We start from the raw sequence: 233,139 nt of genomic DNA, 5'->3' as shown, positions 1-233,139 counted from the left end.
TAGAACAGAATAAGATTTTGAATAGAATAAGAATTTAAGAATAGAATAAATAGAGCAGGGGTCTTCAAACTTGACAGCTTTAAGACTTGTGGACTTCAACTCCCAGAATTCCTCCTCCTCCAGTCATGTTAGCTCAGGAATCCTGGGAGTTGAAGTCCACGAGTCTTAAAGTTGGCAAGTTTGAAGACCCTTGGTCTATTCTATCTTTCTCTCTATCTATTCTACCTCTCTTTCTCTATCTATTTTATCTATCCTATCTTTCTCTCTCTTCCTCCCTCTATCTATTCTATCCCTTTCTCTCTATCTATTCTACCTCTCTTTCTCTATCTAGTCTATCTATTCTTTCTTTCTCTCTCCTTCCATCTATTCTATCTCTCTGTCTATTCTACCTCTCTTTATCTATTCTATCTATTCTATCCCTATCCCTACCCCTCCCTCTATCTATCTATTCTATCTATTTATCTATCTATTCTATCTATTTCTCTATCTATCTATTCTATCTATTCTATCCATCTATTCTCTCTATCTTTCTCTCTCTCTCACTCCCTTTATCTATCTATTCTATCTATTTCCCTTTCTCTCTCGCTATTCTACCTCTCTTTCTCTATCTATCTATTCCAAGGGTTTTCAAGCTTGACAAACTTAAGACTTGTGGATGACCACTCCCAGAATTCCTCCTCCTCCAGTCATATTAGCTCAGGAATTCTGGGAGTGGAAGCCCACAAGTCTTAAACTTGCCAAGCTTGAAGACCCTTGCTCTAATGGCTCAACAGCAGTTATTGTGAGAAGGACCTTGGGAGTCCTACTGGAAAATCACTTAAATATGAGCCAGCCGTGTGCGGCTACAGCAAAAAAAGGCCAACACAATCCTAGGCTGCATCAACAGAGGGATAGAATCAAGATCACCCGAAGTGATAATACCACTTTATAAGGCCTTGGTGAGGCCACACTTGGAATAATGGATCCTGTTTTGGTCACCACGATGTTTTTAAAAAATGTTGAGACTGTAGAAAGAGTGCAGAGAAGAGCAAGAAAGAGGATTAGGGGACTGGAGGCTAAAACTTATGAAGAACAGTTACTGGATTTGGATATGTCTAGTTTAATGGAAAGAAGGACTAGGGGAGACAGGATAGCAGTGATCCAATATCTCACAGGAGTTGCCACAAAGAAGAGGGAGTCAAGCTATACGTGAAAGCACCAGAAGGCAGGACAAGAAGCGATGAAGGGAAAACTAATCAAAGAGAGAAGCAACTTAGAACTAAGGAGAAATTATTGGAGAAAAAAAATATGAACACGGATAAGAGAAATCACAAATATTCAATTAGAACTCAAGGCTAAAAATTTTTTTTTGTTGGGAATAATAAAAGGTGAAGTTGCAAAAGAAATAAAATATTTAATTCTACATATAACCACCGCAGCAAGGATAGCATTAACTCAATGTTGGAAGGGTGGTTAGATGCCAACGGATAACTTGATAATCCGGACGATCTACGACTGCGCCGAAATGGATAAACTCACCCAAAAGTTAAAAGGAAGCCTCAAAATATTTTACAGTTTGGGAAAACTGGTATAATTGGATAAAGGATAGAAACCAGCAAGTAAACAGATAGGGAAGGGAAAAATATAAAGAGGTTATGATAGGAGTATTTACCAGATATAGGAAATAAGTATTGGAAAATTGTTTGATAAGAACACACCGTCTTAGCAATTATAAATGTTTATGTTTATTGGTTATATATAGCTTTGGGGTTTCATATTTTATGAAATGTTTTGTACTATGTATGTATTTTTTAATGTTTAATAGAGTTTATTTTTTAAACTTAAAAAAAAAAGAAGAAAGGTGGGAAGGAGAGGGAAGAATAATTGGATTTCGTGGGGTGGGGAAGAGCGCTGGAGGTTTGAGTTGGTGAAATGTGAACGTTGGGGTGTTTTCTTGACCACGCTCGCTTGCTTACTGTGCAAATGTAGCCTCTTATCTCTCTAGGCCGAGATCAACCATCCTGGCATGCCAGGTGTGTGAAACACCACCTGAAGATGCACCCACGTGACATCATACACATCTCAGATCGGATGGCTAGTTGGAACTCTTTATGGGTGGGAACATGGGAATAACTTTCTATATGCGATTTCTGCGCCTACGGCCTCAGATCTGGTATTCCTTCTGATGCTACCACTTCGATTTCCAGTAAAAGTCCTTTTCTCTGAAAACTGTGGAGCGTAAGGTTTTCTTTCTGGGGATTTTGAATGGAGCATCACAACACCAGAAATTGTGGGTGCTCCATCAAGAAGAGATTGGGCAGCCGTTTGTCTGAAATGGGATAAGGGGTTTCCTTGCCTGAGCAGGGGGTCGGACTAGATGACCTCCCGGGTCCCTTCCAACTCGGCTATTCTGCTTTCCTCCCTCCCCCACCCTTCTGAAATTTTAAAGCTCGACAAGCATTTGTCTGGAATGGTCTTGGATCTCCTCCATGAGCAGGGGGTTTATTTATTTATTTTATTTCATTTTGATTTGTCCATCGCTTACAAGATAATAGGTATAAGTATATATATATAGTTATGAATACGTGAAATGGGTACATATAAGAAAAATAAAAGAAACAATCGGACAGGGACGGTAGGCATGTTGGTGCGCTTATGCACGCCCCCTACAGATTTCTTAGGAAAGGGGTGAGGTCAATAGTAGACAGTCTAAGGTTAAAGTTTTGGGGGTTTGGGAAGAAACCACAGAGTCAGGTAGAGGATTCCAGAGACTGACCACTCTGTGGCTGAAGTCGTATTTCCTGCAATCAAGTTTGGTGCGATTAACCTTGAGTTGGTATCTATTGTGTGCTCTTGTGTCGTTATGGTTGAAGCTGAAGTTTTCATTGACAGGCAGGACATTGCAATGTATGATTTTATATACTATACTTAGATCGGACCAAAGGCGGCGTAGTTCTAGGTTTTCTAGGTCTAGAATTTCAAGTCTGGTGGCGTAAGGTATTCTGCAACGAGTAGAGGAGTGGAGAACTCTTCTTGTGAAATATTTCTGGACCTTCTCAACTGTGTTAATATCAGATACGTAATGTGGGTTGCAGGCTGATGAGCTGTATTCGAAAATTGGTCTAGCAAATGTTTTGTATGCTCTAGTTATTAGTGTAATATTACCAGAGAAAAAGCTATGTAAAATTAGGTTAACAACTCTTAACGCCTTTTTGGCTATGTAGCTACCGTGGGCTCTAGCACTTAGATCATTGGAGATGAGTCCTCCAAGCTCCTTGGCAGAGTTTGGATCATCAACAAGGTCTTGATTATTCGGCCTGTATTTTATTTTCTGATTTTTTTTTGCCAATATGTAGGACAGAGCATTTATTTGTTGAGTTTTGAAGTTGCCATTTGTTTGACCATTCTGATACATAGTCGAGGTCTTTTCGAAGGGTAGCAGGATTGTCTGTGGTGTTGAATAGCTTTACATCGTCAGTGAAGAGAACGCAGTTCCTCTTAATATGATCACAGAGGTCACTTATGTAGAGTATGAAGAGAGTTGGTCCTAGAACACTGCCTTGGGGGACACCACTGTTGACAGGTACAGAATTTGATAGGACGCTCCCAATTTTGACCATTTGTTGTCTGTTTGACAGGAATGCTTCTATCTAGTTATGCAGGTGTCCAGAGATACCATAAGATTTTAGTTTTAGGAATAGTTTGTCGTGTACCACTGAATCAAAGGCTTTCCAGAAGTCTAATGTAGATTGGACTAGATGACCTCCCAGGTCCCTTCCAACTCCGTCATTCTATAGACTCTGATAAAGTGAATGATGCCCCAATTCTGTCAATTTTTGGCAAATCTCTTAAAACAATGCCTTTCTTCCCCAGCCTTGTTTATTCCTGGATGATATAAACCGGATAAATGAGATTACATGATTGTTTGTTCTCTTCCCTTCATTCTTGGGTTTGACTGGTATATTATGTCCGTTTACTTTAATCTGTTTGTTCTGTTTTTTTTAAATATACTTTATTAATCTTTTATAATTTTAAAAAGTCAAACAACAACAAAATAGATTTTCTCTATCAACACTTTGTGACATTCTATACTAATATTTTGTGCATTATTTACAAATATACAAACTTGTGCAAATATAAATCATTAACTTATCGAGTCCTTATCTCTATTTATTTACAATCCATTTATCTATCCACCAATCTGTCTCTGCTCAAACCAATGATACCATTTTCCCCACACCATGTAGTAATCAGATTCCGCTTTCTTTTGCAGACTTAAGGTTAATTTGTCCATCTCAGCACAACTCATTATTTTTTGAATGGTCAGTTCCTCTGGTGGTATACATGTGTGTTTCCAACATTGGGCATAGGCGAACCTAGCTGAAGTTAAAATGTGCAATATTAAATATTTTATATTTCTTTCATATTTCAATTGTATTCATTTTTTATTGCTTTTGGACTACTACGGAGTTCCTAACTGTTGTTGGGTTGGGTTGCCACCAAGAGCCACGTATCTGTGAGACAGGCGGCTATTCGGGTCATCCTCGACTTACAACAGTTCATTTAGTGACCGTTCTAAGTTGCAACGGCAAGTGAAAAAAAAGTGACGTGGTGGTTTTTCACACTTATGACCTGTGACGACCCAAAAGGGTGTGGCACAAAGGCAACACAGTCAGATAACCAGTAAGAGTCCCTTTATTAGCTCCAACTTTGCCCCCAGTGTCCTGGTTACCTTCTGGGCCGGAGAAAAACTCTCCCAGGTAAGCAGCCTTTGGCTGCAGAGAATCAAGTCCAAAACATGGTCAACATAAACTGTAACTCTAAGTCCAATCAAGGCAAAATGAGGTAATTAGTCCTATAGGGCAAGAAGGAACGGCAGTAATTTAACACAGTTGGGAGGACACCGGGAACACAGATAACCGAAGTCAACACAAGATAAACTCACGTTTGTTCCCAGCCGCCGCCGCTCTCAGCTTGCGTCTCTTTTAAACTCTCATTCCCAGCTGCGGCTAATGAAGGGAATCAGGGCCCTTTCCTCCCCCGTAAGGCACGCAACCAACGTTGCTCCCTTCTCCGTTCCTCCCTGCATGCCCTAAGATGAAGAGGAGATGGGCCTGGATCTTCCTCTGGACCCCCTCTTCCTTGTTCCACCTCTCCCCTGCTCTGCCCAGCCGGACTTTGCCCTTCCCCGGTTTCCTCTCCAGCCAATAGAGCCACACTCCCACTCTTTGTGTCAGCCATTCGTCTTCCTCCTCCGACAGGGGTATGACATAACCATTGCAGCATTCCCATGGTCACTGGATCAAAATTTAGACGCTTAGAATTCAGACCGCTTGGCAACCAACTCATATTGATGATGCTCGACGTGTTCCCGGGGTCACGCCATCCCCTTTTGCGACCGTCTGATAAGCAAAACCAGAGAGAAAAGCCTGATTCACTGAATGACCGGGTGACCAACTTACCGACTGCAGTGATTCGCTTTACAACGGAGGCAAGAAAGGGTTGTAAAATGGGGGCAAAGCTCACTTGATCAATGTCACGCTTTACCACCAAAATTTTGGGCTCAATTGTGGGGTCGTAACGTCGGGGACTTCCTGGACACAATTTGCAAAAAAGTCATCTCCTAAATTTTGAGGATTTGAAGAGCCGTTTTATTTAGCTTAATGCTTTTTTTTTGCTCAGTTTGGGGTACACCATGCTAAACTCAGCAGGAAGAACCCCTACCCAGGGGTGGGATTCAAATGTCTTCACGGTTCTGTGTGCATGGTCTAATTTGTGGGCGTGGCTTGGTGGTCATGTGACTGGGTGGGCAGGGCTTGATGACTTTGTGTGGCTTGGTGGTCACATGACTGGGTGGGCGTGGCTTGCTGACTGAGTGTGGCTTGGTGGTCATGTGTCTGGCTGGGCATGGCTTCTATGTAAATAATGTAAAGTTTGATTTTTTTTTATAAAAAAAAGAGCAACTTTTACCCAAAATCAGGCAAAACAGACAGGCGGATGGAGTTGCTTGCAGAATCAGATTCACTCAGAGATCCATCTATCTGCAATCTGCTACCCGAGTCTGTCCCATAAAATTTGCTTGCAAGCAAACTCATAAAATTAACTCACAACACACACACCCTGTATGTAAATGTTGGATTTTTTTATTTTAAAAAAGAACAACTTTTACCCCAAATCAGGCAGGCAGATTGAGTTGCTCGCAGAATCGCAGACTCACTCGGAGATCTATCTTTCTGCCATCGGCTACCTGAGTCTGCGCTGAATAATAGAAGCTTCCGTCCTAAGGGAGGTTCAGCTCTGCTTTTAGATTAGCTAGAAAGCGAGAAATCCAACCATTTCCTGCTTTCCAGTTAATCTAAATTTCCCTGCATAGCAAAACAGTTGGAGGGTTGGAGGAGGGAAAGGAAAAATAGCAACTTAGCAGGCAAATTTGATGGCGCGCATGCCAGGTAAGGAGTGAGCGGGCAGGGAGGGGAGTGGCCAACCAGTGGCACGATTTGCCGGTTCTCCAAACTGGGCAGAATCATAACAACTGGTTCTATAGAACTGGTCCGACCAGGTAGAATCCCACCCCTGCCCCCCCACCCCAAAATAAAGTGAGCACAACAAACTTTGGCATTGTGTGCTACGGAAGAATTTAGTGTTTCCGAAACGTGGCCCCTTTAAGACCTGTGGAATTGCTGGCTGGCTGGGGAATTCTGGGAGTTGAAGTCCACAGGTGTTAAGGTGTGTACAGATGTAGAGTTTCCACCAGGTTGCAACAACCTAGACATTTCTAGTTGGGAAATAAATACATTTCTTTTCCCAAAACTGGTTCCTTGATTTCCAGCCTAGGTCATACACCTGGGATCTCTTAGTGGTCTCCGATCCAAGTACTAAACAGATCCAATGCCACCGAGCCTTTTGAGGTCAGCCAGGATGTCAGTATTGGGCGATCAAAGCAAGAGGTCCTGGCACCTTTCCAGGCTGGCTACTGACCTTGGCAAGGGTCAGCATTGGACTCCAAGCTCCATGTGGCTCGTCCAGATTGCACAATTCTAAGGACTTAAACAGAACATGCCAAACAGATCATCCAGCACAGATCTGTAAGTTCCTGCAGAATAAACCTCTTCTGAAACATGTGTCTGTCCGGGGAGGGAGGGAGGGAGGGAAGGAGGGAGGGAGGAGGAAGGAAGGAAGGAAGGAAAGAAGAAGTTAGGAAGTTGAAATGGGGAAGGAGATGGAAATGAGAGGGAGGGAGGAGGGAGGGAGGGAGGAAGGAGGAAGGAAGGAAGGAAGGAAGGAAGGAAGGAAGGAAGGAAGGAAGGAAGGAAGGAAGGAAGAAGTTAGGAAGTTGGAAGGGAAGGAGATGGAAGTGAGAGGGAGGGAGGGAGGGAGGGAGGAGGGAGGAAGGAAGGAAGGAAGGAAGGAAGGAAGGAAGGAAGGAAGGAAGGAAGGAAGGAAGAAGTTAGGAAGTTGAAATGGGGAAGGAGATGGAAATGAGAGGAAGGAAGGAAGGAAGTTGAAATGGGGAAGGAGATGGAAATGAGAGGGAGGGAGGGAGGGAGGAAGGAAGGTAGGAAGGAAGGAAGGAAGGAAGGAAGGAAGGAAGGAAGGAAGGAAGAAGTTAGGAAGTTGGAAGGGAAGGAGATGGAAGTGAGAGGGAGGGAGGGAGGGAGGGAGGGAGGGAGGAAGGAAGGAAGGAAGGAAGGAAGGAAGGAAGGAGTTAGGAAGTTGAAATGGGGAAGGAGATGGAAATGAGAGGAAGGAAGGAAGGAAGTTGGAATGGAGAAGGAGATGGAAATCAGAAGGAGGGAGGGAGGGAGGAGGGAGGAAGGAAGGAAGGAAGGAAGGAAGGAAGGAAGGAAGGAAGGAAGGAAGGAAGGAAGAAAGAAAGAAGTTAGGAAGTTGAAATGGGGAAGGAGATGGAAATGAGAGGGAGGGAGGGAGGGAGGAAGGAAGGAAGGAAGTTGGAATGGAGAAGGAGATGGAAATCAGAGGGAGGGAGGGAGGAGGGAGGGAGGAAGAAGGAAGGAAGGAAGGAAGGAAGGAAGGAAGGAAGGAAGGAAGGAAGGAAGGAAGAAGTTAGGAAGTTGGAATGGGGAAGGAAGGGGATAGGAATCGGAGGGAGGGAGGGAAGAAGGAAGGAAGTGGAAGGAAGAAGGGAAGGGAGGAAGGAAGGAAATGAAAGAAGAAAGAGAGGGATGGAAGAGAGAGGAAGAAAGCAAAAGAGAAAGAAAGAAAGAAAGAAAGAAAGAAAGAAAGAAAGAAAGAAAGAAAGAAAGAAAGAAATCCTCATGGGCCCTGGAACCAGTCGGGCTACAAATATTTAGAGCCAAGATCGACAACCACGTTGTTGCCATCTGAGCCCCCTCTCCCCGCCCCCGCAACTTCTCTTTCCATATTTGTTGTGGTGCTTGTGGCTGTACTTTTTAAACACCGCCGTGACAAAACATCTCAACCCAGCTCTGTCCTGCCATTCTGCATTTCAGGCACGTCCATCATGATTGTGACTTTCTCCCAAGCCCTCCAAAGAGGGCCGACAAACCCTCCTACATAAAACACACACACACACACACACACACACACACACACACACACAGACTGCCTGAGCTTCCCCCATGGCAAATATGACCTGTGCAAACCCAGGATTTTCCCTGTTGACACACAACTGCCCCCGGCCAAACCAAAGCGGGCGTGGCAAATCCTCATACAACACGGACTAATAACACACAAACAGACAGACAGACACACACACACACACACGTAGCAAGAGCAGAGGCGAGCAGGAAGCCAACAACAGAACACAGGTTGGGGTTTTATTTATTTCCCGGATGATCTGGGGCCCTGACTCTGGCATTGTGGGGAAAAGGGATCCCTAGAGATCATCCGGGAAGCCTGCACCGCTGGGTAACTCTGATTTCCTCACCCAGCAGGGAGAGGAACCCCAGGGAAACAACAATTGTGTTATTTGTCTTATGGGAAGTCAATCCCAGCATCTCTGCCAGTCACGGGAGGCAGAACTCAAAGATTAGATTAGATGTACAGAGTTGGAAGGGACCTTGTAGGTCATCTAGTCCAACCCCGTGTCCCCCCCGAACTCAACTTTGCTCAACAAGGAATCATGTTGATGCTAGTCCTCTTATCAAAAGCCTACATTTTTACTGATTCACGCATATGTAATCCTTGACTTCTGCCCATAATTGAAGCTGGAATTTCCATTGGTTGTTTAAGTGAGGCCTGCCTCATTTGACGACCTTTTCAGTCCCCATCCCCCATTAGTAAGCGAATAGCTGCGGTTGCACAGTCGTTAAGCAAATACGGCCATCTGGGAAGGTCACAAAGGGCCTTCGACCCCGCGATGCTGCAAGTATCAGAAATACACGGTCCCAACCGCCTGAATTTTGATCACGTAACCATGAGGATGCTTCCCCGGTCGTTAAGTGAGAGGATTGGTAGTACGTCCCTTTGCAGTGCTGTTGTAACTTTGCACTAAACAGGTGAGGATTACCTGTACTGTGTAACTCCAGGGGTGGGTTGGCACGGATGAGAACACCACAACGGTACTCCAAAGATCTAATGATTCGGCTCGTCCTGGGCTTACCCAGGATACCATATCGTGGTTTGCTGAAACGCGGCTTGCAACATAAGCCAGGATTCTAGAACCGTAAGGAACTTACGCCCGGGCGTGAAGCCAACGATGGGCAATGCCACCACAGCTGAATGGAAGGAATTGGTTCCCCATTCTGGGTTTAGCCCGTCTGCGGCTTCCCACCTTCCATTCCTTGCAGGTATACTGCTGCTAAACATGGAGGCTCGGTCCTTAGACCACACAGTCAGCCCAATGCTGGCAGATCTTGGCCTTCGCTTGGACAACCGTTCTCCCCAACTCTCTAGCAAGATAAAAGTTTTAGGAAAGGTGCCTGGCATAGAAATCGAAGAAATAATAATAATAATAATAATAATAATAATAATAATAATAATAATAATAATAATAATAACCATCTTTTTCTTCTTCTTTTTCTTCTTCTTCTTCTTCTTCTTCTTCTTTCTTCTTCTCCTTTTGTTCTTCTCTTCTTCTTCTTTCCTTCCCTCCCTCCACCACTTCTTTCTTTCTTATCTTCCTCTTCTCCATTTTCTTCTTCCTCTATCTCAATCTTTTCCTTCCTTCCTTCTTCCTCCTCCTCCTTTTCTTATTCCCCTTCTCTTCCTCCCTTTTTTTCTTCTCTTCTTTCCTTCATTTTTGTTCCTTCCTCCCTTCTTCTTCTTCTTCTTCTTCTTCTTCTTCTTCTTCTTCTTCTTCTTCCTTCTTCTTCCCACTTCTTCTTCTTCTTCTTATCTTCCTCCTCCTCTCCTTTTCCTCCCCCCTTCCTTCCTTTTCCTTCTATCTCCATTTTTGTTCCTTCTCTTCTTCCTTTTCTTTCCTTCCTCCCTCCACCACTTTTTCTTTCTTATCTTCTCCTTCTCCATTTTCCTCCTCTTCCTCTATCTCAATTTTTCCTTCCTTCCTTCCTTCCTCCTCTTGCTTCAATCTTTTCCTTCCTTCCTCCCTTCTCCTTCTTTTTCTTCCTTCTCTTCCTTCTTCTTCAATCTTCTTCTTCCTCTTCTTTCTTTTCTTCTTCTTCTTCTTCTTCTTCTTCTTCTTCTTCTTCTTCTTCTTCTCTTCTTCTTCTTCTCCTCTCCTCCTCCTCCTCCTCTTCCTCTCTCCTCCTCCTCCTCCTCTTCCTCCTCTTCTCCTCCTCCTCCTCCTTGTCTTCCCCCTCTTCCTCTTCTTCTTTCTTCTATATATAAAAATGCGAAATACCACTCACGCATCATCACAAAATCCGTAAAGCCTACAAACTTGGAAATTCAGCCCGTAGGTTCGTCTTGGCTTCTAGGGGCTCACTAAGAAAGGATTTTGTGAAAGGACCCTCAGAGCATTTAGAGTATTTCCTATATTATTATTATTATTATTATTATTATTATTATTATTATTATTATTATTATTATTATTATTATTATCGTGCTCTGATGCTAAGGAGTTCTGTTCCCTCCTGAAAAAAAGAAATCTCTTCCAAATGCAAAACACAAGCAGAGGAGAGGAGTTTCATTTTCACAGCACCAAGCAGTTTCAGTTTCCAAACAGCCCTCAACTCTCTCACACATTGACGGGAAGCTAGCCAGATGAATACCCACGGATGGTGGTAGGCAGAGGCAGAAATTTTTCCCTTCTTATTTTCCTCCCCAAAAACTAAGCCCAAGCACATAGTTTCGTAGCGAAGCACGGGTATCGAGCTAGTATATCATAAACAAATAAATAATATTAAGCGTTATACCTGAGACAGGAAGTCCTTGACTTCCGACCACAGAGAGCATTTGCACCAAGACGAATTCCTTGTGTGTCCAATCACACTTGGCCTATAAAAGGAATGCGAATTCAATGGAGCGCCAAATTTCTACTGCTAAGCGAGACACTTGGTTTTGCCTCATTTTGCGACCTTTCTTGCCACCGTCGTTAGGGCAAGCACTGCAGTTGTTAAGGGAGTCACACGGTCACTAAGTGAATCCAGCTTTGTACCTGTCGCAAGGTCGCAACAGGGGATCACACAACCCCGGGACGGCTGCCACCCTCGTAAACATAAGTCAGTTGCCAAGCGTCCGAATTGTGATCACGCGAGTAGTTGGAAGGGTGAACAAACGGTTGTAAGTCACTTTTTGTCAGTGCCGTCGTAATTTCGAACAGTCACTAAATGAACTGTTGTAAGTCGAGGACTACTGTACCTGTAAAAAGGTTTTGTTGGGTCCATGAACAAAGCTAAATTCAGAAATTTTGTCTGCTAGAAACAACAAAGAACCTCACAGGTGGTCTCCAAAGGCTATCCATCAATCAGAGTAGAGCTGGAAGGGACCTCGGAGGTCATCTAGCTGGCCCCCTGCTCAAGCAGGAGAACCTGTACTGTTTCAGACAAATGGCTGTCCAGTCTCTTCTTAAAAACCTCCAGTGGGAAGGAAGGGAGGGAAGAAGGGAGGGGAGGAAGAAGGACAGAAAGAAGGAAGGAAGGAAGGAAGGAAGGGAGGGAGGGAGGAAGGAAAGAAGGAAGGAGGAAAAAAGAAAGAAGGAAAGGAGGAAGGAAAGAAGGAAAGAAGGAAGGGAGGAAGGGAGGAAGGAAAGGAGGAAGGAAGGAAGGAAAGGAGGAAGGAAAGGAGGAAGGAAAGAAGGAAAGAAGGAAGGAAGGAAGGAAGGAGGGAAAGGAGGAAGGAAGGAAGGAAAGGAGGAAGGAGGGAAAGGAGGAAGGAAGGAAGGAAAGGAGGAAGGAAGGAAGGAGGGAAGGAAGGAAGGAAAGGAGGAAGGAAAGAAGGAAAGAAGGAAGGAAGGAAGGAAGGAAGGAAGGAAGGAAAGGAGGAAGGAGGAAAGGAGGAAGGAAGGAAGGAAGGAAAGAAGGAAGGAGGTTGGACTAGACGACCTCTAAGGTCCCTTTCCAATATCTGTAGCTAATCTGACATGGGGAGCAGGCAGGTGGGGGGGGACGGCAGGCAGAGATACTAGAGCTGGCAAAGGGTGAGGCTGCTGATTCCCCCCTCCCCATCCTCCCCGCCCCAACGAAGATGCTGAAGGAATAAAGGCTCTTTGCAAGAGCTTAGCGGAGGGAGGGTGGCGACATCCCCACCCCACCCGCTTTAAAGGGGGAATCCCCACGGGGGGTGGATGGTCACCCTGCCTCGCCCTCTGGATGCCTCCGCATGCCCCTCACTGTGGCCCTGCACCATGGTCCTTGGAGTGAGGAGGAGGAGGAAGGCTAGTCCTGCAATGCTCTCTCTCTCTCTCTCTCCTCCCTCTCTCTTTCCCTCTCTCTCTCCTTCTCTCTCTCCCTCCCTCTCTCTTTCCCTCTCTCTCCCTCCCTCTCTCTTTCCCTCTCTCTCCCTCCCTCTCTTCCCTCTCTCTCTCCTTCTCTCTCCTTCTCTCTCTCTCCTCCCTCTCTCTTTCCCTCTCTCTGCCCCCTTTCTCTCTTTCCCTCTCTCTCTACTCTCTCTGTCCTCTCTCTCCCTCCCCTCTCTTTTTCCCTCTCTCTCTCCTCTCTCTCTCTCTCTCTCTCTCTCTCCCCCTCTCTCCTCCCTCTCTCTCCCTTTCCTCTCTATCCCTCTCCTCTCTCTCTCTTCCACTCCTCTCTATCCCTCTCCTCTCTCTCTCTTCCTCTCTCTCTCTCTCCCCCTCTCCCTCTCTCTCTCCTCTTTCTCCCCCTCCCTCTCCTCTCTCTCCCCCTCTCTCCCTCCCTCCCTCTCTTTCCCTCTCTCTCTCTCTCTCTCTCTCTCTGTCCCTCTCTCTCCCTACCTCTCTCCCTCCCTCTCTCTCTCTCCTTCTCTCTTTCTCCTCTCTCTCTCCCTCCCTGTCTCTCCTCGCCCCCTCTCCCTCTCCCTCCCCCCTCTGCAGAGACCCCGGCCGGCGACCTTCTCCCGCCCCCCCGCCCCCGCCGCCAAGACCCACCTGCTGTCCGCCGCTGAGCATCCTCTCCAGCTCGGCGGGGCGATCGTGCCAGACCAGCGCGTGCAGCGGGTAGCGGCTCTCGGCTCCCTTGCGGCTGGCGGCTCGCGGAGAGGAGGAGGAGGAGGAGGAGGAGGGCCAGCATCCTCCTGGCACCGGGGCGAGGGGCTGGCGGGGCTGCAGCTGCATGGGCGCTGCGGGCACCGGGACGGGCCGGGGCTCGGGGTGGGGTGGGAGGAAGGAAGGAAGCCGAGACCCCCGCCGGGCCCTGGAGCTGCTGACACGCCGGCAGAGAAATAGAAGGAGGAGGAGGAGGAAGAGGCGGAGGAAGAGAAGAAAAAAAGGAGGAGGAGGAGGAGGAGGAGGGAGGGTGGGGGAGTCGCCCCCGCCGCGGCACACAAAGGGGGTCGCGTGGATTGAGGGCAGGAAGGGGAAGTCGCCCCGGCCGGCTCCCTCCCCGCGCCGCAGCCGCCCGCTTCAGCGGGGAACCATGGGACTTGGAGTCGTCGCTCGCCGCCGCGGGCACCACCCTTCCCGCCCGTTCCCGCGAGAGGAAGCCCACCCCCCACCAACGGGCACCGCCCGCCCAGCGTGGGATGCAAAGGGGGGACGGGGGGACACACACACTGTGGCAGGAGGTGCCGCCCGCGGGCGCCAGGTTGCAAAAGCGCCGGCTTGTCCCCACCTGTGCGGCTTCGACTGCGCTTGCGGGCCGTTCTGGGCGTCTCTGTTCATCTTTTTTTGGGGGGGTAGCAGGTCTGCTGCGGGGTCCCTCTCTGTCCTCCGGCGGCTTGGTGTATTTTTTGGGGGTGGGGGCAAGACGGCCGGAAGTGGAGCTGCAGCGATGGCGGAGAGGGGGGGGCGGCAGGCGTCTCTCTGCCCCCAGGTGGGAGCTGGTACCTCCAAAACCCCCTCGTCCGGGAAAGGGGTACCTCTCTGCTTGCACCACCCCTCGTGGCCCTTTGCACAGAAGCCCCCTGCAAAGATGCCAGTTGCGGTTTGCAAGGTGCCAGCTGGGTGCAGCCCCCACCCAGTGCCAGGCCGGATGCCCACCACGTTTGTGACTGCATAAGGGAGGTGAGATGGGGTTTGGGGGCATTACCTGCTTGGGCGGGGGCGGGGGGGATGGGCTAGATGATCTACAAGGTCCCTTCGGACCCTGTTAATAATCAGTTAAACCCCAAACCTGAGAAATTGGTGGAGGTAGCCAACCAAGGCTGGCTGGCATTTCTAGGCCCTGCTGACCAGGAATGACCCCTGGCATCACGGCGCCACGAGAATCGGCATCCCACTGGCCTTTTCCTGGGGAATTTTCACCCCAGCATGGGCCACATTAGTGTTTATTTTATTTTATTATTTTATTTTATTTTATATTATATTATTTTATTATTTTATTTTATTTATTAGTTATTTTATCTTATTATTTCATTTTATTTTATTAGTTAGTTTATCTTATTTTATCTTATTTTATTGTTTTATTTTATTAGTTATTTTATCTTATTATTTTATTTTATTAGTTATTTTATTTTATTAGTTATTTTGTTACTTCTGACCCATTTCATCTTGGAGACAATTGTAGCATCTCTGGGATTAAGGAAAAATAGGCACTGAAAAAAAAATTAAATTTAAGGGCACATCATTATTTTAAAGACAGCAGTACAATCTTGCGCTTTAAAGTCCTTTTGTTTAGTGACTGAAAAACTGGACTTATGACTTATTTCCACACTTACGACTGTTGCAGGAATGCCCACGGTCATGTGATCAAAATTTGGACTGACTCGTACTTACAACGGTGGCAGCATCCTGGGGTCACGTAATTCCCCATTTGTGACCCTTCCTAGCTGGTGAAAGCCAAAATCAGATTTGCTTAACGACTGCATGATTCCCTTAAGAACTGCAGCGGCCACAAACGGTCACAGAACAGGGCACAGCTCACTTAGCAACTGTCTTGCTTAGCAACAGAAATCTGGGGCTCCATCATTGTCGTAAGTCGAGGCCCGCCCATATATGCTTTTTCGTCCGATCCATTCCATCCTCCAGACAACGGGATCTCCTCTATTAAGATAAAGATGCATTCATACGGTTGTTAAGTGAATAATGGTTGTTAAGCAGATCAGGCTTCCCCAGAAAGATCACGATGACAATTATGTGATGTCATAAATACATGCCTTTACATTTATTCCTTCCTTCCTTCTCTTTTTCTTTCTTTTTCTTTCTTGTCTTCCTTTCTTTCACTTTCACTATTTCTTTTATTTCTTCTTTCTTCAACTCTTTTTCTTTTTCTTAATCTTCCTTTTTTACTTTTTCTTTCCCTCTTTCTCTCACTCCTTTCTTTTTCTTTCTCTTTTCTTTCACTCTCTTCTTCTTCTCTTCCTCCTCCTCCTCCTCCTCCTGCTTCTCCTCCTCCTCCTCCTCCTTTTTCTTCTCCTCTTCCTCCTCTTCCTCATCTCCTCCCTTCTCCTCCTCCTCTCTCTTCCTCCTCCTCCTCTTCTTCTTCCTTCTTCCCCTCCCCCTCTTTCTCCTCCTCCTCCTCCTCCTCCTCCTCCTCTTCTTTCTTCCCCTCACCCTCTTCTCCTTCTCCTCCTCCTTCTCCTCGTTCTTGAATTTTGGGCTCCAAAACAGCCAGAGAGCAAGAATCCTCTGCAGAAAAGCTTAAAACCGTGTTTTTCTTTTTAACCTCCCCAATGGCTGTCGAATTCCGCTCTATCCTGTCTCAGGTGTGTTACACTGCATGTCGCTCCAGACCTTCAAACTTGGCCTCTCAATTTAATTCTTTTATTACCTTTATCTCCAGTTCCGACATTGGCTAGAAATGTATTTAGGCGGCAGGTCACCTCGAGGGAAAATTTCTGAGCTTCAGTGCAACCAATCCCATCTCTGCACCTGTCTGTTTCCCCCAGGTGTGTCTGCAAAGGTATCTTTAAAAACAAAACAAAAAAACACCTCAAGAGGTCTGCCAGCATCCGACTGAATCCTGCTCCTTTTTACATGAGACACAAATAAAATTAGGTGGTGTTTTTTTTTAATTGAGACGGTTACTATTTTGACTTTTTCAACCCATTTTTTGATCGCCCCATTCATGTACACAGCTACAGCCACACTCACCTTCCAGCCTCTAGTGCTTAAACAAGCCTGATCTACAATTGAATCAGAATAGAGCTGGAAGGGGCCTTGGAGGTCATCTAGTCCAGCCCCCTGCTCAAGCAGGAGACCCTAGGCCATTCCAGCCATTCCAGTGGCTGCCCAGTCTCTTCTTCAAAACCTCCAGGGACGGAGCACCTGGCCACAACTTCGAGTGGCAGGCTGTTCCACTGGTTAATTGTCTTCACTTTAGGAAATTTCTCCTTAATTAATCTAAAGAGATGCTAGATTTCCTGCAGCCTGATTCAGGATTCCCGGTGAAATCAAATGTAAATCGATATTCTGTTTTTATAAATTGTATAATTTGCATATCTTTAATCATAACTTTATAATTATAAATCCCTTGTGTGGCTAATCACACTTGGTCAAACAAACGTTTCTATCGTTTTCCCTTCCCTTTCCCCCCTTTTCCTTCCCTCTCCTCTTTTCCCTTCCCTTTTTCCTCTTCTCTTTCTCTCCTCTCCTTTCTTCTCCCTTCCCTTCTTTTCCTCTTCCTCCTTCTCCTTCCCTTCTCCCTTCTTTCCCTTCTCTTCTCCCTTTTTCTCTTCTCTTCTCCTTCTTCTCCTCCCCTCTCCCTCCCCTCCCTCCCTTTTCTCCCTTCTCTTTTTCTCCCTTCTCCTTCCCTCTTTCCTCTTCTCTCTCCTCCTCCTCCTCTCCCCCTTCCTTCCCTCCCTTCTCCTCCCCTCTCTCCTCCCTTCTCTTTTCCTCTTCCTCCTTCTCCTCCTCTCCCCCTTCCTTCCTCCCTTCTCCTCTTCTCCTTTCCCTTCTCTCCCCTTCTCTCCTCCCTTCTTTTTCCTCTTCTCTTCCTCTTCTTCTTCTCCCCCTTTCTCCTTCTCCTCTCTTCTTCCTTCCCTTCTCCCTTCTCCTCTTCTCCTTCCTTTTTCCTCTTCTCTTTCTCTTCCTCCTTCTCCTCCTCTCCCCCTTCCTTCTCCCTTCTTCCTCTTCCCTTCCCTTCTTTTCCTCTTCCTCCTTCTCCTTCCCTTCTCCCTTCTTTCCCTTCTCTTCTCCTTTTTCTCTCTCTTCTCCTTCTTCTCCTCCCTCTCCTTCCCCTCCCCCTCCCTTTTCTCCCTATTCTCTTTTCTTCTCCCTTCCTTTTTCCTCTTCTCTTCCTCTTCCTCTTCCTCCTTCTCCTCCTATCCCCTTCCTTCCCTCCCTTCTCCTTTTCCTCCTCCCTTTTTTCCTTTTCTCTTCCTCTTCTTCTCCTCCTCCCCCTCTCCCTCCCTTTTCTCCCTTCTCTCTTCTTCCTTCTTCCTTCTCACTTCTCCTCTTCTCCCTTCCCTTTTTTCCTCTTCTCTTTCTCTTCCTCCTCCTCCTTCTCCTCCTCTCCCCCTTCCTTCTCCCCTTCTTCCTCTTCTCTTCCTCTTCTTCTCCTCTTCCTCCTTCCCTTATCCTCCCTTCTCTTCCCTTCATACACTACCATAAGAGAAGAATAATTAAAACTTTAAGACGTGGCACAGTGCCTCAATTTGCATGTGGGGCCAAGCCACAACCCACACCAAGCCAAATAGCGAGGCAGCCCCTTCGGTTGGACAAGCGCCACTACGGGCTTTGAAATGCCTCCACTTTGAGAGGCTTTGCTGGAATCCGTTAAGGCTGCTAAAACAATAATCCAATTTAGAAGAATCCAACGGGGCGTTAATCTCTCAAATTGACAGTGATCATTCACTCACACTTCAAGAATAATGAGTTTCTGTCTTCCGTTTTCATGGATTAGAGAAAGATCACCTTAAGAACAAAATTTTGCAACCTTGGCCACTTTTGAAGATGGGTATGGACTTCAACTCCCAGAATCCCCTAGCCAGCTGACTGCGGCATTCTGGGAGTTGAAGTCCACACCCATCTTCAAAGTGATCCAGACTGAAACACTTGTCTTAAAGAATGGGACATTAATTTATTTTTGGCATCCACTGAGGCCGATAGGACAAAAAACTCAATTTTGTGTGTGTGTGTGTGTGTGTGTGTGTGTGTGTGTGTATATATATATATAATTTCTAGCATACAGCTATCCCATCTCAGCAAATGACTCTGGGTGGCTCACCATTCAAAACATTAAAATAAAATTAAAAAAAATATGTTAAAACAATAAAAACAGTAAAAAGCATTGAAATCAGTTTTTAAAAAAAACACATTAAAGCATCTAATTCTCCTTTATTCTCTCGTACGATCCACCTTGGAGGTCAGTAAAAATTGGATGAAATGGGAGATTCGATACAGACATGGGAATTGTAACTCATTCTGATATGAACCTGCGTTTCACAACAAAAGCAACTTTAAAATATGTGAACTTCAACTCCCAGAATTGCCCAGCCAGACACGGAATAATCTATTTATATGAAAGCAAAATACCCCTCACGCATCATCACAAAATCTCCAGAACCGTAAAGCCTACAAACTTGAAATTTGGCCCTTAGGTTCCTCTTGGCTTCTAGGTGCTCCCTAAGAAAGGATTTTTGAAAATGACCCTCAGAGCATTGAGAGTATTTCCTATATTATTATTATTATTAACATGCTCTGATGCTAAGGAGTTCTACTCCCCTCCCCACCTGGAAAGAAATCTCTTCCAAATGCAACACACAAGCAGAGAGGAGTCTCAGTTTCAGAGCACCAAGCAGCTTTAGTACAGAACAGTTGAGCTAAGCCACGCCCAGGCTCCTTGCTGTCTCCTTGCTCCCACAGCAAATACTCTTTCAGTTTCCAAACAGCCCTCAACTCTCTCACACACTGACAGGACGCTAGCCAGATGAATACCGATGGATGCTGGTAGGCAGAGGCAGAATTTTTTCCCCCTTATTTTCCTCCCCACAAAACTTAAGTCCCATTGCATAGTTTAGTAGCAAAGCACGGGTATCCAGCTTGTGTGTGTGTGTGTGTGTGTGTGCGTTATGCAGGATAACTTTCCATACCTTTATCTGTTTATTTTTAAAGTTACAGGTAAATTGCAGGGGTTACGTCATTTTGGGTTCTTCGTTCATTTTTCATTTTTTTATTCTAAGGAAGCGTGGAAAAAAAAAAACCACATGTAACCCAAATGCAGAAAATGGAGTAAAACCAGGTTTAATTCACCGTGTAGAGGAGTATGCAAACCCTGACCACGAAATTGATTCTGGTTTAGCGCAATGGTGGGTGATAGGCCAACTTTGATTTATAGGAGGAAGGAAGGAATAACCCACCTGAAAGTTCCAGGTCCTCTTTTTTATTTTTGCAAAATTCAACCCTGACCTGAAATGACAGTGGCATTTTCCCATCTGTTTGGGTGTTAATGAAGCAGCCACACATCTGTATGAAGGCTCCATAAATAAACGAATGAGCTATTTTGCTTTACACAGCAGCACAGCAGCAACCAGAGAAACAAAGGGGGGTGTGTGTGTGTGACAATGACGTCACCCCATCAAAGGGGCTCATTGCATCTTAGCCCAGCTGGCAAAGGCAGAGATCCACCCGGAGAGGGATCCACTCAGTTAAACAGAACCACCCCAAAATCCCTTCTCTGGCCCAGCGGTTGGGAGGGGCTTGTCAGAATTATTTATTTGTGGTTTTTTTAAAATTTTATTTATACTTCCTATTTCTAAACCGCCCATCTACCCCCACCCAGAAGGAACACCAGTTTCAGAGAGAGAGATGGGAGAGGAAGGGAGAGCGAGGATAGATAGATAGATGGATGGATGGATGGATGGATGGATGAGAGAGGGGGGAGAGAGAGAATGAGAGAGAAAGAGGGAAAGAGAACAGGAGAAAGAATGCGAGAATGACAGATTAGATGGATGGATGGATAGAAGATAAATTGATGAATAGGTAGGTAGGTAGGTGGACAGACAGACATTCATAGTGATGATAGATAGATAGATAGATAGAATAGATAGATAGATAGATAGATAGATAGATAGATAGATAGATAGATAGATAGATTAGATAGTCATCCATAGTGACTAGATAGATGATAGATAGGTATGTAAATAGTTGTATGGATGTATAGGTAGGTAGGTAGGTAGGTAGGTAGGTAGGTAGGTAGATAGATAGATAGATAGATAGATAGATAGATAGATAGATAGATAAGAGAGGGGAGAGAGAGAATGAGAGAGAGAAGAGGGAAAGAACAGGAGAAAGAATGAGAGAATGACAGATTAGATAGATGGATAGATAGAAGATAAATTGATGAATAGGTAGGTAGATAGGTAGATAGATAGACATTCATAGTGATGATAGATAGATAGATAGATTAGATAGTGACCCATACTGACTAGATAGATGATAGGTAGGTATGTAAATAGTTGTATGGATGTATAGATAGGTAGATAGGTAGATAGATAGATAGATAGATAGATAGATAGATAGATAGATAGATAGATAGATAGAAAGATAGATAGATAGATAGATAGATGAGAGAGGGAGAAAGAGGGGGGAGAGAATGAGAGAGGGAAAAAGGGAGAGAGAATGAGAGAAAGAGAAAGAAAATGAGAAAGAGAATGAGATGGGACAGAGAGAATGAGAAAGAAAAAGGGAGGGAAGGAGAGAGAGAGAGGATAGAAGATATAGTTGAATGAATTAATGGGTAGATATTCTGAGCAATAACATTTTGTTCATATAATTATTTTAACTATTACCCAAACCTCACCTATCTTAGTTGAATCACTTTCTGCCCAAAGATATCATGGTTTGGCTAACCATAATGTGCTGTTTCAACCATAACCATATAGGTTTGATCAACCAGCTATACCAAATAATGCAGTTTACAAACCACTACAGAGTTAACTTTATGTAATATGCAAAAACAAACTAACCACAAAACAGGTTATGGATTTATATAATTCATAATATATTTGCTTATCCTTGAATAGCAAAGGCGAGCAGCAAGCAAGTCCGGGAGCACATAACACGAGACCTGTCACCGGAATGCAAAAAACACAAAAACACGTGTCTCACTTATTTTGGCCACGTCATGCAGGGGGGATTCACCAGAGAAAGCGATTTTATTGGGAAAAAACAGCGGTAAAAAAGGAAACCAGGTGTCGTGCCCATCGGAATCTGATTCGGAGGAGGAAGCTGAACAGCTGAGAGGGAGTGGGAGTGTGGCTCCGTTGGCTGTGGAAGGGCAAAGTCCAGCTGGGCAGAGCAGGGAAGGGGTAAAACAAGGGAGAGGGAATTCGGAGGAAGACCCAGGCCTACCCTCTCTTCATCCTAGGAATGAAGGGAGGAACCCAGGGAGGAACGGAGAAGGGAGCAACGTGGGTTGTGTGGCTTACGGGGGAGGAAAGGGCCCTGATTCCCTTCATTAGACACAGCTGGGAACAAAAGGAAGCTGCGTGCAGCAAGTTTTTGGGAGCAAACCGTGAATTATCTGGTATCATTGAGGCTTTTCTGGGTTCCTGGCATCTTCCCAACTGAGTGAGTTTTGTCATGCTTTTAAGTCCAAAATTCCTTCTCCTTCCCTGTCAAGCTAATTACTTCAGTTTGGCTTGTTGGGGCTTTAAGTTACAGTTTGTGTTGACCATATTTTGGACTTAATTTTCTGCAGCCAAAGGCTGTTCCTGAGAGAGTTTTTCTCCAGCCTGAAGGTAACCTGGACATTGGGGGCAAAGTTGGAGATAATAAAGGGACTCTTCTTGCTTATTTGACTGTGTTGCCTTTGTGCCAAGCCCCTTTGGGTCACCAAAGAACAGGATGGCGCGACACTGGCCAGAGCATGGGACAACTCAAAAAAGTAGCGCAAGATTGGAAGATGTGGTGACACCACCTGGCCCATGGAATTGTCAAAGAGTTGGACGCGACTGACTGGACAATAACATCATAATCTTTGCTTAACCAAACTGCAGACAAACATAAAAGGGAGGAGTGACTGACACACCTTACACGAACATCTTGGAAGAATGGAAAAATAATAGTAATGAAGTGCTTTGGGTGCAATTCCAAAACATCTGGAATTTGAACACCATCACAGCATTGACAAGATCCCCATCGGTCAATTACGGAAGGCAGCTTCACTCAGAGCAGCTTACAACCTTTTGGAGAGGCTCGAAACTCCTTCAAACAACCACATCTGCCTATCCCAGGTCCTTGGGAAGGAGTCGATCGGTGGATAAAAATGTCAAATCCAGCCTTCGCATCTGGCTCTCTGCAATCAACCCCAGTAAAAAATGTTCCAAGTTGTGCTCTGGGTACAATCGCCATACATCTGGAGCACTGCTTGACTATCCTTGGCATTGACAAATTCCCTGTCGGTCAATTGCAAAAAAGTCAGCTTTGCTTGGGACGGCTGACATCTGTCAATGATACCTTTCATATGATCAAACAACATCTGTCAATCTTTAACAAATAATCAGAGTTGGAAGGAACCTTATAGGTCATCTAGTCCAACCCCCAGCTCAAGAGGAGACCCTACACCATTTGTGACTGAGGGCAGTGCAGTCTCTTCTTGAAAGCCTCCAGTGATGAAGCTCCCACAACTTCCAAAGGCAACTTCTGTTCTGTGGGTTTATTGTTCTCATTGTCAAGAAAATTCCTCCTCATTTCCAGGTTGAATCTCTCCTTGTTCAGTTTCCATCCATTATTCCTTATCTGGCCTTCGGATGCCTTGGAGAATAGCTTGACCCCTTCCTCCTCTCTGGGGCAGCCCCTGAAATACTGCAAGACTGCAGAGGTCACGCAACGTTTAGCAGATTAAAAAAAAAAGAGAGAATAATAAAGAGAAAATTAAAAGAAGCCGAAAGGTTAAGCTCATTACAGAAGTTTGGTGAGAAGTTTAAAAACCAAGCGTCTGTTTTTCTTTCAGTAGAACGGAAAGATAAGGGCCGAGTTGAAATAAAGCGGAAAGAAAAACTGATTTTTATTTTGATGTTTTGCAGAAGATATCAGGCAGAACGATCTGCTTGAGGGCCTTGAAGGAGGAAGTAGAGAGGATCAGAAGAAAGAAGTCTTTGGCCTTTTCTGAAAATAAAATAATCATAACCACAGTGCAGACAATGCTTAAGTTTGATTTCTTGAAAGCTTCTATTGGAATTTGCTTGAGTTCAGGGCTTCTTAGCCTTGGCAGTTGCAGATATGTGGAGAGGTATAAATCTGAACTAGAATGTGTTACTTCTCTGTGATATGCGATATATGTGGGTACATGCATGCATTCTGTATTTATCTGTATTTACTTCCTGTGTCGGGTAAAACGCTTAATATTATTTATTTGTTTATGATATTCCGGCTGGATCTCCAGGCTTCGCTACGAAACTATGTGGTGGGGCTTAGTTTCTGGGGAGGAAAATAAGGGGGCAACAATTCTGCCTCTGGCCTACCAGCATCCATGGGTATTCATCTGGCTAGCGTCCTGTCAGTGTGTGAGAGAGTTGAGGGCTATTTGGGAAATGAAACTGTATTTGTTGTGTGAGCAAGGAGACAGCAAGGAGCCTGGGCGTGGCTTAGCTCAACTGTTGTGTACTAAAGCTGCTTGGTGCTCTGAAACTGAAACTCCTCTGCTTGTGTTTTGCATTTGGAACAGATTTCTTCTTTCCGGGTGGGGAGGGGGAGTAGAACTCCTTAGCATCAGAGCGTGTTAATAATAATAATAATATAGGAAATACTCTCAATGCTCTGAGGGTCATTTTCAAAATCCTTTCTTAGTGAGCAACTAGAAGCCAAGAGGAACCTACGGGCCAAATTTCAAGTTTGTAGGCTTTGGTTCTGGAGATTTTGTGATGATGCGTGAGGGGTATTTTGCTTTCATATAATAGATTATTCCGTGTCTGGCTGGGCAATTCTGGGAGTTGAAGTTCACATATTTTAAAGTTGCTTTTGTTGTGAAAGAGTTCATATCAGAATGAGTTAATAATGATTTAATAATAATAATAATAATAATAATAATAATAATAATAATAATAATAATAATAATAATAATAATAATAATAATAATAATAATAATGGAAATACTCTAAATGCTCTGAGGGTCATTTGGAAAAATCCTTTCTTAGTGAATACCTAAGAAGCCAAGAAAAAAAATATGGGCCAAATGTCAGGTTTGTAGGCTTTGCGATGCTGGAGATTTTGTGATGATGCGTGAGAGGCATTTCGCCTTTATATGTATAGATTTATTCTGTTATATTATGTAGCATATTTTGGAGGTGGAGACCTGTATGCAACGAAATTTGACTTTAATGTATGCCGATTTGTCTACGGTTCAATCGACAATAAAGTTATTATTCTATTCTATTCAACTCCCGGGATTCTAAGCCGGTTGGGGGATTCTGGGAGTTGAAGTCCACCCATCTTCCATCCTTTCCAAGTCTATTTTTTTTTCCCTTTAGGACTTTTAAGATCCCGCGATCGGATGGATCCTCCATTCGGGTGTCTGCATTTTTTTGCATCTCGGCCGTTTCCTGCAGCAGAGTCCGCGCAAACTGCCTCGCTGCCATTCAAACGGCCCCCATACCCAACGCGGGTGGTTTAAACGTCTCGCTTTAGGACCCGGCGGCGTCCCTCGCCCGATGACATCATGCCCAGCTGCCCCCAGGCAGCCCACCTCATTTGCATCGCGGGGGCGATGACGTCACCCTGCTCAGGACCTCACTTCCTCCTCGGGCTCGCCCCGCCCACCCGGCCGCCCCTCCCCGCGGCGGACCCAACACGCCATGCAGTAAATAAATAAATAAAATAAAAAAAGTACAGACAAAATCCGAAGGGGAGGGGGGAGAATCTCAACACTTGCCCCCCACCCCCACCCCGGGTTTGCAATAACCACTTTGCAAAGTCCGCTTGGCAACCCCCAAGGATGCCAATAAATAAATAAACGCGGATCGTGCAAGCACGTGTGAACGCTCCCCATCCCCGCGTGTAACGAGTTCCACCAAGTCTGCCAGGCAACCAGAGGATGACACAAACGGGTCAAGCACGTGTGAATGGCCCTCCTGCCTTTCCTCCCACTTCCAAGCCCCCCTACTCCACCCCTCCCCCATACCCTAGCCTCCCCATTCCCCACCCCCAGGCCCCCTACTCCCCCAGTCAACACTGCCCCCACTCTGACCTCCTCCTACTCCTTGGCTCCCCTACTCCCCCACTACTCACTGCCCCCACTCCAACCTACTCCTCAGCTCCCCTACTCCCCCATTACTCACTGCACCCACTCCAACCTCCTACTCCTCAGCTCCTCTACTCCCCCACTACTCACTGCCCCCACTCTGACCTCCTACTCTTCAGCTCCCCACTACTCACTGCCCCTACTACTCACTGCCCCCACTCCAATCTCCTCCTACTCCTTGGCTCCCCTACTCCCCCCACTACTCACTGCCCCCACTGACCTCCTACTCCTCAGCTCCTCTACTCCCACTACTCACTGCCCCCACTCCGACCTCCTATTCCTCAGCTCCTCTACTCCCCCACTACTCACTGCCCCCACTCTGACCTCCTCCTACTCCTCGGCCCCCTACTCCCCCCACTACTCACTGCCCCCACTCTGACCTCCTCCTACTCAGCTCCCCTACTCCTCCCACTACTCACTGCAGCCACTCCGACCTCCTACTCAACTCCTCTACTCTTCCCCACTACTCACTGCACCCACTCCGACCTCCTACTCAACTCCTCTACTCCCCACTACTCACTGCCCCCACTCCAACCTCCTCCTACTCCTCAGTTCCCCTACTCCCCCCACTACTCACTGCACTCACTCCGACCTCCTACTCAACTCCTCTATTCCCCCCACTACTCACTGCCCCCACTCCAACCTCCTCCTACTCCTCAGCTCCCCTACTCCTCCCACTACTCACTGCTCCCACTCCAATTTCCTCCTACTCCTCAGCTCCCCTACTCCCCTTACTATTCACTGCACCCACTCCAACCTCCTACTCCTCAGCTCCTCTATTCCCCCCACTACTCACTTTCCCCACTCTCTGACCTCCTACACCCCAGCCCCCTTACTCCCAACCGCACTACTCACTGCCCCCACTCTCTGACCTCCTACTCCTCAGCTCTACTCCCCACCTACCCCATTCCACAGCCCCCCCAGTCCACCCTGCCCCCACTCCCTAGCCCCTTACTCCCTACTCCCCACCTACCCCACCGGCTGGGGCTCATAGAAGTTGAGTTGGGGGCCGACTGAGCATTTTAGGAGGGAGGCATTTTTGTCCCCCACCTCGCCTTTCTGCCCCCAACTCAACTGTGGGGGGCCGGGTGGGGGGGGGGGCCAGGTGGGGGGCAGGTCAAGGGTGCCTGCAAAAAGCCCCCTCCCCTCCCCCATGAGGTCTATTTGGGGCTCCAGGTGGGACTTTGGATCCAGGGGTCCGAGCTGACGACAAGACCCCCACCCACACCCACACATCTCCCATCCCGGCCCCACCGCTTGGCTGGACGACCCCCTGCGCACCTGCCCGGCCAGGTCGGGGCTGCGCTGCCCAGACCCTTCCCCAACCCGGCGCCCACCGGGTGACCCTGCGCCCCCTGGGCATCCCGGGGCGGCAGACCCTCCCCATCCAAGGACAGCCCCCCCCTCCCAAGTCTAAATAAGCGCACAAAAGCCGCCGCCGCCGCAGGAGCAGCAGCAGCCCTAGGATCGGGCGCTCCGGAGCGCCCCGAGGCCGCCTCCACCGCTCGCTCCGCCTCCGGAGGGCCGGCCCTGCGCTCTCACCGCCCGCCTGGCTTCCTGCAGGAGGGGCAGCTGCTGCGCCCGCCGCCGCCGCCGCCGCCGCCGCTGCTGCTGCTCCTGCTGCCGCTGCTGCTGCGCCCAGCCCGGGAAGCGGCGGCCGGCCGGAGGGCGAGAAGCCCGGGTGCGGCGGGCGCCGGCTGGCCGCGCAGCCCGGCTAGGATGGCGCGGAAGGTGGGCCGGGCGGAGGTGTGCGCCGATTGCAGCGCGCCAGGTGAGGACCCCCCCCCTCCACTCCACCCCACCCCCGCCGCCTCTTCTCCCACCCCCGGGAAGCCGAGGCCGGGCCTGCGGCTCTGCCCCTTCTCTTCGCCCGGGCTTTGCCCTGCCCTGCCAGGTGCGGCGGGCGCCGCGTTGGCGGAAGAGGCGGCTGCTGCGGGGAGGGATGCGCCCGTCCGCCCGCCCGCCCTCTAGCCTTTCCCTAGAGGATCCCGGCGCCCCCTTTGCGTGGCTTCCCAGGCCGGCCGGCCTTCCCCGGACGACCCCCACGTCCACCCGGTCCCCAGCAGGGCCAGGCGCTGCGGAGGAGGGAGGGAAGGAGGGAGGAAAAGAAAGGAGGGAAGGAAAGGAGGGAGGGAGGGAGGGAGGGAAAGAAAGGAGGGAAGGAAGGAAGGAAAGAAGGAAAAGGAAGGAAGGAAGGAAAGAAGGAAAAGAAAGGAAGGAAGGAAAGGAAAAGAAAGCATGGAAGAAGGAAAAGAAGAGGGGAGGAAGGAAGGAAAGAAGGAAAAGGAAGGATGGAAGGAAGGAAAGAAAGAAAGGATGGAAGAAGGAAAAGAAAGGGGAGGAAGGAAGGAAAGAAGGAAAAGAAAGGAATGAAGGAAAAGGAAGAGAAAGGATGGAAGGAAGGAAGAAAAAGCTTGGAAGAAGGAAAAGAAGAGGGGAGGAAGGAAGGAAAGAAGGAAAAGAAAAGAAGGAAGGAAAGGAAAAGAAAGGATGGAAGGAAGGAAGGAAAGAAAGAAAGAAAAGAGAAAGGAAGGAAAAGAAAGGTGGAAGGAATGAAGGAAAAGGAAGGAAGGAAGGGAGACAGGAAGGAAGGAAAAGAAAGGATGGAAAGAATAAAGAAGGGAAAGGAAGGAAGGAAGGAAAAGGAAGGAAGGAAGGAAAAAGAAGGAAGGAAGGGAGACAGGAAGGAAGGAAAAGAAAGGATGGAAAGAATAAAGAAGGGAAAGGAAGGAAGGAAGGAAAAGGAAGGAAGGAAGGAAAAGGAGGGAAGGAAGGAAAAGAAAGGTGGAAAGAAGGAAAAGAAAGGATGGAAGGAAGCAAGGGAGGGAGGGAGGGGTTGCCCTGTATAGGACCCGGCCTGGTTCTGCTGCACCCCCCACCCACCCCCGCTTGCTGGAGACCCTGGCCTTCCCCCCACTCCCATCCAGCCCTTCTAGCGGAAGATGCTCGGCCTGCTGGCTTGGCAGACCAGGAGGAGACCTGGTTTCACTGCCCCCACCTTCTATATTCTGGGATTTCCATATTTTTTTGTGTCCCCCCTTCCAAGTCTCCACTTGGGAAAATGTCAAGAAGGGCCTACACCCTCAATTGGGGTGGGGTCGCAGGACAACAGACCAATTCCCTCACCGGCCAGTCTGGCAAAGCCAGGGTTCTGCAGCCGGGAACTCTTGGGGGTGAATGGGACTACAACTCCCATGCTTTCTCCCCTCCCCCCGCTCATCAGCTGGGAATCCTGGGAGTTGAGTCGGGGTGGGTGGTGGGGAGACTTAAGCGGTTTAGGATGAAGGAACTGGGATTCTGGGCCCACCTGAATTTACTGCCTTTGGGGTGGGGGTGGGGATTACAAGCGGCAGGCCCTGGTGCCTTTCCTGGGGGGGGGGGCAGAACCCCCCTCGCCCTCCCCCCATTAAGTGGATTTGGGGGGGGCTCAGGGCTCCAGGTGTAAAGAAGCCCCTCCCCCACACCTCACCCCCAATTCTGGCCCAGTTTTTAGTTCTTTTTTTCTTTGGCAATCAAAATCGGTTTAGGTAGGCCGGAGAACGGAGTCCCAATCTCAACGGGGCTTCAGGATTCGAATTCGGGACCGGGCTCCTCTCCTTGGGGGATATCCAGGGCCCGATTGTTAAGCCGTGATTGTGTGATGGTGTTACGCGCTCTTTTGGGTGTGTGCGTGTGTTTGGGGTTTTTTTTGCGTGGTTGTGCTAGCTACCCATGTGCCTAAATCGTTTATATATATATATATATATATATATATATATATATTTAAAAAGGAAAAGATGAATTAGGATGAGACTGCAAGATGGGGCTCTGAACCCTAGCCAAAGCTGTGGATGATGGGGTTGGTAGTACCGCCTCCGCTTTTTCCCCTGCCGTCCCCGGTGGCGTGTGTGGTGCTGACTCTGCGTGGTTTGTGTGCGAATGTCACATTTTGGGAAAAGGTAATCGTGATTTCTCAAGACTGTCAAAACATCTGGGGAAAGTAGGCTTGGGACACTCAGGAAGGACCTGCCACCCCCCCCCTCAAAGGTTGCACCCCAGAGGTTCCATCACTACAGGTAATCCTTGACTTACAGCAGTCCGTTTAGTGACCGGTTGGAAGTTGCAACAGCACTGGGAAAAAAGTGAACTCGTGGCCGTTTTCCACTCTTACGACCATTGCATTGCAGCATCCTTGCACTCACGGGGTCCTAATTGCCAGCTTGGCCACTGACTCGTATTTATGACGATTGCGGTGTCATGTGCAACCTTCTGACAAGCAAAGGGGAAGTCAGATTTGCTTAACGACTGGGTGACTATAACTTAACAGTTCCAGGGACTCATTTAAGAACGGTGGCAAGAAAGGCGGCAAAACCCACTTAGCAACGGTCTTGCTTTGCAACGGACCATTGCGGTCGTAAGTCAAGGACTACCTGTAGGTTTAGAGTGCGGGGGGGAAAAGGTGAATAATACTGTATTATGTACATAATGTGAATTGTGCATTGGAAGTGTTTGTGTGAAGATAGTCATTCGCGTGGCCTCGGGCTTTGCTCGTTGATCTACAAAGTGGAGCAACTTGAGTTCCACAAGATTTCAAAAAGGATCTTGAGATCCAGTGTACCTGATAAGGTCCTAATGTAGGGTTGAATGGTTGAACATGAGAGTGCTTGGTGTCAGATGTGTTGAGCAATAATTGGAGTTGTTTAGATTGTGGGTCTCCAGCCTTGGCAATTTGAAGATTTGTGGACTTCAACCTCCAGAATTCCTCAGCCAGCTTTGGAATTCTGGGAGTTGAAGTCTTCAAATTGCCAAGGTTGGAGACCCCTGGTTTAGATCTGAGTTAGGGTCAATCTTGTGATTGTGAAGTAGACCACACAACCTATTTCTTAGTAAGCTAGAAAAAAGTGGAATAGATAGCACCACCACCAGATGGACTCGTAACTGACTGGCAAACCGTACTCAACGAGTAGTCCTTAATGGGTCTACGTCTACCTGGAGGGAAGTAAGCAGTGGGGTGCCACAAGGTTCCGTCTTAGGCCCAGGACTCTTCGATATCTTCATTAACGACTTAGATGAGGGAGCAGAAGGGGAATTTACCAAATTTGCAGATGATACTAAGCTGACAGGAATAGCTAACACCCAAGAAGATAGGCTCAAGATCCAGAGGGATATTGACAGACTCGAACCCTGGGCCCTATCTAACAAAACGAAATTCAACGTGGAGAAAAGTAAAGTCCTACACTTAGGCAAGAAAAAACCAAAAGGAAACATATAGACTGGGTGAAACAAGGCTCAATAGCAGGAACTGGGAGAGGGATGTTGGAATCTTAGTGGACAATCAGTCTGGAACCCACATTACGTATCTGATATTAACACAGTTGAGAAAGTCCAGAAATATTTCACAAGAAGAGTTCTCCACTCCTCTACTCGTTGCAGAAGACCTTATGCCACCAGACTTGAAATTCTAGACCTAGAAAACCTAGAACTACGCCGCCTTCGGTCCGATCTAAGTATAGTATATAAAATCATACATTGCAATGTCCTGCCTGTCAATGAAAACTTCAGCTTCAACCATAACGACACAAGAGCACACAACAGATACAAACTCAAGGTTAACCGCACCAAACTTGATTGCAGGAAATACGACTTCAGCCACAGAGGGGTCAATGTCTGGAATCCTCTACCTGACTCTGTGGTTTCTTCCCCAAACCCCAAAAACTTTAACCTTAGAGTGCCTACTATTGACCTCACCCCTTTCCTAAGTGGTCTGTGGGTTGCGTGCATAAGCGCACCAATGTGCCTACCGTCCCTGTCCTGTTGTTTCTTTTATATATTTTTTTGTTTTTCTTATATGTATCCATGTATTCATAACTATGTTTTTACTTATACCTATTATCTTGTAAGCAATTGACAAATAAAAAAATAAATAAAATAAAAATAAATAAATAAAATAAATAGGAGCCAGCCGTGTGCAGCCAAAAAACCCAATGCAATCCTAAATTGCATTAACAGAGGGATACAACTGAGATCAAGGGAGGCACTAATACCACCCTATAAAGCCTTAGTAAGGCCACACCTAGAGTACTGCATTCAGTTTTGATCACTACACTATAAACAAGATGTTGAGACTCTAGAAAAAGTGCAGAGAAGAGCAACCAGGAGAATTAGGGGACTGGAGGATAAAACATGCAATGAACGGTTGCAGGAACTGGGCCTGGCTAGTCCAGGGAAGAGAAGGACCAGGGGAGACAGGAGAGCATCTCCTATATTTGAGGGGCTGCCCCAGAGAGGAGGAGGAGGGGGTCAAGCTGTTTTCCAAGGCATCTGAAGGCCAGACAAGGAATAACGGATGGAAACTGATCCAGGAGAGATTCAACCTGGAAATAAGGAGAAACTTTCTGACAGGGAGAACAATCAACCCCTGGAACAGAAGTTGCCTTTGGAAGTTGTGTGAGCCCCATCGCTTGAGACCTTCAAGAAGAGATTGGACTGCCATTTGTCAGAAATGGTGTAGGGTCTCCTGCTTGGGTGGGTGGGGTTTGGACTAGATGACCTACAGGATCCCGTCCAACTCTGTCAATCCATTAATTCGCCTAAGTACTTTATAAGCCACAGTCGATGATGTGGGGTTGTGTTCACATGTTACAGAAAGCTGTCCTTGGATCTGGTGTCTGCTTTTGCCTTCTGCAACTCTGTCTGGGGTGGTTGTTAAGCAAGAAAAGAGAATATTTGCGGCTCGGGGTTGGAAGTGGAAGGTTCTTGGCGTTCTCTGAGCTTAGTGATTTTCTTGCAGACATTTCAGGACCTAACTAGGTAACATCAGTGCTGGAAGGGGAGAGGTGTCTGCAAAGAGGAGGAGGAGGAGGAGGAAGAGGAGGAGCAGGAGGAGGAAGGGGAGGAGGAGGAAGAGGAGAAACGGAAGGAAAGGACAAGGGGGCGAGGAGGAGACCTGTGGGGTCCTTGGTGCTTTCTGAGCTGGGTGGTTTTCTTGCAGAAGTTTCATGACCCAACTAGGTAACATCATCAATGCTAGAAGAGAGAGGGATTTGCAAGGAGGAAGAGGAGGAGGAGGAAAACGACAACTGTGGGGTCCTTGGTGCGCTCTGTGCTTGGTTGTTTTCTTGCGGACATTTCACGACCCAACTAGGTAACGTCATCAGTGGTTCTTAACCAACTCTTTGAATGAGTGTTGATAACAGATCCTAGTCAGTTCTTGAAAAAGCCAGGCTAGAAACCTGCAATCTTTAAACCAGGCCTCTGGGGTAGGTTTTCCTCACTTTGGGTAGCAAAACGGGCAGCATATACATTTCGTAAATGCATAATAAAATGAATAAGTAAATACTTGGACAGGAAAGATTTTGAAGGCCTCCTTGGGTTTCTGGCACTGCTCCAGGTGTCTTGGAGGGCAACAAACTCACCCTCTCTCGGACACCCATGATGAGAAAGACAGGAGGTAACCTTAACCCCAACAAGGCTTGCAAAGATGTATCCCAACTTAAACCCTAACTGTTGGAAATGCAAACAAGCGCAATGTACTTCTTTCCATGTCTGGTGGCTATGCCTGGAAATTAAAAAATATTGGATTAAAATACAAAAATGGCTAAACAAAATCACCGACTATCGAATGGAGTTGAAGCCTCAACTGTTTCTCCTGATGATCATTAAGGGTAAATACCCCCTAAAAGATTAAATATTTGACCATACATATTATTACGGCAGCAAGAATTGCACTAGCTCAAGCTTGGAAAATGTCTACCATGCTGTCAGATTGTTTAATAATCCAAAAAAAAATTTGTTTGAATGTGCAGAATAGAATAGAATACTTTATTGGCCAAGTGTGATTGGACACACACGGAATTCTTGGATAGAACTGAATAACAAGGAAGACTCGGAGTATTATGCAACTTGGAACAATTGGTATCAATGGATAGACAGTAGAAATAGGAAAGGTATAGGTTAAAAATAAGTTTAAATTTTTCTTTTCTTTTCTCTCGTGTTGTATATGATTAATGAGAACCTGTTGAAATGGATGAACATTTGAATGTACAAATATAGCCAAGATTTGTATCTATATTTGTCAAGGAACGATGGTAAATTGTACCAACTTATTTTCTTTTTATAGATATATTTGTATTTTAATATTTTAATATCAATAAAAGCTTTTTAAAATTTTAAAAAAAGAGAGAAAAAGACAGGATCATCGTGCTGGCTAGGAATTATGGGGGTTGTAGTCCAGCGCTTTTAGAAGACGCCCACTTCCTTCATCTGGATCTTCCTTGATTGACACTGGGGAGAAGTGTGAGAAGACAGGCAGGTAGAGTGGTAGGGTGTTGGTGCAAGAGGCTTGTGCAAAGATTCCTGTTTGCACAAAAGGACAAAGCGGAGTCCTTATATTGAGGAAAGTGGATCGTTATCCCTTCCTTCAATTTGCTCCTCCTCTGCCAAAATTTGCACTTGCAGCCCCGACGAATCTGGTGGGCACCAAGTTGGAGAAGCAGGCCTGGAGACCCCTCCCCCCCATTGACCCCCTCCCCTCCCCCCCCCCCCATAGGATGGGATTGTGATTTCTAAGGCAGGAGTGTTCAGATTTGCTCTATAGCTTTGGCAACTCAAAGGTGTATGGACTTCGACTCCCACGATTCCCTAGCCAGCACGGTCATTGCAAAGGATTCTGGGAAATTGAAGTCCATGCATAGAGAATGGCCAAGGCCGGTGTTTCTCAACCCTTGGCAACTTAAATAGGGGTGGACTTCAACTCCCAGAATTCCCCAACCTGCGTGGTCGTTGCAAAGGATGCTGGGACTTGAGGTTCAAGCATAAAGAATGATCTAGAGCAGCGGTCGCCGGGGAGAAAATTTTGTTGGGCCGCAGAGAAATGTCACCCCAGAGCACCCCCAAAGCAATTAATCCAGGCTGCGCAGAAACACAAGGCTGCGCCGCCCACATGGCCCGCGGAACCCTCCCCGCCTACTCCTTACCCGGTAAACTTGCCCGCTAAATTGCTATTTTACCTTTTTCCAACCTTCATCTGTTCTGCTGCGCCGGGAGATTTAGATTAGCGAGGAAGCAGGAAATGGTTGGATTTCTTGCTTTCAAGCTAATTTTTAGATCTTCAGCTCTGCTTTTAAGCAGAGCCAAACCTCCCTTAGGACTGAAGGTTCTGTTATTCAGTGCAGACTCACGGCAGGCAAATTTTATGTGACAGACTGAGCTAGCCGATGGCAGATAGATAGATCACTGAATGATTCTGTGAGCAACTCAATCTGCCTGCCTGCTTTGCCTGATTTTGCGTAAAAGCTGCTCTTTTTTTATATAAAAAAAATCAATATTTATGTAAATATTAATATTTACATACGAGCCATGCCCAGCCAGTCACATGACCATCAAGACACACCCACAAATTAGGCCATGCCCACAAAACCGGTTAGTGGTCCGTGGGATTTAAAATGAGTTTGGTGGTCCCTGAGGTCCAAAAGGTTGGAGATCCCTGGACTAGAGTAGGCTATGGTTCTCAACCTCGAAAACTCTTAGGATGTGTGGACTTCAACTCCCAGAATTCCCCAAGCAACATGGTCATTGCAAAGAATTCTGGGAGTTGAAGTCCAGGCATAAAACATAGTCGAGGCTGGTGTTTCTCAACTTTGGCTACTCTTAAGATATGTGGACTTCAACTCCCAGAATCCCATAGCCTGCATGGTCATTGCAAAGAATCCTGGGAGTTGAAGTCCATGCATAAATAAAATAGAATAACAGAGTTGGAAGGGACCTTGGAGATCTTCTAGTCCAACCCCTCCTGCTCAGGCATCATCATCATTGCAAAGGTTTCTGGGAGTTGAAGTTCAAGCATTAAGAATGATCTAGGGTCGATGATGTTTCTCAACCTTAGCAACTCTTTAAGATGCATGGACTTCAATTCCCAGAATTCCCCAATCTGCAAGGTCATTGCAAAGCATACTGGGAGTTGAAGTCAACACATAAAAGAATGGTCAAGGCTAGTGTTCCTCAATTTTGGCAAATCAAATATGCACGTGGACCAATTCCTAGAAATCCCCAGCCAGCACGATCGTTGCAAAGGATTCTGGGAGTTGAAATACGTGCGCAAAGAAGGATCCATGTTTCTTAACCTTAGTAAGTCGCAAGATGAGTGTACTTCAATTCTCCAGCCATCATGGTTGAAATTGAAACACCAAAATCTTAAAGAGAATCCCCCAGCCAGCCTGCTTTAAGAGGGGTGGACTTCCACTCCCAGAATCCCCCAGCCAGCCATGCTTTAAGAGGGATGGACTTCCACTCCCAGAATCCCCCAGCCAGGATGCTTTAAGAGGGGTGGACTTCCACTCCCAGAATCCCCCAGCCAGCCTGCTTTAAGAGGGGAGGGCTTCCACTCCCAGAATGCCCCAGCCAGCCTGCTTTAAGAGGGGAGGGCTTCCACTCCCAGAATCCCCCAGCCGGCCTGCTTTAAGAGGGGAGGGCTTCCACTCCCAGAATCCCCCAGCCGGCCTGCTTTAAGAGGGAGGGCTTCCACTCCCAGAATCCCCCAGCCAGCCTGCTTTAAGAGGGGTGGGCTTCCTCTCCCAGAATCCCCAGCCAGGATGCTTTAAGAGGGAGGACTTCCACTCCCAGAATCCTCCAGCCAGCCTTCTTTGAGAGGGGTGGGCTTCCACTCCCAGAATCCCCCAGCCAGCCTGCTTTAAAAGGGGTGGACTTCCACTCCCAGAATCCCCAGCCAGCCTTCTTTGAGAGGGATGGACTTCCACTCCCAGAATCCCCCAGCCAGCAGGCTTTAAGAGGGTGGCTTCCACTCCCAGAATCCCCAGCCAGGATGCTTTAAGAGGGGAGGACTTCCACTCCCAGAATCCCCCAGCCAGCCTTCTTTGAGAGGGATGGACTTTCACTCCCAGAATCCCCAGCCAGCAGGCTTTAAGAGGGTGGGCTTCCACTCCCAGAATCCCCCAGCCAGCCTGCTTTAAGAGGGGTGGACTTCAACTCCCAGAATCCCCCAGCCAGCCTGCTTTAAGAGGGGAGGGCTTCCATTCCCAGAATCCCCCAGCCTGCCTGCTTTAAGAGGGGAGGGCTTCCACTCCCAGAATCCCCCAGCCAGACTGCTTTAAGAGGGGTGGACTTCATCTCCCAGAATTCCCTAGATGTTGGCTAGGGAATTTTGGGAGTTGAAGTCCACAAGTCTTAAATTTTGGGGATCCCTGTCTTAAACCATGGCTGACTAGGGAATTCTGGGAATTGTAGTCTACACCGAGTGGCTGAAGTTGAAAAACACTGGTTTAGTCTATAAAGGCTTGAAGACAAAAGGCCTTTCCTTTATAGTTTTTGTTCTACAAGCCTCCAAATTCGCCAAGGACACGGTGAGAATGTCAATTCACCCTGATAACATTTAAACTTTCTGTTATCTGGCCTCTTCCTCCCAGCTGAACTTCATCGGTTGTAATAAACGGATGGGGAGGAATTCACATTTGCACAGATATCTGTTTTTCTCTCGGTTTCACGGCAAAACTTGCTTATGTCATGGGGTTTTTTTAGTATTGTGTGGGAGTGCCAGAACCTGTAGGAGAAGACAAAACCTGGAAGTTGATTTAACTGCTCATTCTCTGCCCGCAACCCCTTGTGATTTAAAAATCTCTTTCTCAGGCAGCTTGACCCACACAAACACGCTCTTTGCACACCCACCTAATTGAAAGTACTCCTCTTCAAAGCTGCAGACAGTGGGTTTGTGAGAACTGAAAACATAGGGTGGCTTTGGGGACCTTTTTTTAAAAAAATAAATAAATATGGAGCTGTTTTAACAAGACGGGGGACTCCTAATCTCTCCATAACCTTGGCAGACACAATTGCTATTTTTTTGGGGGGTTGAGGAGAAAGGCCGGGTAGGGTAGGAGCTAATAAATGCCAAAAACAGGAAACCAGCTTGTGTGGTAGGAGAGAGAATGCTGAGGTCAGCAAAAACCCTTTTGAGCAGCTTCTGATAAATTTAAGGATCCTTCTGGGAGGCCTGAGGATTTTAAACTGTTTGGGATTTCTGCAAAGCGCTCGGTTGATTCCAGTCGGGGTCTCTTGATTGCGCCAATAAGCCATAAATGACTTTATAAATAAATAAATAAAAGAAAGAAAGAAAGAAAGAAAGAAAGAAAGAGAAAGAAAGGAAGGAAGGAAGGAAGGAAGGAAGGAAGGAAGGAAGGAAGGAAGGAAGGAAGGAAGGCAGGCAGGCCTGGTTTGGTTCTATTTGGATTGTATAATTTCAAAGCAGAATTTCTCAACTGTCCACAAACTCCCAGAATTCCCCAGCCAGCATGCTTGAAGATGCGTGGACTTCATAGATAGATAGATAGATAGATAGATAGATAGATAGATAGATAGATAGATAGATAGATACTGCAGATAGATAGATAGATAGATAGATAGATAGATAGATAGATAGATAGATGATAGATAGATAGATAGATAGACAGACCTGAGAGAGAGAGGATAGATAATAGACAACAGACAGACAGAGATAGGAGAGAGATTGGATGGGTGGATGGATGGATGGATGGATAATGATAGATAGGAGAGAGAGAGATTGGATGGATAGATGATAGAGAAAGGAAAGAGATTGGGTGGATAGATGAGTGATTGGATGGATAGATGAGAGAAATAAAAAGGAGAAGAAAGAGATTGGATGGATAGATGATAGATAGAAAGGAGAGAGAGATTGGATGGATAGATGATAGATAGAGATAGGAGAGAGAGATTGGATGGATAGATGATAGAAAGGAGAGAGAGATTGGATGGAGACAGACAGATAAATAGATGCATAGACAGACAGACAGACAGAAATAGTCAGAGAGAGATACATAGGACCCAAATGAATCTGAGTGACAAAGACCTACAAAAATTTAGCAAACCCAAAAGGGTGTGAATCCTTTTTCGCAAAATCGTGCATTATGTGCCAGTCCATAAATATAAACCTCCATTCTGTGTAGGGGAGAACAGATCCGGTTGGCATCTGTACTTGTGTTACCAAGATGGTATAAAATCTTAGTGAAAAACATGTGTGTGTGTGTGTGTGTGTATCAGAGCCTGGCTTGCTTAGAAAGTTCCCCGAAGCAGCTGCCGCTTTCTGCACATGTTCAGGTGGCCTGTTGTTCCTTTTTTCCTTTTGCGCCTTTCAAGCTGCCGACAATCCTCCACTTGCAAACCATTCATTTTAGTGACCGACATTACGACAGCCTTGAAAAAAAGCAACGGGGCCTGCTTTTTTTTTCGCTCTGGGATTGGTCAGAAATGGTGCGGGGTCTCCTGCTTGGGCAGTGGGGGGATTGGACTAGATGACCTCCATGGTCCCTTCCAGCTCTATTCTGAATTAATTAAAGCGGTGGGAGCTTCACCCCGGAGGCTTTCAAGAAGGACTGGACTGCCATCGGCCAGCAATGGCATAGGGTCTCCTGCTTGGGCGGGGGTGGGTGGGGGGCGGTTGGACTAGATGACCTCCAAGGCCCCTTCCGACCTCTGTCAATCTGTCCGCCCGTGTTCCGAACTTAACTAACGGCAACGATTCCCTTTAACGAGGCTGGCCAGCCCGGTCGTAAAGCGGGACGAAAACTCGAGGACTGTTTTTGTGGGTTGGTTGGTGAGGCTGATATTCGGGGCCTCGCAGTCGTGGAGAGTCGCGATTCCCAGGGAGTCGGGGCGGGGGGTGGGACGGGTGGGGGGGAAGAGATGAGGGGTGGGGAATGCTGAAATTGAAGGGAGGGAGGTCTCCCGACTCAGGATTGGCAGGAACAGGCCGATCTCCCCGCAGCGCCCACTTTCCGGCCTGCCTGGGAGATGCCAGGCGTTTCCTGGCAGGCTGCCTCATCGTGCTACACCACCACCCGAGTGCTCCAGCGCCTGGCATCTGCTCTGAGGAATTGTGGCTGGTGCCCACGCGCCTGGCTCCCCGTGGCTAGTCTTTCCTTCTTTTTTAAAACATCAGTGTCCACGTGAACGGTGTACTGTCTGGGCACGGTTAATTGTGAGAAAGAGCAGTCATAAGAACCACAATAAATATTCATAGCATTGATCGTGATCACGCAGTAATAGTAGTGTTTGCTTATGTTAGTAACCCATCACCATGATCTTGAGACTTTCAAGAAGAGACTGGACTGCCATTTGTCAGAAACGGTGGAGGGTCTCCCGCTTGGGCGGGGGGTTGGACTAGATGACCTTTGAGGTCCCTTCCAACTCTGGTTATCTGTTATCTTATTTTTTTTACTTTTTAAACATAACATAATAATAAATCTTGACTTCTAACATTTACTTGTACATAGTAACTAATAACTTCCATCATTCTCTCTCTCTCTCTCTCTCTCTCTCTCTCTCTCTCTCTCTCTCTCTCTCTCTCTGTATATACACGCGCATGTTAATTTTTCGCAGGTACTTACATGTATGGTATTCAGCTTTGTTCGGGTATTTTCCCACGTTGTGCTTTTAAAATATATATTTTAAATATTTAAAATATATATGGAACTTTGGTTATTTGGGTTTTCTCCCCTAAGATTGGAAGTATCTAGCAACGTTTGATGAAGTCTCATTCATCATCTTCAGGCTTGTGTCTTCGGCTCTGTGCTTCTCAGAGTTCACTCAGAGCCAAAGACACAAGCCTGAAGATGATGAATGAGATTTCATCGAAACGCTGCCTAGATACTCCAATCTTACAGGGAGAAAACCCAAATAACCAAAGATCCATATACAAATACCCACGAGAACCTCAGAAAATATATATATATATATATATATATATATATATATATATATATATATATATATATATATATATATATATACACACACACACATACATACATACATACATACATACACACAAAACACCATTGTAACTTTGAAACGGTCAGTAAACGAATTGTTGTAAGTCAGTGACTTCCTGTAAGGAACTTTCTTACTGAGGAAAAAAAAAACAGGAGGAAAAAAATATCAGGATTAATCTTCTGGTTCTCACAAGAAAGGCTGAAAATGGCATTTTTGTCGGAATATTTTGCCTTTTGGCATTGTATAAGTCTGCCTTGGAAATGCGTGAAATTTTAAATGTTTCATACTTTGATGTCCCACTTTTGGTACTTTACAGATTTTCCTAGGCCTTCTTCCCAAATGCCTAATTTCACACCTTGAACGGCCAGATATAGAACAAATGTAACATTTAACAGTGTGTATTAGCTCCGAACTCCTGTTGAAAAAGTTTTGGGCACAAAAATGGATATTAACATTAAAGATAAAAGGCAAAGAAGATGCAGAATATTTTTTAACGTGGGATTTGTTCTATCGACGGTTAGATAATAGAGGTAGAAGTTAGAAGTTGAAAGATTGTTAGTATGTATACATAAACAATATTACTACTACTATTACTATGTATAAAGTAAATTGACCAAGACAATACACTGTTTAACAAGCACCAATGTATGTTAAAGAAAAATGGAGAGAGAGGGAGAGAGAGAGAGAGAGAGAGAGAGAGAGAGAGAGAAAAGCAAAATTACCACTCACGCATCATCACAAAATCTCCAGAATCGTAAAGTCTACAAACTTGAAATTTGGCCCGTATTTTCCTCTTGGCTTCTAGGGGCTCCCTAAGAAAGGAATTTTCCAAATGACCCTCAGAGCATTTAGAGTATTTCCTATATTATTATTATTATTATTGTTATTATTATTATTATTATTAACACGCTCTGATGCTAAGGAGTTCTACTCCCCCTCCCCACCTGGAAAGAAGAAATCTCTTCCAAATGCAAAACACAAGCAGAGGAGTTTCCGTTTCAGAGCACCAAGCCGCTTTAGTACAGAGCAGTTGAGCTAAGCCACGCCCAGGCTCCTTGCTGTCTCCTCCTCGCTCACACAGCAAATACTCTTTCAGTTTCCAAACAGACCTCAACTCTCTCTCACACACTGACAGGACACTAGCCAGATGAATACTGATGGATGCTGGTAGGCGGAATTTCCCCCCCCCACGTCCTCTTTATTTTCCTCCCCATAAACTAAACCCCACCACACAGTTTCGGGTATTGAGCTAGTGTATGTATGTATGTGTGTATATTTAGTAGTTTGAAAATTGGCGTCTCTGGGCTCAGGACTCTTCCTGGAAATCCCTGCCCGTCACTCAAGGGTTAATTTGACACGTGCTTTTTACTGTATAGAAGTCTGGCTTTCTGGGAGGGAGGTGGGGGGGATGAAAAGGAGGGGGATTTTTCAGGAAGCTGATGTTTGCAGTTGTGCCCTTTGCATGCACCCGCCTGGTAATTGTGGAAAAAGTTGTCTCACGAGTCAGAAGTGAGGCGAGTTGTTTCCCACAGGCTTCCTTTCAATGGGGCACGTTTGGTGGGTATTCTGTGCCAGAGGGGAAGTCACGACAGTGCAGTGTGTGTGTGTGTGTGTGTGCGTGTGTGAGTGACAAGGAGGATTGGTGGCTTATTCCCCAAATGGTGGGATTATTCCCCCAAATGGTGGGTCTGGGGCTTGACCTAAGGAGGGCCTTGTTTCACTTTTTTCCCTTTTTTTCTTTTTTTGTTTTTAAAGGCTAGTGGTTGTCGCGTTTTTAAAAAGGCCTTTGTGTTTTTAGAAAGGTACTTGGCTATTTTAAAAAGGGCATGAGTTTTTAAAAAGGCATTTGTTTCTTTGAAAAGGTACTTGCTTTTAATGAGGTATTTGTGTTTTAAAAAAGCATTTGTTTTTTAAGAAGGTGTTTGTGTTTTTAAAAGATATTTGCGTTTTAAAAAGGAATTTGTTTATAAAAAGGTGTTTATGTTTTTTAAAAGGCCTTTGTGTCTTTAAAAAGGTGTTCGAGTATTTCAAAAAGGGTATGTGTTTTTAAAAAAGCATTTGTTCCTTTAAAAGGTATTTGTTTTTAATAAGGCATTTGTGTTTTAAAGAGGTATTTGTTTTTAAAAAGGTGTTTGTATTTTCAAAAAGGTGTTTGTTTTATAAAGGTGTTCGTTTTTAAAAAGGTGTTTATGTTTTTAAAAAGGCCTTCGTGTTTTTAAAAAAGCATTTGTTTCTTAAAAAGGTATTTGTTTTTAATAAGGTATTTGTGTTTTTAAAAAGGTGTTTGTTTTTAAAAAGGTGTTTGTGTTTCAAAAAGATATTTGTGTTTTAGAAAGGAATTTGTGTTTTTAAAAGGTATTTATTTTTAATAAGTTATTTGTGTTTTTAAATCATGTATTTGTTTTTTAAAAGGTGTTCGTGTTTTAAAAAGATATTTGTGTTTTAAAAAGGCATTTGTTTTTAAAAAAAGGTGTTTGGATTTTCAAAAAGGCATTTGTTTTATAAAGGTGTTTGTTTCTTTAAAAAGGTATTTATGTTTTTAAAAAGGCCTTTGTATTTTTAAAAAGGTGTTTGAGTATTTAAAAAAGGGTATGTGGTTTTAAAAAGGTGTTTCATTTTAATAAGGCATTTGTGTTTTTAAAAAGGCATTTGTGTTTTTTTAAAAAAATATTTGTGCTTTAACAAGCTTCTTGTGCAGGGCAGGTATTAAGTGAGTGATACCCAATTTTACATCCTTTTTTTTTGTTTTTTTGGATAAAGTTTTCAAGTGAACCACTGCAGTTGTTAAGAGAATCGGGAGGTCATTAAGCGAATTCGGCTTCCCCCGCTGAGCCTGCTTGTCTGGGAAGTTCAGACCCTGGGACATGGTCACTGTGCTAAACACATGCCAGTTGCCAAGTATCCAATTTTTCATCACACGAGTGTAGGGTTGCTGCAACAGTTGTTCAGTGTGAGGACCAGGTGCAAGACCACACCTGGAATCCTGCATCCAGTTTTGGGCACCGCAGTACAAAAACAGATGACGAGGCTCTGGAAAAAGTGCAGAGAAGAGCAACCAGGATGATGGAGGATACTGGAGGCTGAAACATATGAAGAACAGTTGCAGGAACTGGGCCTGGCTAGTCTAGGGAAGAGAAGGACCAGGGGAGACAGGAGAGCATCTTCCAATATTTGAGGGGCTGCCCCAGAGAGGAGGAAGAGGATCAAGCTATTTTCCAAGGCATCTGAAGGCCAGACAAGGAACAATGGATGGAAACTGATCCAGGAGAGATTCAAACTAAGAAATAAGGAGAAACTTTCTGACAGTGAGAACAATCAACCGATGGAAGAGAAGTTGTGGGAGCTTCATCCCTGGAGGCTTTCAAGAAGAGACTGGACTGCCATTGGTCAGAAATGGTGTGGGGTCTCCTGTTTGGGAGGGGGGGCTGGACTAGACAACAGATAATAGATAATCAGAGTTGGAAGGGACCTTGTAGGTCATCTAGTCCAACCCCCCGCCCAAGTGGGAGACCGTACACCGTCTCTGACAGAGGGCAGTCCAGTCTCTTCTTGAAAGCCTCCAGGGATGAAGCTCCCACAACTTCTGAAGGCAACTTCTGTTCCATTGGCTGATTGTTCTCACTGTCAGAAAATTCCTCCTTTTGCAGGTTGAATCTCTCCTTGATCAGTTTCCATCCATTCTTCCTTGTCTGGCCTTCGGATACCTTGGAGAATAGCTTGACCCTCTCCTCCTCTCTGGGGCAGCCCCTCAAATATTGTAAGATGCTCTCCTGTCTCCCCCGGTCCTTCTCTTCCCTAAACTAGCCAGGCCCAGTTCCTGCAACCGTTCTTCGTATGTTTTAGTCTCCAGTCCCCTCATCATCCTGGTTGCTCTTCTCTGCACTTCTACTGAACATCATTTTTATAATGTGGTGACCAAAACTGGACGCAGTACTCTAGGTGTGGCCTTACTAAGGCTTAATAGAGTGGGATTAGTACCTCCCCTGATTGTATCCTCTGTTAACGCAATATAGGATTGCATTAGCTTTTTTGACTGCTGCTGCACAACATCGGCTCCTATTTAGCTGGTTGTCCACTAAGACTCCACTAAGAGATGACTTACAAGATCCAAGTTCTGTTAATCTAATCTAATCACTCTTTCAATGCTGTTCCCACTTCAAGTGGCCACTAAACAAATGTTTATAAGTTGAGGGTTACGTGTGCATCCCTATCCATAGAGGTTGAAATCTCACAGGTTGCTGGTTGTCATATTTCCTCCCTTCCTGTATTTCTGCAAGGGGCAGGACTCCAGAGCTGAAATTTCTCCCCTTGCAGCTTCCTTTGGCTTCTCCCTTAAGAGGACTAGCACCTTGCCTTTTTTTTTTAATTGTCAAAAGAGGAAGCTGCAGCCAAGCGAGGAGGAGTTTTAGGCCACGTTAGACAGGCTCATGGTCCAAAAACTGCACAGCAAGAGAAAGGATTTGCACCGGATTCCTCCATCCCAGCCTTGGGAATTTGATTTAATTTCAGATTTCTGATCATTTTTTTTTTTGGCTCCGTGTTGTTTTTCCTCTATTCCTCAGTTTGTGAATTCCTGGCTGCACCAACGTTCCTTCTTCCTAGCTTGCACGGTTCAGGAACTTTTTTTGCACACGTCAGTGTTTGGAGCAAGCCAACTTATTAAACGCTAATGGGTCGTGTGTGTGTGTGTGTGTGTGTGTGTTTTGTGTGTCCAAATTCTACCCGATCCCCCACTTCGAGTGTGCAGATCGAGGCTGCCCTGCTTCGAAAATGGCAGAAACGGGACACGCTCGATTCCAATGGTTTCCTGCGAAAGAGGTTTTTAATTCAGCCCCAGAGGAGCCCAGAATGTTTGGGGTTGGGTGGGGGGTGCTGGATCCTCCCCACCTCTCTTTAATGCAGACACACCTGCCAAAGGAGCCAGGAAATCTCTGGATCCAGCTGAAACCGAGGTGGATTCTTAAAATCCGAGGGCGGGAAAGGGATCCTGGAGGTCTTCTAGTCCAACCCCCCCCACACACACCTTGGTCAAGGCCAAAGTTGCACCCAATTATGTGCAAGGGGTGGGGAAGGAATGGAATTTTTCCATCTTCTCCCACGCCTTTTTTTTTTAAGGCCATAACTCTTTCGCCCCCTCCCCATGCCAACAGTTGTGGTTGTGGTTGTGTGTTTGATTTATTGGGGCCCTTTGCAGCAAATCTTGCAGTAGCAGCCAAGTTTGGGGCGAGGGCTGTTGGTCCAAGGGGGTGTTTGCCCCTCCCTTTCCCCCACTAGTTCGGTGGTGCCCTTTTTCCACATCCTTCCGCCAAAATGCCTCTTTTTAGCGAAGTTCATTCTCTGGCTAAAAAGAGTCTGGATTAAGAAGCCCCCCTCTCCTCTCACCTTCTGTCCAGGATCAACCAAAGATGCCCCCCTCCTCAATTCTGGGGGGCCAGAAATGGCTCCCATCTAGAGGTAGGATTCTACCTGGTTGGTCCGATTCTATAGAACCGGTTGTTATGATTCTGCCCAGTTCAGAGAACTGGCAAATTGGGCCACTGGCAAGCAAATTTTATGTGAGAGACTCAGGTAGCCGATGGCAGATAGATAGATCCCAGAACGATTCTGTGAGCAACTCAATCTGCCTGCCTGCTTTGCCTGCGTTTGCTCTTTTTAAAAATAAAAAAATAAAAAATTCAATATTTACATTCTTGGTGTGTTGTGAGTTAATTTTGTGAGTTTGCTTGCCAGCAAATTTTATGGGACAGACTCAGGTAGCAGATTGCAGAATCCTAGATCTCTAAGTGAATCTGTGATTCTGCGAGGAGCTCAATCTGCTTTGCCTGATTTTTGGGTGAAAGTTGCTCTTTTTTATACAAAATTCAATATTTACATAAATGTTTATAATATTGAGATACAAGCCACATCCAGCCAGTCACAGGACCATTAAGCCACGCCCAGCCAGCAAGCCACACCCACCCAGTCACATGACCACCAAGCCACACCCACAAATTAGGCCACGCCCACAGAACCGGTTGTTAAGAAATGTAAATTCCACTCCGGCTCCCATCATCCTAGCCAAGCACATCTGGAAGTAAGCAGCTGTAGATGCAAATCTGGAAGGAAGGCAGAGGCACATGGGCTACCAAGGGGATTTCTACCCCCTGCCCAACTAGTGTGGGATTTTCAGCTCCAGTAGCCTCCAGAGAGGGCCGTGCACCCCTATAATCCCTCACATCCTGGACATAAACCGTTTCAACTCCCTCCCTCAAAACGACGCTATAGAGCCCTGCACACCAGAACAACTAGGGCACAAGGGGAGTTTTTTCCCTGAATGCCATCACTCTGCTAAACAAATAATTCCCTCAACACTGTCCAGCTATTTACTAAGTCTGCATTACTATTATTATTACTACTAGAGCTCTCACCTCACAATTGGGAGGCTGTGAGTTTGATCCTTGGTAGAGGCTAATATTTGGAATAGACTCTTCTGCTTGAGCAGGGGGTTGGACTAAATGACCTTCAAGGTCCCTTCCAATTCTGTTATTCTATGATCTTCCCGTCCTTCCTTTTACCCTTCTCCCACTTATGACTGTATGACTGTAACTTTGTCACTTACAACCTAATGATTTTTATTGACTGTTTCCTAGTATGATTTGATTGCTTATTGTACCCTCTGACTATCATTACCTGTTGCACCTGATGATTCTTAACCCTTGACGAACGTCTCTTCTCTTTTTATGTACACTGAGAGCATTTGCACCAAAGACAAATTCCTTGTGTGTCCAATCACACTTGGCCAATAAAGAATTCTATTCTATTCCCTATTCTATTCTATTCTATTCTATTCTATTCTATTCTATTCTATTCTATTCTATTTCTCAATAAAGATTCTATTATTATTCTCTATTCTATTCTATTCTATTCTCCTTCCTTCTCTATTATATTCTCTATTCTATTCTATTCCTATATTCTCTATTCTATTCCCATTTTCTCTATTCTACTCTACTCTACTCTACTCTACTCTACTCTACTCTCTATCCTGTTCCATCCCGTCCCATCTCATTCTATTTAAATTCTATTCCTATATCCTTCTATTCCATTCTATTGTCCCCTATGACTATTATTAAGTGTGATGATTCTTGACTCTTGACAAATGTTTCTTTTCTTTTATGTACACCGAGAGCATTTGCACCAAGACAAATTCCTTGTGTGTCCAATCACACTTGGCCAATAAAAGAATTCTATTTTCTATTCTATTCTATTTTTATTGTATCCTACGACTATTATTAAGTGTTGGACCTGATGATTCTTGACTCTTGACGAATGAATTTTTTCTTTTATGTACACCGAGAGCATTTGCACCAAGACAAATTCCTTGTGTGTCCAATCACACTTGGCCAATAAAAGAATTCTATTTTCTATTCTATTCTATTTTTATTGTATCCTATGACTATTATTAAGTGTTGGGCCTGATGATTCTTGACTCTTGACGAATGAATTTTTTCTTTTATGTACACCGAGAGCATTTGCATCAAGACAAATTCCTTGTGTGTCCAATCACCCTTGGCCAATAGAGAATTCTATTCTATTCTATTCTATTCTATTCTATTCTATTCTATTCTATTCTATTCTAACTCTAATACCCTGTTTCCCTGAAAATAAGAGCCAATTGGAAAATAAGCCCCAGCATGAATTTTTTTTTAGAATGCTCATAACATAAGCCCTACCCTGAAAATAATCCCCAGTTAAGATTGTCAACATTTAGTTATCATCTAAATACTACATATCACATATAAATTTTAGGTTAGATTCCACATGGTAATTTTTAATATGAGTTAAAGGGGAGTAAACTGAATGATGTATAAGACAAAAGGGTGGTGCACTCAAACAGGCAATTAAGGGGGACTGTTTGGAATTATTAAAACTAAGATGGAATTTATTGAATCATGAAATAAGAATATGTGATGAAATTGCAAATATGACAGACAAAGGTATAACAGTATGATGAATATAGATTAAGAAATAAGAATTTTAAGATCTTATATGAAGAAGATATGAGTATAATTAAAGAAAAATGGAATAAGATATGAATTAAAAATGGATAAAATAAGTGTGAAAAACATGAGAATATTTGTGAAAATTTATAGAAAATGGAAAATGTAATGATACGATAAGCAACTGAATATGAAAGATAAATATGTAATTATGGTCATGTTTGTATGAAAATGTAAAAACCTGGAACCACACTGTTCACCAAAAGAGAGGTTTGTAGAAGATAAAAATGAAAAAAACATTTTTGGGAAAGAAAAAGATTGTCAACATTTAGAACCATATTTCCCCAAAAATAAGACCTAACCGGAAAATAAGCCCTAATGCATCTTTGGGAGCAAAACACTGATATCAGACTCAGTCTTATTTTCGGGGAAACACGGTATTCTACCAAGAATGAAATTTGGGCATTTCCTGAGCAGCTTTCCAAGGCTGATTTTTTTTTGGCTCCATTTTACGACCTTTCTTGCCACCATTGTTAAGTGAATCCATTGAGGTTCTTGAGTGAGTCCCAGGGTCGTTCAGCGAAACTGACTTCCCCATTGACTTCCCTTGTCAGAAGGTCGCAAAAGGGAACACTGCAGGGGACACTGCAGCTGTCATAAATACAGGGTGTCCTTGACTTATGACAGTTCATTTAGTGACCTAAATTACATCGTCACTGAAAAAACTGACTTATGACCACTTTTCGCGCTTACGACAGTTGCAGGTCCCATGATGAAAATTCAGACGCTTGGCAACTGACTCATATTTATGACAGTTGCCGGGGGAAGCCAGATTCACTTAACATCCATGTGACTCGCTTAACAATGGCAGTGATTCACTTAACAATGGTGGCAAGCAGGGTCGTAAAATGGGGCAAACTTCGCTGAACAAATCTCTCGCTTAGCCACAGGTGTTTTTGGCTCAGTTGTGGGCGCTAACTTGAGGACTACCGTATTTCCCCATGTATAAGCACCCCCTTTGTATAAGCCACCCCCCCAATTTTTGGACTGTGAAGTTTTGAAAAAAATATTTTATTAGAGAAACAAGTTATGAAGAAAGAAAATTTACAAAGAAACAAAATTCGACGTCTAGATCTACAACTTCGGTCATGGCGAAGCGGTGCGGCGGCGACGCTAGCAATCTACGCATCGGAGCGAGAGTAGGAGCGAAGCATTCAGGCCGATGCCTAGCGTATGCATTTCTATCGCGTACTCGCGATAAAACCAGTTTATTCCTACTTTATTATTTTATGCATTTTTCACGTATAAAAAGTGTACCTGCTTTGTATATGCCACTCCCCTACTTTTTGGGCTTGAAAATTTTGGAAAAAAGGGGTGGCTTATACATGGGGAAATACGGTACCTGCCTGCACCGGTTGCAGATCGTCTGAATTCTGATCATGGGACCACAGGGATGTTGTAAGAGTCGTAAGCGTGAAAAATGGTCACAAGCCACCTTGTTTCAGAATAACAGAACAGAAGAACGGAATAACAAAGAGTTGGAAGGGTCCTTGGAGGTCTTCTAGTCCAACCCCCTGCTCAGGCAGGAAACTCTATATCATTTCAGACAAGTACTTATCTAATCTCTTCTTAAATTCCATTGATGGAGCATCCACAACTTCTGTTGTTCCACTGATTAATTGTTCTAACTGTTCAGGAAATTCCTCCTTAGTTCTCGGTTGCTTCTCTCTTTGGTTAGTTTCCATCCATCGCTTCTTGTCCTGCCTTTCAGGGGCTTTGGAGCATAGCTTGACTCCCTCTTCTTTGGGGCAGCCCTTGAGATACTGGAAGACTCTGCTATCCTCTCACCCTCTAGTCTAGTCCTTCTTTTCATTAAACTGACATATCCAATGTCAGCAACGGCTCGTACAATTTAACCTCTGGTCCCCTAATCGATCACCTTGGGTTGCTCTTCTCTGCACTCTTTCCAGAATCTCAATATCTTTTTATATATATAGTGTGGCGACCAAAACTGGTTGCCATATTTGAAGTGTGGCTTTGCCAACGGCTTATAAAGTGGTATCAACGCTTAACAGAACAGATGAACAGCCTTGGAAGGGGCCTCAGAGGTCATCTAGTCCAACTCCCTGCCCATGAAGGAGACCCTATACCATTTCTGACAGATAGGAGTCCAGACTCTTCTTGAAAGCCTCCAGGGATAAACTCCCACAACTTCTGAAGGCAACTTCTGTTCCATGGGTTGATTGTCCTCCCTGTCAGAAAGTTTCTCCTTATTTCCAGGTTGAATCTCTCCTTGGTCAGTTTCCATCCATTCTTCCTTGTCTGGCCTTCGGGTGCCTTGGAAAATAGCTTGACCCCTTCCTCCTCCTCCCTGTGGCAGCTCCTCAAATATTGGAAGATGCTCTCCTGTCTCCCCTGGTCCTTCTCTTCCCTGGACTAGCCAAGCCCAGTTCCTGCAACTGTCCATTGTATGTTTCAGCCTCCAGCCCCCTCATCCTCCTGGTTGCTCTTCTCTGCACCCTTTCCAGAGTCTCAACCTCTTTTTTTACCATCGTGGTGACCAAAACTGAATGTAGCATTCCAGGTTTGGCCTTAACAAGGAAATATAAAGCTATATTAACACTTCATGTGATCTTAATTCTTTCCCTCTGTTGATGCAGACTAGAACTGTGTTGGCTTTTGTGGCAGCTGTAGCCCACGGCCGGCTCCTATTTCAATGGTTGTCCCCTCGGACTCCGAGATCCCCCTTGCAGTTCCTGCTATTGAGCCAGGTACCACCTATCCTGTACCTGTGCGTTTGGTTTTTCTTGCCTGAATGCAGAACGTTCCTTTTTTCACCCTTGAATTTCACATTGTTAGATAAGTACCCCGTGTTCAAGTCTATCGAGATCCTTCTGTATCTTTACAGAATGTTGTCAAGATAAATTCATGTTGTGCCTTTGGATAATGGATTTCCTGTCTGGCCGCTCACAGAGGGTCCGATTAGGTCATCACACCTCTTCAGCCCTTATTCTTAACACTGGGTACACCACAGGGTTACGTGTTGAGTCCCTTACTCTATACTCTTTTATGGGCATGACTGCATTCCCACTCACGTTAGTAATACTATTGCTAAATTTGCAGATGATACAACAATGGTGGGACTCATCTCCAGGGTGGGTGTGGGGATGAGTCTGCCTACCGAGATGAGGTGGACCAACAGTTGCTTTCACGATGTGGAGACAATAACTTGGTCCTCAACACCAATAAAGGCCAAGGAGCTTATAGTGGACTATAGAAGGAACAGATCAGACCTCCAGTCCTTGTTTATCCACGGAGACCGAGGGGAGCAAGTGGCCAGTTTTAAGTTTCTGGGTGTTACCCTAAAAGAGGACCTGACCTGGGGGGCTCACATTGCAGCCCTGGACAAAAGGACCCAGCAGAGATTAGACTACCTGAGGCTTCTCAGGAAACAACAACTGGATGGAAAACTGCTGGGGACCTTCTACCGCTGCACCAGAGAGAGTATCTTAGCTTCCTGCACACCTGTGTAGGGTTTGCCAATTGCACAGGGGCAGATAGGATGTCACTCCAGAGGGTTGAGGTCATTGCCCCTCAGAGGATCCTGGGTTGCCCTCTCCCCTCTTTGGAAGAGCTTCATAGCTCCCGCTGCCTTAAAGACGTTCAAAACATCCTCAAAGATCCATCTCATCCTGGGCACCCTTTCTTTTTTCTTTTTGAACTATTACCATCTGGCAGACGGTACAGGACAATAATAAAAACAAGGACAAATAGGCTGAAAAACAGCTTCTATCCCAGGGCAGTAGCTCTGTTGAATTCTGCTGTATAATAGTGCAATTTGAATACAATATCAAGGGTTTTCAATTCAATTGTATAGAATGCCAAGGAGGTGTGCTTGTGTTTTTATTTTCATAATCATAAGGTACACTGAAGATGGTATTTAATTTCGTCGTATGAGGTGCAAGGACAATAAAGTAAAATAAAAACAAGGACAAACAGGCTGGAAAACAGCTTCTATCCCAGGGCAGTAGCTCTTTTTGAATTCTGCTGTATAGCGCAGTGTTGGTGTGGTGTCGGGGGTTTCCGGTTCAATGTGTGAAGGGTGAAGGATGTGTGGTTGTGTTTATTTTCACGGTCATGATGTGCACTGAAGATGGTGTTTGATTTCAGTCGTACAAGGTGCAAGGACAATGAAGTAAAGTAAAGTATCTTAAGCCTTTATCTTTTGGGGCCTGTATTCCTGGCCACCTTGGTGTCGTCTGCAAATTTCCAGTGCCGTTGTGTTGTAACTTCCAGCGGTTGTCTTTTCCTCTTCCTGAGCGGAGATTGCTTTCGATGGGATCTCCAAAATAGAGTTGCAATCTTAAAAAAAACCACCCTAAAAGTTATATAATGAGAATAGTGTGTGAGAGAAAGACTTTTTTTTTTTTAAAAAAGAGCTTTTTTTCTGTACCACTTAATACCCCTCCAGGCGTCTTTGGCCTGCGTGTGCAGAAATGGGGACGGCCCTGCGGTTTGTTTCCCTTCCGCCTCGCTTGCATCCGGTATTTGCTTTAATCCTCAATTAATTAATTTTTCTTTCTTTAAAAAAAAAGATCTGTTGGAAAATCCTGAAAGGTAACTCCTCGATGTGTTTTTTCCCTCCCCCGGAGCGTTTCTTTGAAGTTTGCGTTGGCTTGCGAGACACGGGTTCAAGACCTTGGTGATGCATCCTGCGGTTGTGTAAAGGCCTGGACTCTGTGCATCCTGGGGTTGTGCAAAGGCCTGGACTTTGATTGTGCATTCTGGGTTTGTGCAAAGGCCTGGACTCCGATTGTGCACCCTGGGGTTGTGCAAAGGCCTGAACTCTGATTGTGCACCCTGGGGTTGTGCAAAGGCCTGGACTCTGTGCATCCTGGGTTTGTGCAAAGGCCTGAACTCTGATTGTGCACCCTGGGGTTGTGCAAAGGCCTGGACTCAGTGCATTCTGGGGTTGTGCAAAGGCCTGGACTCTGATTGTGTATTCTGGGGTTGTGCAAAGGCCTGGACTCCGATTGTGCACCCTGGGGTTGTGCAAAGGCCTGGACTCTGATTGTGCAACCTGGGTTTGTGCAAGGGCCTGGACTCTGTGCATCCTGGGGTTGTGCAAAGGCCTGGACTTTGATTGTGCATTCTGGGTTTGTGCAAAGGCCTGGACTCCGATTGTGCACCCTGGGGTTGTGCAAAGGCCTGGACCCGATTGTGCACCCTGGGGTTGTGCAAAGGCCTGGACTCCGATTGTGCACCCTGGGGTTGTGCAAAGGCCTGGACTCTGTGCATCCTGGGTTTGTGCAAAGGCCTGAACTCTGATTGTGCACCCTGGGGTTGTGCAAAGGCCTGGACTCCGATTGTGCACCCTGGGGTTGTGCAAAGGCCTGGACTCCGATTGTGCACCCTGGGGTTGTGCAAAGGCCTGGACTCTGTGCATCCTGGGTTTGTGCAAAGGCCTGAACTCTGATTGTGCACCCTGGGGTTGTGCAAAGGCCTGGACTCGGTGCATTCTGGGGTTGTGCAAAGGCCTGGACTTTGATTGTGCATTCTGGGTTTGTGCAAAGGCCTGGACTCCGATTGTGCACCCTGGGGTTGTGCAAAGGCCTGGACTCCGATTGTGCACCCTGGGGTTGTGCAAAGGCCTGGACTCTGTGCATCCTGGGTTTGTGCAAAGGCCTGAACTCTGATTGTGCACCCTGGGGTTGTGCAAAGGCCTGGACTCGGTGCATTCTGGGGTTGTGCAAAGGCCTGGACTCCGATTGTGCACCCTGGGGTTGTGTAGCCTCTCTGCCTTTTCAGATTAAATCCCATCTTGGTTTGCAGAAATCGGAGAGGCTTGCAGGCAGAATAAGAATTTGGAGGGAGGGGGAGGAGAAAGGGTGGGTGGGGTGGCTGCCCCACCCCTGAAAGCCTGGCTGCACCCTTGATCTTGGGATCTCAGAGGCTGGCAAGGATCTAGGTCAATCCAGTTTCTCTGTGTATTGGGGGGCGGTGGGGAGGAAAGCGGGGTGACTCAGACTGGAAGAATCCGGAGTGGGTGGGAGACAGCGGAACCGACAGCAGCAGCCCAGAAAGGGGGAGGAAAGGCCTTGAGCTTTCTCTGCAGAGCAGTTTCTCGAATTTGGCAACCTTACCAGGCCTGGATTCCTTTCCCAGAATCCCCCAGCCAGGATGCTTTAAGGTGGGAGGGCTTCCACTCCCAGAATCCCCCAGTCTGCTTTAAGAGGGGGAGGGCTTCCACTCCGAGAATCCCCCAACCATCCTGCTTTAAGAGGGGGAGGGCTTCCACTCCCAGAATCCCCCAGCCATTATGCCTTAAGAGGAGGACTTCCACTCCCAGAATCCCCCAGCCAGCCTGCTTTAAGAGGGAGGACTTCACTCCCAGAATCCCCCAGCCAGCCTGCTTTAAGAGGGGTGGGCTTCACTCCCAGAATCCCCCAGCCAGCCTGCTTTAAGAGGGAGGACTTCCACTCCCAGAATCCCCAGCCAGCCTGCTTTAAGAGGGGAGGACTTCCACTCCCAGAATCCCCCAGCCAGCCTGCTTTAAGATGGGTGGACTTCCACTCCCACAATCCCCCAGCCAGCCTGCTTTAAGAGGGTGGGCTTCCACTCCCAGAATCCCCCAGCCAGCTGCTTTAAGGTGGGAGGGCTTCCACTCCCAGAATCCCCCAGTCTGCTTTAAGAGGGGGAGGGCTTCCACTCCGAGAATCCCCCAACCAGCATCCTTTAAGAGGGAGGACTTCCACTCCCAGAATCCCCCAGCCAGCCTGCTTTAAGAGAAGAGGACTTCCACTCCCAGAATCCCCCAGCCAGCCTGCTTTAAGAGGGGAGGACTTCCACTCCCAGAATCCCCCAGCCAGGATGCTTTAAGAGGGGTCGAGTTCCACTCCCAGAATCCCCTAGATGTTGGCTAGGGAATCCTGGGAGTTGAAGTCCACCCATCTTAAAGTTTCCCAATTTGAAAACTACTGTGGTATCATGCCTCTTAGGAAGGGTCAATCATACAGGTGGTACTTATGGCCAGAATTGGCAGTGGAACTTCTGTCAATGTTGAGTTTTGCCTAATTGTACAACCTTTTTTTTTTTACTGCGGTCATTAAGTGAGTCTGGCTCATCTGTCTTCGCTCATCCAGAAGCTCCCTGGAAACAGTGTCAATGGCCACTCACGACCCATCATGGCAACCCACACAAAGCCATGTGGGTTGCCGGTGGGTTGACTTTTGATCATGTGACCGCAGTCGTAAGTGCCGGGACCGATCCATAAGTCACGTTTTTCCTCAAGCCGTCACTAAACGAGGGGTCTTAAAATGGAGGACTGTCTTGAACATCCTTTGATGGGGTCAGCTGGGGCATCCATTCTGGGTTTCCCCGACTGGTGGGGCAAGCCGGAAGCTCTTGAGGAACACGCTAAGCTAGACTGCTTCTGAACATGGAGGGTCATTTTGGGATCACGTCTCAGTCCGTTAACTGTGCATGGCTGGCATAGGAAGGGTGGGTGGGGGCAATCACATGTGAATTCCTGAGTTTGGTGGTCTTAGAATTGTTTTTTTTTTTAAATTTTTTGTGGCACCGAAAAGGTCCATGCAAGGCCATCTAGTCCAGCCCTCCTTCCATCTCCACAATCCTGCTGTCAGAACATTTTTTTCTGCCTTACAAGGGCCGTCCTTGACTTGCAACCACAAACAGGGCCGAACATTCCCATCGCAGTGCGTGACCCCGTGATTAAGCGAGCTTTGCCCCGTAGTATGACCTCTCTTTTGCAGTCGTTAAGTGGTTAAGTTAGGAACACGGTCGTTAAGTGAATCCGGCTTCCCTGTTGACTTCGCCAGTCAGAAGGCTGCAAAAGGGGATCGTCATGGGGCGCCGCGACCGTCGGAAGTATGAGTCAATAGCCAAGCGTCCGAATTTTGACCGTGGCGATGGGGTACGACGGTCGTAAGTCTGAACGCCGGCCCTAAGTCGCTTTTTCCAGCCCCTTTGTAACTTCCAACGGTCCCTAAACGAAACAGTTGTAAGCTGAGAACTCCCTGTAATCATATATTTAACAGAATATCATACAATAATGGAGTTGGAAGGGACCTTGGAGATCTTCTAGTCCAACCCCACCTGCTCAGGCAGGAGCCCTTATGCCAGTGACGGCGAAGCTTTTCGGCACCAAGTGCCCAAACCAGAACACGTGTGCATGCTTATGTGCTGGAGCGCCAGAAAACCAAAGAAAAGTGTGCGCATGCCTCTTTTGTGGACGTTTTGGAGCCCATTTTGGGGTGTTTTTCAGGGTGTTTTTCAGGCCGTTTTTGGCCATTTTCGGGCCATTTTCCAGGCCTTTTCCAGGCCATTTGTTCGGTCTGTTTTCAGGCCATTTTTCAGACCGTTTCTCAGGCCATTTTTGGGCCGATTACAGGTCACTTTTCGAGCTGTTTTTCAGACCATTTTCTGGCCATTTCCAGGTCATTTTGGGGGCTGTTTTCAGGCCATTTTCCAAGCTGTTTTCAGGCCATTTGGGGGCTGTTTTCAGGCTGTTTTGGCTGTTTTCCAGGTCGTTTTATGGACTTCAGGCTGTTTTCGGGCCACAAACATCCTGAAAAACGGCCTGTAAAAGGCCCCAAAACGGCCTGTTTTTTTTGGCTCATTTTCGGACCATTTTCCGGTGCTCTGGCACCCGTGAAGACCAGCTGTCCAGCAACACCAGGAACCAGGAGAGCAGCTGGCGATGGCACGTATGCCCATTGAGAGGGGCGCCATAGGTTCGCCCTCTCGGCCTGATACCCTTTCAGACCAGTGACTGTCATGTTGAAGTGAGGGGGGGGAGAGAGGAAAACCCTCTGCCCCATTTTATGCCGGCACCCCATAGATGCAGCTCCAGTGGCCTTAGAGAGGCTTGTGAGTTCGATCCCGGGTAAGAGGCTCATATTTGGAATGGACTCTCCTGCTCGGAGCAGGGGGTTGGACTAGATGACCTCCAGGGACCCTTCCAACTCTGTGAATTCTATGATTCTATGCCGTAATGCCAGCTTTCTTCCAATTGTGCCTTTGTGTTGAACGGAGGGCTTTGTTGGTCTGAAACACTGCGGCGTTTTGTGTTCTGTTTGGGGAACAAAGAGCCCCAGTTCTTGTGGGATGGGGGGCAATGGGGGGGAAGAGAGCATTGCTGGGCCTCCCAAGGAAGAGACGGATGACATCATCCCATCCTGGCCTGGAGGGGAGGGGGGGCTTCTGTGACCCAGCAAGCCCCTCCCCTTCCTTTAAAAAAAAAATATATATATATATTAATATTTTCATTTTGTAGTTCTATAAACACATCATTCTGTGAACAGTGGAGTTCCAGGGTGTTTTACATTTTAAAACAGAACATGACAATAATTCCACCTTGCTATTATTAACTTTCTTACATTGTTTGATATTAATACATATTATCAATCTTCATTATTCGATATTCTCACATATTATTTTATTATCAATCTCTATATTCTTAACACCATTTCTTTTATTGTAGCTTCTACATTAATAGTCATATTTACAGTATTCCACAAATTGTATATATACCTATCCTAAACAGTATAGTTTATAAACTACTTTCAATTTTAAAACAAGCATGACAATAGTTTCACATTAATATTATTAGCTTTCTTACATCATTTGATTTTAATACATATTATCAATCTTATTCAATATTCTCATATATTATTTTATATCACTCTCTATTCTTAACATCATTTTTTATCGTAGCTTCTATTGTAGCTTCTAATACATATTATCAATCATTATTCAATATTTTCATATATTATTTTATATCAGTATATTCTTAAGACCATTTGTTTTATCATAGCTTCTACATTAATAGTCATATTTGCAGTATTCCAGAAATTGTATATATAGTATATACCTATCCTAAACAATATAGTTCCAAATTACTTTAAATTTTAAAACAAACTTGACAATACTTTCACATTAATGTTATTAGCTTTCTTACATCGTTTGATATTAATACATATGATTGATCTTCACTATTCAATATTCTCACATATTATTTTATATCAATCACTATATTCTTAACATCATTTCTTTTATCATAGCGTCTACATTAATAGTCATATTTGCAGTATTCCACAAATTTACATATACCTATCCTAAACGGTATAGTTCCAAGCTACTTTAAATTTTAAAACTAAACATGACAATAGTTTCACATTAATATTATTAGCTTTCTTTCATAGTTTGATATTAATACATGTCACCAATAATAATTATTCAATATTTTCATATATTACTTTGTATCGATCTCTCTATTCTTGGCATCCCTGCTTCTATTATAAATTCTATATTAATAGTCATATTTGTAACATTTATTTAATTATGTATTTCAAATATCCATCCATAAATTCATGTTAATTTGTATTTTCTATTTATTTATCCCCTTTTTAATTTTTAGCCACCCTCCTTCCTGACAGGGCTGAAGTCCCAGGCTGGAATTTAACCTTCGGCCTGTCTTGGGGGGCAGGTGGGGGGCTTTGCTCTCCTACCCACCCACCAATGGCCCCCAGACCCCCATTAGAAATTTTCAGGCGTTTGTTGTCAGGTGAACCATTTGTAAACATGCTCAGAGATCCTCTTGGCTGGGGCATTGTGGTGCTGGCTTCGAGACTGGCCTGCAGGCTTGGGACTTGGGGAGGTGATCCATTTTGGGGTGCAAACTCCCTCTCTCTTGTGTACTTTTCTGGGTGGGGGTGATTAATATTGGGGTGCAGAACCCTCCCTCTTGTGCACTTTCCTGGGGGTTATTAATATTGGGGTGCAAACTCCCTCTCTCTCATGTACTTTCCTGAGGGGAGGGAATGATCTGTATTGGGGTACAGAGCCACCTCTGTTGTATAATTTCCTGGGGGGGTGTGATTAATATTGGGGTGCAAACTCCCTCTCTCTCGTGTACTTTCCTGGAGGGGTGATTAATATTGGGGTGCAAACTCCCTCTCTCTTGTGTACTTTCCTGGAGGGAGGGAATGATCCGTATTGGGGTGCAGAGCCACCTCTGTTGTATAATTTCCTGGGGGGGTTGATTAATATTGGGGTGCAAACTCCCTCTTGTGTACTTTCCTGGAGGGGGGATATGTTTTGCGGTGCAGAGCACCTCTCTATTCTGCACTTTACTGGAGGGGCGTGATTAATACTGGGGTGCAGAGCCTCCTCTCTTGTGTACTTTCCTGGGGGCATCATCCATTTTGGGGTGCAGAGCCCTCTCTCTTGTGTCCTTTTCGGAGGGAATGATCGGTATTGAGTGCAGAGCCCCCTCTGTTGTATAATTTCCGGGTGTGTGTGTGATCCATGTTGGGGTGCGTATCCTTCTATTTGCAGCCCCCCTCCCCAATTTTCCATGCCTGGGATTCTGGATGCCAAGATTTGGCCAAAGTCTTTGAATTCTGCACATGCTCAGCCTTAGTGAAGCTGAAATGAGACACACACACACACACACACACACACACACACGATGCCAGCCACACCCTGGCACACCGGATATCCCCCCTCCCAATCTTCTTCTCCCGGGGGTGGGTGGGAGGGCTCGCTCTGGGGATCTGGGTGTGGGGACGCAGCCCAGAATAGTCGAGCGTGGGGGGAGGCAGAGGGAGGTGTGACAAACAGCGTTGTGTGTTGTCACGCATCCGGAAACGATCAATTAGGACAGGATAAAAGGTTGGCACATTGGCATCCTTTTGCTCATCTCCCTGGCGAGATTGGCAGCCGTGTGCTCACTGTCTACCTGGCCTCTTTTAAAATCAGGGCTAGCCTACCTTGGTCCCTTTAACACAGGGGGCTTCAAACTCGACAGCTTTAAGACCGGTGGACTTCAACTCCCAGAATTCCTCCTCTAGCCATGTTAGCTCAGGAATTCTGGGAGTTGAAGTCCACAGGCCTTAAAGTTGCCAAGTTTGAAGGCCTCTGGATTAGAAGTACTTGTACCTATTTGTATTATTATTATTATTGTTGCTTATAAAGGGCTTGGCCCAGTTAATGCAAGGTTCACAAAATATGCATGTTTATATTGAAAATAAAAAAAAACTTATTTGAGAGCAAATTGTGGTTGTTGTCGTTGTTGTGGTTATAGGTAACAGGTCTTCAAACTTGACAGCTTTAAGACCTGTGGACTTCAACTCCCAGAATTCTTCCTCCAGCCATGTTAGCTCAGGAATTCTGGGAGTTGAAGTCCACAGGCCAACTTTAATTGCCAAGTTTGAAGACCCCCTTGCTTTAAGGCCTGTGGACTTCAACTCCCAGAATCCCCCCGGCCAGCCATGCGTGATTAACTGAGGAATTCTGGTGTTTGAAGTCCACCGGTTTTATATCTTTTGGGGTTGTTCCTTCGGCTGGGTGACATCATCTGGAGGAGTGCAAATGAAGGAGAGGGAGACGGAGGGAGGGAGGGAGAGAGAGAGAAAGGGGGCATCACTTGGAATTCTGGGAGTTGAAGTCCACTGGTCTGAAAGCGGCCAAGGTTGGAAAGCCATGTTTTAAATTTGGAGGGGTTCTTCCTATCTCAGGGGACCCCGGCAGGTGAGGAATGGAGGGGAGTGGGCATTGCTTGGTGGCCTGTTGGAAGGGATACGATGGGATGAGATGGAATGGAATGGAATAGAAATAAGAAGAGAGTGGGATGGGATGGGATAGCATAGAACTGAATTGAAATAGAATGGAATTGAAATAGAATAGAAAGAATAAAATAGAATAAAGAATAGAATAGAAATAGAATATAATAGAATTAGAAAGAGTAGAACAGAGTAGAATAAAGAATAGAATAGAATAGAATAGAATAGAAGAATAGAATAGCATAGAATAGAATAGAACAGAATAGAATACAATAAAGAATAGAAATAGAATAGAAAGAATAGAATAGAAATAGAAATAGAATCGAATAGAATTAGAAAGAATAGAATAGGGTAGAATAAAGAATAGAATAGAAATAGAAATAATAGAATAGAGTAAAATAAAGAATAGAAATAGAATAGGGTAGAGTAGGGTAGGGTAGAGTAGAGTAGAATAGAATAGAATAGAATAGAATAGAATAGAATAGGAGTTGTAAGGGACCTTGGAGGTCTTCTAGTCCAGCCCCCTGCAATGTCAGGAGGCCCTATACCCGTGATGGCAAACCTATGGCACGCGTACTACAGGTGGCACGCAGAGCCATTTGTGCCGGCATGTGAGAGGCAGGCAAACTTACCTTACTGTGCATGCGCGCACTTCATAGCTAATTTTGGCCGGTTTGAGGCCTTTTTCGGTCTCCTAGAGGCTTCAGAAAAGCTTCTTCAGGCTTTTCAGGCCGAAAAACTAGGCCCGTTTCCTCACTTCCTGTTTTTCCAGAAATACTGGAAGTGATGAAACGGGCCCAGTTTTCATCCTGAAAAGCCTGCAGAAGCTTTCCTAAAACCTCTGGGAGGCCGAAAAAGGCCTCAAACTGGCCAAAAATCAGCTGTGAGGTGCAGTGCAGATAAGGTGGCGGCGAGGGTGGGGATTGTGCATGTATGCGTAGGGAGCGTGCACATTGCCTTCTGGGTGCTGGCGCACGAGTGCGAGCGTGCAAGCGTGCGCACAGTTTTTGGCACAGGAGCTCAAAACGTTTAGCCACCACTGCCCTGTACCATTTCAGATTCACAATAGCTGGGTTTTTGATGCTTTTAAGAAGAGATTGGGCCACCAATTATCTGAAAGGGACCAGGTTGTCCTGCTTGGGCAGGGGGTTGGACTAAAAAGGCCTCCGGGGAGATCACGTGGCCTCGGGAGTCGGGACACTACGACCGTCATCAATACGAGCCGGTTGGGCCAAATGTCTGCATTTTGACCCCCGTGACTGTGGAGATGTTGCAGCGGCCATTAAGTGCGATAGACTTTTTTTTCAATGCCCTTGAATGGTCACTAAAACGGATGGCTATAAGTCGAGGACCGGCTGTATTCTGTATTCTAGCCTGGAAGGAAGAACTTGGAGTCTTTCAAATGGCAGGTCCTCCTTTGTGACAGGTGTCGGATTTGGGCCGGGGTGGGGGGCAGGAGGGAGGGAGGGAGGGAGGGTTTGATGCCTCTGTTCTCTTTTTCCTCCTCTTGGCTGCCAACACAAACGGAGGGTTTCCTTAGCGACTGGCAGAACCCCTTGGCGGTTGCTAGGGAGGCCTTTAGGGTTTCCTTAGCAACCGGAGAGGAGGGGAGAGAGAGAAAGATGGAGAGAGAGAGAAATGAAGATGTAACTCTCTCCATCTCTCTCTCTCTCCCTCTCCCTTCCTCTCTCCCTCCATCTCCCTCTCTCTTCCTCTCCCTCTCCCGCTCTCCATCTCTTCCTCTCTCCCTCCATCTCTTCCATCTCTCCTTCCCCCACTCCCTCCCCCTCTCCCTCTCTTCCCCCTTTCCTTCCCTTCTCCCTCTCTCTCCTTCCCTTTCTCTTTCTCTCCCTCCTTCCCTTCCTCTCTCCATCTCTCCCTCCATCTCTCTCCCTCCCTTTCTCTTTCTCCCCTCTCTCTCCATCTCTTCCTCTCCCTCTCTCCCTCCATCTCTTTCCCCCTCTCTCCTTCCCCTTCTCTCTCTTCCTCTCCCTTTCTCCCTTCCTCTCTCCATCTCTCCTCCCTCCCCTCCCCTCTTTCCTCTTCCTCTCCCTCTCTCCATCTCTCTCCCTCCCTTTCTCTTTCTCCCCTCTACATCTTTTTCTCTCCCTCTTTCCTTCCATCTCTTCCGTCTCTACTTCCCCCACTCCCTCCCTCTCTCTCCCCTCTCTCCTTCCCCTCTCCCTCTTTTTCTCCCCTCCCCTCTATCTCTTCCTCTCCTTCCTCTTTCCCCCTTTCCTCCTTCCCTCCCTCCCTTCCTTCCTTCCTTCCTTCCTTCCTTCCTTCCTTCCTTCCTTCCTTCCCACTAGAGGGAAGAAAGAAGAAACTGCTGCCAACTGTCAGAAATGGGGTAGGGTCTCCTGCTTGGGCAGGAGGTTGGACTAGATGACCTACAAGGTCCCTTCCAGCTGTACTCTGAATTAATTAAAGTGGTGGGAGCTTCACCACTGGAGGCCTTCAAAAAGAGATTGGACTCCCATCTGTCAGAAATGGGGTAGGATCTCCTGCTTGGGCGGGGTGGATGGGTGGGTTGGACTAGATGACCTCCAAGGTCCCTTCCAGCTCTATTCTGAAATTAAACTGGTGGGAGTTTTACAGCTGGAGGCTTCCAAGAAGAGACTGGACTGGCCATCTGTCAGAAACGGCGTACGGTCTCCTGCTTGGGTGGGTGGGTGGGTGGGGTTGGACTAGATGATCTCCAAGGCCCCTTCCAACTCTGTTAATCTGTTAAAAAAAAAAAAAAGGAAAATAAGAGAAACAGAGGCTTCCCTGCCCTCCATCCCTCCCTCGACCGATAATGGCATCATGTTGTGACTACAAAAGGATGTGACACCTTTGTGTGCAAAGCACACTGGCCTCTCCGGAGCAATTTTTAGCAAAAATCAAAATAAAAAAAGAACCGCAGAGAAAACAAGCAGATTTTCAGGATTCCTTGAGAAGAAAAATGGGGATTTCTTTTTAAGCGCCCGGCCTCCGTCCAACCATTGGCACCACAACCCCGAAAGCCTGGCATACACACCCCAAACCGAGGCCTCCCCTTTTCAAACAACCAGACTGCGTTGTTTCTCTGGGACGTAGAGTGGATGGGGGTAAACGCACAACATTGCAATTATTTATTTTGTCATATTTATACATAGGTAGTGTGTGTTGGCGTGCAACGAAATTTCATTTTAACGTCTGTTGATTAGGGTACCTTCAAAGTCACAGTAAAGTTATTCTAAGTCGAAGGGAGGGAGGGAGGAGAATGAGAAAGGGAACGAAAGGGGAGGAAGGAAGGAAGATGAGAAAGGGAAGAAGGGGAAGGAAGGAAGGAAGGAAGGAAGGAAGATGAGAAAGGGAAGAAGGGGAAGGAAGGAAGGAAGGAAGATGAGAAAGGAAAGAAGGGGAAGGAGGGAAGAAGGGGAAGGGTAGGAGAGGGAGGGAAGGAGGGAGGGAGAGAGAAGGAAAGAACTGAAGGAGGGGAAGGGAAGGAGGGAGGGAGGAAAAGGAGGGAAGGAAAGGGGAGGAAGGAAGATGGGAAAGGGAAGAAGGGGAAGGAAGGAAGGGAAAGAGGGGAAGTGGTGAAGGAGGGAGAGAGGGAGAGGGAAGGAAGGAAGATGAGAAAGAGAAAAAGGGGAAATGAAGGGAAGGAAAGGGAAGGAGGAAGGGAGGAAAAGGGGAGGAAGGAAGGAAGGAAGGGAGATGAGAAAGGGAAGAAGGAGAAGGGAAAGAAAGGGAGGGAGGAAAGGAAGGAAGGGAAAAGGGAAGAAGGGGAAATGAAGGGAAGGAGGGAAGGAAGGAAGGAAAGAAGGGGAAGTAAAAGAAAGGGAAGGAAGAAGGGAAGAAAAAGGGAAGGGGAGGAAGGAAGGAAGATGAAAAAGTGAAGAAGGAGAAGGGAAAGAAAGGGAGGGAGGGAGAGGGAAAAGGAAGGAAGATGAGAAGGGGAAGAAGGGGAAATGAAGGGAAGGAGGGAGGAAGGGAAGAAGGGGAAGTGAAAGAAAGGGAAGGAAGGAGGGAAGAAAAAAAGGAAGGAAAGGGAAGAAGGGAGCGAGGAAGGAAGGAAGAAAGGACACCTATGAAAAGGTGGAGGATGCATTTCTCACCTGTATTTTTTTTAATATGTTTATTGAAAGTTTCAAAAAATACATATTTTAAAAAAAGAGAAACACATTCTCACATTTTTGCGACGTTTTCATAGCTGTGTCCATTTCTAAGTGTCAATGAAAGTCATTTGTCCCGTGGGCTGTGTTGATGGAGCATGGTTTCTGGAGTTCCCCTCAACGGGCCTCCTGAAGGGTTGGGGTTCCCAGGCGGCCCCCCTTGTTTCACAACGGTCCTCCCCCACTCCCCTCCCTCTCTCTCTGTCCAGATCCCGGCTGGGCATCCATCAACCGAGGCGTGCTGGTGTGCGATGAATGCTGTAGCGTCCATCGTAGTTTGGGCCGCCATATTTCCATCGTGAAGCACCTGCGACACAGCCCCTGGTCGGCCACCTTGCTACAGGTGAGTATGGGGGCGGGGCTGTCTCTGGCCTGGGGGTGGGGGCTTATGGATACCTCCTGCTTCCCTTCCCCTGTTTATCGGGTATGGATCTTTATAAGGTTGGGTGGTGCAGTGGAGCTGCTGTGAGTTCAATTCCAAGTAGAGGCTGATATTTCTCCCTCTGGGCGCCATGAGAATATATCTGCTGAACAAAACTCCGTACTGGCAACAGGACGGGCATCCGGCCAGTAAATACTCAAAACTCCATTTAATTGCCCAGTCTCCATCCCGCAAGGGATTATGGTGTTGTTAAAAGAAGACGATGGATGATCGGTTTTTATACGGTTGCCCCGCCTGCCAAGATCACTCCCAGGTTTTAAAAAAAATACGTAAAAAATATATATGAAAGCAAATATTTTTAATATTTTAAAGCTAGCATGCTTCAAGGTGGATGGACTTGAAAAGCAGGTGAACAGGCCGGCTGGGGTTTCTCAGTACTGGCTGGGGAATTCTGGGAGTTGAAGTCCACCTATCTTAACGTTGCCAAGGTTGAAAAATTCTGGCATAGGGTGTAAAAATCAATGGAATAAGTGGGTTTTTATTAGGGGTTGGAGGGACAGAGGCTTACATCTTTTGTGTTTAGCTTTATTTTGCTTTACTTTATTTTATTATTTTGGTTTTCTTTTTGTTTCTTTTATTATTCGTTTTGTTTTACTTTCTTTTTAGTTTCCTTTCCTTTTATTATTTCCTTTTCTTTTATTATTTTAGTTTTTCTTTTTTTCCTTTTCTTTTCATTTGCTTTATTTCAGTTTCCCTTTAATTTTCTTTTCTCCTATTATTTTATTTTAATTTGTTTTTTATTTTATTTTATAGTTTATTTTACCTTATTTTCTTTGTTTTTGCTTTTCTTTTATTATTTTCTTTTTAATATTTTATCATTATTATTTTTTGCTTGGCTTTATTTTTGTTTGTATTCATTAAATTTATATGCCGCCCTCTTACTATCGAGCAACTCTGGGCTGCTTACCAACTTGATCAAAGCAACCATATAAAAAATTAAAATGATAGTTTCCTTCCTTACTGGCCCCTTACTCCCAAAACAACAGGGAGGCATCCAACATAACCCTGAAAGATCCCTCCCACTCATTAATAAATAGTGAAAGCAAGCAGTGACCTCTCCAAAAATCGCCCTCCTTCTTCCACCCCAGAAAACAAACCAAGATTCCCAATTTAAGGACAGTGAGAGAGAGAGAGAGAGAGAGAAAGAGAGAAAGCCAGAGACAGAGATCGATTGAGAGAGAGATTGAGAGAGACAGAGACAGAGACAGAGAGATCGAGAGAGAGAGACAGAGAGAGACACACAGAGAGAGAGATTGAGAAAGAGAGAGAGACAGAGATTGAGAGAGATTGAGAGAGACAGAGAGACAGAGATTGAGAGAGATTGAGAGAGACAGAGAGAGAGAGACAGATTGAGAAAGACAGAAAGAGAGATTGAGAGAGAGATTGAGAGAGACAGAGATTGAGAGATTAAGAGAGAGAGACAGAGAAAGATTGAGAGAGAGAGAGATTGAGAGAGACAGAGAGAAAGAGATTGAGAGAGACAGAGAGAAAGAGGGATTGAGAGAGACAGAGAGAGAGAGAGAGATTGAGAGAGTGATTGAGAGAGAAAGAGACAGAGATTGAGAGAGAGAGACAGAGAGAGAGACAGAGAAAGAGAGAGACAGAGACAGAGAGATTGAGAGGGAGAGACAGACAGAGACAGAGAGAGACATACACAGAGAGAGATTGAGAGAGAAAAAGAGAGACAGAGAGAAAGAGAGATTGAGAGAGAGATTGAGAGAGACAGAGAGAGAGAGAGAGAGAGAGAGAGATTGGGAGAGACAGAGAAAGATTGAGAGAGACAGACAGACAGAGACACACAGAGAGAAATTGAGAGAGAAAGGGATTGAGAGAGCCAGACAGAGAGAAAGAGAGAGATTGAGTGAGACAGACACACACAGAGAGAGATTGAGAGAGTGATTGAGAGAGACAGAGATTGAGAGATTGAGAGAGAGAGAGATTGGGAGAGACAGAAAGATTGAGAGAGAGACAAAGAGAGAGATTGAGAGAGAGATTAAGAGAGAGAGAGATTGAGAGAGATTAAGCGAGAGAGAGATTGAGAGAGAGATTAAGAGACAGAGAAAGATTGAGAGAGAGATTGAGAGAGAAATTGAGAGAGAGAGATTGAGAGAGAGATTAAGAGAGAGAGAGATTGAGAGAGATTAAGCGAGAGAGAGATTGAGAGAGAGATTAAGAGACAGAGAAAGATTGAGAGAGAGATTGAGAGAGAGATTGAGAGAGAGATTAAGAGACAGAGAAAGATTGAGAGAGAGATTGAGAGAGAGATTAAGAGACAGAGAAAGATTGAGAGAGAGATTGAGAGAGATTGAGAGAGAGATTAAGAGACAGAGAAAGATTGAGAGAGACAGAAAGAGAGAGAGAGAGAGACACACACACACACACAGAGACAGAGAGATTGAGAGAGAGACAGACAGACAGGGACAAAGTCGAGTCAGACAGTGAGAGAGAGAGAGAGAGAGAGAGAGGGAGGGAACCTCAGGAGGGAACCTTGGGTTGCCATCTTGATGCCAAGGAAGAAAGCCAGCTGGGTGAACAGGAGGGATGAGCCCTGTTCCCTGGAAAGCCTTCCTGGCAGGGAAGGGAGTGGAGGGGTCCCTCAATATGTGCCCATCATGATCTCCCCCCACCCTCTTCCTCTCAAATCCCCTCCCCCTCCCCCCGCAAAAAAATATTGCCTTCTCTTCCAGATGGTTCACACGCTCGCCAGCAATGGCGCCAACTCCATCTGGGAACACTCCCTCCTCGATCCGGCACAAGTGCAGAGCGGACGCCGTAAAGCGAACCCTCAGGACAAAGTCCAGTGAGTGGGGTTGTATTTGGCGGGGGGGGGCTTCAGTTGGGGGTGGGGTTGTCAGGGAGGAATGCCTCGATGTCGGGGCTTTGTGCTTGGCCCAAACGGTTCTGGAGTCAGGAGAGAGGGATTCCATGCCAGGGTTTCAAAATTATATATATTTTTAGTTTGTCCCCTACCCAACGCACACATATGCCTCCCCAGTCTGGTTTATTTATTAAATTTATTTGCCCCCCCCAAAAAAAAAAATCTTGCACAGGTAGTCCTTGACATAGGACCACAATTGGCTGGGCGATTCTGGGAGTTGTAGTCCACCCCTTGCCAACTCGTAAAGCATTCTTGGCTCATGAATTAATTAGGGCGTTCGTTGGAACCCTGACACCCCTCTTTACAATCCCCAAGGTTGAAAAACAGAGAGAGGTGTGTGTATGTGTGTGTGTGTGTGTGTGTGTGTGTTCTAGAGCTATCCACATGGGGGTCCAAAGAGGACTGTGCCAACCAAAGATCTCCTACGTTAAAGGAGGGCAGGGAATAATGGTAGCCTGCCCTTCTCGGATGGACTTGTGCCTGGCCTTGTTGTGGCCTGCCGGCAGAGCTGGCAGCAGATTTGGACAGTGAGGAGGTTGAGGAGGAACCAGGGCCAGTCCTGGAGTCTGGGGAAGGCTCTATCCTGTGTTGGAGGCAGAGATGGGACCAGGACCCTCCAAACAGTTATCAGCTGCCTTCGGAGTCGGAGATCAGTGGGGAAGAAGAACAGCTGGAGCCTGTTCCCAGTGTGCGCATGCACAGAGCTGCCAGAAGAAGGGAATAGCTGAGGAAAAAGAGGCAGAAATGGGGCCAGGGACATCCAACAGTTATCAGCTGCCTTCGGAGTTGGAGATCAGTGGGGAAGAAGAACAGCTGGAGCCTGTTCCCAGTGTGCCCATGCACAGAGATGCCAGAAGAAGGGAACAGCTAAGGAAAACGGGTTGACTTGGGAGTGAAGGCACAAGTGGACAGTGAATGGCCCCTCCCAGAGGGAATAACAGAGGCGCAAAAGGAGGAGAGTGGGACTTTGCAGGATACAATTAGTTCATTTGGGTGAAGATCTATTCCTGCATCCTTGCCAAGTGTTGTCTGCTACAGTGCGGTGTCTGAAAGATACCGGCCTGGCAACTCTCCAAGCCTGATCAAGGTCTGGAATTGTGGAATCTCTTGAAAGACTGTTGGCCGGGACTTTGCTGGAGAGGAATTCCCTTTAACCTAAATAAAAGGGGTTTATCGAGGGACGAGGAGCCGGCTTCGTGTTGTTGGAGAAGCCTAGGTCAGAACAGGCCTGAGCTTGAGGGGTGGGGGCTTTTGTTCTTGTTTCTTGCCCTGTCTCCACCATAGCTTTGCCCCTCAAGGCCACAGCCCCCCCCCCAGTTAAGGATAGTTGTCAGGGCTCCGACAAACCACCCTCATTCGAATCGTAAGTCTCTAGCCGCATTTCTCAGAGTTTAAAAAGAATCATTTATTAGGAGTGACCATGTCGGCGTTACCTGGGTGCAGCTGACTCTAAGACCCATCATTCATTTCCCCCTTGACCCTGGTCTTCCCCCCCCCACACCCCTTGATGTATATTCTCCAATGGGTCACATCCATAGCCAAGAGTCATCAATCATGCTCTACCAGTAGTAATCTTGTGCGCCAACAGCTTCGGCTGCCTAGCAATTATCTGAAGCATTTAAGGAATGCACTGCTCCCCCCGCCCCCCGCCATCCTTTCTGCTGGCAACTCTACAAGACCGAAGGAATATTTTTCAGTTGACGGATAGGGCCGGCCATGGGGGCAGAAAGAGCCCTAACGGATCCTTTCTTTCGTCTCCCTCCCCCCAGCCCCACCAAGTCCGAATTCATCCGTGCCAAATACCAGATGCTAGCCTTCGTACATAAGCTGCCGTGCCGGGATGATGACGGGGTCACCGCCAAGGATCTCAGCAAGGTGGGTGTGTTTGTGGGTGTGTATGGTGTGTGGAGGGGTGCGCATAGCCTCCTTTATGACCTTCTCAAAAAATTCTTTTCTGAAAACATTTATGTTTGTTTGAAGAGATGGATGGATGGATGGATAGATGGATAGATAGATAGATAGATAGATAGATAGATAGATAGATAGATAGATAGGTAGATAGATAGATAGATAGATAGATAGATAGATAATCATCTGTAGCGACTAGATAGATGATAGTAGGTATGTAAACAGTTGTATGGATGGATAGATAGATAGATAGATAGAAAGATAGATAGATAGATAGATAGATAGATAATCATCTATAGCGACTAGATAGATGATAGTAGGTATGTAAACAGTTGTATGGTTGGATGGATAGATAGATAGATAGATAGAGATAGATAGATAGATAGATAGATAGATAGATAGATAGATAGATAGATAGATATGAATGGATGTATATATAGAGAGAAGATAGATAATCATCTGTAGCGACTAGATAGATGATAATAGGTATGTAAACAGTTGTATGGTTGGATGGATGGATGGATGGATGGATAGATAGATAGATAGATAGATAGATAATCATCTATAGCGACTAGATAGATGATAGTAGGTATGTAAACAGTTGTATGGATGGATGGATGGATGGATGGATGGATGGATGGATAGATAGATAGATAGATAGATAGATAGATAGATAGATAGATAATCATCTATAGCGACTAGATAGATGATAGTAGGTATGTAAACAGTTGTATGGATGGATGGATAGATAGATAGATAGATAGATAGATAGATAGATAGATAGATAGATAGATAGATAGATATGAATGGATGTATATATAGAGAGAAGATAGATAATCATCTGTGCGACTAGATAGATGATAATAGGTATGTAAACAGTTGTATGGTTGGATGGATGGATGGATGGATAGATAGATAGATAGATAATCATCTATAGCGACTAGATAGATGATAGTAGGTATGTAAACAGTTGTATGGATGGATAGATAGATAGATATGGATGGATAGAGAGAGAGAAGATGGATGGATGGATGGATAGATAGATAGATAGATAGATAATGGGAGATTAGATAGATAAATAGATAGATAGATAGATAGATAGATAGATAGATAGATAGATAGATGGCTGGTTTAGAGGTGGAGCCCTCGTCTCACAATCAGGAAACTCTGTGAGTTTGATCCTTGGTAGAGGCAAATATTTCTCTCTGTGTACAATGAGAATTTATCAGCTGAACAAAACTCTGCATTGGAGACAGGAAAGGCATCCGGCCAGTAAACACTCCGCTAGCTCCATTTGGTTGCCCGTACTCTACCCCGCAAGGGATTTTTGAGTCATTAAAAGATGATAGATAGCTAGATAGATAAACAGACAGACAGACGATTGATGATAGATCAACGTTAGAACAATGATGATGAGAAAGAGATAAAACCAGATAGATAGACAGATAGATAGAGATTGGTGATAAATAGATCAATGTCAAAACAATGATGATGACAGACAGAGACAGCTATATAAATCAGATAGAGATTGATGATTGAAACAGTATTATCAATTAATGGGTTAATATCTATTATAGTATTAGCTATGAGTTTCGTTTCTTGTAAATGGTATACTCTGACAAAACGCTGTTTTCAAAAATGTTTATGAATAAAAATTTTCTTAAGTTTTCACAGGAATCTATATGTATGGTATTCAGCTTTGTTCGGCTATTTTCCCACGTCATTATAGTTGTGCTTTCAAAGTTGTAGCGACGTTTCGGCAGAATCTCATCTGCCATCTTCAGACTTCTGTATTGTGTTCATATGTGAGTCAGGCTTTCACAGCTGTTTCTGTTTTAAATTTGGGGCTAGCCTACTGCTGTGTTAGAATGGTTTTTTCTTCATCCTGATTGGTTGGGAGTCTTGGTCTGTGTTTATTTACCAACCAGCTTCAAATTAACATTTCATCACAGCACAGCAGCTACCAAACGTATCCTGACAAGAACTGAAATAGCTCTACTCAGGAACAAGCTCCACAGAAAGAGATTCCAACTCAACCAGTTAAACAAAGACCTCCTAACCCTACACCTGGAATTGAGCAACAAAATTCACCCTCTACTTTGGGACAAGATAAAACAATTCACAACTTGGAGAGCTGAAACTGAAACCACTTACAAAAATGACAAACTCCTGAAGAAACTAAAGAAATTAGAACATGATAAGAAAGCCCCCAACAACTCACAACACCTGAAACAATTAGTATACAATATTTCCAACAGAGAACTCACCAAAACAGAAACAGATGTCCTAACCAAAGGATTCAATTATGCTATAGCACCCCCCAAAAATACCCACAGAATCCATCATTTGTGGAGTGGAATCCAGCCTAACTAAATTAAATACAGATGAAGCTGATAGAATAAGACACTAAGTCACTAGCATCCTATGCACAAGCAAACCACCCAAAGGCAACTTGCACAAAGAAGAACTAAAAGCCCTGCAAGCCCTAAAAAAGGATAGCAGCATAATCATACTTCCAGCAGACAAAGGGAATGCCACGGTAGTAATGGATAGAAAAGACGACGAAACAAAATTGACAGACTTACTCCAAGACTCCACATACAAACCCATAAACACGGACCCAACCACATATCTGGAAAAATTAACCAAGAAGAAAATTATAACCAGCCACATGAGCAAAGAGATCCAACAGACGATCATCCCAAGAGAAAAATCTTCCAGATGCCCCAAACTATATGGCCTCCCAAAAATACACAAAGAAGGCATACCTCTCAGACCATAGTCAGCTCCAGAGGAGCACCACTACAAAACCTAGCAAAGCAGCTACAGCCCCATGCTGAAACAGCAGCTTCACATGTACAAAACTCATACCACCTCTTGGAAATGATCAAAGATCTACACTTGGAACAAAAAGATCTGCTTGTAAGTTTCGACGTGGTTTCACTATTCACTCAAGTCCCGATAAAAGAAACCATAGAAATCATCAAAAATAAATACCAACCAGCCAAACACCTCATGGAACTAGCAGAACACTGCTTAACCAACACATATTTCATATACAAAGGACAAAGATACAAGCAAATTGAAGGAGCCCCTATGGGATCACCACTGTTACCCGTCATTGCAAACCTGTTCATGGAAAAATTCGAATCCAGAGTCCTAGCCAATGCCACCCTCAAACCCAACTATGGCTAAGATACATCGTTGACACATTTGTTATTTGGCCCCATGGAAAAGAAAACCTAAACAATTTCCTAACACACCTAAACAGCACACACCCCAAAATCAAATTCACCATGGAAACGGAAACAAACAACTACCATTCCTAGATGTACTAATTTACAAAAAAACAGATGGGACACTAGGACACACCATATACCAGAAGAAAACACACACCAACCACTACCTCAACGCCCAATCCCACCACCACCCAGCACAGATAAACTCCGTGGCCAAAACACTAATTGCCAGAACCAAACACCTGACAGACAAGACACACATAAAGACTGAACTATGTACCCTGACTAAAATATTGACAACCAACGGCTTCCACAGAAGCAAAATCACAGGCCTGATCCACAAAAACACACTGAGACATAATGGAAACCTAGAAGATGAACAGACCTATGGAACAGCTGTCCTGCCCTACATAAGAGGTATTACAGACAAAATCAGTAAGATACTACAGAGGCATCACATCAAGACTGCCTTCAAAACAGCGAGAAATATAGCAGCCATCCTTAGAAACCCCAAAGATAAAATTGACCTGGAAAACCAAGACATATACGAAGTCCCCTGCGCATCATGCCCAGCCACATACATTGGACAGACCAATAGAAGAATAAGTACCGCCTGGATGAACACAAAAATGCAGTCAAAAAGCTGGAACACACTTCCTCACTGGTCCAACACATGAAAGCCACAGGTCATAGCATCAACTTCAATGGCAACAAAACCCTAGCCACTATAGAAAACCCCAGCCACAGAATTATCAGAGAAGCCATAGAGATTGAAGAAAGACCTGAAAGTATGAATAGAAGAGATGATTCCACCAGACTGTCAATTATTTGGAAACCTGCACTCACAAACAAAAAAATCTCCACACCACAAGCCAGGCAAACATCTGGGCACAAACAGACACCCCCGATACCTCCAGCTCAAACACACCCCAACCAGGCACCCAGATGAAACCTAGCTTCCTAACAAATGATAGCCGTCCATTTACTCGGAGCCAAGCTGCACTAAAAGCCTCCAATACAGGAACACAATGTTGCCAGCCAACCAAGACAAAAAAAAAGCTACAAAACAGACAGAAGATATTAGAAACACCAATCAAGCAGAACACAGCAAACTCCAAGACCAATAAACACAGACCAAGACTCCCAACCAATCAGGATGAAGAAAAAACCATTCTGGGACAGCAGTAGGCTAGCACCAAATTTAAAACAGAAATGGCTGTGAAAGTCTCACTCACAGACGAACACAATACAGAAGCCTGATGATGGCAGATGAGATTCTGCCGAAACGTTGCTACAACTTTAAAAACACAACTATCATGACGTGGGAAAATAGCCGAACAAAGCATACATACATACATACATACATACATACATACATACATGACAGGAAGATGCTCTTCCATAAAAGAGGATAATTATATGAAATTACTTTTACAGATAGAGACCTGGCCAATTGGGGAAAATTACAACTATCACTATTAGGCCGAATAGCGGTCATAAACATGAACATACTACCGAAACTATTATACTATTTTCAAACAATACCTATAAAATTGGATAAGAAATTTTTTTCAGGAATTAGATAGGACAGTAATGAAATTTATATGGATGGGGAAAAAAGCATGAATAAAATTGAAGACGTTACAAGATAGTAGAACCAGCCTTGGACTCCCAAAATGGGAAACGTATTATCAAGCAGCAATTTTACGATCAGTTAAGGAGTGGATAAATTTTAAAAATAAAAGAATTTTGGCGATAGAAGGTCACGACCTCCAATATTGGGTGGCATGCCTTTCTATGGGATAAAAAGAATAAGATCCACTCCTATTTCCATAGAGATTTGATAAGGGACTCACTTTTACAAACATGGGAGAAAATTTTAAAGAAGTATTATTTGAAAAGACCAAACTGGATCTCACCCATGGAGGCTATATTATATCCAAATACAAGGGACATTAAAAAAAAAAGATTAGATATAAAGAACTGGTAGATGAACGGAGGGAATTAAAAACACCGGATAAACTAAAAGAACAAGGGATAACATTAGACTGGTGGGTATATTTGCAAATTCAAACTAAATTTAAGAAAGATGTAAAGGAGCTAAGGATAAATAAAGAATTACAAAAATTGGACCAAATATTGACAGGCAAGGATATAAAATTTATAACTCGAACATATAATTTACCTACTGGAGGTGGAATTAGAGGAGGAAATTGTTAAGGGATCAATGATTGCCTGGGCGAGAAATGTGGGTCATAATATAAATTTGGATGAGTGGGAGAAGACTTGGACCGAGAACTGAAAGCTGACTTTGTCGACAGCATTCAAAGAAAATCAATATAAAATGTTTTGTAGATGGCACTTAGCGCCGGCACGACTGGCGAAAATGTATCCGACCTTGAAACCGGAATGCTGGAAGTGCAAACAAAAGAAAGGAACGTTTTTCCATATGTGGTGGCAGTGTATAGAGGTCAAAAAATACTGGAAGAAAATACAGAGGTGGCTTTTTGAGATTACAAAATATAAATTGAAATGGGAACCCGAAACTTTTTTTTAATTAGGTATGATTAAAGGGAATTTGAATAAAGATAAAAGATACCTTATTGTACACGTCTTAACTGCAGCAAGAATCACATTAGCACAACCTTGGAAGAGTGACAAAATACCACCAGATGAAGTTTTGATTCAAAAAATAACGGAGTTTGCTGAATTAGATAAATTCACTATAGAACTGAAAGGCAAAGAGGATCGAGAATACAATGCGACATGGGAGAGGTGGTACGAATGGGTGAAGAATAAGGATAAAAATAATATATAGTCACAAAACAGGAAACATATATATACAATGACACAATAACGGTTAATGGAAAGGAGATTTTTGTATTTTTGGTTTTTTAAAGACTAAAACAAATGATAGATAGGCGATAGAAGGATAGATCAGTGATGATAGACAGACAGACCAGGCCATATGGGGGGATTTGATCCAAGTTTCTCCACCTTAAGAACGTTTTAAGACCTTTGGACTTCAACTCCCAGAGTTCCCCAGCCAGTGATGGGGGAAATTGGCTGGCCAGGGAATTCTGGGAGTTGAAGTCCCTTCTCAGCCCTCTTAATCTCCTTTTTCCATCCCGACAGCAACTGCATTCCAGTGTCCGAACAGGAAACCTGGAAACTTGCCTGCGCCTTCTCTCCTTGGGGGCTCAAGCCAACTTCTTCCACCCGGTAAGTCCAAGCTATCCTCTACCTCGGTCCCGAGCAGGGGTGGGATTCTACCGATTCGGACCAGTTCTATAGATCCGGTTGTTATGATTCTGCGCAGTTTGGAGAACCGGCAAATCGTGCCACTGGCTGGCCCCGCCCCGCCCCGCCCACTCACTCCTTACCTGGCATGCGCGCCATCCAACTGGCCTGCTTTGTGCCTTCGCCTAATTTTGGGTAATTTGCTATTTTTCCTTTTTTTTTTTTTCTCCCCCAACCATCAGTTATTCTGACTATCAGCTGTGCTGGGCGATTTAGATTCGCTAGAAAGCAGGAAACGGTTGGATTTCTTGCTTTCTAGCTAATCTAAAAGCAGAGCAGAAGCTTCCTTAGGACCGAAGCTTCTATTTTTTCAGTGCAGACTCAGGCAGCAGATGGCAGAAAGATAGATCTCTGAATGAATCTGTGATTCTATGAGCAACTCAATCTGCCTGCCTGCTTTGCCTGATTTTGGGTAAAAGTTGCTCTTTTTTAAATAAAAAATTCAATATGTACATACGTGGTGTGTTGTGAATTAATTTTGTGAGTTTACTTGCAAGCAAATTTTATGTGACAGACTCAGATAGCAGATGGCAGAAAGATAGATCTCTGAATGAATCTGTGATTCTGTGAACAACTCAATCTGCCTGCCTGATTTTTGCCTGATTTTGGGTAAAAGTTGCTCTCTTTTGAATAAAAAATCAAATATTTACATAAATATTTACGTACAAGCCACGTCCAGCCAGTCATGTAACCACGAGCCACACCCACAAATTAGGCCATGCCCACACAACCAGTTGCTAAGAAACTTTAATCCCACCCCTGGTCCAGAGCTTCTGGGCATGTGCAGAATTCCCACCGGCTTCTTTTTCATTTTGTTTTTAGGAGAAGGGGACCACACCTTTGCACGTGGCTGCCAAAGCTGGCCAGGTGCTACAGGCTGAGTTGCTGGTGGTGTATGGAGCTGATCCGGGCGCTCCCGACATAAACGGCCGGACACCCATCGACTATGCCAGGTGGGGGCCGTGGGGCTGGGTGGCTGGGTGCAGGATCAAAAGCAGAGCTGAACCAATCCATCCCAAGTGGGAAAGGGGCATCTAGAGGTCATCCAGTCTAACACCCCCACCCACCCACCCCCGAGAAATGGAGGAAGGCACTACCAGGTAATCCCTAGATTTAAGAACGGCAATTGGGCCCGGACTTCAGTCATATAAGTCATTGTGGTCGTAAATCAAAGCTGGGCCCGATTCAGTGACGTTTATGACGGCCATTAAGTCAGTCGCTTACCAGTTAAGGAATCCAGCCTCCACCAGGGGCCACGTTTTGCTGGAAATCAGCGGAAAAAAGGTGAGAAACTGTAAATCCCATGACCGCAGAATGGTTAGAGCAGGTCATAAAGGCAGATGGTGCCAGGGTCATAAGCGTGAATCCAAGTTCCACAGGTAGTCCTTGACTTACGACCCCAATTGAGCCCATCGCTAAGCAAAGCAGTCGGGTTTTTCTTTTTGTAAAAAACGTTTTTTTTATTTTTTTCACATTTCAAAAACATCTTTTTTGGTGAACAACATGGTTCCAGGTCTTCACATTTTCATCCAAACGTGGCCTTGGTGACATATTCATCTTTTCACGTTTGATTTCATGCCATACCATCACATTTCGTATTTTCTGCAAATTTTCTCAGACATTCTTTTTTTTTTTGAACAAATTTTATTGATTTTCCAAAACAATACACAGACAAACAAACATAAAATATAATGACATAAGAGTTTTTTTTCTTAAAAAGCCAATACGACATCTTATTTAAAGACAGAATTGTTCCAAGTTATCACATTTCCAAACAAGCACAATTTGATATATATATTTACCTTATCTGTTCATCCTCATATCTTATCCCAAACTTCTCTTTATTACTTCCTTTCCTTCTATTTATTCAAATTATATCTCTTTAACTTTAGATTGTGTACATTTTTTATATCCATTTTTTATATACATTTTCATTATTCTCTTCCAATAAAAAAACAAACAAGACATAAAACATAAAACCATAAACAACTTTTCTGAAAGTTGCTTGATCCCGGGTTAAAACTCATCGTACAGACACCTCTTCAAAAATCATATTCCTTTTATATATCATTCCATATCTTATTACCGTTTTCCATTTTCTATATAGCTTCTTCCTTTTTTTAACTCTCTTAGTTTTATTCTACTTATCTCAGTTCAAGTCATAATACTTAACATTCTTTGTCTGTTCTCAACTATCCATTCATTTTTTCTCTTTAAACAAAACCTCTGCTGTACACTAATTAGAGTATGACGCCTGTTCTCAGACATTCTTATATTCTTCAGACTTATTTTATATATTTTCTATTCATATCTGAACTTACTTCTTTTTTACTTTAAATAATTCTCGTATCTTCATGTTCGTTATACTTTATATGTGTGTATGTCACGTTTGCAATTTCATCGCATGCTCTTATTTCATTACTCCCAAAGTTCCACATTAATTCTAATAATTAAAAAGAAAAATTCCCCTTTAATTACTTTAATTGAGCGTACCACCCAGCAAAGCCGTTGTTAAGTGAGTTTTGAACATGGCATATTTAGACCGTCTACTAAGGGAAACTGATCCAGGAGAGAAGCAACCTGGAATTAAGGAGAAACTCCCTAAGGGTGAGGACAATTAACCAGTGGAACTGCTGGCCACCAGAAGTTGTGTGTGCTCCTTCACTGGAGGTTTTGAAGAAGAGACTGGACAGTCGCTTGCCTGAAAAGGGCATAGGTTCTCCTGCTTGTAACAGATAATCAGAGTTGGAAGGGACCTTATAGGTCATCTAGTCCAACCCCCACACCGCCCAAGCGGGAGACCCTACACCATTTCTGACAAATGGCAGTCCAGTCTCTTCTTGAAGGTCTCAAGGGATGGCGCTCCCACAACTTCCGAGGACAAGCAGGGGGTTGGACTAGAAGACCTTCCAAGGTCCCTTCCCACTTCTGTTAAGGACCAGGGGTGACATGATAGCAGTCTTTCAATATTTGAGGGGCTGCCCCCGAGAAGAGGGGGACAAACTATTCTCCAGAGCCCCAGAAGGCAGGAGAAGAAGCAACTGATGGAAACTAACCAATGAGAGAAGCAACCTCCTGGAATTAAGGGAGAAACTTCCTAAGAGGGAGGACAATTAACCAGGGGAACTGCTGCCCACAAGAAATCGTGGCTGCTCCATCACTGGAGGCTTTTAAGAAGAGACGGGACAGCCATTTGAGATGGTATAAGTTCTCCTGCTTGAGAAGGGGGCTGGACTAGAAGACCTCCAAGGTCCCTTCCAACTCTGTTATTCTATTATTCTATAGAAGAAAGGAAGGAAGGAAGATGAGAAAGACAAAGAGGAGAGGGGAGGGGGGAAGGAAGGAAGGGAAGGGAGGGAGGGAAGGGAAGGAGGGAAGGAAAGGAAGGAAGAAAGGAAGGAACGAAGGAAGAAGGAAGGAAGGAAGGGAGAAAGACAAAGAGGAGAGGGAGGGAGGGAAGGGAAGGAGGGAAGGAAAGGAAGGAAGAAAGGAAGGAACGAAGGAAGAAGGAAGGAAGGAAGGGAGAAAGACAAAGAGGAGAGGGAGGGAGGGAAGGGAGGGGGAAGGGAGGGAGGAAGGAAAGGAAGGAAGAAAGGAAGAGAACGAAGGAAGGAGGAAGGAAGGAAGGGAGAAAGACAAAGAGGAGAGGGAAGGAAGGAAGAGAAGGGAGGGAGGGAAGGAAGGAAGAGAAGGAAGGAAGGAAAGGAAGGAAGGAAGGAAGAAGGAAGGAAGGGAGAAAGACAGGAGAGGGGGGAGGGAGGGAGGGAAGGAAGGAAGGAAGGAAGGAAGGAAGGAAGGAAGGAAGGAAGGAAGGAAGGAAGGAATATGGTTGGAGACTAATCCAGGAGAGAAGCAACCTGGAATTAAGGAGAAACGACCTAAGAGTGAGGACAATTAATCAGGGGGACAGCTGGCCACCAGAAGTTCTGGGTTCTCCACCACTGGAGATTTTAAAGAAGAGATTGGACCGTCACTTACTTGATGGAGTATAGGTTCTCCTGCTCCAGCAAGGGGTTGGACTAGAAGACCTCCAAGGCCCCTTCCAGCTCTATTCCATCCTAAACATTCTAAAGAACCGGGGGTATCTCCCGTGCCCTGCACCACAAAACACCTAGGCCCGTTTTGGCCCAGGAAGGGCGAAGGGGTGACCGTAACCCAGGTGTGTATGCCATTCTAGGTCAGTCTCCTGCCCCTCCGGATTCCCCACGATGCAACTCTGGGGGGCTGAATTGAGCCCCAGGGGGGCAGGGGGGGACCTGGCTTACCTGCTCTTTCCTCTCCGCAGACAGGCGTCCCAACACGAACTGGCGGAGCGGCTGGTGGAGTGCCAGTATGAGCTGACCGACCGACTGGCCTTCTACCTTTGCGGGCGCAAGCCAGGTAAGGAATGGCGGCCCGGGGGTGGGGGAGAGGGGGCCAAGGTGGGTGTTGACTGGATGAGGGCAGGCAGGGAAGTTTGGGGAGGAGAATATGTGTAGCACGGGGTTGAAATGAGGGGTGCTCTTTGGTGCTCTCTGAGCTGGGTGGGTTTCTTGCAGACGTCTCGTGACCCAACTAGGTAACGTCATCAGAGCTAGAAGGGAGTGGGGTTTCGGAGGAGGAGGAAGAGGAGGAGGAGGAGGAGGGAGGGGGGAGGAGGGGAGGGAGGAAGAGGGGAGGAGGGGGTGGAGGAGGAAGACTGTGGGGTCCTTGGTGTTCTCTGAGCTGGGTGGGTTTCTTGCAGACGTCTCGTGACCCAACTAGGTAACGTCATCAGAGCTAGAAGGGAGAGGGGTTTCCTGGGAGGAGGAGGGGAGCGAGGAGGAGAGGGAGGAGGAAGAGGGGAGGAGGGGGTGGAGGAGGAAGACTATGGGGTCCTTGGTGCTCTCTAAGCTGGGTGGTTTCCTTGCAGACGTCTCATGACCCAACTAGGCAACGTCATCAGGGCTAGAAGGGAGAGGGGTTTGCAGAGAGGAGGAGGAGGAGGACTGTGGGGTCCTTGATGCTCTCTGAGCGTGATAGTTCATATATAATCAGATTGGCTGATTATTGATCATTATTGATCAGACAATTATTATTATTGATCAGATGGGCTCAGCCATGTTTCCCGCCCCCTCCTTTTTTTCATTCAGATCACAAGAACGGGCATTACATCATCCCCCAGATGGCAGACAGGTAAGAGCTCCTCCCCCTCCCCTTTGACACCCCTCCTCCCCTTTCTGCCCTTTGAGGGAAGACATGCTGCCCCCTTGTGGCCATTCTGGGCCAGGCGTCGCCCACCTGGGATCCTGTCCCAAAATAGATTTTTCTCGTTTGGGCTGCCGAGAATTCCTCCCTTTTTAACCCACAAAAAAAGTGTTTTGTTCACGCAACCACATCAGAATTAAAAATAATAATAAAGAAAATCTCACACAACCACATCAGAAATATCCTGTCCTAAAGTGAGAACGACCTTCGTGGATTAATTGGTTTTAGTTTTCTTCCTGCTTTGCGTTAAAGGCAGTTTCTTTGATTCTTTAGGATTTATATCCTTTAGTCTTAAAGTGAGATTCAGTAAGGCAGAACTTTGCGGGGAAGTGAAATTATAATCCATGAAATGCAATTTATTGGTTATTCCTGTAGAAGAGGTGGAAGCCCTTACAGGCAGGCTGTCCTCGATCCCAACAGATCCCAACAGTTCTGTTGCTAAGCTGTTAAACAGGTTTTGCCCCATTGTACAACCGTGCTTGCCACCGTTGTTAAGTGAATCACTGCAGTTGTTAAGTGAGTCACATGGCTGTTAAGTGAATCTGGCTTCCCCGTTGACTTTTGCTTATCGGTAGGTCGCCAAAGGGAATCGCGTGACCCCAGGACAGTCACAAATATACAACCCCCTGCGACTGTCACAAATATGAGTCACTTGCCCAGCGTCTGAATTTGGATCATGTGACCAAGTGGAATGATGCAAAAGTCATCGGTGTTTAAAATGGTCATAAGTCACTTGTTGTAGCTTTGAATCATCACTAAATCAAGGGTTGTGTTGAGGACTACATTAGATGGATGGATGGATGGATGGATGGATGGATGGATGGATGGATAGATAGATAGACAGAGTAGAGATAGATAGATAGATAGATAGATAGATAGATAGATAGATAGATAGATAGGCAGGCAGGCAGGCAGGCAAGCAGGCATAGATAGATAGATAGATAGATAGATAGATAGATAGATAGATAGATAGATAGATAGATAGATAGATAGATAGATAGGCAGGAGGCAGCCAGGCAGGCAGCCAGGCAGGGAGAGATGATAGATAGATAGATAGATAGATAGATAGATAGATAGATAGATAGATAGATAGATAGATAGATAGATAGATAGATAGATAGATAGGCAGGCAGGCAGGCAGGCAGGGGAGAGATGAGAGATAGATAGATAGATAGATAGATAGATAGATAGATAGATAGATAGATAGATAGATAGATAGATAGACAGACAGACAGACAGATAGATAGATAGATAGATAGATAGATAGATAGATAGATAGATAGATAGATAGATAGATAGATAGATAGATAGATAGATAGATAGATAGATAGATAGACAGAGGAAGGCAGGCAGGCAGGCAGGCAGGCAGGCAGGCAGGCAGGCATAGACAGATTAGGACTACATTGGATGGATGGATGGATGGATGGATGGATGGATGGATGGATAGATAGATAGATAGATAGATGATAGATAGATAGATAGATAGATAGATAGATAGATAGATAGATAGATAGATATAGAATATATAGAGATGATAGATGTTAGATATAGATGAGAGAGAGATAAACAGAATATAGATGAGAGAAATAGAGAGAGATATGATAGAGATAGATAGATATAGATGAGAGAGAAAGATAAAATATAGATGATAGATAGATAGAATACATATATAGATGATAGAGATAGATAGAATATATATAGATGATGGATGGATGGGGAGAGAGAGAGAAAGAGAGAGGGAGGGTGGGAGGGAGAGAAAGGGAGAGGGGGGGGAAAGGGGGAGAGAGAAAGAGAGAGAGAGGGAGAGAGATTGCAGAAACCACTTATTTGTATGTTTTCAGGAGGATAGGATAACTCCAGGAGAGCAAAATCCCTCTGTCTGTAACCTATGGTAGTTACCCACTTAACGGTATTCCTCAACCGTGGTCCCTTTAAGAAGGATGGACTTCAACTCCCAGAATTCCACAGCCAGCATGGAATTGAAGTCCCACCCTTCTTAAAGGGACCACGGCTGAAAAAAGCGTTGCTTTAGTTTAGTGAATATGAGACGTTGTAGCTTTTCCAGCATTTTGGGATCCCCAAATCCTTTGCAATTTGGGGAGATGGAAGCCCGCACCGTGTCCTCAGAATCCAAGTCGCCCTCGACTTTACCGCAGTTCATTTAGTGTCCCTTCAAAGTTACAACATGGCTGGAAAAAAAAGGGACCACTTTTCCACACTTACGACCGATGCAAGACCACCCCTACCCCATGTGTCTCATGGGATGAGAAATCCAGACCCTTGGCAACGGACTCCCACGTACGACCTTTGCAGGGGGGGGGGTTGGACTAGAAGACCTCCAAGGTCCCTTCCCGCTCTATCCTGACTGATCGATTAACTTCCTCCTCTTTCTTCCCTGCTGCGCTTTATGGAACTCAGAGTGCGCCCCAAATGCATGTCGCAAAGGTACGGAGGGCTCGGCTCTCCCCTGCATGCATCCCCCTCGCCTCCCCCTCCCTGGTCCCCCCCCCAATTGGTGGGGGCCTCGTGCATGTGGGGAAGGGTCTGCAGAGAGGGGGAGGCTGGAACGTCTCAGGCCCAACGGGGTCACCCGTGTCTTCTTGCTCCCACGGGGGAGAAATCCCAAAGCTCGGTTATTCTGGATGGATATTTTATTAAATTTACAGGCTGCTTTCTTCTCCCTGTCCAGAGATCTCCGGGTGGGGTTGAGGTTGCATCCAGGATCCCGGGAGATTTATTCATTCGTTTGTTTGTGTGTTTGTTTATATGTTTATGTGGTCATTTGCTCATTTGTGCATTTGTTCATTTGTTTATGTGGTTATTTGTTCATTTCTGTATTTGTTCATTTGTTAATTTGTGTATTTGTCCATTTGTTTATGTGGTCATTTGCTCATTTGTGTATTTGTCCATTTGTTTATGTGGTTATTTGTTCATTTCCGTGTTTGTTCATTTGCTCATTTGTGTATTTGTTCATTTGTTTATGTGGTCATTTGCTCGTTTGTGTATTTCTTGATTTGTTTATGTGGTCATTTGCTCATTTGTGTATTTGTCCATTTGTTTATGTGGTCATTTGCTCATTTCTGTATTTGTTCATTTGTTAATTTGTGTATTTGTCCATTTGTTTATGTGGTCATTTGCTCATTTGTGTATTTGTCCATTTGTTTATGTGGTCATTTGCTCATTTGTGTATTTGTTCATTTGTTTATGTGGTTATTTGTTCATTTCCGTATTTGTTCATTTGTTAATTTGTGTATTTGTCCATTTGTTTATGTGGTCATTTGCTCATTTGTGTATTTGTTCATTTGTTTATGTGGTTATTTGTTCATTTCTGTATTTGTTCATTTGTTTATGTGGTCATTTGCTCATTTGTGTATTTGTCCATTTGTTTATGTGGTCATTTGCTCATTTGTGTATTTGTCCATTTGTTTATGTGGTCATTTGCTCGTTTGTGTATTTGTCCATTTGTTTATGTGGTCATTTGCTCGTTTGTGTATTTGTTCATTTGTTTATGTGGTCATTTGCTCGTTTGTGTATTTGTTTATGTTGTCATTTGCTCATTTGTGTATTTGTCCATTTGTTTATGTGGTCATTTGCTCATTTGTGTATTTGTCCATTTGTTTATGTGGTCATTTGCTCGTTTGTGTATTTCTTGATTTGTTTATGTGGTCATTTGCTCATTTGTGTATTTGTCCATTTGTTTATGTGGTCATTTGCTCATTTGTGTATTTGTTCCTTTGTGTATTTGTTCATTTCTGTATTTGTGTTTTTGTTCATTTGTTTATTTGGATCCCGCCGTTTATGATTTTAACAAAGAAGTCCAGGTGGCAAATAGATCTGACAGTTTTTCTTCCTCCTTCTATTTTCGCCACAACAGCCCTGTGAGGTTGGGTTGGGCTGTCAGAAAAAGTGGGGGGAACTGGTTAGAAGTCAGCCAGCTGGCTTTCATGGTTAAGGTGGGACTAGAACTCCCAGTCGCCTGGTAATTGGCCCAGAGTCATCCAGCTGGCTTTTATTGCCTATGGCAGGACTGGAACTCCCAGTCGCCTGGTGTTTGGCCCAAAGTTATCCAGCTGGTTTTCAAAATGTCTAAGGGAGGACTAGAACTCCCAGTCGCCTGGTGTTTGGCCCAAAGTCAATCTAGCTGGTTTTCCTGACTAAGGAGGACTAGAACTCCCTGTCACCTGGTGTTTGGCCCAAAGTCACCCAGCTGGCCTTCATGCCTATGACGGGACTAGAACTCCCAGTTGCCTGGTGTTTGGCCCAAAGTTATCCAGCTGGCTTTCATGCCTAAGGAGGGACTAGAACTCCCAGTCACCTGGTGATTGGCCCAAAGTCACCCAGCTGGCCTTCATGCCTAAGGTGGGACTGGAACTCCCAGTCGCCTGGTGTTTGGCCCAAAGTCATTTAGCTGGTTTTCGTGACTAAGGCAGGACTAGAACTCCCAGTCACCTGGTGATTGGCCCAAAGTCACCCAGTTGGCAGTCATGCCTAAGGCGGGACTAGAACTCCCAGTCACCTGGTGATTGGCCCACAGACACCCAGCTGGCCTTCATGCCTAAGGTGGGACTGGAACTCCCAGTCTCCTGGTGTCTGGCCCAAAATCATCCAGCTAGTTTTCAAGCCTAAGGAGGACTAGAACTCCCAACCTCCCGCTTTCCAGCCTGGTACCTCAACCTCTGGACCAAACTGGCTTCCTTCCTCTAATGGGAGATCTTCGATCTCCATCCATCAACCCACCAGTGATTCTCTCCTTTTCTTCGTTTCCCCTCTAAATTAACGTCTTTCTTCACCGGGGGGATCCCAGAGATTTGAATGGGGTCCCTGAGTTGGGGGGGGGCATCCAGTGGGACGGAGCAATGGGGAAGGGGCGCTGATCCATTTTTCCTGCCCCCCCCCAGCTTAGATCTTTCGGAGCTGGCCAAGGCGGCGAAGAAGAAGTTGCAGGCGGTAAGTGAGATGGTTTTCGAACTCAAGACCCGGCTCGGGCTGGGCTCTCCTCGTGGCCACCTTTCCTAATCCTTTAAGGTGGGCCAAGTGAGGTTTCTAAGGCAGCATTTCTCACTTTGGGCTGCCGGAAGAGGAGGGGACTTCAATTCCCAGAATTCCACCCCCCCAACCGGGGGAATTCTGGGAGTTGAAGTACACACATTTTCAAGGCGCTGAGTTTGGGAAACAAACCTATAACGTTTTAAAACCAACATACAACATCCCCTTTCTGTCCATCCACACTTTCCCACCCCATTCAGCGAGGCAAAATTTAACACTGGTGTGAATGACCCCTGGAAGGATCCCATAAGATCATCTATTCCATCCCTCCGCAACGTGCAGAAAAAGCGATTTAACCAGTGTTTCCCACTGTTAGTAGCTTTAAGAGGGGTGGACTTCAACTCCCAGAATTGAACTCAACCCCCCAAAGCACGCTGGCTGGGGGATTCTGGGAGTGGAAGTCTTCCCCACTTAAAGCATGTTTCCTGGGGGATTCTGGGAGTGGAAGCCCCCCCTCTTAAAGCATCCTGGCTGGGGATTCTGGGAGTGGAAGCCCTCCTCTTAAAGCATCCTGTCTGGGGGATCCTGGGAGTGGAAGTCTTCCCCACTTAAAGCATGTTTCCTGGGGGATCCTGGGAGTGGAAGTCTTCCTCACTTAAAGCATGTTTCCTGGGGGATTCTGGGAGTGGAAGTCTTCCCCACTTAAAGCATCCTGGCTGGGGATTCTGGGAGTGGAAGCCCTCCTCTTAAAGCAGGCTGGCTGGGGATTCTGGGAGTGGAAGTCCTCCCCTCTTAAAGCAGGCTGGCTGGGGGATCCTGGGAGTGGAAGTCCTCCCTCTTAAAGCAGGCTGGCTGGGGATTCTGGGAGTGGAAGCCCTCCCCTCTTAAAGGATGCTGGCTGGGGATTCTGGGAGTGGAAGCCCTCCCTCTTAAAGCAGGCTGGCTGGGGATTCTGGGAGTGGAAGTCCTCCCCTCTTAAAGGATGCTGGCTGGGGATTCTGGGAGTGGAAGCCCTCCCCTCTTAAAGCAGGCTGGCTGGGGGATTCTGGGAGTGGAAGTCCTTCCCTCTTAAAGCAATGTTTCCTGGGGGATTCTGGGAGTGGAAGTCTTCCCCTTTTAAAGAAGGTTGACTGGGGGATTCTGGGAGTGGAAGCCCACCCCTCTTAAAGCCCTCAAGGTGATACATCGACTCTAAAGGGTATCTCGTCCCCATTTCCGAGCCCGAAAAGGACTTTCAAATTGGGTGTGTAATGTAATCTCCAATAAGTCTCACAACACTCTGCCGTTTCTATTCATTCTGGGAAGTTGCAACCTTGAGACCTTGTTCTGCCCATCTGCGGAAGGGGCCCGTTATACCTGCTCCCTGGCACCCAAGCCCACCCCCCACAGCCAAAGCCCCCGTGCCCCAAATCCCCTCCTTAAATTACACCCAAAGCTGAATGTTCCTCCCTCCTCGGTTCCCCCATATAGCTAAGCAACCATCTTTTCGAAGAGCTCGCGATGGATGTCTACGACGAAGTGGATCGCCGCGAAAACGACGCCGGTAAAAGCTTGAATCTGTTTTTTCGGGGAGCGGCTCTGTTCTTTCAAGGATTAAGGACTAGAAACTTGCACAGGCTCATCAAAAATCCTTCAGCGCCATATGCAGGTTTCTTGGCCAAATGGGGACCCTCCCCCCCCCCCAGGCCTGTCCAAATTCCGGGGCGGCTGACAGGGAAGAAGGCTGGCGCTTTGACTAACGGTGGCTGCTTCTTCTCTGCTTTCTCACCCCACAAAAGTCTGGCTGACCACGCAGAACCACAGCACTCTGGTGACGGAGCGCAGCGCGGTGCCCTTCCTGCCGGTGAATCCCGAATATTCAGCCACACGGAATCAGGTTATTCTCTCTCTCTCTCTCTTTCCCCCTCCCTTTCCCTTTCTCTCTCCCTATCGTCTGTCTGTCTCTCTCTCTCTCTCTCTCATTTATCTATCTGTATCATCTTTCAATCTGTTAATCTATCTGCCTTTTCTCTCTCTCTCGCCATACACAGACATATATATGTATTTCTACTTACGTATCTACCTATCTCTATTTCCCTCTCTCGTTTTTCTTTCTATCTACGTATCTCTCTCTTCATTATCTATTATGTATCATTTTCTATCATCTATATTTATCAATTATCTACCTATCATCTCTCTATATCTATCTCTATATCTATCTATCTATCTATCATCTATCTATCATGTCTACCTAAGTGTCATTTAGCTCTCGCTCTCTCTTTCTGTCTCTCCAAACACAGATTCACATGTATGTATTTCCACCTATATACCTACCTATCTATCTCTAGTCCCCTCTCTCATTTTTCTTTCTAATCTACATATCTCTCTCTTCATTATCTATTATGTATCATTATCTATCATCTATATTTATCAATTATCTACCTATCATCTGTCTATATCTATCTCTATATCTATCTATCTATCATGTCTATCTAACTGTCATTTCGCTCGCTTTCTCTCTTTCTGTCTCTCCAAACACAGATTCACATGTATGTATTTCTACCTATATATCTACCTATCTCTATTTCCCTCTCTCATTTTTCTGTCTTTCTATCTACATATCTCTCTCTTCATATGTATCATTATCGATCATCTATGTCTATTTATCAATTATCTATCCATCCATCCATCCATCCATCAGTATCTGTCATGTCTAACTGTCATCTCTCTCTCTCAATGTCTCTCTCTCTCTATATATATATATGTTATATATAAGAACACACACACACACAAACACACACACATATGTTTTCTTAAATTTTCGTGGGCACTTACATGTATGGTATTCAGCTTTGTTCGGCTATTTTCCCACGTCATTATAGTTGTGCTTTTAAAGTTGTAGCAACGTTTCAGCAGAATCTCATCTGCCATCATCAGGCTTCGGTATTGTGTTCGTCTGTGAGTCAGACTTTCACAGCCGTTTCTGTTTTAAATTTGGTACTAGCCTACTGCTGTGCCAGAATGGTTTTTTCTTCATCCTGATTGGTTGGGAGTCTTGGTCTGTGTTTATTGGTCTTGGAGTTTGCTGTGTTCTGCTTGATTGGTTTTTCTAATATCTTCTGTCTGTTTTGTGGCTTTTTTTGTCTTGATTGGCTGGCAACATTGTGTTCCTGTATTGGAGGCTTTTAGTGCGGCTTGGCTCCGAGTAAATGGATGGCTATCATTTGTTAGGAAGCTAGGTTTCATCTGGGTGCCTGGTTGGGGTGTGTTTGAGCTGGAGGTATCAGGGGGGATCTGTTTGTGCCCAGGTGTTTGCCTGGCTTGTGGTGTGGAGATTTTTTTGTTTGTGAGTGCAGGCTTCCAAATGATTGACAGTCTGGTGGAATCATCTCTTCTATTCATGCTTTCAGGTCTTTTTTCAATCTCTATGGCTTCTCTGATAATTCTGTGGCTGGGGGTTTTCTATAGTGGCTAGGGTTTTGGTGCCACTGAAGTCGACGCTATGACCTGTGGCTTTCATGTGTTGGACGAGTGAGGAAGTGTGTTCCAGCTTTTTGACTGCATTTTTGTGTTCATCCAGGCGGTATTTATTCTTCTATTGGTCTGTCCAATGTATGTGGCCGGGCATGATGCGCAGGGGACTTCATATATGCCTTGGTTTTCCAGGTCAGTTTTATCTTTGGGGTTTCTAAGGATGGCTGCTATATTTCTCGCTGTTTTGAAGGCAGTCTTGATGTGATGCCTGTGCAGTATCGTACTGATTTTGTCTATAGTACCTCTTATGTAGGGCAGGACAGCTGTTCCATAGGTCTGTTCATCTTCTAGGTCTCCATTATGTCTCAGTGTGTTTTTGTGGATCAGGCCTGTGATTTTGCTTTTGTGGAAGCTGTTGGCTGTCAATATTTTAGTCAGGGTGCATAGTTCAGTCTTTATGTGTGTCTTGTCTGCCAGGCGTTTGGTTCTGGCGATTAGTGTTTTGGCCACGGAGTTTATCTGTGCTGGGTGGTGGTGGGATTGGGCGTTGAGGTAGCGGTTATTGTGTGTTTTCTTCTGGTATATGGTGTGTCCTCGTGTGCCATCTGTTTTTTTGTAGATTAGTACATCTAGGAATGGTAGTTGTTTGTTTGTTTCCGTTTCCATGGTGAATTTGATTTTGGGGTATGTGCTGTTTAGGTGTTTTAGGAAATTGTTTAGGTTTTCTTTTCCATGGGGCCAAATCACAAATGTGTCATCGATGTATCTTAACCATAGTTTGGGTTTGAGGGTGGCATTAGCCAGGGCTCATACATGTAAGTACCCGCGAAAACTTAAGAAAACATATATATGTTGTGACTCTGGGATTTGAATCTGGTCCGTCAGCAGATGGGAGCTCAAGTGAAGAAGACCTGGCACTGAGATTTGAGCCTGCATTGTTGAGTGATTTTGAAGGTAGCCAGGATGAGGAAGTGGACTTAGCTATGAGAGACAAACCTGATTTATTGAAGGTGTCAGACTCCTCCCCCGAATCTCCCTCTCTGATTACACAGCAGCGGGGAACAGATAATCAGGAAAACGTGCCAGAGGTTTCAAGTGAGGAGGAGGGCTTTGGGGGATCTTGGCTTGACGTGAGAAATAGACGGAGATTGAGACGTCAATCTCAATTGGGAAAGAAGCGTCAAGCCAGTGATTAAGTAATGAGACTAACACGCCCCCTTAGGGGATAAAAGGAAACGGATCGGCTTGAGAAATTTGCCAGAAGCAAAGTGTCTTGTTAGAGCGAAAGTACTGTGAAGAGTATCTGAGGCATTGTGATTTATAGGCACTTCGGGATTGCCAGACAGATTTCAGAATTACTGCTGAGGACTGGAAAAAAACTCAGCAGTTATCTTTATTGGGGTTTGTTTTTGATTGCTCACCTGTGGATACAGATGAGAGATAACATATATATATGTTTTCGTAGATTTTCACGGGTACAGGTATGTAGGTCAAGGTGTGTTCGGGTCTTTTCCGGTACGTGTGTGTGGTGGGGGCTGGTGTGCTGGGCTGGTTGGCTGCGCTGCTGCCTCTTGATTCGTTGATGGAGTTGATGTTGGTATAATGGGCTGTGTGATGGCCTTGTGAGTTTTGTTGTGGAGATATCCTGGATCTTGTGCTGTAATCTCCTGGGTCGTTTGTTTTGTAGTGATCTTTTTTCCATGAGCCTCTTGTATTTTAACAGCTTAGGTAATGGGTTGTGTGATGGGCTTGCGAGTTCTTTGGTTCCTTCGAAATTAATTTCATGTCCTGTGGCTTTAAGGTGCTGGAAGAGGGAGGAAGTATTCTCTTCTGACTACGTTTTTGTGTTCTGCGATGCGTGCATTTATTCTCCTGTTGGTTTGTCCAGTGTATGTGGCTGGGCAATTGTTGCATGGTATTTCATAAACTCCTTGGTTTTCTAGCTGGATCTTGTCGTTGGGGTTTCTTAGGATGTTGGCTATGTTTTGGGTCAGTGCCGAAGGCTGTCCTGATATTGTGTTTGTGGAGAATTTTGCTGATTTTGTCTGTGGTGCCTTTGATGTAGGGGAGGAGGGCGATACCGTTGTCTTGTTCTGTATCTTGGTTTTTGGCAGGTATCTCTTTTCAGATTAGATTGGTAATTGTGTTCGTTTGGAATCCGTTGGAAATTAATACGTTAGTGAGGGTGTGTAGTTCTGTTCTCAGGTGGTCTTTGTCACTAGGTGTTTGGTTCTGGAGATGAGGGTCTTGGCTACGGAGTTGATCTGTGCAGGGTGGTGATGGGATTGTGCATTTAGGTAGCAGTTGGTGTGTGTTTTTTTCCGGTAGATGGTGTGTCCTAGGGAGCCATTGGTTTTTTGGTAAATTAGGACGTCCAGGAAGGGAAGTTGGTTGTTGGTTTCTGTTTCTGTGGTGAATTGTATTTTGGCGTGTAAGTTGTTAAGATGTGTGAGGAAGTTGTCCAGTTTTTCTTTCTCGTGTGGCCAAATTACAAAAGTGTCATCTACATATCTAAGCCAGAGTTTGTGTTTGTGTTCGGATTTGTCTAGAGCGTTGGTTTCAAAGTGTTCCATGTATAGGTTGATGACGGGTGAGAGGGGTGAACCCATGGCTGCTCCTTCTATCTGTTTGTATCTTTGTCCATTGTGGATGAAGTATGTGTTGGTTAGGCAGTGATTGGTCAGATCTAGGATGCGTTTGGCGGGGTTGTATTTGTTTTGGATGGCTGTCAAGGCTTCTTTGATGGGTACTTGGGTATATCCCTCTTCACAGCAGAAGACCAAGGATACCACAGCAATAAATCTCACAAGGTCATCACACAACTCATTATCCAAGCCGTTACTACACAGGAGGCTAATGTTAAAGAGATCAAAACACAAAACGACCCAGGAGATTACAACGCAGGACCCAGGATACAAAAACAAAAGAACTCGCAAGCCCATCACACAACCCATTACCTAAGCTGTTAAAACACAAGAGGCTCATGGAAAAAAGATCACTACAAAACAAACGACCCAGGAGATTACAGCACAAGATCCAGGATATCTCCACAACAAAACTCACAAGGCCATCACACAGCCCATTATACCAACATCAATTCCATCAACCAATCAAGAGGCAGCAGTGCAGCCAACCAGCCCAGCACACCAGCCCCCACCACCAGTATATATAGAGAGACAGCAGCTCCGATCACACACTGCTTGCACGGCACGAAGCCGAAAGCAACAGCCTGAAGATGGCGAGTCGGGCCTCGCCGAAACGTCGCCAAGATACTCTTAATCTTACACAGGAAAAGACCCAAACACACCTTGACCTACATACCTGTACCTGTGAAAATCTACGAAAACATGTATATATGTTTTCTTAAGTTTTCGTGGGTACTTACATGGAAAAAAGATCACTACAAAACAAACGACCCAGGAGATTACAGCACAAAATCCAGGATATCTCCATAACAAAACTCACAAGGCCATCACACAGCCCATTATACCAACATCAATTCCATTAACCAATCAAGAGGCAGCAGCGCAGCTAACCAGCCCAGCACACCAGCCCCCACCACCAGTATTTATAGAGAGACGGCAGCTCCGATCACACACTGCTTGCGCTGGCACGAAGCCGAAGCACCAGCCTGAAGATGGCGAGTCGGCCCTCGCCGAAACGTCGCCAAGATACTCTTAATCTTACACAGGAAAAGACCCGAACACACCTAGACCTACATGCCTGTACCCGTGAAAATCTATATTTCTGTCTCTCCATACACAGACACACATATGTATTTGTACCTACGTATCTATTTCTCTCATTTTTCTGTCTTTCTATCTACATCTCTCTCTCTTCAGCATCTATTATCTATCATCTATCTCTATATCTATCTATCTATACATACACACACGTATGTATTTCTACCTATGTATCTACTTCTCTCTCTCTCATTTTTCTGTCTTTCTATCTACAGTATCTCTCTTCCTCCCTTTATTATCTCTCTTTATCTATCTATCAACCACCTATCTGTCATATCTATCTGTCTCTTTCTCTCTCTCCATCATCTTGACTTTTTCGACCACCCTTCACTGAGACCCCCGGGAAACAGACATTATCCCAATCCCGGCTGTCTTTAGATTTTCAGAGTGTCAGAACCATATGTGGAGTCAAGAGAGGCAACCACCCCAAATCCCTACATAGCCACAAGCGAATTAAGTCCAACTTTCTTTTGCATTCCATTGAGCGCCATCTAACTCCGGGAGGCAGGTGCTGACTGTGAGCGGGGATCCGTTTTAGCCATAAGGTAAAGGTTCCCCTTGCACACATGTGCTGGTTGTTTCCGGCTCTAGGGGGCGCTTCTCATCTCTGTTACAAAGCTGAAAAGTCAGCGCTGTCCAAAGACGTCTCCGTGGTCATGTGGCCAGCAGGTCTCAACGCCTTCGAAGGCGCACGGAACGCTGTTCCCTTCCCACCAAAGGGGTCCCTATTTTTCCACTTGCGTTTTTTTTTTACCTGCTTTCGAACCGCCAGGTTGGCAGAAGCCGGGACAAGGAACGGGAGCTCACTCCATGATATGGCGCTAGGGATTCGAACCACCAAACTGCCGACCTTTCTGATCGACACTGTTAGGAATTGATAGTCAGCTAACAGTTGGGTTGGAAATATATAAGCCAGGATAGACATTCAATACTGCCTCTTTAAGGGAATGCTAAAATTGTAATTGGGTGTGGTTCCTCAAATGGCTGTTAGATGGAGTCAGAAACCTGGGTTGTTCTGTTGTTGGTAGTTGCTAGTTGGTCGATGTTCTGATGTTCACTGTTTTTGGTTCCCTATTAACTATTGCTGATCGTCGTTCTCCTTGGACTGCTGTGATTCTTTTACTGAACTGTTTATGATACTAGACTTTGTTATTTGGATTATCCCTGGATTGAATACTGACTACTTTAACCGTGTATGACTTGGACTGTTTGTTGGACTTTTACTGGACCCGTTTACTGGAAGTAAAACCTACATTTTACTATTCAGTGTATCTGTGTGCTGGTCGTGTGTTATTCAACATCACTCTCACTACGTCTCCCTGGGTGCACTCATTCTCCTAACAGGGAATTACCTCAACAGACACGCTCAGCGTCTTCGCCACCGAGTCCCCCCTTCTTTTAAGCCATAAATCTGTTTTAACTGGACGTTCACGTATGCAAGTCCAAGTTTTTGCAACTAACTCTTTATTCTTAATAGCTGCTCTGGCCCACCTCCCTGTCCCGGTACCTCCGACGGATTTTGGGCACATGCTCAACGTTGAGCCTTGCGAGCGAAGTTTTGGGTGGTCTCCATGCTCCTGTCAACTGATTGAAATATTTCTCGGGTCTTTTTAGAGTTGCCAACCGAAAGAGAGGGGGGAGCAGTGTGGCAGCTTGCCAACCGAAAGCGCATTTCATAATATATTTTTTTTCAAAGATAATAACTAGGGAACCAAAGTTTCTGCCGTGCAAAATTCTAACTGGAGAGCCTGATGGATGACTCTGGGCTATGGATGTGTCCCATTGGAGGATACGGATTACGATACACTCAGAGAGGTGGAGGGAAAACCAGGGTCAAGGGTGACAGTGAATGATGTGTTTCAGAGTCGGCTGCACCCAGGCAGTGCCGGCATGTTAACTCCCAATAAATCCTTTGGAAGTTTGGCTCGAGACTCCTGATTTAAATGGGTGTGTGTGTGTGTGTGTGTGTGTCACTGCTAGAATCTAGACAGCTGCTTCTTGGGGGAGTAGAGAGCTTCGGTCTGACCGCCTCCTTTCCTCCCTTGCCCGCAGGGACGGCAGAAGCTGGCCCGTTTCAACGCCCGGGAGTTTGCCACCCTCATCATCGACATCCTGAGCGAAGCCAAGCGGCGCCAGCAGGGCAAAGGTCTGACCAGCCCCACTGGTGAGTCTGGAGAGAGACAGCGGGGGGGGCTGTGGGCAGAGGGGTCTTGGGGTGTGTGTGGGGCGGTTTAACCCCTTGGTTGTTGCTGCAGAGGCCTTCGACTCCTCCGTCCACGGGACCAGCGACCTGGACGACCAACACGACTACGACAGCGTGGCCTCCGACGAGGACACCGACCAGGAGCCCCTGCGAAGTGCCAACGCTGCGCGCAACAACCGTGCTCGGGTGAGACCCCCGGGAACGGGGCAGGGAGGGGAGGAAAGGAGGGAGGAGATATTCGTGGCAGGGAGAGCAATAAGTCAGCGGAACGACCTGCCACCGGAAGTTGAGGGTGCTTCATAAGTGGAGGTTTTTAAATAGGGTCTCCTGCTTGCTCGGGGGGGGTTGGACTGGATGACCTCCAAGGTCCCTTCCAACTCTGTTATTTTATAGGAAGGAAGGAGGGAGGGAGGAATAGAGGGAAAGGAACAAAAAAGATAAGAGAGGGACAGAAAGAAGAGGAAGGGAAGGAAATGAGAGGAAGATGAAAAGAAGGAATGGAAAGAGAAGGGAAAGAGAGGAAGGGAAAGGGGAGGGAGGGAAGGAGAAAAGGAATAGTGGGAAAGATAAAAGAGATAAGAAAAAGATAGAAAGAAGAGGGATGGAAGGAAGGAAAAAAGTGGAAGGAAGATGAAAAGAAGGAATGGAAAGAGAAGGGAAGGAGGAAGGGGAAGGGAGAGGAAGGGAAAGGGGGAGGGAGGGAGGGAAGGAGAAAAGGAATAGTGGGAAAGATAAAAGAAATAAGAGACAGATAGAAAGAAGAGGGATGGAAGGAAGGAAAAAAGTGGAAGGAAGATGAGAAGAAGAAATGGAAAAAGGGAAAGAAAGGGAAAGGAGGGGAAAGGAGGGGAGAGGGAAATGGGGAGAAGGGAATGAATGAAAGAAGGAAGGAAGGAAGGAAGGAAGGAAGGAAGGAAGGAAGGAAGGAAGGAAGGAAGGAAAATGGGAGGCAGATGAGAGGGAATGGAAAGAAGGGGAGAGGAGAGGAAAGGAGGGGAGGGAAATGGGGAGAAGGGAATGAATAGGAAGGAAAAGGAAGGAAGGAAGGAAGGAGGGAAGGAAGGAAGGAAAGAAAAGAAAAGAGCACATTCCACCAGAGGCCAGCCTTCTCCAGTCTTCTTCACTGTCTCCCATGGAAGAGTACCGTCCATCTCAGAGCAAACCAAAGCTGACCCTTCTCTCCCCCCCCCCGGGCAGAGCATGGACTCCTCCGACCTCTCGGATGGGGCCATCACCCTGCAGGAGTACCTGGAAGTGAAGAAGGCTCTGGCCGTCTCCGAAGCCAAAGTCCAGCAACTCATGAAGGTGAACAACAGCCTGAGCGACGAGTTGCGGCGGCTGCAGAGAGAGGCAAGTCACCCTTTTTGGGGAGGGGGCAGCAGAAACCCCTCCTCCCATGCCTGGGACCCCGGTAGGGCCACTCTCAGAGCTGGGGGGGTTTCGGCCCTTGCGGAAGGGCATCTGATTAGGGAAGTGAATCCGTTCTCGCTAACCTCGCAGGTTGTTAAGGGAGATTAGTTCTCACTGAACGACGGGAGGGATTCAACCAGGTGTAAACAACCCGTCTGGGGCCGGGATGGGATTCTACCGGTTTGAACCAGTTCTGTAGACCCGATGGTTACGATTCTGTGCAGTTCGGAGAACCAGCTCGGGCTGGCGCCTCCCCTCGCCGCCCATTCAGTCCTCACCGCGCATGCAAAACATCGCGCGCATGCCTGGCGTTGCTGACTGCATTGTCCCCCGCTCAGTCACTCCTGAAGGCCAGGATTCTTGTGAACCCTTGTAATTCTTACAAATCCTTGTGAATCTTTGCGATTCTTAGGAGTTCTGGTGATTCTTAGGAATTCTTGTGATTCTTATGAATTCTTGTGATTCTTATGAATTCTTGTGATTCTTATGAATCCTTGTGAATCTTTGTGATTTTAGTAATTCTTAGGAATTCTGGTGATTCTTATGAATTTTTATGAATTCTGCTGATTCTTATGAATTCTGGTGATTCTTATGAATCCTTGTGAATCTTTGTGATTTTAGTAATTCTTAGGAATTCTGGTGATTCTTATGAATTTTTATGAATTCTGCTGATTCTTATGAATTCTTGTGATTCTTATGAATCCTTGTGAATCTTTGTGATTTTAGTAATTCTTAGGAATTCTGGTGATTCTTATGAATTTTTATGAATTCTGGATTCTTATGAATTCTGGTGATTCTTATGAATCCTTGTGAATCTTTGTGATTTTAGTAATTCTTAGGAATTCTGGTGATTCTTATGAATTTTTATGAATTCTGCTGATTCTTATGAATTTTTATGAATTCTGGTGATTCTTATGAATTCTTGTAATTCATGAATTCTTGTGATTCTTACAAATTCTTGTGAATTCTTATGAATCCTGATTTTAGGAATTCTTATGAATTCTGCTGATTCTTATGAATTTTTATGAATTCTGCTGATTCTTATGAATTTTTATGAATTCTGGTGATTCTTATGAATTCTTGTAATTCATGAATTCTTGTGATTCTTATGAATTCTTGTAATTCCTGTAAATTCTTGTGATTCTTACGAATCCTTATGAATTCTTGATTCTTATGAATTCTTGTGATTCTTATCAATCCTTGTGAATCTTTGTGACCCTTAGTAATTCTTAGGAATTCTGGTGATTCTTACGAATTCTTGTGATTCTTATGAATTCTGGTGATTTTTACGGTGATTCTTGTGAATTCTTGTGTGTTGTTTTTTTTTTGTATCAGTTCATGTGATTCTTATCAATTCTGGTGAACTCTTTCAGATTCACAAGCTCCAGTCCGAGAACTTGCAGATCCGTCAGCAGGCGGGGCCCATCCACCCAGCGGCCCCCACCCCTACGGAGCGCCCCGAGCACAGCCACATGCCCTCCGCTGCAACGGGAGCCCACCGGCGCGACCGCCATGCCTTCTCCATGTACGAGCCAGGCGCCAGCACGCTCAAGCCCTTCAGCCAGGCGCCCATGGACGACCTGGTTAGCCGCCTGCAACCCTTCCACCCTGGGGTGAGTGTGCATGCGGATTGTGGCCCTGCCAAGGCTTGCGGTGTGTGTGTGTGTGTGTGTGTGTGTGAGAGAGAGAGAGAGAGAGAGACAAACCAACGGGCCTACGCGCAGTGGTGGGTTTCAAAAAATCTTTCCCGCTGGTTTGGAGAGCTCGCTTCGTACTCGCTTCACCTGTGCACGAATGTAGGAGAGGTCAGAGTGGGGGCTGGCGGGCAGACCCAGCCAGAGGTGGTATTTGCCACGGGGGGGTGGGATTAAAATTTTGTAACATCTGGTTCTTTGGGCATGGTTAGGTGGGCGAGGCCATGTTAGGGGTGAGGGGGGTGGCTTTTGTTTATTGTTTTTCGCAACAAACCCCCCTCCCCATTTGGGGGGCCTTCTGGGCCTCAAGGAAGCCCCCTGAGGGGCATTTTGGCTCCTAGGAAGCTTTTCTGGGGCTCAGGAATAAAAAAATGGCGCATGAGGAGCATGCAGCATCCCCCATGCTCTGTTTTGGGCCTCCTGTGCCGCAGGGGAGGCTCCTGGGGGGCATTTTTGCTCTCCGAAGGAGACCCTGGGGCCGAGGAAGGCCCCCCCCCCAAAATGGAAGGGGGTGGGTTGTGCAGTCAGCGATGTCGCGCATGCGCAATAAGCACTGACTGGGCGGGCAGAGAGAGTCAGGGTCAGCCAGGGGCACTTTCCGCCGGTTCTCCGAACTCCGCAGAATCGTAACCGCCGGTTCTATAGAACCGCTCTGAACCAGTACGACCCCACCCCATGATTGGCCGGTTCTCCGAACCAGTCCAAAAAATTTTTGCTACCGGCCCGCCAAAACCGGTGCGAACCGGCTGAACAGCCCCTCTGTCTAAGCGGCTTTTTAGCCTGGGGCAAGAGGACAAACGCCCAGGCGGCCATGGCCCCACGGATCTCGAAGAAGCCCGCACAAGTGCAAGAAGCGTGCACGGATCAGGGGAAAGTGTGCGACCTAACACACCCCTCTTGACCCCTGTTTTGACCCTTTCCAGGAATCTGATGAAGATGGGATGTATTCCGTCCACAGCCAGCCCAACATTTACCGAGTAAGTAAGTTTTTGGAGGAGGCGGAACAGACCTTGCCTCGCGTGCCTTCCTCCCTCTGGCTGCCCCCTTGGGGGGGGGGGGGCTCCAAGACATACATGCACCCCCTGCCCCACCCAGGGGTTTTCCCCACTGTCCTGGTCTGTGGTCCTCCCAGCTGATCGGTCCGTCTTTCTTTTGGCCTTTCAGATCCGGAAGGGGGGCTCCATTTCAGCCATGCCGTTCCCTCCGTCGTCTTCTCCGCTGGTGGTGGGCCCTCCAGAGGGCAGCGGGCGCCACTTGGTGAGTGGAGGAGGACTGCATTGGTGAGGGGCGGAGAGGGGGACTTGGGAGGGAGAGGGAGGAAGGAAGGAGGGAAAGGGAAGGAAGGGAGGAAGGGAGGGAGGGAGGGAGGGAGGAAGGAAGGAAGGAAGGAAGGAAGGAAGGAAGGAAGGAAGGAAGGGAGGGAGGGAGGAGGGAGGGAGGAAGGAAGAAAAGGAAGGAAGGAAGGAAGGAAGGAAGGGAGGGAAGGAAGGAAGGAAGGAAGGAAGGAAGAAAAGGAAGGAAGGAAGGAAGGGTGGGAGGAAGGGTGGAAGGAAGGAAGAAAAGGAAGGAAGGAAGGGTGGAAGGAAGGAAGGAAGGAAGGAAGGAAGGTGGAAGGAAGGAAGGAAAGAAGCCAGAAAGGAAGAAAGAGAAAGGAAGGAAGGAAGGAAGGAAGGGTGGAAGGAAGGAAGGAAGGAAAGAAGCCAGAAAGGAAGAAAGAGAAAAGGAAGGAAGGAAGGAAGGAAGGGTGGAAGGAAGGAAGGAAGGAAGGAAGGAAGGAAGGAAGGAAGGAAGGAAGGAAGATCTCATGTGAAAACCAATGATATGGAGAAAAGGAAGAGAAAGGAAGGGGGAGGGAGGGAAGGAAAGAATGGAGAGAGGGAGGAAGGAAGGGAGAGAAGGAGGGATGAAGGAAAGAAGGAAGTGAAGGAAGGAAGAAATAATGTGAAAAGCAATTATAAGGAGAAAAGTAAGGGAAAGGAGAAGGGCAGGCAGAAAAGGAAGGAAGGAAGGGAAGGGGATGTAGGAATGAAGGAAGGAGAGGGAGGGAGGGAAGAAGGGAAGGAAGGAAAGAAGGAATCATGGGAAAAGCAGTTATAAGGAAAAAAGGAAGGGGAGGGAGAAAAGGAAGGAAAGGAAAAGAAAGGAAAGGAAAGGGAGGAAGGTCATGTGTAAAAAACAATTATATAGAGAAAAGGAAGAGAAAGGAAGGGTAGGGAAGGATGAAAGGGAAAGAAGGGAGGAAGAGAGGAAGGAATGGAGAGGGAGGAAGGAAGCAAGAGAAGGATGGAGGAAGGAAGGAAGGAAGGAAGAATTAATGTGAAAAGCAAGGAGAGAAAGGAAGGAAGAGAGAAGGAAGGAAGGAAGGTCGATCAAGGAAGAGAAATGCTTTGTCCATGTGGGGACAAATGCCAATAGTGTCGAGGGAGACCATACTTGTTTGTGCTGGAAATCTGTTGCCAAGGTGGAGACCCCAAAGTGGGGATCGTCCCCCCACCAGAGCGAAGATCATGTTTCCCATAAATCCCTGTGGATGTCAGGGTTCTCTTCCCTGCAGCCCAAGCCCTTCAGGTCACCCCCAAGTCACCCCATAAAACTCAAAATTGCAAGCCCTCTTTCCCCCCTCCCCATCCAGCCCCGCCCCAATTCCATGGCCTGATATTTCTTTCTTTCTTTCTTTCTTTCTTTCTTTCTTTCTTTCTTTCTTTCTTTCTTTCTTTCTTTCTTTCTTTCTTTCTTTCTTTCTTTCTTTCTTTCTTTCTTTCTTCTTCCTTCCTTCCTTCCTTCCTTCCTTCCTTCCTTCCTTCCTTCCTTCCTTCCTTTCTTTCTTTCTTTCTTTCTTTCTTTCTTTCTTTCTTTCTTTCTTTCTTTCTCTCTCCTTCCTCCCCAGAGTGGGAAACTCGACCGGCACGGCAGCGGCACGGACAGCGACTACGACAACACGCAGGGGGGCGACCTGCCCCTTAGGTGAGCCAGCTCTCACCTGTCCTGGGGGGGGGGGGGGGCTCTGTAGACCCTCTGCCTGGGGGCGGGGAGAGAGATCTGACCTTAGCTTCGGGCATTATTAGATTTAAGATGGAATTTACTGAATAATGTAATAAAAGCATGGGATCAATTTGCAAACGTGACAGATACAAGCCTAAAGGTATGATGAATTTAGAATTATAAATTGAAAATGGACAGAATAAGTGTAAAGAAAATAAGAATAATGGAGAAAATTTATTGAAAACGGAAGTAATGATTTGATATCGTTCTGACCCCACGCCCTTTCCCAACAAATCAAACGCAATCCAAAGGGAACAGAAACCTTTTAACGCTTCTGCAAAATAAGTAGCCGTGATAAGCACCAGCCTTGCCAAATTTGTGCGAGACTTGCCAAAAAGACAACAGACAAGAAACAATCGTCAAAATAAAAATCTTCAAACACAAACTCAGGATACCGGAATGTCCACGAGGCTGGAGTTTCAAAACGTCTTTGCCTTCTGCAAAGAAGGTTTGTTTTCACAGCTGGCTTTTATCTTCTTGAAGGAGGAACCAGTACCTTGCAGCCTTATTCCCGAGTCGCCCGTGCTGTTGTAGCTGCTCTTTCCTGCGAGCAATTCTATGTGCACGTGGCACAGGCTCCTCGGGAACCTCCTCATCGCCGCTGCCAACCCCCACAATCTCTGAAGGCAGCGGTCCGCTCCCTAGTGGTCCTGGCCCCTCATCTGAGTCCTCGCTCTCCTCAGCCGTCCGCTCACCTGCGGCCAGCTAACCACAACAGATACAGAATTGAACGTGAAAGATAAATATCTACTAAGGCCCTGTTTGCACTGAAGTGTAAAAACCTGGAACCACGTTGTTCACGGAAAGAGATGTTTTTAAAATATCAAAAAATTATTGTTGAGCAAACTTCTTAAACGCCCATTTCCCTTTGTAAAAGGGTCTCTTGGCAGTTTGCAGTTAAAAATCGCCGTAATAAAATAGTAAAAACCCCAATATAGCTAGTCCTCAACTGTCCAAACGGTGTAGGTAGGGTTTCCTGCCTCAGCCGGGGTGAGGGGTTGGTCTAGAAGACCTCCAAGGTCCCTTCCAACTGTTATTCTATTCTATTCTATTTATGCATGGACTTCCACTCCCAAAATTCTTTGCAGTCACCATGCAGGCTAAGGGATTCTAGAAGTTGAAGTTCACACATCTTAAGAGTTACCAAGTCGAGAACCTAAATCGTTCTTTACGCGTGAACTTCCAACTCCCAGAATCTTTTGCAATAATGATGCTGGCAGGGGAATTTTGGGAGTCTACGATACAAATTTGCAACAGCCCTGAAAAAAAAAATGACTTAGGACCGTTTTTCACACTTAATGACCGTTGCAGCCTCCCCATGGCTGTCACGGAATGAAAATTCAGACCCTTGGCAAGTGATTTATAGTTATGACCGTTACAGTGTCCCAAGGTCACATGATAGCCTTTTCTGACCTTCTGGCCGGCGAAGTCCATGGATGGAGGCCAGATATTCACTTAACGACCGTGTCACTCGCTTATCAACTGCAGTGATTCACTTAACAACGGTGGCCAGAAAGGTCGTAAAAGGAGGCAAAGCACATTTAACAAATGTCTCACTTAACAATGTAAATTTTGAGTTCAGTTGTGATCGTATGGTGAGGACCACCTGTAAATCTATATATATATGAAAGCGAAATTACCCCTCACGCATCATCACAAAATCTCCAGAACCGTAAAGCCTACAAAGTTGAAATTTGGCACGTATTTTCCTCTTGGCTTCTAGGGGCTCCTAAGAAAGGATTTTTCCAAATGACCCTCAGAGCATTTAGAGTATTTCCTGTATTATTATTATTATTATTATTATTATTATTATTATTATTATTATAACAACATATTATGCCGATGCTAAGGAGTTCTACTCCCTTCTCCACCTGGAAATAAATCTCTTCCAAAGGCAAAACACAAGCAGGGGAGTTTCAGTTTCAGAGCACCCAGCAGCTTTAGTACAGAACAGTTCAGCTAAACCACTCCCAGGCTCCTTGCTGTCTCCTTGCTCACACACAGCAAATCCCGTTTCTGTTTTCAAACAGCCCTCCACTCTCTCACCCATGTCAGGACACTAGCTAGATGAATACCAATGGACGCTGGTAGACAGAGGCAGAATGTTTCCCCTTCCTTATTTTCCTCCCCCAAAACTAAGCCCCACCGTATAGTTTCTTGCTCACACAGCAAATACTGTTTCAGTTTCCAAACCGCCCTCCACTCTCTCACATACTGACAGGACCCTAGCCAGATGAATACCGATGGAGGCTGGTAGGCAGAGGCAGAATGGTTGCCCCCTTATTTTCCTTTCCAAAAACTAACCCCCACCATATAGTTTCTTGCTCACACAGCAAATACTTTTCAGTTCCAAACCGCCCTCCACTCTCTCACACACTGACAGGACCCTAAACCAGATGAATACCGATGGCTGGTAGGCAGAGGCAGAATGGTTTGCCCCCTTATTTTCCTTTCCAAAAACTAACCACCACCATATAGTTTCTTGCTCACACAGCAAATACTGTTTCAGTTTCCAAACCGCCCTCCACCAGGACCCTAAACCAGATGAATACCGATGGCGGCTGGTAGGCAGAGGCAGAATGGTTGCCCCCTTATTTTCCTTTCCAAAAATTAACCCCACCCGTATAGTTTCTTACTCACACAGCAAATACTGTTTCAGTTTCCAAACCGCCCTCCACTAACAGGACCCTAGCCAGATGAATACCGATGGACGCTGGTAGGACAGAGGCAGAATGTTTCCCCTTCCTTATTTTCCTCCCAAAACTAAGCCCCACCGTATAGTTTCTTGCTCACACAGCAAATACTGTTTCAGTTTCCAAACCGCCCTCCACTCTCTCACATACTGACAGGACCCTAAACCAGATGAATACCGATGGAGGCTGGTAGGCAGAGGCAGAAGGGTTGCCCCCTTATTTTCCTCCCCCACAAAAACTAAGCCCGATCGCATAGTTTCGTAGTGAAGCTCGGGGAATCGAGCTAGTTTTAAGATTAAAAATAAAATAAAATTAAAATAAGCTGTCAAAGAGCTTTATAATATGACCCCAAAAATGTAATTTTGGTGGGTTTTTTTTTTTTTTTTGCAACCCTAGTTGTGATAAGCAAGTTGTGGGGGGAAACAGGGACACTTCAGGGGTGCTTCCGATCTTTGCAACCTGCCCCTCCCATGTCCTCACCTCCCCCCCGCCCCCTTCTTTCCAGCTGCATGGACGGGAAGCGCTTCCTGGAGCTGGGCAAGGAGGAGGATTCGCACCTGGAGCCGGAGCTGATGGAAGGCGACCTGGACGGCGGCCTCCCCAGCACGGAGGACGTCATCCTCAAAACGGAGCAGGTGACCAAGAACATCCAGGAGCTTCTGAGGGCGGCCCAGGAGTTCAAACACGACAGGTGAGGAGGGGGCTTCCCAGAGCCCTTTTTTCTGGGGCGGGGTCCTTAGGTTGGGGGTGGAGGGGTGGGCCTGGCAGGTGATGGAGGAGACCTCTCCGGCCGAGGACGATGGTCTTAGGGAAGGACTCGGGGTGAACGGGGATCAGGAAGCTCAGTTACTTGGGGAGTCAAAATTTGGGGTGGGGTCTGCAGTTCCTTGGCCAGTGGACGTGTCTCAAGACATCGAATTCGAATTGGATCGTAATTCATTTAAATCCGATTTCAGTTGTTCAGGGAACGCTTGATACGTCCCAAATGATGCTCTGGCTGGGGGATTCTGGGAGTGGGAAGCCCTCCCCTCTTAAAGCATCCTGGCTGGGGATTCTGGGAGTGGAAGCCCTCCCCTCTTAAAGCAGGCTGGCTGGGGGATTCTGGGAGTGGAAGCCCTCCCCTCTTAAAGCATCCTGGCTGGGGGATTCTGGGGAGTGAAGCCCACCCCTCTTAAAGCAGGCTGGCTGGGGGATTCTGGGAGCGGAAGTCCTCCCTTAAAGCAGGCTGGCTGGGGGATTCTGGGAGTGGAAGCCCTCCTCTTAAAGCAGGCTGGCTGGGGATTCTGGGAGTGGAAGCCCCTCCTCTTAAAGCATCCTGACTGGGGATTCTGGGAGTGGAAGCCCACCCTCTTAAAGCAGGCTGGCTGGGGGATTCTGGGAGTGGAAGCCCTCCCCTCTTAAAGCAGGCTAGCTGGGGATTCTGGGAGGAAGCCCACCCCTCTTAAAGCAGGCTGGCTGGGGATTCTGGGAGCGGAAGTCCTCCTCTAAAGCAGGCTGGCTGGGGGATTCTGGGAGGAAGCCCACCCTCTCTTAAAGCAGGCTGGCTGGGGGATTCTGGGAGTGGAAGCCCTCCTCTTAAAGCATCCTGACTGGGGGATTCTGGGAGTGGAAGCCCACCCTCTTAAAGCAGGCTGGCTGGGGGATTCTGGGAGCGGAAGTCCTCCCCACTTAAAGCAGGCTGGCTGGGGATTCTGGGAGTGGAAGCCCTCCTAAAGCATCCTGACTGGGGGATTCTGGGAGAGGAAGCCCTCCTCTTAAAGCATCCTGACTGGGGATTCTGGGAGTGGAAGCCCACCCTCTTAAAGCAGGCTGGCTGGGGATTCTGGGAGCGGAAGCCCTCCCCACTTAAAGCAGGCTGGCTGGGGGATTCTGGGAGTGGAAGCCCCCCTCCTAAAGTATCCTGACTGGGGGATTCTGGGAGTGGAAGCCTCCCTCTTAAAGCAGGATGGCTGGGGGACTCTGGGAGTGGAAGCCCTCCCCTCTTAAAGCATCCTGACTGGGGGATTCTGGGAGTGGAAGCCCACCCTCTTAAAGCAGGCTGGCTGGGGGATTCTGGGAGTGAAGCCCCCTCCTAAAGCATCCTGACTGGGGGATTCTGGAGAGAGAAGCCCTCCCCTCTTAAAGCATCCAGGCTGGGGATTCCGGGAGGCCACATGTACACATCGTTGTAAGTTGAGGAGTATCAGTGTTTGATGCCGGAGTCCTATTATCTCCAGGATACCTGCAGCTCCGCTCATTCGGGATCTTACCGTCTTCCTCTTCCTCCCCAGCAGCTTTGTCCCGTGTTCGGAGAAAATCCATACGGCCGTCACAGAGAAATGGCATCGCTTTTCCCCAAGGCAAACGGGGGGGGGGAGAAGTCCTTTCCTTCCCCCTTGCATCCCAGGAAGGTGGGATATGGGCGACGTTCCCCTAAAAAAGCCCCCCTTCCCCAAGAATTCTCAATAAATCTCTCAGTCAATGTTTGGGGTCTCCAACCTTTTGGGAGTTAAGAGATGGGAAAATCTGGGAGGGAAAAAAGCCAGAAAAATTGGAGGAAAACCTCCCCCCCCACCCACTTCCCCCCCCCTGTTTTTTTGCAAAGGCGTTTGGAAAAAATGAAAAAAAAAAAACAAAAACAAAACCCGACTGGTCCCGGATCCCTTTTTTTCAGGACCGTCGTAACTTCAAACGGTCACTAAGTGAACCCTTGTAAGTCGAGGACTCTCTCTAGATATCTGTTGCCAAGATCTTGAATTTTGGCCTCGCGGGAGGTTGCAACGGTTGTAAGTGGCCAGGGGTTGGGCAGGGGAGGTGGTTGGACTAGATGACCTACAGGGTCCCTTCCCAACTCTGATTATCTGTTATCAAACACCAAAACTGGTCCCGAGTCCCTTTTATCAGGGCCGTCAGAATCGGAACGGTCGCTAATGAATTTTTGCACGCCGAGGACTCCCTGTAGATACCTGTTGCCAAGGGCTTGAATTGGGTGGTTGGACTAGATGACCTACAGGGTCCCTTCCCAACTCTGATTATCTGTTATCAAGCACCAAAACTGGTCCCGAGTCCCTTTTATCAGGGCCGTCGTAACTCGGAACGGTCTCTAAGTGAATTGTTGCACGTCGAGGACTCCCTGTAGATACCTGTTGCCAAGGGCTTGAATTGGGTGGTTGGACTAGATGACCTACAGGGTCCCTTCCCAACTCTGATTATCTGTTATCAAGCACGGAAACTGGTCCCGAGTCCCTTTTATCAGGGCCGTCGTAACTCGGAACGGTCTCTAAGTGAATTTTTGCACATCGAGGACTCCCTGTAGATACCTGCTGCCAAGGGCTTGAATTGGGTGGTTGGACTAGATGACCTACAGGGTCCCTTCCCAACTCTGATTATCTGTTATCAAGCACGGAAACTGGTCCCGAGTCCCTTTTATCAGAGCCGTCGTAACTCGGAACGGTCTCTAAGTGAATTGTTGCACGTCGAGGACTCCCTGTAGATACCCGTGGCCGAGGGCTTGAATTTTGGCCTTGCGGGAGGCTGCGACCGTCGTATAAGTGCCAAAAAAACCCCCAAAAAACGGTCACCCAGTCACTCGCCGTTGTAACTTCCGTCGCCAAGCGAACCGTCGTGAAATCGAGCTCCGCCCGTCATCCTATCTCGTCCCCTTTCGCCCGCAGAAACCGGCCCTGGAGACGGTGCGCAGCTCCCTCCGCCTGCTCAACGCCAGCGCCTACCGGCTGCAGAGCGAGTGCCGCAAGACGGTGCCCCCGGAACCCGGCGCCCCCGTAGACTACCAACTCCTGACGCAACAGGTCATCCAGTGCGCCTACGACATCGCCAAGGCCGCCAAGCAGCTGGTCACCATCACGACCCGCGAGAAGAAGCAGTGAGGGCGGGAGGGGGAGGTCTCCTCCCTTGGTTCCTCCCCCCAACCCCCCCCCAAAACCCCCTCCCTCCCCAGGGGGATCAATTATTACGCCCTTCCCTCTGCTTGGCGCAACCGGGCCAACCGATAAGAAGAGGAGGGAGGGGTCCCTGGTGGGGAGGGGCTGTGGGGAGGGGGAGACAAGGTGGACAAGGGGATCCCTGGGCAGTCCAGAAACTGGTGGTGTAAATAAAAAACCCCTCCCCTCCCTCTGTCTCCCCCTCCTCCTCCCTTCCAGGAAGGACCCTCTCCCTTCCCCCAATATATAGTGCGTGGATCTGTCCATCCGTGCCCCTCCCTCCCCCTCCCTCCCCCTCCTCCGTGCCCACCTGTCTGTATAGAAAGAGACCAAGTGTGGGGCACACCTGGCATATTTCCCCCCCCCCCAATAGTGTTAACACTGGAATAAGAGCAAGCCACTGAGATTGGAGCAGCCCCGCCCCTGCCCCTCACCCCCCTCCAAAAAAACTGGGCTCTTCTGTCCCCTTCCCCCCGTTTCTTCCTCTCCTCCCTCCCCCAAAAAAGAGATTGGGGGGTCGTCCCCTCCCGTTTCTCTCCCTCTCTCTCTTTGTTCCTGCATCCTGCGGTTTTGCTGGCGGGACGGAGGACCGGGGAGTGGCGGGGGGGAGAAAGCGTGTGTGTGTGTGTGTGTGTGTGTGTGTGTGTCCCTTCCCCGCCCGCAGAGAAAGCTGTGAAGCTGAGGCCAGTCGTGGAGGTGTGTTGGGGGGGGGATTGGGGCGGGGCAGGGAGGCAGAGCAGGGTACCTGGGCGCCACGCTGGAATCTCTGGTTTCGAAATCTTGTACATTTGTAACAAATAAACAGAGGATGCCACAACGGCAAGCCGGGTGTGTGGATTGTGGTAGCGGCTGGGCGGGTGGGGAGGAGGTGGGTGGGTGGGGTCTCTCGATGCGCCTTGAGACACCTGGGAGGGGGAGGGCTGCAGCAAATCAGCCCTGGGGTGGGGGGCTGTTGAGGCAGCCTTCTGTTGCAAGGACCCAGGAGAAGGAGTCGGCACCCTGTTGCTCTAGAGCCGCATGCAGCTCTTTGGGCTCTTCGCTGCATCTCCGTGTCGGCTGAGCTTACCAACCAGCCTGCCCTTGAACGATGGAGGAATTGGGGGGTGGGGATGGGAGCCCCCCCTCAGTGCTGAGCCTTGGGCACTGGGCCAGCAACCTTTAAGAGGGGCTTCCAGGTTCACAGGAAGGGTTAAAAAGAGGGCGAGGTGCCCATTCTGCGTATTTGGAATCGAAGCACTTACAGCGCTTGAAGAGTCCGCAGTGCCTTGCAGGTGTATGGACTTCAACTCCCAGAATTCCTAGTTCCCGGCCAGAGAGAATTCTGGGACTCGAAGTCCATACGTACGAAAGATGCCGTGGATGAGGACTGCTGAATCCAGTCGTCCATAAGACCACAAGTGGCCCTCGACTTACAACAACTGGGAGTGGAATTTCTGCTGCTAAGCGAGGCGAGGGCGTCGCCCAATTTTTGCAACCGTCTTTGCCATCCCTGGAGGATTTTTTTAAGAAGACCGCTGGACAGCCATTGGCCCTGGAATGGTCTCTAGGCCGGTGGTTTGGACTAGAAGACCTCCCCGGGTCCCTTTCAACCCTGTTATTCTGTGTTCTAAATCGCTGGCAGTCATTAAGCAAATCAAAATGGTCGTTAAGCAAATGGGCTTTCCCCCGTTGTCGGGAAGCTTGCCAATGATGGGTCGCACGACTCCCAAGATGCGGCAACCGCCTCATCATAACGCGTGCAGGTCGCCAAGCACCCGAATTTAGATCGTACGATTGTGGGAATGCTGCAACGGTCGTAAGTGCGAGGAGCCAGAGACTTGAGTGCCGTTGCAACTTTGGACGGGGATTGAAAGAACGGTTGTAAAGTCGAAATCTACTGTGTTAGGTGTTCCTTCCCGTGGAAGGAAATGGGAGGGAGGAAGGGAAGGGAAGAATAAGAAGAGGAGAGAAGGAAGGGGAGGTGGGAAGAAGGGAAGGGAAGAAGGGAGAAAGGAAGGAAGAGAGGAAGGGGGGAAGAAGGGAAGGAGAAAGGAAGGAAGAGAAGAAGGAAGGAGATGGGAGGGAGGGAGGGAAGGGAAGAATAAGGGGAGAGAAGGAAGGGAGGTGCGAAGAAGAGAGAAAGGAAGAGAGGAAGGGGGAAGAAGGAAAGGAGAAAGGGAGAGAAGAAGGAAGGAGATGGGAGGGAGGAAGGGAAGGGAAGAATAAGAAGGGGAGAGAAGCAAGGAGGTGGGAAGAAGGGAAGGGAAGAAGGAGAAAGGAAGGAAGAGAGGAAGGGGGAAGAAGGGAAGGAGAAAGGAAGGAAGAGAAGAAGGAAGGAGATGGGAGGGAGGGAGGGAAGGGAAGAATAAGGGGAGAGAAGGAAGGAGGTGCGGAAGAAGAGAGAAAGGAAGAGAGGAAGGGGGAAGAAGGAAAGGAGAAAGGAGAGAAGGAAGGAGATGGGAGGGAGGAAGGGAAGGGAAGAATAAGAAGGGAGAGAAGGAAGGGAGGTGGGAAGAAGGGAAGGAAGAAGGGAGAAAGGAAGGAAGAGAGGAAGGGGGGAAGAAGGAAGGAGAAAGGAAGGAAGAGAAGAAGGAAGGAGATGGGAGGGAGGGAGGGAAGGGAAGAATAAGGGGAGAGAAGGAAGGAGGTGCCAAGAAGAGAGAAAGGAAGAGAGGAAGGGGGAAGAAGGAAAGGAGAAAGGGAGAGAAGAAGGAAGGAGATGGAGGAGGAAGGAAGGGGAAGAATAAGAAGGGGAGAGAAGCAAGGGGAGGTGGGAAGAAGGGAAGAAGGGAGAAAGGAAGGAAGAGAGGAAGGGGGAAGGGAAGGAGAAAGGAAAGGAGAGAAGAAGGAAGGAGATGGGAGGAAGGAAGGAGATGGGAGGGAAGGAAGGAGGAGAAAATGGAGAGGAATGGGAAGGAGGGAGAGAGGAAGGATGGAAAGAAGGAAGGAAATGGGAGGGAGGAAGGGAAGGGAAGAATAAGAAGGGGAGAGAAGGAAGGAGGTGGAAGAAGGGAAGGAAGAAGGGAGAATGGAAGGAAGAGAGGAAGAGGGGGAAGAAGGGAAGGAGAAAGGAAAGGAGAGAAAGGAAGGGAGAGAAGAAGGAAGGAGATGGGAGGGAGGAGAAAATGGAGAGGAATGGGAAGGAGGGAGAGAGGAAGGATGGAAAGAAGGAAGGAAATGGGAGGGAGGAAGGGAAGGGAAGAATAAGAAGGGGAGAGAAGGAAGGGAGGTGGGAAGAAGGGAAGGGAAGAAGGGAGAAAGGAAGGAAGAGAGGAAGGGGGAAGAAGGGAAGGAGAAAAGAAAGGAGAGAAAGGAAGGGAGAGAAGAAGGAAGGAGATGGGAGGGAGGAGAAAATGGAGAGGAATGGGAAGGAGGAGAGAGGAAGGATGGAAAGAAGGAAGGAAATGGGAGGGAGGAAGGGAAGGGAAGAATAAGAAGGGGAGAGAAGGAAGGGAGGTGGGAAGAAGGGAAGGGAAGAAGGGAGAAAGGAAGGAAGAGAGGAAGGGGGAAGAAGGGAAGGAGAAAGGAAAGGAGAGAAAGGAAGGGAGAGAAGAAGGAAGGATGGGATGGGAGGGAGGAGAAAATGGAGAGGAATGGGAAGGAGGGAGAGAGGAAGGATGGAAAGAAGGAAGGAAAATGGGAGGGAGGGAAGAAAGAAGGAATAAGAAGAAGCCTTATTTCACATGCACGCCAAATACCCAATCATCAGCTGTCGGTCAGCGGTGATGCGCACGCATGCCCAGTGTGGCTCTTCTGGGCGAGCTCTCATGTGCCACTTCTGGCACGCATGCCATAGGTTCACCAACAAGGATGTAAGGTCTCCGGAGGGGGTGGGATTCCAATTTTTTAACGACCAGTTCTGGGGGTGTGGCCATGGGGGTGTGGCCAGGTGACTGGGTGGGGCATGGCTTTTCTTTTTTTTGCAGCAAAGCCCCCACCCCCATTTTTGGGGTCTTCTGGGCCTCAGGGAAGCTCCGGGGGTGATTTTGCTCCTAGAAAGCTTCCCCAGGGAAAAACGGAGCGGGGGGTGCGTAGTAAGACAGTGAGGGGGGATCCTGGCACAGCTGATCATCGGAATGGCTGATCGTTGGGGGCAAAAAAATATCTTAAGGCAGCGCTCCTGTGCCAAAAAATGATGCATGCGCTTGCAGGCTTGCACTTGTATGCCAGAACCAGAAGGCAATGCATGCCCCTCCCCCAAGCCCCCGACACATGCACGCGCAATCTCCGTCCACTTACCCGCCTCTGCTGCCCCCTTACTCGCCCTACTCCTCACAGCTGATTTTGGGGTGGTTGGGGCCCTTTTTCAGCCTCCCAGAGGCTTGAGGAAGGCTTCTGCAGGCCAAAAACTAGGCCCGTTTCATCACGATCGGTAGTTTCGGGAAAAACAGGAAGTGACGAAACAGGCCTATTATTCGGCCGGCAAAGCCTGCAGAGGCTTTTCTTTTTTTTAAGCTTCCTGAGAGGCCAAAAAGGCCTCAAAATGGCCGAAAATCAGCTGTGAGGCGCTGCGCACGCCCGGGGAGATAAGACGGCCTGCAGCTCGTGTGCCGGCACAAATGGCTCTGCGTGCCAAGCCACACAGGTTCGCCATCAGGGCCTTAAGGAGTCATGCGCGATAAGGACTGACTGGGCGGGGAAGGGAGGGGTGGACGGGGAGGGGTGGGCCCAGCCAGGGGCATGATTCGTCGGTTCTCCGAACTGTGCAGAATCATAACAACCGGTTCTATAGAACCGGTGCGAACCGGTAGAATCCCCCCGAAGGTCTCCTTCTGTGGGCAGAGGGTTGATCTAGAAGACCTCCAAGGTCCCTCCCAGCCAAAGGATTCTGTGCAGCAAGTTAAAACCTGGTTTGCTAGCCGTGGACGGGGGTAATGTGAAGTCTTTGGAGGGCTGTGGCGGGGGAGCATGGCGCAAAGAACACCTGTGGTGCTTCGGGCAGCTGTATGTAGGAAAATATACTTTATTGAGTATGAAAAACGAACGCAGCGGTCATGGCCGGAGCCCCTCCCTCCCTCCCTCCCCCCCTCCCTCCTTGGGCGGTGGGCTTTGGGCTGGTGGCCCCCTCCAGACAGGCTGGGCCAGGCGAGGCCTTCAGGCGGCGCTGTCATTGTCGTCGCTGGAGGAGCTGGGCAGGAGCAGCTGCGGCGGCTGAAGCGGCTGCCGTGGGCGCCTGGTGCGCCTGGGGCGCGAGAAGAGACGGTGCTTCATGACAGCTGCGGGGAGGGAGAAATAAGAAGAAGGGAGGAAGAGAAGGAGGGAAGGGAAGGAGGGAGAGGAAGGAAATGGGAGGGAGGGATATGAGGAAGGGAAGAAAGAGGAAAGAGGGAGAGAAAAGGGAGGAAGTAAATAAGGGAAGGAGAGAGGGAGAAAGGAAGGAAAAGGGAGGAAGCGAGGGAGACGGGAAGGAGGGAATAAGGGAATGGAAGGAGAGAGGATGAAAGGAAAGAAGGAAAGGAGGAATATGAAGGAGGGAGAGGGGAGGGAGGAATAAGGGGAGAGAGGAAGGAAAGAATATGAGGGAATAAGAGAAGGGAATGGAAGGAAGGGGAGAGGAAGGAAGAACGGAATATAAGACATGAAAATAAGGGAAGGGAAGGAGGGAGAGGGAAGGGAAGAGATGGGAAGAAGGAACGGAGGAAATGAAAAAGAAGAAGGGAAGGGAATTAGGAAAGGAGAAAGGAATAGAAAAAGGAAGGAAGGAAAGGAGAGGAGGGAAGAATGGAATAAGGGAAGGGAGGGAAAGGAAAAAAGGAAGGAAGAAAAAAAGAAAGGAGACAGGAAAGGAGAGAAAGGGAAGGAGGAAGGAAGGAGATGGGAGGGATGGAGGGAGGAATATGAAGAAGGGAATAAAGAGGAAAAGGGAGAGAAAAGGGAGGGAGGAAGTAAATAAGGGAAAGAGGGAGAAAGGAAGGGAAGGAAGGGGAGAGAGGGAGGGAAGAAGGGAAGGGAAGAAGGGGAGAGAAGGAAGGGAGATGGGAAGAAGGCAGGGAAGAAGAGAGGAAGGAAGAAGAGAGGAAGGGAGGGAGGGAAGAAGGGAAAGAAAAGCAGAAACAAAAAGGAAGAGAAAGGAAAGGAGAGCAGAAGGAAGGAGATGGGAGGAGGGAGGAATAAGAAGGGAATAAGAGAAGGAGGGAAGGGAAGGAGGGAATTGGGAGGGAGGGAAGAATAAGGGAATAAAGAGGAAGGAGGGAGAAAAAAGGGATGGAGGAAGTAAATAAGGGAAGGAGAGGGAGAAAGGAAGGAAGAGGGAGTGAGGAAGGAAGGAAATAGGGAGGAATATGAAGAAGAGAAAAGGAAGTGAATAAGAAGAAGGGAAGGAGAGGAGAGGAGAAAGGAAGGAAGAGTAAAAGGAAGGAAGGGAGAGAGAGAGAAGGAAGGGGAAATGGAGAGGAATGGGAAGGAGGGAGGAAGGGAGGGAGGGAATAAGGGAAGGAGAGAAAGGAAGAAAGGAAAGGAAATAGGGAGAAATAAGAAGAAAGGGAGAGAAAAGGAAGCGAATAAGAAGAAGGGAAGGAGAGGAAGGGAGAAAGGAAGGAAGAGTAGACGGAAGGGAGAGAGGAAAGGAAGGAAGGGGAAATGGAGAGGAATGGGAAGGAGGGAGAGAGGAAGGGAAAGAAGGAAAGGAGCAAGGAGAGGCAACAGAAGGAAGAAAGGAGGGAGGGAGAGGGTGGCATCAGAGGGTGGCACCAACTGGCTCCGTCCAGAAGGCTCTGCCCTCAGGGGGCGGCTGGTTCTGGAAACCCAACAGTGCGGCCAGTGCTAACTGGCCTCCATACCAAGAATTCACTTTTTTGGGGGGGAGGGGGGCTTTAGCCAGAGGAGCTGGCAGGGGGATTCTGGGAGTTTGGCCACCCCCTTCTTAAAGCAGAAGTCCTCCACCATGGCCCCTTTAAGGCTTGTGGACTTCAACTCCCAGAGTTCTTCCACCAGCCACATCGGCTGAGGAATTCTGGGAGTTGAAGTCTACAAAGTCTTAAAGGGGCCATGGTTGAGAAAGGCTGGCCCCCAGAACCTGATTGGCACCTGCCATGGCGATCAAAACCCTGCCCGTTTTTTTTTTTTAACTTCGCCCCTTTCCTAAACATTCAGGAGTTCTCAATTCAACAACCTCCACAGGGACTTTTTTTGTCACTAAATGAAGCAGCTGCATCCGATTTTATGACCTCGTCTGTCAGCCGGCCGTTAAGCAGCTCCCTGCGCTCGGGAAATGAATTGCACGGTCCTTAAGAATGCCCATCGGGGTCAATTAAGTCGAGAACGCTTGCTTGGGCAGTGGGATGGACTAGATGACCTACAAGGCCCCTTCCAACTGTGATGATCTGTTTAATCTGTTTAAACTGCCTGTATTCGGCAGGACACTCCCCAAATTGAGCACAGCTGCCTCTCCCACCCACCCCCTATCCTCCCACCCACCCCGCAAAGACACACCCTGGTCCCACAGGCCCGACTTACTGGCCACCGTCTCGCGCCCTTCCTCGCTGCTGGTCATCCAGTAGAGGCTTGGCCCGCGGCGGCATTTCCGGTGCAGACGGGTGTAGAGTATGGCTAGGGTCAGGAGCACCAGCAAAAAAATTAGGGCGCTGGCGGCCCAGGCTGCTTCCTCTGTGCGGGGGGTGGGCACACGGAGACCCTCCGGACGAGCCTCCGCTTGCTGGGCCACTACGGTAGCCCGCTGGCTGTCTGGGCATCGGCACCCGGCCTCGTGTGCTGCACCGGCCTCTGTGGTTGCGGTGGGCAGAGGTGGTCGTGCGCCTCGTTTGGTGGCACCCCCGTGCCCAGGGACCACGCTGGCACTGCCCGGGAGATTCTGGAGGGTCCTTCGGGCCAGGTCAGCTAGCTTCCAAGGGTCCTTCTCTGCCCTGAAGTTGAGCCAAGCTGAGGTCAAGCGGCTTTGGTCCTCTGGGGCACGGCCGGCCTTCGATGCCAGTCTCTTGGTGTCACTTGGGGCAGGGCGAGGGAGGAAGACGGCACGGCGGCGTCTACCGTGTGCCCACAATGGCTGGACTATGGGCAGCCTCTCCCAGAGCGGGAGCAGCTTCTGGAGGGACAGGAAGGAGTTTGCGTTTGATTTTAGTATTTTTTATCTTTCGCTTCATCGCTAGTCCAACCCGAGACTAGATTAGAATTAATTTTACATTTTAACGGTTATTGCACAAGATATTTGTACCCAGAGGACACACTATTTAATGGAAGATGGGATGGTTTGTCTTAAAATAATAATAATAATAATAATAATAATAATAGCAACAATATTAACAATATTAACAATAGCAATAATAAAATAATAATAAAATGATGATGAGGAATGAGGAGGAGGAGGAGGAGAAAGAAGAAAGAACAAAAAAGGAGGAGGAAGAGGAGAAGGAAGGAAGGAGGAGGAGGAGGAGAAGGAGAATACCAGTTCCTAGGTCCTTGATTACGACTCAGGTTGTTGAGCTACCAACCACCAGCCCCAACAGCTATGAATCTCTGTAAAGATTAACCAATAATAATGAGGAGGAGGAGAAGATTAACAGAGTTGGAAGGGACCTTGTAGGTCATCTAGTCCAACCCCAGCCCCCGTCCAAGCTGGGGATCCTGCCTACACCATTTCTGACAGAGGGCAGTCCAGTCTCTTCTTTGAAAGCCTCCAGGGATGAATTGCATCCTTAAATTGCCTCTTAAATGACAGGTCCTTGACTTGCGGCCACAATTCAGCCCAAGATTTCTGCCGCTCAGTGAGATGGTTGCTAAGTGAGTTTCAGGGGGCCCATTTTATGACCTTTGATGCCATGGTTGTTAAGTGAATCACCGCTGTTGTTAAGTGAGCAACACAACTGTTCAGTGAATCAGGCTTCCCTGTTGTCGGAAGGTCGCACAAGGGGATGACGGGAAGCTGCGACCGCCATAAATATGAGTCAGCGGCCAGATTTTTGATCACGTGACTGCGGGGATGCCGCTAGTCACAAGTGAGATTAAAAAAACAGTCACCATCTCAAGTTGTCTTTTTTTAAGGGCCGTTTGCAGCTTTGAATGGTCACTAAACAAATGGCCATAAGGTGAGGACCAGCTGCAAACACATCCTTGGGGAAATGTTAAGCTTCTTTTCTTTAGTGACTTTTCCCGCTTTGCTTTCCAAAACTTCTCCCCTCCTATTGCAAACGCTCCTCGCTTCCTTCATCGAAATTCCATAGAATAACAAAGAGTTGGAAGGAACCTTGGAGGTCATCTAGTCCAACCCGCTGCTCAATTATTAGCCTCTACCTAGAATCACACTCACAGCCTCCTGATTGTGAGGCAAGAGCTCTACCTCTAGGAGCTGCTTCCTTCTTGGGCCCCCTGGCATGACACCCCAAAACCTGTGCCCCCCGCCCCTTATTTTACCTGCTGCCCTGGGCACGCACCTCCGCTGGTCCCCTTCGGCAGCCACCGACGATGGAGACGGGTGTCCAACCCAGGGGCAGCAAAGGCCACTTCGACTTTGGCCGTGTGGAAGGTGGAGCCCCTGGGGATCCAGGTGAGAGGCTGAAAGAGAGGGAGGGGAAGGGAAGGGTGTCACCTATACCTGCCCTCCCTCCCCCCCCCCCAAGGTCTCAATGACAGGAGCCCCCACCTGCACTCTGGGGAGGGGGACGATGGGCCCAGGCGGGCAGAATTGGGCGAGGAAGGTTTAAAACGAGGCAGGGGGCGGCAGAAGGGATGGTGGGAAGCGGGGAGAGAGAGAGTTGGTCACTTTGGGGAGACCGTGCGCCCCCCACCTGGCCGTTTGGGGTGTAAGGCCCGAGGAAGCTGCCATCTCTTAAGGCTGAAGGAGGGGGGAGGAAGAGTCAGGGGTCTCGTCCCAAGGATCCCTTTGGGGAGACAGGTAAGACGAGGGATGGAGGGAGAGAGAGAGAAAGACGGAGGGAGAGATGGAAAAGGGAGAGAGAAAGAGGGACCCACGGAGAAAGAGGGGGAGAGAGAAAAAGAAAGATGGAGAAAGAGGTGAGAAAGATGGAGAGAGAGAGATGGAGAGAGGGGAGAGAGGGAAAGGGAGAAAGAGGAGAGAAAGAGATGGAGAAAAAGGGAAAGATGGAGAGAGAGAGAGATGGAGAGAGAGATGGAGAGAGAGAGAGAGAGGGAAAGGGAGAGAGGAGAGAAAGATGGAGAAAAAGGGAAAGATGGAGAGAGGAGAGAGAAAGATGGAGAGAGAGATGGAGAGAGGGAATGGGAGAAAGGAGAGAAAGATGGAGGGAGAAAGATTGAGAAAAAAAAGGGAAAGATGGAGAAAGGTGAGAGAAAGATGGAGGGAGAGAGATGGAGGAGAGAGAGAAAAGAAAGGAGAGAGAAGGAGAGAAAGAAAAGATTGAGAAAAAGGGAAAGATTGAGAGAGAAGAGAGAGAGAGAAAAGAGAGAAAAAGGAAAGAGAGAGAGGGAGAGAGAGGGGAGAAAGGAGAGAAAGATGAGAGAAAGATGGAGGGAGAGAGGAAGATGGAGAAAAGGAAAGATGGAGAGAGAGGAGAGAGAAAGATAGGGAAGAGAGAGAAAGGGAGAAAGAAAGACTGAGAAAAAGGGAAAGATGGAGAGAGAGAGAGAGAAAGATGGGGAAGAGAGAAAGAGGGAGAAAGATGGAAAAGAGAGATGGAGGAAGGGGAGAGATGAAAAAGAAAGATGGAGAGAAGAGAGAGAGAGAGGGAAAGATGGAGAGAAAGGGGGAGAGAGAGAAAGAAAGAGGGAGAAAAGTGGAAAGAGGAAGAGAGAGAAACGTCTGCAAGGGAACCACCAAACTTCCAGGACTTGCCAGCTCAAGAGGTCCTTGGCGCATCGTAGCCTGGTGAACCCGCACAAATGCACCTCCCCATCCTGGCACCCCCCCTGCCCCCCTGTTCCGCCCAAGGGACCTGCCCTTCCCCGCTTTGGCACCACGACTCCTCCTGCTCCGTCGAAAGGCATCCCCAACGCCTGCATTCAAGACGTTAACCACCACCAAACCACGACGAACGGCTTCCATGGGAAGCAAGGAAGGGGGAGGAGGGGGCTGGGACCCCCCATTTGGGGATGGGGGTGGGGGGGGTTGAAAGAGAGAGGCTCTCCTTGTGCCCATCCTTACCTTCAGCCAGTCTTGGGGAAGAGGGTCGTTCAATCCCCCAGGCTGCCCCGACGTTGCCTTTGGAACCACTGCGGGGAAACACAGAACGGAAAGTGGGCAACACGCACCTCTCCAAACAGCACCCCCCAAAATCTGGGGCCGTAACTTAAAAAGCAGCCCCAGGTGGAGCCACCTGCACCCCGTAGCTGTCGTTCCCCCCATTCAGAGTGAAATTGCACGAGAGCACGCAAGTTTTGCTGGTTCCACAAGACGCTTCAGCAAAGAGAGAAGGGATTCCGTGAGGTCCGAAGGATCCCACCACCCATCTGCTCTACGGAACAGAGTGGAGCCCTGTGTTAGGGAGTACCGGGGTGTCCTTAACTTACAACCTTGCATTTAGTGGGAGTTCACTAGTGAACTTAACGACGATACTCGTCATGCCCTGGTTGGAGTCCGATTCTGAGGGGGGAGATTGAGCAGCCGACAGGGAGTGGGAGTGGGGCTGTGGTGGCTGTGGAGGAAACTGGGGAAGGGCACCGTCCGGCTGGGCAGTCAGAGGAAGACCCGGGCCCACCCCCTCTTCATCCTAGGGCACACAGGAAGGAATGGAGAAAGGAGCAACATGGCTTACGGGAGAGGAAAGGGCCCCGATCCCCTTCATGGGCTGCAGCTGGGAAGACTTGTTTAAATGGGCAAACTGCGCATGGCAGAGTTGCTGGAAGCAAAGTGTGCATTATCTTTGTCGAGGTTGATCTGGGTTTTGGTGTCCTCCCAACTGTGGGTGCTGCATCCGATGAAAGTCTGCAATTTATCATCCTGGCCTGCCGTGTTAATTACTTCAGTGTGGTTTGTGTTCTAATTATCTTTACTTTGGGTTCGGACTGCATTTCTGCCCTTCATAGGGAAGAGTTTGATCTCCAGCCGAAGATAATTGGACATTGGGGGCCAAGTTGGAGGCATTAAAAGGAATTTATTCTACTTTGGTGACTGTTATTTTTGTCTCACGCCCCTTTGGGTCATCACAGTACTAAAGAAAAATGACTTATCACCATTGTTCACACTTAACAACCATTGTAGCATCTCCATGGTTGCACGATCAAAATTCAGAGGCTTTGGCAATCTGACTCGTATTAATGACGGTTGCAGTGTCCCGGGGTCATGACCTCCTGATACGTCAGTGGGGAAGCCAGATCCGCTTAACAACCGTGTCACTAACTTAACAACAGCAGTGATTCACTTACCAACCGTGGCAAGCAAAGTCGTACAATGGGGCAAAGCTCCTTTAGCAAATGTTTCACTTAGCAACAGAACGTTTGGACTCCATTGTGGTTGTAAGTCAAGGATTGCCTGCATTTATGACAGTCCCAGTGTCCCCCAGGGATCACGTCAGCCCCCTTTTGCGACCTTCTGACAAGCCAACGGGGAAGCCAGATTCGCTTAACGACAGTGTCACCTGCAGTGATTCGTTTAACAACTGCAGCAAACACGGTCGTAAAAACAGGGCAAAGCTCAGTTAATAACAGCCGTCTTGCTTAGAACGGACATTTTTGTCCTTTGTTACGGTGACAATTTAAGGATGACGCCTATGTCAGCTTGCTGGTTTGACAAGGGGCTTCAGCGGAGAGGATGAGTTCTGTGAAGCCCGGAGGATCATGGCACCCGCTGTTCTCAACGGAGCAAGAGCGTGACGCAGAGCGTCGGGGAGTCCTCGCACTTGTGACCACTCACCTGTCGCTCGGAAGGTTCTCCTCAGCAAAATTCCTCTGGTCCACGAAGATGGCCTTGGTCTCCTGGAAAAAAAGGGGGGAACCGTGGCTGAGCGCCCCAAAAATGGCCTCTTATCATTTGCAGACCCGGGGAAACCCACTGAGGCAGGTCAGAAAAGTTCAGAGACCCCTCCAGGCCTCACCCCTCTTTGACATCTCCAGGGGTCTGTCTGCCATCTTGAAAAAAAATAATTAAATTTTTATTGAAAATTAGATATTAAAAACATTCTGAGCGTGATCTTTTGACATATATCAACAGTTTTTACATTATAATAGCAGAATGTCATCCAACAATATTAACATTTATGTGTGTGTGTGTGTATACACACACACATCTATATACTGTACATCCGTACATTGTAAATCTTTGCATCAGTTTCTATCTTAGACATTTTGTTGCAGTACAAACTCTTTAATTTCTATTTCACATTTTTTTGACTTCCTTTCATATCTCTCCAATTGTAAAAAAAAAATTTCCCTATATTTCATAGAATTCTGAAGGATCTCGCTCCTTCAGTTCTAAAGTTAAGCTATCTAACTTGGTGCAATGTAAAAAAAAAATTTTATTATTACTTCGTCGTTTGGGATTTCTTTTGATTTCCATGTTTGGCCAATAGATCATCTTGCGGCTGTGATAATGTGAATAATTATCTGCTTTTTTAAAAGATTCGCATTTGTTATTCCTAATAGGAACATTTCTGGTGTCTAATTTATTTTTAGGTTTCACATTTCCTCTAACCATTGCCAAATTTTGTGCCAAAATTCTTGCATTTTCTAGGCCTCACCCCTCTTTGACACACGTCAAGAGGGGAGGGACTTTCCAAGGGTCTGGCTGCCATCTTGAATTTTTTGACACCCCCACATCCCCGGTCTCCATTCAGACCCCACCCCCCAACCTGCTCCTTTTCAACTCCTTTTTTTTGACTCAAGAAAAAAAGGTGGAAAAATATTAAACCCCAAGGAGAAGGAATTGCTGCTTCACTTTTGCCTTCTCTGGACAACGTGGCCACCGACTCTGCCCCCGTGGTTTGAAAATGGGTGGCAAACTAGGGCTTTATAATAAAAGCTTTTTTTTTTTTCAGTGTTTCTCAATTGGGGGGCATTTAAGAGGTGTGGACTTCAACTCCCAGAATTCCTCAGCCAGCTGTTTGAGAGCCTTTAAGATGTGTGGACTTCAACTCCCAGAATTCCTCAGCCAGCTGTTTGAGAGCCTTTATGATATGTGGACTTCAACTCCCAGAATTCCCCAGCCACCTAATTGAGAGCCTTTAAGATGTGTGGACTTCAACTCCCATAATTCCCCAGCCACCTAACTGAGTGCCTTTATGATGTGTGGACTTCAACTCCCAGAATTCCCCAGCCACCTAATTGAGAGCCTTTATGACGTGTGGACTTCAACTCCCATAATTCCCCAGCCACCTAATTGAGAGCCTTTAAGGTGTGTGGACTTCAACTCCCAGAATTCCCCAGCCACCTAATTGAGAGCCTTTAAGATGTGTGGACTTCAACTCCCAGAATTCCTCAGCCAGCTGTTTGAGAGCCTTTATATGTGGACTTCAACTCCCAGAATTCCTCAGCCAGCTGTTTGAGAGCCTTTAAGGTGTTTATAATGTTTAGAATAGAATATAGCTGGAAGGGACCTTGGAGGTCTTCTAGTCCAGCCCCCTGCTCAAGTAGGAGATTCTATACCATCTCAGACAAGGGACTTGTCCAGTCTCTTCTTAGAAACCTCCAGCGACTGAGCTACCCACAACTTCTGGTGGCAATAGTTCCACTGGTTAACTGTCCTCACTGTCATGTGTGGACTTCAATTCCCACAATTCCAGTTCATTGAAAGCCTTTGTGAATAGGTGGACTTCAACTCCCATTAGGCTGGCTGGGGAATTCTGGGAATTGAAGTCCACGCATCTCAAAGTATATTTCCGTCTCTGAATAAGGTCTCTGTTTGTGTCTTTGTGTGTGTGTCATATGATTATTTGCACAGGAAACGGGGAGTTTTCCTCTCCCGAATGCCAGCCTTGATGCCAGTCTCTTTTGCTTTTTGGCTGCCCCACATCAGCTCCCGATTTGGGCTCTTGGGTGGTCTTTCTCAAGGAGTTGTGGGGGGGCTTTGCCCCTGGGGAGAAGTGCCAAGGCTCAGCCCCCTCTGCCAGCTGCGCACCTGGCAACCGCTGCGGGCAACAGGTGGCGCTGCCAACCCGGGATTCTGCTTGGCAAGTTGGGGCAGACTGAGGCTGCCACTTGGGCAGCTGCTGATTGGTCCAGGGCAAAGAGGGAGGGACTCCTGGCTTTCTGGGCAGCCAATGGGGAGGAAAGGAAACACCCACCCACCCCAGAAATTTCAGAAATATAAGCAGAAAACAGACGCTAATGGTGAGTGGCTGGTGGGTCTTAAACTCCACCAGATTCATCCAGGAAAGGAGGAGCATTTTGCAAGAACTGGGCAGATGGCATGGCGATAAATTTAGAGGGTTTTTTTTTCTTCTCACTTCTAAAATCTTGTTTGGGGGTGCATAGAGGAGCAGGCAGCAGTTGGGCTGGTTAGGGGTTTGAAGCCTGCCCCCCACCTCTTAAATAATTTCTAAGATTCGTTGCCTCTTTGGGATGTCGTTCACTGCTTTTATGCTTTTCATATTTTATTTGTACACTGCCCAGAGTCCCTTTTGGAGGGAGGTGTGTGTGTGTGCGTGTGTGTGTGTATGAGAAGAGAGAAAGAAAGAGGGAGAAAGAGGAGAGAAAGAAATAGAAGAGAGGAGGAGATTAAAAAAGAAAGGAGGGAAAAATGAAAGAAAAAAGAGAAAGGGAAAGGAGAGAAAAGAGAGAAAGGAAAGGAGATAAAAAGGAAGAAATAGAAGAGAGAGAGAGAGAGATTAAAAAGGGAGGGAAAATGAAAGAAAGAAAAAAGAAAGGGAAAGGAGAGAAAAGAGAGAAAGGAAAGGAGAGGAAAAGAAATAGAAGAGAGAAGAGAGAGAGGAGATTAAAAAGAAAGGAGGGAAAAATGAAAGAAAGAAAAAGAAATGGAAAGGAGAGAAAAGAGAGACAAAGGAAAGGAGATAAAAAGAAAGAAATAGATGAGGGAGAGAGAGAGAGGTAAAGAAAAATGAGGAAGGAAGGAAAAAGAATGAAAGAGAAAGCAAGAAAGAGAAAGAAAAGAGAAAGGATAGGCGAGAAAAAGAAGAAATGGAAGAGAGAAAGGAGAAAAGAGAGAAAGAGGATGAAAGCAAAAGGGAGATAAAGAAAAAAGAAAGGAATGAAGACGAATGGAAAAAAGAGAGAGAGAGAGAGAGAGAGAGAGAGAGAGAGAGAGAGAGAAGAGAAGAAAAGGCACCCATAAAAACGGTGACACTTGATAATCAACGATCAGTTAAGGAGACCCAGAACTTGCCTGAGCAGGGGTTGGACTAGAAGACCTCCAAGGTCTCTTCCAGCTCTATTTTGATTGATTGATTGAGAAGCGACCCCCGTCCAAAGCAGACAAGCGAGTTGGGGGGGCAGCGCTGCTCGGTGGGGCAAGGAATGGGGGCAGGGCAGGAGGGCTCAGCCTTGGTCCGTCTATTCCTTTGCCCCCTCTCTTTCCGACCCCCAAAAAAACAGCCCGACGACCCTTCCTGGGGCTGGAAGAGGCAATTCCGGCCTTTGAGCCAGAGCCCCCCCCACTTTCCAATGCCTCTCCTAAAAAGCCCACCCCGCTTACCCTGTGGGGCCAAGTTTCTAGTCCCTAAGGTAAGCTACCCCTTCAGCTACCGATTGGCAAGACCGACGGACCCCCACGTGGGCAAACCAGCACTACGGACGAGCTCGGCTGGGCTTTTTTTTTCTTTTTTTTCTTCTTCCCTCTCTGGGTCCCTTGAGGGCATCCATACCACCCCGGAGGCCTTTTTTTTTTTTAGGGCACTCCCCTTCCTTGCAAAGCGGCGGAGGTGGTGGTGGGGGGGGAAAGAGAGAGACGGCGATGGGGTTTCGGAGCGGCTCTTTGGGGGGGACCCAGAACCGGATGTGTGAAGCGGGATTGAAGTGGTCTAGGGCAGGGGTCTCCAACTTAGGCCACTTTAAGACTTGTGGACTTCAACTCCCAGAATTCTCCAGCCAGCATAGCTGGCTGGAGAATTCTGGGAGTTGAAGTCCACAAGTCTTAAAGTGGCCGAGGTGGGAGACCTCTGGTCTAGGGTTTTCCTGCCTGAGCAGAGAGGGGTTGGACCAGAAGACCTCTTAGGGTCCCCTTCCGGCTGTATTCTGGCTGATTTGACTTGAGTCGGGGGTCGCCTTTCCCATCCTTGTCCTGGAGGCCCCCCACACACACACCCCTCCCGCCCGCGCGCGACACGTGGCTTGCAAAGGTCGTGGGAAAGCAGAGACCTCGCCTCCAGCCGGGGTGGGGGGGTGGGGGGGACACAACCCCGACCCGGATCCCCGCCAGGCCCGGTTGGCACAACCCGCCAAGCCCCTTCCCAGGGTCTTGAGGGGGAGGGCCGCCCCCACCCCCGATCCGCCTCCGACGCCCCCGCCTCACCTGCCCGCCGCTGCCCGACCGGCTCAGCAGCATCAGGAGCAGCAGCAGCAGCTGCACCGGCGCCCCCGGAGGCGGCCGCGGCTCCCCCATCGGGCCACGCCGCCCCCTCCTCCTCCTCCTCCTCTTCCTCTTCCTCCGGGGCCAGCCGAGGCCGGCCCACCGCCCAACCCAGCCTTTGCCCTGCCCTGCCCTGCCCAGCCGGGGCGGAGTCGGGGCGGGCTTTCCCCCTCCGGCCGAACCCGATCGGGCCTTGCTGGACTGGAGTTTCCCAAAAAAATTTTAAAATAAATGCGAAGCGGCGGTGAAGATACAAAGAAAGTGAACGGAGAGTTGGGAAGGGACCTTGGAGGTCTTCTAGCCGAACCCGCTTGCTCGAGCAGGAGCAGCTTTCTAAAGCGGAAGGATTCCCGACCTGGGTGGGGGAAACCGGGAAGCCTTCAAGCAACGCGGCAAAGGGGAAGCGCGTTTATTCTGGGACCATTAATGAACGAGGGGGGTTTAATTAATCCGTGGGACGATTTGCCTCCGGAGGTTGCGGATGCTCCAACACTGGAACGTTTTACCAAGAGGTTGGATGACCCTTTGTCGGAAGGGCTGTAGGGTTTTTCCTGCCCAAGCAGGGGGTTGGACTAGACCACCTCCAAGGTCCCTTCCAACTTCTATTCTCCTTCCTTCTCTATTCCATGCCATTCTATTCTAATTCTATTCTGTTCTAATTCTATTCCATTCCATTCTTTCTAATTCTATTCTAATTCTATTCTATTCCATTCTATTCTTTCTAATTCTATTCTATTCCATTCCATTCTAATTCTATTCCATTCTATTCTTTCTAATTCTATTCTATTCTAATTCTATTCCATGCCATTCTATTCTTTCTAATTCTATCCCATTCTATTCTTTCTAATTCTATTCTAATTCTATTCTATTCCATTCTATTCTTTCTCATTCTATTCTATTCTAATTCTATTCCATTCTATTCTTTCTAATTTAATTCTATTCTATTCCATTCTAATTCTATTCTAATTCTATTCCATGCCATTCTATTCTTTCTAATTCTATTCTATTCTTTCTAATTCTATTCTAATTCTATTCTATTCCATTCTATTCTATTCTAATTCTATTCCATGCCATTCCATTCTAATTCTATTCTAATTCTATTCCATGCCATTCTATTCTTTCTAATTCTATTCTATTCCATTCTATTCCATTCTATTCTAATTCTATTCTATCCCATTCCATTCATTCTTTCTAATTCTATTCTATTCTAATTCTATTCTATTCTGTTCTGTTCTATCCTATTCATTCTAATTCAGTGACAATTCCTAGTCGCCATGATGAGAAAAAAACGACAGGGAGGCTCTGGAACAGAAGCCTCCAAACTTGGCAACAAGTGTTAAAAAGTTCCCATCTCCACAACTCTTCTTGGGGACCTTCCTGGAATGAAAACGTGCAGCTGGAACAGCTGTTTTCCTAGGGGGTCTTTAGGGGGGGTCTTCCAGCCCAGGATCCTCCCTGCCTGGAGCTCTTCACCTTTGGATCCCTGAAACGTTTTCAGAAGGAAAATAATAACAATAATAATTAAAAAAAGACTATGGGGTCCTTGGTGCTGTCTGAGCTGGGTGGTTTCCTTGCAGACGTTTCACGACCCAACTAGGTAACGTCATCACTGCTGGGAGGGAGGGGTTTGTGGGGGTGTGTGGAGGATTGTAGGGTCCTTTGATGTTCTCTCTTGGTGGTTTTCCTGCAGACATTTCATAACCAAACTAGGAAACGCCATCAGAAAAGGGAGGAACGGCAGCATGGGGAGATCCTTGGTGCCGTCTGAGCTGGGTGGTTTTCTTGCAGACGTTTCATGACCCAACTAGGTTACATCGTCAGTGCTAGAATGGAAGGGGGTTGTGGAGTGGAAGAGGAGAAAAGGAAGAGGAGGAGGAAGATCGTGGGGTCTCTATTGCTTCTCTGAGCTTCCTTGTTTTCTTGCGGACGTTTCGTGACCCAACCAGGGAACATCATCAGTGCTCGAAGGGGGGTGGGGTTTGTAGAGAAGAGGAGGAAGAAGAGGACTGTGGGGTCCTTGGTGCTCTCTGAGCTGGGTTGTTTTCTTGCAGATGTTTCATGACCCAACTAGGTAATACCATCAGAGAAGGAAGGAAGGAAGGAAGGAAGGAAGGAAGGAAGGAAGGAAGGAAGGAAGGAAGGAAGGAAGGAAGGAAGGAAGGAAGGAAGGAAGAAGATAATTGGGTCCTCGGTGCTCTGAGCTGGGTGGTTTTCTTGCAGACATTTCAAGACCCAACTAGGTAACACCATCAGGGAAGGAAGGAAGGAAGGAAGGAAGGAAGGAAGGAAGGAAGGAAGGAAGGAAGGAAGGAAGGAAGGAAGGAAGGAAGGGGAAGATAGTTGGGTCCTCGGTGCTCTCTGAGCTGGGTTGTTTCCTTGCAGACGTTTCATGACCCAGCTAGGTAACATCATCAGGGAAGGAAGGAAGGAAGGAAGGAAGGAAGGAAGGAAGGAAGGAAGGAAGAAGGGAGGAGGGAGAGGAAGGAAGGAAGGAAGAAGGAAGGAAGGAAGGAAAGAAAGAAAGAAAAAGAAAGAAAGAAAGAAAGAAAGAAAGAAAGAAAGAAAGAAAGAAAGAAAGAAAGAAAGAAAGGGAAGATAGTTGGGTCCTTGGTGCTCTCTGAGCTGGGTGGTTTTCTTGCAGACATTTCATGACCAAACTAGGTAACATCATCAGTGCTAGAAGGAAGGAAGGAAGGAAGGAAGGAAGGAAGGAAGGAAGGAAGGAAGGAAGGAAAGAAAGAAAGAAAGAAAGAAAGAAAGAAAGAAAGAAAGAAAGAAAGAAAGAAAGAAAGAAAGAAAGAAAGAAAGAAAGAAAGAGAAGATAGTTGGGTCCTCGGTGCTCTCCGAGCTGGGTTGTTTCCTTGCAGACGTTTCATGACCCAACTAGGGAACATCATCACTGCTGAAAGGGAGCCATGTTTGATCTGCTGCCTTATTGTAATCTAGGAGGGGAGGCTGTTTTCTTCTTGGTGTATCCTCGATTAGGCTGCTCTTTACTTTCAAGCCACTTTCAAACCACTCTCAAACAAACCAAGACCAAACCCCCACCCCCTACTAGAACATAATGCTGTTGCCTAGTTGGGTCATGAACGTCTGCAGGGAAACCCCCCAGCTTGGGGAGCCAGGGAATCGCTGCGCGAGGCAGGCCAAAAGGGAGCTCCCAATTCAAACCAAGCAGAGGTGGAAAAAAACCCGCTTTACGCCCCGATTCCGAAAACTTGGGTCTCAGAAAAATCTTAAAGTTACGTGGCTAACTGGCCTCCCCGACGAAAAACCGCCCGGCGCGGGAGAAAGGCCGTCTCGTAACGGGCGTCGGAAAAGAGCACTTACCGACAAGCTGCGTTTGCCTCCCTGCTCTGCGAGTCTCAGAAAAAAAGCACAAAGCTCACGGAAGATGTTTTTTTGGGGGACACCCTTCCAAGAGAACCCCTTCTCGACTCCTTTCCGCACACCAAGAGCCGCGCACCGCGCCCAACACTTAAGACCAAGGCAGCCCGGGTGGAGTTTTGGCAAATTGTTTTTACTTAAAAGATTAATTTTATGGAGAGGCTGGCACAGGTGGATGTACATGGCGGGGGCGGGGGTGAGGGGGGAAGGCAAATGGCTCCCAACACGAATCTCCCCTGGCGACGAGAAAAAAAAACCCCGTCCGACGTCCGCCTCTCTTTCGCTGTCCGAAAGCAAGCAAAGCTTTTCTCTTTTTGAGCGGTGGGGCGGTCGGGTGGGTATGTCCAGAGGCAAGTCCTGGGTTGTTGTCGTTGTCGGGTGGGCATGTCCAGAGTGCAAGTCCTGGGTTGTCGTCGTTGTCGTCGGTGGGAGCTGTTGCCCGCATCCTCGAATAAACCAAAGTTGTGTCCCAGGAGGAGGAAAAACTTGTCGAGATGCCCACCCGGGCCGGGCTGAGCAGATCACCCAGGGAAGCTGACGGGGGGGGAGTTGGTTGAGGACGATGGGTGCGGGGCTTACTGCCCTCCCCTCCTCCTTGCAAGCGGGTTCATTGGCTGAACGGAACCCCCCCTCCCCAGCCCACCCCCCAAAAAAAGAAGAGAGCTCAAAAACAATCCCAGGACTTAGATCCAGACCGGTCAAGCCAGAAAAGGGGGGGACGGGGGCTGCTCTGTGGCTCCCACTCAGCCCTCCTCCACGTTGGCGACTACAGCTGTGTCCGATTCAGGTGTGTGTGTGTGTGTGTGTGCGTGTGTGTGTCTCTCCTGTCCCCCCTCCGTCTCTTTTTCAAGCCAGGCTCCAGGACCCCCCTCTTTCTGCTCCCCAGTCAGAAGCCGAAATGAGAAGCAGGTGGGGAGGTGGAAGATGTAGCCGAACCGAAGGACCTGGAGTGGTGTGTGTGTGTATGTTGTCTGTGTGTGTGTGTGCGTGTGTGTTCTTTTTTAATTTAGCTAAATTAAAAGTCACACCGATTTTTTAAAAAAAGAAAGAAAGAAAGAAAGAAAGTGTGACACACACGAGAGTATATTCTTCTATACAGGTGTGTCACTTTGACGTCTCTGAGCCCTATAGGTGTGTTAAAAGGCAAATCCTATAGTTAGTAGCTAGTGTTGGCTTTTATTTTATTTTTTTTTAAAGTGTGCAAGGAAAATAATGTACAACAGAACGCCGGGTGGGGCAGCAGCTGGTAGCGATTCGAACCGACTGCTCCCGTGGGCGCCCACAGCGGGACCGCTTTCCCAGCCATGGCACGGAGGGTACCTTCCCCCCCCCCTCCGACCCTGAGGACATCTACCTTCTGGGGCCCCACAACGGGCCCCCATGTGGCTCCTCGGAGACCGAGTCGCCACAGAAGCCGAGGTGCCCGCTCGCCGCAGGCTTGGCGAGGACTGGCCCTCGCTCGCACGCACGCAACGCCTCGCCCGCGACCGACGTCTCCAGCAGCCGGGAGTCCCCGTGGCAAGTCAAAACCCCTACAAATGTTTGCGGTTGGACGTGTAAACGAGGGGGGGGGGGAAAAGAATAATAATAATAATTATAATAATAAATGCGGCAAGCCCAATAAAAACTGGCAAAACGTAGTGTCAGGAGCAGAGACTCCCGGTCTCTTGGCGGTGGCGGTATTAAAGGCGGGGTGGGGTGGCGACTTTATGGCATCGTTCACAAGAACCTCTGGCATCCGGTTGTGGTTTGGCGGTGGATCGGAACGATTTGGGCGGAGAGCAGGCGCGCCGGCTGGGAATGGGGGACCTGGCAATGGTGTTCTGAGACTGAACTTGGGGGAGATGTCACAGTTATTAAGCCACACACCTCCCACACCGAAAAAGAGGCTCTCTTGCCCACCCAACCACCCCCCGGGCTTCTCGTACACATGCTCACTCGCACGCCACCCAGCCCCTGGGGCCGAGCTGCACAAAGGGGGTTCGAGCAGGTGCATTTTACTAGTGCAGTTCTGTCCAAGCCGTCGCGGGGATTCTCCAGGCTGCGCGTCGTAGTGCAACAGAAGACGCGCAGGCGGACGCGGTCCTGGGGTGGGGGAGTGGAGGTGGGGCGCACATGCGCCATCGCGGCCTCTCCCGATGGGCAAGGTTCTGGGGAGCTGCTTTCCCTCGGAGAGGTGTTGGAGGGGGCGGCTGAACCGACACGAAAAGGAAAGGCGCCGGGACTCCAGGCCCCACCGGGCAAAGTTACCCGCGGAGCTAAAGCGGGTGGGGGGGAAACCCTCTCGCCTTCCTTGAGCTGGAGAGAAGGCGGGGACCCTGCTCTCCCCACAGCCCCGAGGGGGTGTGTGTGTGGGGGTGGGGGTGAGGCATTGCCACCCCTTCTGCCTTGCACGGAGCTTCCTTAAAGCCGGTGCTATGTCAGGCGAGAGAGAGAGAGAGAGAGAGCGCCACGCTACAGCCAAATACTACGACATTCCAGATAGCAAACGCGGAACGCAAGACTTGCCGCGCGCGAGAGACGGGCCCCGCTGAACGGCAGCCCCCCCCCTTCCCTTCCCCAAGCCTGCGCTGCCGGGGACCGGTTCCTGGGGGGTGGGGTGGTGGTGGTAGGGGAGGTGGAGAAGAGGCCTTGTTGGCAGTTCCTGCGGGCGGGCAGACGGCGCCGGCGGGGTGGCCCAGCCCGTAAAAAAGGGGGGGCACCGAACGGAAGGTATTATGTGTAAGACATGTGTGACCCATTGGAGATTTGCGAGGTGACGCTGGCGCTGCGGCTCATGCCCGGCTCTGTCCGTCCCCCGGAAGGCGTCCGCCTCAGGGCCTGGGGGCTGTTACGGACCCCGAGCGAGCCGCCCCGTGGCACTGCCTGCAGGGGCCCCGAAGGGTGTCCCCACGGCTGGGGGCCCCCTGGCATGGGATGGCCCCAGGCCTGTGGCTGGCTTGCCATGGGGTGGCCCCAGGGAGGGCCCGGACCTCCCGAAGGGTGGTGGGACCAGCTGGAGGCTCCGGGGTAGCTGTGGCTGAAGGCCTCGGGGGAGAGATTGGAGAGCAACATGTTGCCGAAGCCCAGGCGCATGCTCTCCGAATCAAAGGCCTCGATTTCCCGCGCCTGGCGCTCCAGCAGGCCTCGGATCCGCTCCGTGCGCTCGTTCTGCAGAGCCAACATCTCTTCCTCGATCTGGACAAAGGGGGGGAAATAAAATAACATTGGGAAAGAAAGAAAGGAAGGGGTGGGTGGGGGAATGTTACCCAGAGGCCAAACTCAAAACGTTTCTTGAGGGGCTCCGGAGCCTCCCCGATTTTCCCCTCCGGGGTTAAGGTAGCAGGGCTCCCTCCCCCCACCCCCTTTGGGCTGTGGCTCTTTCGTGCGCAAGCTGAAAGGCATCATGCATTCACAGCCGTGGGAAACCCTCCGGGCTGCTCCGCCCGGCTTTGCCCTCGAATGGAGGGGTCAGCCACCCGCGGGCTCCGGAGCCTCGTGCGGCCCTTTTAGGGCCCTCTGCTGGGGTTCCCTGTCGGGTGATCCCACCACTAGCCTAGCCCTCCCCTCTCCATCACTCCTCGCTTGGCCTGAGAAGGTAAAACACACACACACACACACGAGAGGGAGGGAGGGGACAGAGAAAGAGAGACCCACAGAAAACAACACAGGAGCCACAAAACCAGGGTAGACGTGGCGGCGGGGTGGTGGTGTCGTGTGCCATGTGACTGATCGGCAACGTCCGCCAGAGTTTTGCGGCTCCTGGTGTTTTCTTTCCAGGGGGAAAACGGGTCCAAGTGGCTCTTGGGAGTCTGTTGGAGGTTGCAGACCCCTGCCCTAGAAAGACGGGAGGAGAAGGGCGGGGGGCGCAGGACCAACATCCTCGGGAGGGGAAGGATTTACAGAGTTCAAGGAGTAGCCGGGAATAGCAGTTTGATTGCTGACCGTTCAAAAGTTACAACAGTGCTGGAAAAAGTGACTTATCACCTTCCCTAACCCTGACCCAATCTTATTATTTATGAATTTATTTGTCATTACACTCGCAAGCGGGTGCAATAGTTCAAAGAGCTGATGTCCCGGATGAGAGGAGTCATTCAATATATTAATATATTATTACACGGTGTGACCTGCCAGAGTATGTTCACGAACAGGAATCGAGAATAGCAACTAAGTCAGCCAGTGAGAGCTGTTTGGAAACTGAAACTAGAAGTCGCCCCGGTGTGGCTCGATAATAAGCTCTGCAACTCTGCGAAGCTCTGAGTCTGTCTATTGAAAACGAAACCGCTTCTCTCCTCTTGCCTGTCTGCTGAACTAAAGCGAAAGAGAAACTAGCTTGCTTGCTTGCTGAAGACTGGAGCTCTGCTCTGAAGTTACTTGCAACGTGTTTCCGTCTGAGTTTGCTCCGTGTCGGAGAAATCTACAACTGGTTTGTAAAAATTGACTTATTATGTTTATAGAGATGTTAAATGAAGCATCAGCCACCTGTGTTTGTTTTTCTGGCGCTGAATTAACACTGCAAAAAAACTCTGGACATGACACACCGGCCCTGCAAACCTATCATACTATGTTGACATGAAGTTATTTTCCGTTCAGGAGTCTGACAGCCACGGGTAGAAACTGTTCTTTGGCCTGTTGATGCGGCTGGCTCTGCTTCTCTGTCTCCCACCCGATGGTAGGAAAGTGAAAGAGGGCTGACGGGTGTGTGTGTGTGTGTGTGTGTGTGTGAGTCGTCCCTGAGGATTTTCCTCGCTCTTCTAAGGCAGCGAGTCCTAGTGAGGTTGTTAGGGATAACAAGGTTACCTAACGTAGTTTGGGTAAAATAATATACATAAACTATGATAGTAAGTTTAAGTGTGTGTCACTTGAAACTGCAAAGCATGGAATTTTGGGGTGCGGTTGTGAAACCGCCATAAGAGGGAGAAAGAGAACCTGCTGGATTGCTGACGATTGCTGGTTTGATGGATTGATGGTTTGTTAACTGCATGTTTATCCCTACTGCTGAGTTGCTGAACGTCGAAGGAAGAAAAGAGGTTTGACTTCTTCATATCTCTACTGCAAGGAGATATATTATTGGACAGATATTTGTAAGTTTACTGACCTCTTTTTCCACACTGGACTTTGCAACTGAATAATCCTGGACGGACTGAACTAGTGAATGATATATGGACTGTTTGACTATGCTATAACTCTTACTGGAATAAACTATTTAACTAGCACAGTATATCTGTTTTACTGAGCGTAAGTTACAAAAAACGTTTATCTCACATATTTTGCCTGCCTGCCTGACTGCCGTGCAGATTCTGCTAGAGGCCATCTAGCAGTGTCGGGGAACAGCCCACGATGCTGTGGGCTGTGCTCACCACCCTCTGTCGTGTCTTTCTATCCCTGGCTGTCGAGCAAGCGTACCGTACCGTTACGCAATACGGGAGGACGCTTTCTCTTGTGGACCAGAAAAAAGGTGGTGATGGGTGCGAAAAACGGTCCCAGGTCACTTATTTTCAGTGCTCTTGTAATTTTGAACAGTCGCTAAGGGAACTGCTGTACGCTGAGGACTTAACCTGTATTTGCGGAGGGCGGAAGGCGAATTTTAAAGGAGGGGAATTGCCAGGAAGTTCTGGTCACCCGGACTGACCCAACCTCTCGGACCGGCTGTAGCTCTTCCCCAGAGGAGGAGAATTTGGCCCCAAAGGGGTAGAAGGGAGACCCCCCGCCCCACCCCGTACCTTCTGTTCCAGGATAGCCCTCCGCAGGGAGACCCTCTGCTCCAGTTCACGCATCTCCCGGTCGTGCTGGGCCTCGGCCTGCATCTTGATTTTGCTCTGGTAGGCGTTGAGCAGCTCCAGTTCCTGCTGTAGTTGCATTTTCAAGACCTGGCACTCCGCTTCCTGGGCTTCGTCCAGACGCAGCTGAGACACAAGAAGGGGAGGGGGGCGCGTGCATGTGACGGGTTTGCTCCAGAGGGATCGGCCTGTTGTGGTTCGCCGGAAGACGGCGCGGACGGCAGCGGAATCGGACAGTGGGGAAGAACGGGACCAGTCTGGGAGTTCTGGAGAGGACTCGACGAGGGTCCCGCGTCCGACGCAGAGATGGGGCCAGGACCATCTGGGAGTGGGGTGCTGACTCCGGAGTCTGGCAACAGCAAGGCAGAGGAATAAAGGGAGCCTGTTCCCCATGGGCGTGTGCGCAGAGCTGCTAGAAGGCGAGAGCAGCTGAGACAAAAGGGGCGACTTGGGAGTAAGGCTGGGAGATGATTGCCTCTCCCCTAAGGGATAAAGGACAGACAAAGGTCAATAAACCTTTGCAGGAAGCAAAGTCGTTTGCTCTGCTTGGATTAATCCTCGAAGCTCTGTACTTCGGTTGTTTTTTTTATAATTCATTTGGCCCTCTAGCTGTTGGCAGCGATTCAAAGGAGAGAAAGGTGGGTGCTTATCTCGAGGAACTATTTGGGACTCATTACAGGCTGGGAAGGAACATAATTCCCAGCGTTGAAATAAAACGAGAGTTGTTTGGACTAAACGTGTGCTTAATTACGGTCTCGGGAAGCCTTGGTCAGAACACTGCTCAACCTTGGCCCCTTTCAGATAGAGGGGTTCCGACTCCCAGAATACCCCACAGCCAGCATGCTTTAAGAAGGATCGCTGGTGATATTCAGCCGGTTTGCACCCGTTCAATAGAATCGGTAGCTAACTTTTTGGTCGGTTCAGCAAACCGGCTAAAGCCTTGCCTCCCAGCCACTCCTTGCCTCTCCCAGGCCCTCCTCACCGGGCAGCTCATCTGGACGGCCAGCGGCTCACCTGAGCTTACTAGAGCCACTTTGTGCCATAACATCACCCGAGGGGAGCAGGAGCAAAGAGGCTCCCTCCCTCCCTTTTCTCTGAGCCTGCACCGTTCAAGGCATTCCTTTTCCTTTTCGGAGTCCGAGCCTCCATATGACTACCGCCACGGGGTACCAGCAGCCACAGTGGAGCTACCCCAGGAGGTTCAGGCAGGGCTAGTACTCCTGTCCCTCTCTGACCCTCCTCGACTCCCTCTTTTCGGTCTCTGCTGGCCCCTCTGGCAGCGGCAGGGAATAGGGCATTTCCCAGCAGCTGGGGGGGAGAGGGAGAAGGGGGCAGCCATTAGCAGAGAGGGGAGAGTGCGAGGTTGGTGCTTCAGGGACGAGTGGCCAGGAAGCGTCTGTGTCTGGTTCACCGGGCATCTCTTTAGCCAGTTTTAAATTATTTGAATCCCACCACTGAGAAGAGTGGACTTCCACTCCCAGAATCCCCAGCCAGCCTCCTTTAAGAAGGGTGGGCTTTCACTCCCAGAATCCCCCAGCCAGCCTGCTTGAAGAGGGGTGGGCTTCCACTCCCAGAATCCCGCAACCAGCCTGCTTTAAGAGGGGAGGACTTCCACTCCCAGAATCCCCCAGCCAGCCTGCTTTAAGAGGGGAGGACTTCCACTCCCAGAATCCCCCAGCCAGCCTGCTTTAAGAGGGTGGGCTTCCACTCCCAGAATCCCCCAGCCAGCCTGCTTTAAGAGGGGAGGACTTCCACTCTCAGAATCCCCAGCCAGCTTGCTTTAAGAGGAGGACTTCCACTCCCAGAATCCCCAGCCAGCCTGCTTAAAGAGGGGTGGGCTTCCACTCCCAGAATCCCTCAGCCAGCCTGCTTTAAGAGGGGAGGACTTCCACTCTCAGAATCCCCAGCCAGCTTGCTTTAAGAGGGGAGGGCTTCCACTCCCAGAATCCCCAGCCAGCCTTCTTTAAGAGGGAGGACTTCCACTCCCAGAATCCCCAGCCAGCCTGCTTTAAGAGGGGAGGGCTTCCACTCCCAGAATCCCCCAGCCAGCGAGACTTAAGAGGGGTGGATTTCCACTCCCAGAATCCCCCAGCCAGCCTGCTTTAAAAGGGGAGGACTTCCACTCCCAGAATCCCCCAGCCAGCCTGCTTTAAGAGGGGAGGACTTCCACTCCCAGAATCCCCCAGCCAGGATGCTTTAAGAGGGGTGGGCTTCCACTCCCAGAACTCCCCAATTGGGAAATTCTTAAAGGGGCCAAGGTTGAGAAAGGCTGCCCCAGAGACCCCGCTAGAACTGCCCCCCCCCTCCCCCAGTCAAGAATCCTCACCGCTTGCGTGGAGAGCATCTCGTTGATGCTGTGGTCGTACTGCTCGGCCAGGATGGCCAACTTGCGGGTCTGCTCCTCCTTCAGCCGCTTCAGCACGGCCTTGTGCTCGCTCTTGGGCGTGGTCTCCAGCAGGTGGTTCCGCAGGGCCTTGTACTGCCGGGTCTGGATCTTGCAGGTGTCCTGGAACTGTTTCTTGATCTGAAGCTCCTTGGACTGGGAGGGCAGGCAGAGAAAAGAGACAGGGGGGCTCAGGAAGGCAGAGGGCACAGGGGGGCATCCCTGCCCACCAAGGATGGAGGTTCCCCCAGTGGTGCGGGAGAGCGTCCCCCTGCCTCATGCCTTAGTGGACAACCAGCGATATAGGAGCCAGCCGGGTGCAGCAGCAGCAGCCAAAAAAGCCAACACAGTTCTAGGCTGCGTTAACAGAGGGGTACAATCGAGATCAAGGGAGGTACTAATACCACTTGAGTAAGGCCACACCTAGAGTCCTGCATCCAGTTTTGGTCACCACACTATAAAAAAAGATGTTGAGACTCTAGAAAAAGTGCAGAGAAGAGCAACCAGGATGATGAGGGGACTGGAGGCTAAAACATACGATGGACGGTTGCAGGAACTGGGCCTGGCTGGTCTAGGGAAGAGAAGGACCAGGGGAGGCAGGTTGGCAGCCTTCCAGTATCTGAGGGAGCGGTTGCCACAGAGAGGAGGAATGGGTCAAGCTATTCTCCAAAGCGAAAGAAAAGAAAGAAAGAAAGAAAGAAAGAAAGAAAGAAAGAAAGAAAGAAAGAAAGAAAGAAAAGAAAGAAAGAAAGAAAGAAAGAAAGAAAGAAAGAAAGAGGAAGAAAAGAAAGGAAGAAAGAAGGAAGGAAGAAAAGGAAAGAAGGAAGGAAAAGAAAAGGTAAGGTAGGTAGGTAGGTAGAAGGAAGGAAGGAAGGTAGGAAGGAAGGAAGGAAGGAAGGAAGGAAGACAGGTAGGAAGGAAGGAAGATAGGTGTGGTAGGTAGGTAGGAAGGAAGGATAGGAAGATAGATAGGTAGGAAGGAGAGATAGGAAGGAAGGAAGGAAGGAAGGAAGGAAGGGAGGAAGATAGGTAGAAAGGTAGGAAGGAAGGAGGAGGGAAGGAAGGAAGGAAGATAGGTAGAAAGGAAGGAAGACAGGAAGGAAGGAAGGAAGGAAGGAAGGAAGGAAAAGACATCTGAGCAAACTATGGATGGACAGAAGACATGTGCCAGTTTAAGGAAAAGAAGCTGTCCTCGGCTTGGAGGGGTTGGACTGGATGACCTACAAGGCCCCATCCAACTCTGTCAATCTGTTCAAACTCCCGTGCTCCCGAGGGAGCCCGCGACACCCCTCCCAGCCCCCTTCCCCCCGCCCCCGAAAGGTACCTTCAGGCTCTTGGGCTGCTGCCGGACCTCCATGACGTGCTTCCGCCGCAGCTCCCTCTCCCGCCGTTTGTTGTACTCCAGCTGGTTGGTCAGCTCGGTCTGGTGCTGCAGCCGAATGAGTTCGCAGCGCATCTTCTGGATGGTGCTGAGGTGCCGGAACTCCAGCTCTTGCATGGACTCGTGCTGGCGCAGCAGCATGGCGTGCTCCAGGTCCTTCTGGGTCTGCCTCTTGTTCAGCTCCTGGGTGGGAGGAAGGGGGCGCTCAGGAGGGGCTTCTTGGTGCCAGGAAGTGGGGTGCAGAAGGAGAGGAGGCCGGCAAGAGAGCCCAGGGATTTGCCTGGCTGGCTGAGAGGAGGAGGAGGAAGAAGGGGAAGAAGGAAGAAGAAGAAGAAGAAGAAGGAGGAGGAGGAGGGAGAAGAAGAAAGAAGAAGAAGAAGAAGAAGAAGAAGAAGAAGAAGAAGAAGAAGAAGAAGAAGAAGAAGAAGAGAGAAGAAGAAGAAGAAGAAGAAGAAGAAGAAGAAGAAGAAGAAGAAGAAGAAGGAGGAGGAGGAGAGGAGGAGAGAAGAAGGAGGAGGAGAGGGGAGGAGGAGGGAGGAGGAGGAGGAGAAGAAGAAGAAGAAGAAGAGAAGAAGAGGAGGAGGAGGAGGAGGAGGAGGAGGAGGAGGAGGAGGAGGAGGAGGGGAGGAGGAGTTCGGGATCCTTGGTGCTGTCTGAGCTTGACAGTTTCCCTACAGACATTTCATGACCCAACTAGGGAACATCATCAGTGCCAGCACCAGCACTAATGCCATTGAGGATGTTCCCTAGTTTGGGTCATGAAACATTTTGCAAGAAAACCAGCCAGCTCAGGGAGCACCCAGGACCGAACATTTCAACCCAGAGCGACACGTTGCTAACTTCGAACTGCCCAGAGTCCTTTAAGGAGAGTGGTCCTCGACCCTCCGCCCACGGCCTGGTGCAGGACTGCGCAATCCGTTCGCAACTGGGCCGCAGAAGTGGTGGATGAAGGCACGTGTGCAGGTGTATTTTGTGCAGGCACAAAACCGCCCCTTCTTCCTGCCCCCCCTCCGCCCCCCCGCTGGTCTGCTAAGCTGGGAAGGTTGGGGGCCGCTGCTTTCGGAGAGATGGGTGATATAGGAATGTGATGAAGGAAGGAAGGAAAAGAGAGAGGGAGAGAGAGAGAGAAGGAAAATAAAGGAAAAGAGAAAGAAAGAAGGAAAAAGAAAGAAAGAGCGAGGGGAGGGAGGAAAGAAGGAAAGGAAGAATAGGGAAGAAAATAAAGGAAAAAGAAAAGAAAGAAGGAAGGAAGAAAAGAAAGGAAAGAAAGGAGAGAAAGGAAAGAAAGGAGAGAAAAGGAAAGAAAGAAAAAGAGGGAAAGAAAGAAAGGAAAGAAAATAAAGGAAAAGAGAAAGAAAGAAAGAGAAAGAGAAGAAAAGAAAAGAGAGGGAGGAAAGAAAGAAGGAAGGAAAAAGGGAGAAAAAAAGGAAGGAAAATAAAGGAAAAAGAAAGAAAAAGAAAAGAAAAGAAAAGAAAAGAAAAGAAAAAAAAGAAGGAAAGAAAGGGAGGGAAAAAGAAAGGAAAGAAAGAAAGAAAAGAAAGAAAGAAAGGAAGGAAAGAAAGGAAGGGAAAGAAGGAAAAAGAAAGAGGGAGGAAAGAAAGAAGGAAGGAAAGAAGGGGAGGAAATAAAGAAAAGAAAGGAAAAAAGAAAAAGAAAGAAGGAAGGAAAAAAGAGGGGAGAAGAAAGGGAAGGAAAAGAAAGGAAGGAAGAAAGAAAGAAAGAAAGATAAAGAAAGGAAGGAAGGAAGGAAGGAAGGAAGGAAGGAAGGAAGGAAGGAGAAGAAAGAAAGAAAGAAAGAAAGAAAGAAGAAAGAAAGAAAGAAAGAAAGAAAGAAAGAAAGAAAGAAAGAAAGAAAGAAAGAAAGAAAGGAGGGAGGGAGGGACTGAGGACCCTGCTCCATCCTAGCTTCAAACAGTCACTAAGTAGATCTCTTGAGGCCGGCCGTAACTCTGGAGGAGGGGGGTCCTAAGCGACCGGGCATTAAGTCAAGGATGGTGCCTCCTCTCTTCCGAACCTGCAGGGCATCCGAGAGCGCCCAGGACGACCCACTCCGCGGGGATCCCGTGCTCACCTCCCGGACCAGGTCCTGCTCCAGATTATGGCGGGCCAGCAGCATCCTCCTCTTGAACCGCCGGCACTCCAGCTCCAGGTATTGCCTCTGGCGCCGCAGCAGGTTGGCCTCTTCCTCGGCCTGGAAGTGCTGGATGTTCTCCTTCTGCTTGGACAGCCACTCCTGCTTCTCCTTCTTGGGGTGCTCTGGTTCTCGTTCAGTTCCTGGGGATCCAAAGGAGAGCGAGGAGTTCTGGGAGTTGAAGTCCAGGCATTTTGGGGGGGATGAGGGATTCTGGGAGCTGAAGTCCCCCGCGGGAGGTGGGTGGGAGGAGCTGGATTCCCAGGGAAGGGAGGGAGGGAAGGAAGGGGGGGGGGCTGCCTTTATTGCTTCACACCTACAGACAAAATCTTGCCAGAGTGAAGGCTACAATCTGCCTTTACAAAGGAGGAGGATTATCGTGCGTGAGAATGTTCTGACCCAAATCTGGTTCCAAGGAAACCAACACCAAACCGAGGTAACAGCAAAACCTTTTCATGATTCTTTACGAATTCCGTTCCTTCCCGGTTCAAAGGCTGTTTCGAACTCATGGTCTCTGATAAGAAGGACCCTTGCCAAGGCTGCCAAGAACACCGGATAAAGTTGCCAAGAAGTATTTCAAACACAAAAAAAGTCTCCAAACAAAAACTAAGAGAATCCGAACGTCCGCAAGGCTCGAGTGCAAAAACGACTTTGCTTCCTGCAAAGAACTCCCGATTCTCAGCTGGCTTTTATCCCTTTAAGGGAGGGGCCACTACCTTGCAGCCTTACTCCAGAGTTGCCCGTGCTGCTGCAGTTGCTCTTTCCTTCGAGCAGCCCTGTGTGCATACGCACAGGCTCCTTGGGGGCCTCTTCTTCACTGCTGCCAGCCTCCACAACCTCCGAAGGCAGCACTCCACTCCCTGATGGTCCTGGCCCCATCCCTGCATCCCACGCGGGCCCCTCATCTGAGTCCTCGCTCTCCGAGACCTCAGCCGTCCTCACCTGATGCTGGCAAAACGCAGCAGAGAGAAAGAGGCCGAAGACGGCGCCTCCCTAACAGTTCCCAGGCTGTTCTGCAAAGGCAGGCAGTCGACTTCACTCCGGCAAGAGTCTGTCTACAGGTGTGAAGCTTGGAAGCACTGCGTGGTTTGGGGGCCTGACAAGGAATGAATGAATGAAACTTCTCTCCCCCACAGCTCTTCCCCGTTACCTCTTTCAGCTGCTCTTTGCGGAGTTTGTACTCTCTCTTCTGGGATTCCAAAAAGCTGTTCAGCTCTTTCTTCTGTTGCGTCTGGATGTGCTGCTGAAACTTCTTCTCCTCGTTGGCCATCACTTTCGCCTGCGCCATATCAGGAGAGGAGAGCAAGAATGTTAGGAATATAACTCACCTAAACAGGTATTTGGGTTAGAAATACATAAACCAGGATAAACATTTTAAAACTGTAACTTTAAGAAAATGCAAAACTGTAATTAGGTGTGGTTTCTCAAACAGCCATAAGAGGGAGCCAGAAACCTGAGTTGTCTTAGTCTGAGTCTCAGAAGAGAGTGTGAGTAAGTCTCCGTTTCCTTCTGTTGGAAAGTATTGCTGTTCCTCCATTTCTTCTAATTGACTGATATTACTGGATTTGATGTAAGTCTGTTACTGAACTGTTTTTTGACACTGGACTTTGATATTTGGATTATCCCTGGGTTGAAAAAACTGACTGATTTACCTGTGAATGACTTTTGGACTGCTTATTTTGGACTTTGCTTAAACTTTCTGGAAGTAAAAACCAACATTTACTGTACAGTGTATCTGTGTGCTGTCTGTGTATTATTCCAACACTCCTCTCAAATACGTCTCCCTGTATGCGCTCATTCTCCTAACGGGGAATTACCTTAACAAAGAGGCTGAGTCTTTCTGGACCAACGACACCTTGGACATCCCGGGCCTAACCCAGCTTAGGCAGACCAGCACCCCAGCCACACCTCTACCCCACCTCCTCCCCAGCTGCCTTTCTTGCACCCAGTTCCCATATAATCTTAAGGAGGTCTTCTAGTCTAGCTCCCTATGGAAGCAGAAGTCCCTTTATCGTTCCAGACAAATGGTGGTCTGATCTCTTCTTGAAAAACTCCAGTGTTGGAGCACCCACAACTTCTGGTGGCAAAAAGTTCCACAGGTTAATTGTCCTCCCTGTTAGTAAGTTTCTCCTTAATCCCAGGTTGCGTCTCCCCTGGATCAGTTTCCATCCATGGTTTTTTTTGTCCTGCCCTCAGGGGATTTGGAGAATTATTTGACCCCCAATTCTTCTTTGGGGCAGCCCCTCAAATCCTGGAAGACTCCTATCGTGTCCCCCCCTGGTCCTCTTCAACGGGCTAGACATACCTAGCCTTCTTGGTGGTCTCTGAGCTTGGCTGTTTTCTTGCGGATGTTTGAAACTAGGTAACGTCGTCAGTGTAGTCCTGACGATGATGTTACCGAGCTGGGTTATGAAACGTCTGCGTGAAAGCTACCAAGTTCAGAGAACGTCGAGGACCCCACCGTCTTCCTCCCATTCCTCCCCTCCTCTCCGCAAACCCCGCTCCCTCTTTCTAACGCTGATAATGTTCCCTAGCTGGGTCATGAACTGTCTGTAAGAAAACCACCAAGCTCAGAGGACATCTAGGACCCCTCCTCATCCCCTCCACAAAACCAACCCCTCCCCTCTAGCGCTGATGATGGTTTGTGGAACATCTGCAAAAAAAAAACAAACCCACTCAGCTCAGCCTTAAGGACCCTTTATTTCAACCCTGAGCTACAAAATATTCTCCTTTTTTTTCCCATACCTGGCGCCCACGGAATTTAACCTCCAGTCCCCTAATCCTCTTTGTTGTTCTTCTCTGCCCTCTTTCTAGGGCAGGGGGGGTGTCTTCAAACGTGGCAAGTTTAAGGCTGGTGGACTTCAACTCCCAGAATTCCTCCTCCTCCAGTCATGTTAGCTCGGGAATTCTGGGAGTTGAAAGTCCACCAGTCTTAAACTTGCCAAGTTTGGAGACCCTTTGCTCTAGGGCCTCAAAATCTTTTCTGTATCGTGGTGAACCAGAACTGTCAGCGGTGGCTACACTCTGCCCCGGAAGAGAAGAAGCCTTCACACCAACCAGTGCCCCTCACCCAGAGGTGGTATTCAGCCAGTTTGGACCAGTTCTAGTGTACTGGTAGCAGAAATTTTGACTGGTTTGGAGAAGTGGCAAATACCACCTCTGGCTGGCCCCAACCGCTCACCCCCATTCTTACCTCTTCTATATTCTTGTTTTTTAGCTCAGCTGGTTCACGTGGCACAGTGAATTGCCACACCTCAGCTGAGCTAAAAAATAAATAAATGGACAGCTCCATAGCACTGATAAAGATAACAGATAATTAGAATTGGAAGGGACCTTGTAGGTCATCTAGTCCAATCCCCCTGCCCAAGTGGGAGACCCTACACCATTTCTGACTGAGGGAAGTCCAGTCTCTTCTTGGAAGCCTCCAGGGATGAAGCTCCCACAACTTCTGAGGGCAACTTCTGTTCCCTGGGTTGATTGTTCTCCCTGTCAAGAAAATTCCTCCTTATTTCCAGGTTGAATCTCTCCTTGTTCAGTTTCCATTCATTATTCCTTGTCTGGCCTTCAGGTGCTTTGGAAAATAGGTTGACCCCTTCCTCCTCCCTGTGGCAGCCCCTCAAATATTGGAAGATGCTCTCCTGTCTCCCCTGGTCCTTCTCTTCCCTAGACCAGCCAGGCCCAGTTCCTGCAACCGTTCGTTGTATGTTCGAGCCTCCAGTCCCCTCATCCTCCTGGTTGCTCTTCTCTGCACTTTTTCTAGAGTCTAGGCAAGAAAAACCCAAAGGACACCTATAATAGACGGGGTAAAACCAGGCTCAATAGCAGGAACTGGGAGGGGATCTTGGAGTCTTAGTGGACAACCAACTAAATAGGAGCCAGCAGTGTGCAGCAGCAGCCCAAAAAGCCAATGCAATCCTAAGTTGCATCAACAGAGGGAGGCTAAAACATACAATGGACGGTTATAGGAACTGGGCCTGGCTGGTCTAGGGAAGAGAAGGACCAGGGGAGACATGATAGCGGTCTTCCAATATTTGAGGGGCTGCCCCAGAGAGGAGGAAGGGGGTCAAGCTATCCAAAGGACCTGAAGGACAAGGAATAATGGATGGAAACTGACCAAGGAGAGATTCAACCTGGAAATAAGGAGAAACTTTCTGATAGTGAGAACAATCAACCGATGGAACAGAAGTTGCCTTTGGAAGTTGTGGGAGAGCCATCACTTAAGACTCTCAAGAAGAGATTGGACTGCCATTTGTCAGAAATGGTGTAGGGTCTCCCGCTTGGGCAGGGGGTTGGACTAGATGACCTACAAGGTCCCTTCCAACTGTTAACATCTTTTTTTTATAATGTGGTGACCAAAACTGGATGCAGGACTCTAGGTGTGGCCTTACTAAGGCTTTATAGAGTGGTATTAGTACCTCCCTTGATCTCAATTGTAACCCTCTGTTAATGCAATTTAGGATTGCATTGGCTTTTTTGGCTGCTGCTGCACAACATTGGCTCCTATTTAGCTGGTTGTCCACTAAGACTCTGAGATCCCTTGGAGAGGGCAGTATTGGAGCCCTTCGCACACACGAATGAAGCTTGCTGTCCGAACCCACCACCGCCCTCACCTCTTTCTCCATGGCTGCCTGGTGCTTCTTGACGAGTTTCTCCATCTCCGCCGCAAAATTGTTGCGCTGCGTTTCCAGGTCCTTGTCCAGGCGCAGGCGATGGTCATCCATCTCGGTCTTCAGCTTGTTCTCCAGGGCCATCAGCTGCTTCTGGTGCTGCCGCCTCATGCGCTTGTAGCCGGACATCTGTTCCCGCAGCTCTGAGTCCTGCTCATGTTCCTGCATCTGCCTGGTTACCTGTCGAGGACCAAAAAGGCCCCCGGGGGGGGAAGGGGGCATTTTCAGGCTGGGAAGACCCCTCTCCCTCCCCTTGCCCAAGTGTGATGACCCAAAGGGGCGTGGGACAAAAGCAACCAGGTCACAAAAGTAGGTAAAGTCCCTTTAATTCCTGCATCTTGGCCTCCAATGTCCAGTTATCATCGGCTGGAGAAAAAACTCTCACAAGAACAGTTTTTCAAGGGGAGAAATTCCGACGCCAGAACCCAGGTAAGACTTGACCGACCAGAATAATTTCACGCTTTGCTTAAAGCAACTTTGCCATGCGCAGTTTGCCCTTTTAAACAAGTCTTCCCAGCTGCAGCTCATGTAAGGAGATCAGGGCCCTTTCCTCCTCCGTAAGCCATGTTGCTCCCTTATCTGTTCCTCCCTGCGTGCCCTAGGATCCAGAAGGGGTGGGCCTGGGTCTTCCTCTGAGTGCCCATCCAACCTGTGCCCTTCCCCAGTTTCCTCCACAACCACCAGAGCCACACTCCCACTCCCTGTCAGCTGTTCCATCTCTCCCTCAGACTCCAACTGGGGCATGACACCAAAGCCTCAGCACAAAACCCAGGCCGGATGAGGAAACGGACCCCAAAAGTTCTTGGGGGGGACTGGCAGAGCAAGGAAAAATAGGCCTCCACTTACAACAGATTCAACTGCTAAGCAAGACAATTAAGTGAGTTGCGCCCCGTTTTACGACCATTTTTTTTTTTGGCCGCGGCTATTTTAAGCCATTCACGGCCGTTGTTCAATGAACCGTGCAGTCCTTAAGCAAATCTGGCTTCCCCGTTGACACTGCTTGTCAGAAGGACGCAAAAAGGGACCATATCTCAGGGACACTGCAACCGTCGTAAAGACGAGTCAGTTGCCAATGCCTTAAGTTTTGATCATGTGACCACAGGGACGCCGCGAGTGTCGCTAAGCATGACAAACAGGCATCGGTCACTTTTATTCGGTGCCCTTGTAACTCTGAACGGTCACCAAACAAACTGTTGTAAGTTGAGGACTACCTGTGATCCTGGCCACCCAAACTCTGGGAATCTTGCCCCTGACAAGGAGGGCAACAATGTCCCGGCCACTGCAGACCTCTACGCCTCTGTCCTCTCTGTTGCTCTCTGGTGAATGGTGGTTTGGAGGGTTGTTAAGCGATGGCCGTGGTCACGTCATCCAAATCCAGATGCTTGGCAACTGACTCATATTTACGACGGTCGCAGGGTCTCGGGGTTCACATGATCCCCCTTTGCGACCTTCTGACAAGCAAAGTCGATGGGGAGGCCAGATTCACTTAAAGACCATGTTACTAATTTATCGAACTGCACTGGTTCACTTAGCAAAGCTGGCAGGGAGAGTTGTCAAACGGGGCGTGTAACTCCCTTGACAAATTTCTCAGTTAGGAATGTAAATTTTGGGCTTAACTGTGGTTGTAAGTTGAGGACTGCCTGTAATAAAGACGGGAGAGAGCGAGAGAGATACAGAGATATAGAGATACAGAGAGATACAGAGAGAAATGAAATATATAGATGATACAGATACAGAGATGGATGGATAGATAGGTATTAGATAGATAGAGAGGTGGATGGATGGATGGATGGATGGATGGATGGATGTAGAGAGACAGACAATAGATTTTAGATACATAGACAGATTTTAGAAATAGACAGATTTTAGAAATAGATAATGATAAAATTTTAGAAACAGACAGATAAATATATAGATAGACAATAGACTTTAGATACATACAGATAGATGGATTTTAGAACTAGACAGATAGACAGATATAGATGGCAGATTTTAGATAGGCAAGAGACAGACAGATGTCACTGCTACAGAAACTCAACTGAAGATGGTTCTCTGGTCTAAAGGCCGAGTATCTTTTCCACTAGTTTTTAGAAAACTACCCCGTTTCCCTGAAAATAAAACCTAACCGGAAAATAAGCCCTAATGGGTCTTTTTGGAGCAAAAATTAATATGAGACCCGGTCTTATTTTGAGGGGAAACACGGCAGATGTGCAGCCAGGGGGTTGTTTGAAGGGCCCGCCCGCGCAGGGTCCCGGGGGTCAAGGGGAGAGGCCAAGTCCACCCACTCACCAGTGAAGCTGTGCGTATGGTAGCAAAGTGCTCTCGGTTGCGGTAGTGGGATCGGTGGCGCGTCCCTTGGGGTGGTGACTGGGGCTCCGATCCTTTCAGCCGAGCATCCGAATCCTCCCTGTAGTTTTCTTCCTCCTGGGGCCGCGAGAAAAGAGCGGGGAAGGTGAAGGCCGCTGGGATGAAATCAAAGGCAGGTTCCGGCAAGAGAGATTTGGGGGCCAATTATCTGCCTCTTGGCTGTCATTCTCCCCCCCCCAAAAAAAGCCAATCTTATTAGTTTAGCAGCCCCCAACTTTTCAGCACCAGGGACCGGTTTGTGGGGAAGGCCATTTTCCCACGGAGTGCGAGAGGCCAGGAGTGCGCAACCGAGATCCCTCCCATGCGCGGTTTCGTTTACCTGCTGCCCACTTTCATCTTTGCGGCTTGGTTCTTAACAGGCCACAGAACGGTACTGGTCCGTGGCCTGGGCCCCCATGATATAGTTGACCTCCTGAAATGTTAACTTTCTGGTTGAAGCCGCAACGGTGTCATGAGATTATTAAAAAGAGAATATTTGTAGGTCAGCGGTGAATCGAGGGGTCCTTGGCGCTCTCTGAGCTTGGGGGTTTTCTTGCAGACATTTCATTACCCAAACTAGGTAACGTCATCAATGCTGGAGGGAGAGAGGGAGGCAGGGAGGGAGAGGGGGAGGAGGAGGAGGAGGAGGAGGAGGAGGAGGAGGAGGAGGAGGAGGAGGAAGAGGAAGACTGAAATGTCCTTGCTTCTCCGTGAGCTTGATCATTTTCTCGTAGACATTTCATCACTCAACTAGGGAACATCATCAAATGCTAGCAGTGCTAGCGCCGATGATGTTATCCGGTTTGGATAAGGAAGGATCTGCAAGAAAACTACCAAACTCAGAGAGCACCCAGGTGCCCTCCATCCTCCTTCTCCCCCTAGCACTGATGAGGTTATCTAGTTTGGCTAATGAGATGCCTGCAGGAAAACAAGCCAGCTGGAGAGAACCAAGGATGACATGAGGTCGTCCATCTTGACCTGTGTGAAGTCACTTCCTGTCCCCTCCCCCTGGCAACTGTCAGCTTTGAGACCAGGTGCTCCCACACTGCCACAGTTTGAGCCTGGGAAAGTGGGAGGGGGGAATTGATTGGACCGTATATAGTTAAGACATAACAACGTTCTTTTTCTAATTCAAGGTCATGTTATTTCTGCACCTGGGTGAGAGGACGTCTCAAGTTGGGATGGAGGGTGATTGGGGCATGTGATGTGATGAAGGGTGCAGGGGGTGGATTTTGTAGTTGTTACTTATTGCAAGGAGACCCAGAACTTTCAGATTCGGGATTCCCCGGCTGTGCCAGTTACTATCCAAATAAAAGGAACTTGTGAGGTTTTTCAAATAACATTTTCCCTTAATTTTCTCCCAATTCAACCATAAAGATTCCCGTATGTAATGCCTTCTAAAGTAGCCCTGCGATTTAGTTCCCTTATACCACAGAAAAGAATGCCATCCCAGTAATAAATTTAGATTTAGGATATAATTTTTTTTCTTTCTTTTTTTTGATATTATTTTTATAAAACTTTATTAAGATAAATTTGGTATGATCTTATGACTTATTGCAAAATAAATTAAGTATAGTTATCTCACTAGAGTTAATAAAATTATAGATAAACGATTTCTTAGTGATGATATTGGGTTATACAATTATTGATTGATAATATGAGTTATTATGTAATATAATTATATTAGCGGTTAGGAAATGGATGCACCAAAAAAAAGTGGTAAACCAACCGATACACTGTTGTAAATTTATGTAGAAGGATGATGTTTTTATGTTTTATGTTGTTATGTCTTACGTTGTTTTGTTTGTTGTTAAAATAAAAAACTTTAAAATAAAAAAGGAACTGGTGAGGAGATGTCTGTCTCGGAGTTATTGGTTGGAGTGGAGGGTTGCTGGAACGTTGAGAGCAAAGGGTTGTGAACCTCTCACCAAGCGCCGCCCCTTGGCAGGGGTGCGAGTCCACCAATTCAGACAAACCGGTAGTTCCGATGATCATTTGACCCCTGCCCTTTTCCTGTGCTTTATTTCCTTGTTTTTGAGCACAGCTGATTCGCGTGGCAGAGCCGTTTTTGCCGTGGATCAGCTGTTTTACACACCGGGGATGCAGCAAAAAGTTAAGCCATATAGCTAAAAATGGTCTTTTCGAAATGCCGTGTGTTGTTACCCCAGCTGAATCGCACCGTTTGCCCCCTCCCCGGCCCAAATTACCGGCTTCAGATGGATGACGGAGCTGTTGGACATCACCGTGTGGTCTCCTTCCATGATATCCAGCTCGCTTTTGTCGTCGGAAGCGTCTGGAAGACTGTTGACGCTGCTGCTTTGGCTACTGGCGCTGATGGACATACTGGGGATGGACTGGTTGCTCCCCACGCTGTTCACCGTTCCCGTCCGGCCCATGCTGGGGTCTTGCTCCTGGAGGAGGGGAGAGAGAGAGAGAGGGAAGGGTTGAGAGCAGGGGTGTCCCAGGCCACAGGAAGTCGCGTAATACAGGTATCGGGATTCTGGCAGTGACCTCCATTTAAATAGGTGAGTCTCGAGCCAAACTTCCAAAGGATTTATTAGGAGTAAACATGTCGGCACTGCCTGGGTGTAGCCGACTCTGAGACACGTAATTTATTGTCACCCTTGACTCTGGTTTTCCTCACCCCCCACCCCTCTAGGTGTGTCGTAATTCATATCCTCCAATGGGACACGTCCCTAGCCCAGAGTCATCAATCAGGCTCTCCAATGAGGAATTTTCAAGGGCAGAAATTCCGGTCACTTAGTTACAATCTCTGAAAAACTATGTATGGAAATGCACTTTCGATTTCCGAGAATAACCTATGCTCAACATTGGACAGCGGAAGGTAATCCCGCAGGCAATAGATTAATTAGAAAAATTATGGATTGTGCGGGGATGAATAAGCTTACTATGGAGTTGCAAGAGAAGGAAAAAAGAGAATTCTGTACGGTCTGGGAGAATTTACATATTTGAATAGATAATAGGAGTAATAGATAACATATAACGTAAATATGAATAATGTATATATGTATATAGATTATAAATAATGGAAGATGGAAAAAACGATGCTACAATGTATTGCAAGAATTGTAAATGCGATTTGTGCTTTTTTAAAACTGTAAAATTTTAATAAAATCTATTTTTTTTAAAAAAAGAATTTTGCGCTGCAAGAAACTTCGGTCACCTAGTTACGCTCTTTGAAAACCTTTATGGAATGCACTTTCAGTTTCCAAACTGCTGCACTGGTCACCCCTCCCTTTCTGTTAGCAACTCTAAAAAGACCATAGAAATATTTTATGAGTTGACAACAGGGAGTCCTCGACTTACAGCGGTTCATTTAGTGCCCGAAGTCCTAAAAACGGCAATGAAAAAAAAGGTGACTTAAAGACCGTTTATAACACTTATGGCAGTTGCAGCCTCCCCCATGGTCAGAATTCAGACGCTTGGCCCCTGGCTCGTATTTATGACGGTTGCAGGGCCCTGGGTTAATGGGACCCCTTTTGCGACGTTCCGACGAGGCAAGCTCAATGGGGGGGGAGCCGGATTTGCTGAACCGCCGCGTTTCTCCCTTAACGACTGAAGTGATTTGCTTAGCAACCATGGCCGTAAAAGGGGGCAAAACTCGCTTCACGGATGTCTCACGGAGGAACATAAATGTTGGACTCCATCGTGGTTGTAAGTTGAGGACTTCCTGTATATATATACAATAACAGGAGCGATAATTCAGTTGGCCTGAGCCCCGTTGGGATTGATGGGGCCCATAATGAGCCTTGCCCTCCATCTGGGGGGGGGTGCCAGCTACTCTCTACCTTAAGGAATATCTAGCCCACCCTCGAATAGAAAAGAATATCTGTATCCGGAGTATTTATAGTCATTATATGCTCAGAGATGGGAGTCCTTGGGCCCCGCTGAGCTTGGTGGTTTTCCGCAACGGTTACCCACTACGTAACCGTTGCGGCCCACCAGCAGCCACTGGAGCTGGCGGCAGACTTGGACAGCGAGGAAGTTGGGGAGGAACACGGGTCAGTCCTAGAGTCTGGGGAAGACTCTGTGTCGGAGGGCTCTGCATCGGAGGCAGAGATGGGGCCAGGGCCGTCCGACAGTTATCAGCCGCCTTTGGAGTCGGAGATCAGTGGGGAAGACGAACAGCGGGAGCCTGTTCCCACTGTGCGCATCCACAGAGCTGCTAGAAGAAGGGAAAAAGCTAAAGAACAAAGGTCGACTCGGAGTAAGGGCTGAGGTAGACGGTGAATATTCCATAGGGAATAAAAGAGGAACGCAAGGGGAGTGGGGCTTTGCAGGAGACCATGACTTCATTCCGGCATGCTCGCCAAGTATCGCGGCATCTGAAAGATACCGGCCTGGCGGCTCTCCGGGCCTGATAAAAGGTCTGTAATCTTGAAAGACGGTTGGCTGGGACTTGGTTGGAGAGGAAATTCATTGTAAATCAAGTAAAAGGGGTTTATCAAGTCGGCTTCATGCTGTTGGGGAAGCCTAGCTCAGAACAGTAACCTCCTCAGTGCTGGAAGGGAGGGAGGGGGATCTACAGAGAGGAGGAGGAGGAGGAGGAGAAGGAGAAGAGGAGGAGGAGGAGCAGAACTTGTGGGGTTCTTGGCACTTTCTGAACTTGCTTGTTTTCCTGCTGATGTTTCATGGCCCAAATAAGTTAACGTCAACTGTGCTAGACGTCTCAGAGAACGCCAAACCCGTTTCCTTCCAGCACCCACGAGGTCACCTAGCTGGAATGTCTACAAGAAAACAACCAAGCTCAGAGAGGACCGAGGCCTTCCTGGTCCTCATCCTTCCCCTTCTCTTTCTCACTATCCTCCGCTCTGCACAGCCCCTTCCTCCTAGCACTGGTGTTGTTATCTAGTCAGGTAATGAAAAGTCTATGCAGTAAAACCGCGAAGCTCAAAGAACAAGAGGAACCCCAGAGTCATGGCTGCCTTTTCCTCCGGCTAAACCCGCTCCCTTCTAGCACGGAGGATGCCACCTCGTTGGGTAATGAAATACCTGCCAGAAAACCACCCAGCTCAGAGGCCGTTCTCCCCTCCTCCCTCTTCCTCCTCCTCCCCTCCCCTCCCTCTTCTCCTCCCCCTCCTCCTTGCAACCTTCCTCCTTTCTAGTACTAACAACGTCACCTGCCAGAAAACCACCCAGCTGAGAGAGCACCCAGAGGCCCAGAGCCCATCGTCCCCTCCTACCTCTTCCTCCTCCTGGGCTTCCACTGCTGGTCCGTTGTGGGCCTCCTGGAAGAGGAGCTTCTTCATTTTGCGATACTGGAGGTTGTCCAGCTCTCTCACGGCGTCCTTGGTTCTCTGTATTAGGTCTATTAACACGGTTTCCGGGCGGTCTCGGACCACAAAGACGTGCTGCGATGCAGGGCACAAGGAAAGCCAATCAGGGTTAGCCCGCTCCCCAAGGCTACCCAGAGGGGAAACCAAGTCCCAGGGGAGAGCCTAGATCCGGAATCCTGAAACAATGTGGAGGTCGGGATTCCAGCCCTTAAACCGGTTTCAATCCCGAATCTCGAGCCAAACTTCCAGAACTTCAAATGGATTTATTGGGGGAGTGAACATGCCGGCACCGCCTGGGTGCAGCCGACTCTGAGACACGTCATTCATTGTCACCCTTGACTGTGGTTTCCCGCTCCAACCCCTGGGCGTATTGTCATTCATATCCCCCAATGGGACACCTCCATAGCCCAGAGTCATCGATCATATTCTCCAGTTAGAATTTTACAAGGCAGAAACTTCAGTCACCTGGTTACTATCTTTGAAAAACAACATTTATGGAATGCACTTTTGGTTTGCAAGCTGCCATGCTGCTTCCCACAACCTTTCTGTTATGGCAACTCTGCAAAGACCCTAGAAATATTTTATGAGTTGGCAGTGGGATGCCCTGGTCCTTGACTTACATTCAAAACGAAGTTTCTGTTGCTGAGCAAGACAGTGGCTGAGTGAGCTTTGCCTTGTTTTACGACCTTTCCTGCCCTCCAGTTGCCAACTCAATTATTGCAGTTGTTAATAACAACGGTTGTTAATTGAAGGTCGCAAAAAGAGATCGTGGAACTGCAACCGTCGCAAGCACAGGTTGGTTGCCACGTGCCCCAGTTTTGATCGCGTGACCAGGAGGATGCTGCTGCTGCGACGGTCGTAAATGTGAAAACCGGTTATCCAATGGGACCAAAGTCACTGAACGGCTGTCTTACTTTAGCAACGGGCACTTGGGACTCAAATTGTGGTCGTAAGTGGAGGACTACCTGCACCCTTTCTCTCCTGGAACAGCCCAAGCCGGCATTGTGGGATGGGATGGGCCTCTCATCCTCCCAGATCTTGGTAGGGAGGGGAAGTCTGGGAAACTGAGGCACAGCAAGGATGCATTCAGGGTCGAAAGACTCATAGAAAACCGGGGAAAGCTCTAACGCAGACCCCGAGTTCCAGAGGTGGGCTTGGGTTTGGTAGAGAAGAAGGGATGTAAAAGCCAGAACAAAAGAGAGAATCCCCACAACTGCCTGGTTCCCCTGAAAATAAGACCCGGTCTTATTTTCTTTTGGGCCCCCAAAATAAGCACTAGGGCTTTTTTGTGGGGGAGGTTTCTTATTTTCGTTCCCCGTATATGGGAGGCCCAGCGATATGTCGGTGTCGTGGCCATGAGGCAGGTGGGGAGAGAGGAGAGCTGCCCCACGGAGCCACGCCATCCACGCCCCGACAACTTCCTCGCTTCGCGACTGCAGCACCGGCGTGTCGTTCGTCCTCCTGCTCCCGCGAGCAAGCCGAAGCAATGGGACGGCAGCCACGCCGGCTCCTGATGCACGTGACCCGTTGGTGCTGTCGCCGTGAGGCAGTTGTCGGGGCGTGGATGACCTGGCTGAGGTATGCCGGTGTACGTGTGGGGCAGCTCCACCCACCTCACCTCGCGTTGGTGGCACCGCGAGCAACCACACAAAATGGGCGGCTATGCAGAGGCTTAAATAGGGCTTATTTTTTGGGGTGGGGCTTATATTAGGCTCGCTTGCAAAAAAAACACGTTAGGGGTTGTGGTTCACTGGCAGCCTGTGCAGATGGCAGCGGAATTGGACAGGCGGGAAGAACAGGGACCAGTCCGGGAGTCTGGGGAGGACTCAGGCGAGGGTTCTGCGTCCGATGCAGGGATGGGACCAGGGACATCGGGGAGTGGGGTGCTGCCTTCAGAGCCTGGCAGCCGCGAGGCAGAAGAACAAGGGGAGCCTGTTCCCAGTGCGCATGTGCGCAGAGCTGCCAGAAGGCGAGAGCAGCTTTGACAAAAGACGAGACAACGGAGTAAGGCTGGGAGGTGATTGCCCCTCCCATAAGGGATAAAGGACAGGCAAAGGTAGAGAAACCTTTGCAGGAAGCAAGGTTGTTCGTTCTCTTCAGATTAATACTTGAAACTCTATGTGGACTTTGTACTTCGGTTGGTTTTTTTACAATTCATTTGGCACTCTAACTGTTGGCAGCGATTCAAAGGAGAGAAAGGTGGGTGCTTATCTCGAGGGACTGTTTGGGACTCATTACAGGCTGGGAATGAAAATAATTCCCAGTGTTGAAATAAAACAAGAGTTGTTTGGACTAAGCTTGTGCGTAATTATGGTCTCAGGAAGCCTTGGTCAGAACACTGCTCAACCTCGGCCCCTTTTAGAGGGCTTCCACTCCCAGAATCCCCCAGCCAGGATGCTTTAAGAGGGGAGGGCTTCCACTCCCAGAATCCCCCAGCCAGGATGCTTTAAGAGGGGAGGGCTTCCACTCCCAGAATCCCCCAGCCAGCCTTCTTTAAGAGGGGAGGGCTTCCACTCCCAAGCCTTGGTCAGAACACTAGGTCTTATTTTGGGGGAAAACATGCCTTGAAGGGGAGGGACCAAGGCTGGACCAACCTTCAGGAGTTCCTCGGACGTTGGTCTGTCTTGGGGGATTTTCTGGAGACAGGAATCTACAAAGTTTCGGAAATAATCAGACCTGCAGAGGGAAGGGATTGGGGCGGGGTGGGGGGAGAGAAAGAAACATTGATTTAAATCAGGCTTCAGACTTCAACTTCATTTTTCTCTAGAGATTTCTACAGCTTTTTTTTTTAACCAACAAGGGTGCGGTGACACTAGAGCAGGAGGGGATAGGGGTTTTTTTCGCCCCATTTAGAAGTGTGGGGAAAGCTGGAGAAGGAAAGACTACGCTCAGAAGCCAGGAGGGCCATGATAAACAGACAGACAGTAGATGGATTGATACACTGGTAGATGATAGGTGATTATATAGAGAGATATAGATGATAGGCAGATGATAAGAGTTGTTGATTTTTATCCCACCTTTATTATTTTTTACAAATAACTCAAGGTGGTGAAGATGGACAACAGACCTTCCTCTTTTCCCCAAAACAACCCTGTGAGGTGGGCTGGGCTGAGAGAGAGAGGAACTGGCCCAAAGTCCCCCAGGGGGCTTTCGTGGCGAAGGCAGAACTAGAATCCACGGTCTATTGACAGGTTGATTCATAGATGACAGAGAGTGACAGGTGATGGATAAGGATAGACAGACAGAAATAGGTAGGTAGGTAGGTGAATAGGTGAATAGACAGATAGACAGAGTCAAAGATAGGTAGGTAGGTAGGTGAGTGGGTGGGTGGGTGGATGGATAGAAACAGAGATAGGTAAGTAAGTGGATAGGTGGATGGATAGATAGGTAAGTAGGTAGGTGGGTGGGTGCATGGATGGATGGATATAGAGGTAGGTAGATAGGTGGATGGATAGATGGAGAGACAGTGATAGGTAGGTGGGTGGATTGATGGATGGATGGATGATAGATGGATGGACAGACAGACAGAGATATGTAGATAGGTGGGCAGGTGGATGGATGGACAGACAAACAGATAGGTAGGTGGGTAGGTGGACAGATGGATAGACAATGTATACACAAATATAGATGATAAATTGATTGACAGATATAGATAAATAATGGTAGATGGTGTATATGGACAGATAGATGATATACCTTAGAGACAGACAGAAGAGATATGACGTATATAGACAGCTATATGTTAAGAGAGAGAGGATAGGTGGGCAGGTAGGTAGGCACGATGATGATAGACAGATAAGCCAGCCAATCTGAGGGGGCCACTCCTCCCAAGGGCTCAGCTCAGTCCCCAACCTCTTCCACTCCCCCCTCCGAGACCCGCCTGACTCACCACTCGCTGGACTGGAGGAGGGGGGATTCATTCTGCGCTATGTGATATAAGGCACTCATGGCGTTCATGTTAAACAACGGAGGCTTCCGTTCCGCTGTGCGAAAGAGAAAAGGGCGGGTTTTAGACTGCTGGGGACGCCTCCCTTCTCGCCCCCATAGCTCCCCCTCCTGTCCCTAAGACCCGGGGGGGGAATGAGAAAGACCCACAAACGCAATCACTTCCACTCCCAAGTCCCCCCACTTTGGCCCCCAGCACAGAAAACCGCCCCGCCTTAAAAGAGGCTGTTCCGCCAAATGGATCTGTGGGCCGTGAACGATTAAGGGTTGTGGTCCCCAACTTTTCTGTGGCTCCGTGGATTGGCGGGGGTAAAGGCGGGTTGCATGGGGAGGGGGATGGTTTCGCGCAGGCCACCTAATCCCACGCGTGGGGAAACGGAGATCTGCATGCTCGCCCGTCGCTTACGCGGCCCAGTTCCCAATGGGATGCAGATCGGTACCAGTCCATAGCCCAGGGGGGGGGGTGCGTGTGTTAAGGACCCCCAATTTAGAGGATGAAGGTGTGATGACCCAAAGGGGCGTGAGACAAAAATAAAAAAAAAGCACAAAAGTAGAATAAATTCCCTTTAATGCCTCCAACATGGGCCCCAAGGTCCAATTATCCTCGGCTGGATAACAAACTCTTCCGAAAACAGTCTACGAAGGGCAGAAATGCACTCCGAACCCAAAGTAAAGATAATTAGAAATTTTAAAAAAACAACACAAACCAAGCTGAAGTAATTAACATGGCAGGCCAGGCTGATCAATTGCAAACGCCAAAACCCAGATAAGCCTCAACGATGATAATGCACGCTTTGCTTCCAAGCAAGGAGCTGTGTGCGAATGCCCCACTTATATCCTGTTCTCCCAGCTGCAATTAATGAAAGGGATCAGGGCCCCTTTCTCTCCCAACAAGCCATGTTGCTTCCTTCTCTGTTCCTCCCTGCGTTCCCTAGGTTAAAGAGAGGATGGGCCTGGGTCTTCCTCTGGACTTTGCCCATCCCCCATTTCTTCCACAGCCACTGGGGCCACACTCCCACTCCCCGTCAGCTGCTTAATCTCCCCCTCGGAATCAGACTCCAACAAGGGCATGACCGAAGGGGAGATAAGGTGAGGTCTTATCCGCTTTAGTATTAATTTTAATGGCCTACCTTTCAAGGCAGGGGTGTCAAACTTGACTTCATTCAGGGCTGTGTTGTGGCCTGCCGGCGGATGACGGAGCTGGCAGCAGAGTCCAAAAGCGAGGAGGTTGGGGAGGAACTGGGGCCAATCCTGGAGGGTGAGGAAGGCTCGGACGAGGTCTCGGTTCCAGAAGCTCCCACTGCTGTCTGAGCCTGAAGGCAGCTGATGACTGTCGGCCCGCCCTGGCTCCATCTCTGCCTCTGACGCAGAGCCCTGGTCCGAGCCTTCTTCAGCCTTCAGGAAAGGCCCAGGTTCCACCCCAACCTCCTTGCTACCGCCTGACTCAGCTGCCAGCTCCGTCAGCCACTGGTGGGTCACAACAGGGCGCATCAGGGTTGTGTTTGACCTTGGGGATGTGGCCAGGGTGGGCCTGGCCGGCTCAACGTCACTCGTGTCACGGGCACCTATGGTGGCCCGAGCACTCTGCCAGCGAAAATGGGATCCCAAGTTTCATTTTCGGCTGGGACAGCCTCCTGCAAACCTCCACCAGCAAAAATGGAGCTCAGGAGGGCCTGGCAGAGGCACTGCAGACAGGTTGTCAGGAATAGCAAGGGTACCTAACGTAGTTTGGGTAAAATAATATATATAAACTATGATAGTAAGTTTAAGTGTGTGTCACTTTAAACTGCAAAGCATGGAATTTTGGGTGCGGTTGTGAAATCGTCATAAGAGGGAGCAAGAGAACCTGCTGACGATTCCTGATGATTGCTGGTTTGATGGATTGATGGTTTGCTAACTGGGAGTTCCCTACTGCTGAGTTGCTGAACGTCAAAGGAAGAAAAGAGGTTTGTCTTCTTCATATCTCTACTGCAAGGAGATATATTACTGGACTGATATTTATAAGTTTACTGACCTCTCTTTTTTTTCGACACTGGAATTTGCAACTGAATAATCCCCAGACGGACTGAATTAGTGAATGATATATGGACTGTTTGACTATGCTAAAACTCTTACTGGAATAAACTGTTTAACTAGCATGGTGTATCTGTTTTACTGAGTGTAAGCTACAAAAACGTTTATCTCACATATTTTGCCTGCCTGCCTGCCTACCGTGCGGATTCTGCTAGGGTGTATCCCTAACACAGGTCCTTCACTGTTTCCAGGGTGGCCCTGCGGGCCAGTTTTAAACATCCCACAGACCGGATTCAGACCACGGGCCTTGAGTTTGACATCCCTGTTTTAAGGTCGGATGTTTTATATCCCACCGCTGCCTGTTATATTTATATATATATTCGAATCCCTGGTGCTGCATAACTGAGTGAGCTCCCGTTCCTTCTCCCAGCTTCTGCCAACCGAGCAGTTTGAAAGCATGCAAAAAAAAAAAAAAAAAAGAGAGAGAATGTAAATAGAAAAACAGAGACCCCTTTGGTGGGAAGGGAACAGCGTTCCGTGCGCTTTGGGCAGCGTTTAGTCCTGCCGGCCACATGATCACAAAGACGTCTTCGGACAGCGCCTGGCTCTTCTTCGGCTTTGCAAGGGAGATGTGCGATGCACCCTAGAGCTGGAAACCACTAGCACGCATGTGCGAGGGGAACCTTTACCTTAACCTGAACATGCGCTTGGTAGAGAAAGATGGGCTGCATACCACTTTAACCAAAAAAAAAAGGGAAGGAGAAGGAAGGAAGGAGGGAGGGATGAGGAGGATGACGACTGTGAGATCCTCTAGCCCAGGGGTGTCCAACCTTGACAACTTTAAACTTGTGGACTTCAACTCCCAGAATTCCTCAGCCATTCTGGGAGTTGAAGCCCACAAGTCTTAAAGTTGCCAAGGTTGGACACCCCTGCTCTAGCCTTTCTGAGTGTATTTGATTTCTTGTGGACATTTCATGACCCAACTAGGTAACAGCATCAGTGTCAGCAGGGAGAGGGGTTTGCTCTCACTTTATATACGTGGCTTGCCTTATCATTGTCAATGGGAGAGTTCTTGGTGGCTCCTTATTGGGCCGTTGTTTACCAGTTGATGGTCTTAAGTTGGTGGTTCCTTGACTGGGGCGTTGTTTACAGCTTGGTTACTTGGGTCTAGTGTAAATCTTAGTGTTGTTCTCTGATTATCTGGGTGTTGGGTGCTAGTGAGGAGGGGGGTTTTGGGGGGCCCTTTTGTTTCCTTTTCGAGTTATGGATGATCTCTTTTAAACGGCGCGCAGCGGTTGTGGATCCCTGGGTGCCCGCTGAGGGCTGGTCCGTGAAGCAGCAGGTAGCAGAGATCGAAGAAGACCCCCGCAGGGGGCTCACCTAATTCAATGCAGGTGATCCCGAGAGACCACACGTCAACTTTACCGTCGTACTGCCCTTCGTCCATGGCCAGGATCACTTCTGGGGCCATCCTAAGAAGCAAACGGAAGACACGACGTTAGGCGCCAACAGCCAGAGCCACAAGCGGAGAGTTCAACTGAGATATTTTATGCGTCTCGTGCCGTTTACGCAGGCGTCTTCCCAGAGGGGCGGCAGTTGGCATCTGGATGGGGCTTCGCTCTCTGCCTGGTTTCGCCTTGGCGCCTCCAAGGCCCCTTGACGTCTAGAGCCGTGATGGCGAACCTGTAGCACGCAGAGCCATTTGTGCGGGCACGCAAGCCCCACCCAAACTTCCCTGCGCTGTGCATGCGCGCGACTCCCAGATGGTTTTCTGCCCGTTTGAGGCTGTTTCGCCCTCCCAGAGGCAGGAGAGAAGCCTCTGCGGCCTCCGGAGGCCGAAAAACGGGCCTGCTGGAAATACCAGAAGTGTTGAAAACGGGCCTGTTTTTCGGCCTCCCGAGTCGGCAGAGGCTTCCCCTTGAGTCTCCGGGAGGACGAAAACGGCCTCAAACGGGCTGAAAATCAGCTGGGAGGCATGCGCAGTGCAGGTAAGGGGGTGGGGCGGCGCACATTGCGTTGGGGGGGTCCTGTTTTTTAACACTCAAATTCTTATTTATTTTACTTTGAGATTGTAAACTGCCCAAAGTCAAGTGAGCGGAAGGTGGGATTTGAAAGGGAGACAAGTGGCGTATAAATTTAGTAAGTACGCACGGTTGGAAAAAATGATTAAACAACATTACCTGAAGGTTATAGTAAAGAAAAGACTTTAATTAATCGTACATGTATTAACAGCAGCTAGAATTGTATTTGCTCAGAATTGGAAAAGCGACAAGATAAATAAAGGGAAAAGTTATTGAAAAAAAAAATTTGAATGTGCAGAAACGTATAGGTTAACGTTGGAAATTAAAGAAAAAGAAGAATCTGAGTATTATATGGTATGGGATTTATTTTACCAATGGTTAGAAAATAAAATAAATTAAAATGGATTAGATGTATATATAAAGCAATGAGAGAAGAGGGTAAAACAGATACACTGGATATTATTCATGTGAAAATGTGATTGTTGTTGTAGTGTTATATTGACAAGGAAAGTATTAATTATAAATTGGAAGCACATGAATATGTACCCAATTGACGCACGGTTGAAATGGAGTGTGTGTGTGTCTGTCTGTCTGTCTGTGTCTGTCTATCTATCTATCCATCCATCCACCCATCCATATCTATCTATCTATCTATCTATCTATCTATCTATCTATCTATCTATCTATCTCCACCCATCCATATCTATCTATCTATCTATCTAATCTATATCCATCCACCCACCCATATCTATCTATCTATCTGTCTATCTGTCTGTCTGTCTGTTTGTCTGTCTGTCTGTCTGTCTATCTCCATCCATCCACCCATCCGTCCATCCACATCTATCTATCTATCTATCTATCTATCTATCTATCTATCTATCTATCTATCTATCTACATCCATCCATCTATCCACCCATCCACATCTATCTATCTATCTATCTCCATCCATCCACCCACCCATCCATCTACATCTGTCTGTCTGTCTATCTATCTATCTATCTATCTATCTATCTATCTATCTATCTATCTATCTATCTATCTATCATTCTCTCTAATTCTCTCTCTCTGTTCTATCTATCTATCTATCTATCTGTCTGTCTGTCTGTCTGTCTGTCTGTCTGTCTGTCTGTCTATCTATCTATCTATCACTCTCTCCATTTATCTCTGTCTGTCTATCTATCTATCTATCTATCTATCTATCTATCTATCTATCTATCTATCTATCTATCCATCCATCCATCCAAATTACAAAGAAATAGTTTAGTAGGTAAATAATTTAAATTAATTGATAAATTGATGCGATCGATCGCTTTAATAAATAAACGATTCAGCCGACCCTGGAGCTCTTAACTCCCGAGAAGCCCCTTGCTTACCAGTAGGGGGTCCCCACAAACGAATTGGCAGGGGAAGCGATGGAGGCCGACCCAAAATCAGCCAGCTTCACCTGCCCGGGTTCCGTCAGTAGAATGTTCCCTGCCTTGATGTCCCTGCGAAGAAAAGGAAGGCAAGCCACAGGTTTATCCACAGGGGTGGGTGGGAGGGAGAGAATACAGGCAGTCCTTGACTTACAGCCATTCACTTAGCGACAAGTTCGAGGTTATAACATCACTGGGGGAAAAAAAGTGAGTCCTGACCGTTTTTCACACTCATGACCGTTGCATCCCCCCCACAGTCCCAGGATCGGAATTCAGAGGGTTGGCAACTGACTCGTATCTATGACGGTTGCAGTGTCTCGGGGGGGTGGGGGGGATTCCCCCCTCCCTTTTGCGGCCTTCCGACAAGCAAAGTCGTTGGGTGGGGGAAAGCCGGATTCCCTTAACAACCAGGTTCAACTTGTTTTAACAACTGCAGTGATTCACTTAACAGCAGGAAAGGTCGCAAAACGGGGCAAAGCTCAATTGAAAATCATCTTGCTTAGTAAAGGAAATTACTTGTCATTAACATGCACTGTGGGCAACTTTCTAGAAACTAAAGCTTGCCTCTAGGAAGTTATTTCTAGAAAAAATGCAGCCTTTTTAAAAATATCCCAATTAATGGATAACAGATAACCAGAGTTGGAAGGGACCTTGTAGGTCATCTAGTCCAACCTCCCCCGCCCAAGCGGGAGACCCTACACCATTTCTGACAGATGGGAGTCCAGTCTCTTCTTGAAAGCCTCCAGGGATGAAGCTCCCACAGCCTCTGAAGGCAACTTCTGTTCCATCGGTGGATTGCTCTCACTGTCAGAAAATTCCTAATTTCTAGGTTGAATCTCTCCTGGGTCAGTTTCCATCCATTGTTCCTTGTCTGGACTTCAAAGGTGCCTTGGAGAATAGCTTAACCCCCTCCTCCTCTCTGGGGAAGCCCCTCCCTCAAATATTGGAAGACTGCTCTCCTGTCTCCCCTGGTCCTTCTCTTCCCTGGACTAACCAGGCCCAGTTCCTGCAACCGTCTGTCGTATGTTTTATCCTCCAGTCCCCTAATCCTCCTGGTTGCTCTTCTCTGCCCTTTTTCCAGAGTCTCCACATCTTTTTTTATAATGTGATGACATTCCATTCTGTCTCTGTAAAATATAATTTATTTATATCTGGGTGTGCCTCTCTTAGATCCCTTTCCCTCCCTGCGGGCCCTACCATGCCAGTTCAGCATTTGTTCTTTGAAACCCAAAACTCAGGACAGAGGAGCAAGAAAACAGCTGACTCAGAAGGTCCACAAACAGAACATAGAATAACTGAAGGGATCTTGGAGGTCATCTAGTCCAATGCCCTGCTCGAACAGGAGACCCTAGTAGACCATTCCAGAGAAGTGGCTATCCAGTCTCTTCTTAAAAACCTTCAGTGATGGAGCCCCCACCATTTCTGGTGGCCAGCAGTTCCACTGGTTCATTGTCCTCAGTATTAGGGAGTTTCTCCTTAATTCCAGGTTGCTTCTCTCCTGGGTTAGATTCCATCCGTTGCTTCTCCTCCACCCTTCAGGGGCTTTGGAGAATAGCTTGACTCCCTCTTCTTTGGGGCAGCCCCTGAGATGTTGGAAGGCTGCTATCCTGTCACCCCTAGTCCTTCTTTTCATTAAACTAACCGTACCGTATTCCTGCAACCGTCCATCGTATGTTTTCGCATCCAGTCCCCTAATTCTCTTAGTTGCTCTTCTCTGCCCTCTTTCCAGAGTCTCAACATCCTTTTTTTTTTAACATCGTGGCCAAAGCTGAATGCAGTATTCCACGCGGGGTCTTACCAAGGCCTTATAAAACGGTATTAACGCTCCGCTTGTTCTTGATTCTAGGCCTCTGTTTGTACAGCCAAGGGCTGTATTTGTTTTACTGGCTTCCACCACGCTCGTATTTGGCTCGTATTTAAGTGACTGTCCAGTCGGACACCCTTTCGCAGTCAGGTTTCACCTACTTTGTGCCTGTGGGGTTGTTGCCTTGCCTAAGTGTAGGGCCTTACGTTTCGCTTACGTTGGGACGTTTGGAGCAGGGATCGAGGCAAGGAGAGCGACGCAGGGGAGGACTCACCGATGGATCAGGTTGTGGGAATGCAAGTAGGCCAATCCTTGGAGAGCACCATGGGTGATTGCAGCAATTTCCACTTCTTGCAACGGCTTTTTATGAACTGGAGGAAAGAGAGGTATTGTTAGCAAGGCGGCAGTGGCATTAAAACAGGGCGTCCAGTCTTGGCAACTTTTAAAGATGGGTGGACTTCAACTCCCAGAATTCCCCAGCCTTCTGGGAATTGAAGTCCACCTGTCTTAAAATGAACCCTCGTTTAAAGATTTCCCCTTCAGCCACACTGAGCCTAAATTCAAGGCACCAAAGGTAGTGTTGTGGCCCGCCAGCGACCAGCGGAGCTGGTGGCAGATTTGGACAGTGAGGAGGTTGGATAGGAACATGGGCCAGTCCTGGAGTCTGGGGAAGGCGTTGACGAGGGCTCTGTCAAGAGGCAGAGATGGGACCAGGGCTGTCCGACAGTTATCAGCTGCCTTTGGAGTCAGAGATCAGTGGGGAAGAAGAATAGCTGGAGCCTGTTCCCAGTGTACGCATGCACAGAGCTGCCGGAAGAAGGGAGCAGCTGAGGAACAAGAGGCAGAGATGGGGCCAGGGACATCCAACAGTTATCGGCTGACTTCGGAGTCGGAGATCAGTGGGGAAGAAGAACAGCTGGAGCCTGTTCCCAGTGTGCACATGCACAGAGCTGCCAGAAGAAGGGAGCAGCTGAGAAACAAGAGGCAGAGATGGGGCCGGGGACATCCAATAGTTATCAGCTGCCTTCGGAGTTGGAGATCAGTGGGGAAGAAGAACAGCTGGAGCCTGTTCCCAGTGTGCACATGCACAGAGCTGCCAGAAGAAGGGAACAGCTAAGGAACATGGGCCGACTTGGGAGTAAAGCCACAGGGGGACGGTGAACGGCTCCTCCCAGAGGGAATAAAGAGGAGCGAAAGGAGAGTGGTGCTTGCAGGAGACAATTAGTTCATTTCATTAGTGTGAAGATCTGTTCCTGACTTCTTGCCAACTAATTGCTGCTACAGCTTGGTGTTTGGAAGATATCGGACTGGCAACTCTCCAAGCCTGATAAAGGTCTGTGGTTATGAAATCTCATGAAAGACTGTTTGCTGGGACTTTGTCGGAGAGGAATTCACTTTAACCTAAATAAAAGGGGTTTTATCGAGATGAGGAGTCGGCTTCACAATCTTGGGAAGGTCTAGGTCAGAACAAATAGTTTAGCTTAGGGGTGTCAAACTCACAGCCCATAGGCAGGATGTGTCACATTCTGGCCCTGCCCCCGCCCGGTTTAGCGAAGGGGGGGAAAGTCCCAATACGTCACGTGATGCCACTGGGACGATGTGAGTTTGATACCCCTGGTTTAGGTAATCTTCAATAGGAATATCAAATAAAGGTAAAATATTATTTCAATAATAGTTAAGGGATGAAAGAGATTAGAAATATACCTGGCAGCAGGGCAAAAAAAAGTTTTCTTTTAAAAAAAAGACCTAGCTGAATTCACCAATCATTATAATGTAATTCTGGGTCTTTTCCTGCTGTCAAGTTCTTTCTTTCTTTCTTTCTTTCTTTCTTTCTTTCTTTCTTTCTTTCTTTCTTTCTTTCTTTCTTTCTTTCTTTCTTTCCTTCCTTCCTTCCTTCCTTCCTTCCTTCCTTCCTTCCTTCCTTCTTTCAATTTAATTTAATTTAATTTAATTTAATTTAATTTAATTTAATTTGTCAAGCATGTATGAGAAAACCAGTATAAGTATGGACATAACATATAAACATATAATTATAAACTGGTATAAATATTTACATAATAAATGAGTATTAATAAAAATGGAACATGAGGACAGGGACGGTAGGCACGCTGGTGCGCTTATGCACGCCCCTTACAGACCTCTTAGGAATGGGGTGAGGTCCACGGCAGACAGTCTAAGGTTAAAGTTTTGGGGGTTTGAAGAAGTAACAACAGAGTCAGGTAGAGCATTCCAGGCATTGACCCCTCTGTTATTGCTGAAGTCGTATTTCCTGCAATCGAGTTTGGAGCGGTTTACTTTGAGTTTGTACCTATTGTTTGCCCGTGTGTTATTGTGGTTGAAGCTGAAGTATGTTTATGTCTTGTTGCTTGATATATTGTGATGTCTTAGTCCCTGTGGCTTTCAGACCATGGTTTATAGAGACAGAAATTCAGTGTACTCAACAAGCCACTGTTAAGTAAACGTGACAACGTGACACATCTGACTATTATTAAAGTCTGAGAAAATACGTTGTCCAAGTCTAACTTTTTCCTGTAATTAATTAGGGTTCATTAAAAAAAATGAAAAAGACTTACCTTCTAGTAAGTCTGAAGCTGATCCTAAACAATATTCCATAACAAGCTGCAGCAGAGAGAAAGGAAAATGAATGTATTTATTTATAATTTATCAAACAAAAACTAAAGCACGAATAAAAATAAAGTGGCAGGGACGACAGGCATGTTAGATGCACTTACGCACGCCCCTTTATGGACTTCTTAAATATGCAGTTGAGAAGTCCATTTGTGGCTAAAACTGAAAATGTGTAGCTGAGACAACTGCATGAGGGAGAGCATTCCAGACGTTAACAGCTCTATTGCAAAAATCGTATTTTTTACAGTCAAGTTTAGAACCGTTTGCCTTGAGTTTAAAGCAGTTGTTTGCGCACGCAGTATTGAGATTAAAACAGAAAAAGGCATTTACACGTAAAACATTAGTACGTACAATTTTGTATGCAATCCCTTGGTCCCACCACAAGCGACGCAGTTCCAGGTTATCCAAACCAAGAATTTCGAGCCTAGATAGCGTAGGGAATTCTATTGTGTACGGAAGAGTGCAAGAGTTTTCTTGTGAAGAGTTGTTAAGAAGGCAGTACGGGTGGCGAAGAAAGAAAGATTTTGATTAAAGTTTCCGACGCAGCAACTGCCTTTCATTTTCACCAGGTTGCTCTCGATACCAGTGCAGTTCCTCTACATCCAGGATTCTCACGTTCATTTTTGTTTGTTTTCAGTTTGATTCGCATCCATTATTTTTATAAACAATTCAAGGTGGTGAACATCCCTCCTCCTATTTTCTCTACAACAATCCTGTGAGGCGGGTTGGGCTGAGAGAGTGATTGATCCAGAGTCCCCCAGCTAGTTTTCATGCCTCACATGGGACTAGAACTCCAGCTGGGTGTCTTTGGGCCAATCGCCAGGAGAGGGTGAGTTCTAGTCCCGTCTTAGCATGAAAGTCAGGTGGGTGACTTTGGATCAATCCCCAGGAGAGAGTGAATTCTAGTTCCATCTTAGGCAGGAAAGCCAGCTGGGTGACTTTGGGCCAATCACCAGGAGACTGGGAGTTCTAGTCCTGTCTTAGACACAAAAGCTAATTGGATGACTTTGAGCCAATCACCAGGAGACGGTGAGTTCTAGTCCCTCCTTAGGTAGGAAAGCTAATTGGATGACTTTGAGCCAATCACTAGGAGACGGTGAGTTCTAGTCCCGCCTTAGGTAGGAAAGCTAATTGGATGACTTTGAGCCAATCACCAGGAGACGGTGAGTTCTAGTCCCGCCTTAGGCATGAAAGCTAATTGGATGACTTTGAGCCAATCACCAGGAGACGGTGAGTTCTAGTCCCGCCTTAGGTAGGAAAGCTAATTGGATGACTTTGAGCCAATCACCAGGAGATGGTGAGTTCTAGTCCCGTCTTAGACACAAAAGCTAATTGGATGACTTTGAGCCAATCACTAGGAGACGGTGAGTTCTAGTCCGCCTTAGGTAGGAAAGCTAATTGGATGACTTTGAGCCAATCACTAGGAGACGGTGAGTTCTAGTCCCGCCTTAGGTAGGAAAGCTAATTGGATGACTTTGAGCCAATCACCAGGAGATGGTGAGTTCTAGTCCCGTCTTAGACACAAAAGCTAATTGGATGACTTTGAGCCAATCACTAGGAGACGGTGAGTTCTAGTCCCGCCTTAGGTAGGAAAGCTAATTGGATGACTTTGAGCCAATCACCAGGAGATGGTGAGTTCTAGTCCCGTCTTAGACACAAAAGCTAATTGGATGACTTTGAGCCAAATCCCCAGGAGATGGTGAGTTCTAGCGCCGCCTTAGCCATGAAAGCTGGCTGGGTATCTTTGGCCCAATCATCAGGAGACAGTACATTCTAGTGCTCTCTTAGGCACGGAAACCAGCTGGGTGACTTTAGCCCGATCCCTCTCTCTCAGCCCAACCTAACCTCTCAGGGTCGTTGTTGTGGGGAGGAGAAAAGCGCCTCAGGTACGTTCGCTGCCTCGAGTTGTTTATAAAAACAATAAAAGTGGGATACTAATAAAACGAAATGCGTAAAACAAATATTGGCTTACCCATGCTGTGTGATCCCGCAGGTAGCAGCCTTTGTACTCTATACTGTTTGGATGTTTAATCCGTTGGAGGAACTTCACTTCCTTAATGATATCCTGCCATTTCTGGAGAAGAGAAAAAGGCTTTGTAAGAGGGAAGTAAAACTTTAAAAGGAAGAAAGAGCCAGGTGATCTAATAAAGGAAACGGGGCACGTGGGCAACCAAGGACAAATTCATTCTCGGCCCAAAACGGTAGGGCTGTTACCAGCGATAAAATAATAAATTGGTGTGCAGAAAGGAAGGACTTTTCTTCAGCCATATGTCTACAGGATTGCTTATTTCCAAATGTAAACTTGCCTTCTGCATTGCTTGGTTTGGCCAAGACGTTAATCTCTCGATTTTGTTTCTATATATTTATATCTATATATTCTTATATATATTATAAACATATATTTATTTCTGACAAAACTGCAAACCAAGTGTTAGATCAGTAATGGCAAATTTTTTGGCGCTGGGTGGGTCAAACATTCAGAAAATGCCTAATTTCATTCTGCTGGCAAGTCTGAACAAAAGAGAAACCTTTCTTTTTCTTTCTTTTCTTTCTCTCTCTCTCTCCATCTCTCCCCTTTTTCTCTTTCTTTCTTTCTTTCTTTCTTTCTTTCTCTCTCTCTCTCTCTCTCTCTTTCTTTCTTTTGTTCATTTCTAGTGGTGGCAGAGTGATGGCAACTGCAGGTTCATGCAATAGTCAGTTCCTTCCTTCCTTCCTTCCTTCCTTCCTTCCTTCCTTCCTTCCTTCCTTCCTTCCTTCTTCCTTTCCTTCCTTCCTTCCTTTCCTTTCCTTTCCTTCCTTCCTCCCTCCCTTTACTCTTTCCTTCCTTCTTCCTTTCCTTCCTTCCTCCTTCCCTTCCTTCCTTCCCTCCCTCCCTCCCTCCCTCCCTTCCATCCGTCACTGTGTCTGTCTGTTTACCCACCCACCCTCCCATCATCATACACGTTGTCACGTGAGATGTAGCAATTTCCCCTTTGCTAAACCAGGGGTGGGCATGGCCAGTGCCTGACACATCTGGCCCATGAGCCGTTGAGTTTGACACCCCTGACCTATATCATCTATCACCGATCATCTCTCATCCATCCATCTATCTCATCATATTTCCTTCCTTCTTCCTTCTTCCTTCCTTCCTTTTCCTTCCTTCCTTCCTTCCTTCCTTCCTTCCTTCCTTCCTTCCTTCCTTCCTTCCTTCCTTCCCTCCCTCCCTCCCTCCCTCCCTCCCTCCCTCTCTCTATCTAGTACTCATGGTTGAAGTTGTATGTTTAAAAGTAATTTTAAAGACCACCGACATAATTTAAAGAAACAGGTTTTCTTAAGGGTTCGGATTGGTGGAAAACGCGGGCTACTGCTAAAAGAAATAACCTTTCCCGCCATATCTCAATCTTTCCCAGAATTCTCCTCTACATATTAAAGCTCTCGTAGCTTTCGGTATCACAACGTCCTCCTTGCCATCTTCTGGAGTTTGATTCCCCAACCTTCTCATGTGCTGCTCACATTTCCCATTCCCTTAAGTCTTCTGGCTTGCTGGTTTCTTTTCTCAGTGCAGGCAGGATTCGAACCCGCCAACGGGTCAGAGGATTCTGGGCACCACAGAGGGGCGGGTCACTTACCTCGTTTGATTGCTTCCCACTGTAAGACATTTTCTTGATGGCCACCACTTCGTTGGTGCGCACATCCCGTGCCTGCAAGACCAAAAACACAAAATGTTTGGTACCTTTTGATATCAATATCTAAGGCGTTGCCGCAAAGACGACGAGGTCAGTTTATTCTCCAAAGCCCCAGAAGGCGGGAGAAGAAGCAACGGATGGAAACTCATCAAGGAGAGAAGCAACCTGGAACGAAGGAGAAACTTTCTAACAATGAGGACAATCAACCAGTGGAACTGCTGGCCACCAGAAGTTGTGACTGCGCCATCGCTGGAGGTTTTCAAGAATGAAGGAATGGACGAATGAATTCTTTTTATTGGCCAAGCGCGATTGGACACACAAGGAATTTGTTTTTGGTGCAAATGCTCTCAGGGTACATAAAAAGAAAAGAGACATTCGTCGAGAATCATCAGGTGCAACACTTAATAATAGTCATAGGGTACAAATAATAAGGGATCAAATCATACCAGGAAACAGTCCATATAAATCGTAAGGATACGAGCGACAAAGTTACAGTCACACAGTCACAAGTGGGAGGAGATGGGCGATACGGAGTGATGAGAAGATTAAGAGTGGCAGTAATACAGAAGAAGAGATTGGACAGCCATTTGTCTGAAAGAGGACCTCCTGCTTGAGCAAGGGTTTGGACTAGAAGACCTCTGAGGTCCCCCCTCCAATGCTGTTCTTCTGTTAGTCTAATAAAGAGAAGGGCCAGGAGCGACAGGATAGCAGACTTCCAGTATCTGATGGGCTGCCCAAAAGAACAGTGGGGTCAACCCATTCTCCAAAGCACCAGAAGACAAGACAGGGATAGCAGTGGTTGGAAACTCATCAAAAGCAACCTGGGATTAAGGAGAAACTTCTTAACAGTGAGGACAATTAACCAGTGGAACAGCTGGCCACCCTGGGTGTTCCATCCCTGGAGGTTTTGAAGAACAGACTGGACAACCTTTTGTCCAGAATGGTACAGTGTCTCCTGCTCAGGCAGGGGGCTGGACTAGAAGACCTCCGAGGTCCCTTCCAAGTCGGTTTGTTATTGTTATGAAAAGTGTGTCATCTTTTTCCCTTTCCCTTCCTCTCTTCCTTTTTACCCTTTCTCGTTTTCCTCATCTTTTCCTCTTTCCCATTCTCCTTCTTTCCTTGTCAATTAAGTTTCTCCTCCTCCTCCTCCCTTCTTTCCCTCCTCCTCCTCCTCCTCCTTCTTCTTCATCTTCTTCGTCTTTCCCTCCCTCTCTTCCTTCTTCTTCCTCCTCCTCCTCCTCTTTCTCCTCCCCCTCCTCCTTTCCTCTTCTTCTTCTTCTTCTTCCTCTTCTTCTTCTTCTTCTTCATCTTCTTCGTCTTTCCCTCCCTCTCTTCCTTCTTCTTCCTCCTCCCCCCTCCTCCTTTCCTCTTCTTCTTCTTCTTCTTCTTCTTCTTCTTCTTCTTCTTCTTCTTCTTCTTCTTCTTCTTATTATTATTATTATTATTCTTATTATTATATAAATGCCTTAAGCGCAAGGAATCTTCTGGACAGAATTGTAGAGGGGGGCTGGACGTGGCTCGCTTGTGGCTATGTAAGGATTCTAGGCTGATTGCTCTTTTAATGCCACCCCCAGTTCTACTGTTCCTTTATTTATTTGTTTGTTTGTTTGTTTGTTTATTTATTGATTGATTGATTGATTGATTGATTGATTGATTGATTGATTTATAGCCAGCCAGCCAGCCAGCCAGCCAGCCAGCCAGCCAGCCAGCCAGCCACTGGGTTGCTACAGATCTTCACGTCTCCCCGTGTCTAAGAGGAGCAACGAATATTGTGGCAATTAAATCTGTGCTACACAATATGTTGCCAGAGGCCAACTGGGGAGTGGATGGGTGGCTTTTTTTTTTCTTTTTTAAATGATGCTAAGGTAAAGATAAAGGTTCCCCTCGCACATCTGTGCCCAGTTGTTTCCGGCTCTAGGGGGGCGGTGCTCATCTCCGTTGCAAAGCCGAAGAGCCAGCGCTGTCCGAAGACGTCTCCGTGGTGATGTGGCCGGCAGGACTAAACCGCCTCGGAAGGCGCATGGAACGCTGTTACCTTCCCACCAAAAGGGATCCCTATTTTTCTCCTTGCATTTTTCTATCCTTTCTGGGACAGGTAATGGGAGCTCACTCCGTTACGCGGCGCTAGGGATTCGAACCGCCAACCGACCAGCCTTTCTAACCGACAAGCTCGGCGCCTTAGCCACCGAGTCCCCCCCTTGGATGATGCTATAAGGCCTGTTCAAAGCAGGACTTCTGAGCCAAGAGTCCCGCCAAAGAAGCTCGCAACTCCAGAGGGCCGATGGAAAAAAGGGCTTGGCCAGGCCCCAGCCGCGAGCAAAAAGGGAAGAAGATATTCTTAACGCAGGCCGGGCACCAGGAACCGCAGCATTGGCAGAGTGCAGACAGGCTGAGTTGCAGCGCCAACATGATGTAATAGCTAGGGAAGATCACACATGGGTTGGTGGGGAGGGGTGTGTGTGTGTGTGTGTGTGTGTGTGTGTGTGTGTGTGTGGTGGAGAGAAAGAAGAGCTCCTTGCTTTCTAAGCCTTCAATGCAGCCCTTTCATCCGATCTGCCTCATCGCTCCTCTGAGCTGCAGAGCCCCAGGAGCTGGCAAGGGCAGGGCGGAGGCTGGGCAGTCCGAGCTGTGGGCAAGAGCCACACCAAGAAGATCGGCGGATGCTAAGCCGCCCCGCCCCGCCCCTCTCCCTGGCAATGGGCAGAAGCCCCCTCGAAGCCACCTGGGGAGATCAAAATCCACCCTGCAAAACAGAACCTGGCTTTAATCACAACACCAGTTTAAACTCCTGCCTTTTTCTTCCCTGTTAACAGCTGCTTGGCTGTTGGATAATCTCAAAGACTCTAAAACTAGGCTCAGAAAATGGTTCTCTTGGGCACTGGGGGGGCTACTAGCCCCCTTACCCGATGCAGCCCTTACACTGCACTGATGGTGTTCCCTAGTTGGGTGGTGAAACATCTGCAAGAAAACCACACAGCTCAGAGAGCACCAAGAACCCAGCTATCTTCCTTTCCTTTCCTTTCCTTTCCTTTCTTCCTTCCTTCCAGCCCTGCTGATGTTACCTAGTTGGGTCATGAAACGCCTGCAATAAAACCACACAGCTCAGAGAGCACCAAGAACCCAGCTATCTTCCTCTTCTTCCTTCCTTCCCTTCCCTTCCTTCCTTCCTTCCTTCCCTCCCTCCCTCCCTCCCTTCCAGCCCTGCTGATGTTACCTAGTTGGGTCATGAAACGTCTGCAAGAAAACCACACAGCTCAGAGAGCACCAAGGACCCCACAGACCTCCTCTTCTCTACAAACCCCTTCCCTTTTTAGCACTGATGATGTTACCTAGTTGGGTCGTGAAACATCTGCAATAAAACCACCAAGCTCAGAGAGCACAATTCTCCTCCTCCTCCTCCTCTCCACAAACCCTCCTCCCTCCTAGCACTGATGATGTCCCCTAGTTGGGTCATAAAACATCTGCAATAAGATCACCCAGCTCAGAGAGCACTAAGGACCCCACAGCTCAACCCTGAGCTACACATCTTCCCTTCTCTTGGTCATCTTTACCGTTGGCACCTTCTGCCTTTGAGCAATTATGAGGTCCCACTTAAGCCCCCTAAAAAGGGTGGCCTGCAACTCTACTGACCGTGGCTGCAAGTTCTGCACCTGGAGGTCATGACGGTAAAGACTGAACGACGCATCTGATGGGGTGTTGCTTGGAACGAAACCCAAGGAAGATTTTCAGTTCTTTCTCCTCTACAAAAGCTTACACTTCAAAGGGGGGCTCCTAAAGGAAGACCCTCCGCCCCCAAAATCCTGGACTAGAAGACCTCCAAGGTCTCTTCTCTCAATCTTCCACCCTGTCCACAATCCAGGTGAGGCCTCTGACCTTCTCTCAGCCTGCCACCCTGTCTGCCCACAATCCAGGTGAGGCCTCTGGCCTTCTCTCAACCTGCCACCCTGTCCACAATCCAGGTGAGAACTCTGGCCTTCTCTCAACCTGCCACCCTGTCTGCCCATTAATCCAGGTGAGGCCTCTGGCCTTCTCTCAACCTGCCACCCTGTCCACAATCCAGGTGAGGCCTCTGACCTTCTCTCAACCTGCCACCTCTCCACAATCCAGGTGAGGCCTCTGGCCTTCTCTCAACCTGCCACCCTGTCCACAATCCAGGTGAGAACTCTGGCCTTCTCTCAACCTGCCACCCTGTCTGCCCAAATCCAGGTGAGGCCTCTGGCCTTCTCTCAACCTGCCACCCTGTCCACAATCCAGGTGAGAACTCTGGCCTTCTCTCAACCTGCCACCCTGTCTGCCCATAATCCAGGTGAGGCCTCTGGCCTCTCTCAACCTGCCACCCTGTCCACAATCCAGGTGAGGCCTCTGACCTTCTCTCAACCTGCCACCCTCTCCACATCCAGGTGAGGCCTCTGGCCTTCTCTCAACCTGCCACCCTGTCCACAATCCAGGTGAGAACTCTGGCCTTCTCTCAACCTGCCACCCTGTCTGCCCACAATCCAGGTGAGGCCTCTGGCCTTCTCTCAACCTGCCACCCTCTCCACAATCCAGGTGAGAACTCTGGCCTTCTCTCAACCTGCCACCCTGTCTGCCCACAATCCAGGTGAGGCCTCTGGCCTTCTCTCAACCTGCCACCCTGTCCACAATCCAGGTGAGGCCTCTGACCTTCTCTCAACCTGCCACCCTGTCCACAATCCAGGTGAGGCCTCCGGCCTTCTTCAACCTGCCACCCTGTCCACAATCCAGGTGAGGCCTCTGGCCTTCTCTCAACCTGCCACCCTGTCCACAACCCAGGTGAGGCCTCTTGCCTTCTCTCAACCTGCCACCCTGTCTGCCCACAATCCAGGTGAGGCCTCCGGCTTTCTCTCAACCTGCCACCCTGCCCACAATCCCACTGGTGCCACCAGGAGCTGGCGCTGCCTTCCCCAGACCCTCGTCCTGTGTCGACGGTCGGCAGTTGCGTGACGTTAGCAGGAAATCGCACGACTTCCAGCTGCCTTCCACCGTGCCGCCCTGACAATGGAAGTCAGTATGTGGGTTTCCAAGCGCACAATAACGTGCTTTTGTTAGGTTCGGCTATTGTTCGAGGAGAACGTTCCCCTCCCCCTTTGGGGGAGAGGACCCTGGAGCCAAGTACCAAGAGCCTTGAATGGCTAGCTTGCCATCTGAAGCACGTCAGCAGCCAAGGAAAGTTGGGTTTTGGAGGTGGATCTGTGGGAAGTGGATCACCAGGAATCCCTTCTCTTGATTCCCGTTGTTGTTAACACTCCGTGGCCTGAGTTGGCTGCCTTCATCTACGCCAGGAGTCCCCAAACTTGCCAACTGTTAAGACTGGTGGATTTCAACTCCCAGAAGGCTGGCTGGCTGGGGAATTCTGGGAGTTGAAGTCCACAAGTCTTAACAGTTGCCAACTTTGGAGGCCTCTGATCTATGCCAAGGGTGTCCGACCTTGGCAGCTTTAAGACCCGTGGACTTCAACTCCCAGAATGCTCCGGCCAGCATGAACCGCAGGCCTTCAAAAGGCCTCGGTTGGCCACCTCTGATCGAAGGAGAAGGCAAAAGATTTAACACAATTTATGGACTTCAACTCCCGCAATGCTGGCTGGGGAATTCTGGGAGTTGAAGTCCACAGAGGTCTTAAAGCTGCCAAGGTTGGATATCCCTGGTTTAGATGGTTACCTATCAGATAGATAGATAGATAGATAGATAGATAGATAGATAGATAGATAGATAGATAGATAGATAGATAGATAGATAGATAGACAGAATGATAGGCAGGCAGGCAGGCAGGCAGGCAGGCAGGCAGGCAGGCAGGCAGGCAGGCAGGCAGGCAGGCAGGCAGGCAGGCAGGCAGGCAGGCAGGCAGGTCAGACACACTGTAGATAGATATGGATGGACGGAGACAGACAGACAGACAAATAGACAGACATCGTAGATAGATGGACAGACAGACAGACACATACTGGTGGATAGATATGGATGGATAAAGATAGATAGATAGATAGATAGATAGATAGATAGATAGATAGATAGATAGATAGATAGATATAGACAGACACACAGACAGACAGACAGACAGACAGACAGACAGGAAGGCACTGTGTTTCCCCCCAAATAAGGCCCTGTCTTATATTTTTTGGCCACCAAAAAGGCACCAGGTCTTATTTTCAGGGGTGGTGGTGGAAGGGATGTCACCCACTCACTCACCTCACTTGCGTGCACCATCACCCCTGCCCTCCTTTTCGCTGTCAGAGGCCTTCAGGAACTTCTTCTGCAGCTGGCAAGGCCGGCAAGGCTTTCCTGAAGGCCTCCGCAGCCAATAATAGAGCTCTGGATTGATCCAGAACTTTGTTATCTGAAGGCCTTCAGGAAAGACTTGCCGGCTGCAGAAGAAAAGGGCCGGCAAGGCAGGTGTCGAGGTGTGCAAGGCCTGGCTACACCTGTCCGAAGGTAAGTAGTAGGGCAGCTCCACCTCCCTCCCATCTCCACCCGAGCTTAATTTTTCCCCGTCCGCTCCGGAGTGGGCGGGATCTTAATTAGGGCTTATTCTGGAGGTAGGGCTTATATTGGGCGCATGTGTAAAAAAATCCAGCTAGGACTTACTTTCGGGGTAGGTCGTATTTTCGGGGAAACACAGTAGGTAGGTACATGGGTAGGTAGATAGAATGTTTTATCACAGTCAACGATCAGAGACCAGAGCAAGTTGAAAGCTTAATGACCGCGCGATTCGCTTAACAAATGCAGGGATCCACTTAACAACCATGGCAACCAAAGGCGGTAAAACCAGGCACAAGTGACGTAATCAAAGGGGAAAGGGCGGATTAGCTTAATGACCATGCGATTCCCTTAACGACTGCAGTGATCCACTTAACAACCGTGCCGAATAAGGTTGCAAAAATGGATGGCACTCAACTTGATCTTGTTTGGCAAACAGGAATGTTGGGCTCAGCGGGGGTCGTACGTCCGGGGATAACCTGGAGGTGCCCCTCCCCTTTCCCATGTGCCCTTGCAAGGACTCTCCTCCCCCCCCAAAAAAAAACCCACAGACTTCTTACAAAATAAACGGCTCCAAAGCTTCCATGGCCGATCTCCCGGAGGTCAGTGAAGAGCTTCTCCGGATCTTCTTTGTAAAACAGCTCGGCGATCTCCGGGTCCTTCAGGCTGCCCGCTCGGCTGGTGGACGGCATTCTGATGGGCGGGGGGGGCGGGTGTGGGTGGGAGCCCACCGGCTATCTGGGCCGAAAATGCCCCGTCAGCCCTGGGGGGCTCATCTGGGTGCAGGAAGCGTCGTTCACATGAGTCACTGCAAGGGGGGCGAGAGAAAAGAGAAGAAGGTTACGGAAGCCAAAGAAAGATCCCCGCCGGTTCAATTCTATTACCCCGTTTCTCCAACAATACCGCCTCCCCCAAGAGGAAGTCCCAGCATGTTTGATAGGCATGAAATGAAATTAAGCCCCTCCCCCCAAATTAAGGCCTATATTAAAACATGCGAAATGGGGGGAGAATGGCGGGGGGGGGTTGCCGTTAGGAAGTACTTTTGTTGCACACCCGGATATGGTGCTGCCTGCGTTGACCCCGATACGAAGGGCCCAGCCAACGCCGAGGTCAACATCCAAGCCGTCGCCGCCCCCTCACCCAAAGATGCAGTGGGGGGGGGAATTAAGTCACCCCCCCAAAAGATGGCCTAGCCATTTTTGGGGGACTCAAAAAAAAAAAAAAGAAAGACCCGGCCTTATTATATGAGAAACACAGTATTTATTTTACTCATTAGAAGATCGAGGGGGTGAACCTGCACAATGCTCCTTCCTCCTCCTCCTCCTCCTCCTCCTCTTTTCCTCCACAACAACAACCACCCTGCGAGGTGGGCTGGGCTGCGAGAGAGAGGGACTGGCATTTATAATGGTTGTGGTTTCCTTTGGGTCGTGTGATCGGATTTTGTGCCCGTCTGAGAAGCAAAGTTAATGGGGAAACCAACTTAACAACCATTTTACAACTGCAGCAATTCACTTAACAACGGGGGCAAGGGAGGTCGTAAAACAGGACCAAACTCACTTAACAAATGTCTCCCTTAGCAATGGAAATGTTGAGCTCGACTGTGGTCGTACGTCGAGGACTACCTGTAATAACCTGCAATAAGGGGTCTTGGAGTCTTAGTGGACAACCAGCTAAACAGGAGTCAGTTGTGTGCGGCGGCAGCCCAAAAAGCCAATGCAATCCTAAGTTGTATTAACAGAGGGATACAATCGAGGTCAAGGGAGGTCCTAATACCACTCTACAAAGCCTTAGTAAGGCCACATCTAGAGTACTGCATCCAGTTTTGGTCACCACATTATAAAACAGATGTTGAGACTCTAGAAAAAGTGCAGAGAAGAGCAACCAGGATGATGAAGGGACTGGAGGCTCAAACATACAACGAACGGTTGCAGGAACTGGGCCTGGCTAGTCTAGGGAAGAGAAGGACCAGGGGAGACAGGAGAGCATCTTCCAATATTTGAGGGGCTGCCCCAGAGAGGAGGAGGAGGGGGTCAAGCTATTCTCCAAGGCACCTGAAGGCCAGACAAGGAATAATAATGGATGGAAACTGAACCAGGAGAGATTCAACCTGGAAATAAGGAGAAACTTTCTGACAGGGAGGACAATCAACCCATGGAACAGAAGTTGCCTTCAGAAGTTGTGGGAGCTTCATCACTTAAGACTTTCAAGAAGAGACTGGACAGTCATGTGTCAGAAATGGTGTAGGGTCTCCTGCTGGGGTGGGTTGGACTGGATGACCTACAAGGTCCCTTCCAACCTCTGTTAATCTGTTATTATTCTGTTATTCAGAAGTTGTGGGAGCTTCATCCCTGGAAGCTTTCAAGAAGAGACTGGACGGTCATGTGTCAGAAATGGTGTAGGGTCTTCTGCTTGGGCAGGGGGGGTTGGACTGGATGACCTACAAGGTCCCTTCCAACTTTGTTAAATCTCTTAAGCAACTTAGTCGGAGCAGCCTCCTGCAAGTCCCTAGGCTGGGAAAACACGGCTAAGCCGTGGCTAGTTCGGGGAGGTATTTTCCCTAAGGTCTCGAAATGGATGCCTTGATTCATGCCCGCAACCAGGAGGCTTTGTTATCACAAAACAATGGAAAACTAAACAGCATCCTTCTCCGAGTCGCCCGTACGTAAACATGTGGGAAAATGCTCAGAGGACAGCAGAGAGCTGGAAAAACAACGCAAGAGTAAACTGACGTTTTTCTCAATTTGGACAATCGAGCCCCCAACATGCACGTCGGGCCTGAGAAATTTCTTCAGTGAGATTTGCCCATTTTAACCACTTTCCATGCAGTGCTTGTTAGGTGAATCACCGCTTGGTTGTTAAATGGACCACTGACTTTGCTTGTCCGGAGGTGAAAAGAGGGGGAAATCACACACACACACCCCTTGGGACACAGCAATGGTCGTAAGTATGAGTCAAGTTGCTAAGCATCTGAATTTGGACCACGTGACTGCTGGGAAAAATGGCCATAAGTCTTTTTTTTTCAGTGACTATGACGGTCAGTAAGTGTTGTAAATTGAGGACTGTGTTTGTTCTGACATTTCGTAGCTTCCTCTGTCATTTTTTTCCCCTGCGAGATTTTTGCCCATAAAAAATACAGCAAATCCTCGACTTACAACCACAACGGAGCCCAAAATTTAGGTTGCTCAGGGAGACATTTGTTCGGCGAGTTTGGTCCCATTTTATGACCTTTTTGCCACAGTTGTTAAGTGAATCACCACGGTTAACGTTAGCAACACGGTCGTTAAGTGTATCTGACTTTGCTTGTCAGAAGGCTGCAAAAGGGGACCACGTGTCCTCAAGGATGCTGCAACTGGCCTAAGTACATCCAGTTGCCAAGCCTTTTAATTTTGATCCCGTGAACATGGAGAGGCTGCAACAGTCGTACTTGTGCAAAATAGTGGTGCAATGACCCGGGGTAGGGTACAAACGTAATAAAATCCAAAACGTAAATAAATGTCCTTTAATGCTCCCAACTTGGCCTCACTGTTCAATGATGCTCAGTTGGAGATAAAACGTACTTAAAAATAGTCTTCAAAAGAAAACAATACAGTCCGAATTTAACGAGCAGATAAGAGGTGAAATTAAAAAACCAAAACAAACTACTATGAAGGAATTTCCACAACGGAACAGGAAAAGTATTTGCCAAATTCAAGGAGATAACAAGGCACAGTCCGTTGGAAGGACGCCAACCAAGATAACTTCAGACCAAAATAAAACAGGCTTTGTTTCCAGCGTTCGCCAGTACGCAGGTCCGTCCTCTTATCCAGTTGTCACAGCTGCAGCCCATGAAGGGGATCAGGGCCCTTTCCTCCCCCGTAGACCAGCCATTCACGTTTCTCCCTTATTTTCTCCTCCCTGTGTGCCCTAGGATGGAGAGGGGATGGGCCTGGGTCCTCCTCTGACTGCCCAGCCGGCCTCTGCCCTTCCCCAGCCTCCTCCACCACCTCCGGAGCCACATTCCCACTCCCTATCGGCTGTTCCTCCTCTCCCTCAGAGTCCGTCTCCACCAGTGGCATGGCAAGTGGTAAGTCACCTTTGACATTAAATGAACTGTTGTAAGTTGAGGACTGCTTATATTTGACAAAATGGTTTTTCCCGCCCCCCTCCTTTGGATTGTGTGTGAGACTTTCTCCTTCACCACCTAACTTTCCCCAAATACCACTTTCCCTCCCCGTTACGCTGCTCTTGGGATCTATTCTGGGTTTGTTTGCAGTTTGTAAATTTGTTTTGTTTTCTAGGGCGTTTTGTTGGTTCAGGAAAAGAACAAAAATAAATCCATCAACTTACGGGCCCCGCTGGACAAGATGAACCAAACATTTGAGTTTATGCAAAGAAAGAACAACAGAAACACATCGATTTATATTTTTTTTTAAAAAAAGGTTTACAACGGGGCTTCCCAAATGTTATACAGATGGGAACTGGCTGTCTTCTCAGGTTTTCCTCGACTTACGGCCATAACGGAGCCCAAAATTTCCACTGCTAAGCAACAAAGTTGTGAAGTGAGTTTTGTCCCTTTCTTGCCATGGTTAAGGGAATCCCTGCAGTCGTTAAGTTAATCACGCGGTCGCTAAATGAACCTGGCTTCCCCGTGGACTTTGCTTGTCAGAAGTTCGCCAAAGGGGAATCATTTTGACTCTGCAAACCGTCATAAATATAAGTCAGTGGCCAAGCGTCCACATTTTGATCATGGGGATGCTGTAATGGTCGTTGTGTGTCAAATATGGTCGTAAGTCAGTGTCAGTGTAAATTTGAACGGCCACGAAAGTGAATGGTTGTAAGTCCAGGACACCTTGTACCTTCATACCCTAAATTTTCCATTAGAGCAGTGGTCGCCAACCGGTGGGCCGGGGACCCTTGGTGGTCTGTGAGAAAATGTTGGTGGTCCGCAGAGAAATGTCACCCCCAAAGCAATTAATCCAGGTTGCGTGGGAACACAAGGCTGCGCCGCTTGCATTGCGGACAACACGAGGTAGTGAGGGGAGGGGAAAAAGGGCGGAGCGGGGGACTTGCCCCACTCGCCCCATGCGCCTGGCCTGGCCACTGGGCTGCTTCTTTCCGCTTCTTCCTTCTTCTGCTTTTGGCTGCATGCAAGGAAAGCAGCCGAAGTCTTTCTTTCTCTCCCCCAAACTCCCACAGAAATGAGTCTTTGGCACCCTGCAAGGCCTCCTGCTCCAAGAGGCTCATTTCTGGTGGAGTTTGGGGCAGAGAACGAAAGACTTCTGCGGCTTCTGCTGTTTTCCTTGCACGAAGCTAAAAGTCTCTCCCCTTCTCTCTCTCTCTCTCTCCCTCTGAGAACGGAGCTGGAGACCGTATCCTGCGATCCCAAATCAAGAACGATTGATCGGTAGGAAAACAGGGGTGGGGGATTTTCCTGCAGACTTTTGGGGGAGATTTTCCCAGGGTCTCTATGAGTTTGGTGGTCCCTGAGGTCCAAAAGGTTGGCGATCCCTGCATTAAAGAATTCAAAAAAATAAATAAATCCCAGTTTTTACAGCAACGGAGTGAGAATGGTAGAAATAAGGCAGCCCCATCTCACTGAACACATCAAAGCCTTCAGCTCTATGCTTTCCCTTGGACCAAAACCCAGAAAATGCCAGAAGCCGTTTCAGATATAATTCATCTCCTGATTGCAGGCTGGAGAATAAAAGCCACATTCCCAACATCGTGTCCTTGGCTCTTCTTCAAGGCTGCTAGAGGTTCTGCAACCAACTGGGGGCGGGCTGCTCTGGGGAAGCAAGCCAGGGAATCAAGGCTCTTCTCTTCTTTTAATCGGAGGTTCCAGGAAATGCCAGAGAGAATTGACCTGGAAGCATCCGCACCTGAGCGGGCCTTTCCCAACAGGGGGGATCTGTTCTGATCTGAACAAGAAGACAATTGCTGATGCCTCCTTAGAGAATAGAATAGAAGAAAGAAGGAAGGAGAATAGAATAGAATAGAATAGAATAGAATAGAATAGAATAGAATAGAATAGAATAGAATAGAATAGAATAGAAAATGAAATAGAATAGAATAGAACAGAACAGAACAGAAGAAAGAAGAACATAATAGAATTTCAATGGGATGGGATGGGATAGGACAGGATAGAATAGAAAAAGAAGGAAGGAAGGAAGAATGGAATAGAATAGAAGTTAAATAGAATGGAATGGAATGGAATGGAGTGGAATGGAATAGAATAGAATAGAATAGAATAGAATAGAATAGAATAGAATAGAATAGAATAGAATAGAATAGAATAGAATAGAATAAGGAAGGAAGAACATAATAGAATTTAAACGGGATGGGATAGGACAGGATAGAATAGAAAAAAGAAGGAAGGAAGGAAGAATGGAATAGAATAGAAGAAGTTAAATAGAATGGAATGGAATGGAATGGAGTGGAATGGAATAGAATAGAATAGAATAGAATAGAATAGAATAGAATAGAATAGAATAGAATAGAATAGAATAGAATAGAATAGAATAAGGAAGGAAGAACATAATAGAATTTAAACGGATGGGATAGGACAGGATAGAATAGAAAAAGAAGGAAGGAAGGAAGAATGGAATAGAATAGAAGTTAAATAGAATGGAATGGAATGGAATGGAGTGGAATGGAATAGAATAGAATAGAATAGAATAGAATAGAATAGAATAGAATAGAATAGAATAGAATAGAATAGAATAGAATAGAATAGAATAAGGAAGGAAGAACATAATAGAATTTAAACGGGATGGGATAGGACAGGATAGAATAGAAAAAAGAAGGAAGGAAGGAAGAATGGAATAGAATAGAAGTTAAATAGAATGGAATGGAATGGAATGGAGTGGAATGGAATAGAATAGAATAGAATAGAATAGAATAGAATAGAATAGAATAGAATAGAATAGAATAGAATAGAATAGAATAGAATAGAATAGAATAGAATAGAATAGAATAAGGAAGGAAGAACATAATAGAATTTAAACGGGATGGGATAGGACAGGATAGAATAGAAGAAAGAAGGAAGGAAGAATAGAATAGAATGGAATGGAATAGAATCGAATAGAAGCTGAAAGGGACCTTGGAGGTCTTCTAGTCCAGCCCTCTGCTCAAGCAGGAGAACCGATACCATTCCAGATAAGTGACTGCCCAGTCTCTTCTTAAAAACCTCCAGTGATGGAGCTGCCCACAATTTCTGGAGGCCAGCTGTTCCACTGGATATATATGTCTACGGAGAACCTCAGTCATCCAGGTCTTGGTTGTCGCAAAGTTGCTTTCTTACTTTCTTTCTTTTTTTTCCCCCACCCCAAGAGACAACTGGACTTTCTGGTTTTTCTTTGAAGACGTTTTGCTTCTCATCCAAGAAGCTTCTTCAGCTACGTCAAAGAAAAATCAGAAAGTCCAGTTGTCTCTTGGGGGGGAAAAAAACACCTTTGGGACCTCCTTAGATAGGTTCCTCACGGTTTCCTCCTTTAGCTCATTTATGCTTCTAGTGTTAAACCGGATTATCAAGAGGTGGATATTCTATATATCAGCGTTTTTCAACCTCTGCAACTTTTAAGGTGGCTGTGGAATCCTGGAAGTTGAAGTCCAGAGGTCCTCAGGTTGCCAAGGTTGAACACACCGGTGTTAAAATGATCTGGTTATGTTCGGCCTGCAAAGAGATGACGACGGGGAGAGGGGATAAGGTTGGTCCCTTCTACCCTGTTATTCTGATAGTATATTTTACTCACAACAGAAGAAAATATTTGCAGCTCAGGGTTGGTGTTGAGATGGGTAGTTTCCATGCAGACATTTCATGACCCATCTAGGTAATATCATCAGTGCTGAAAGGAAGGTGGGTTTGCTAAGTGGAGGAGGAGGAGGAGGAAGGAGACAGTGGGGTCTTTGGTGCTGTCAGCTTGGAAGCCAAATTGAGATTCAATGCTCCTACGCTGCCACAAGCCTGAGAAAGTGATTTATTGATTGGAATGGAGGTTTGCTGGAATGCTGAGGAAGAGGAGGAGGAGGAGGAAGAAGAGGAGGAGGAGGGAGAGAGGAAGAAGACAGCAGTGGGCTCCTTTCATTACCAAACTAGGTAACATCATTAGTGCTAGTCTGGTGCCTTTTTTGCAGACATTTCATGACCCAAACTGGGTAACATTATCAGGGCCCTGTTTGCAGGGTTGGCAGAGAGCAAATCCTGCTCCCTTCCCAGGCCTGGTTATGTTACCTGGTTTGGGTAATGAAAGGTCTGCAAGAAAACAGCCAAACTCAGAGAGCAGCAAACACCCCACATTTCAACCCTGAGCCAGAAATATTCTCCTTTATTGATTAGGATAATTTCTTGACGAAGCTTATGGTCATAAACCTTTAGAGAAAAGCGGCCAGGCGCTTGTAGATGTCTAACTGGGACAAGGGGTGTGGTACACTTTGAAGGACTCCGAAATAAAGCTTGACATCTAATGGCAAGAGAGATACACAACTACACAAATGTTGTGGAGTGCGCTGTAAGACCACAGAAAAAGGAAGACAGCAAGAATTCAGGAGGCACATCAAGTATTACGACAACAGGCAATGGGTCATGTTTGTGTATGACAATAAACTCATTCCCAATCCCAAGAATTTTTGGGATTAATTCCCAAGAATCTTACTTTCTGGTCATGACACAAGCAAGTTTTTATTCTATTGGTCCACACCTGTGTAGATGGCTGGGGAATTCTGGGAGTTGAAGTCCACGAGTCTTAAAAATGGCCAAGGTTGGATACCCCTGTTCTAGAAAGTGTACTGGTCTGCTTTGGGGAAACAAAACAGCTACTTCTCAAGCGCATGGCGCAACCTAAGAGGACGAACCCCTCAGGACCAGATTCAGCACTTCCGCCTGCATTGAGAAGACAAAGGCTGCTCTTCTGAAGACAGCAAAGTCCACAGTTTGGAAGAGAGGACCCGTGGATTGAAGAGGGGCCCAAGAGGCCACCTGGGTCCAAATGGAACAGCCCTCCCTCCACAGAGGGGGAGGGGATAGGACATCATCTGCCTCCACTCCACAACAGGGTCCTTTCAGCAGTTCCAAGAAGGCTCCACCCCTGCATTTGCACCACTCAGGTGACCCTGAGGACACAGACGGACCTCCAAGCAGCCTCAACGACCCTCTCAAAGGATGCAAATGACCAGCTGCCTGGAAGGAGTATCAATCCTTCCCTTCTTCACCATCCGGTCAGAGCTGAAGAAGCTGCTTGGATGGGAAGCGAAACGTCTTCAAAGAAAAACCAGAAAGTCCAGTTTTGCCTCTTGAAAAAGCACATCCGGGAGTTCTGTTCAGACGTAACATTTTAAGGAAGACCCCTAACCAATATTATCAGAAATGAACGTGAATATATGTGTCACGGGATAATGTCACAGGATCCAATCTGGGTCACAAAATAATTTTGCAGCTGTAGACTGGAGATAGATGGGGTCATATCCAGGGTTGGGATTCAGCCGGTTCTGGAGAACCGGTAGTGGAAATGTCGAGTAGTTTGGAGAACTGGCAAATCCCACCTCTGACTGGCCCCGCCAACCCCACCTCTTCTCTGCCTCCCGTGGAGTCCCAGCTGATCAGCTGGGTCTCCTTGGGTTGCCCTGCCCAGGAGAACGGAGCTGGAAAGCAGGTTAGTGGGGTGGGGAGGGAAGGGGGATTTTGAAGTATATCCTTCCCCTGCCATGCCCACCAAGCCACGCCCACAGAACCAGTAGGAAAAAATTTTTTTGAATCCCACCACCGGTCATATCCCTCCCACTCTGTTGAGAGAGGGCGATTCAATTTCGACCCAGGTGGCCTCTTGGGCTCCTCTTTCAAACCAGTGATCTTCTCTATCCAAAATGTGGACTTTGCTGTCTTCAAAAGAGCAGACTTTGTCTTTGAAATGCAGATGGAGACTGGTGAATCTAGTCCTGATGGGTTGGTTCTCCAAGGTTGTGCCATGCGCTTGTGAAGTGGCACCAGTCCAAAAGAGGGCTGGGAAAATATCTACACACCCCTCACATCCCGGACATAAACTGTTTCAACTCCCACCCTCAAAATGACACTATAGAGCCCTGCACACCAGAACAACTAGACACAAAGCGTTTTTCCCCAACGCCATCACTCTGCTAAACAAATAATTCCCTCAACACTGTCCAAGTATTTACAAAGTCTGCACTACTATCACTATTAATCTTCTCATCACTCCTTATCGCCCATCCCCTCCCACTTGTGACTGTATGGCTGTAACTTTGTCGCTTGCATCCTTACGATCTATACTGACTGTTTCCTAGTATGATTTGATTCCCTATTTGTACCCTATGACTATTATTAAGTATTGCACCTGATGATTCTTGACTCTTGACGAATGTATCTTTTCTTTTATGGACACTGAGAGCATTTGCACCAAAGACAGAATTCCTTGTGTGTCCGAGCACACTTGGCCAGCAAAGAATTCTGTTCCGTTCCGTTCTGTTTCCCCAATGTACAGATCTGCACATGGCTCTAAATGAACTGTTGTTAACTCAAGGACTACCTGCAGTACTGCTTTCAAACTAGCTTCTCCAGGTTTGCTTTTGGGGGCTGACAGTGGTCAATTTCGGTGGGGCAAATAAGTTTCTAGATCAAGGGCCTTCAAACTCGACGGCTAGAAGACTGGTGGACTTCCACTCCCAGAATTCCTGAGCTACCATGACTGGAGGAGGGAGTCTAGGAGTGGAAGTCCACACGTTTTCAAGCTGTCGGGTTTGAAGGCCCCTGATCTAGATAGCTTTTTCTTGAGAAGACCGGCGTGAGGAAGTTTGCAAACACTCAGCAAAAAAAGGCCTGCGCAACGTTAAGCGCTGGACCTGCAGAGAGACTAGATGGGAGAGCTGCATCTATCTCCAAGGAGGAAACTTAAGAGTAAGGGATGAGGTCTGTTTTTGCGGCCTCCACCCACAAGATCTGAATGTTCAGTTATGTTCCACGAGGTTGCTTACAAATCCAGAGAGGGCAGACAGAAGAGATTAAAATTATCTCCAAATACAGGATTAAATTCTCCTCTAATGCCCTGGGCAGTTGTTATCTCTTTTAAAAACACCCAAACATACTCTTGGTATACCGATAGTTGTAGTTTTTTGCCTTGGGAACATCTGAAATGAAGTTGAAAGATTTAAACCGGAGGGCAACTCAACCCTGGCGACTTTTAAGACTTGTGGGACTTCAACTCCCAGAATTCCCCAGGTCACCTTACCCCTAAATCCCAGTGAAATCAAGCAGAAAAGGTTTTTTGTTTTGTTTTTAAAGCTGTGTTTCCCAACCTTGACAAATATAAAACGTCTCTGGCTGGGGAATTCTGGGACTTGAAGTCCAGTAGGTCTTACAGTTGCCAAGGTTGGACAGCTCTGATTTAAATGGAAATTATGGCTGTTCCCATTCTGTGGGTCTCTTCCCAGATCCGGCGGCAATACATTAAGAATTTGGTGTTTCATACTGTTTTGTAAGGCACCCGGGATTGTGACACGCAAGAGGGGCAGCCGTACAAGTACTTTAGGTAAATAAATATTTCCTTAAATATATGAGTGGCTACCACGAAGGGAAGGGGCTCCACCTGGTCTCCAAAGCTCCTGAAGGCAGGAGAAGCAGCAACGGATGGAAACTAATCAGGGAGAAAAGCAATTTAGAACGAAGGAGAAATTTCCTAACAGTGAGGACAATTAACCAGTGGAACTGCTGGTCACCAGAAGTTGTGGGTGCTACATCACTGGACGCTTTTCAAGAAGAGACCGAACAGACACTTGTCTGAAATGGTGCAGGTTCTCCTGCTTGAGCAGGGGCTGGACTAGAAGACCTCCAGGGTCCTTTCCAACTCTGTTATTCTACTTTCCTTCCTCCCTTCCCTCTTTCCCTTCCTTCCTTCCTCCCCTCTTTCCCTTCCTTCCTTCCTCCCTCTTTCCCTTCCTTCCTTCCCTTCCTTCCTTACCCTGCCTTCCTTCCTTCCCTTCCTCCCTTCCCTCTTTCCCTTCCTTCCTTCCCTCTTTTCCTTCCTCTTTCCCCTTTTCCCTTCCTTCCTCCCTTCCCTTCCCCTCCCTTCTTCCCTTCCTCCCTTTCCTCTTCCTCCCTTCCTTCCTTCCCTTCCTCCCTTCCCTCCTTCCCTTCCTGCCTGCCTGCCTTCCCTCTTTTCCTTCCTTCCTTCCCTTCCCTCTTTTCCTTCCTTCCTTCCCTTCCTTCCTCCCTTCCCTTCCTTCCCTTCCTCCCTTTCCTCTTCCTCCCTTCCTTCCTTCCCTCTTTTCCTTCCTTCCTTCCCTTCCCTCTTTCCCTTCCTCCCTTCCCTCTTTCCCTCCCTTCCTCCCTCCCTCCCTTCCTCTTTCCCTTCCTTCCTTCCCTTCCTCCCTTTCCTCTTTCCTCCCTTCCTCCCTTCCTTCCTTCCTTCCTCCCTCCCTCCCTCCCTCCCTTCCTTCCCTTCCCTTCCCTTCCATCTATTTTAAACCTTAGAGGCCCAACCAACAAGGAACCAAGACCCAGCCGGCAGCTCTCTATGAACTAAACTCTTGCTGAAAAAACCAATAAGGTCAGTTCTTAAATGCCCACTTGTTATCCAGTTCCTTGAAAGGGAAAAGTTATTTGTAGGTTCTACACACACACACACACACACACACACACACACACACACACACACACACGACGGGAGCACCCACCAGTCTTGCCTGGGGCCACAGCCTGAGAATACAGGAAGTCCTTGACTCGCGCCCACAATTGAGCTCAACATTTATTTCTGTTCTTAAGTGAAACATGTATTAAAGTGAGTTTGGGCCCATTTTATGACTTTTCTTGCCCAATTATTAAGTGAACCACTGCAGTGGTTAAATTAGTAACATGGTCGTTAAGTGAATCCATCTTCCCCGTTGACTGGGGCATGTTGAGTGTGGAGAAGAGCAACAAAGATAAATGCTCCGCTTTGTTCTGCATTGCTGGGTCACATCTCATTTTTCTTTTTGCACCGTTTTTCTGCAAAGTCCACGGGGGAAGCTAGCTTCACTTAACAACGTCTACTAATTTATCAGCTGCAACGATTCCCTTCACAACTGCGACAAGCACGGTGCTAAAATGGGACAAGCCTCACTTAACAGATGCCTCACCCAGCAACATAAATTTGGGGCTCGATTGCCGTCGTACGTCAAGGACTCCAAGAACCCATTCCTTCCGTGACGTGTCCTACTATTATTATTATTATTATTATTATTATTAAATCTCTCTTAATCCAACTAAATTCCAAATACTTGAATTTAGCAGCTGTTGGGGGTCGGCTTCCCTTCAGGGTTGGAAGTCCTTGAAAAGGGAGGAAGCGAGATGGAAATCTGGTTTAGCTGGGATTTTCTTTGACCCAACCCCCCCCCCCTTCCTCTCCAGGGCTCCGGGGAAAAGATTTTCAAGGTTTCTTCCTTTTAACAGATTGTAACGGAGTCGGAAGGGACCTTCGAGGTCATCTAGTCCAACCCCACCGCCACAAGGAGAAGACCCTACACCATTTCAGATTGACAGACAGATTAACAGAGTTGGAAGGGGCTTTGTAGGTCATCTAGTCCAACCCCTCCTCCCAGGCAAGAGACCCTACATCATTTCTGACAGAGGGCAGTCCAGCCTCTTCTTGGAAGCCTCCAGGGATGAAGCTGCCACCACTTTAATTAATTCAGAATAGAGCTGGAAGGGACCTTCGAGGTCATCTAGTCCAACCCCCGCCACAAGGAGAAGACCTTACACCATTTCAGATTAACAGACAGATTAACAGAGTTGGAAGGGACCTTGGAGGTCATCTAGTCCAACCCCCCTACAAGGAGAAGACCCTACACCATTTCAGATTAACAGACAGATTAACAGAGTCGAAAGGGACCTTGGAGGTCATCTAGTCCAACCCCGCCCCCAAGGCAAGAGACCCTACACCATTTCTGACAGACGGCAGTCCAGTCTCTTCTTGGAAACTTCCAGGGATGAAGCTCCCACAACCTCTGAAGGCAACTTATCTCCCATGGGTTTATTGTCCTCACTGTCAGGAAATTCTTCCTTATTTCCAGGTTGAATCTCTCCTGGATCAGTTTCCATTCATTATTCCTTGTCTGGCTTTTTATAAAAAAAAAAACCCTTCCGTGTTTTTTTTTTTTTATATATATGTTCCATATAAGCAGGACTTTACTTCTCTGTCGAATTTGCAAGTCACCTGGCTGTAAATGACTCTGGGCAGGTTTACAGAAAAAAAAAAAAGCAGTCGTAAACACAAAAATGACTTCGGCAGGAAAGCCAGAATAGTTCAAATCGCTCACAACTCTCGGGGCCTGTCTCTCTAGCTCCGTGTTTCTCAACCCCGAGGCCGGGATGATGGGTGGACTTCAACTCCCAGAATTCCCTACCAGTAGCTGGCTAGGGAATTCTGGGAGTTGGAGTCCACCCATGTAAAGCTTGCTGGCTCCCCCAATCAAAATTCAGGCCCTTGGCAATTGACTCGTATTTATGACGTGCCCGGTGGGACCTTCTGATGAACAAAGTCAATGGGGAAGCCATATTCCCTCAACGAACGTGTTACTCACTTAACAACTGCAGCGATCTACTTAACAACAGTGAGAGATGGTCGTAAAATGGGGCAAAACTCACTTAACAAATGTCTCGCTTAGCAACAGAAATCTGCAGCTCAGTTGTGGTCGTTGTGGGAACAATTCCATCCCTTCGTATATGTGATCTGCGCGCCAAAATCTTTAGATCCAGAATCTTCCCTGTAGCTTCCACTTTGAAATTTAGTAAAAGGGGAAACTTTGCTCTAACCATTGGAGTCTGAGTGTTTCTTTCCTGGATTTTGAATGGAGCACAGACTGACAGTCGTACATCGAGGACTACCTGTATACTTGCAGTTTAGTCACAGTTTAGCTTAGTTTACTTGATTCTCCTTGCACCTCGTACAACAAAATCAACCACCAGTGCACATCATGACCATGAAAATAAAACACAAAAACACACATGCTTCACACTCCATACATTGAACTAAAAAACCCTGATATACTGCATTTATATTGCACTATACGGTAGAATCCAATGGAGTTACTGCTCTGGGATAGAAGCTGTTTTTCAGCCTGTTTGTCCTTGTTTTTAGTTCGGTTTAGTTTAGTTTACTGTCATTGCACCTCGTACATCGAAATTAAATTTCATCTTCAGTGCACATCATGACCATGAAAATAAACACAAATACACATCCTTCACCCTCCGTACACTGAATTGAAGACCCCTGATATTGCATCAGTATTGCCCTATTATACAGCAGAATTCAACAGAGCTACTGCCCTGGGATAGAAGCTGTTTTTCAGCCTGTTTGTCCTTGGTTTTATTATTGTCGTGTACCGTCTGCCAGATAGTAATAGTTAAAAAAAAGGGGGTTCCCAGGATGAGATGGATCTTTGAAGATGTTTTGAACTTCTTTAAGGCAGCGGGAGCTATAAAGCTCTTCCAAAGAGGGGAGAGGGCAACCCAGGATCCTCTGAGGGGCAGTGACCTCAACCCTCTGGAGTGACATCCTATTTGGAGTGACCCCTGCGCAACTGGCAAACCATACAGAGGTGCAGGAAGTTAAGATACTCTCTCTGGTGCAGTGGTAGAAGGTCACCAGCAGTTTTTCATTCAGTTGTTGTTTCCTGAGAAGCCTCAGGTAGTCTAATCTCTGCTGGGTCCTTTTGTCCAGGGCTGCAATGGGAGCCCCCCAGGTCAGGTCCTCTTTTAGGGTAACCCCCAGAAACTTAAAACTGGCCACTTGCTCCACTCGGTCTCTTATCATTAAGCAAGGGCTGGAGGTCTGATCTGCTCTTTCTGTAGTCTACTATAAGCTCCTTGGCCTTTATTGGTGTTGAGGACCGAATTATTGTCTCCACACCATGAAAGCAACCGTTGGTCCACCTCATCTCGGTAGGCAGACTCATCCCGCCGCCCCGGAGATGAGTCCCATCCCTGTCATATCATCTACAAATTTACTAGTGTGAGTGGGAATGCAATACACATAAAGAGTAGAGTAAGGGACTCAACATGCAACGGATGGCTTGTGAGGAGGGTGTCTACACTCTGTCCATGCTCAAAAATGTTTTCGGTGACTTCCTTTAGGTACCTGCCCTTCACCTAAGATTTCATGGCTCAACTTCGTATTTCTCTTCCTCCTCCTCCTCTCCTATTGTTTTAATTTTGCATGTTTCTCTCGTTGGCCTTTAATGCCTTGACTGCAAACACCTGGGAGGTTTGCTGGTATGGAAAGTGGTACAGGTAAGGAAAATAAATAAAGGTGTGTCATTGAAGTGACAGGGCAAAAGGTACAGGCTGGCTGGCTGGTGAAGGAAAAGGTCTGACGTAAGGATTTGACTCCTCTCCGCTTCAAAATTGTGACTTTCTCGTTCTTTTCAACAGAAACTCGGCTCTTCATACCAGCACGTTCTGACCAAATCCTCATTTTGTAACAACTATCATCGTTTTGTCATTTGGACACACTGCACAAGAGAGTGGGCAGAGTGTAGGATATCCAGCTTGAGCAGGGCAGGGGGCTGGACTAGAAGACCTCCAAGATCTCTATTCTGATTCCGATTCTATACAGGTAGGCCTTGACTTACAATTAGCAACTGGTATTTATTTATTTAGTGCAGGGGTCCCCAGACTTGGCAACTTTAAGACTTGTGGACTTCAACTCCCAGAATTCCTCAGCCAGCATTCTGGGAGTTGAAGTCCACAAGTCTTAAAGTTGCCACGTTTGGAGACCTCTGATTTAGTGCGCGGCACATCATAGCTAGCAATTAAGAATATAGAATAACAGAATTGGACGTCCAGTCCAATACGTATTAACATTTCAGCTTGATTAGCACAACCCAATAAAATACCAATGTCAAAAAGATCCATATTCAAATATCCCTCGACCACAATTTCTGTTGCTAAGCGAAACGCTTAAGTGAGTTTCATTTTATGTCCCTGCCACCGCTGTTAAGTGAATCACTGCAGTTTCTTAAGTTGTTAAATGAATCTGGTTGCCCTATTGTTTGTGCTTGTCAGGTGGTCGCAAAAGGGGATCCCATGTCCCCCCAGGGAGGCTGCAACCGTCGTAAATACAAGTCAGTTGACAAGCGGCTGAATTTTGATCCCATGACCGTGGGAATGCTGCAACGGCCTTAAAACTTGTGTTAAACTTCTCACCTTTTACTTAGATAAGACTTGTGCAACCTTGGCAACTTTTAAGACCTGTGGACTTCAACTCCCAGAATCCCCCTGCTCGCTGGGGAATTCTGGGAATTGAACTCTTCAAGATGCAGAATTCCCCAGCTTGCATTCTGGGAGTTGAAGTCCACAAAGTTGCATTCAATTTCTCACCTTCTCTTTAGACCAGGGCTGTCCAACCATGGCAACTTTTGACCTGTGGATTTCAACTCCCATAATCCCCCTGCTGGCGGGGGAATTCTGGGAGTTGAAGTTGTCGAGGCGGGTCACCCCTGCTTCAGATGGTTAGAGAGCCATGGATGAAGCCAGATGCAACAACAGGGACCCTGAATATGGACTCTTGGGATGACGCACGTCTTCATCATCGACAGAGTCACAAACCCTTCCTGTTGGAAGTTTAGCTCAAGTAACTTTTTTTCACCCTTTTGCAGGGTTTTTTCGGGCATTGGTGAACAGATGAGTGAGCCAGCGTCTTTGCCTGAAGCTGTGCCGCTTAAGGACTTTTGACGGGCACGCGGCAAAATGCCAGATTCACTGGAGCAAGCGCGGAAACATTAGAAGGAATGTCACTTTAAATCGAAACAAAGGACGGAGAAAAGGGAGGAAGGGAAGATTCCTTCGGGAGGGTGGCCTACCGCCACGGGGACAATCCTGCTGCCCGCTCGAATCAGGGAAGCGTGCCTAGGTGAAATCTGGCATTTTTAGCCTACGGTGTAGCCAAATGCAAATTCTGTTGGCGAGGAACTTCTGCAAAAGTGAAGAGGGGGAGTTAGGATGCGACTGTAACTTTGTCGCTTGTATCCTAACTCTTTATACGGACTGTTTCCTAGTATGATTTGATTGCTTATTGTACCCTATGACTGTCATTAAGTGTTGCACCTGATGATTCTTGACTCCTGACAAATATAGCTTTTATTTTATGTGCACTGAGAGCATTTGCACCAGAGACAAATTCCTTGTGTGTCCAATCACAGTTGGCCAATAAAGAATTCTATTCTATTCCTTATTTTATTCTATTCCTTATTCTATTCTATTCTATTCCATTTCTATTCTATTCTATTCCATTCCATTTCTATTTCTATTCTTATTCTTATTTCCTATTATTTCCTACATCCTCTATCCTCTTTTATTCTATTCTAATTTCTATTCTATTCTTATTTCCTATTATTTCCTATTATATCCTCCTCTATCTTAGTTTCTATTCTATCCTAGTTTCTATTCTTTTCTATTCTTTTCTCTATTCTATTCTATTCTATTCTATTCTATTCTATTCTATTCTATTCTGAGCAGAGGAAGGCAGTCAGGGCTTGCGCCATTTCTTTATTTGTGTGTGTGTGTGTGTGTGTGTGTGTGTGTGTGCGTGCGTATGATCATAGAACGCGACTTGCAACGCTGAAAATGAAGTGAAATGGAAACGCTGCAATTAAAAACCAATTAAAAATGAAAGCAAACAGAAATGATAAGAGGGAAGGGGGGTGTTTTGGAAAATTCCTGCAGGCTGGAAGAAGAGGGGTGGGGTCTTTAGTGCTCTCTGAGCTGGGTGGGTTTCCTGCAGGTGTTTCGTGACCCAGCCAGGTAGCATCGTCAGTGCTAGAAGGGAGGGGGTTTGCAAAGAGGGAGGAGGAGGGGGGAATGGGGGAGGAAGAGGAAGATTATTGTGGGCTCTTTGATGCTCTCTGAGTTTGGTTGTTTTCTTGCAAACGTTTCATGACCAAACTAGGTAACATCATCAGTGCCAGAAGGGAGGAGGAGGAGGAGGAGGATGACTGTGGGGTCCTTGGTGCTCTCTGAGCTTGGCTGTTTTCTTGCAGATGTTTCATAATCCAACTAGGTAACATCATCAGTGCTAAAAGGAAGGAAGGAAGGAAGGAAGGAAGGAAGGAAGGAAGGAAGGAAGGAAGGAAGGAAGGAAGGAAAGAGAAAAGGAAGGAAGGAAGGAAGGAAGGAAGAAGAGGAAGATAATTGGATCCTTGGTGCTCTCTGAGCTTGGCTGCTTTCTTGCAGACGTTTCATAATCCAACTAGGTAACATCATCAGTGCTAAAAGGAAGGAAGGAAGGAAGGAAGGAAGGAAGGAAGGAAGGAAGGGAAGAAGGAAGGAAGGAAGGAAGGAAGGAAGGAAGGAAGGAAGGAAGGAAGGAAGGAAGAAGAGGAAGATAGTTGGGTCCTTGGTGCTCTCTGAGCTTGGCTGCTTTCTTGCAGACGTTTCATAATCCAACTAGGTAACATCATCAGTACTAAAAAGGAGTTGAGTTTGCTCCCTCTCGATATATAGTGGCTACAGCAAACAACAGCCTAATCGAGCGACTATCAAGAAGAAAACAACCCTTACAGCAACACTGACATGGCAAGCTATGATATATGCTGGCTGTGGAATTCTGGGAGTTGAAGTCCACAGGTCTTAAAGTCGCCAAGTTTGGAGACCCCCCCAGCAGCCCCAGGCTTTTGAAAAAAAAAAAAGGACAGGAACATTTTCCCCTTCGTGGCATGTTGCTTTTTGTGGTGGAGGAAGCTTAACGAAGCCTCTGGGGTGGCAAGGGAGCTGGGCACGGAGGCCTCTGAACTCCCAGGTCGCTCAGAAGCTGCGTTCCAAGTACACGGCAGCCTGGCTAATTTTCTCCTTCGGGGTGATGTGAAAAGCCTTTTGATCTTGGTTGGAGTGTCTTTCTGGCCTTACCTGAGCAACCTGTTCAGGCTGCGCTCGTCTCGTGTTTATCTCCCTACCAGTGGCTGGCTTCCTCATGCATGCTCCCCGGCCTTCCTTTGGGCCTCGGCCCTGTGCCTGGATTATTTATGGATTTAATGCATGCCCTGCCTTTACTCTTTTTACAAGTAAGGTGGTGAACCCTATGCAGCACACCTCCTGCCTCCAGTTTTCCCCAACAACAACAACCTTGTGAGGTGGGTTGGGCTGAGAGGAAAAAGACTGGCCCAAAAGTCACCCGCTTTGCTTCCACACCCAAGGCAGGACTAAAACTCATCGTCTCCTGGTGATTGGCAAAGTCAACTAGCCAGCTTTTGTGCCTAAGGCGGGACTAGAACTCCCAGTTGCCTGGTTGGCCCCAAAGTCACCCGCTTTGCTTCCACACCCAAGGCAGGACTAGAACTCATCGTCTCCTGGTGATTGGCAAAGTCAACTAGCCAGCTTTTGTGCCTAAGGCGGGACTAGAACTCCCAGTTGCCTGGTTGGCCCAAAGTCACCCAGCCGGCTTTCATGCTTAAGGCAGGACTAGAACTCCCAGTCTCCCAGTGGTTGGCTGGAAGTCACCTAGCTAGCTTTTGTGCCTACGGCCAGATCACAACCCCCGGTCACCTGTTATTGACCCAAAGTCACCCAGCTGCCTTTCATGGCTAAGGCAGAACTAGAATTCCCCATTTCCTGGTGTTTGGCCCAAAGTTACCTAGCCGGCTTTCATGCCTAAAGCAGTACTAGAACTCTCCAGAGTCTCCTGGTGATCGGCCCAAAGTCATCTAGCCAGTTTCATGTTTAAGGCGGGACTGGAACTCAGCATCTCCTGTTTTCTTTAAGGCTGGTATGTTAATCGCTAGACCAGCCTGGCCCCCTGTTAAACCCCTTATATGACTATAAGGAAATCATAAAACGGCCCTGTGCAAAAACCTGACAACACCACAAGAAAATAGTTCTCCTTAAACACATACCTTTGGAATACATCTAAAAGCAAGATATCCCAGAAAGCAAATTATTTTTCACCCAGAGCAAGCGTGACTTAGAACCAAGGGGGAACACTATTTAAGCGGCAAATTAATGGAATCTGCTGTATAATTAAAGCCATTATTTTGGAACGATCAAAAGAAAACTATTTGGCAAACTGTTGGTATCACAGTGGAAAGGTAACCATGAGTTGTCTATTTAACATATAAATGGGGGTGGGGTGGGGGAAACGCCCCTTTGTGTTTTTCTTTTAAGCACCACTCCAAAAGGCCATTGCCAAAAGGAAGTGGAAAGAAGGACCAGCTAGAACTCCTTATCAGGGCATCTAATTTTAAAAATTAAACAGGATTGTTCAAATTAGGTCAGTGTTTCTCAAAACCTAGACCGCTTTAAGATGTAATTCCGGGAGTTGAAGTCCACATATCTTAAAGCGGTCCAGGTTTTGAGAAACACTGATCCAGCTACCTGAAAATAGAAAAAGGAGCCTAGGAAAGGAAAGTTACCTTCTTTTCCATGTTGAATTTATTTAGAAAGTCACATCCTGCTGAATTCTACCCTGCATGCTGAGCCAATTAAAGGGGCTTTTGCTGTTAAAACACACATCGTTCCAGAAATTTGCCTTGACATTATTGTTGTTGTTGTTTTAACACCACAGCAAAGGCTGTAAGTGAAATAGTCTTATCGTACACCTCTATTGCCCAGGAGAAAAACCAAATTGTCCCACATTTATTAGGCTCCTTAAATTCAAGGATTTCTCCTTCCTTATCTTCACGTGTCTGAATGGAACGGCTTGTTAACACATATAGGGAGGAGGAGAGGCTTGGAGTCAAAACAGAAATCCTGTTTTTATTCTGTCTGGAAGAAACAAGCATCAACTTTCTCACATTTTTCCCCCCGCTGGTAACAAAATTCCCAAGACAAGATGGCTAAAATACCATTGGGTTTCTATCGGTGACCTTCTGTGGGCTGTTAAAACCAAGCAAGAACTCCTGGATAGATAGCACGCACACGCCCAACTGCCATGAGCCACAGATTTCTGTTCTGTTTTTAATTTTTGCTTTCTCTCATTATCACCCAGCAAACACAAATTGCAAAGCAGGAAATAGGAGGGACCTGTTAAAATTGGGTTGGGAGGGGGAATAATCTTTGGTTTGTTTGTTTTTGGCCATTCAGGTCAAGGTGAGATACTTGGGATGTTTGGCCTTCTCTTTTCAGGAGACAAACACCTGCCAGGTGCAAAGTTAGAACAGGGTAATTGCAGAGCTCAGGATTTATAATTTGAAAGTGGAGGAGGAGGGTTAAAGGTTTGCTTTTTCAAGCCATGGAACACCTTGTGGTGAGGTGGGCAGCAAATAAATTTAATTCTGTCTCTATAAAAGTGAAAGGCCCCTCACGCATCACCACAAAATCTCCACAACCGTAAAGCTTACAAACTTGAAATTTGGCATGCCATGTTCCTCTTGGCTTTTAGGTGCTCACTAAGAAAGGATTTTTGGAAATGACCCTCAGAGCATTTAGAGTATTTCCTATATTATTATTATTATTATTATTATTATTATTATTATTATTATTATTATTATTATTATTATTATTATTATTATATTATTACGCTCTGATGCTAAGGAGTCCTACTCCCCCTCCCCACCTGAGAAGAAAACTCTTCCAAATGCAAAACACAAGCAGAGGAGTTTCAGTTTCAGAGCACAAGCAGCTTTAGTACAGAACAGTTGAGCTAAGCCACGCCCAGGCTCCTTGCTGTCTCCTTCTTGCTCACAGCAAATACCCTTTCAGTTTCCAACAAGCCCTCAACTGTCTCACACACTAACAGGATGCTAGCCAGATAAATACCGACGGATGCTAGTAGATAGAGGCGGATTTTTCTCCCCTTATTTTACTGCCCAGAAACTAAGCCCCATCACAGTTTTGTAGCGAAGCACGGGTATCGAGCTAGTACGTCTTCTATTGTCCTTTTCTTCTGAACAGCTTCAGCTGGACAATGGAAGATGTTGATTGATTGATTGATCCAATTTATTTGCTTCCCATCTCACCCACAAGATGTCCCCCCCCCCTGTTCCTGGAAGGACCAAGGATTCGAATTTAAAACAGGGGTGACCCAAATCTTAGCAACTTTTAAAGACCCGCGGACTTCAATTCCCAGAATTCCCCAGCCAGCCAATTCTGGGAGTTGAAGTCCACAGAGGTATTCAAAAGTTGCCACGGATGGACCACCCCTGCCAGGGAGGTTATAAATACTCAGTTAAGTGTCGGTACAGAAGCAAGGAGGGTGGAATTATTCCGGGAGGGTGACTGATGTAGGCAAGACAAGGTCGACTGGAAAGTCCGTATTCTATTCTGATCTCCTTGGAGGTATAAAGGCTTGGGTTTTGCTTGTCCCTGAGGCCAAAAGTTGGCTCCGTCCCAGAAACATACCTCATCCCTGCTGCAAAGATCTACCTTTAGAAGACACGCATGTAACCAGGAAAGAGCTAGGGAATAAATAACGTACAGTTTTTATTTCCAAAAAAATAAGAGAAAAGGCACCCAGAAGTGTTGGTCAAGAAAAATACCGTATTATATTTTAAGTAGCAAGAGCCAGTTTAGAACAGCGGTGAAGGCACCAGGCTACAAAGCAGGGGGTGGTGAGTTCTAATCCTGCCTTAGGCATGCAAGCCAGCTGGGGGACTTTGGGCCAATCGCTGGGAGATGGTGAGTTCTAGCCCTACCTTAGAATGAAAGCCAGCGAGATGACTTTGGGCCAGCCCCTCTCTCTCAGCCCAAGTCATCTCGCAGGGTGGTGGTAGAGGGGAAAACAGGAAGGTGAAGGGACACAGAACGGAGTTGGAAGGGACCTTGGGAGGTCTTCTAGTCTAACCCCATTTGAGCAGGAGAGTCTATATCATTTCAGATCAACCAGTCTCTTCTTAAAAGTGTCCAGAGTATTGATTATGTGCATCATCTTGAGTGATTTGTAAAAACAATACTGGTAGGATGGATGGCAGATGGATGGCTGGATGGAAGGAAGGAAGGATAACAAAGTGGAAGGGACCTTGGGGGGGTCTTCTAGTCCAACCCCTTGCAGGTGACCCTACCATTCTAGCCAAATGGTCATCCAATCTCTTCTTAAAAGCCTCCAGAGATGAGGAAGGAAGGGAGGGAGGGAGGGAGGGAGGGAGGGAGGGAGGAAGGAAGGAAGGAAGGAAGGAGGTGAGAGGGAGGGAGGGAAGGAAGGAAGGAAGGAAAGAAAGGAAGGAAGGAAGGAAGGATGGATGGAAGGAAGGAAGGAAGGAAGGAAGGAAGGAAGGAAGGAAGGAAGGAAGGTGAGAGGAAGGGAGGGAGGGAGGAAGGAAAGAAGGAAGGTGAGAGGGAGGGAGGGAGGAAGGAAGGAAAGGAAGGAAGGAAGGAAGGAAGGAAGGTGTGAGGTAGGGAGGGAGGGAGGAAGGAAGGAAAGAAGGAAAGGAAGGAAGGATGGAAGGATGGAAGGAAGGTGAGAGGGAGGAAGGAAGGAAGGAAGGAAGGAAGGAAGGAAGGAAGGAAGGAAGGAAGGAAGGAAGGAAGCCAGCCAGCCAGCCAGTCAGCCAGCCAGGGTAGCAAAATGACAGCTGACCAATGTCCACATGCCTCCTGGCGATGCTCTCCTTGAGTCAAATGGCCAGAAACCCAGCGTCCTGTTTGCTCTGGACGCTTGCACAGGCAGCAAAGGAAATGTCGAGACAAATGCAGTAGCCCCAGCACGCACCAGCGAAAAAGCATGTACAATCTGGAAAGCCCATTTATAAAAGGCTGAAAAATTCAGCCATGGGCACGCTGGGATTTTGTGAGGAACAGAGAGAATGCGAGTGCAGCACTTAGCTGTGTAAACTAAAAACCTGGTGGACTTTCCCGCCCTCCTTATGTTCAAATATCCTATGATTGAAATGCAGTGAGTTCTCCCACACGTAGTTCACCTCGCCCAGGCATTCTGGACAGATGTTAAGGGGGATTCCCTCCTGTGGCATACAGGCCAGCTGTGAAGTCTACCATTTGTCCTTCCCAGATGGTGAGGCCCATCATGGAGATGGTTTTATAAGAAGAGAGTCCAAATCTACGAAGGAGAAAAATGGGAGGTCAATAGCGACCATGAATGGTGGCTGTATGGTACCAGAACTAGAGTGGTAGCACTTGGTGTCTGAGACAGTAAGGACCCCAAGGAAAATGGTGCTCATCCTCTCAGGTCCTCTTAGATAGAGCAGGGAGGTCCAACCTTGGCAACTTCAAGATTTGTGGACTTCAACTCCCAGAATTCCTCAGCCAGGAGGCCTATCCAATCTTGGCAGCTTCAAAAATCTATGGATTTCAACTCCCAGAATCCCCCAGGCTGGGAAATTCTGGGAGCTGACGTCCATAAGTCTTGAAGTTGCCACGGTTGGACGCCCCTTTCATACGGATACCTGGCCTGCCAAAGCTGAAACAGATCCTGGTTTAGGTCACATTAGGTCTGAACTGGTATCACTCTTCTGTAAAACAGGTTAAGGGCTGCAGAGATTACAAATGACTCACCCTCGTAACAAAAGTATGTTTTCTTGCAGAATTTATCTCTGTGTTTGCTCGAGCCAAGCGTTATGCAAGTCGATTACTCATTGCCACCAGGAGATCTGCATCTCATTTGAAAGAGGGAGGGAGGGAGAGGGAAAGGGAGAGGGAGAGGGAGAGGGAGAGAGAGAGGGAGAGAGAGGGAGAGAGAGAGGGAGAGAGAGGGAGAGAGAGAGGGAGTCTCATGCAAAACGAAAAGGAACAGATAACAATTCTGGCTACAATCCAGGTTTGTCGTTTCTTCTCCTGATGCCCTGGGTCCTCTCTCCAAACCATCATTCCAGCAGATCTTCTTGACTGGCTACCCATCCGTGGTGGCCCGAAAGTTGAGAATCCTGCCTCTGAGCAGAGCCACAACCTTAGACCTGAAGTCCTTGCAGCCAAGGGAGCATAGCTGATGCAAATCCACGTTAAGAAAATCCGTTACCACCTTTCAGTCAGAAACCAGAACAACCATCCAGCAGACTTCAAGATCCCAACCAAGGAAACACCAACTCAAGACCAAAAAAATCCAACGGAAAACAGCTATAATCAAGCAACTACCAAGAAGAAAATAACACTGATAGGGCAAGCTATGATATGTATGAACAGAGAGCAAGTCTCACTCCTTTCTAGCACTGATGATGTTACCTAGTTGGGTCATGAAACGTTTGCAAGAAAACAACCAGGCTCAGAGAGCACCAAGGACCCTCCCAGTCTTTTTCCTCCTCCTCTTCCTCCAAAACCGCCCCTCCCTTCTAGCACTGATGATGTTACCTAATTGGGTGATGAAACGTCCGCGAGAAAACCTCCAAGCTCAAAGATCACCAAGGACCCCACCGTTCAACCCTGAGCTACAAATATTCTCTTTTATTGAGACCGATAGTTTAATTTTTAATGCCTTGACCAGGGCCACCCATCACACAGAATAACATGGGCTGTTGGGTTCTAGCTAAATCGGTGTGGTTTGTGAATCACCCCGGCTATTGTGGCTTGCAAACATGACACAACAAGAGTGTTTATAAAGTGGAGCCACTTGGCATAATCAACAGGCCACGGCTAACAAACATGGAACAGTAAGCATGACGTGGGAACTCATTCTACTTGGAAGTAAAGAGTGATCAGGGAACTTCTGTTTAAATGGTGGGGGGTCCAATCTCGGCAACTTTAAGACCTGTGGACTTCAACTCCCACAATTCCCCAGCTGGCCAAGGAGGCTGAAATACACAGGTCTTAAAAGTTGTCAAGGTTGGCCATTCCTGGTTTAAACACTTTGCTCTTATCAGGATCCGAAGAGGATTCTGGCCTATCAATTATGATCACCTACCTGAGGCTTCTAAGGAAACAACAGCTGAATGAAAAACTGCTGGGGACTTTCTACCGCTGCACCAGAGAGAGTATCTTAACTTACTGAACCTGTGTGTGGTTTGACAATTGCACCGGGGCAGATAGGATGTCACTCCAGAGGGTTGAGGTCATTGCCCCTCAGAGGATCCTGGGTTGCCCTCTCCCCTCTTTGGAAGAGCCTTATAGCTCCCGCTGCCTTAAAGAAATTCAAAACATCCTCAAAGATCCATCTCATCCTGGCCACCTTTTTTTTTTAATTATTACCATCTGCCAGATGGTACAGGATAATAATAATAACAAGGACAAACAGGCTGAAAAACAGCTTCTATCCCAGGGCAGCAACTGTACTGAATTCTACTGTATAATTGTGCAATATCGATGCAGTATCAGGGGTTTTCAATTCAATGTGTGGAGTGTGAGGGATGTGTGTTTGTGTTTATTTTCACGGTCATAATGCACACTGAAGATAGTATTTAATTTTGTGGTACGATGTGCAATGACAATAAAGTAAAGGCTAGGTTGCAATTGCTTCTAAATGGCCAGATAGAAAGGATTTCATACATCTTAGGCTATTTGTGCGCATGTGCCCACTCGGGTTAGGATGGAAAGAACTGGCATGCTCTATTACATGTATGCCAGGGCAGGCAGCGGATTATCTGCAAGCCTTGGGCACAGGGCTGCTGCTAAATCAGGCCATCACCCAACTGGTAGAGCCTTTGGCTACCCCTGGCTTTATATCACACCTGACTGGGCACCTGACAGGTACAGCTGGAGGCTGACTTCACCTTAGCAAGTAGTATTTAGGGCAGCGTCCTGCCCCACTGCCGTTTCCTGCTTTGGACAATCAGGAATATCTTGTTGGAAAGTCCCAGGGCCTTGCTCAGATCACAGGTAGTCCTCGACTTACGACCACAACGAAACCTAAAATTTCCACTGCTAAACAAGACAGCTCTTAAGCGGGGGTTTGCCTCATGTTATGACAATGAGTCATTAAGTGGATCGCCGTAATCGTTAAAATGAATCCTTCGACTGTTAAGCAAATCTGTCTTTCTCCGTTGACTTTGCTGGTTGGAAGGTCGCAAATAGTGACCCCACGACCCTGGGACAGGCAACTGTCATAAATACACGTGCCCGAATTTTGATCACGCGATCGTGGGGAATGCTACAACGGTCGTAAGTGTGAACAATTGGTGGTCAGTCCCTTTTTTCAGGGCCGCTGTAGATTTGAACAGGCGCTAAATGAAGAAGGGTTATAAGTCAAGAGCTACCTCAATTTGTCAGCGGTACCAAGACCTCAGTCTTAACTTTGCGGAAAGTCGGGACACGGTCAGCAATTTATCCAGCTGTCCTGCAGCTACGTAATTTATCCCAAAAGTTAAATGGAATCTTCTATCTCCAGCAGACCAAGGCCCTTTAAAATAGGTGTGGTTGCTCTCAACCTCTCCGATGCTATGAAAAGATTCTTTTTTTTCCCCGGAGCAGGAAATGAACTGACCTGAAAATGAAATGCAGCTAAGTCAACTCGAAAAAAAAGAAAAAGGGAAAGGAAAAAAAAGAGAAGAAACGGGGTAAACAGGGGCTGGGCTCCTAGCGGTCATCTGGACCGTTTGGGAAGGAGGACCAGGGTGGGGGCGCCTGGCCAACGTTCAGAAGGAAGCCATCTGCCAGCCTGCGGCTACTCAGGCTTTACACAGAGGCCTCCTGTTCCGGAGGAGGACTGAATCGCACAATGGACAATCAGGGTGGAACCTGCACAGTTCACCAAGTCCCAGCCAATTAGCACAACCCGGTGGCGTGTCGACTCAAGAGCGCGAATGGAAGCTCACGTCCCGCCGCTGAACCAAAGCGGGCAAAAGGCGAATGCCAAGGTACCTTCAACCAAGAAATCAGCCTTATGTCAGGGCTCCGATCATCCAACCCCATTCGAATCGTAAGTCTCCAGCCGCATCTCTCAAGAGGTTTAAAGAGAATCATTTATCAGGCGTGACCATGTCGGCGTTACCTGGGTGCAGCCGACTCTAAGACCCATCATTCATTTCCCCCTTGACCGTGGTCTTCCCCCACACACCCCTGGATGTATATTCTCCAATGGGACACATCCATAGCCCAGAGTCATCAATCAGGCTCTCCAGTAATAATCTTGCGTGCCAGAAGCTTCGGCTGCCGAGCCATTATCTATGAAGCATTCAAGGAATGCACTACTTCCCCAACTCCCTTTTTGCTGACAACTCTAAAAGACCAGAAAAATATTTTTGAGTTGACACTTTGGTGTACGCCACAGGGGGGTGAACAATGATGGCACCTTTAGGCTCAGCGGACTTCAACTCCCAGAATTCCTGAGCCAGCCAATATTCTGGGGATTTGGAAGTCCTCCCGGCCTACAGGTGCCATCGTTGCGGTATACAGGCAGGCTTTAACTTAACTGAGGTCATGGTCCTGGTGGAGACGGACTCCGAGGAAGAGGAGGAACAGCTGACAGGGACTGGAAGTGTGGCTCCCGAGGTTGTGGAGGAGGCTGGGGAAGGGCAGAGGCCGGCTGAGCAATCAGAGGTGGACCCAGGCCCATCCCCTCTCCATCCTAGGGCACACAGGGAGGAGAAAATAAGGGAGAAACGTGAATGGCTGGTCTACGGGGGAGGAAAGGGCCCTGATCCCCTTCATGGGCTGCAGCTGTGACAACTGGATAAGTGGACAGACATGCGTATGGGCTGGAAACAAAGTGTGGAACTATCTCTAGTTTATGGTTCCTCTCTGAGTGTGGCGTCCTCCCCAGTGTGGGTTCTGTTATCTGTGGACGTCCTCCAGCCCTTATCTTGCCTGGTTTGTGTTGTTTTTTTCCTTCTTCTTCTGTTTGTGTGGGAGTTTTTTGTCTTCCCTCAAGAATATTCAGAGCTTGGAAGCCAAGTGAAGGAATGAAAGGGGCTTCCCCTGTTTTCTGTGACTGTGTTTGTTTTGTATCCCGCACCCTGGGTCATCACAACTGAGCCCAAAACTTCCCCCGTTAAGCAAGACAGTACAATGAATTTTTCCCCATTTTATAACTTTCCTTGCCATGTTTATTAAGTGGATCACCTAGTAATACAGTTGTTAGGGGAATCTGGCTGCCCCACTGCTTGACATGAGGTCACAAAAGGGGAGCTTACTGCATATACGGGCGGGGGAACCCAAAATTTCTGTTGCTAAGTGAGAAGCCTGTTCGGTGAGGTTTTGCCCCGTTTTACGACCTTTCTCGCCACCCGTTAAGTGAATCACTGCCACCGCTCAGTTGGTAACCCGGTTGTTAAAACGAATCCGGCTTCCCCCATGGACGTTGCTAGTCAGAAAGGTCGCAAAAGGGGATCGCGTGACCAACCCCGCACCCCCCCTCCCTGGGATGCTGCGGCCGTCGGTCGTAAGTGTGCAAAATGGCCCTAAGACACGTCCTTTCAGCACCGCTCCGTTCGAACGGTTGCTAAACAGGTGGCCATAAAATAAGAGGAACGAGCCGCCGTGAGGTTTTTAACATAGAAAAAGGGGCTGGTGGTTAAACCGTCCTGGAAATTCTCAGCGAGGGAAACCGGAAGCTTCTTCCTCACAATGAAAAGGCCCACGAAAACACAGGGGCGAGTCTCGCTTCTCGGCGGTCGCAGACAACAACATCCTCTCCCAGATGCTTAGAGAAAACTACAGAAGGCCACGGAACAAAGCGCACATTTCTCCCGCAAATTAAAAGACATGGCAACCCAACAGCTCCACTCTTTTAAGATCTCTCTGCGTGCCTCAGCGATCATCACCCTAGTGGTTAGGGCGGGCTGGCTGGCTTACAGACAGGAACAGGGTAGGATCCATGGCAGTGGTGAAATTCAGATTTATTTATTTTTTTTACCACCGGTTCTGTGGGCCTGGCTTGGTGGGCGTGGCAGGGGAAGGATTCTGCAAAATCTCCACTCAAACGTGGCATTTGCTGGTCTCTCTGGACCCCTCAAAATTTCTGCTACCGGTTCTCCAGAACTGGTTAGAACCTGCTGAATGCCCGCCTCTGGATCTTGGTGGTTTTCTTGCAGACATTTTCATGACCCAACTAGGGAACATCATCAGGGAGTTGGGTTACTTAGTTGGGTTATGAAATGACTATCAGAAAACGACTAAGCTTAGAAGGACCGCCCCACGGTCTTCCTCTTCCTCTACTCTGCCAACACCACCACCCTTCTAACACTGAGGGTGTTACCTAGTTGGATCACGAGATGTCTGCAAGAAAACCACCAAGCACAGTCGTCCTCCCTCCCTCCCTCTCTTCTAGCATGGATGGTGTTATCTAGTTGGGTCACGGAATGACTGCCAGAAAACAACCAAGAAACACAGACTTCTCCTCCTCCCCACCACAACTGCCTCTTCCGTCTATCACTGATGATGTTCCCTAGTTGGGTCATGAAACGTCTGCAAGAAAAGAACCCAGCTCAGAGAGCACCAAGGACCCAACTATCTTCCACTTCTCTCTCCTTCCTTCCTTCCTTCCTTCCTTCCTTCCTTCCTCCTCCCTCCCTTCCCCTTCCTTCCTTCCTTCCTTCCAGCCCTGCTGATGTTCCCTAGTTGGGTCATGAAACATCTGCAAGGAAACCACCCAGCTCAGACAGCACCAAGGACCCAACTATCTTCCTATTCTCTCCTCTCCTTCCTTCCTTCCTTCCTTCCTTCCTTCCTTCCTTCCTTCCTTCCTTCCTTTTAGCACGGATGATGTTACCTAGTTGGGTCATGAAACATCTGCAAGGAAACCACCCAGCTCAGACAGCACCAAGGACCCAACTATCTTCCTATTCTCTCCTCCCTTCCTTCCTTCCTTGATGATGTTCCCTAGTTGGGTCATGAAACGTCTGCAAGGAAAGAACCCAGCTCAGAGAGCACCCAGGACCCCCACAGTCCTTCAACTCCTATACCTCCCAAACCCCTCTTCTTCCAGCACTGATGATGTTACCTAGCCGGGTCACGAAATGTCTGCAAGAAAACAACCAAGCCAAGAGAACACCAAGGTCTTCCTCCTCCTCTCCCTCTACCCACCCTTTGGCACTGATGATGTTACCTAGTTGGTGTAATGAAATGTCTGCAAAAGAAGAGCACGCTCAGAGAGCACCAAGGACTCCACAATCCTCCTCCCTCTCTTCCAGCATGGATGGTGTTACTTAGCTTGGTCATGAAAACCTCTGCAAGAAAACCAAGCTCAGAGAGCGCTAAGGACTGTGCTGTCCTCTTCCTCCTCCTCCCTCCCTTCCAGCATGGATGGCGTTACCTAGTTGGGTCACGAAACAATCAAGCCCAGAGAGCACCGAGAAGCCCACAGTGCAACCCTGAGCTACAAATATTCTCCTCTGTTGGTACCACCGTCCACTTCTTTCAACAAAAACAACCAGCACAGAGTAGCCAAGGTTCTTACGGTATCTTTGTCAGGCTTGTATTTCCAATTCGACGCGTCCTTTAAACCCAAATGGGACCCTCACTCTCCGGCTTGCCCTCCAACTGTGCAGATATGAGATTCGCCAAACTTTAATAAATACCCTAACCCCGTTTTGGGGCCACAGAACTGAAATTAATTTTTCAAAATGCTGCTCTACTGAATGTCCTGGACATCTGAAGGCCTTCGGCTGTACCAGCTGCGGTGTTTTAAGTGGGGATGAACAGACCGGGATCAATACAGGTAGTCCTCGACTTATAGCAGTTAGCGACTGTTCAAAGTTACAACGGCACAACGGAAAAAAAAGGGAGCACTTTTTTTACATGTACAACCGTTGCACCATCCCCATGGTCATGTGATCAAAATATTCAGGTGCTTGGCAAACTGGCTCCTACTTGTGACCATTGCTGTATGTGATCCCGTTTTGCGACTGTCAGACCAACCAAGCCAACGGGGTACAGCCAATTCATGGGATTTATGGGGAAGGTTCTATAAAAGTTATTATCACAGAAAAACAGATCATCCAACCTTGGGGAAAACCTCCTCTCTACTTGAGACACCAACAATGAAATCTAAGAGCAGCAGACTGCTGCTTACATTTGCAGTGTTTGTAAACATTTTCTCCCGCCTAGAAAAGTACTACAACAATACACAGTTGAGTAAATCAGAAGACCTCATGCAAACATTCATAATAAACACAGGGATATTTTGGATGATTCTGCCTCTCGCTCTGTCTTCCCCTACACACATTCTTTGTCACGAAGGGAACTGCTCAGGGTCATTGGAAGGATAAAATGTTGGTTCAGCCAAACAACTACATCCAAAGTTTCAAAGAAACTGAAAAGAATATTTAACGGGCTAAAGTTTTATCAACAAATTACCAGGGGATTAGAATCCATTTCCGTACATGCAAGAAACAGATAGTGAGATGTAAGTATTCGATGTGTAGAAAATGGAAAAAAAGAAAAAAAAAGACAGTAGAAGCAATAAATAAATAGGTTTTATTTAAAACAATAAACAAGGGGAAGCAATAAATAGAAATAGCTTTTCTATTTCACGGCTCTGCTTTTAATTGTCGGACATTCCTCCCCCCACTTTTTATTATATTATGTGGCCCAGTCACTGCATCACGGTGAGATAGCCGGCATAAAAATTAGATAAATAAATAAGTGAACAAATAAATAAATCTAAGAAGTAGCATGTAGCATTTTGGGGTGAAGCAGGCAAGAAACAGGACGGTAGCAAATGTTTGGAGGACAGGGGTGTGCAATCTTGGCAATTTTAAGACGTGTGGACTTTAACTCCCAGAATTCCCCAGCCAGCCTTGGCTGACTGGAGCGTTCCGGAGTTGAAATCCGCAGGTCTTAAAGGTTGCCAAAGTTGGACAGCCCTGGCCTAAATAAAGAGGCAAGGCCTGAATAATATTCCTATTCTATACACTGGATTTTGAGTGTATCACAGTGGTACAGAATGGTGGATTTTCTAACCACTGGAAAAGACAATCGAGGCTAAAATCAAAGATCTACTTCCTTTAAAATATTTATCAGGTTCAAGATGATAATACTGAAAATTTTGCTAAAACGTTAAGTATTTCTTTAAAGGGCATTTTGATGTAACTCGAGACTTTTGCAGGTAGTCCTTAACTTATGACTCCCAATGGAGGTGAGGCATTCATTAAGTGAACTCTGAGGCATTTTACAACCTTTCTTGTCACGGCTGTGAAGTGGAATCACTGCAGCTCAGTTAGTCCCACGGGGGTTAGGGGAATCTGGCTTCCTTACGGACTCTGCTTGTCAGACGGTCGCAAAAGGGGATTGTGTGACCTCAGCAGACTGCGACTGTCATAAATATGAACCAGCTACAAAAGCAGTTGAAATCCCCACCCCAATATATATTTTTATTGTTTACAACTATAAATACAAAACACAGTGTAGCCGGTTTGAAATTACTGTGCCATACATACCAAAGGTGTAGTCAAACCCATTATCATTTCTATTATTGGTACAATATTTACATTTGCTTCCAATCCTAGCTGCATTTGTTTCGACTTTCCCTCTTTTTTACAGCCAGAGACAAATACTCATTCCAGGTATTGTAATCTTCTGAATCCCCCTTATTTTTCATGTCTAAAGTTAGTCTTATCAGATTCTGCACACCCCATTATTTTCCTTGTTCTCTCTCCTTTCGGTGGTATATTTTGATTTTTCCAATACTGGGTGTAAACCATTGTTGCCGCTGTCAATACGTGTATTATTAAAATATGTTGTACCTTTACTATGGCCTTCTGTCATTATTCCCAACAGGAATAATTCTGGCTTAAATTGGATGCGTTCTCCCACCATTTAATCTACTCGAGCCTGTATCAATCTCCAATATTGTCTCGCATGGTTACATACATCTCCACCACATTTGGTAAAATGTACCCGGTAAATCCTTGCACTTCCAGCATTTTGGTGATAAGTTTTTGTACATTTTAGTGAGCCTTGCTGAGGGAAAGATGCCAGGGTACCGGAGACTAAGGCATATGAAGAACGGCTGCAGGAACTGGGCCTGGCTAGTCTAGTGAAGAGAAGGACCAGGGGGGACAGGATATCAGTGTTCTAATATTTGAGGGGCTGCCCCAGGGAGGAGGAAGGGGGTTGAGCTATTTTCTAAAGCACCTGAAGGCCAGACAAGGAATAATGGATGGAAACTGAACAAGGAGAGATTCAACCTGGAAATAAGGAGAAACTTTCAATGAGAACGATCATTTGCAGGGGGTTGGGCTAGATGACCTACAAGGTCCCTTCTAACTCTGATTATCTGTTATCTGTTACCTGTAGAACATCTTATATAAATGTTCCTTAAAGATCACCTGACTCATGCAATGGTGGTAAGCATGAAAAATGTGCCTTTCGGTGCCTTTGCAAATTCAAATAAATAAATAAAAATCAAACTGCTTGTTAAGTCAAGGACTACCCTATAATCATAGTGTGGGTGCAAATACACACTAATCCACACAGTTACACCTGAATACTTTACTTCAACCACAAAAGCAAAGCTAGACAACTTATGTACAAGGTAGTCCTCGATGTACGACCACAATGGAGCCCAACATTTCTATTGTTAAGCGGGACAGTTAAGTGAGCGTTGGCCCATTTTACAGCTTTTCTTGCCACTGTCATTAAGTAAACACACTGCAGCCGGTAAGTTAGTAACCTGGTTGCCAGGCTGCAAAAGGGGATCATGTGATCCTGGGACACTGCGACCGTCATAAATATGAACCAGTTGCATCCGAACTTTGATCATGTGAACGTGAAGATACTGCAATGGTCGTAACTGTGAAAAACGGCCCCAAGTCACATTTTTTCAGTGCCGCGTTGTAACTTTGAACGGTCACTAAACTGTTGTAAGTCAAGGACTACCCATATTAGGGTTAAAAGCACCACCCACCGCCAAATAATAATATAGTACAGGTAATCCTTGACTTACAACCGTTCATTTAGGGACCATTCAACGTTACCATGGCGTTGAAAAAAGTAATTTATGTTTTTCACACTTTCAACCTTTGCCACGTCCTTGTGGTCAAAATTCAGGGTGCTTGGCAACTGACCCGTATTTATGACGGTCATAAGGGTCACATGATCACCTTTTGTGACTTTCTGGCAAGCCAAGTCAACGGGGGAAGCCAGATTTACTTAGCGCCCGTGTTCCTAACTTCACAACTGCAGTGATTCGCTTAACAACTGTGGCAGGAGAGGTCGTAAAATGGGGCAATACTCACTTAACTTGCTTAGCAACTCAAATTTGGGCCCAGCTGTGGTTATTAAGTCGAGGACTACCTGCACACAGAGGGAAAACAAAAGGAAATCTCAGAACCACGTGGAGACTCTGGAAAGAGTGCAGAGAAGAGCAACAAAGATGGAGGATAGAACAGATGAAGAACGGTGGCTGGGATTGGATACGTTTATCCAGTTTAATGAAAAGAAGGACATGCGGGGGACATGATAGCAGCATTCCAATATTTGAGGGGCTGCCACAAAGAGGAGGTGGGGTCAAGCTATTCTCCAAAGCACCAAAAGGTAAGCCAAGGGGGAAAAAAATGGATGGAAACTCATCAAAGAGAGAAGCAACCTAGCATGAAGGAAACACGCCACCGGAAGTCATGGGGGCTTCATCGCTGGAGGTTTTTAAGAAGAGACTGGACAGCCACTTGTCCGAAATGGGATAGAAACAGGGGCTGGACTAGAAGACCTCCAAGGTCCCTTCTAGCTCTGTTATTCTGCTATCCTTCCTTCCTTCCTTCGGAGGTTTTTTTAAGAAGAGACTGGACAGTCATTTGTCCGGAATGGTCTAGAGCTGTGATGGTGAACCTGTGGCATTTGTGGCGGCGTGTGACCTGCAGGCCAACTTACCTCACTGCACATGCGTGCACCTCACAGCTGATTTTCGGCCAGGTTGAGGCCTTTTTCGGCCTGCCAAAGGCTTGAGGAAAGCTTCTGTAGGCCGAAAACTAGGCCCGTTTTGTCACTTCCCGTTTTTTCGGAAATACCGGAAGTGACAAACCGGGCTAGTTTTCGGCCTGCAGAGCCTGCAGAAGCCTTCCTCAAGCCTTTGGGAGGCCGAAAAAGGCCTCAAACCGGCTGAAAATCAGCTGTGAGGTGCAGTGCAGGAAAGGGGGCAGCGGGGATCGGTAAGTGGGTGCGGATTGGGCGTGCATGTGTAGGGGGCATGGGGGCGTGCATTGCCTTCTGGGTGCGGTATGCAAGCGCGAGCGTCACGCGCACACAATTTTTGGCACAGGAGCCCCAAAGGTTAGCCACCCTGGCATAGGGTCTCCTGCTTAAGCCGGGGGGGCTGGACTAAAAGACCTCCAAGGCCCCTTCCAACTCTGCTATCCTAGAGTTCTATGTTTCTAACAATACTGCAATGTAAATTACAGAGTTTGGTACCATAACCCTAACCTCAACTTATAGCTACAATTACAATGACCAGAATTTCAGTTGCTAAATAACTTCGTTGCTAATTAAGCCGTGCCTGGTTTTTTTTAACCCTTTTCTGCCGCAGTTAAGCAAAACACTATAGTTGTAAGCGAATCACGTGGTTGTTAAGCGAATCAGATTTCCTCCATTGAAGTTGCTTGCTTGGAAGGTCGTAACTGGTGATCATTTGACCGTGGGATTGCGGCGACCGTTGCAAATACATTCTGGTTCTCTAGCACCCCAATTTTGGCCACATAGCTCTCAAGAGACGGCAACGGTCATAAGGGTGAAGAGGCCTGCTCACAGGTCACTTTTGTAGCTTGGAAAGGTCGCTAAACGAACGGTTGCAAATCAAGGACTAGCTCCATCGATGGAGAGTGGATTTAGAACCCAGCCGCCCTCTTTGTAGGCCAGAAGAAGAAACAGGTGCGTAAAGTATGGTCGAAGTACAACACAGGTGTGGTTGCAACAACTCCAGGGCAGATGTGATTCCCCACAGCAGGTGCAGCCACAGAGAAAGCCCCACAGGCCCACGAGAATGACACGGCTGTGCGGTTGGGACCCCGGAGGGCCAACCCTGCCGGATCTTTCCAGCCAGACAGGACCAACAGGACAGAAGGAAAATAAAGAAGCGGCTACAATCCTGGGTTGTATAAACAGAGGCATAGAATCAAAAACAGGTGAAGTATGAGCAGCACTTCATAAAGCCTTAGTGAGGACACACCTGGAATATTCTGCTTCCAGTTCTGGTCACCATGATGTTACAAAAAAAAAAAAGATGTTGAGACTTTGGGCAGAGAAGAGCAACTAAGGTGATTAAAGGCCTGGAGACTAAAACATAGGAAGAACGTCGCAGGATTTGGGTTTGGCTAGTTTAATGAAAAGAAGGACATTGCGGTCGGGGGGACACGATAGAAATACTCCAGTATTTGAGGGGCTGCCACAAAGAAGAGGGGGGGTCCACCTAATCTCCAAAGACCCTTGAAGGCAGGCCAAGAAGCAACGGATGGAAACGAATCAAGAAGAGAAGCAACCTGGAATTAAGAAGAAATTTCCTGACATGAGGATAACTGACCAGTGGAACTGCTTGCCACCAGAAGCTGTGGGTGCTTCATCCCTGGAGGTTTTTAAGAGGAGACTGGACAGCCATTGGTCTGAAATGGGAGAGAATCTCCTGCTTGAGCAGGGGGCTGGACTAGAAGACCTCCAAGGTCCCTTCCGGATCTAATCTGATTGATTCTATTCCGACTGAAGATGTCTCCTAGCTATCGAGGCCTACGCCACAAAGCATGCATATTTATGGAATGTATTAAAGCCCTTCGGTCTATACAGGTCGTCCTCAACTTACAACAGTTCGTTTAGTGACCATTCAAAGTTACAACGGCGCCGAGAAAATGTGAGTTATGACAGTTTTTCGCTGTCACGAGCTTTGCAGCATCCTCTGCACTTATCAACTGCAGGGATTCACTTAACAGCTCTGACAGGAAAGGTCGTAAAATGGGGCAAAACTCACTTAACAAATGTCTCGCTTAACAACAGAGATTTTGGGCTCAACTATCATAAGTCGAGGGTTTACTGTACCGTACTGGTGGAAGTGAAAGGTAATGTGCAAGAGTAGAAGAAATGAAGAGGTAGAGTGAGGTGCAGTTTTATTTTTTTTACTGCAAAATACTTTTTTTCCCGAAGTCCTACTTTAGGGCACTTTGAGGTAATTCTAACCCCTCCCCTCAAGTCCCTATTACCTACCTCACTATGAATTTGAAAAATGATATAATGTACTTTTAACATAAACTAGAATTTTGACTGTATCGACTTAAGCCTTGTACGCATATCCAGTCCATTTTAATAAAGTGGTGGAAAAAGTCATATATCCGGTGTTAATTACTTCACAGATGGACAGTTACGTATGAAGAACACCTGGTGTGCCTGAAAATGACCAAATATTTAGTTTTGAAAGGCATTCGCCTTGGAAAAAGACGCTTTATTTTCATCAAGGAACAAGTTAGCAGCAAGACGAAATTGGAAAGAATTTAACTCGGAAGGACTGGCTTCCGAGTTCTTCATATTACAGATTAACAGAGTTGGAAGGGACCTTGTAGGTCATCTAGTCCAACCCGCCCCCCCGCCCCGCCCAAGCAGGAGACCCTCCACCGTTTCTGACAAATGGCAGTCCAATTTCTTCTTCTTCTAGGCAACTGTTAAAAAACCTTGAAAGTTTCAGGATGTGCAAAGAAATAATTCTGAAGTCAGAAGCCCGGGCTATTGAGAGAAAAACGGGAGCCAAAAGTTAGAACCAGTAGATATATGTAAAAATATGTAAAGCCATGACATTGCACCTGATTTCCTGCCTGAGCAAAGACAGGTAAAGTACTCAACTTATTGGTCCTCTCAGCTACAACTGCTGCATCATCCTAAAGGTCATGGGATCAAAATTCAGACATTTGGCAACGAGTATCTACCACGAAGGGCGCACCGTCCCGAGGTCATTTGATCAATATTTGTAACCTTCCCAGTGGGCTTCCGATAAGGAAAGTCAGCAGAGGGAGTGGGATTCGCTTAATGGCCACTTAACAACTGCAGTGATTCGCTTAGCAGCTGCGGCAATGTAAGGTTAGAAAATCGGGTGCAACTCTCTTAAGAACTGCTGTGTTAAGCAATGAAAATTCCGGTCCCGAGGGTGAGTAAATTGAAGATTACCCATACAAGATCTATATAAAAATGCCTTTTCTGTTTTGTTTATTCATTCAGGCAATACTGAGTTCCAAAGACTCACAACAGTTTATAAAATAACACACAATAGATTTCTCCGACTCTGGACAAGTCCAGTTCTTGCCCTCTCAAAGTCTGGAGTTTGGGCACCACGGCCCTTCCAAAGAGGAAACTCTGGAGGTAGGACACCTTTGGCTGTTCTACCTGGAGTAGGGACATTCAGGTATCCAGCTATAACACACCTTAGGACAGGAGTCTCCAAAGTTGGCAGCTTTAAGGCTTGTGGACTTCAACTCCCAGAATTCCTCCTCCTCCTCCTCCTCCAGTCACGTTAGCTCAGGAATTCTGGGAGTTGAAGTCCACAAGTCTTCAACTTGCCAAGTTTGAAGACCCCTGTGCTAGAGCAAGGGGCTGGACTAGAAGACTTCCAAGGTCCCTTTCATTATTCTGTTTTGTTTCCCGAATTCCCTTATCTTAAAAAGAAACCTTGCTTGCACCTTGTCCACAACGAACTGTCCAACTGTAGCAACTTCAAGACGCGTGGACTTCAACTCCCAGAATTCCTCCTCCTCCAGTCATAGGAGCTCAGGAATTGTGGGAGTTGAAGTCCACAAGTTTTGCCAAATTTGGGGACCCCTGCCTTAGGACATTGGGACATGGAGTACTTTGAATTTTATTCAAAGCTGCAGGATCCAATCAGCGTCGGTCAGCAGGCCAGAGGTTGGGTCTTATTTATTGAATTTATACTGATGCCTATTCGCCCATGGCGACTCGAGGCGACTTACACAATGTAAAACCATATTTAAAACAAAAAAAACAAAACAATAAAAACTAACAAAAAGAATCAAATAAGTAAGTAAAGTGCAATAGAACAAAATCTGGGAGAGGGGAAATAATAACGAAAATAAAAATAAAAAAATCACCCCCACCCACCGCCCCAACGACAGCCGATCGATCGCACAAGCCACCTGATGGGCTCCATCCCTCTCCGGCTTCCCCAGGCCGGCTGGACAAACCAGCGTCTTCTTCAGCGCCTTCTGGAAGAGAGCTAGAGTGGAGGCCATTCTAATCTCTGGCGGGATGATGTACCAGAGAGGGAGCCACCCCAGAGAAGGCCCTTCTCCTGGGTCCCTCAGGGGTGGGACCTGCAGCATTCCCTGCCTCCTCGCACTGATGGGTCGGGTGGATGTGATCGACAAGAGACGTCTCCTCAGGTAACGCGGACCCAAGTCTTCCGAGCTATCGGACTCATGCTGGAAATTCTTCTTCTGAGAACTTCTCTCTTGCCGTATTCAAAGCTATTGAAAGCGGGTGCAGTGCTCCCATCTTCTCATTCGCCAGCTAGGGATATATGGGTCGTCCTCGACTTAAGACCCTGGCCAAAGTTACAACGGCGCTGGAAAAAATGTGACTTATTGACCGGTTCTCATACGTGGAAGCATTCCCTTGGTTGCAGGATCCCAGTTCAGAGGCTTGGCAACTGACTCGTATTTAGGGCCCAGGGTCACCTTTGACCTCCTGATGAGCAAAGTCGACGGGGAAGCCAGATTCCCTTAACATCTGGGGCAAGAAAGGTTGTAAAATGAGCAAAGCTCACTTGACAAAAGCCCACTTGTGCTCACGGAGCAGCAAAAAACGCTGGACTCAATTGTGCTCATAGGTCAGGGGCTACCTGTACTGCCTCAGGCATCAACTGCAGCTTTCAAGGATTACTCCCCATGTAAAATACTGTACATGGCAATGTATACTTGAAGCTTTGAGGCCCTGGTATGGTCTGCTGGTCAGCGATGGCCAAAGATCCCTTCAGGCGCGCCTGCTGTTATCTGTTAATCCAACAGGAGGTTTAAGGCTTCCCAATTCCCAGAAAGGTTCTGGGTAAACAGGATCTCTGTCTTGGAGGTCCTTGATGTTCTCTGAGCTGGGTAGTTTTCTTGCAGATGTTTCATGACCCAACTAGGCAACATTATCAGTGCTAGAAGGGGGGAAGGAGGAGGAGGAGGAGGAGTTTGACAACAACGACTGTGGGGTCCTTGGTGCTCCCTGAGCTGGGTAGTCTTCTTGCAGATGTTTTATGACCCAACTGGTAACAGATAACAGATAATCAGAGTTGGAAGGGACCCTGTAGGTCATCTAGTCCAACCCCCTGCCCAAGCAGAAGACCCTACACCATTTCTGGCAGATGGCAGTCCAGTCTCTTCCTGAAAGCCTCCAGGGATGACGCTCCCACAACTTCCTAAGGCAACTCATGTTCTGTTGATTGTTCTCCCTGTCAGAAAGTTTCTCCTTATTTCCAGGTTGAATCTCTCCTGGATCAGTTTCCATCCATTATTATTCCTTGTCTGGCCTATGGGTGCTTTGGAGAATAGCTTGACCCCTTCCTCCTCCTCTCTGGGACAGCCCCTCAAATACTGGAAGATGCTGTCACATCTCCCCTGGTCCTTCTCTTCCCTAGAACTGGGTAACACCATCAGTGCTAGAAGGAAGGGGGGAGGTTGCTGTTATTTTCATATACTAGCATACTTATATACTTGCTCTATCAGTTGCAGGATCCAATCTGGGTCGGTCAACGGGACCAGAGGTTTCATCTTCCGAGCATTTGGACTTGTGTGGGAGCCCTGTCCTCAGGGAACTACTCTCTAGCAATGTGTGTGCTGTTATGTTTGTGTGGTGTGGACGGTGCCTGTTGTGTGTGGCTTTTTAGATGTTGATCGGGGGTGTTGCCTTGTCAGTTCAGTGTTGGCGGGCGTTGGCTTGTTTGCCTGAGTTGGTAGTTCCTGGATTAGAGTGTTTTACTTCTGGCTTGTTTCTTCTGAGCAGACCCCACAAAGTCTACAGATAAGTGGGATGGGGACCTTCACTGATGCCCAGCGTGGCCTGGGGTAGCAATCAGAATCGGAATTGAGCTGGAAGGGTCCTGAAGAGATCTTCTAGTCCACTATATAGCAATAGCCCTTAGACTTATACGTCCACACTCCAGCCCTCTAGCGATTTACAGAGTCAGCCCCGCCCCATACATCCTCATTTTACCCACCCCCTGGAAGGAGGGAGGCTGGCGGTCAGGATCGAACTCCTGGCTTGGGCAGAGTAGCCTGCAGCACTTAAACCGATTTACAGCGCTTTCCAGCTTTTTCAGCCTCTTGCCCCCAACAACTTGGGTCCTCATTTTACCCACCTCGGAAGGATGGAAGGCCGAGTCAACCTTGAGTAGAACTGGGTGTCTTACCATGCAGACAGTCCTCGACTTACAATCCCAATTTGAACCCCAAATTTCTGTGGCTAAGCGAGACAGTTTTTAAGTGAGTTTTGCTCACAGAGGTTAATTGAATCATTGCAGTTGCTCAGTTAGTGACATGACTGTTAAAGTGAATCTGGCTTCCCCCCATGGCTTTCTTTTTTTTTTTTTTTTGCTTGTCAGAAGGATGCTAAAGGGGGAGTCACGTGACCCTGGCATGCTGCAACCATCATAAATACAAGTCAGTTGCCAAGCGTTGGAGTTTGGATCACATGATGCTACAACGGTCCTTATGAACAATAGTCATAGGTTGCTTTTCTCATGCTGTTGTTAACTGAATGATCGCTAAATGGTTGCAAATCAATACTGTAAGACCTATATTGATAATATTGAGCCCTGAACTGAATGGAACCTTGCCCTACAGCAGGGGTCTCCAAACTTGGCCCCTTTAAGACTTGTGGACTTCAACTCCCAGAATTCTCCATCCAGCATAGCTGGGAGTTCTGGGAGTTGAAGTCCACGAGTCTTAAAGTAGCCAAGTTTGGAGACCTCTGCCCTACAGCTTCACAGAGGTGGTTGTGATGCTTACAAAACAATTTCTAAAGCATCCAACGTCACAGGAATATTTGCACATCCAGCTTATCCTGCTTGTTAGCCTTTAAGCCCACCCTTGTATGTCAGCCAGGAGGGTCAAAAGAGAACAAACCAACTTTGCAGGAATTCCTGTGCCTACCTGACCACAAGGCCTTCCCTAGCTGTAGGCAAGGCCCAAAGATGAGCAGAAAACGAAAGGTGCATTTCTGTCTAATAAATCTGGGATTTGGGAAACGTCTTCTCTAAAACTTTCCAAGGTGAAAGTCTCTACAGTTCAAAGGGAGATGACATACATCCCTACCAGCAGCATAAATACAGTAAATAAAACGTCTAATGTGGAAAAAGATTGCTGAATTCAGCCAACACCGAAGACAGCAGCGTAATTTAAGATCAGTTCAGGCTCTGAAAAGGCCAATTAAAGATGATGTGCTTTGATAAAGGGAAGATAAATGCTTACTTGTTCCTCTAGAGCAGGGTATCCCAACCGTGGCCATTTTAAGATGTGCGGACTTCAACTCCCAGGATTCCCCAGTCATGCTGGCTGGGAATTCTGGGAGTTGAAGTCTCCACATCTTAAAATGGCCACGGTTGGGATACCCTGCTCCAGACAGCACTGAAAGGTGAGTAGGGATAAGGAGTTTCGGGCCGTGGTATTGTCGCAGAACAATTCCCAGCAAACCACAATACCGACAGTGAGAAACACTCAAAACACGTCCACAACATCTGGAGGGCTCTCGTATTTTTCAGACCTTAACCCAAACCGTGATATGCTCAAAATAAGAACGCGCCCAAGAATGCCATTTTAAATTTTACCCAGTTCCTTGTGCCACACCCTCGCCCAAGAGGTCAATAAATGCGGTGTGTAATCACCGACAATATTTTCTGTCTATTTTCCTTGTCATAACAAACACGGGCAGCCAGATTTCAAAAGATACTCGTCATGGCTATCCTGAAACTGTATTCAACCGAAGGGAAGCCGTGTGTTTTTCGAGACCAAAAAAAAAAAGCCCTGCAACGAAGCAGCGTTTTTGAGCAAAATGTTTTGGGCCCGACATCTTTCTCTGTTGCAAGGGGGGGTGGAAAAAGCAGAAGCAAAATGTACGTTCTGTGAAACTAAGGTAGCATCCTCTCTCTCTCTCTCTCTCTCTCTCTCTCTCCTTAGGTCATGAAAGCCACTGAAATTACATCTGCCTTTTTTGCAATTCTGCAGAGGGATATAATCAGACCAAGAGAGGCCTGAGGAAAGCTTCCCACGCCCCCACCCCACCTCCCACCCCCCAACCCCATCACAAGTTGCGAGAAAGATGTCAGACTGACGATGCTGTGGATCAAACGTACAGGGGAGTGAGGATTAGCCGCACGGTACCTTTCCTCGCAAGGCTACCACACGGGGCCCCACATAATTTCCACGGCTGCTATGTGCAGGGAGACTCAGAGGAAGCACTGCAGATAATACGGAGGGGGGGGGAGAGGAACAGGAGATCTCCTCCGGCCCGCCCCCCCCCACTCCCCAAGGGTACTTTTTTTCCCTACCAGGCCTTGACGGTTCTTCTGATGACGGACTTGGTTCCGGTTTATTTTTTTTCTCTGTGTAACTCTGAAATAATCCCCCAACTGACCACATACACCAAGGGAAGCCTCGACTCTCCCCTGCCCCCCATGGTACTTTTGACTTTTGCTCCCCACTTTTGAGAAATGCAGGGGGGGGGGGGATGGTTTGATACCATTGGACACCAGCAGGCCAAGGAAAGTCTTACCAGCGTAGTATTCCAAGGTTTTCAAGAGTCACAAAGGATGAATGCTGCCGCCCCCACCCCACCCAGGAAAGTCTCAAATCAGGGATAAGCATTCAAACCCCCAAGCTGCAGGTGCCCCCCACCCCGCTCTCTTCCCCCTCCCCATTCCTTCCCTGGCTGCCTTCCCAAGGATGGAAAGAGTCTCAAATCAAAGCAAGGGCACCACCGTCCAAGTTTCCTGTTGTTTTTTATATCTGAGACAGCATTTGAACCCAGGCAGGTAGTCCTCGACTTACGGCCCCAACATTTCTGTCGCTAAGTGAAGCATTTCAGTGACCTTTGCCCCATTTTATGACCTTTCTTGCCACCACTGTTAAGAGAATCCCTGCCAGTTGTTAAGTTAGCCCCACGGCTGTAGCGACTCTCATTTCCTCATTTAAGTTAGCGACATGGTCACTAAGTGAGTTTGATTTCCCCCCCATGGGCTTGTTCGAAGGTCTCAAAAGGGGGGTGATGCGCCCCTCAGGACACTGTGTCCATCGTAAGGACGAGTCAGTGGCCAAGCGTCTAAATTTTGATCAGGGGACTCCACAACGGTCGTAAGTGAGAAAAACAGCCCCCAAGTCACTTATTTTAAGCGCTGTTGCAACTTCGGTCACTAAACGAACCGTTGTAAGTCGAGGACTATCTGCACTAAGGATTGCTGCAAAGCCTCCCCCCCACCACTCATTATTAGTCCCTCTGAGAACCCACCTACGAAACACGCACCCCCCCCCCCACTCCAGACCCCAGGAAGCAGCCCTCCCCTCCCCTCCTCTCCTCTCCCCCAAGAAACAGCAGCACAGACCTTGCAAAAGGGGACAAGCAATCCAGGACATTCCTCCCCACCCCCCCCCCATCTCGAAGTTTCTTTCTGGGCTCCCTCCAACAAGGAGGCAGGCAGAAGACCAGCCCCCCCCCCTTCCCATCACGGGGTGGGGGGAGAGGGGAGGAGCAAAGAGAGACCCCTCCCCATTCCACTTCCTTCACTCTTTCTCCCCCTCTCCCCCTGAAAACAATTCCAACCCTTTTATTTATTTTAAGGAAAATAGGCGCCCCCCAACCCTCCCCCGAGGCCAGCATCTCTTCCCCTCCCCCCACACAGGAGGAGGCTGCCTCCCCTCCCCAAAGGGTAGCGGGAGGGTTAAAGTCTCAAAGGAAGGCAGAACGCCCCCTCTTCCCTGACTATAAATGGGGTTTTCCCCCCACACACACACACTCCCAAGTGGGGGGGGGTCGTCCGAGAAGCCACTCCCGGGTGTTATGGGAGGGGCAGGAGAGCCCCCACTTCGCGCGGGTTTGGGGCGGGGGGAAAAACAGGGGCGTGGCCGGCGACGCCCCGTCAGGCCACGCCCCGCAAGCTGCCCCCCCCCCTCCTCTTCCCGGGGCCTACTCACCCGGTGTTGTTGTTGCCGCCGCCGCCGCGAGCCCCGCAGGCCCTGAGGCCCGGCTCGGCCTGCGCCCGCCCAGGAAAGTCCGGCCCTGGCGGGGTTGAAGGAGGCCGGCCGCAGGACAACGCTGGACGAGCGGGGTCGCGCTCCCCGTTCCTCGCCGCCGCCGCCGCCCGCCGCCTCCCGGACCTCCTCAGCCGCCGCCGCCGCCGCCGCCGCCCGCCCTTCCTCCTCTGCCTCAGCGCGTCCTCTCGCGAGATTCGGGACGCGCTCGCGATCTCCGCCGGCCGCCCGCCCGCCCGCCCGCCTCCCTCAGCGGAGGGTATGGGAACGGGACAGGCTGACTGAGGAAGTGACTGACAGGGGGGCGGGACGACGCGGCGTGCGTAGAGCGTCGCGGGCGTGGAGTGGGGAGCGGGGGGTGGAAGAGCGCCTCTCCCGGCGGACGGCGGCCCCGCCTTTGGCCGCGCGCTCGCTTGGCTCCTCTTCTTTTTCTCTCTCTCCCCCCTCCCTCCCTCCTTCCCGGAGGTGCGCAGTCGCAGTCCCTTCTCTCGCCAGAGGCCGAACGAGTTCGCGACTGCCGGCGGACGTCGCCCTGCCTTTGGCCGCGCGCTCGCTTTGGCTCCTCCTCTCTTTCTCTCCTTCTCCGCTTCCCACGCAGGCGCAGTCGAACGAGTTCGCGAAGGGAGGGGGGGAGGAGAATGAGGAGAATGAGGAGGCGGAGAGCGGAACGTACCAAGTGCGGAAAAAAAAAAAAGGAGGGAAGGGAAAGCGGATCGTACCACGTCGCTCAGAGGTGCGAAACGAGGAAGGGACGTACCAAACGCGGAGAGCGGGGGGAAAGCAAGCAGAGGAGACCGTACCAAGCAGCAAGATTAACGAAGGGGGAAATCATTTCCTAGTCTTCCTGCTTGAATACCCGGCCTGGGAATGACGGGAAGTGTAGTGCAAGCGCGGGGCGGCGCCACATGGGTCTTGTGATGAAGTCACCTGCCGGTCGCGGAAGACTTTTGATGCAATGCGGGGGGGGAGGTGGAAAGGGGTTTGCAAAGGGGTGATAAGGGGTGGGTGGGAGATCTTAAGGGTGCAATTTAATTCCTGCAAGAGAGGCTGCAGACGTTGCATGCAGCACCTCCATGCAAAGAGGGGCGGGCAGGGATTTAAAGGAGGGGGGGTCTCTGGAAGTGGGGGGTATATGGGGCAGAAGGCTTGAAGATGGGGGGTGTATGTGGAGGGAGGGGTGTGGAGCTTTGCCCCCCCCCCTTGTGACATCTCCCTGAAAGAGGGGTGCACAGCTTCCCCCACAGAAATTGTGGGTTCTCCATCCCCGGAAGCTTTTAAGCAGAGACCAGAGAGCCGCTTGTCTGAAATGGTTTGTAGGGTCTCCTGCTTGAGCAGGGGGCTGGACTAGCAGACCTCTAAGGCCCCTTCCAACTCTTATTATTCTGCTTTCCTCCCTCCTTCCCTTCTCTCTTTTCCTTCCTTCCTTCCTTCATCTCTGGAGGTTTTCAAAAAAAAGACTGGACATCCATTTGTCTGAAATTGTATAGGCTTTCCTGCCTAATAAGCGGGGCTGGACTAGAAGACCTCCAAGGTCCCTTCCAACTCTTATTTCTGCCTGCCTATCTCCTTCCTTCCTTTTCCATCTCTGGAGGTTTTCAAGAAGACGCTGGACAGTCCCTTGTCTGAAATAGTATAGGTTCTCCTGCTTGCACAGGGGGCTGGACTAGCAGACCTCTAAGGCCCCTTCCAACGCTCATTATTCTGCTTTCCTCCCTCCTTTCCTTCCCTCTTTTCCTTCCTTCCTGCATCTCGGGAGGTTTTCAAGAAGAGACTAGACAACCATTTCTCTGAGCTGATGTAGCTCCTCCTGCTTGAGCAGGGGGCTGGACTAGAAGACCTCCAAGGCCCCTTCCAACACTGCTATTTTCTATTCCGTTATACCATTCAGTGTATTTTCAGATTTGCAAGATTCTGGGAATATAACGTGCAGGTTAGTACTGGATTTGCAACCAGCTGTTTGACCAGATCTCAAGTTCCAGCAGCCAGCCCTGTCCACGTTCAGGTCACATCATCCTATTTGGGGCACTCCACAGTCAGCCCATGCTTACAGGGTTTGCGCCATTTGGGTTTGGCTAGTCTGATGGAAAGAAGGCCTAGAGGAGACAGGATAGCAGTCTTCCAACATCTCAGGGGCTGCCACAAAGAAGAGGGAGTCAAGCTATTCTCCAAGGCACCTGAAGGCAGGACAAGAAGCAACGGATGGAAACTCATCCAGGAGAGAAGCAACCTGGAATTAAGGAGAAACTTCTTAACAGTGAGGACAGTGAACCAGTGGAACAGCTGGCCACCAGACGTCGTGAATTCTTGAACACTGGAAGTTTTAAAGAAGAGATTGGACAACCATTGGTCTGGAATGGTATTGGGGTCTCCTGCTTGAGCGGGGGGCTGGACTAGAGGACCTCCAAGGCCCCTTCCAGCTCTCTTCTGGTTCTGATCCTCTCGTCGTGTAAACACAACTTGCAACATTTCCCCCCCACAAAACGGGTGTTCATGGTGTTTGACAGAAGCAACCCACAGCACCCCATCAATAATTTATTTAATGACTGGGTCATTCAATTAAGAGCCACCACAGACCAACATCGTAAAAAATGGGTCCCATCCTGTAATTGTACCCTTATGTAATTGTATCCTTATTGTACCTTATGACTATTAAGTGTTGTACCTGATGATTCTTGACAAATGTACACTGAGAGTATTTGCACCAAGACAAATTCCTTGTGTGTCCAATCACGCTTGGCCAATAAAAGAATTCTATTTTCTATTCTCTATCCTGTTCCATCTCATTCTATTTAAATTCTATTCCTATATCCTTCTATTCTATTGTCCCCTATGACTATTATTAAGTGTTGCACCTGATGATTCTTGACCCTTGATGGATGTCTCTTTTCTTTTATGTACACTGAGAGCATTTGCACCAAAGACAAATTCCTTGTGTGTCCAATTACCCTTGGCCAATAAAGATTCTATTCTATTCTATTCTATTCTATTCTATTCTATTCTATTCTATTCTATTCTATTCTATTCTATTCTATTCTATTCTATTCTATCACCTTGCCAATAAAGAATTCTATTCTATTCTTACTCTATTCTATTTTTATTGTATCCTATGACTATCATTAAGTGTTGTACCTGATGATTCTTGACTCTTGACGAATGTCTCTTTATTCTTTTATGTACACTGAGAGCATTTGCACCAAAGACAAATTCCTTGTGTGTCCAATCACCCTTGGCCAATAAAGAATTCTAATTCTAATAAATTCTAATGACCCACTTTATAACTGTCTCGACTTACACCCGTATGGGGCAGGCTCCATCATTGTCATTACCTGAGGAATTGCCTGCAGGCAAAGAATACCCGCAGACTTGGCATAGATCGGGGGTCTTCAAACCTGACAGTTTCTAAGACTTGTGGACTTCATCTCCCAGAATCCCTCCTTCTCCAGACTGTTAGCTCAGAATTCTGGGAGTTGAAGTCCACTACCAAACTTGCCAAGTTTGAAGGCCCTTCACATAGATTAACCGTCATTTTGCCTGTTGCTTTCGTGCTTGTCCATTCAAATAATTTTCCTGTAGTTCTGGTTTGAAACAATTACTGGTAATCAGCATCTAACCTGGTTAGGAAGACCGAGAGGACATTTCAAGCCTAAAATAGACCAAAAGAGGAGGGGTGGGTAGGAATCTTCCCAAAAGGCAATGCAAAAACTCGATTTACAATTAATTTGTTTACTGACCATTTGAAGTTAAAAACAGCACTGAAAAAAGGGACTTAACGATGGTTTTTCACACTTATGACCATTGCAGCATCCCTGGGGTCAAAATTCAGCTGTCAATTTGGTAACTAGCTCATATTTATCATCATCCTCTTTTTAACCACCCCAAAATCCCTTGCGGGGTGGAATCTGGGGCAACTGAATGGAGCGGACTGTTTTACTGGCCGGGTGCCTTTCCTGTCGCCGATACGGAGTTTTTTTTCCAGCAGATAATATTCTCATTGTGCCCAGAGAGAGAAATATCTGCCTCTGCCCAGGATCGAACTCACAGCCTCCTGATTGCGAGGCGAGAGCCCTAGGCCACTGTGCCACTCCAACTGACTCATTTTTATGACGGTTGCAATATCTCGTGGTCATGTCGATCCCCTTTTTGCCACCTTCCGACAAGCCCAGAGATGACCAACCTTGGCAGTCTATGGATTTCAATCCCCAGAATTCCCCAGTCAGGACATAATCCTGGCCTGGAAAGACCGCCGATATTTATTTATTTTTATTTATTGAATTTACATGCCGCTTGTCTCCGTATCCAGAGGGGTTCCGGTTGGCTTTACAATGGCATAAAAGCATAAATGTAAAAGCAGCGCACAGGGGGTTGGACTAGAAGACCTCCAACGTCCCTTCCAGCCCTATGAATGTACATGAAAAGTATATTGCTTTCCAGGTGGGTTATTGGAGCCCCGGTATTCCCTCCATCCTCACTTGCTGGGTTTCTGTAGAGAAGTGGAGGTGACGGAGAATTGTCATCGTGTGAGCCAAGTTTTTAAGGAAAGCAAATCAGGATTGCAAGCTCTCAGATAGACCCTGGCTGTCACTGGAGGCTTTTCTCAATGGAGGGAATCTCAAAAACCCCTGAGAGATGTTTGGCTTTAATTCCTGCCTTTGTTCTCTTCCTCTAACATTATCAATTTTAAACTGATTTGTGCTGCATAACGTTATGCGTATGGTCTGTTTTCATTTGCAAGCCACGTGCCTGCCCGCTCATTTTTCCTCTCGTTATCGGCTAAGATCGTTTGGGTGACCTCTTGGGTATCCACATCCTTGCAACGGGTTTCTCTGACTCTTGGTGATTTTTGTGCAAAGCCCCCAGGAAGCGCATCTTCTCTGCAGACCCCCTCACCCACTTGAAAACGAGGTTGAGATGCAATCTTCAGTCGCAGTCTACCTGTAAACAGAAGCTACTACAGGTAGTTCCTCGGCTTACGACCACAGTTCTCTTTCTGCCACTCGGACAGTTGTTTAAGTGAGCTTTGTGCCATTTTTAGGAGCTGCACTTCTTGAGTTAAGTCACCCGGTCGTTAAGTGAATCTGGCTTCCCCATGGACTTCGCTGATCAGAAAGTCACAAAAGGGGAACCCCGCGACCCTGCACGAGTCGTAAGAATGAGTGTCTGAATTGTGATCACGTGACTTTGATCACAAAGCTGCTGAGGGATTCTGGGAGTTGAAGTCCACAAGTTTTAAAGTTGCCAAGGTTGGAAACCCCTGAACCGGACAATGTCCGGTCTGGGCACCACTGACGGCTGCACAGATTTCCCGGCTGTCTGGTGCTGCCCTCTACAGGTCGCAGAGGAGAATCACCTGTCTTGCCCAAGGAATGAGAAATTTAACGGTTAATACAGTAGAATAACAGGGTTGGAAGGGACAGATAACAGATAATCACAGTTGGAAGGGACCTTGGAAGTCATCTAGTCCAGCCCCCTGCTCAAGCCATTCCAGACGAGTGGCTGTCCAGTCTCTCCTTAAAAGCCCTCAGGGATGGAACCCCTACAACTTCTGGTGGCCAGCTTTTCCACTGGTTAATTGTCCTCAGTGTTTCTCCTTACTCCAAGGTTGGATCTCAAGAGAGAAGAACAGAATTGATAGGGAGCCTGGAGGTCTTCTAGTCTAGCTCCCTGCTCAAGCAGGAGAGCCTCTATCACAGAGGTCTCCAAACTTGGCAACTTTAAGACTTGTGGACTTCAACTCCCAGAATTCTCCAGCCAACATAGAAGTTGAAAGTTGAAGCAGGGGTGAGATTCTACCAGTTTGCACCTATTCGCTAGAACTGGTTGTTAACATTCTAAGCAGTTCAGAGAACCGGTTGTTAGAAGAAATTACAGGGCTAATCCTGTAAGAAAGGCAGGAAGGAAACATTCTGGTGTTGCTTACAGAAACTGCCTCTCCATTAACCCTTATTACATTCTCGGCAGGACTGGACTTCCTGTCTCAGGAACTTCTCTGGAGTTTTTTTTTTCCCCTCCTTTGTTGGTCCTTTGCTTGTGTGGAGTCACCATTCAGAGGGACAATGGCACTGAAAAAAGTGACTTATGACCATTTTTCACCCTTATGACTGTTGCAGCATCCCCACCGTCATGAGAGGCCAGGCGAAGAGATGCGTGCCTCGATGTGAGTGATGTTGAGTTCGCCACACCCAGCCAATAACATGACCGCCAAGCCACGCCCACCACCTAAGCCACGCCCACAGAACCGGTTGTTCAAAAATTTGAATCCCACCCCTGAGTTGAAGTCTGTAAGTCTTAAAGTTGCCAAGTTTGGGGACCACTGCTCTACCATTTCAGACAAATGGTTGTCCAGTCTCTTCTTAAAAACTTCCAGTGTTGGAGCAATCACCACTTATGAATTGTTCTCAGTGTCAGGAAGTTTCTGCTTAATTTGAGGTTACTTCTCTCCTTGGTCAGTTTCCATCCATTCTTTTCTTGCTCCTTCCATCCTCCCTCCCTCCCTCCCTCCCTCCCTCTCCTTCCTTCCTTCCTTCCTTCCTTCCTTCCTTCCTTCCTTCCTTCCTTCCTTCCTTCCTTCCATCCATCCATCCATCCATCCATCCATAGAATAATGTAACAGATTTTGAAGGGACCTTCTCTCCTTGATGAGTTTCTATCCATTCCTTTCTTGCTCCTTCCATCCATCCACCCTCCCTCTCCTTCCATCCATCCTCCCTCCCTCTCCTCTCCTTCCTTCCTTCCTTCCTTAGAATAATATAACAGATTTTGAAGGGACCTTCTCTCCTTGATGAGTTTCCATCCATTCCTTTCTTGCTCCTTCCATCCATCCACCCTCCCTCTCCTTCCATCCATCCTCCCTCCCTCTCCTCTCCTTCCTTCCTTCCTTCCTTAGAATAATATAACAGATTTTGAAGGGACCTTCTCTCCATGATGAGTTTCCATCCATTCCTTTCTTGCTCCTTCCATCCTTCCTCCCTCCCTCTCCTTCCTTCCTTCCTTCCTTCCTTCCTTCCTTCCTTCCTTCCTTCCTTCCTTCCTTCCATCCATCCATCCATAGAATAATGTAACAGATTTTGAAGGGACCTTCTCTCCTTGGTCAGTTTCCATCTATTCCTTTCTTGCTCCTTCCATCCTCCCACCCTCCCTCTTGCTCCTTCCTTCCTTCCTTCCTTCCTTCCTTCCTTCCTTCCTTCCTTCCTTCCTTCCTTCCTTCCTATCCACCTATTTATCTAACCATCTTCCTCCCTCCCTCCCCTCTTTCCACCTTCTCTTCCCTTCCATCTACCTATTTATCCATCTATATTCCTTCACTCCTCCCTCCCTTCCTTCCAGCTATTTATCTATCTAGCCATCTCCCTCCCTCCCTCCTATCCACCTATTTACCTGTATACCTTCCTTCATACCTTCCACCTACCTATTTATATTCCTTCCTTCGTCCATAGATTAATATAACAACAGATTCTGAAGGGCCCATGGAGGTCTTCTAGCTCAACCCACTTTCCAAGCAGGAGACCCTCTGCCATTTCAGACACGTGACTGCCCAGCCTCTTAAAAACCCTCCAGTGACAAAGCATCCACAACTCCTGGTGGCCATTAGTTCCACTGGTTAACTGTCCTCACTGTTAGGACATTTCTCCTTAATTCCAGGTTGCTTCTGTCCTGGGTGAGTTTCCATCCGTTGCTTCTTGTCCTTGGCTTCGGAGAATAGGTGGAGCCCCCTCTTCTTTGGGGCAACCCCAAAACTAGCCATACCAATTTCCTGCAACCATCCTTCATATGTTTTAGCCTTAACAGAATATAACACAATAACAGGGTTGGATTTTGGGGCGGGGAGGGTCTCCTACTCCAGCCCCCTGCTCAAGCAGGAGACCTTATCCCATTTCAGAGAAATGGCTGTCCGATCTCTTCTTTAAAATCTCCAGTGATGGAGCCCCCACAACTTCTGGTGGCGAGCAGTTCCACTGGTTAATTGTCCTCACTGTTAGGGAGTTTCTCCTTAATTCCAGGTTGCTTCTCTCCTTGATCAGTTTCCACCCGTTGCTTCACACTATAAAAAAGATGTTGAGACTCTGGAAAAAGTGCAGAGAAGAGCAACCAGGAGGATGAGGGGACTGGAAGCTCAAACATATGAAGAACAGTTGCAGGAACTGGGCCTGGCTGGTCTAGGGAAGAGAAGGACCAGGGGAGACAGGAGAGCATCTTCCAGTATTTGAGGGGCTGCCCCAGAGAGGAGGAAGGGGGTCAAGATATTTCCCAAAGCACCTGAAGGCCAGACATGGAATAATGGATGGAAACTGAACATGAAGAGATTCAACCTGGAAATA

At 47.5% G+C, this 233,139-nt stretch overlaps 4 protein-coding genes across 4 annotated transcripts in view; 1 reads left to right on the top strand and 3 right to left on the bottom strand.

Annotated features, from left to right (window-relative positions):
• The window catches only part of ANKRD13B (ankyrin repeat domain 13B), a 62,746-nt gene extending 49,032 nt beyond the window's left edge, over window positions 1-13,714 (bottom strand). Inside the window, exon 1 of the mRNA XM_087922932.1 lies at window positions 13,424-13,714. Within this exon, the coding sequence (XP_087779058.1) occupies window positions 13,424-13,609 (186 nt within the window). The 5' untranslated portion in view covers window positions 13,610-13,714. The remainder of the gene's footprint in view (window positions 1-13,423) is intronic.
• A 13,483-nt stretch (window positions 13,715-27,197) lies between these two features.
• Window positions 27,198-110,047, top strand: GIT1 (GIT ArfGAP 1). The gene is given in 23 exon segments (XM_087924350.1): window positions 27,198-27,384; window positions 65,297-65,430; window positions 68,217-68,329; window positions 70,177-70,282; window positions 76,690-76,776; window positions 77,677-77,807; window positions 81,140-81,234; window positions 81,966-82,008; window positions 84,499-84,525; window positions 86,979-87,027; window positions 88,537-88,609; window positions 88,845-88,942; window positions 96,315-96,426; window positions 96,518-96,651; window positions 97,663-97,815; window positions 99,249-99,488; window positions 100,493-100,546; window positions 100,734-100,826; window positions 102,457-102,533; window positions 105,810-105,995; window positions 107,578-107,617; window positions 107,620-107,643; window positions 108,958-110,047. Coding segments are annotated over 23 exon segments (2,334 nt in total). The 5' UTR covers window positions 27,198-27,332; the 3' UTR covers window positions 109,171-110,047.
• Window positions 110,048-114,149: 4,102 nt separating this feature from the next.
• On the bottom strand, window positions 114,150-126,619 carry TP53I13 (tumor protein p53 inducible protein 13). The gene is made up of 7 exons (XM_087922931.1): window positions 126,530-126,619; window positions 124,181-124,311; window positions 121,982-122,043; window positions 120,275-120,342; window positions 118,570-118,710; window positions 116,659-117,244; window positions 114,150-114,419 (listed from the first exon to the last, which is right to left on the bottom strand). Exons 1-7 carry the CDS (start codon window positions 126,617-126,619, stop codon window positions 114,298-114,300), a joined length of 1,200 nt encoding a protein of 399 aa, XP_087779057.1. The 3' UTR covers window positions 114,150-114,297.
• Window positions 126,620-130,091: 3,472 nt separating this feature from the next.
• On the bottom strand, window positions 130,092-225,312 carry TAOK1 (TAO kinase 1). The gene is given in 21 exon segments (XM_087924155.1): window positions 130,092-133,150; window positions 135,676-135,858; window positions 138,059-138,271; window positions 139,440-139,679; window positions 141,569-141,750; window positions 141,753-141,771; window positions 142,779-142,907; window positions 146,239-146,475; window positions 148,585-148,719; window positions 150,849-151,052; window positions 153,846-154,013; window positions 156,533-156,614; window positions 157,828-157,921; window positions 161,277-161,368; window positions 163,292-163,405; window positions 165,412-165,508; window positions 167,711-167,756; window positions 169,738-169,839; window positions 171,374-171,445; window positions 178,483-178,730; window positions 224,768-225,312. Coding segments are annotated over 20 exon segments (3,003 nt in total). The 5' UTR covers window positions 178,615-178,730; window positions 224,768-225,312; the 3' UTR covers window positions 130,092-132,688.
• Window positions 225,313-233,139: the final 7,827 nt, after the last annotated feature.

This window comes from Pseudonaja textilis, chromosome 1 (genome assembly GCF_049901715.1).
Source record: "Pseudonaja textilis isolate UNSWEBS1 chromosome 1, rPseTex1.2, whole genome shotgun sequence".
NCBI classification, from domain to species: domain Eukaryota; kingdom Metazoa; phylum Chordata; class Lepidosauria; order Squamata; family Elapidae; genus Pseudonaja; species Pseudonaja textilis.
This window is presented reverse-complemented; position numbering and strand designations above follow the sequence as displayed.

Coding starts and splice junctions, on each gene's coding strand:
- TP53I13 (XM_087922931.1), bottom strand. CDS start 126,619: ATGGGGGAGCCGCGGCCGCCTCCGGGGGCGCCGGTGCAGCTGCTGCTG. Junction 118,711..120,274: donor TTCCCCAAGACTGGCTGAAG/GTAAGGATGGGC, acceptor CCTCTCTTTCAG/CCTCTCACCTGGATCCCCAG. Junction 114,420..116,658: donor AGGGCGCGAGACGGTGGCCA/GTAAGTCGGGCC, acceptor CCCTCCCCGCAG/CTGTCATGAAGCACCGTCTC.